The sequence below is a fragment of the Hordeum vulgare genome, chromosome 3H (genome assembly GCF_904849725.1).
Source record: "Hordeum vulgare subsp. vulgare chromosome 3H, MorexV3_pseudomolecules_assembly, whole genome shotgun sequence".
Taxonomy (NCBI): domain Eukaryota; kingdom Viridiplantae; phylum Streptophyta; class Magnoliopsida; order Poales; family Poaceae; genus Hordeum; species Hordeum vulgare.
Genome location: NC_058520.1, coordinates 119,012,041 through 119,300,398, shown reverse-complemented (window position 1 = coordinate 119,300,398; position 288,358 = coordinate 119,012,041). Strand labels below are relative to the sequence as shown.

The window sequence follows — 288,358 nt, the reverse complement described above, 5'->3', positions numbered from 1 at the left end:
TTTTATTTCTTCTCTTAGTGGAATAAGTCTTTAGTGTTTTAGTTTGAGTCTTTTGCCTTGTGTCTCCCCCGATTTATTCGAGCTTGCGAGCTATATAATAAAGAGTATCTTAGTCAAGGGCTTTGTTTTGTGCTATGATAAAAAGTATGAAAAGAATGATAGCATGAAAGATCATGAGATGATCTTATGGAAAGTGATAGCTTCACATATAACAAGTATGATGATTGAAACTTGTTGAGAATAAACCAACATAGACCCCAGTCATTGTTGCAATTAATAAAAAGTAATAAGGAAAGAGAGGTTCACATATAAATATATCGTCTTAGCCACTTTCTATAATTGTGAGCACTCACCAAACTATTACATGCTTAGAAGTAGATGTTGGACAAGGAAAACAACATAATGAATTGTGTTTGCTTAGTTCCAAACAATGTTATATGATTAGAGATCCCTTAGCATGTGACGATTGCTTCCACCTCATATTAGCCAAAATTCCCGCACCAAGTAGAGATACTACTTGTGCATCCATAAACCTTCAACCCGGTTTTGCCATGAGTGTCCACCATACCTACTTATGGATTGAATAAGATCCCTCAAGTATGTTGTCATCGGTGCAAGCAATAAAAATTGCTCTCTAATATGTATGATCTATTAGTGTGTGGAAAATAAGCTTTGTACAAACCTGTGATGAGGAAGACATAAAAGCGACAGACTGCATAATAAAGTTCTTTATCACAGGAGGCAATATAAAGTGACGTTCCTCCGCACTAAGAGGACACGCATCCATACCTCAAAAGCGCATGACAACCTCTCCTTCCCTCTGCGAAGGGCCTATCTTGTACCTTTACTTTTTACCTTTGTAAGAGTCATGGTGATCTTCACCAATTCCTTATTTAGACTTTTTCTTGGTGAACGTCATATGCTTTGGAAAGATCTATATTCATATATCAAATTGGAGTTGAGTACTTATGCTTTATTATTGTTGACTTTACCCTTGAGGTAAATGGTTGGGAGGAAAAATTATAAGCCCCTATCTTCCTCTGTGTCCAATTGAAACTTTGATACCATGAGTACCACATGAGTTGTAACAATTGTGGAAAACAAAAGAGATGATTGAGTATGTGGATTTGCTTTGCAAGCTCTTATTTGACTCTTTCCGATAATATGATAAATTGCAATTGTTTCAATGACTATGGACTGTTGTTGGCTACTTCTCGGTAAGGTTTTTGTTTCATACTTTGCTTTGTGAAGGAATTGTTACTTTCCCACAAGAATCTCTATGTTGTATTGTTGTTCTATGTGTGATCATGATGCCCTCATGTCCGTATTATGTTTTATCGACACCTTCATCCCTAAACATGTGGACATGTTTTGGGTCTTCGTTTTCGCTTGAGGACAAGCGAGGTCTAAGCTTGGGGGAGTTGATACGTCCATTTTACATCATGCTTTCATGTTGATATTTATCACTTTATGGACTGTTATTATACTTTGTGGAACCATACTTATGCCTTTTCTCTCTTATTTTGCAAGGTTTATTTGAAGAGGGAGAATACCGGCAGCTGGAATTCTGGACTGGAAAAGGAGCAAGTCTGAGTCCTCTATTCTGCGCAACTCCAAATACCCTGAAAATCAACGTGGATTTTTTTGGGAATATATAAAAAATACTAGGCGAAAGAAGTGTCAGAGGGGAGCAGCCAGGGGCCCACAAGCCTGGTTGCCGCGACCTACCCCCCTGGCCGCGACAACATGGCTTGTGGGCACCCTGCTGGCCCACTGGCCCCCCTGTTTTGTTATATGAAGGGTTTCGTCCGATAAAAAATCAGGGTGGAGCTTTTTCATGGATTCGCCGCCGCCACAAGGCGGAACTTGAGCAGAAACAATCTAGGGCTCCGGCAGGACGATCCTGCCGGGGAAACTTCCCTCCTGGAGGGGGAAATCGTTGCCTTCGTCATCACCAACACTCCTCTCGTCGGAGGGGAGTCATCTCCATCAACATCTTCATCAGCACCATCTCCTCTCCAAACCCTAGTTCATCCCTTGTAACCAATCTCCATCTCGCGACTCCGATTGGTACTTGTAAGGTTGCTAGTAGTGTTGATTACTCTTTGTAGTTGATGCTAGTTGGATTACTTGGTGGAAGAGTTTATGTTCAGATCCTTGATGCTATTCATTACACCTCTGATCATGATTATTATTATGCTTTGTGAGTAGTTACTTTTGTTCCTGAGGACATGGGATAAGTCATGCTAATAATAGTCATGTGAATTTGGTATACGTTCGGTATTTTGATATGTTGTATGTTGTTTTTCCTCTAGTGGTGTTATGTGAATGTCGACTACATAACACTTCACCATATTTGGGCCTAGAGGAAGGCATTGGGGAGTAGTAAGTAGATGATGGGTTACTAGAGTGACAGAAGCTTAAACCCAAGTCTATGCGTTGCTTCGTAAGGGGCTGATTTGGATCCACTAGTTTAATGCTATGGTTAGACGTTGTCTTAATTCTTCTTACGTAGTTGCGGATACTTGCGAGAGGGGTTAATCATAAGTGGGATGCTTGTCCAAGTAAGGGCAATACCCAAGCGCCGGTCCACCCACATATAAAACTATCAAAGTAACGAACGTGAATCATATGAACATGATGAAACTAGCATGACAGAAATTCCTGTGTGTCCTCGGGAGTGTTTTTCCTCTTATAAGACTTTGCTCAGGCTTGCACCTTGCTACAAAAGGGATTGGGAAACTTTGCTGCACCGTTGCTACTACTTTTCACTTGTTACTTTTCGGTTGCTACGTTTCACGTCACTACACCATCACTTGTTACCACTACTTTCAGTGCTTGCAGTTATTACCTTGCTGAGAACCGTTTATTAGAGCCTTCTCCTCCTCGTTGGGTTCGACACTCTTACTTATCGAAAGGACTACGATTGATCCCCTATACTTGTGGGTCATCAATGACATACTTATATTTGGAACCAACCTCAAAGTAATTGAGGAGGTTAAGTCTTTTCTGTCTCAAAACTTTGAGATGAAGGACCTTGGGGTGGCTGATGTTATCTTGAACATCAAGCTTTTGAGAGATGATGAGGGTGGGATTACACTTCTGCAATCCCACTATGTTGAGAAGATTTTGAGTCGCTTTGGATATTCAAACTACAAAATTTCTCAAACACCATATGATCCTAGTGTCCTTATTCGAAAGTTTAAAGGCACAGCTATAGATCAATTGAGATTCTCTCAAATTATCGGTTCGCTTATGTACCTAGCTAGCGCAACAAGGCCTGACATCGTGTTTGCTGTGAGAAAACTTAGCCGGTTTGTTGCAAACCCAGGCAATGTTCATTGGCGAGCTGTTGAAAGAATTATGCGCTACTTGAAAGGTACTGTCAACCACGGACTTCACTATACGGAATACCCATCGGTACTTGAAGGGTATAGTGATGCGAATTGGATCTCTGATGCTGATGAGATGAAGGCCGCTACTTGGTATATGTTTACTCTTGGGGTGGTGCTATTTCCTGGAAGTCTTGCAAGCAAACGATCTTAACGAGATCGACAATGGAAGCAGAATTAACAGCATTAGACACATCTGGTGTCGAAGCAGAATTTCTTCGAGATCTCTTGATGGACTTACCTGTGGTTGAGAAGCTGGTTTCGGCTATCCTTATGAACTGCGATAATCAAATAGTTATTGTTAAAGTGAAGAGTTCAAAGGATAATATGAAGTCCAACAAACATATAAGAATGAGATTGAAGTCTGTCAGACGTTTGAGAAACTCCGGAGTGATAGCGTTGGATTATATCCAAACGGCTAAGAATCTAGCAGATCCCTTTACTAAAGGGCTATCACGTGTTGTGATAGATAGTGCATCGAGGGAGTTGGGTATGAGACCCACATGAGTTTCCATGGCAGTAACCCAACCTATATGATCGGAGATTCCGTGAAGTAGGACCTGGGTAAACAAGCCAGTGGTGAACTGAGGAGAGTAACTTTACTAACCCACTCCATTGGAGATGCAATGCTCTCGGATACTGTATGGTAGGATGACTACTGTCTTAATGTGTTCTAAAGCTTATGTGTAAGCAAGATGCTGTCCTATAGAGCAATCTTTGGAGGAACACACCTATATGAGCTTGACTGCTGGTCACAGTCTATGAGATTTGGGTGATCTCTAGTAAACTCATGAATAGGCCAGCAGTGTGACTAATATGCTCCACCCGAGGGGTCAGCCTTCGGCAACCTAGTACTAGTAAGACTTGTGGTGAAGCTTCTTTACGCCAAACTGACAATTCAAGGCATAGTCCATTGTTCAGTTGTAAAGGAGTGTAGCTTCTTGCTCTAGGTGAAGCTCAACCTTAATAGGTCTTCACTGAAATGTTGGTATATTAAAACAGTGATTGGAACGAGGGAACACGATGTGCCCTTGAGATCTGATGGGGGATTGTTGAAATTAGTAGTGGGCCTTAGGCCCATAAGAGAATTTCAGAAAATCTTCAAGGGCCCATGTAGGTGGGGGCATGACAAGGTGGTGGTGGGAAGTTTAGTCCCACCCCGCTAGTGGAGAAGAAATTGGACCCCTTTATAAGGGTCTCTCTTCCACATGCTATTGGAGAGTGAGAAGAGAAGGTGCCCTCGCGCACTCCTCCTCCGCCGCCCGCCTCGCCACGCCACGCCTCGTCACAACGCGCCACGCCGCGGGAATGAGCCGAGCCGAGCTCATACCTACGTGCTTATTTTTGTCGGTCAGGAACGGAGAATACGTAACGGACACGGCACGATCCGAGATGTCAGATCAAGGGCTGCTACCGACTCGGACGTGGGTTCGGCCCACGTCTATCCGCCCAGCCGCCTACATAAGCAGGCTAACGCCTACCCTAGCCGTCACGAGAACCAGATCACATCTGCCTCACGCGTTCGTTCCTTGACTGCTGCTCCCGCCGGCGACTCCGTCCCGTTTACCGCGTACACGGTCGACGGGAGAGCAGGCCTCCGAAACCCCGCCTCTCCGGTTCTTGTATGAGAGAGGGGCGATTAGGTTTTTGGGGAGCGATCACGCGACTCCTCCCCTCCGTCCGTCTACGTCCTCGTCATCGCCATGTCTTCACCATCCGAGCCCGATCGTCTCGCCCTTGCAGCTGAGAAGAAGAGGGCAGAGGATGCTGCTGCTACGGCCGCGTCCAACGCCAACGCTGCTGCCACGGCCAACTGGCCTATTGGAGGGTATAAATCGTTTATCCTCATGTTCGTATTTATCCTAGCAGTACTACTTGCATGCATAGATGTATCAACTATATGCGTAGTATGTGCTAGGTTAGTTCAAGATCAGTACATCATTAGTCTAGTCAATGATATGCTAGTTATTATCTCGTGGATTAATACACTTGGAAAATTGCCTATTTACTCAACACATTCTCTAATTACTCGCGAGAGCTCGGTCAGCTTGTCGGCCTCCGGTCTCGGCTGGTTTAGGTTCTCGAGGTTGGCGTGTGCCGTCTTCTGAACGGTGGTGTAGTTGGCAACCATTGATAAATCTGATGCCTTGAAGTTGAGTAAAGGATGCAGGCTAGAGCTCACACTTTTCTTGTTTGGCTACATCATGTAAAGACATCGACAATCAGTAACAAATTTACATGGATAGCCCAAATTTTCGGAGCCAAGAATTTACTCCGCGAGTAGATTTTGTGCTTTTGAAAACACATGCTCCCTTTATATTTGAAAACATTTAGAAGTACAATTGTAACTTATTTCCGTATTTGTAACGACTAAAATGCTACCCTTTTCTATTTTGGGGGTGATGCCCCAAAAGGGAAAGAGGCGCATCTAAATGTTTCGCAAGCAAGATAATCATAACATCACATAACTGAAGAATGAAAAGTAGGGCATACACTTTCCATCTGACATAGTATAACATAAAGTTTACAGCCACACAATTATTCAGAGCAAAGTTTAGTCCCGCTACGGACAACATGAAACAAGTAAAAGAACTATGACATCCCGCATGCTGGCCCATGATCACGACCACGGCCTCAGTCCTCACGTACAGTCGGTCAGACTCCTCGTCGTACTGCCACGTCAGCTGGGTGCCATCAGGATCTCCTGCGTCGGGCGTACCTGTACCTGTTGGGGTTTTGTAGTAAACTGTGAGCCACGGGGACTCAGCAATCGGATGACCTTGGTATCGAATCTAGTCAAGTTATTAGGTAAGGAAGGTTTGGTGTATAGGTTTGCAGCAACCTAAGCATATATGGTGGCTAACTTACGATGATCAGAGTAATTGATATCGTGGTCTACGCGAGCGGTCGAAGACTAGATGATCACTAAGTGATCCTGAACACATACTTACGTCAAACATAACCCCACCATTTTCGAAGGAGACAGTCACTGTTACGCACACAGTTGGCAGTTTTATTAGAGTTACTTTAAGTTGTCTAGGACCGGATGTTAACAAATTATCCATGTTTGCCACATAACCGTGGGCATGGCTTTTCGAAAGATTAAACCCTACAGGGGTGCTCCAACTAGTCCATCACAAACTGCCACGGGCCGCAAAGTAATCCTCTATCACGAATCTCGTGATCTCGTCGGATTCCTTAGAGGAAAACCTCAACTTTGAGGAGACCCAAAGTTTCACTGAGATTCCTATACGCAACATATATCGCTAAGGTAAGACAAATCTAACAGGACCTCCCGTCGTGTCGACGACCCCGATAAGAGCCACGTATCTTAGTCTCAGGACACGATGGATGAGCACAGCGTAGAGTGGCCTGATAGACATCTCCCGAGTTGACCCGGGTTGGCCCCGCACATGACTCTAGTTTGGACCAACACTCATGAGGAGCACTGGCCCGGGGGTTGATTAAATTCCTCGGGGTAGCTATTCCCTATGCAAATTATTATTATGTGATTAGCAGATTAAAACCAATGTTGGGTCCTGCCGGACAAGCCTTAACACTACACGATTTATCAAGGGGGTCCCCATAACAACCCGAGCGTGTTAGGAGCGATCAGTTATGGAAACAAACACCGGTAGCCGAAACTAAGGCGGCAATAACGGAATAAATCACCTGGCAAAAGGCTAGGCCTTCCATCATTTACCAAGTATATAGGTGCATTAATTAAATAGCAGTTTAAACATAATGATATCAAATTACTCATGTTATCACATGAGACAGCTGGCACCTACAACTAGCAAAGCTATTCATTAGAAGTTGAGCAAGCCTACTTAGCCAAACAACATTTGCTAGGAGGGGAAGGTGTTTGGGTTTCATGGCAATGTCAGGAGGCATTTTTATCAAGTGGTAGGCAACGAGCATATATCGAAGGAAACGTGATTCTAAGCATAACAAAGCTAGATACGGTATCAAGGTCACGGTCATCTTGCGTGTGAATTCTTCAGCTTGGAACTGCTCTTGATCTTCCTGCACGTACTCTCCAGAATCCACGTACTCGCTCTTCGATCCCGATGCTACCCAAGATAAAATAACAGCCAATGAACACCAACACAACATGATGCAACAAACAATATGATGCATGAGTGAAGAAGGAAGCATGCATCACTATTCTAGTCACTTTCATATGCATTAGTTGAGTTAATAGAATTCCGGACAAAACTTCATATTAAGTTATCTTGACATGCATGATGATGGCATGAACATGTGCAACACGAGAAAACGAAGCAAAAACATATAAAGAACGGAGCTACAGATCAATCGAAAACTATAAAACAAGATATGGAGTCCTACGGTTCAAATCAACCACAAGCACACTCCAATGGCACTCTGCTGGTGTTACCAGGTTGCCACATGATCAAACAATCAAATATAAGTGGGTTGGTGCATGGAAACACACCACACCATCAACAATGCCCTCACAAGCTTCAAAACAACTAAAATATGCAATCTGTTTTTAACAGCATCATAGCAGTTTGTCCACAACATTTAAAGTACCTACAGCCACCCAAATGAGCCAAACAAGATATGAGGCAAAAGCCATTCAAAAGGTCTACAACCCCGTGCAAGAAGTTAATACAAAGGAGTCACACATGAGAAGATCTACACACACTAACTTGGACAAAAAACAACAGATTCTGGGACTTAGTGAAAATCTCAGATTTTCACCAGCTGCTTATGCTCTGAAGCATTTTGCCAGCCTCCAAAATGATATCTATGGGAAGTGAATAAGCATGAAATTTAACAGGGAGATAGACAAACACAAAAGCTCACGAACTTTAGTTTGTTGCATGGGCTGATTCCCAACACATGAGCTTTTGCAACCAAATCAACAAGGGAAGAAAATAACAGTAGATTCTCAGACTTAGTGAAAATCACAGATTTTCACAAAGCTGTCAGTTTCAGCCAAGTGTCAGCTTTGACAAGGCACAAAAGGTGCATACAAATTCCTATGAACAAAACAAAGACCCCATGCTGTAGAGGGGTTCACCCACTACTGCCATATCAAGAATTCATCCTCATAGGGTCAAAGCACTACATAATACAAAACTCTAAACATGGCATCATGACAGAAAAATGACAGTTTATGAAGTTGCTCTAAAGTGAAATCTGATTCCACCAATGGATTCCTGGGATGATTATACCCACAAAAGCATATATAATACATGGGTACTTGTATGCAACATCTAGGCACAAAGCTAGCTCGAAAATCACACTTAGAATCCAATATGTCAACTAGGAACATTATCACATGTGAATAAAGCATATGTAGCAACACCTACACCTACACATGCACACACACAAGCCCATACACCACCACACCACACCATAGTGGCAAGCATGAGGGGTTAGCCCTCGTGCACAAGTGCATATGTGCACCCATGCAAACACACACACACATGCATGAACACATACACACAAATATATGTGCTCACGCACACACACACTACAAGAGGTGCATCAAGAGGGGTAGGCCCTCTTGCACATATGCATGTGCCACCACATGCACACACACACACACACACACACTCACATATGTGCACATCTCACTCATGTGCACACACACACATACACACCTATTGCACACTCCATCTACACACACTAGTGCATACACATGCACTTGCACACACACAAATATGGTATCCTACACAGTAAATTAAACACACACCAATGCTCTAGCTAAAAGAAAAACAAGCATGCTTGCTGCCCAAGAAAAGGAGTAGGAACACACCAATGCTCTAGCTAAAAGAAAAACAAGCATGCTTGCTGCCCAAGAAAAGGAGGAGGAAAAAAATACAAGGGCAGCAAAAAAATAAAGGGGAGCCCCTAGACTCGAACCCAGGACACCCTGGTACAACACACCATACCACACCACTACGCTAGCACGCTATACTCGACGTATAAGGGGAAGGATCCCACGTGAGCTAGCTCTATCGGGTACCACTACCAGCGACACAGAAAAATAAAAGGGCCAGGCGGGGATTCGAACCCGCGTCACGCCGTTCTGCGCGCAAGGGCCAAGCCAGTCGAGCTGGCGCGTGCTACTGTCCTAGAGGGGGAGCTCTAACCAGGTAAGGTAGGAAAAGGGGCGGCCTTGCTCTGCTTTTGCAGAGAGGCGCCGGCGACTAGCTCATCGGAGCGGGTCGTCCTACAGACGCACACACTAGCTGCGGGGCTACCTCGGCTACACTACGACTACGAGAGGGGCGCGTCGGCCACGAACAGAGGGACTACAACATGCCACAAGCAACAGCGAGCAACAACAAGCAATAGCACAACCTGCCGGTGTAACTCCGGCAGGCCTCGAGCAGAGGGACTCAGACGCATTTAACGGAGAGGGAAGAGGAGGCGAGCACGGGCCTCGCTCACCTAGCGTTGAGAGGAGAGGAGCTCACCGTGGAGGAAGAGACGCCGATGACGAGGTGCTGCAGAAGGGGCCGCCGTAGTGGAAGAAGAGGAAGAAGTCGAGGTCGCCGATGTAGCCGCTCCCGTTGCCCAATCTTGCCGGGAATGGAACCCCCTGGACCACCGCGTGCTCTTGATCCGATAGGGGTAGAAGACGGGGCGCCGATCTGCCGGCGACGAGCTCACCAGGAGCCGGCCATGGCGGAGGCTCTCCTCGGGAACGCCCCCGACGGCGCCAGAGAGGAGAGGAGGAGGAAAAACGGAGACCTAGGGTTGCGGGGAGGGGGCCTGGTCGCTTAAATAACCTCGGGAGGTGCGGTTGGAACCACCAAATCGAAGGGGGAGGAAGATCACTCGTGGAGCTTCTGTCGTACTGTGATGACGTCGCGAGGACGAAGGAGAGGGTCGTCTGGTGGGCTCCGCCCGCGAGGAGAGGAGAGAATGGGCCAGGGAGAAGGAGGAGGCCAGCCCACCTGGCGCTAGATAGCAAAGAAATAAATTCGAAAGGTTTTCTCTTTTTAAAATACAATTTCAAACAAAACTCACAAAGCCACACAGGGGTTTGAAGAAAACAAAAATAAAAATATCTAGGGCATAAGGGAATTATGCCCTATTTAAATAAAATATATAACAACTTTTTGGAGTATTTAAATTAAATCCATAACAGAATTAATATACTGTTTTGTTAATAAAACCCAATATGGTTTAAGTTTTAAAACGCCAACCACAATACCCCTCAATCAGAAGGTAAAACTACAAAATGAACAACATTTTTAAAACAGGTTTTTCAGCAAGATAAACATGAGCTCAAATAAATAAAGAAGAAGGGGTTTTAGAAACCTAGTTTGAAGACATCATAGTTTTGATTCATAGCTTGGGATTCACCACAACACACTTGCACTCATCATGGATCAAACAACAACAACAACACAAAGGAAAAGACATGAAATGGCATGATGCAAAGGTGATGACACAAAACTAAGCCACATGAATTGACCACATGAAATGGTAACTCCATAGTATTGAAATCATGATCCAAATTAGGAAAGGGTTCCAAATATGGCAAGGGTTACATCTGGGGCATTACAATATTTTTCTGTGAGTGTAAAATAATTTATTAAAAAGCACATCCTCCCAAGGATACCTCATACTTTTAGAACTTCCAACTCTATCGTGATTGTGACTTGTAAGAAACATCGTATGATTGTTTGTTGCTTAAAAAAATTGTTACATTATTATGTCTTTTGATACTTTCAAGAAACTTCACTAGTTATTGGGTTCTTCACAGCGAGCTCGACTAAACAACACCTTATCTACGTACTCTCCTTCATGGTGAAATAGATGACATATAAGTTTAATTAAAGTTCAACTATCTATAAATTTGACAAAATATATAGATTAAAAACTGCAATATGGAATAAATATTATGAAAAATATATGTAGTTGTATATAAATTGATATTAATTTGGTATAGATTGTTTAATCAATCAAGTTCTGCGATATTGCATGGACCCACACATGTGTACCCCAATAGCTTGCATTTGTGTTGCTGCCTTGCTGGTAGACAAGTGATAAACGCCATTGTACAGCATGGGCCCTGCATAGTTAATACATAAATGTGGACGTGTAAAAATCATTGACTGAACCAAGTTATGTTGATAGATTTTTTGACCATATTCTTTACCCCGTTCAATTCGTGACCATGTGGCAATGGTGGAGCTATTTACAAAATTGAGGGGGCCATGCCCCCTCCCCCAGCCCAGCCCAAACAAAATTCGTTTTTTATTGACGACTGCTACAAATCAGGCAACAATTTGGTCCAAATTTAAGCTGCCCAGAGCCGTCGAATCAATCACACCACATCCGTAGGATCTAGGTGCCATCGAGCCATATGCGGCCACACTCTCCCGATAGACCGTTGCAACCCAGCACCGACCCACATATTGCATCCCATCTGAACCCCGCGAAGTGCAGGTGGCGTTGATCGCCCTCCGTGTGCCCACTGTCCAACACCGTTCCCCCACCGCAATGCCACCACTGCAATACCTAGCAACACCCACCACTGAATCCTCGCAACACGCCCCTAATCCGGCCCGATGCCTCACTATATTGTTAGAGATAGCCCGCTTCCGCCTTGCCTCGAAGCTCCAATGGGTTGGTTGCTCCTCGGTCCATGATCTCAATTCCGACGAGAGGCGTAGATCTGATATATCAAGCCCTTCCTACAAGCATGTACCATGGTCAGTCGGTGTTCTTCCCGGATCTCCACCCCTGACAGTTCGCTGCAAATTGGGTAAGATCCTAAAAACCTAGCGAAGATACTTGTAGTAGATTCGTTTATTGCATTGATACTTGCAGCACGTGATTTGAACCACCAATTGCATATTTGAACTAACAAACTTGAGCAGATTCCTTGTTCCCATTTATACTTGTACTAAAATATTTTTCAATATGAATGTTCAATTCAATGAGTTGCATCCTAACAGAATTCATAGTGAACAAAAAACTATGAGTGTTGGTTTTTCGATTTAATTCAACAAAAAATTGTGTTGAGACTCCAGACTAGTGAAATGGTTGAAAAAATGCATGGACTAAAATGTGTTGCATTCAAATTTTACCTCATCTTTTTTTTTCTAGAAAATGTTGCCAGTTAAAAATGTTTAGTTTATAGTAACTTGATGTTAAGTTATAGAGTTGAATTATCTGAAAAAATGTTGATGATGGCTAGTAGTAGAAGAGGGGACTCCAGTCAAACTTATAAGTTCTGATTTTAGGGGATGTAAACATGAAAAATTGTTTGATGATGAAGGTGGTTTTAGCATGTTGTACTACCTGTGCATGTTTCAACTGAAAAATGGATATATGAAGCATTTACATCATGTTGAAAAAAATTGGAAGTTTCAACTCATAAAACCTATTGCTTGCTTCCCTTCGGGTGAACTACTACTTTGTTTTAGTGGAAATGTACTTTACGTTGCAAAAGTGAAAAAATGATATTGTTTGATGAATCATTACATCATGTTATTTGTTTCCACTTTGTTTCAACTAAGAAAAGATATATGAAGCATTTACATCTCGTTACATAGGAGTACTCCCTCCGTCCCACAATATCATACGTTTTTGCAAGATATGTTAACTTACAAAAACGTTTTATATTTTGGGATAGAAGGCATATTGATTTGTTTCTAAAAATTCGGAAGGACCATGTTATACTTTTGTTGCATTTTTGATAGAATGACAAGGATGGGATAAGATGTGAGAAAAGATTATGCTATCGGACTATCAACATACATCTTGCAAGGCTTACATGGGTAAAGAGTGATGTTGTAACCAACTGTTTATATCTTGATCGCCAATTATGAAGAAAAATTACATAACATGGGACTATAAACTGACAACTGTTAACAAAAATGATTGGAGTGTATCAATATGAGATCTAATTTTCATCTAGACGAAACACAACTAAACTTGAAAAGTTGATAGCCATTTTGGTACATGGATAAATTATTCAAAATTGTTGCTTCAATGAACCTTTTCACATCATGTGTTTTAAACTGAAGTACATGCATGCATGCGAATTGTTGATTTAAGTGTTAAAAATTGAATTCAAGTGTGTTTGATAGCACTTGAAAACAAAAGAATTCTATCAAGAGGTTTGAGTGGTTGACATTTTTGATCCCAAACATACGTACAAATGAATCTCAAGTAAAAACACTTCTATGAAATTCCTATGAAAAAATTCTTCAGAATTCAAATCCTTCAAAATTTCTACGAAATTACTTTGAACCAAAGGAGTCCCAAGAGATGGAACACACATGAAGGTGAAAAACACATCCCCCATAGATGTTCATGTAAATTTCTAGTTTAATTGAAAATATAAATCAAATGTTATTCCTAAATGTCAACCTGTACAACTGACAGCATCTCCAACAACCGCGCTTCGCGCCGCGTCCAAAAAATGTTTTTACAGCGCGCGCACCGGCTGGTTTAGCGCAGGGATAGGCGCTGGCTCCAATAGCCGCGCTATAATGCAGCGCGCGTGCCGCGCTCCAGCAGTGATAAAAAATACAGCGCGCACAGCAGGCACAAACCAGATATACATTTCAAAAAATAATGAGAAAAACGATCAAACAAACAAAATAAATCAACAATAAATAGTTATTACAACTCAAACAAATAGTTTCTCATTCAGTACAACAAATAATGCAATAAACACAACCAATAGTTCATGAACAATACAATACAAATAATGCAATCAAATCATGCTCTTTGTCGTCCATGCCCGGCCGGACTAGGAGGGGTGGGGCGGAAGCGCGGCGGCGCGGGGAGGCCGGGGAAGCGCCTGAACGGGGGGCGCGGGCGGCGGCCGCAGCGGAGACAGGCTGGGGAAGCGCCGGCGGGCGCGGGCGGCGACGGCGGCTCGGGGATAGGCCGGGGCAGCGCCGAACGGTGGCGCGAGCGGCGGCGGCGGCGCGGTCGGATGGGGGCGGCAGCACGGTCGGATGGGGACGGTCGCGAGAGTGCAGAGCGAGCGCAGAGAGTGCACAGCCAGCGCAGGAGAGAGCAGGAGAGAGCGCAGAAGAAAGAAGGAGCGAGCGCGGGAGAGTCGCGCGCGCGGGAGCCGGCGCAGCAAATAATGTGCGCGGGATTGCGTTTCGGCCAGCGCGCTCAATTGGAAATGGCGCGCGCGTTGTTTTTGCACGCCCGCTGGAGCTGCCGCCGCGTCGCGCGCGCTAAATACAGCCTTTTTTACGACGCGGTGCTTGTATAGCGCGGCTGTTGAAGATGCTTGAGTGTTGCTAATAAACAAACAAATATGTTCAAACATCCAGTCGAGATCAAAATTTACAAAGTTGCAAACCTATATCGATCTTTGATATGTCCTCCAGAAATAAACAAATCATGTGCTACTAGTGGACCGTGTTGTTCGAGACGGGCCTGTTGCTGCTCCGCACCGTGGTGAGAATAGCATCCAGGACCCTCAAGCGACCTTCCTTGACCTTGAGCTCCTTGGCCAGCACCCGCAGCTTCTCCTCGTGCATCTCGTACGTCCTCACGGCGACCCTCCGCTCCTCCTCAGCCTCCCGCTGGCGCCTCTCCGCGCTGGATGCGGCCGCCTGCGCCGCCGCCGTCTCGCGGACCACGTCGTCGATCTTGCGCTGCAGCGCGTCGGCTCGCTCCGTCAGGCGCTGCACGGCCGCGCGCTGGGACGCCGCGGCCTCCTCCCGAGCCAGCAGCTGCTCCCGCAGCGCCGCCTCCCGCGACATCGGGTTCGCCGGCAAAACGGCCGACGTGATCGTCTCCCAGCACGACGGCGACGACGACATGGCGATCGAACGCAGCCTCGGCTGCTGCGTGTGCGTTGATCGAAGAGGTTGACGAGCTAGTTTCTCTCCTCTTTTTGGAAACTTGTTAATTAGCTGCTCGAGGAGAGGAGTTCTTGTGGATGCCGGCTCGATTGGAGTTTGAAAACCGGCACGGTGTCCGCGCGTTCTCTTCTAGTTCTGGGGGAGCTTAGTTCTGGGGGAGCACGATTCTTTTTAGTTCTTATACTTAAATGAAACCGAACACGCATAGGAGACAAGACAACGCACGTTGTTGGGGGGCGGCTATGTCTCGCTTGACGCAAGAAACACGCACGTCTCGCTTCAAGCGCTCGCGACAATGGGCTGGGCCCAGTGCGCGACTACACGCACACGTCAAGCGAGCTAGCACACGGACGGCTAGCGAGCTAGCGTGTTTCTGGATTTATCAAAAAGAAACTACCGTGTTCCTTTTTCGTTTTATTCCTTCCGTTTTTCACATTTTAATTTTTATTTTTCTCTTTGTTTTTCATACTTTTTGTTGTACTTTCTAATATTTAATATATATATATATATATATATATATATATATATATATATATATATATATATATATATATATATATATAAATGAATTGACACATAAAAATGTGAATTCGTACATTTGAAAAATATTAATCATGTATACAATAATGTTTCTAATGTATAGGAAAACCATAAAAAATTTATGAAAAAATAGGCATCAAAAAATATATATGAAAAAGGTTATTCAAGTCTTTAAAAATGTTAAATGTATATAAAAATATTCTAGTGTATATAAAACATGTACAATATGTATGAAAAAACGAGACATCAAAACGTATATTTTAAAAAATGTTAATCATGTATTAAAAAATGATAAACTTATATAAAATGTTCGCGGTGTATAAAAATGTAAAACACTTATGAAAAAGTAGAGATCAAAACATATGTTCTAAAAAAAATGAATCATGTTTTTAAAATATGTTTATACATTATCAAAACATGTTTTTATGCTAGTAAAAAATGTTCAGCGTGTAATTGGAAAAAAATGTTTAACATGTTTGATTTTTTGAAACATGATTTTGAGAAAATGAACAGCATGTTGTTGAAAAATGTTCAGTGTGTATAAAAAAGTAGCTCGTCTATAGAGAAAATGTGCAATATATATTGGAAAGAGTAGACACGTGTTAAAAAAGGTGGAAACCCCAAAGAAAATCAATGAAGAAATGCAGAAAAAGCAAATTAAAATGGAAAAGAAGCGTATAAAAACAGATAAACTAAAGGAAACAAATGAAAGAAAGGCAGGAAGACAAAAAAATCCAAAGAAAACAGATACAAACAACACATAAAAATAAGAAAAAGAAACCGACTAGAAGGTTCTAAAACCAAAAAAACATAAAGATTATCACATAAAAAGATCCAAAGAAACTCGATAAAAACCATGAAGAAAAACACAGAAAAGAAAGAACAAAACCGTGAACACCGGACTAGTCCAGCCAGAGAGCAAGAATAAAAACCGCCCCGTACAGGTGCCGAGCAACGAATAACGATGACCCGAATCAGCAAACAAAGTGATTACTCGGCCGGTCCATTTGTCATATGGCTTATCGCTAGATAAACTTACAAATTAGTACAAGCGACACATAGCTGTGACGCATGTTGTTGCCTAGAAAGAATCGAGAAACTCAAATCTCCGTGAATTGTTGGGCCAATATGGCTCGATCCAAATATAGGTAAAAAAGGTTCTTATTGGGCCAAGGCGGATAGACATAAACATGTCAATTGACCAGCGTGCCATGCTTGGTTTTGACAGCGAATTCGGGATTGAAAGTCAAGAGGTGCCAAGAAATTGGTGCCCTTTAAGCGGGGCCAAAGCAACAGTTGCATCGAACCTAGAAATTGCGCTGTATAGGATTCCGAGATTAGCACTATATGTATATCCACAATAAAAGTGTAGGGTCCTCGGATTGCTCTTGGCCCGATTGGTAGTTATGAGGGCCCTTTTGTCTCGTGCTCTTTTTTTCTCCTACTCTTCTACCGAGGAGGTTTCCATTTGAAAGTTCAGGGCCAATAATTAGATTTTTTATTTCCATGTTCCTTGCTCCTGGTGAACTCACGAAGTGGTGGGCCTAACAACCATATTCCCTTTCCTCTCGAAGGCTTCCGGTCGATTTATTTGGACTCATACCTTCTCGGGGAAGTTTTCAGTCAAAGCACTCCACTCCAAGCTAGTACAGGGGTGTTGGTATAACTGCTTCGTGAGTGTTTGACACGTTTGGACTCCTCAAAATCAAGATATTTCTTTGGCAAGCATTTTGGAATTGCCTTCCGTCTAGTGATCAGATCTTAAAGTGGAATGACAACACTAACACGGATATGTTGTCTTTATGGATTAATCGAAAACACGGAATATATTATCTTCAAATGTGTGTTTGCTAAATACGCTAACCCATATCCAAGCAACTATGCAAAATTATTTGCAAACTTATCTAACCTATTTGGTAAACTTCTTTGAATTTTTTGGACTGCCTTTGTTGTAGTGTGTTGGTCACTCTCGACGATTCATAATATATCATTGAATACCTTGATCCTAGTTTAAAATAGTTGCTCATTTGTAGCATAGGAGACCACTCGCTAGAGTTGTGCATGTCGATACCATTGTCCCGATGATCTTTAAGATCCTTGCTTTTGGTATCAACTTGACGCATTCCACTTCATCACCATCTCTAGTTAGTGGCATTTGTTGTTTAGTTTGCTTGGCTTGCATCATCGTCTAGCCACCCGGAGGGGGGGGGGGTCCTCTGCACACTCCTATTACTATCACCCCCCTAGGCTCGATGCATCCTACCACTACCCCCTCCCCTCATCGGCAAGCCACCCACACATCAACTGATGGTGGGAGCCATGTCTTGCCTTATGTTTTTAAACTCCACCATCATCACTCTTCTCTCTAGTTTCTTCAAGATTTGTTGGTGAAGTGCGAGAGAGCAAAATGGAAAAAGATTAAAATCTGTCGGATGATACTACTCGGTGCATCAGCCGCCTCGCCAGCATGACACGCGCACACTAGGCCAGCTGAGCTTCTTCTTATACAACCTTATCTCTTTTCATGGACCACCCATCTTCTTCCTCAGTCCCCATCCCTCGGATTCCTTTTCTCCGCCAGCCCGCACCTTCATGACTTCTTCAATGGTGTGTCCTCTACTCCTCTCCTCACTTTGTAATAACCGACATGGATGCGTGCTCGCACCTAACTTGGTGGCTTCGCCTCCCCCAAGCTAAGGTGAGGAGAGGAGATGTGCTTCCTCCTTGACTGGCCAGTGGAGGCTGTTGCAAGGGCAGTGGGATCTGCGGCGAGCAAGGAGGCAACGCTGGGATTGGGCACCATTGCGGCGAGCAAATTCGTCGTGGCTGCGTCGGAGCTTCGGCGAAACGTCGCCGCGGCTGCAATGGAGCCAACGTGGCTGCATCAGAGCTTTGTCGGAACACCATCGCAGCTGCAATGGAGCTCGTCGTGGCTGCAACGGAGCTTCGGTTGGAGCTTCGTCGGGGCTGCAATGGAGCTCAGCCGAAGTTTCCATGGAGCTTCGCCGGATCCGTCGACGTTGCGTTGGAGCTCCGTCAGGGCTTCAATGGAACTCGACCTGAGTTGCGATGGAGCTTCATCGGACTCGTCGGCGCTGCGTTGGAGCTTCGCCGGCGCTGCATTTGGAGCTCCGCCAGTGCTGCAATGGAGCTTGGCCGGAGCGTCAGCGTTGCGTTGAAGCTCCATCGAAGCTGCAATGGAGCTTGCCGGACGCACTCAGTGCTGCATTGCAGCTCCGTTGAAGCTTCATTGACGCGCGTGTTAAAGCTAAGGTGCTCGTTGCTGTCGTGGAGCTGCTATGATCCAACGGCCACCAACACGCTAATCCAAGGATAGAACAGGCGGATGATTTCTTAAAAAAATCATCCGGCTGATTTGTAGCAGCCCCGAGCAAACATGGGCAAGAAAAGCGAGTGCGGCGACACAAGCAATACAAATTAGGAAAAAGTCCATTTTAAACCTTGAATTTGTAGAGGTTCGGCGAAATGAACCACCAACTCAAAATCCATGTGAATTGCAACCTATTCTATCAATCCCGATCTAAAAAGAACCCTGGATTCGATTGGCAAACCGGGATTGTTCATTTGACCGGGATTGGGCTGCGTTGCGAGGGGCACGCGCTAAAATGATTGGGCCAGCCTAGTCAAGCCCATCTCACTCTCGGACTTCACAATATTTACGGAAATAAAAAAGTAAGAAAAAAATTCACAAATTTTGAAGAAATAATCACGGATTTGGAAATGCCACGTACTCTTTTTACAATATTTAATTATATTTTGAAATGCAACGTACTATTTTTATAATATTTAAATATATTTTTAAATGCCACGTATTATTTTTATAATATTTAAATATATTTTAAAATGCCACGTACTATTTTTATAATATTTAAATATATTTTGAAATGCCACGTACTATTTTTATAATATTTAATATATTTTAAAATGCCACGCACTGTTTTTATAATATTTAAATATATTTTGAAATGCCACATACTATTTTCTATAATATTTAAATATTTTTGAAATGCCACGTACTATTTTTATAGTATCTAAATATATTTTGAAATGCCACGTACTTTTTTATAATATCTAAATATATTTTGAAATGCCACATACTATTTTTATAATATTTAAATATATTTTAAAATGTCACGTACTATTTTTATAATATTTAAATATATTTTGCAATCCCACACGGAAAATTACACAGGCTCTATTTTTCTGAACAGAAAAGTTTTTTGCTGCATCACTACTACCTGTGTGAATATTCGATAGCTAGTGAAAATATTGTACGTGCTATCCTGAAAAATCAATTTTGCTGGTGAGTATAGAGCCTCTGATTTTAGCTCCAGCTGCCTAGCATATGTTTTTTTTTCTTTTTTTTTCTTTTTTTTTTACTTTTAGTTTTCATTTTATTTTTTTATATATATTTTCATTTTTTTAAAGGGCAGCCTTTTTATTAACTTGTTCTTTTTTATAATCTTTTTGTGTTCACTTTTTTTATTTTTGTATTTTTTAGACCATGCAGCAGCCTTTTTTTAGCAGTCTAATTAAGAAACAAAAATGGACCGACCCAACGCGCTCCCTGACCCATCAGCCAGCCGAATCCCCGTTGACATTTCTCGCGTGAACATTTTTGTGTCTCAAGGTCCGATTTAGACCGGGGTCATATAGTTTAGGATGCAAACGACGGGGATTTAGACTTGAGGGTTTGATTCGCCGAACCTTTGTGAATTCAGGGTTTAAAATAGGCTTTCTCCTACAAATTATATGACACTCACATTAGTTAGTGCCAAGAACACGTGCCAAGCATTCTAAAGCAGAAAACCCATAAAATATATCTTAAACTAGAGCCGCGACACTTATTTTGGATTCGAGGGAGTACAACCAATTCCAACAATAGTGTCAACTGAACAGAGCCGAAAGCACCAAGCCAATCATGCTTTGCGTTCACCACTGCATCACAAAAGTTAGATCGAGGTAACATACCACTTTAGGTCGTTAGATAAAAAGAAATTTCAAGGAAGAACTTATTCCCAACATCGGTTAATTAGTACTCAAATGCCAATGTCAAGAAGAATTGAAACTTGTCGATGTCGCAATGCCAAGCTGGACAATCGATCACGTCTAGCACCCATTGCTCGTCCCGTAGCATCTCCTGGCTGCCCCCCTCTCCAGCGTCTCCGTCGCGGCGGCCTCCAGCGCTGAAGCGAGTGCCCATTGTTCGCCATCACGTACCGCTAGCATCTCCCGCTCGAGCTCCCTGATGCGCGCGTCCGTCGCCACGCTCTGCTCCGTCTTCTCCCGCACTTCCGCCGCCGCAAGCTCGCCGGCCCTCGCAGCGGCCTCGACGGCAGCCTCGGCATCCTCCGCGTGCCGCTCGGCCTCATGCATCTGCGCCACGGCCACGTTACGCTGCCGCACCGCCGATTCGAGGGCGCGCTGGAGGGACGCCACGCGCTCGGCCTCGTGCATCTGCGCCACGGCCACGTTGCGTGCCTCGCCGTCAGAGGCCGCCTCCTCGTCGGCATCCCACATCCGGCGACGGAGCGACTCGCTGCTGTCCGTCTCGCATCGCACCAACGACAGCACTCTCCTCCAGCACGAACACGCCATTGTTAACGCAGCCAAGGACAATTATTCGGAAGGGTTCTTTCCTTCTCCGATCGTGCCAAGGACCAAGGTACGTAGTAGGAAAAGAGTTAGCTTCTATTACGGCACGGACCACATAGAAGACTTGGAATATGACGCGAACGATATCGACTCGGAACGCTCTGCGACGGTGTTCCATCCAACCAGAGTCGAATTCTTCAGGCCGGGCCTTCAAAAGGGGGGCTGACCCCCAAGTATCCTCTTCACCGCAACACCAACGCAAAGTAGCGCTCGACATCCATCCAACGAGAGTAATCCACGAGAGAAGCAGCGAGTCCATCACTGGGAGTTGAACGCGATGGCGATCACGGCGGCGTCGAAGAAGGCGGCGAACCGGCTGGTGGTGGAGGATGCGACCACCAACGACGACAACTCCGTGTGCACCCTCCACCCAGACACCATGGAGAAGCTCTCCCTATTCAAGGGCGACACGGTGCTGCTCAAGGGCAAGCGCCGCCACAGCACGGTCTGCATGGCACTGCCTGACGACACCTGCGAGGGGCACAAGATGAGGATCAACAAGGTGGCCCGCTCCAACCTGCGCGTGCGCATCGCCGACGTCGTGTCCGTGCACCTGTGCCACGACGTCAAGTACGCCAGGCGCGTGCACATCCTCCCCGTGGACGACACCGTCGAGGGCATCGCGGGGAACCTCTTCGACGCCTACCTCATGCCCTACTTCATGGACGCCTTCCGCCCGGTCCACAAGGGCGACCTCTTCCTCGTGCGCGGCGGCATGCGGAGCGTCGAGTTCAAGGTCATGGAGATCGACCCCGCGGCGGACTACTGCATCGTGATGCCCGACACGGAGATTTTCTGCGACGGCGAGCCGATCAAGCGGGAGGACGAGGAGCGGCTCGACGACGTCGGCTACGACGACGTGGGTGGCATGGGGAAACCGCTGGCTCAGATCAGGGAGCTCGTCGAGCTGCCACTCAGGCATCCTCAGATCTTCAAGTCCATTGGCGTCAAGCCTCCCAAGGGCATCCTCCTCTACGGCCCTCCCGGTTCCGGCAAGACGCTGATCGCCCGCGCGGTGGCCAACGAGACCGGGGCCTTCTTCTTCCTTATCAACGGCCCGGAGATAATGTCCAAGATGGCCGGAGAGAGCGAGAGCAACCTGAGGAAGGCCTTCGAGGAGGCCGAGAAGAACGCGCCCTCCATCATATTCATCGACGAGATCGACTCCATTGCTCCCAACAGGGAGAAGACTCACGGCGAGGTGGAGAGGCGTATCGTCTCCCAGCTGCTGACGCTGATGGACGGCATGAAGGCCCGCGCGCACGTTATCGTCATGGGCGCCACGAACCGTCCCAACAGCATCGACCCTGCCTTGAGGCGCTTCGGGAGGTTCGATCGCGAGATCGACATCGGCGTGCCGGACGAGGTCGGGCGTCTCGAAGTGCTCCGCGTCCACACCAAGAACATGAAGCTGGACGAGGAGGTCAACCTTGAGGTGATTGCCAAGGATACGCACGGCTACGTCGGCGCCGACTTGGCCGCGCTCTGCACCGAGGCGGCGCTGCAGTGCATCAGGGAGAAGATGGACGTGATCGACTTAGAGGACGACACCATCGATGCCGAGATCTTGAACTCCATGGCAGTCACCAATGACCACCTTAAGACGGCTCTCGTCGGCACGAACCCGTCTGCGCTACGTGAGACAGTCGTGGAGGTGCCCAATGTGAGCTGGAACGATGTCGGTGGCCTCGACGGCGTCAAGAGGGAGCTGCAAGAGACCGTTCAGTACCCGGTCGAGCACCCAGAGAAATTCGAGAAGTTCGGCATGTCGCCGTCCAAGGGCGTCCTCTTCTACGGGCCACCAGGATGCGGCAAGACCTTGCTGGCCAAGGCGATCGCCAACGAGTGCCAGGCCAACTTCATCAGCATCAAGGGGCCAGAGCTGCTCACCATGTGGTTCGGCGAGAGCGAGGCCAACGTGCGCGAGATCTTCGACAAGGCGCGTCAGTCTGCGCCGTGCGTGCTCTTCTTCGACGAGCTCGACTCCATCGCGACCCAGAGGGGCGGCAGGATGGGCGACGCCGGCGGCGCGGCGGACAGGGTCCTGAACCAGCTGCTCACCGAGATGGACGGCATGAACGCCAAGAAGACGGTCTTCATCATCGGCGCCACCAATAGGCCGGACATTATTGATTCGGCGTTGCTCCGTCCCGGCCGCCTGGACCAGCTCATCTATATCCCCTTGCCGGACGAGGCCTCGCGGCACCAGATCTTCAAGGCATGCCTTAGGAAGTCTCCCGTGGCCAAGGACGTCGACCTCGGCGCGCTCGCAAGGTTCACCGCCGGCTTCAGCGGCGCCGACATCACGGAGATCTGCCAGAGGGCGTGCAAGTACGCCATCAGGGAAGATATCGAGAAGGACATGGAGAGGCAGAGGATGGGAGAAGACACCATGGAGCCGGACGGCGGGCAAGAAGAGGAGGCGGCGGAGATCAAGGCGGCTCACTTCGAAGAGTCGATGAAGTACGCGAGGCGGAGCGTGAGCGACGCCGACGTCAGGAAGTACCAGGCGTTCGCGCAGACGCTGCAGCAGTCTAGGGGGTTCGGCACCGAGTTCCGCTTCCCGGCGCAGCCACACGCCGTAGAAGCTGCTGTGAGCACCTCCGTGGCAGCTGATGAGGATGAAGACGATCTGTACAAGTGATCCAGTAGCCATTGTTAGAACATGAAGTAGGAATACCAGAATATTGTACTGTTTTTGTTCTGTTTCCTTTCGTCGAACACCTTATATTGTTGATTCTTTCCATGTATATAAATTTTTCGTTTGTAAGAATTTACATACATCATAGAAATACAATTGTTTTTTAGCAGCAACATAGAAATATAGTTGATGAAATAAATAGTTCTGTTCTTTATGGAAAAGGTTGCCTGTAATTTCTCATCAAACTTATAAGAAGGGGAACACCTGTTATCTGAAAGCTGTGGCACCCAACAGTCTTAGTTGCAGAGAGTTCTTTCTTAACTAACTGAATGTACCCAAATTAGTTGTAACCAACTAAATGTCATTCAGACCGGTCTTTCACAGTATGCCCTTCGTGTTGCGAGTTCTGATTGGGCGAACTTTGTAGTGTGAAGTGTCCATCAATGACCGAAGTGGACATACTGCTCGGTGCTCATGATCACATTCACCACAATGCAGTTAGGTTGGCCATAATGGGAGTAACTTAGGTACTCCCTCCGTTTCAGTTTATAAGTCCGGCACGTGTATCTAAGTCGTCAAATTGATCAATTTAATGAGAGGCATATATTACAAAAAATATATCATTAGAAACTTTAGATGTTCTATTTTCTAGTGATATAATTTTTATGTTAAACAATACATTTTATATAAGTCAAATTGACAACCTAGGTATACGCGCATGCCTTATAAACTCTGATGGAGGGAGTAGTATCATGTACTTGGGACTAGCAAACATGCTGATGTGGCAGACAATTAAAAAAGAGAGAGAGGGTTAGAGTAACATAGGTAGATACCGTAACATGCTAAATGCTTTGCTACTATGTGTCATGCATGTCAATGAATGAGGCCATCTATGATTCTACTTTATCAAACATAGAAATATAATGGATGGTATCCTGACTTTACATGAAGTTTTGCATCATACTCAGCATCAGAAAAAGTGTGGAGTAATACTGAAATTGGATTTTGAAAAAGCCTACGATAAGATCAACTGGAATTTCCTTCTGGAGTGCCATAGGAACAGAGGTTTTGGAGAAACCTGGTGTGGGGGGATAAAAAAGATATTGTATGATGGCACGGTGTGCATTAAGTTGAATAATGAAAAAGGCCCGTATTTCCAAAACCATAAGGGGGTTAGGCAGGGTGATCCTTTCTCTCCCTTCTTATTCAATATTGCTGTGGAGGCCTTATCTAAGATGGTGAGAAATGCCCAGAAGGAGAAATTATTCACAGGTTTGGCCCCTGATCTCATTGATGATGGTGTTGCTATTCTTGAGTATGCAGATGATACGGTAATATGTTTTGAACATGATGTAGATGCAGCTGTTAATATGAAACTCTTATTATATATGTTTGAGCTGATGTCAGGGTTAAAGATCAATTTTGAGAAGAGTGAGGTTTTTAGTGTGGGTGGTGATGATAATATCCTGAATACTTATGCTGACATGTCTAATTGTCATATTGGGCATTTTCCTATGAAATATTTGGGAGTCCCAATAAGTTGTACTGGTCTCAGAAATGTTGATTGGTTGTTTCTGGATGAGAAATTTCTTAAATGTTGTGAATCCTGGATTGGTAATGCTGCATCTTCGGGGGGTAGGCAGATTCTGATGAACTCATCCCTTACTAGTATAGTATATTACTATATGGCTATGTTTCTGCTCCCTAAGATGGTCATATACAAACTGGATAAGCACAGGAAGAAATTCTTTTGGAGAGAATTCGAGGGTAATAAGAGGTATCACCTTGTTAAGTGGGACCGTATCTGTAGATCAAAGAAGAAAGGGGGCCTGGGGGTGAAGAATTTACATAAACAGAATGTGAGTTTACTTGTTAAATGGTGGTGGAAGTTGGAAACACAACAAGGGTTGTGGCAAGATGTGATCATGGCTAAATACTTTAGACGAGTAGATGTGACATCTATCTCTAGTAAGTTTTCGGATTCCCCCATGTGGAAAGCTATTGTGAAAGTTAAGCCGCACTATATGGCTGGTAGAGAGGTGATGCTGAGATCTGGTAATATTACTAGATTATGGCATGATCCCGTGAATGCTGCCCTACCATTGAAAACCTCTTATGCTGATTTATTCTATATCTGCAATAACCAGGATATTACTGTGAAAGATTTCAAATCCTGGGAGGGGGTGACTTTTTTAGGAGACAATTGACGCCTATACTGGCGGGTCAATGGTCAGAAATGAACGCAGTTGTTGGCCAATGGGCCTTATCTGATGATCCAGATCAGATTAGATGGAAATTTGGGGGTGGAAAAAGGTTTTCTACTAAATCTGTGTATGAACATGTGGAGAATAATATTGCTGGTTGTGATTTTCGATGGATCTGGAGTGCAAAGTTGCCTCTTAAGATCCAAATTTTCTTATGGCAGCTTTTTCAAGATGCTATTCTAACACGAGATGTGATGAGTAGGAGGAAATGGAAAGGTAACCCTAGATGTTCCTTTTGCCCAGATAGGGAGACTTTCGCAACACTTGTGCTTTTCTTGCCCTGTCGCTAGAGTGGTATGGAGAACACTGGGATGTATGCTTGGGACCAGTAACGGTCCTGATAATCTTTGACAATTTTATGCTTGGTGCTTTGCTTATCTGCCTAATGAAGTTAGGTTTTATACTTGTGGTCTGGCGGCTATCTGTTGGGCATTGTGGAATTGCCGCAATCGCGCGACATTTGAAAAAAAAGAAGCTGGGATCCCCTTTTGATGTCGTTTATTCTGCTTGTGGGTTCTTGGCATATTGGGCAGGGCTGCTGACAGGGGAAGACAAACTAGCGCTGGAGCGGGGGGCGAAGATGCTGAAGAGGAATGTGTCGAACATGCTGAGGATCTGTGCGGCCCCGGAGGAGGATTGTTGATGGGCGTAGTTGATGTTACTTAGTTGTTTTGGTGGCCTCCCTGTGTGGAGTGATGTCAGGCGGTGACCTGTGTTGCTTTTGCTTACAGTTCCCCTAAAACTCTTTGGATGGTTTGTGCGTGATATTGGTGTTCTTGGGTTCTTGCCCTGCGATAGGCTGCTCGATGACGAGTGTCTATGTGTAGGTTTCCCAAGAATGCTCTGAACTCGCACCCCTTGTCTGGTTTCCTTTTTCACTTTGAACTTCGTATTTCCGTTATGTGAGTAATGGAAAGGGGGTTGCGCTTGGTTCAAAAAAAATGATACTATGCACTATGAAGTTAGTATCATACAATAGTATCATATGCATTATACTACTATATGATACTCCCCACTATGGCCAGCCTTACTGTTTGCAATATGACAAAGAAAGAAGGAAAGTTTCTTTAGGGTTTAATTACTCATAAGTTCCTCTTTATTACGGTTTCAAAGAGTTAAATTTCTTTTGTAAGTTTCTCGTTAAAGTTTCAAAAACTTATACTTCAGGGTTTAATTACTCATAAGTTCCTCTTTTGTACGTAGCTGATTGGAGTGGCCACTGTTATTCCTGCAATTAAGTGGCTCTGAAATTCCCTATGCCAGCTGAACATTGTCTGTTTTTGGCTGTTAATCCATGATATATTGAATACCAGTGCACTCCTGCAGCTGCAAATTTTCTTTATTGCAGACTGCACTCGTGTTCTCTGTGGCTTCGGAGTTCTAGAAACAAGGATCACTAATTTCTCGAATTTATTTGATTTTTTGAATAAGAACCTAACGATTTTATATATTCTTAACTTTTTAGAATGTCTAAGCAATTTTTCTTGAGAGGTTTGAACCAATTTCTGAAAATATGAACATTTTTTAAAAATGTTTGTGTTTCAAAAAAAAGTTGATAAAACTTAAAGAAAGTACATGGTTTGCAATTTATGATGAACATTTCTATCAATTTTTCGGAATGTGTGAACAATTTCGAAAAAAGTGTTCAAGTTCGTAATTTTTTTGAAATTCCAAAATTGTTGATAAATTTCAAAGAAATTATTAGGAAATAAGAACATATTTAGGTTGATTGATAATAATGAATGTAGAAAATAATACTAGAAGAATTCAAATTAGAAAAAAAACTAAATGTTGATGGATGCACCATTCTCACGTAATCCGGCAAACTCCTTTGTACTGGTGTTTTTTTGGACCATGAATAAATGACCCCAACATCTTTCACCGGACTGGGCGGACATATGAGGCATTCATACCAGGTTTGAACGAGTTCCAACATCATTTGCATTGCGACATGTCAGGCCATTTATCAATCTTTTTTGAGCGAGAAAACTCCACAAAATATAAAACTAGTCAAAAACCCAAGTAATTAGGAACGATGCCTTAAATTGGTCATAGAGTGTCATGGAAAAAACTAAGGCCATTTGACAAATGTCAACAAAAGTGCTGTCAAAAGGAGCCTTCTAGCCCATCGGAACACCCAACATTGAACACAATAGTGCTTTTGTGGACATCTTTGAAATGACTCCAACTTTTTCTCACTGCGTGAGCCATGGTAGGCATCAATTTTAGGTTTGAACACTTCTGACACCGCATGTACATTGCGACACGGCCAACCATGTATCAGCCTTTTTCATCGAGAAACTCCACAAAACTTGTCAAAAATCAAAAAGACTTTGACATGGTGCTTTGAATTGATCATACAAGCTCATGAAAAAATAAGTGTTATTCCAAGGATGTCGAGAAACAACGTGCTCTCAGACATAGCCTTCTAGCCTGCCCGGACACCCTTCATTAAACATGGTCCCATTTTTTCTACTTCCTCCATCTCAGTTTATAAGTCCGGCACGTGTATCTAGGTCGTTAATTTGACCAACTTATTGATAAGCATATATTTTACAAAAAATATATCATTAAAAACTTAAGACGTTTTATTTTTTAATGATATAATTTTTATATTAAACAACATATTTTATATAAGTTAAATTGACGACCTAGGTATACGCGCGTGCCTTATAAACTGTGACGGAGGTAGTAGTAGGTTGGCATGCCCATGATAGGTAATCATGTCATGTTTGAACAATCTTTGACACCGTATGCAAGTTGCGAGACGTCCAGCCATTTAACGACCTTTTTCAACTTAGAACACTAGAAAAAAAAATGTCGAAAACCAAAACAACTTGGCAATGATGCTTTGAATTGGTAATACAAGCTATTGATACAAATTTAGAATCATCCGGGGGATGTTGAGAAACAACGTGCTTTCAAACCAAACATTTTGGCCTTTCAACGTGCTAAATTTTATCCCCTCTTTTTAGAAACTATTCCTGTATTGACATGCTGAGCAACTTTGCAAGACGAGATTTTTTTAAGAAAATATTTATAATTTGATAAAATGTGACTATTTGTATTTTATGAACATAATTTGAAAGGGCGAACATGTTCTGAAATTTTGAGCAATGTTTTAAAAGCACGAGCATATTTTGAAAAAATGAAAATGAAACAAAAAGCAAACATAAAAAAAGGAAAAATAAATAGTGGGAAAAAGGGTTCGCTATAATAAACTGGTCGTTGATGTATAGTTTTTGTAGTCCGCGTTTTCTAGTTAGATGCTGAAGCTTATGAGTTCGTGTGGCTAGCAGTGAGCGGTTAAAAGCGGGAGTTAAAGGGTTCGATCACTCCCATTTCGAGTGTGTTTGTTTCGAGGGACTTATTGATTTAGTGATTTAAAAAAGTTTCTATAAGTCCCACCTAAATCAAACACAAGGGACTTATTGGGACTTATTGTGGTGATTTGGGACTTATCAAATAAGACTCTCAGGGAGGAGCTTATTGGGACTTATCCCGAGCCAGACCTACCCCGCGTCGCTCCAGCCTCGTTCCCCGCACGCCGCCCCGCCTCTCGGTCCAATCGCCGCCGCCGCCCCGCCTCTCGCCCAGTCGCCGCCCCGCCTCTCGCTCCGGTCGCCTCTCCATCGCCGCCCCGCCTCGGTTCGTTCTGCCTCGGTTCGCCGCCCCGTCGTCGCCTCGCCTCGGTTCGTTCTGCCTCGGTTCGTTGCAGCGGTGCCTCCAATCGCCGGACAGGCCCTCTTCCGAGCCTCGTTGCAGCGGTGCTTATCCTGTGTGCCGTACGCGTTGGCTGATGACGATCCATGTGAACAAGTGTATTATTAGGTGCAACATGGACTTATAAGTCCCTGTAAACAAACAGGTAGGGACTCGGCACTTGTAAATCCCTGTAAACAAACAAGTAGGGACTTATGACTTATAAGTTGAGACTTAAAAAAATCCTAGGACTTATGAAACAAACAGGGCCTTATTCCGATGTTATTTCCGTCTTTCCGCGTGTGACAATGGGCAAGCCTAGTCGGGTGTCCTCCTGTGCGTGGCATCGTCTTTTTTACGCTCCCCGAACGTAGGAAAATTCTTATTTGATGTATTATGCGACAAATATTCAAGCAATTGCACACACGGTCATAGAATGGGCCGACCCATCTGACCATTTGAGCCATTGTATTGTGAATGTTGTGAAAGGTACTCCCTCCTTCCATCTATATAAGGCCTAAGTTTTGAATCTCTCATACCAAGGCTGTTACATAAAAAGAGGAGTAAATATTGGAAATAGTACTTGGCCAACCAAATTGCATGCCAAGATTTTTTGGGTGCCGTGTAGCCCCCTCTATTCCCTTGCTATTAATCCTTCGCATGCAACCTTCTCTCTCCTTTTTTCTGCAAGTAGCTCAACAATAACTCCTCCAGGCCTTCATGCATTGGTCAACAAAATAGCTCCCTCCAGCTAAGTACGAGTACATGGCGCCATTTTTCCTCCATGGTTGCTCTAGCTTAGAAATTTTCAGGTTAAATTGGAGGGAAACACATCAAAGAATATGGCGCCATTTTTGCCTCCTAAATTTGGCGTCATTTATGAAATTTTCAATGGGAGCAGCATGTTATAAGTCGATGGCCCCCTCATACTCTGTCCATTGAGCTCTCTCTCCACTTTATTTTACCATGGTTTTGCTTGATCTAAATCTTTCTACAGATGAAGATTCTGACGAGTCCAGTACTGTAGGACAAGGGAGAGTAGGAATAGGTGGAGGAGATGGCAGAGAAGATGTCGGAGCATCCCGTGTCGCTGTCCACACGGTAAGTGGGCGAGGAAGGTATGGTCTGACCGGGCATGGTCGGGCCGTATCATGGTCTTCCAGGACGTCGGACTCTACGGCAGGTCGAGGTGGCCACTCGCACCGCCCCTTGGACTCGTCGGTCGTGGACATGGCCGCGCACGCGCACGCGCACGCGGACTTAACCTGAGCAGCTTCCCAACCAGCCGACGGCGACATGGCCGTGCACGCGCATGCGCACGCGACGGACGCGGAGCTAAGCGTAGCAGCTGGCTCTTCGAAGACATTAGTGGTGAGAACTTGATCCATGGTGAAGATAGAAGGCAAAGTGAAAATGGCTGTCTTTGAGAATGGAAGGAAATGGCTCTCGTTGAGAAGGAGTAAAGAGGACTCGGTGGAGAAGAAAAGAACCCCTAACGGCTCTCTGCATGCATGCAAATAAATGCTGCGTTTTCACGAAGACAACAGGCGCGACCTACGAGAGGAATTTAAGTGGCAGACGCATCGGTTAGCTCGTTTAGCCTTATATAGATGGAAAAATAAAATTTAAGGTTAGGCCTTGTATAGATGGAAGGAGGGAGTACTCCGCTAGTTTTGGGAATCATCTAGAACGACTCTATACCGTTTTTTCGTTTTTTCAGTTTTGGTTTGGTTTCTATTTTTTGTTTTCTCTGTTACTTTTGAATTTTTTTAGTAAATTTGAAAAAATATTCAACATAATAATTTTTTTTCGAAAAGTTGACCGTTTTCCAAGAATTGTCCATTATTTGTGAAAAAAAGATTTTTCAAAATTTTTCTTCACGCTTTTAAATATTCTTCACAATTCCAAAAATGATTAGCATTTCCAAATTTGCTCATTTTTAAAAAATAAACAAAGATTAAAAATTTATTTTTGTGACCAATTTACAAACAAATCATCTTTGCATTATAGTTTTTCAAATATTTCTTATTTTCAGAAAATTATTCAAATTTTAAAATATTGTCTATGGATTCAAAAGATATTCAATTGTTAAAAAAAGTTCATGGACTTCAAACAATGTATGTATTTTTATTTATTTTCTGAAATTTTAAAAATGTTTTGTTTTCAAAAATTGTTCACATAATCTAAAATATACTCCCTCCGTCCCATAATATATGGCATTTTTGCATGCTAAAATAGCTTGCAAAAGCATCTTATATTGTGGGTGCTGAGGACATGGTTACCTTGAATACGATCAAAAATATTTCATATTTGCATATTTTGAAGGTGATTTCTTATAATAGTTATATAATAATTTATTCATATTTTCCGGAATAAAAATACTTCACTATTTTTACTCCATGCCTAAATGCAGAATTGTCGAATGCTTGAACGAACAACATGTGAAGATAAAGGAAGAGAAAATGATTAGGTGTTGTTCAAGAAGTCCTCTCACATCAAAGGAAATGATTGTGTGTTGTTTAATAAGTTCTCTCATGTTACTTTTAGTCCAAGAGAAGATAAAGTACAAGTCTCTCACGTTGTGGACTCAGATTCAGACTGCACAGACATACTTGTCTCAAAACATCAACAATGTGTTCATACCAACTCTGAATTGGGTGATTCTTTTTATGTTGGAAAGTAAATTCTATGTACGTTCCAGCCTAATGGGAATCACCTTAAAATTCATTCGAAGCGTGAAGATATTGACGAAACAATTTAACGTTGCATCAGAATCACAAGTCCAAAGGTGTTGCATCACCTTCACTTGGGCCCATAGGCTGTTAGGGAATGTAGTAATAATTCCAAAATTTCCTACGTATCACCAAGATAAATCTAGGAGATGCTAGCAACGAAAAAGAGTGAGTGCATCTTCATACCCTTGAAGATCGCTAAGCGGAAGCGTTGCAAAGAACGCGGTTGATGGAGTCGTACCTGCGGCGATTCAAATCGCGGAAGATCCGATCCAAGTGCCGAATGGACGAGGCCTCCGCTTTCAACACACGTACAACCCGAAGACGTCTCCTCCTTCTTGATCCAGCAAGGGGAGAGGATAAGTTGAGGGAGAGCTCCGGTAGCACGACGACGTGGTGGCGGTGGAGCTCGTGGTTCTCCGGCAGAGCTTCGCTAAGTACTACAGAGGAGGAGGAGGTGTAGGAGGGGGAGGGCAGCGCCATGGGCTAGGGGTAAGCTCCCATGCGCCTCCCCACTATATATAAGGGTGGAGGGGGATGGTTTCTTGCCATCCAAGTCCATTGGGGCATTGGGAAAGGTGGGAGGGAAGAAATCCCATCCTTTCCCTTCCCCACCGATTGTTACCCCCCTTTTTAGGGATCTTGATCTTATCCCTTCGGGATATGATCTTATTCCTTCTAAGGGGGGATCTTGGTGCGCCTTGACCACGGGTGTGGGACCTTGCCCCCACTATCCATGTTCATGTTGGTCTCCCCATGCACGTGGGCCCCACTCCAGAACCTTCCACAACCTTCCCGGTACAATACTGAAAAATCCCAAACATTTTTCGGTGGCCAAAATAGGACTTCCCATATATAAGTCTTTACCTCACACTAGTGGAATCCAGTAATTTTCCATCTGCTAGGCCTTTGCCGTTTGCTGACACATGGCAAAGATGCTCTTTGCCGTCAACTGACATAAAGTGGACGACAAAGAGCTGGAAGATGGCAAAGGCACTAAAGGCAGACGACAAAGGGGGCGTTCCCTGTCGTGCCTTTTGTTGGAATTATGCCCTAGAGGCAATAATAAATATAGTTATTATTATAATTCCTGTATCAAGATAATCGTTTATTATCCATGCTATAATTGTATTGAATGAAGACTCATTTACATGTGTGGATACATAGACAAAACACCGTCCCTAGCAAGCCTCTAGTTGGCTAGCCAGTTGATCAAAGATAGTCAGTGTCTTCTGATTATGAACAAAGTGTTGTTGCTTGATAACTGGATCACGTCATTAGGAGAATCACGTGATGGACTAGACCCAAACTAATAGACGTAGCATGTTGATCGTGTCATTTTGTTGCTACTGTTTTCTGCGTGTCAAGTATTTTGTTCCTATGACCATGAGATCATATAACTCACTGACACCGGAGGAATGCTTTGTGTGTATCAAATGTCGCAACGTAACTGGGTGACTATAAATATGCTCTACAGGTATCTCTAAAGGTGTTAGTTGAGTTAGTATGGATCAAGACTGGGATTTGTCACTCCGTGTGACGGAGAGGTATCTCGGGGCCCACTCGGTAATACAACATCACACACAAGCCTTGCAAGCAATGTGACTTAGTGTAAGTTGCGGGATCTTGTATTACGGAACGAGTAAAGAGACTTGCCGGTAAACGAGATTGAAATAGGTATGCGGATACTGACGATCGAATCTCGGGCAAGTAACATACCGAAGGACAAAGGGAATGACATACGGGATTATATGAATCCTTGGCACTGAGGTTCAAACGATAAGATCTTCGTAGAATATGTAGGATCCAATATGGGCATCCAGGTCCCGCTATTGGATATTGACCAAGGAGTCTCTCGGGTCATGTCTACATAGTTCTCGAACCCGCAGGGTCTGCACACTTAAGGTTCGACGTTGTTTTATGCGTATTTGAGTTATATGGTTGGTTACCGAATGTTGTTCGGAGTCCCGGATGAGATCACGGACGTCACGAGGGTTTCCGGAATGGTCCGGAAACGAAGATTGATATATAGGATGACCTCATTTGATTACCGGAAGGTTTTTGGAGTTACGGGGAATGTACCGGGAATGACGAATGGGTTCCAGGAGTTCACTGGGGGGGGGGGGGGGCAACCCACCCCGGGGAAGCCCATAGGCCTTGAGGGTGGCACACCAGCCCTTAGTGGGATGGTGGGACAGCCCAAAAGGGCCCTATGCGCCTAGGAAAGAAAATCAAAGAGAAAAGAAAAAAAAAGAGGAGGTCGGAAGGGAAGGAAGGACTCCCACCCACCAAACCAAGTCCAACTCGGTTTGGGGGGGGAGCCTTCCCCCTTGGACTCGGCCGACCCCCTTGGGGCTCCTTGAGCCCCAAGGCAAGGTCCCCTCCCTCCCACCTATATATACGGAGGTTTTAGGGCTGATTTGAGACGACTTTTCCATGGCAGCCCGACCACATACCTCCACGGTTTTTCCTCTAGATCGCGTTTCTGCGGAGCTCGGGCGGAGCCCTGCTGAGACAAGGTCATCACCAACCTCCGGAGCGTCGTCACGCTGCCGGAGAACTCTTCTACCTCTCCGTCTCTCTTGCTGGATCAAGAAGGCCGAGATCATCGTCGAGCTGTACGTGTGCTGAACGCGGAGGTGCCATCCGTTCGGTACTAGACCGTGGGACTGATCGCGGGATTGTTCGCGGGGCGGATCGAGGGACGTGAGGACGTTCCACTACATCAACCGCGTTCACAACGCTTCTTCTGTACGATCTACAAGGGTACGTAGATCACTCATCCCCTCTCGTAGATGGACATCACCATGATAGGTCTTCGTGCGCGTAGGAAATTTTTGTTTCCCATGCGACGTTCCCCAACAGTGGTATCAGAGCTAGGTTCATGCGTAGATGTCTTCTCGAGTAGAACACAAAACTTTTTGTGGGCGGTGATGTGCGTTTTGCTGCCCTCCTTAGTCTTTTCTTGATTCCGCGGTATTGTTGGATTGAAGCGCCTTGGACCGACATTACTCGTACGCTTACGAGAGACTGGTTTCATCGCTACGAGTAACCCCGTTGCTCAAAGATGAGTGGCAAGTGTCGGTTTCTCCAACTTTAGTTGAATCGGATTTGACCGAGGAGGTCCTTGGATGAGGTTAAATAGCAACTCATATAACTCCGTTGTGGTGTTTGCGTAACTAAGATGCGATCCTACTAGATACCCATGGTCACCACGTAAAACATGCAACAACAAAATTAGAGGACGTCTAACTTGTTTTTGCAGGGTATGCTTGTGATGTGATATGGCCAACGATGTGATGTGATATATTGGATGTATGAGATGATCATGTTGTAATAGTAAATATCGACTTGCACGTCGATGGTACGGCAACCGGCAGGAGCCATAGGGTTGTCTTTATACTAACGTTTGTGCTTGCAGATGCGTTTACTATTTTGCTAGGATGTAGCTTTAGTAGTAATAGCATGAGTAGCACGACAACCCCAATGGCAACACGTTGATGGAGATCATGGTGTGGCGCCGGTGACAAGAAGATCGTGCCGGTGCTTTGGTGATGGAGATCAAGAAGCACGTGATGATGGCCATATCATGTCACTTATGAATTGCATGTGATGTTAATCCTTTTATGCACCTTATTTTGCTTAGAATGACGGTAGCATTATGAGGTGATCTCTCACTAAAATTTCAAGACGAAATTGTGTTCTCCTCGACTGTGCACCGTTGCTACAGTTCGTCGTTTCGAGACACCACGTGATGATCGGGTGTGATAGACTCAACGTTCACATACAACGAGTGCAAAACAGTTGCGCACGCGGAACACTCGGGTTAATCTTGACGAGCCTGGCATGTGCAGACATGGCCTCGGAACACATGAGACCGAAAGGTCGATCATGAATCATATAGATGATATGATTAGCATAGGGATGCTTACCACTGAAACTACACTCAACTCACGTGATGATCGGACTTGAGCTAGTATAAGTGGATCATGAACCACTCAAATGACTAGAGAGATGTACTTTTTGAGTGGGAGTTTAGCGAATAATTTGATTAAGTTAAACTCTAATGATCTTGAACATAGTCTAAGTCCACTTTGAATATATTTGTGTTGTAGATCATGGCTCACGCTACAGTCATCCTGAATTTTAATACGTTCCTAGAGAAAGGTAAGTTGAAAGATGATGGAAGCAACTTTGTAGACTGGGCTTGTAATCTTAAGCTAATCTTACAAGCTGGGAAGAAGGATTATGTCCTTAATGCTGCACTAGGAGATGAACCACCCGCTACGGCTCATTAGGATGTTAAGAACGCTTGGTTAGCACGTAAGGAGGACTACTCAATAGTTCAATGTGCAGTCTTGTATGGCTTAGAACCGGGACTTCAACGTCGCTTTGAGCGTCATGGAGCATTTGAGATGTTCCAGGAGTTGAAGTTTATCTTTCAGAAGAACGCCCGGATCGAGAGGTATGAGACCTCCGATAAATTCTATGCTTGCAAGATGGAGGAAAACTCGTCTGTCAGTGAACATGTGCTCAAAATGTCTGGGTACTCAAACCGTCTAGCTGAGCTGGGGATTGAACTCCCGCAAGAGGCTATCACTGACAGAATCCTTCAATCATTGCCGCCAAGCTATAAAGTCTTTGTGTTGAACTACAACATGCAAGGGATGAACAAGTCTCCCGGCGAGTTGTTTGCGATGCTGAAAGTCGCAGAGTCTGAACTCCGTAAAGAGTATCAAGTGTTGATGGTGAATAAGACCACTAGTTTCAAGAGAAACGGCAAAGGCAAGAAGGGTAATTCGAAGAAGAGCGGCAAGCCTATTGCCAATCCGATGAAGAAACCCAAAGCTGGACCTAAGCCTGAAACGGAGTGTTACTATTGCAAGGGTATGGGTCACTGGAAGCGCAATTGCCCCAAGTATCTGGCAGATAAGAAGGCGGCCAAAGAAAAATCAGGTATATTTGATATACATGTTATTGATGTGTACTTAACCGGCTCTCGTAGTAGTGCCTGGGTATTCGATACCGGTTCTGTTGCTCATATTTGCAACTCGAAACAGGAACTGCGGAATAGACGAAGGCTGGCGAAAGATGAAGTGACGATGCGCGTAGGAAATGGTTCCAAGGTTGATGCAATCGCCGTCGGCACAGTTTCACTTCAGTTACCATCAGGATTAGTGATGAACTTAAATCATTGTTATTTAGTGCCTGCGTTGAGCATGAACATTATATCTGGATCTTGTTTATTGCGAGACGGTTACTCTTTTAAGTCAGAGAATAATGGTTGTTCTATTTCTATGAGTAACATCTTTTATGGTCATGCACCTAATGTGAGAGGATTGTTCATATTGAATCTTGATAGCGATACGCATATACATAACATTGAGACCAAAAGAGTTAGAGTTAACAATGATAGCGCCATATTTTTGTGGCACTGCCGCTTAGGTCATATTGGTGTAAAGCGCATGAAGAAACTCCATGCTGATGGACTTTTGGAGTCACTTGACTTTGATTCACTTGACACGTGCGAACCATGCCTCATGGGCAAGATGACTAAGACTCTGTTCTCCGGAACAATGGAGCGTGCAAGTGACTTGTTGGAAATCATACATACCGATGTGTGTGGTCCGATGAGCGTGGAGGCACGCGGCGGATATCGTTATTTTCTCACCTTCACTGACGATTTGAGTAGATATGGTTATGTCTACTTGATGAAGCACAAGTCTGAAACATTTGAAAAGTTCATGCAATTTCAGAGTGAAGTGGAAAATCATCGTAACAAGAAGATCAAGTTCCTACGGTCTGATCGTGGGGGTGAATATCTGAGTTTCGAGTTTGGTACTCACTTAAGACAATGTGGAATTGTTTCACAGTTAACACCGCCTGGAACACCACAGCGTAATGGTGTGTCCGAACGTCGTAATCGTACTCTATTAGAGATGGTGCGATCTATGATGTCTCTTACTGATTTGTCGTTATCGTTTTGGGGTTATGCATTAGAAACAGCTGCATTCACTTTAAATAGGGCACCATCAAAATCCGTTGAGACGACACCATACGAACTGTGGTATGGCAAAAGGCCAAAGTTGTCGTTTCTTAAAGTTTGGGGATGTGATGCTTATGTCAAAAAGCTTCAGCCTGAAAAGCTGGAACCCAAAGCGGAAAAGTGCGTCTTCATAGGTTACCCAAAAGAGACAGTTGGGTACACCTTCTATCTCAAATTCGAGGGCAAAGTGTTTGTTGCTAAAAACAGAGCTTTTCTCGAGAAGGAGTTTCTCTCGAGAGAATTGAGTGGGAGGAAGATAGAACTTGACGAGGTTGTCGAACCTCTCATCCCTCTGGATGGTGGCGCAGGGCAAGGGGAAACCTCCGTCGTTGCGACGCCGGTTGAGGAGGAAGTTAATGATGATGATCATGAAACTCCAGTTCAAGTTTCTGTCGAACCATGCGGGTCGACGAGACCACGTGCTGCTCCAGAGTGGTACGGTAATCCCGTCTTATCAATCATGTTGTTAGACAACAATGAACCTGCAAATTATGAAGAAGCAATGGTGGGCCCAGATTCCAACAAATGGCTAGAAGCCATGAAGTCCGAGATAGGATCCATGTATGGGAACAAAGTGTGGACTTTGGAGGTACTACCTGAGGGCCGCAAGGCTATTCAGAACAAATGGATCTTTAAGAGGAAGACGGACGCTGACGGCAATGTGACCGTTTATAAAGCTCGACTTGTGGCAAAGGGTTTTTCACAAGTTCAAGGAGTTGACTACGATGAGACATTCTCACCCATAGCGATGCTTAAATCCGTCAGAATCATGTTAGCAATAGCTGCATTTTTCGATTATGAAATCTGGCAGATGGATGTCAAAACGGCGTTCCTTAACGGTTTCCTTAAGGAAGAGTTGTATATGATACAACCCGAAGGTTTTGTCGATCCTAAGAATGCTAACAAGGTGTGCAAGCTCCAGCGATCCATTTATGGACTGGTGCAGGCATCTCGGAGTTGGAACAAACGCTTTGATGAGGTGATCAAAGCATTTGGGTTTATACAAGTGGTTGGAGAATCTAGTATTTACAAGAAAGTGAGTGGGAGCTCTGTGGCGTTTCTAATATTATATGTGGATGACATATTGCTGATTGGAAACAACGTGGAGTTTTTAGAGAGCATAAAGGATTACTTGAATAAGAGTTTCTCTATGAAGGACCTAGGAGAAGCTGCTTACATTCTAGGCATTAAGATCTATAGGGATAGATCAAAACGCCTGATAGGACTTTCACAAAGCACATACCTTGATAAAGTTTTGAAGAGGTTCAAAATGGAACAGTCCAAGAAAGGGTTCTTGCCAGTTTTACAAGGTACGAGATTGAGTAAGACTCAGTGCCCAGCAACTGATGAAGATAGAGAGCATATGCGCTCCGTCCCCTATGCTTCAGCCATAGGTTCTATCATGTATGCAATGCTGTGCACTAGACCGGATGTTAGCCTGGCCATAAGTATGGCAGGTAGGTTCCAGAGTAATCCAGGAGTGGATCACTGGACAGCGGTCAAGAATATCCTAAAGTACCTGAAAAGGACTAAGGAGATGTTTCTCGTGTATGGAGGTGACGAAGAGCTCGCCGTAAAAGGTTACGTCGATGCAAGCTTTGACACAGATCTGGACGACTCTAAGTCGCAAACCGGATACGTATTTATTCTTAATGGGGGTGCGGTAAGCTGGTGCAGTTCCAAGCAAAGCGTCGTAGCAGATTCTACATGTGAAGCGGAGTACATGGCTGCCTCGGAGGCGGCTAAGGAGGGTGTCTGGATGAAGCAGTTCATGACGGATCTTGGAGTGGTGCCAAGCGCACTGAATCCAATAACCTTGTTCTGTGACAACACGGGTGCCATTGCCTTAGCAAAGGAACCACGGTTTCACAAGAAGACTGGACACATCAAACGACGCTTCAACCTCATCCGCGACTACGTCGAGGGAGAGGACGTAAATATATGCAAAGTGCACACGGATCTGAATGTAGCAGACCCGCTGACTAAACCTCTTCCACGGCCAAAGCATGATCAACACCAGAACTGTATGGGTGTTAGATTTATTACAATGTAATTCGCATGATGATGTGAGGGCTAGATTATTGACTCTAGTGCAAGTGGGAGACTGTTGGAATTATGCCCTAGAGGCAATAATAAATATAGTTATTATTATAATTCCTGTATCAAGATAATCGTTTATTATCCATGCTATAATTGTATTGAATGAAGACTCATTTACATGTGTGGATGCATAGACAAAACACCGTCCCTAGCAAGCCTCTAGTTGGCTAGCCAGTTGATCAAAGATAGTCAGTGTCTTCTGATTATGAACAAAGTGTTGTTGCTTGATAATTCGATCACGTCATTAGGAGAATCACGTGATGGACTAGACCCAAACTAATAGACGTAGCATGTTGATCGTGTCATTTTGTTGCTACTGTTTTCTGCGTGTCAAGTATTTATTCCTATGACCATGAGATCATATAACTCACTGACACCGGAGGAATGCTTTGTGTGTATCAAACGTCGCAACGTAACTGGGTGACTATAAAGATGCTCTACAGGTATCTCCGAAGGTGTTAGTTGAGTTAGTATGGATCAAGACTGGGATTTGTCACTCCGTGTGACGGAGAGGTATCTCGGGGCCCACTCGGTAATACAACATCACACACAAGCCTTGCAAGCAATGTGACTTAGTGTAAGTTGCGGGATCTTGTATTACGGAACAGTAAAGAGACTTGCCGGTAAACGAGATTGAAATAGGTATGCGGATACTGACGATCGAATCTCGGGCAAGTAACATACAGAAGGACAAAGGGAATGACATACGTGATTATATGAATCCTTGGCACTGAGGTTCAAACGATAAGATCTTCGTAGAATATGTAGGATCCAATATGGGCATCCAGGTCCCGCTATTGGATATTGACCGAGGAGTCTCTCGGGTCATGTCTACATAGTTTTCGAACCCGCAGGGTCTGCACACTTAAGGTTTGACGTTGTTTTATGCGTATTTGAGTTATATGGTTGGTTACCTAATGTTGTTCGGAGTCCCGGATGAGATCACAGACGTCACGAGGGTTTCCGGTATGGTCCGGAAACGAAGATTGATATATAGGATGACCTCATTTGATTACCGGAAGGTTTTCGGAGTTACCGGGAATGTACCGAGAATGACGAATGGGTTCCGGGAGTTCACCGGGGGGGGGGGGGGGGGCGCCCCACCCCGGGGAAGCCCATAGGACTTGAGGGTGGCACACCAGCCCTTAGTGGGCTGGTGGGACAGCCCAAAAGGGCCCTATGCGCCTAGGAAAGAAAATCAAAGAGAAAAGAAAAAAAAGAGGAGGTGGGAAGGGAAGGAAGGACTCCCACCCACCAAACCAAGTCCAACTCGGTTTGGGGGGGGAGCCTTCCCCCTGGGACTCGACCGACCCCCTTGGGGCTCCTTGAGCCCCAAGGCAAGGTCCCCTCCCGCCCACCTATATATACGGAGGTTTTAGGGCTGATTTGAGACGACTTTTCCACGGCAGCCCGACCACATACCTCCACGGTTTTTCCTCTAGATCGCGTTTCTGCGGAGCTCGGGAGGAGCCCTGCTGAGACAAGGTCATCACCAACCTCCGGAGCGCTGTCACGCTGCCGGAGAACTCTTCTACCTCTCTGTCTCTCTTGCTGGATCAAGAAGGACGAGATCATCGTCGAGCTGTACGTGTGCTGAACGCGGAGGTGCCGTCCGTTCGGTACTAGATCGTGGGACTGATCGCGGGATTGTTCGCGGGGCGGATCGAGGGACGTGAGTACGTTCCACTACATCAACCGCGTTCACAACGCTTCTGCTGTACGATCTACAAGGGTACGTAGATCACTCATCCCCTCTGGTAGATGGACATCACCATGATAGGTCTTCGTGCGCATAGGAAATTTTTTGTTTCCCATGCGACGTTCCCCAACACCTTTACCACTGGACCTTGGGCCTCCTTTGTCGCCCGCCCTGCCTTGGCCGTCTGCTGGCATGCACTTTGACGTTGGGGGGCAGTCGACAAAGGGGAGCCCACTATAACGGTCGTTACCCCCACTCTCTCCCACTCTCTCCCCACACTCTCTCCCACTCTCTCCCATCCTCTCTCTCCAACACCACCACCACCGCGGCGACTGCCCCTCCCCCGCGGAGAGCCCACACCGGTCCTCACTTGCTCCGGCCCTCCCCCGCGGCGAGAACACACCGGCCCTCACCCGCGCCGCCCCTCCCCCACGGCGAGCCCATAGCAGCCCTCCCGCACGCGGACCCTCCCGCACACAGACCCTCCCTCATGGAGAGCCCACGCCAGCACTCCCTCGCGTCGTCCCTCCCCGCGCCACCTGTCCCCGCGCCTCCCCCGCGCCACCCGTCCCCGCGCCTCCCCCGCGCCGGCGTGCCTCCACCACCGTGTCGGACTCCTCAGGTGACATTTGTTTTTTGTTTTTTCTGCTTAGTTTTAGGTTTTAGATTTGTTTTGGTTTAGATTTAGTTTTAGTTTAGGTTTAGTTTTAGTTTAGTTTAGGTTTAGGTTTAGTCTTAGGTTAGTTTTCTGTTTATAGAAGAAAATAAGAAAAAGTAGTAGAAGAAGAATAAGTACAAGAAGAAAAAAAAGGAAAAGAAGAAGAAGAAGAGAGGAGGAGGATGAGAATAATAATAATAATAATAATAAAAATAATAAGAAGAAAAATAAGAAGGAAAAAAGGAAAAGGGAAAAGGAAAATAAGAAAATAATAATAATAAGAATAAGGAGAAAGGAAAAGAAAAATAAATAATAAGAAGAAGAAGGAAAAGAAGAGGAAGGAAAAGAAAAGGAGGAGAAGAAAGACGAAGAAAAAGAAGAAGAAGAAGAAGAAGAAGAAGAAGAAGAAGAAAAAGAGGAGAGGAGGAGAAGAATAAGAGGAAAAATGAAAAGAAGAAGAAGAAGAAGATGAAGAAGAAGAAGAAGAAGAAAAGAATAAGAAGGATAATAAGAAGGAGAAGGAGGAGGAGGAGAAGAAGAAGAGGAAGTGGCCGAAGAGGAAGAGGAAGAAAATAAGAAGAGAAGAAGAAGAAAAAGAAGAAGGAGAAGAAGAAGGAGAAGCAGAAGAAAAAGAAGAAGAAGAAGAGAAGGAAGAAAAGGAAGAAGAAGAAGAAGAAGAAGAGGAAAAAAAGAAGAGGAAGAAGAAGAAAATGACACCCCCACACGACCCCCCAACACCCCGACATGACGCCCTGACATGACATCCCGACGACATCCCGGCACGAAACTCCGTGCAGTTGTTAGGTCACATATTTTCAGAGGCCGACGGGGTCATAGTTTTGTAAATTATGAGTTAGGTCACATATTTTCCAATTATGTCATAGGAACATCATATTTGTGTTGATCGGGTGAATTTCAATGTGTAGTTGTTCTACGACCTCCCCGTGCATTGGACGAGCTTTGCCCCGGCGTTTGTGGGTGAGCAAAAATGACTTCTCCTCCTACCCCCTTAATTTGCTCTGCTCCGGTCTTCGTGCCGATGAAACTTGCTAGCTATAGCTTTCTTCAATCATCAGTATGCGTGACCAGTATGTGTCTCCCTTTCGAAAGGGCGGGATCTATAAATATGCATGTCTTTGCATATTTATAACCGCCATCCATTCGAATTGTCCAACGTTATCCATGGACAGCCCAAGTATGTGTAGATTGGGTTCATTTTCCCGTATGCTCTGCTCCGGAAGTGATGCGGAATTTCGTCAGTGCCTCCCTTTTGTTCTCCGGGTACACATCCTCTCTGCTTATTGCTGAGACGTGTATCAGGAGAATGGTAGGGAGGTGCTACCGAAATTCTGCGTCGGATCTGGAGCAGAGCATGGGAAAATGAACCCAATCTACACATACTCGGGTGGGATTAGGATCTATCTTTACCTATTAGCGTGTAGGTTGCATGGATGTAATAAAACTGACAAACTTGATTAGCAGATGAATATAGATGATGAATTATATATATATATATATATATATATATATATATATATATATATATATATATATATCTTGTGTGTCCATACGTAGGAAAGATGAGTGATCGTGCTTGGATGTACACTGGTCATCCTAGTCAGAAAGACATGACCAATGAATGGTTAACAAAAACCAGGGGGTTTGTGAGAGTTGCGTTTGCAAATGGCCAGCAAAAAACATGGTGCCCCTGTCCCAACTGCGACAACTGGAAAAAGCAGATAGAGTTTGAAATGGATAAACACCTACAGAAGTGGTTTTACGCCTAATTATACGGTGTGGACTTTTCATGGTGAGTCTGACCAACGTGCCATAGCTGAGGTGGTTCGTCGTCACACCGACGAGCATGGTACCGGGATCAAGGACATGGTGAAAGACTTTGATGATGCTCGGGATTCGGACGATGAGATGGAGGAACCTGCAAAAGGCCTTATATGAAATGTTGGAGTCTTCAAAACATCTTCTCCACGAGCACACTGAGCTTTGTCAGCTGGATGCCATCACTCAAGTAATGGCTCTGAAGGCTCAATTCAACCTAGGCAGAGAATGCTACGACGCGATGATGACGACATTTGGACGCTTTCTACCCAAAGGCCATGTACTGCCTGCAAACATGTACCAGTCAGAGAAAATACTGTGTGTACTTAAGATGCCCTATGAGAAGATACATGCATGTGAGAATGGATGTGCCTTATTTAGGCTTGGGTATGCGGCCTTGAACTATTGCCCCATTTGCAGTTCTTCCAGGTATATTGTGGTAGACAACGGTATGGGTGAGAAGATTCAGACCAAAATCCCCATTAATGTTCTTCGGTATCTGCCAATCGTACCAAGACTTCAACGTCTTTTCATGGTCGAAGAGACGGCCAGACAGATGACATGGCACAAATTGGGAAAAAGAACCAAACTAGATGCGGATGAGAACAAGATGTTGGTACACACTTCAGATGCTTTTGCGAAGCACTTTGATGTATTACATAAGGATAAATTGGCAGATCCAAGACATCCTCAAGTTGCCATCAGCACGGACGGGTTCAATGTGCATGGTATGACGACAGCACAATACAGTTGTTGGCCTGTATTTGTCATTCCACTCAATCTCCCCGGAGATATTATGAAAAGAAAGAACATTTTCCTGGCGTTGATAATTCCAGGGCCCAACTTTCCGGGGAAGAATATGAATGTGTACATGCAGCCACTTAAGGATGAATTGCAAGAAGCCTGGGATAATGGGATCAAGACATACGATGCTGCTACCAAAAAACACTTCAAAATGCATGTGTGGTACATGTACTCGACACATGACTATCCGACGTATGCGCTATTCGTTGGCTGGTGTGTGAATGGAAGGTTCCCGTGCACCACATGCAAGGCAGCTCTTCAGTTCCATTGGTTGCACGCAGGTCACAAGTTTTCTTGCTTCGACATGCATAGACAGTTCCTGTATCCTGACCATAAGTTCAGAAAAGACAAGAAGAATTTCATCAAAGGTAGAGTTGTCAAAAACACTCCACCAGCTGCGTTGACAGGCCAACATACCCTTGATCAGTTAAACGCTCTCGAGCCTGATCCTTTGCGTCCAGGGTATTTCAAAGGGTATAATACAGAACACGCCTGGACTCACAAGTCATGCTTATGGGATCTACCATACTTCAAAGACCTCATTTCCCACACAACATCGACGTGATTGATAACCCACAAGCGCAGGGGATCGCAACACTCTTCGCGGGTAAGTTAACCTAATTTATTAATTCGACACAAGGGGAGCCAAAGAATATTTATAAGCTTTAACAGTTGAGTTGTCAATTCAACCGCACCCGAAAGATACTTGCTTGGCAATGAAATATTAGTAGCAACGGTGATATGGAAGTGATGGCGGCAACGGAAGTAAAACGGTGAAAGTAAAGCAACTTGTAACTAGCAGTATTAAAACACTATAGGCTATGGAGATGGATGGTTGGTCATGGATGAGAGATATCATGTATTTAACTTGGGGCAAGGCACATAGAAAATTAATGATCATCTAGGCATATATCAAACATTAGGCATGTATCCCAAGGTAGTCGTGCATGCTTGCAATAAGAACTTGCACAACATCTTTTGTCCTACCATCCTGCTATCAACGAAGACAAAAGGAACTTATGGAGATTAAGGTGCTCCTGTCAAAGAGCACCGGAACAAAGCATCAACAACCAATGGATACATGGAACACTCAAACTATAGTCTATCCCCTTTGGTGTCCCAAGCTGTCACCATTGGGATCGCCGGTTCCGGACTATAATAGGTGCATACTACTCATAGATAGGATCTAGAACACAAATAACTTCATGAAAACGTAATGAATTCAGATCTGAAATCATGGCACTCGGGCCCAAAGTGACAAGCATTAAGAGTAACAAGTAGTAGCAAAGATGACAAACACCACAGTAGATGATAGGCAACATGCCCCCAACAATCCGACGAACTATTACATGATATAACTCATCCAATCTCTCTCATCCCCTTCACCTACAGCAGGGAATTACTCACACATGATGGGGGAAGCCATGGGAAGATGATGGAGTGGTGATGGTGTTGACGATGGCGACGATTTCCCCTCTTTGGAGGTCAAAGCAGCCTCTAGATTAGCTCTCCCGAAGAAGAACCGAGGGTGGCGGTGGCTCCGCATCGAGAACTTGGAAAACGACTTCTATTCTCGGATTTCTCCGTCACGGGTACAAATAGGATCCAAAGTAGGGCACCATAGGAGGTGGAAGCCACCGAGGCGGCCTCCTGGCACGGCGAGGGGGCAGGTCGCACCCACAGTTCGCCTGGAGGCCCTGTGGCCCCCCTCTGGCCGATCTTCTGGCTCATGGTTCCTCCCTGTGCATGGATTTTCTCTATTTTTATGGGAATTTTTGGGGATGTCTAAATATCCATTTTCCTGCGCACAAGAAAACCATACAAGCAGCTCTGTCGAAAACATCATCAGTCCAGGTTAGTTTCATTCAAATCATGCAAGAATGAGGCCAAAACAATGGCAAAAGTGTTTGGAAAAGTCGATACGTTTGAGACGTATCAACTCCCCCAAGCTTAGCATATTGCTTGTCCTCAAGCAATTAAGTTCAACGAATTGACGCGACAAAGAAAACTTTGACAAACTATTTTGCTCCATCAGATGTATATAAGCATGCACGACGAACAAGTCCAGCAAGTATTGAAGCAATGCTACAAGGACAATGCACGAAGCAACCCTTCAATCATGTGAAGAATTTCAAACAACTAAGAATGAATAATATGTAACTGAAAATCATAACGAGATCACAATGCACATGACTTGGACATACTAGTGTGGTATCTCTCTAGCCCCCATGAGTGTAGCAAAACATAAATGCAGACGCTCCTTCGGAGTCTTAAAGGAGACTAGAAATAAATATTTCAGAATAAGTAATATCACAATCATACAGAAGACAATGTGGTACTTTGGGACAATGCACATTACACTCAGAATGATAATTATGCTCTCTATAGTTGGTACCTTTTTATAAGAAGGGGATGACTCAACAGTAAAGTAAAATAGATAGGCCCTTCGCACAGGGAAGCATTGATTTGCAGAGATGCCAGAACTTGAGCTTTAAAACAGAGATAAATCAAAATTTTGGGTGGTATGCTTTCATTGTCAACGTAACAACTAAGAGATCTCAATATCTTCCATGCTAAATACATTATAGGCAGTTCCCAAACAGAATAGTAAAGTTTTTACTCCCCCTCCACTAATCAATCACACTCCACGGCGGGACGAATCCACGGGTACCGTCCATACAAACAACAATCCTCGGGGAGTTTTGTTTCATTAAATTTGATTTGTCTTTTGGACATGGAACTGGGCATACCGGTTACCAACCACTTTCTCTTGAGTGATAGTGAATAAACACATATCTTGAGAATAAACCACTTAGCATGGAAGATAGTGATAGCCCCTAGTCGCTACATGAGCGATTCGGGCATAGAAAACAAAATATTTATTTGAAAATTAAGAATACGACACATGAAAATTTACTTAGGACGACACATAAGTACCACATATAGGTAGGTATGGTGGACTCATATGGCACAACTGGTTTCAAGGATTTTGAATGCACAAGCAGTCAGTCCGCTTAGTACAGGTGAAGGCTAGCAAAAGACAGAGAAGCGACCAACTAGAGAGCAATAACGGTCATAATCATGCAGAGCGACAAAAAAACATTGAATCGGGCATGAAAGCGATATAAATATTCTGAAATAAAAAGATCATCAAGGCTTTATAGACTTCTAGTCATAAACATGTGTAAGCATGTGCCAAGTCAATCCTAAAACTCTTCAAAGGGAAATACCACTCTAATATGCCGAACCATGAACAATTCAGTTGCATGCTAAATATTTAAATAACACATTATGCACTCCAGCTATTTGAGACTAGTCACAAAGAAAGCATGAACTACCGGGAAAACATTGTAATCATAGCACTATGTCGCTATAAGATGGTCTCTAGATCATAAGTACATGCATATGTACAAAAGTAGAAGCAAATAGAGTTCATACCGGCTTTCCTTGTTGCATTCCTTCCATCGATCTTCGTCATTATTGCATCGTCACTTGCATGATCGAACGCAGAAAGATATAATCAAGTGAAATTACAACCATGGATGTGAGCTGAACTCTGCAAACACAACAAACTAAAGAGAGAAAAGAAATCTTCCTGGGTTTTCCAAAGGTTAAACAAAGGCAAAAGAAAAGAGAAATATTTTTGTTGTTTTTGCAAACAAAGATCAAAGAAGAATAGAAAAAACTTCGAAAAGATGAAAAAGGGAACTACGGATGATACAATGACAGGGGCGAAGGGTATGTACTCCCCCAAGCTTAGGCTTTTGGCCTAAGTTGAGCTTGGCTACTGCGGGCTCCAAGAGCCCCCTCCAGCTCCGGAGTGGTACAGGTGGCTCCAAGAATCATACGATGCCTCGGGCGCATAAAGTGATGCCTGGCTGGCCTCCCAACAAGAAGGCTCTTCTTCCTCGGGATCAATCCCCTCCATAGGGTTGTGGAACTGCTGCTGGATCACGAACTCGTCCAACTCAATCGAGGTGAAGGACCATCCGTTCCTGCTAGTGTAATCAAACAAAAGTGGTGCAGGTAGATGCTAGGAGTCCCCGGCAACGACACTATAGAAATGTTGTTGACTAGTTCCTGCCTTGATGCCTCCCCGGCAACGGAGCCAGAACTGCTCCCAGTTTCTCAAAAATTAGCAATTGTCTTGCAATGGCCCACCAGCGCGTGGGTTCACGGCAGTTTTCGAGGGTAGAGTATTCAACCCAAATTTGTTGGTTCGCCCAATGGGAAGTGAAAGAATATTCTCAAGTATTAGCAGCTGAATGCGTCAGATTCAACCACACGTGAAAGATTAGTATCTGCAAGCAAAGTATCAGCAGCAAAGTAGTATGATAACAACGGTGTCAGAAACGATCTGTTGACAAGGCAGACTATTCGTAATTGTCGTATCAATGGTGCTAGAAGTTGCCCGTGGACGGGAAATATTATTTCCCGTCAACGTCTAGAGAAAAAGTATTGCAGCAGGTAGCAACAGTGTAACGAGTAACAGCAGTGGCAAGGAACAACAGTAGTGACAACAGTAGCAAGTAGCAACAGTAGCAAGTAACAACAGTAGCAAGTAGCAGCAGAGCAGAGAAAGTAACAACATCAGCAACAGTAGTAACAGCAGCAGAGCAAAACAAGTAACAACAGTAGCAATAGTAGTAACAGCAGCAGAGCAAAACAAGTAACAGCAGCAGCAACAGTAGTAACAGCATCAGAGCAAAACAAGTAATAGCAGTGGGACAAACTCGTAAGCAATGGGTCGGTGATTCGTTTGGATGACATTCATCATGCAACAGTTATAACAGGGAGAGATATGTGGCTAGCTCCCGTTCGTCAATGTGATGTAGGCATGCATTCCGTGTGTGGTCATACATGCTTAGGGAAAAGAACTTGCATGGCATCTATTGTCCATCCCTCCCGTGACAGCGGGGTCCAAAAGGATACTACGGGATATTAAGGTTCTCCTTTTAATAAAGAACGGGAACAACGCATTAGCACTTGGTGAACACATGAACTCCTCAAGCTATGGTCATCATCGGGAGTGGTTCTGGTTATTGTCACTCCGGGGTTGCCGGGTCATAACACATAGTAGGTAACTACAACTTGCAAGATCGGATCTAAAACACACATATATTGGTGACAACATAATAATTTCAGATCTTAAATCATGGCACTCGGGCCCTAGTGACAAGCATTAAGCATGGCAAAGTAGTAGCAACATCAATCTCAGAACATAGTGGATACTAGGAATCAATCCCTGTCAAAACTAACTCGATTACATGATATATCTCATCCTACTCATCACTGCCCAACGAGCCTATGAATAGATTACTCACGAACGTTGAAGAGCTTCATGGAATTGGAGAGGGAAGAAGGTTGATGATGACGATGGCGATGGTTTCCCCTCTCCGGAGCCCGAAACGGACTCCAGATCTGCCCTCCAGATGAAGAACAGGATGTGGCGGCGCCTCCGTATCGCAAACGCTATGAAATCTTCTCTTCTGACTTTTTTCTGGACGAAAGTGAATTTATAGAGCTGGAGTTGAGGGCGGCAGACCCACATGGGCCCCGCAAGCTTGGTTGCCGCGGCCAGGGGGGGCAACAGGGCTTGTGGCCCACTGCCCCATCCCCTCCGGTGGATCTTTGCGCAGGTATTTTTCATATTTTCCAGAAATATTCTCCATAAATTTTCGGGATGTTTCGAGAACTTTCATTTCTGCACAAAAACAACACCATGGCAATTCTGCTGAAAACAGCGTCAGTCTGGGTTAGTTCCATTCAAATCATGCAAATTAGAGTCCAAAACAAGGGCAAAAGAGTTTGGAGAAGTAGATACGATGGAGACGTATCAGTAGACGGATCTCACGAGTAGTAAGCTCGCGAAATCTCATAATATAAACAAGGTAACCAAACTTAGAAGTCCTAGTAACAAACTCATGCCTCTTCATAGCGGTAAGATCAAAGCTTATGAATGAAAAGGCATATCATCCGTGCGTACAGTGCGCCCGAGGTGCTCGAGAATAAGCGTGGCATAAATGCCACCAAAGTGAGGCCCTTTGCCGCTATTAGCGACGAGGCGACGAGCAAATAAAGCACCAATATTATACGTGTTATCTCCTAAGAGGGCGGCTGCCAAGATTGCGAGATCCGGAGCTGAAATGTTGCTCGTGTTGTCACGAGCTAGCACCCCTCGAGCAATATAGTATGCTAAATACCTGGTGTGGGGAAACAAGATGCTGGAGATCTCCCCCCGGTGAATGTCTCGCGGGTCCTTACTGCAAAAGGAAGCGAATAGGGATTTCAGTTCGTATTGCTGAACTTTCATTTTGGTCGTCTTCCCGACATTCCGCACACCTATAACATCACAAAATTCTGCCAAAGACATGGTGAAGACATCCTCGTATAATCTGAATTCAATCATGGAAGTTTTATAATTATATCTAAACTAGTTGACGAAATAATAGGTGAGTTTCGGATATTGTTGCACACGTCGTGTTACAAGAAGTGTCAAACCTGCACCCACACAAAGGTTATCGAACTCATCCTTAATACCTGCTGCCATAAGGGAATCTGAACACGAGTATGCCATGGCACGTGCCGTGTCCGTCTCGTGGAACAACTCTGGTGGCACGATATCATCATTGTAACTCGTCCTCACAGTAGAGGATAAAGCCACAACTCTAGTTAGTCTATCGGTAGGCTCGGGTCTCTTCTTCCCAAGCCATCCTTTTGCTTTTCCAAACAAACTAATTTCTGAAATTTTGGTTCATCACAAAAATGGAGGTTTAAGCAAAATGAGTTGGAGCAATCTATTCTACTCACTTCCCTGATGCATAAACTTGCATCAAAACTTCATAAATAAATTCCTAAACATGCATGCAAGCTCATATGAACAACAACAAGAACTCCTAAGTACTCACAAATAAGACCACCAATCAAAATTTTAGTTGGAGGAGTAAGGAGTCGTATACCAAGGAGCAAATGCCCAAATTCTCAATGCAAATGATGGGCTGTAGAGAGAGATCGAAATTTTCCACCAAGAACAACAAGAACTCGAGCTCCAGGAGATAAATCAGGATTTTTGGAGTGAGAGAGAGAGAAGGGAGGAAGAAGTACCTGGAAAGGAGACCAGGTGGGCCCAGACGACCTGTGGGCGCGGCCAGGGGGCAGGCCGCGCCAGCTGGCCGCCTGGACCAAGGGTGCCCCCCTGGCTGGCTCCAGGTGCCCCCGCCTCTCTTATTTGATGGCAATTTTTATTATAATTTTTCTGGAATTTTTCTGACAACTTCACTTTTGAAAAAAAAATCGTAGTATCGGAAGCTGCAAAACTTCCGGAAAGGTCGAAACAATGGTTAGACATACGAAGCTTCAAAAACATAAAACTTTGGTACAACAAGGAGGAGGATGAAAGATAAAAGAAATGAAAACATAAAAAGCTTCTCTTTTTACTCATATAAAACATATTTGTTAGCAAGGTTGATCAAGTCTTACTACCAAACATGTGTTATATTTGAGAAAAAAGTTTCACTTCTTATAAAGCAATCACGGTACCTTTATTTCAATGGATATTGTCCCTACCATAATGGTTTTGTATTTGTGGTGCACATGTAGAGGACAATTCCACTCTCCAACCTTCACGGTCTCAATATTCTCAATAGAATTAAGGTCATGCCTTTTATCAATCTTCTTCAAAAAATATACCGTGTGCTCCTTCTCATTAACGTTGAAAGTCACCTTTCCTTTATTGCAATCGATAATAGCACCTGTGGTGTTAAGAAAAGGTCTACCAAGAATAATAGACATGCTACCATCCTCGGGCATATCAAGCACAACAAAGTCAGTAAGGATCAAGCAATTAGCAACTTCAACAGGAACATCCTCACAAATACCAACAGGAACGGTCGTTGACTTATCAGCCATTTGAAGAGAGATATCTATAGGGATTAGGTCATCTAGACATAGCCTTTTGTAAAGAGAGAAAGTCATAACACTCACTCGTGCACCAAGATCACATAAAGGAGTTCTGACATAATTATTTTTTATGGAGCAAGGAATGGTGGGTATACCTGGATCACCAAGCTTCTCAGGAATCTTGCCACTGAAAGAGTAATTAGCAAGCATAGTAGATATTGCCTCATTAGGATCTTTTCTTTTATTAGTAACAATATCTTTCATATACCTCGAGTATGGAGGCAACTTAATAGCATCGGTAAAAGGAATTTGAAGAAAAAGAGTTCATCCATTCACAAAATTTATTGTAATGCTCTTCTTATTTTGTTTTGAAAGACTTACCTCGGAAGGGCATTGCTTTATGTACCCATGGTTCTCTTTCCTTCCCATGTTTTCTTGCAACAAAATCTTCTCTACTATACCTCTTGCGCTTGTCGGCTACTTCTTCTTCTCGTACCTCAGGAGGATCAATCTTCTCATTATCTTTGTTAGGTTCAACACCATCTTCAGTTTCATCATCGGAAATAGATATACTATTAGGATCAAAAATAGGTTCTTCATCAATTATGGGATCATTGGAGTTGCCAGCTTCCTTGTGTTTCTTCTTTTTCTTTGGGGAGCTGACAACGTCTTCTTCCTGCATTTGGGAATCTTGCTCGATCCTCTTTGGATGCCCCTCCGGATAAAGGGGTTCCTCGGTGTGTGTACCTCCTGAGGTCTTTATACCATATTCCTGCGTATCAACTTGTTTGGCATTCTTAGCAAGGAAATATTTTTGCACATTAGAAATTTGTTCAAGCTGAGTTTGAACCATATGAAAATGCTTAACAAGACCTTTAACATCATTAACAGTTCTACTTAAAACATCAAACAAACTTTTGATAGCAAGGGAATTATCATGCAATTGGCTTTGAATCCTCTCATTAAAATGATTTTTCTTGACAATGAAATTATCAAGCTCATCTAAGCATTGATCAGGGGGCTTACCATGAGGGACGTCACTTGCATTGAATTCTAAAAGAGAGTGTACCTCTATCATAGGTGGGTGAGTGGTAGGCTCACATAATTGCTCAATAGCAGGTAGATTCTTCACATATTCAACTTTAATAACTTCCTTTTTAATAGACTTCTTGGCTTCTTGCATAACTTCGGGGCTCAAGAAAAGCATACCCCTCTTCTTGGGTGGTGGAGGTGGTTCAGGAACAGACCAATCATCATGATTTTTAGCTATCTTGCCCATTAGTTCTTCAGCATCGTCTGGTGTTCTTTCCATGAAAACACAACCAACACAACTATCCAAATAGGTTCTAGATTCATCAGTTAGACCAGCATAAAATATATCAAGCAATTCATTCTTAGGGATTCCATGTACCGGTCTAGCCTTAAGTAAAGTGCAATACCTCCCCCAAGCTTTAGGGAGGTGCTCATCCTGCAACTGTTTAAAGTTATATTTTATTTGTAAAGAAGCATGTTGCTTATGAGCAGGAAAAATATTTAGGAACAAAAGATTGAGCTAAATATCGAGGACTCTTAATGGAACCACATGATAGTGCATCATACCATGCTTTAGCATCTTCCTTCAAAGAGAAAGGAAGTAGCTTAGTAACATAATAGTTTCTCTTCTTGTCCTCTGTAGTGAATAAGCCTCCCAACTCAGTGAGTTTGCTAAGGTGTGCAATAGCATCGTCATCTTCTCTGCCATAAAAGGGGTCAGCTTCAACTGTGGATATAAGTGAAAGATCGACAGAGAAATAAAAATTAGCATCCTCAATGCAAATAGGAGATGAAGCAAATTTAGGATCAGGAGTAAATTTGTTCTTCATAGAATGCTTTTCAAGCAGCTTCCTAACAGAGGCAGGGTGAGAGTCAGCACACTCTGTATGTTCCCTACATAAATCATCATCAAGTTCTATATAATCATCATCAATAATTCTTTCATTGAGACCACTCAAGACTGGGTAACCAAAAGATCTACCAATGGGGTAGCGTGTAATAGGAAGTTCAATTCCAAACTGCTTAGCAGCCTTAGCAATCTTTGACTCAATAAAATAACCAAGTAAACCAGGCTCATCCATAGTAGTAGAAGCATCATCAAAAGTATCAGGCATAGTGACAGACTCGGTAGAAGCAACATGTGGTGGTGGTGAAGCAAACTTACTCATAACGGAAGGTGAATCAAGCGTAGCGCTAGTGCTAAGAACAGTACCTTTTCTCATAGTGGATGGTAAAATTGGAACCTTGGGGTCTCCTTTCTTACCCATAGTGAATAAATCGCAGCAAGAAAAATACCTCCAAGTAGACTTGTAAATAAAGCTATGCTTCCCGGCAACGGAGCCAGAAAATGGTCTTGATAATCCACAAGTGTAGGGGATCGCAACAGTCTTCGCGGGTAAGTTAACCCAATTTATTGATTCGACAAAAGGGGAGCCAAAGAATATTTATAAGCTTTAGCGGTTGAGTTGTCAATTCAACCGCATGGGAAAGATACTTGCTTGGAAACGAAATATTAGTAGCAACGGTGATATGGAAGTGATGGTGGCAACGGAAGTAAAACGACGAAAGTAAATCAACTTGTAACTAGCAGTATTAAAACACTATAGGCTATGGAGATCGATGGTTGGTCATGGATGAGAGATATCATGTATTTAACATGGGGCAAGGAACATAGAAAAGTAATGATCATCTAGGAATATATCAAACATTAGGCATGTATCCCAAGGTAGTCGTGCGTGCCTGCAATAAGAATTTGCACAACATCTTTTGTCCTACCATCCCGCTATCAACGAGGCCAAAAGTAACTTATGGAGATTAAGGCGCTCCTGTCAAAGAGCACCGGAACAAAGCATTAACAGTCAATGGATACATGGAATCCTCAAACTATAGTCTATCCCCTTTGGTGTCCCAAGCTGTCACCATTGGGATCGCCGGTACCGGACTATAATAGGTGCATACTACTCATATATAGGACCTAGAACACAAATATATTCATGAAAACATACTGAATTCAGATATGAAATCATGGCACTCGGGCCCAAAGTGACAAGCATTAAGAGTAACAAGTAGTAGCAAAGATGACAACACCATAGTAGATGATAGGCAACATGCCCCCAACAATCCGACGAACTATTACATGATATAACTCATCCAATCTCTCCCATCCCCTTCGCCTACAGCAGGGAATTACTCACACATGATGGGGGAAGCCATGGGAGGATGATGGAGTGGTTATGGTTGTTGGAAATATGCCATAGAGGCAATAATAAATTAGTTATTATTATATTTCTTAGTTCATGATAATTGTTTATTATCCATGCTATAATTTTATTGATTGGAAACACAATACTTGTGTGGATACATAGACAAAACACTGTCCCTAGTAAGCCTCTAGTTGACTAGCTCGTTGATCAAAGATGGTCAAGGTTTCCTGGCCATAGGCAAGTGTTTTCACTCGATAACGGGATCACATCATTAGGAGAATCATGTGATGGACTAGACCCAAACTAATAGACGTAGCATGTTGATTGTGTCATTTTGTTGCTACTGTTTTCTGCGTGTCAAGTATTTGTTCCTATGACCATGAGATCATATAACTCACGGACACCGGAGGAATGCTTTGTGTGTATCAAACGTCGCAACGTAACTGGGTGACTATAAAGATGCTCTACAGGTATCTCCGAAGGTGTTCGTTGAGTTAGTATGATCGAGACTGGGATTTGTCACTCCATGTGACGGAGAGGTATCTCGGGGCCCACTCGGTAATAAAACATCACACACAAGCCTTGAAAGCAATGTGACTTAGTGTAAGTTGCGGGATCTTGTATTACGGAATGAGTAAAGAGACTTGCTAGTAAACGAGATTGAAATAGGTATGCGGATACTGACGATCAAATCTCGGGCAAGTAACATACCGAAGGACAAAGGGAATGACATACGGGATTATATGAATCCTTGGCACTGAGGTTCAAACGATAAGATCTTCGTAGAATATGTAGGATCCAATATGGGCATCCAGGTCCCGCTATTGGATATTGACCGAGGAGTCTCCCGGGTCATGTCTACATAGTTCTCCAAACCGCAGGGTCTGCACACTTAAGGTTCGACGTTGTTTTATGCGTATTTGAGTTATATGGTTGGTTACCGAATGTTGTTCGGAGTCCCGTATGAGATCACGGACGTCACGAGGGTTTCCGGAATGGTCCGGAAACGAAGATTGATATATAGGATGACCTCATTTGATTACCAGAAGGTTTTCGGAGTTACTGGGAATGTACCGGGAATGACGAATGGGTTCCGGGAGTTCACCGGGGGGGGGGGGGGCAACCCACCCCGGGGAAGCCCATAGGCATTGAGGGTGGCGCACAAGCCCTTAGTGGGCTTGTGGGACAGCCCAAAAGAGCCCTATGCGCATTGGAAGAAAAATCAAAGAGAAAAAAAAGAGGAGGTGGGAAAGGGAAGAAGGACTCCACCTTCCAAACCAAGTAGGACTCGGTTTGGGGGGGGGGGGAGACCTTCCCCCTTTGGTTCGGCCGACCCCTTGGGAGTCCTTAGACCCCAAGGCAAGGCTCCCCCTTCCTCCTCCTATATATATTGGGGTTTTAGGGCTGGTTTGAGACAACTTTGCCACGGCAGCCCGACCACATATCTCCACGGTTTTACCTCTAGATCGCGTTTCTGTGGAGCTCGGGCGGAGCCCTGCTGAGACGAGATCATCACCAACCTCCGGAGCGCCGTCACGCTGCCGGAGAACTCTTCTACCTCTCCGTCTCTCTTGCTGGATCAAGAAGGCCGAGATCATCGTCGAGCTGTACGTGTGCTGAACGCGGAGGTGCCGTCCGTTCGGCACTAGATCGTGGGACTGATCGCGGGATAGTTCTCGGGGCGGATCGAGGGATGTGAGGACGTTCCACTACATCAATCGCGTTCACTAACGCTTCTGCTGTATGGTCTAAAAGGGTACGTAGATCACACATCCCCTCTCGCAGATGGACATCACCATGATAGGTCTTCGTGCGCGTAGGAAAATTTTAGTTTCCCATGGGACGTTCCCCAACAATGGTGATGACGATGGCGATGATTTCCCCTCTCCAGAGGCCAAAGCAGCCTCCAAATTAGCTCTCTAGAAGAAGAACCGAGGGTGGCGGCGGCTCCGCATCGAGAACCTGCAAAATGACTTATGTTCTGGGATTTCTCCGTCATGGGTAAAAATAGGAGCCGAAGTAGGGCACTAGAGGAGGTGGACCCCACCGAGGCGGCCTCCCGGCGCGACCAGGGGGCAGGCCGCGCCCACAGGTCGCCTGGAGGCCCTGTGGCCCCCCTGTGGCTGATCTTCTCGCCCATAGTTCCTCCTGGTGCGTGGATTTGCTCTATTTTTATGGGAATTTTCCGGGATGTCTAGATATCCATTTTCCCGCGCACAAGAAAACCATACAGGTAGCTCTGCTGAAAACAACATCAGTCCAGGTTAGTTTCATTCAAATCATGCAAGAATGAGGCCAAAACAATAGCAAAAGTGTTTGGAAAAGTCGATATGTTTCAGACGTATCAGTGATGCACACTGAAAAGAATATTGTGGAGGCCAGTTTTGGTACATTGTTCGACATAGAGGGGAACTCAAAGGATAATCTTAAGGCTAGAATCGACCAGGACGCTCTATGTGATAGACCGTTACAAAACTTGCGACAATGGAAAGGAAAGCAAAGCATAGCGAAGCCAAAGGCATGGTTCAATCTTGAAAGGCCAGCTATGAGGGAAATGCTATTGTGGGTGAAAATGCGATTGATGTTCCCCGATGGATATGATGCGAATCTAAAGAGGGGAGCGATTCTTGAAAAATTGAAAGTATTTGGTCTCAAGAGTCATGATTAGCACATATGGCTTGAGCGGGTAATATGAGTGATGTTGCGTGCCTTTATCCGTAAGGATGAATGGCTAGTACTGGCAGAGCTGAGCTATTTCTTCCATTCTTTATGTGTGAAAGAACTATCACGTGGCGTGCTAGATGAAATGGAAGAGTTGGCGACGGAGTTGATCTGCAAATTAGAAAGGATCTTTCCACCGGGCTTCTTTAATCCAATGCAACATTTGATTTTGCATCTCCGGACCGAGGCAATATTGGGGGCCCATTAAAAATTGATGGTGCTTCTCAACTAAGAGGATGCAGAATACGCTTCAAGCTAAATGTAAAAATAAACGTAGAATTGAAGCATCGATGGTAGAAGCATTCATTACTGAGGAGGCGGCAAACTTCGTGACAACACACTACGAAGCCAAAAATCATCATTTGCATAACCCGAAGCCTCGGTACAATGATGGCAATCCTAAAAAGGTCGATCCAACCTCAGCCTATTCAAAGCGAAGGTTGCACCAGCCGGTGCTTCGAAAGGGAAATCGTTGGATGTCGAAGAATGGCAGACCATTTCATTTCATATCTTCAACAACCTAACAGAAGTGCGGCCGTACATCGAGTAAGTTCTTTGTAAATTATTGTTCCTCAACTTCTAATTCCTTTGAACTGCTCTTATTCCCGGATATTTGATATAGTCGATACGTTGCTGAATTCTCGGATGGAGCGGTCATCGAAAAGGATTCCGTCGAAGAGTATGAGCTTCTGGCAAAGCATGGAGGCGACTATCCTGGTTTCATCTCTTGGTTCAAACAAAGGGTAATTAATTACCACTAATGGGCATTTGATTTCTTGGTCTAATTTGCAGCTAATACATCCATTCTTCCGTATTAAACTTGTAGGCTGATGTAGAGTCCATGGACGCCGAGTTGAGACAAGTCGCTAATGGTTTTGACTATAAGGTCCGTTCATTTGACAAATACAACATCAACGGGTATCACTTTCGTACCTTTGGCCAAGAGCTATCTATGCCTGACCTAAAGACTACAAATTGTTGTGTCTCTACTATCGGCGAAGGAGGTACCGAGTATTATGGAAGAGTTGAAGCAATTTATGAACTCCTATTCTATGGTGAAAACCGACCGACCGTCGTAGTCTTCAAATGTTATTGGTTTGAGCCGATGGAGACTAGAAGGACTCATGAACATATAGGACTAGTCGAAATCAACCAAAACACCCACTTAGATGTTCCCGATGTCTATATCTCGGCTCAACACGCGACACAAGTTTTCTATCTAGCGTGGGCCTGCCAAACTGATCCAAATCTGAAAGGTTGGGATGTCAATTATGAAGTGCCGCCACATTTTAGACCACCTACCTGTTGGGGATCGTAGTAATTTTAAAAAAAATTCCTACACCATACAAGGATCTATCTATGGAGAAACCAGCAACGAGTGAAGTAGTAGAGCATCTTCATACCTTTGAAGATCGCTAAGCGGAAGCATTGCTAGAACGCGGTTGATGGAGTCGTACTCGCAGCGATTCAGATCTAAGCACGGAACGTCGGTGCCTCCGCGTTCAGCACACGTGCAGCCCGGTGACGTCTCCAATGCCTTGATCCAGCAAGGATGGACGAGAGGTTGAGGGAGAGCTCCGGCAGCACGACGTCGAGGTGACAGTGGAGCTACGTGGTAACTCCGGCAGGGCTTCGCCAAGCTATGCGGAGGACGAGGATGAGGAAGGGTATGGCTGCCCGGTGGAGAGATCAATTGTGTGTCTCAAAAAGGCCAAAACCTCAAGTATATATAGGAGGAGGGAGAGGGAGGGCTTCCTTGGCCCCTCCACCAAGGAGGAGAGGTTCGGCCGAGCTAAGGGAGGAGTCCAGCTCCCACAAAGGAGGTGGATCCCTTCCTTTCAAATCTCCTTTTGCCTTATCTCTTTATCCCTAGCCACACGGGCCTTTAGGAAAGGCCTTGGCCAGCCCAATAAGGTCTGGTCCACTTCCTCTACCAGCCCATGAACTCTTTTGGTCGTCACACCCCTCCCGGGGGTCCTCCGGCACCGTCCCGGCACTCCCGGTACATTACCGATGAGCTTGAAACTTTTCCGGTGACCAAAATAGGACTTCCTATATACCAATCTTTACCTCCGGACCATTCAGGAGATCCTCGTGACGTTCGGGATCTCATCCGGGACTCTGAACAACCTTTGGTAACCACATACCATTCCCTTTACAACTCCATCATCATCGAACCTTAAGTGTGTAGACCCTATGGGTTCGGGAGACATACATACATGTCCGAGACATCTCTCCGACCAATAACCAATAGCGGGGTCTGGATATCCATGTTGGTTCCCACGTGTTCCACGATGATCTCATCGGATGAACCACGATGTCAAGGATTCAATCAATCTCGTATGCAATTCCCTTTGTTTACTGGTATGATACTTGCCCAGATTCGATCGTCGGTATCTCCATACTTTGTTCAATATCGTTACCGACAAGTCTCTTTACTCGTTCCGTAACACATCATCATGTGGCTAACTCCTTAGTCACACTGAGCTCAATATGATGATGAATTACCGAGTGGGCCCAGAGATACCTCTCCATCACATGGAGTGACAAATCCCAGTCTCGATTCGCACAACCCAACAAACACTTTCGTAGATACCCGTAGTGCACCTTTATAATCACTCAGTTACGTTGTGATGTTTGATACACACAAAGCACTCCTACGGTATCCGGCAGTTGCACAATCTCATGGTCTAAGTAAATGATACTTGACATTAGAAAAGCTTTAGCAGACGAACAACACGATCTAGTGCTATGCTTAGGATTGAGTCTTGTCCATCACATCATTCCCCAATGATGTGATCCTGTTATTAATGACATCTAATGTCCATGATTAGGAAACCATGACCATCTATTGATCAACGAGCTAGCCAACTAGAGGCTCACTTGGGACACATTGTGATCTATATATTCACACATGTATTATGGTTTCCGGTTAATGCAATTATAGCATGCATAATAGACAATTATCATGAACTAGGAAATATAATAATAACCACTTTATTATTTCCTCTAGGGCATATTTCAAATAGTCTCCCACTTGCACTAGAGTCAATAATCTAGTTACATTGTGATTAATCAAACACCCATAGAGTTCTGGTGCTCATCATGTTTCACTCGTGGAAGAGGTTTAGTCAACGGGTCTGCGACATTCAGATCCGTGTGTACTTTACAAATATCTATATCTCCATCCTTGATGTATCCACGTATGGAGTTGAAGCGGCACTTGATGTACTTGGTCTTCTTATGAAACTTGGGCTCCTTTGCAATGTCAATAGCTCCAGTGTTGTCACAGAACAGAGTCATCGGTCCCGACGCACTTGGAATTACTCCTAGGTCGGTGATGAACTCCTTCATCCAGACTCCTTCTTGTGCTGCTTCCGAAGCAGCTATGTACTCTGCTTCACATGTAGATGCCACCACGACGCTTTGCTTGCAACTGCACCAGCTAACTGCCCCATCATTCAAAATATATAATTATCCGGTTTGTGACTTAGAGTCATCCAGATCTATGTCGAAGCTAGCATCAACGTAACCCTTTACGATGAGCTCTTTGGCACCTCCATAAACGATAGACATATCTTTAGTCCTTTTCAGGTACTTAAGGATGTTCTTGACCCCCTTCCAGTGATCCACTCCTGGATCACTTTGGCACCTCCCTACCAAACTTATGGCAAGGTTCATATCAGGTCTGGTATACAACATGGCATACATGATAGAGCCTATGGCTTAAGCATAGGGGAGGATACTCATCTTTTCTCTATCTTCCGATGTGGTCGGCCGTTGAGTCGTACTCAACCTCACACCTTGTAATACAGGTAAGAACCCCTTCTTAGCCTTCTCCATATTGAACTTCTTCAATATCTTCTCAAGGTATGTGCTTTGTGAAAGACTAATGAGGCATCTCGATCTATCTCTATAGATCTTGATGCCTAACATGTAAGCAACTTCTCCAAGGTCCTTCATTGAAAAACTCTTATTCAAATAGGCCTTTATGCTTTCCAATAGTTCTATATCATTTCCCATCAACAATATGTCATCCACATACAGTATGAGAAATGCTATAGAGCTCCCACTCACTTTCTCGTAAATACAGGCTTCTCCATAAGTTTGTACAAACCCAAACGCTTTGATCACCTCATCAAAGCGAATGTTCCAACTCCGAGGTGCTTGCACCAACCCATAGATGGAGCGCTGGCGCTTGCATACCTTATTAGCATTGCTAGGATCTACAAAACCTTCCGACTATATCATATACAATTCTTCTTTAAGAAAACCGTTCAGGAATGCTGTTTTGACGTCCATTTGCCAGATTTCATAATCATAGAATGCGGCAATTGCTAACATGATTCGGACCGACTTCAGCATCACTATGGGTGAGAAGGTCTCATCATAATCAGTCCCTTGAACTTGTCGATAACCCTGAGCGATGAGTCGAGCCTTATAGATGGTCACATTACCATCCGCGTCAGTCTTCTTCTTGAAGATCCATTTATTCTCTATGGCTCGCCGATCATCTGGCAAGTCCACCAAAGTCCATACTTTGTTCTCATACATGAACCCTATCTTGGATTTCATGGGCGCAAGACATTTCCTGGAATTCGGGCCCGCCATCGCTTCTTCATAGTTCGAAGGTTCACTATTGTCTAACAACATGATTTCCATGACAGGGTTGTCGTACCACTCTGGTGCGGAATGTACCGTTGTCGACCTTCGAGGTTCAATAACAACTTGATCCGAAGTGTCATGATCATCATCATTAACTTCTTGTCTTCCGGTGCAGGCGCCTCAAAAACATTTTCTTGTGCTACGCTACTCTCTGGTTCGAGAGGATGTACAATTACCTCATCAAGTTCTATTTTCCTCCAACTTACTTCTTTTGAGAGAAACTCTTTCTCTAGAAAGGATTCTTTCCTAGCAACAAAGATCTTGCCTTCGGGTCTAAGATAGAAGGTGTAACCAATAGTTTCCTTAGGGTATCCCATGAATACGCATTTTTCTGCTTTGGGTTCGAGCTTCTCTGGTTGAAGTTTCTTCACATAAGCATCGCAGCCCCAAACTTTCAGAAACGATAACTTAGGTTTCTTGCCAAACCATAATTCATACAGTATCGTCTCAATGGATTTAGACGGTGCCCTATTTCAAGTGAATGCGGCAGTTTCCACTTCATAGCCCCAAAATGATAGCCGTAAATCGGTAAGAGACATCATAGATCGCACCATATCTAATAAAGTACGATTACGACGTTCAGACACACCGTTATGCTGCGGTGTGCGAGGCGGCGTGAGTTGTGAAACAATTCCACATTTCCTTAGGTGCGTGCCAAACTCGTGACTCAAATATTCTCCTCCACGATCAGATCGTAGAAACTTTATTTTCTTGTCACGTTGATTCTCTACCTCATTCTGAAATTCCTTGAACTTTTCAAAGGTTTCAGACCTGTGCTTCATTAAGTAGACATACCCATATCTACTCAGATCATCAGTGAGGGTGAGAACATAACGATAGCCTCCACGAGCTTCAACGCTCATTGGACCGCATACATCGGTATGTATTATTTCCAATAAGTTGGTTGCTCGCTCCATTATTGCGAAGAATGGTGTCTTGGTCATCTTGCCCATGAGGCACGGCTCGCATGTGTCAAATGATTCAAAATCAAGAGACTCCAAAAGTCCATCAGTATGCAGTTTCTTCATGCGCTTTACACTGATATGACCAAGCCGGCAGTGCCACAAGTATGTGGGACTACCATTATCATCCTTACATCTTTTGGTACTCACACTATTCACCAGTGGGGCATGGCCATAAAATATACCACTCATATAAATAGAACAACCATTATTCTTAGATCTAAATGAGTAGCCATCTTGCATCAAGCGAGATCCCGATACAATGTTCATGCTCAAAGCTGGTAGTAAACAACAATTATTAAGGTTTATAACTAATCCCGAAGGTAGATGTAGAGGTAGCGTGCCGACGGTGATCACACCAACCTTGGAACCATTCCCGACGTGCATCGTCACCTCGTCCTTAGCCAGCCTACGCTTGTTCCGCAGTTCCTGCTTAGAGTTGCAAATGTGAGCAACAACACTGGTATCAAATACCCAGGAGCTACTACGAGCGCTGGTAAGGTACACATGAATAACAAGTATATCACATATACCTTTGACATTTCCGGCCTTCTTGTCCGCTAAGTACTTGGGGCAATTCCGTTTCCAGTGACTGGTTCCCTTGCAGTAATAACACTCAGTCTCAGGCTTGGGTCCTTTCTTTGACTTCTTCCCGACAACTCGCTCACCGGACACGACAACTGCTTTGCCGTCTTTCTTGAATCTTTTCTTACCCTTGCCCGTCTTGAAACTGGTGGTCATATTGACCATCAACACTTGATGCTCCTTCTTGATTTCTACCTTTGTAGATTTCAGCATTGAATACAACTCAGAATAGTCTTTTCCATCCCTTGCATGTTGTAATTCATCACAAAGCCTTTATAGCTAGGTGGAAGCAATTGGAGGATTCTGTCAATGACCGCATCATCCTGAAGTTCAACTCCCACCTGAGTCAAGCGGTTGTGCAACCCATACATTCTCAGTATGTGCTCATTGACAGAACTATTCTCCTCCATCTTACAGCTAAAGAACTTGTCGGAGACTTCATATCTCTCGACCCGAGCATGAGCTTGAAAAACAAGTTTCAGCTCCTCGAACATCTCATATAGTCCGTTATGCTCAAAACGCCTTTGGAGCCCCGGTTCCAAACTGTAAAGCATGTTGCACTGAACGAGAGAGTAGTCATCACTCCGCGACTGCCAGGCGTTCCCAACGTCCTGGTCTACCGCGGCAACGGGAGGATCACCTAGCGGTGCAGTAAGGACATATGCCTTCTTGGTAGCATTGAGGATCAGCTTTAAGTTACGAGCCCAATCCGCATAGTTGCTCCCATCATCTTTTAGCTTGGTTTTCTCTAGGAACTCGTTGAAGTTGAATGGGACATTTGCGTTGGCCATTGGATCTATAATATTTATAAAGACACTTTTAGACTAAGTTCATGATAATTAATTTCATCTAATCAAATTACTAATGAACTCCCACTTAGATCGACATCCCTTTAGTCATTCAAGTGACACATGATCCACGTCGACTAGCCCGTGTCCGATCATCACGTGAGACGAACTAGTCATCAATGGTGAGCATCTCCATGCTGATCGTATCAACCATACGACTCATGTTTGACCTTTCGGTGTCCTGTATTCAAGGACATGTGTGTACATGCTAGGCTTGTCGAGTCAACCTAAGTGTTCTGCATGTGTAAACTGGCTTACACCCGTTGTATGCGAATGTTAGAATCTATCACACCCGATCAACACGTGGTGCTTCGAAACAACGAACCTTCGCAACGGTGCACACTGAGGGGAATACATATCTCAAAATTTTAATGAGGGATCATCTTATTTTTCTACCGTCATTCTTAGCAATAAGATGTAAAACATGATAAACATCACATGCAATCATATAATGACATGGTATGGCCAATATCATCTTGCTCCTTTGAGAACCATCTTCGAGGCATCATGATCATCACCGTCACCGACATGACACCATGATCTCCATCATAGTGTCGTCGCGAAGTCGTCATGCCAATCTATTACCTCTACTACTATAGCTAACGTTTAGCAATAAAGTAAAGTAATCACATGGCGTTGCATCTCATACAATAAATTAACTCAACTCCTATGACTCCTGCCGGTTGTCGGACTCATCGACATGCAAGTCGTGAATCCTATTACAAGAACATGATCAATCTCATACATCACATATGTAACATCACATAACACACCTTGCAAAAACAAGTTAGACGTCCTCTAATTGTTGTTGCAAGTTTTACGTGGCTGATTTGGGTTTCTAGCAAGAATGCTTCTTACCTACGTGACAGCCACAACGTTAATATTCCAATGCTATTTACCCTTCATAAGGACCCTCTTCATCAAATCTGATCCGACTAAAGTGGGAGAGACACACACCCGCTAGCCACCTTATGCACCAAGTGCATGTCAGTCGGTGGAACCAGTCTCACATAAGAGTACATGTAAATTCGGTCCGGGCCTCTTCATCCCATGATGCCTCCGAATCAAGATAAGACTAGTAACGACAAGCAAATTGACAAATGGCACCCACAACGTTTGTGTTCTACTCGTGCATAGAATCTACACACAGAACCTTGGCTCTGATAGCACTGTTGGGGATCGTAGTAATTTCAAAAAAATTCCCACGCCATACAAGGATCTATCTATGGAGAAACCAGAAACAAGTGAAGTAGTAGAGCATCTTTATACCTTTGAAGATCGCTAAGCGGAAGCATTGCTAGAACACGGTTGATGGAGTCGTACTTGCAGCGATTCAGATCGCGGAAGATTCCGATCTAAGCACCGAACGTCGGTGCCTCCATGTTCAACACATGTGCAGCCTTGTGATGTCTCCAACACCTTGATCCAACAAGGAGGGAGGAGACATTAAGGGAGAGCTCCGGCAGCATGATGGCATGGTGACGGTGGAGCTGCGTCGTAACTTCAGCAGGGCTTCGCCAAGCTATGTGGAGGACGAGGAGGAGGAAGGGTATGGCTGTGCCGTGAAGAGATCAATTGTGTGTCTCAAAAAGGCCAAAACTTCAAGTATATATAGGAGGAGGGAGAGGGAGGGCTTCCTTGGCCCCTCCTCCAAGGAGGAGAGGTTCGGCTGATCAAAGGGAGGAGTCCACCTCCCACAAGGGAGGTGGATCCCTTCCTTTTAAATCTCCTTTGGCCTTATATCTTTTTCCCTAGCCGCATGGGACTTTAGGGAAGGCCTTGGCCAGCCCAATAAGGCCTGATCCACCTCCTCTAACAGCCCATGAACTCCTTTGGTTGGCACACCCCTCCCGGCGGTCCTCCGACACCCTCCCGGCACTCCCAGTACACTACCGATGAGCCCGAAACTTTTCCGGTGACCAAAATAGGACTTCCGATATATCAATCTTTACCTCGGACCATTCAGGAGCTCCTCGTGACGTCCGGGACCTCATCCGGGACTCTGAACAACCTTCGGTAACCATATATCATTCCCTTTACAACTCGAGCGTCATCAAACCTTAAGTGTGTAGACCCTACTGGTTTGGGACACATGCAGACATGACCGAGACATCTATCTGGGCAATAACCAATAGAGGGGGTCTGGATATCCATGTCGGTCCCCACATGTTCGACGATGATCTCATTGGATGAACCACGATGTCAAGCATTCATGCAATTCTGTATGCAATTCCCTTTGTCTACCGGTATGATACTTGCCCGAGATTCGATCGTCGGTATCCCCATACCTTGTTCAATCTCGTTACCGACAAGTCTCTTTACTCATTCCAGAACACATCATCCCGTGGCTAAATCCTTAGTCAAATTAAGCTCAATATGATGATGAATTACCGAGTGGGCCCAAAGATACCTCTCCGTCAAACGGAGTGACAAATCGCAGTCTCGATTCGCACAACCCAACAAACACTTTCGGAGATACCCGTAGTGCACCTTTATAATCACTCAGTTACGTTGTGACATTTGATACACCCAAAGCACTCCTACGGTATCCGGGAGTGGCACAATCTCATGGTCTAAGGAAATGATACTTGACATTAGAAAAGCTTTAGTAGACGAACAACACGATCTAGTGCTATGCTTAGGATTGTGACTTGTCCGTCACATCATTCCCCAATGATGTGATCCCGTTATCAATGACATCCAATGTCCATGATCAGAAAACCATGACCATCTATTGATCAACGAGCTAGCCAACTAGAGGCTCACTAGGGACACATTGTGATCAATATATTCACACATGTATTACGGTTTCCGTTTAATACAATAATAGCATGAATAATAGACAATTATCATGAATTAGGAAATATATTAATAACCACTTTATTATTTCCTCTAGGGCATATTTCCAACACTATCCTCAATGAAGAGGATTACGAACCTCACATTAACCCAGACACATATGAAGGAGAATTCTTCCAAGAAACACGTATGTCCAAAAAAACATTTCAAGAACCGCTCTACTTCACCCCACAACACTGAAGTAGGCAGCGACAGTGAATCCGTCTTAACCCCTGAGCCGGAATAGGAAGAGCCGGAAGAAGAAGAGGTCTTCCACATTGACCGATTACATAATTGAGGCCTTCCACATGTTCTTCCTGATAGTGATGATGATGCTGCATTTATTGATGATAGTGATGATCATGATGCATTTATTGACGCCAAAGCATATATAGACGATCAAGATTGTTATTAGTTCATGTCAGGTATTCAACTATTATTATATACATATATTAATTTTTAGTTCATGTTAGGTATTCAATTTTTATTAGTCATGTTGGTATTTATTATGATGATACACTTAAATTATATACATTTTATTACTCATGTTGGTATTTATGTTGTACTAATTTCATTTACTCTTTGTCATGGCAGGTGTTGAAAGATGGTGGGAAAGGGTCGAAAGAACTCCGCGGCTCCTTCTTCGTCAGCGGGTGGTGGGATGGGTACTTCCATTCGTGCCTCGCCTCTCCGAAGAGCATTGCTCTCTACTCTGCATGGAGTGGATGCTTCTTCGACTCTTGTGGCCCTTGTGAGAGGAGGTCGACCCCCCGTGAAGCCGAGAGCTACTAAAGGTACACGTGGCCGTGGGAGAGGTAGGGTGGCTGCCACGCCTTCCTCGCCACAACCCCAAGCTGATTCACCTCAGCACATGACTGCTAGGGTGGACCCGTTTGAGGTGGAGGCTACATGGTCTCCGGTTCACAAGCCTCAGGTCAACGAGCCTTCGACCCACGAGACTCGTGTCCTAGAGGCTTCGTTATAGGAGACTCCGGAGCAAAGCAGGGATGCGGGTACGTCCCAAGAGATCCAGTGGGATACCTGGACTGATCTGGGTCAGCCAGAGCCAAGTGGCCATGCTGATAGCGACGAGGAGCTGGGTGAGGGGGCCACCGTCTGCCTGCGTGGAAGTACGAGGCTCCCGCTCGTGCCGGCGACCGGCGAGCAGAGGTGGTCGATTAAGGAAAATGGGGACAAGTAAGTTAATTTACTCTTATTTAACCTTTTGCCTTCATGTTTTCTCAAATATATAATATTTTGGCTTTAATTTGTCATACTGCAAGGGTTGGATTGTTGCCAAGGGTGTCCGCAAGCCCAACAACGTCCTTGGTGTGCTTTGCTGGCAAAACTTTGCCGGGGTTTGTTACGTTGCTCGGTCGGGGTCGAGAGGCAGGAATGACCTGGGAGCACTACTTGGGTGCCCTGGCCCCGTTGGAGGTGGAGATTGACGGTGTTTTGTGCCATACTAGGGCCGACATGGTGATCAGACAATTCTGGGTAATTTCTCCTTTACACAATCAAAAACCAACAATAGCTAGTTATTGCACTAATTAGTGTTGTCTCGTTTGCAGACCTTCCACACGTGTGAGGAGGGATACGAGGAGGACGCGACAAAGGTTATCAAAACCGAATGCCGCCGCCTACTACAAAACTTTCGGCACAAGGCTCGGGTGCACACTGTTCGAGACTACTACACCTCGCGGCGTATTAGGAAGGATAAGGAGAAGTGCCGCGATCTGAGATGGAGAAGGAGCATTACATGAAGGTAATTACATATTATTAAAGCCTTGTTGTTAGTTTCCTCGATTTGATTCTTATGCGTAGCGCTCAAATCTCTCTTTATTAACTTAGGTGCCCCCGAGATGGTGTGTGGATAAGATGGATTGTTGGGGGCCTTGGTGGATCAGTGGTGCTCTGAAAAGTGGGAGGCCAGCCAAAACAATGCCAAGGAGAGGCGTGGCAAAATGGTTGGTGAGACACACCATCAAGGGAGCGTCAACTTAAATGGGTTTGGTGAGAACTAGGTATGTTGTTTGCTTCATGATTCATGCAATTCATTCTTAATGCTAGCTTGAGCCCTTTACCAATACATTTTCCCTCTCTCTCTCTTTTAGGTGCGTCACAATAAGACGGAGGTGCCAGAGATGTACGACCTTTATGCGATGACCCATACTGCCCCATACAAGAAGGTGATAACCCACACGTATAGGGGATCGCAACAGTTTTCGAGGGTAGAGTATTCAACCCAAATTTGTTGATTCGACACAAGGGGAAGCCAAATAATATTCTCGAGTATTAGAAGTTGAGTGGTCAATTCAACCACACCTGAAAGACTTAGTATCTGCAGCAAAGTATCAGTAGCAAAGTAGTGTGACAGCAACAGTAGCAACGGTAACAGTAGCAGCAATGATAGCAGTAGCGGTAACAATAGCAGCAGTGACAACAGTAGCAGCAAAGTAACGTAGCAAGGATGGGTAGGAAAAACTCATAGGCATTGGATCGGTGATGGATAATTATGCCGGATGACATTCATCATGCAACACTTATAACATGGGGAGATATGTAACTAGCTCCAGTTCGTCAATGTAATGTAGGCATGCATTACGTATATAGTCATACGTGCTTATGAAAAGAACTTGCATGACATCTATTGTCCATCCCTCCCGTGGCAGCGGGGTCCTAATGGAAACTACGAGATATTAAGGTTCTCCTTTTAATAGAGAACCGGAACAAAGCATTAGCACTTAGTGAATACATGAACTCCTCATACTATGGTCATCTCCGGGAGTGGTTCCGGCTATTGTCACTCCGGGGTTGCCGGGTCATAACACATAGTAGGTGACTACAACTTGCAAGATAGGATCAAGAACACACATATATTGATGAGAACATAATAGGTTCAGATCTGAAATCATGGCACTCGGGCCCTAGTGAGAAGCATTAAGCATGGCAAAGTAGTAACAACATCAATCTCAGAACATAGTGGATACTAGGGATCAATCCCCATCAAAACTAACTTGATTACATGATAGATCTCATCCAACCCATCACCGTCCAGCAAGCCTACAATGAGAGTACTCACGAACGGTGAAGAGCATCATGGAATTGGCGATGAAGGAAGGTTGGTGATGACAATGGCGACGATCTCCCCTCTCCGGAGCCCAGAACGGACTCCAGATGTGCCCTCCAGAGGAAGAACAGGTGGTGGCGGCGCCTCTGTATTGTAAAACACGATGAACTCTTCTTCTTGATTTTTTTCCGGACGAAAGGGACTAAATAGAGCTGGAGTTGGAGGCGGCGGAGCCCTGATAACCCACAAGTATAGGCGATCGCAACAGTTTTCGAGGGTAGAGTATTCAACCCAAATTTATTGATTCGACTCAACGGGAAGCCAAAGAATATTCTCAAGTATTAGCAGTTGAGTTGTCAATTCAACCACACCTGAAAGATTTAGTATCTGCAGCACAGTATGAGTAGCAAGGTAATATGATAGCAGCAGCAGCAACAGTGACCAGTAGTAGCATCAAAGCGACAACAGTAGCAACAGAGTAACAGTAGCAGCAACGACAATAGTAGCAGCAAAGTAACGTAGCAAGGACTAGTAGGAAAAACTCATAGGCATTGGATCGGTGATGGATGATTATGCCGGATGCTATTCATCATGCAACAGTTATAACACGGAGAGATATGTAACTAGCTCCAGTTCGTCAATGTAATGTAGGCATGTATTCCGTATGTAGTCATACGTGCTTAGGGAAAAGAACTTGCATGACATCTATTGTCCATCCCTCCCGTGGCAGCGGGGTCCTAATGGAAACTACGGGATATTAAGGTTCTCCTTTTAATAAAGAACCGGACCAACACATTAACACTTGGTGAATACATGAACTCCTCATACTATGGTCATCTCCGGGAGTGGTTCCGGCTATTGTCACTCCGGGGTTGCCAGGTCATAACACATAGTAGGTGACTACAACTTGCAAGATAGGATCAAGAACACACATATATTGGCGACAACATAATAGGTTCAGATCTGAAATCATGGCACTCGGGCCCTAGTGACAAGAATTAAGCATGGCAAAGTAGTAGCAACATCAATCTCAGAACATAGTGGATACTAGGGATCAATCCCCGTTAAAAATAACTCGATTACATGATAGATCTCATCCAACCCATCACCGTCCAACAAGCCTACAATGAGATTACTCACAAACGGTGAAGAGCATCATGGAATTGGCGATGAAGTAAGGTTGGTGATGACGATGGCAACGATCTCCGCTCTCCGGAGCACAGAACGGACTCCAGATCTGCCCTACAGAGGAAGAACTGGAGGTGGCTGCGCCTCCGTATCGTAAAACGCGATGAACTCTTCTCCTTTTTTTCTGGACGAAAGGGACTAAATAGACCTGAGATTAGAGGTGGTGGAGTTTTGTGGGCCCCACAATCATGCCAGGCGCAGCCCGGGGGGGCCTGCGTGTAATGCCCGAGAGTGTTACTTGCCATATTTGGAACCTTCTGTATGTGGGTCCATCTTGTCATTGCCATGAGATCTATGCATGTGTTATTTCATGTGAGGTTACCTTGCCTACCTTGCATTCATGCATCCATTCATCCATGCCTTCATTGTTTTGTTGTTGTTGTTGTTGTTCCTTGCATGTATATGTGATGTGATGATGAGTGGTGCATTTGAGAGTAGGGTGCAACTATGCTAGGTTTCAAAACCCCCTCTCCATTTTCTCAAAGCTCAAGTTTCACTTGCTCCATCCCTGATTCAAAAATGTTCTTATTTAATGTGAATTATGCTGGATGTGGTGCTAGGGTTATTGTGTTTTTGAACTTTGTTTGAGTGGGGTAAATATTCACAAAACAGGTTATTCTAATTCTGTTTTGTAAATATTTAGATGCTCCAAAAATTCCCTTTTCATTTTATTCAAATAGGTCAGAATTCCTTATGACGAGGGGCATTTTTGTTTTATTTTTAGGGTCAACAGTGTTGCCTGTGTGTTTTGTTTTTGTCTCTGTTTGTTTTAAAATAGAAAACCCTAGTGGGTTTTCTTTTTCTCTACCTGGCGCCTTCGAGCGGGCTTTCTCACCTAGCTGGCCGAGTAACACCCTCCTCGTGCGCAGCCCACCTCCTTCCCTCTCCTGTTGACGGTGTCTCCCTCCTCTCGCCTTTCCGTCAGTTTTCTTCAGAGACAGCACGACAGACACGACGCCATGCTCACGGACGTCGAGGCCGCGCGTCCCTCGCCTCCTCCTCCTCCTATAAATCCCCCTTGGCATCCGTGCAGGGCCTAGGGTTCCTCCAAGCCGCCGCCACTCCTTTCCTCTTCCTCCTCCCTCTCCCCAGATCGATAGCAGCGGGACGAGTTCCTCCTCCGCCATGGACGATCCATGAGGAGCTCGTCACCGTCGTTGCCATGCGTCTCCGTCCTCTCCGAGCAGCCCAGGAGCACGCGGGACCTCATGGGGATCCGTTCCCGCAGCTAGGAGGTGTAGTTCGGGTCTGATTCCACGATGTCTACGCCGTCCCCTTCTTCCTCTTCTGCTCCGACGATCTCCTCCGCCTCGGCTTCTTCCCCTACTTCCTCTCCGGCAGGCTCGGCTTCCTCGACCAGTGGGTGAGCACGAGCAACCTTCCCCTTCCCCCGTAGCTAGATCACGCGTATAGGGCCGTATGATCGCCGCCGTTCTTCTCTCTGTCGCCGGCGCCGCCGTGCACGTTGCAGTAGTAGTTGCAGGGCTTCTCGCGCCGTGCTTGGTGCTGAAATGGACCCGGGGATGTTCCCTCTTCCTCCCGGCAACTAGCCCGAGCTGAATTCAGTGTGGATCGCCAGCGGTGAGCCTTCCTTGTTCCGGCCACCGTTGGGCAGAAGTAGATCCAGAGGGGGTTGCTCAAAAGAGCAGAGCCCCCCTCTCTGTTAACATCCGAGCACGTAGCAGAGTGGTAGGTGGGGTTTTGGCGCAGGTGGTGGTTGTGGGTTCGAGTCCCGCAGCTTGCACCCTTTTTGTGTTTTTTTTACGGCACAGTAGAAGTAGCAGGGATAGTATAACCTGGTTACTCCCTCTGTTCTATCGAGCAAGAGTAGATAGCCGAGTGGTTGGGATAGTAGGTGGAGACCAGTAGGTCTTGGGTTCAAATCACATGCCATCCCTTTTTTTGTTGTTATTTTTTTCTTTTGCTGTTCTATACATGTTGCTTGCTGTCTAAAATGTGGTTTGCTGTTATTTGCTGGGCAGCAATAATCTTGTTGCCTAAAACATTTATACCAGTAGGTTGTCTCTAGTTTTTTTGCTAGCTTGTGTAGTGATGCATGTGTAGGGATTTTGAGTGCAAGTGTGTGTGAGCAAGCTCCCATGAGATGTGTGCTTTTGTGGTGCAAGCACCCAAGTGCTTGTGGTGATATGCCCTAGTGGATGTGTAGGAGTATGTCTTGTGTTGATGTAGATGTAATCACGTATGAGTTATGTGTGTGTGTGCATGTGTGTGTGTGACACCCACATACCAAGGCATGGCTTTGCCTTAGGAGCACTTATGTGCAAGCATGTATGTGTGAGTGTTAGTCATAGTGTGTGAGTGTGTGTATGTTTGATGTATGGAGTTGAGCTCAATAGCATGTGTAGGTACTAGTGTGTATATGCTTGATGGAAATGTGTGTGGGTATGGTGATGTGATATGGCACACATACATGAGGTCTAAACCGTCATGTCACCATTGGAGTTGTGAGTGTGTGCAAATGCATGTGTAGGTGATAAGCTAGTGTGTAACACATGTGATATAGCACTATTTGCATCCTTGAGATTCTATGTTGTTTTTCCTTTCAAGTTTGTGCCTAGTTTTTCTATGCAAGTACCTAGGTATTATATATGTTTTTGGGGTAGAATCATCCCAGGAATCCAATGGTGGAATCAGATTTCCCTTTGTAACACTTTCTGGGAATGTCATTTTTCTGTTTTGTTCTAAGTTTAGAGCTTGGTTCCATGTGATGTGATGAGCCTAAGAGGATGATTCTTTGTTGTGGAAGTAGAGGGTGAACCCCTCTACAACATGGTGGTTTTGTTTTATGCTTAGGAGTTTATATGTGCAAGTTGTGCTTTGTCAAAGTAGGCATGTGGCTGAAAATATGAGCTTAGTGAAAATCTGTGATTTTCACTAAGTCTGAGAAACTGCTGTTATTTTCTTCCCTTGTAGTTGTGGTTGCAAAAGTTCATGTGTTGGGAATCAGCCCTTGCAATCAACTAGAGAGTTGTAGATTTTGTGCTTGTCTAGCTCTCTGTCAATTTTCATTCCATTTGACTTCCTGTAGATATTGTTTTGGGTGCTGTCAAAATGCTTCAGAGCATAAACAACTAGTGAGAATCTGAGATTTTCACTAAGTCCCTGAAAACTGATAATTTTGTCCAAGTTAGCAGCTGTAGATCTTTCTGTGTGTAACTCCTTTGTTTTATCTTTTTGCTCATGCTTGTATAGCTTTTGAATAGCTTTTTCCACATATCTTATTTGGCACATTTGGGTGGCTGTAGGTGCTGTGCATGTTGCTCTCAAACTGCTAAGTTGCTGTTTAGGACAGATTGTATAGTTTTGTTGTTTTGATGCTTGTGAGTGCATAGTTGATGGTGAGGTGAGTTTCTTTGCACCACACCATCTATGTTTGTTTGTTTGATCAATTGGCAACCTGGGAATACCAAAAGTATGCCATTGGAGAGTGCTTGTGGTAGTTTTGATCCATAGGACTCCATTTCTTGTTTCATTGTTTCCGGTTGATCCGTACCTCCGTTCGTAATGTTCTTTATATGTTTTTGCATCGTTTTGTGTGATGCATCTGTTCATGTCATCTTCATGCATGTCAAGATAGCTTAGGAGGAATTTCTGTCCAGAAGTTTGTCTTTTCTTCTCATGCATATGCAAGTGACTAGAATAGAGATGCATGTTACATTCCCATCTCATGCATCATGTGCTTGTTGCATCATGTGGTGTTGTTGTTCATTGGATGCTATTTTTATGTTGGGTAGCACCAGGATCGGAGAGCGAGTACGTGGATCCGGGAGAGTACGTGCAGGACGAACAAGAGCAGTTCCAAGCTGAAGACATCACAGGCAAGATGACATGACCTTGATACCATCTCTAGTCTTGTTGTGCCTAGATTCACGTTTCCTTCGTCATATGCTCGCTGCCTACCACTGAAATAATTGCCTCCTGATATTTCCATGAAACCCAAACACTTTCTACTCCTAGAAAATATTGAATGGCTAAGTAGGCTTGCTCAGCTTCTAATGTTAGCGTTGCTAGTTGTAGATGCATTTGTCTCATGTGATAACATGAGTTTGATATCATTTTTTGAAATCTGTTATTTTATTAATGCACCTATATACTTGGTTCTGACGGGAGGCCTAGCCTTTTGCCGGGTGTTTTGTATTAGTGACACCATAGTTTCCGGCTACCAGTGTTTGATTCTATAACTGATCGCTCCTAACACGTTCGGGGTTGTTATGGGGACCCCCTTGATAAATCGTGTAGTGTTAAGACTTGTCCGGCAGGACCCAACATTGGTTTTAATCTGCTAATCACTTAATAAGAATCCGCCTAGGGAATAGCTACCCCGAGGAATTAATCAACAACCCGGGCCAGTGCTCCTCATGAGTGTTGGTCCAACCCAGAGCAGCTTATTACTCTCCCCGGGGCAACTCGGTGTTTTGGCGTGGTAACCATCGCTCATCCGTCGTGTCCTGAGACTGAGATACGCATCTCTTATCTGTGTCGTCGACATGACGGGAGGTCCTGCTAGTCTTTTCTTATCTTAGCGATATATCTTGCGTATAGGAATCTCGGTGAAGCTTTGGTTCTCCCCAGAGTTGAGGTTTTCCTCTAAGGAATCGGAGGAGATCACGAGATTCGTGATAGAGGATTACTTTGCGGACTGTGACCGTTTGTGATGGACTAGTTGGAGCACCCTTGCAGGGTTTAATCTTTAGGGAAGCCGTGCCCGCGGTTATGTGGCAACTTGGAATATTTGTTAACATCCGGTTATAGATAACTTGAACCTAATCTAATAAAATTGCCAATTGTGTGCGTAACCATGACTGTCCCCTTCGAAGATCTCTCTTCGAGCGGGAACACAGTGGGGTTATGTGTGACGTAGGTAGGTGTTCAGGATCACTTAGTGATTAGCTAGTCTTCAACCGCTAGCGTAGACCACCACATCAATAACTTGTTCTACGTAAGTTAGCCACCATAAATGCTTAGGATCCTGCAACCTAAGCACTGAACCTTCCTGACCTAATAACTTGACTAGTTTCGGTACCGAGGTCATAGATTGCTGAGTCCCTGTGGCTCACAGATTACTTCAACACCCCAACAGGTACATGTACGCCTGACACAGGTGATCCCTATGGCACGCAGCTGGCGTGGCAGTACGATGAGGAGAACGACCGCCTGTACATGAACTATCCAGAAGACTGAGGCATGGTCGTGATCGTGGGCAAGCATGCAGGGTAGCATAGCCTTTTCTCATGTTATGTAGTCCGTAGCGGAACTACCTTGTCTAAATAAATGTGTGATGTAAACTCTAATATTATCTATGAGATGGCAAATGATTCCCTATTTGTCATCCTTTTATTATGTATGTGCTATGTTATCGTTCTTGCGAAATGCTTAGATGCGCTTCTTTCCATTTAGGGGCCTCGTTCCCTAAATCGGAAAGGACCACATCTTAGTCGTTACACCGCGCCTGGTGGGCTTGTGGGCTCCACGCTCCACTTCCTCCGTTGATTCTTGCGCCAGTATTTTTTATATATTCCACAAAAATTCTCTGTAAATTTTCAGGTCATTCCGAGAACTTTTATTTCTGTGCAAAAACAACACCATGGCAATTCTGTTGAAAACATCGTTAGTCCGGGTTAGTTCCAATCAAATCATGCAAATTAGAGTCCAAAACAAGGGCAAAGAGTTTGGAAAAGTAGATACGATGGAGGCGTATCAACTCCCCCAAGCTTAAAACCTTGCTTGTCCTCAAGCAATTCAGTTGACAAACTGAAAGAGACAAAAGAAAAGCTTTTACAAACTCTGTTGATCTTGTTGTTGCAACTATGTCTAACTCATAACCAGAATTTCAGCAAGATCACAAGCTAACCACATAAGCAAATGACATCTAGGTCTCATGGTAAACTCATATCAATGGCATAATCAACTAGCGAGCAAATAATAATAAGTCTCAAATGTCAACACTTCAATCAAAACAATTATGAAGCAATACGAACAGATGGTATCACGCTAGCTCTTTTTGGGACCGCAAAACATAAATGCAGAGCACCTTCAAAGACCAAGGGCTGACTAAACATTGTAATTCATGGCAAAGGAGATCCAGTCACAGTAATACTCAACAGCAATTAAAAGAAAAGCATAAAAATTATAGAGGTGCTCTCTAATTGGTGCTTTTATAAGAAGTGGATGACTCAACAGGAACATAAATAGACAAGCCCTTCATAGAGGGAAGCATTGATTTGCAGAGGTGCCAGAGCTCAAGCTTTTAAAATAGAGATAATAATTTTGGGTGGCATGCTTTCATTGTCAATGCAATGACTAAGAGTTATCATCATCTTCCATGCTACACATGCTATAGGCGGTTCCCAACCAGAAAAGTGAAGTTTTGACTCCCTCACCACCGATCAATCACACTCCACGACTAGCCGAATACTCGAGTGCCGTCCGTACCAACATCAATCCAGGGGAGTTTTGTTTGCAATTATCTTTTTGATTTGAGCATGGAACTGGGCATTCTAATTACTGGCCCCTTTCTCGTGAATGATAGTGAATAAACACATATCAAGGATAACACGCCTAGCATGGAAGATACTGATAGACCTCAGTCACCACATCAGCTGTTCGGGCATGCAAAACATATTATTTATTGAAGGTTTAGAGAGTGGCACATGCAAATTTACATGGAACGGTAGGTAAATACCGCATATAGGTAGGTATGGTGGACTCATATGGAACAACTTTAGGTTTATAGAAGTGGATGCACAAGCAGTATTCCCGCTTCGTACAAGTGAAGGCTAGCAAAAGACTGTGAAGCGACCAACTAGAGAGCGACAACAGTCATCAAAATGCATTGAGAATAACCAACATTGAGTGCAAGCATGAGTAGGACATTAATCACCATGAACATGAACATCATAGAGGCTATGTTAATTTTCTTTCAACTACATGCGTGAACATGTGCCATGTCAAGCCACTTGAATCATTTAAAGGAGGATACCATCCTATCATACTACATCATAGTCATCTCAAAATTCATGTCGACATCCAAGACAAACCATTATAAGCTCCTAGCTAATTGAGCACGGCATCAGAAACTATGATCTCTAAGTTGTCATTGCAAACATGTTTCACTCACAACAAAGCTGAATCAGGAACGATGAGCTAGTCATATTTACAAAAAAAAAATAGATCGAGTTCATACCAGCTTTTCCAGGCTCAGTCACTTCATATATCGTCATTATTGCCTTGCACTTGCACGACTGAATGATGTGAACAATAATAAGAGTGCTCGTGCATTGGACTAAGCTGGAATCTGCAAGCAAACACAAAGGAGAAGACAAAGTAATATGGCTCTTTAACAGATAAACAGATATGCATGCGAGATCCACTAAACATTGTAACCATGGTCTTCTACCTTGACCCAAAGAAAAAGAAAACTATTTACACGGGAAAGCTCCCAAAAAGCAAAAGAAGAAAACAAAACCTTTTTGGGTTTTCTCAAACTAGACGGACACACGAAAAGAAAACGAGAAAAAGAAATAAACTAGCACAGATGATACAGTGGCAAAGTGTGAACACCGACAAACAAAGTGAAAGCATAAGCAAGAATATAAAGTCGGTGAGAAACACGTACTCCCCCAAGCTTAGGCTTTTGGCCTAAGTTGGTCTACTCCCATGGATGGTCCGGGCGATACCCAAAATCATAATGGGGGTTGTACGGGAGCGCTGCACCCACTGCCTGAATAGCTGCCTCATGGAGATGAGCAACCCTTGCCTCGCTCGGATACTCTTCTGCCTCTGCTCTGGTTATGTAATATCTCCGTTTTACCTGAAAGTCAAAGAAGGCAGGAGCAGGAAGGGTAATATGGAAAACACGCTGCCGGTTAAATATTAAATGGTATAGGAGGGATTCATCATCCCTATCAAGAAACTGGTAGCGTCTCAAAGCGACGCGGTCAAGGAAAGTTGTATGGAGCGGGGGCTCTCCTTCGCGGATGGGTACTCCAAGAAAATTTGCTATGCGAGTGGCATAGATCCCACCAAAGAAATCCCCTTCATTAGCATTATTATTCAGCCTCCTTGCTATTATAGCTCCCATGTTGAAACCTCTATCACCCGTTACTGCACAGAGGTGACAATGCTCAATCTTGCCGTTAATGCATGTACCTATGAAGAGGGCAAAGTAATACAAGGCAGGAAAATGAATGGTCCCCATGGTAGCCTGTGTAATATCTCTAGTTTCTCCCACAGTTATACCAGAGAAAAAAATCTCTAACCGAAGATTTATGAGGATCATTGAGACTACCCCAAACAGGTATCTTGCAAATTCTATTGAAATCCTCTAAATCCATGGTATACGATTTGTCACAGAGATCAGTCAGTACGGATGTGTCACGGCTAGCTGAAAATTTGAATCTACGAACAAAAGAGGCAGTGACAGTAACATACTATTCATATTTATCGGAGATGAATTCTTCGAGTCCGATGTTGTGAACAAGTGTATCAAACTCGTCTTTGAAACATGCCTCAATCATGAATTCATCAGAAGGCCATTCACATGGCTGTACTTGTGCGTTCCTTGGTTGGTAAGGATCAGGCTCCCGAATCGCGAGACGGGGACCCTTCTTGCTTGAGGAACCAAAATGATAGTTTCTCCTGAACATCTTCCTTTTCTGAAATTTTCAGTGACTCTAAGGAAAAGTGAACAAGGCCCAACAATACTCGTAGCAACTACTTCCACAAGTGCCTAGAGGCCACATTACGCATCAAAACTACTTGGGACCAGCTAAAATTTGCATGCAAAGCTCAAGAACAGGGTCACCAAGGTAGCAAACATACGCGACGTATAAGGCACTAGAGCAAAAACTAATTGGACCAATGGAGGAGTCACTTACCAAGGAGCAATTTCTCCAAAATAGTTTGGTGAATGGTGCTTTGCACAAGGAGATCAAAAATCCCAACAAGAAGAGCAAGAACACGGGTTTGAGCTGCGAAACAATTTTTTCTAGAGGTAGGAGAAGCAAATGGGAGCTAGAATGAGTGGAGGGGTGCACGTGGGCCACATAAGCCTGGGTGGCGCGGCCACGGGGGGTGCCCGCGCCTCCAGGGCTTGTGGCCCACTGGTGCAGCCCCCAGACTAGCTCTTCGTCTCAGTATTTTTCAAATAATCCAGAAAAAATCATACTTGATTTTCAAGACGTTCGAACAACTTTTATTTCCGGGGTACTTTTCTACGGGACGCTAAAACAGAAAACATGGGAAACTAAACTAAATTTATCATTTTTCTTGTAAGCAACCGAAGGTGAAAGCTTGGAACAGAGGTTTGTGACTCCTCGATTCATCCATCTCATGGTCATCGAAAGAAATCCGTCAATGAGGTTGATCAAGACTTCTTGACAAACTTTTTCGAATCGCAAAAGAGAACGGAGAATTTTCGAATAGTCACTAGGTCACCTCAATGGGGATGTGCATATCCCCGACAATCAAATCATACTTCATCTTGACATGAGGTATAGGGCATTCAAAGCTCCCAATAAGAATCGATGAAGTTTTTTTGATAGCATTGATGCAATGTACTCGATATTGTTTCCTCGGAAAGTGCACCGTATGCTTATTACCGTTGACATGGAAAGTGACATTGCCTTTGTTGCAATCTATAACAGCCCCTCCAGTGTTTATAAAGGGTCTTCCAAGGATAACCGCCATGGCATCATCCTCGGGAATATCCAGAATAACAAAGTCCGTTAAGATAGTAATGTTAGCAACCACAACAGACACATCCTCGCAAATGCCGATAGGGAAAGCAGTTGATTTGTCGGCCATTTGCAGAGAGATTTTAGTGGGTGTCAACTTATCCAGCTCAAGTCTATGATAAAGAGAGAAAGATGCATAACACTAACACCGGCTCCAAGGTCGCATAAAGCAGTTCTAACGTAGTTTCCTTTAATGGAGCAAGGTATAGTGGGAACTCCGGGATCACCTAGTTTCTTAGGAGTTCCACCCTTGAAGGTATAGTTCGCGAGCATGGTGGAAATCTCAACCTCAGGTATCCTCCTCTTATTAGTCACAATATCCTTCATGTACTTAGCATACAGAGACATTTTGAGCATATCTGTCAAACGCATTTGCAGAAAGACAAGTCTAATCATTTCAACAAATCGCTCAAAATCCTCATCATCCTTTTTCTTGGATGGTTTGGGAGGAAAGGGCATGGGTTTCTGAACCCATGGTTCCCTTTCTTTACGATGCTTCCTAGCAGTGAAGTCATTCTTATCGTATCTTCTATTCTTAGGCTGTGGGTTATCAAGATCAACAGGTTCAATCTCCACATCCTTATCATTGCTAGGTTGAGCATCATCATGAACATCACTATTGATATTATCATTAGGCTCATGTTCATCACCAGATTGCGTTTCAATATCAGAGACACATACATCATTTGGACTCTCAGGAGTAGCAGCAATAGGGTTGCTAGCATGCAAACCCTATCATCTTTCTTCTTCCTAGGATGATTAGGTGCATCAGTGCTAACTCCTTGAGAATCTTGTTCAATTCTCTTAGGATGACCCTCACGATACAGAGGTTCCTGGGTCATTCTACCGCCTCTAGTGAGGAATCTAACAGAATTGTCATTCAACTCATTGAGCAAGTCATTTTGAGCCTTAAGCACTTGTTCTATCTGAGTAGTAACCATAGAGGCATGTTTACTCAAGAGCTTAAGATCATTGACGTTTCTCTCCACACAACACTTAAATGACTAAGCATACGAGCATTCTGTTCCAATTGTCTGCTATTATAATCATTGAAACTTTGTTGTTTGGCAACAAAGTTATCAAATTCATCCAGGCATAAGCTAGCAGGTTTATCAAAAGGAATATCACTCTCATTGAATCTACAAAGAGAATTTACTTCTACTACCTGTATCGGGTTATCAAGACCATGGATCTCTTCGATAGGTGGTAGATTTTTGACATCTTCAGATTTAATGCCTTTCTCTTTCATAGATTTCTTAGCTTCTTGCATATCTTCAGGACTGAGGAATAGAATACCTCTTTTGCTAGGAGTTGGCTTAGGAGGTGGTTCGGGAATAGTCCAAGCATTCTCATTGCACAAGATATTATTCAATAGGATCTTAGCTTGTTCTACAGTTCGTTGCCTAAAAACACAATCGTCACAACTATCTAGGTGGTCTCTAGAAGCATCGGTAAGTCCATTATAGAAGATATCAAGTATTTCATTCTTGTCAAGAGGGTGATCAGGCAAAGCATTCAGTAGCTAGACGAGCCTCCCCCAAGCTTGTGGGAGACTCTCTTCTTCAGCCTGAGCAAAGTTGTATATTTCCTGCAAGGCAGCTTGCTTCTTATGGGCAGGGAAATATTTTTCACAGAAGTAGTAGACCATATCCTGGGGGCTACGCACACAACCAGGAGCAAGAGAAGTGAACCAAGTCTTAGCATCATCCTTTAGCGAGAAAGGAAACAACTTGAGGATATAGTAGTGGCGGATCTTTTCCTCACTCGTGAATAGGGTGGCTATATCGTGCAGTTTGGTAAGATGGGCTACAACCGTTTCAGACTCATGTTGGAAATATGCCCTAGAGGCAATAATAAATTAGTTATTATTATATTTCTTAGTTCATGATAATCGTTTATTATCCATGCTATAATTGTACTGATTGGAAACACAGTTCATGTGTGGATACATAGACAAAACACTGTCCCTAGTAAGCCTCTAGTTGACTAGCTCGTTGATCAAAGATGGTCAAGGTTTCCTGACCATAGGCAAGTGTTGTCACTTGATAACAGGATCACATCATTAGGAGAATCATGTGATGGACTAGACCCAAACTAATAGACGTAGCATGTTGATCGTGTCATTTTGTTGCTAATGTTTTCCGCGTGTCAAGTATTTGTTCCTATGACCATGAGATCGTATAACTCACTGACGCCGGAGGAATGCTTTTTGTGTATCAAACGTCGCAATGTAACTTGGTGACTATAAAGATGCTCTACAGGTATCTCCGAAGGTGTTCGTTGAGTTAGTATGGATCAAGACTGGGATTTGTCACTCCGTGTGACAGAGAGGTATCTCGGGGCCCACTCGGTAATACAACATCACACACAAGCCTTGCAAGCAATGTGACTTAGTGTAAGTCACAGGATCTTGTATTACGGAACGATTAAAGAGGCTTGCCGGTAAACGAGATTGAAATAGGTATGCGGATACTGACGATCGAATCTTGGGCAAGTAACATACCGAAGGACAAAGGGAATGACATACGGGATTATATGAATCCTTGGCACTGAGGTTCAAACGATAAGATCTTCGTAGAATATGTAGGATCCAATATGGGCATCTAGGTCCCGCTATTGGATATTGACCGAGGAGTCACTCGGGTCATGTCTACATAGTACTCGAACCCGCACGGTCTGCACACTTAAGGTTCGACGTTGTTTTATGCGTATTTGAGTTATACGGTTGGTTACCGAATGTTGTTCGGAGTCCTGGATGATATCACGGACGTCACGAGGGTTTCCGGAATGGTCCGGAAACGAAGATTGATATATAGGATGACCTCATTTGATTACCGGAAGGTTTTCGGAGTTACCGGGAATGTACCGGGAATGACGAATGGGTTCCGGGTGTTCACCGGGGGGGGGGGGGGGCAACCCACCCCGGGGAAGCCCATAGGCCTTGAGGGTGGCGCACCAGCCCTTGGTGGGCTGGTGGGACAGCCCAAGAAGGCCCTATGCGCCATAGGAAGAAAATCAAAGAGAAAAAAAGAGAGGAGGTGGGAAAGGAGAGAAGGACTCCACCTTCCAAACCTAGTTGGATTCGGTTTGGAAGGGGAGGACTTCCCCCCTTTTGCTCGACCGACCCCCTTGGGGCTCCTTGAGCCTCAAGGAAAGGACCCCCTTCCCTCCTATATATAGTGGGGTTTTAGGGCTGATTTGAGACAACTTTTCCACGGCTGCCCGACCACATACCTCCACGATTTTCCCTCTAGATCGCGTTTCTGCGGAGCTCGGGCGGAGCCCTGCCGAGATCAGATCACCACCAACCTCTGGAGCGCCGTCACGCTGCCGGAGAACTCATCTACCTCTCCGTCTCTCTTGCTGGATCAAGAAGGCCAAGATCATCGTCGAGCTGTACATGTGCTGAACGCGGAGGTGCCGTCCGTTCGGCACTAGATCGTGAGACGGATCGCGGGACGGTTCGCGGGGCGGATCGAGGGACGTGAGGACGTTCCACTACATCAACCGCGTTCACTAACGCTTCTGCTGTGTGATCTACAAGGGTACGTAGATTGGAAATCCCCTCTCGTAGATGGACATCACCATGATAGGTCTTCGTGCGCGTAGGAAAATTTTTGTTTCCCATGCGACGTTCCCCAACAGTGGCATCATGAGCTAGGTTCATGCGTAGATGTCTTCTCGAGTAGAACACAAAAGTTTTTGTGGGTGATGATGTAAGTTTTTCTGCCCTCCTTAGTCTTCTCTTGATTCCGCGGTATTGTTGGATTGAGGCGGCTTGGACCGACATTACTCATACGCTTACGAGAGACTGGTTTCATCGCTACGAGTAACCCCGTTGCTCAAAGATGACTGGCAAGTGTCGGTTTCTCCAACTTTAGTTGAATCGGATTTGACCAAGGAGGTCCTTGGATAAGGTTAAATAGCAATTCACATATCTCCGTTGTGGTGTTTGCGTAAGTAAGATGCGATCCTACTAGATACCCATGGTCACCACGTAAAACATGCAACAACAAAATTAGAGGACGTCTAACTTGTTTTTGCAGGGTATGCTTGTGATGTGATATGGCCAACAATGTGATGTGATATATTGGATGTATGAGATGATCATGTTGTAATAGATAATATCGACTTGCACGTCGATGGTACGGCAACCGGCAGGAGCCATAGGGTTGTCTTTAAACTAACGTTTGTGCTTGCAGATGCGTTTACTATATTGCTAGGACGTAGCTTTAGTAGTAATAGCATGAGTAGCACGACAACCCCGATGGAGACACGTTGATGGAGATCATGATGATGGAGATCATGGTGTGACGCCGGTGACAAGAAGATCGTGCCGGTGCTTTGGTGATGGAGATCAAGAAGCACATGATGATGGCCATATCATGTCACTTATGAATTGCATGTGATGTTAATCCTTTATGCACCTTATCTTGCTTAGAACGACGGTAGCATTATGACGTGATCTCTCATAGCATGGATAATACAGTGGCAAAGTGTAAACACCGGCTAACAAAGTGAAAGCATAAGCATGAATGTACAGTCGGTGAGAATACGTACTCCCCCAAGCTTAGGCTTTTGGCCTAGCTTGGTCTACTCCCATGGATGGTCCTGGCGAAACCCAAAATCATAATGGGTGTTATACGGGAGTGCTGCAGCCACTTCCTGAATAGCTGTCTCGCGAAGTCGAGCAGCCGTCGCCTCCCTCTCATACTCCTCTACCTCTCCTATGGTTATGTAGTATCTTTGTTTTACCTGAAAGTCAAAGAAAGCAGGAGCAGGAAGGGTAATATGGAAAACACGCTGCCTGTTAAATATCAAGCGGTAAAGGAGGGATCCATGATCTCTCTGAAGGAACTGGAAGCGTGTTAGAGCGACACGATCAAGGTAGGCTGTATGGAGAGGAGGGTCTTCTGAACGGATGGATATTGCAAAATAGTTTGCTTAACGTGTAGCATAAACTCCACCAAAGAAATCCCCCTCACTGGCATTTTTATTCAGCCTCCTTGCTATTATAGCTCCCATATTGAAGCTCCTGTCACCTGTTATTGCGCTCTTAAGGATACTAAGGTCGGAAGCGCATAGGTGACAATGTGCACCCTTGCCGTTAATGCACCTACCTATGAAGAGGGCAAAGTAGTGCAAGGCAGGGAAATGGATGATTCCTATGGTGGCTTGCGTGATATCTCTAGTTTCTCCAACAGTTATACTGGAGACAAAGTCTCTGGCCGAAGATTTAGAAGGATCATTAATACTACCCCCATCGGGTATCTTGCAAATCCTATTGAAATCCTCCAAATCCATGGTATAGGATTTATCGTACAGATCAAACAGTATGGATGAGTCATGACCAACTGAAAATTTAAATCTACGCACGAAAGAGGCAGTGAGCATAGCATACTGTTCACATTTATCTGAGAGGAATTCTTCTAACCCGGCATTCCGGACAAGTGTATCAAACTCATCCTTCAAGCCTGCTTCGATCATAAACTCATCGGAAGGCCATTAACATGGTTGCACCGGTGCGTCCCTTAGTTGAAAAGGTTCGGGCTCCCGAAAAGAAAGATGGGGACCCTTCTTACTTGAGGAACCACCATGAAACTTCCTCCTGAATATAATTCCCTTTTGCTGCAATTTTTGAAGTTCAAGAGAAAAGTGAATGAAGACCAACCATACCTTGTAGCAACTACTCCTACTAGTGCCTAGAGACCGTATCACGCGCTAAAACTACTAGGGACCAGCTAAAATCAACCTTTCTAGCTCAAGAACAGGGTCACCAAGGTAGCAAGAATACGCGAAAGATAAAGCACTAGAGCAAAAACTAATTGGACCTATGGAGGAGTCACTTACCAAGGAGTAATTTCCCCAAAACGGTTCGGAGAATGGTGCTTTGAGCAAGGAGATCGAAAATCACAGCCAAATGAGCAAGAACACGGGTTTGAGCTGCGAAACAATTTTTTCTAGAGGTGGAAGAAGAGGATGGGAGCTGGAATGAGTGGAGGGGATCCCTGTGGGCCCCACTGGTCTGGCCCCCAGGCCAGCTCTCAGGCCCAGTAATTTTCAAAAATTCCAGAAAAAATCATAATAAATTTTCAGGACCATCGGAGAACTTTTATTTTTGAGGTATTTTTCTCCGGGACGCTAAAACAGAAAATAGGGAAAACTAAACTAATTCCATCATTTTTCTTCTAAGCAAAAGAAAATGAAAGCTCAAAACAGAGGTATGTGACTCTTTGATTCATCCATTTCATGGTCATCGAAAGAAATCCGTCAATAGGATTGATCAAGTCCTCATGACAAAACCTTCTCGAATCTCAAGAGAGAACGGAGAATTTTCGAATAGCCACTAAGTCACCTCAATGGGGATTTGTATATCCCCAACAAGCAAATCATACTTCATCTTAACACGAGGAATAGGGCATTCAAAGCTCCCAATAAGAATCGATGAAGTCTTTTCGATAGCATTGATGCAATGTACTTGATATCGTTTCTTCGGAAAGTGCACTGTGTTCACATTACCGTTGACATGGAAAGTGACATTGCCTTTGTTGTAATCTATAACAGCCCCTGCAGTGTTTAAAAAGGGTCTTCCGAGGATGACAACCATGGCATCGTCCTCGGGAATATCCAAGATAACAAAGTCCGTTGAGATAGTGGTGTTAGCAACCACAACAGGCACATCCTCGCAAATGCCGATAGGGAAAGCAGTTGATTTATCGGCCATTTGCAGAGAAATTTCAGTGGGTGTAAACTTATCCAATTCAAGTCTACGATAAAGAGAGAGCGGCATAATGATACGTCTCAAACGTATCTATAATTTTTGATGTTTTCACGCTGTTATCTTGCCTTCTTTGTATGTTTTATGTACCTTTTTATATCTTTTTAGGACTAACTTATTAATTCAGTGCCAAGTGCCAGTTCTTGTTTTTTCGTGTTTTTGACTCTTTTCAGATCTGATTTTGGAACGGAGGCCAAACGGACGAAAAACCCCGAAATGATTTTTTCCCGAACGGAAGAAGTTTAGGGGGTTTTGGGCCAAGCCAGGTGAGCTCCAGGGAGCCCACAAGCCCCCACTCCGCCACCAAGGGGGGAGGCGGCGGTGGGCAGGCTTGTGGCCTCCGTAGCCGCCCCCTAACCTAGGTCTTTGGCCTATAAATTCCCAAATATTTCGCAAACAATCAGGGGAGCCTCAAAAATAATTTTCCATCACCGCAAGCTTCCGTTTCCGCGAGATCTCATCTGGAGACCCTTCCCGGCGCCCTGCCGGAGGGGACTTTGGAGTTGGAGGGCTTCTTCATCATCATCATCGCCCCTCCAATGACTCATGACTAGTTCACTTCGGCTCTACGGTTCCGTAGTTAGTAGCTAGATGGATTCTTCTCTCTCTTGGATCTTCAATACAAAGTTCTCCATGATCTTCATGGAGATCTATCCGATGTAATCTTCTTTGGCGGTGTGTTTGTCGAGATCTGATGAATTGTGGACTTGTGATCAGATTATCTATGATATATATTTGAGCTTTGCTGATTTCTTATATGCATGATTTGATATCCTTGTAAGTCTCTTCGAGTCTTGGGTTTCGTTTGGCCAACTAGATCTATGATTCTTGCAATGGGAGAAGTGCTTGGGGTTTAGGGTTCTGCCATGTGGTGACCTTTCCCAGTGACAGTAGGGTCAGCAAGGCACACAACAAGAGTTGCCATCAAGGGTAAAAAGGTGGGGTTTTTATCATTGGTTTGCGATTATCTCTCTACAACATGTCATCTTGCTTAAGGCGTTACTCTGTTCTTATGGACTTAATACACTAGATGCATGCTGGATAGCGGTCGACGTGTTGAGTAATAGTAGTAGATGCAGAAAGTATCGGTCTACTTGTTTTGGACGTGATGCCTATTGAAATAATGATTGCATAGATATCGTCACGACTATGCATAGTTCTATCAATTGCTCGACAGTAATTTGTTCACCCTCCGTCTATTTTGCTTTCATGAGAGAAGCCACTAGTAAACACTACGGCCCCCGGGTCTATTCACATCCATCGTTTACAACTCCGCTTTTAATTTGCTTTGTTACATTGTTGCTTTCAGTTCTCACTTGGCAAACAATCTATAAGGGATTGGCAACCCCTTCATAGGGTTGGGTGCAAGCTTTTGTGTTTGTGCAGGATCTTGAGATACTCTTCCGCCGGATTGATACCTTGATTCTCAAACTGAGGGAAATACTTACCGTCGCTGTGCTACATCACCCTTTCCACGTCGAGGGAACACCAACGCAAGGCTCCAAGGCCATGGGGGAAATCCTTTGCATACTTGCCTAGGAAGTCCCTTAAGGCGTAGCCGTAGCTGAAGGATTCCTGGTGCCGTCGACACAACTATTTCTGGTGCCTTTGCAAGGGATACACAGCAAACATCAGAAGTATTTCTGGCGCCGTTGCCGGGGAGGAGAAATCAAGATCTATCCAAGTAGGTCTCACAAACTCTTCTCTTGCATTTACGTTTGTGGCAAGTTGCCTCTCGTTTTCCTCTCCCCCACTTCACATTTGCTGTTTTCATTCGCTTTTCTCCTTGGCCTTTTTCTTTTGCCCTTCCCGTTTTCCTTTGCCGGTTTCTTGCTTATTTGTGTGCTTGTTTGTTTGTTGAAGCCATCATGTCTGAAGACACGAAACTTTGCGACTTCTCGAGCACTAATAATAATGATTTTATTAGTACTCCGATTGCTCCCACCACTAGTGCGGAATCGTATGAAATCAACGCAGCTTTGCTGAATCTTGTTACGAAAGAGCAATTCTCTGGCATTCCTAGTGAAGATGCCACATCCCATATCAATACCTTCATTGAGCTTTGTGATATGCAAAAGAAAATAGATGTGGATAATGACGTGATTAAGTTGAAACTTTTTTCCTTTCTCGTTGCGAGATCGCGCAAAAACTTGTTTTTCTTCTTTGCCTAAAAATAGTATCGATTCTTGGGATAGATGCAAAGATGCTTACATATCCAAGTATTTTCCGCCGGCTAAGATCATCTCCTTACGTAACGATATCATGAATTTCAAGCAACTTGATCATGAACACGTTGCACAATCTTGGGAGAGGATGAAGCTTATGATTAGAAATTGTCCTGCTCATGGCTTGAGTTTGTGGATGATATACAAATCTTTTACGCTGGCTTGAATTTCGCTTCTCGCAATATCTTGGACTCCGCCTCTGGTGGAACGTTCATGGAAATCACCTTAGGAGACGCTACAGAACTTCTAGACATGAATGGTTTAAAAGGGTGCGTTCTAGTGATGCAAATAACAAAGATCTTAAAGTGCTTGGTGTGTCTCCTCTTGAATCTTTGTTTTCGCGTGTCAAACCTACTTATGGAGGGGCTGGATATGAATCCACTTTGGTTGAAAAATGCCCCAATGATTCGAAGTCCACCTATCTTGATGATAAAGGTGTGGAGAGTGGAGTAGAAGAAGTCAAAATTTTGGGTAGTAATGAAACTCCCACTTTGGATTTCAAGGAATTCAATTATGATAATTGCTCCTTGTTTGAATGCATTTCTTTGATGCAATCCATTGCAAACTCTCCACATGCTTATAGCCAAAGCAAAGCCTTTACCGCTCATATCGTAGATGCTATGATGAAATCTCTTGAAGAGAAGCTCAAACTAGAAGTCTCTATACCTAGAAAAATCATGATGAGTGGAAACCTACTATCAAAATCAAAATAAAAAACTATGAGTGCAATGCTTTATATGATTTGGGTGCTAGTGTTTCCGCGATTCCAAAGTCTTTATGTGATATTCTTGGTTTTCATGAGATTGAAGAGTGTTCTCTTAATTTGCATCTTGCGGATTCTACCGTCAAGAAGCCCATGGGGAGGATCGATGATGTTCTTATTGTTGCAAATAAGAACTATGTACCCGTGGATTTCATTGTACTTGACATAGATTGCAATCCTTCATGTCCCATTATTCTTGGTAGACCTTTCCTAAGGACTATTGGTGCTATCATCGATATGAAGGAAGGGAATATTAGATTTCAATTTCCCTTAAAGAAGGGCATGGAGCACTTTCCTAGAAAGAAAATAAGATTGCCTTATGAATCTATGATGAGGGCTACTTATGGTTTGAGCACCAGATATTACTATACGTGATTCATCACTTTCGCCTAGCTAAGGGCGTTAAACAAAAGCGCTTGTTGGGAGGCAACCCAACGAATCTATCCTTTTCTTTATGTTTTGTGTCTTCCACACTTTCATAATTATGTTATGATTTTGTTTTTTTGTTTCTTTTTGCGTTTGTGCCAAGCAAAACGGTTATGATTAGTCTTGAGGATGATCGTTTGGTCATGCTGGAAAAGACAAAAACTTTCTTCTCACGAAAAGAATTTTCATTTTTTTTTCTGTAAGAGCTTTTGCGTTGATTCTTTTTGCTGCTGATTTCTACGCAAATTCTTCAGACTGTCGTAATTGTTCCTAATTTTTGAAGTACCATAGGTATACGAAACATACAGATTGCTATAGACTGGTCTGCTGTTAACAAATTATGTTTTTGATGTGTTGGTTGCTTATTTTGATGAAATTATGGATAGTATCGGGGGGTATTAGCCATGGAAGATTGGAAGTATAGTAACCCAACATCAGCACAAGTACAGTTTAAGTTTTCTACAGTACCTAAGGAAGTGGTGGTTTGCTTTCTTGTACTAATGTTATCACGAGTTTGTGTTTAAGTTTCGTGTTGTGAAGTTTTCAAGTTTTGGGTGAAGTTCTTATGGACAAAAAGATAAAGAGTGGCAAGAGCTCAAGCTTGGGGATGCCCAAGGCACCCCAAGAGATTCAAGGATACCGTAAAAGCCTAAGCTTGGGGATGCCCTCGGAAGGCATGCCCTCTCTCGTCTTCAATCCATCGGTAACGTTACTTGGGGCTATTTTTTTATTCACCACATGTTATGTGTTTTGGCTTGGAGTGTCTTATATCCTAGGAGTCTTTTATTTGGTTGTGTCACAGTAATCCTTGCTGCACACCTAGAGAGAGAGACATGCACACACCGTGATTTTGTCGAGCTTCACTTATATCTTTTGGTAGACAATTCAGCTCACATGTGCTTCACTTATATCTTCTGAGCTAGATACTTTTGCTCTATGTGCTTCACTTATATCTTTTAGAGCACAGCGGTGCGTGGCTTGGTAATTGATCTATGCTTTGAAAGTAGTCTCAAAAGGGGTAGTTATCCAAAGGGATACGAAAACTTCCACCTTCATGTGCATTGAATAGTTAGAGATGTTTGATTCATCTCAATTAGTTTTGAGATGTGGTTATGGTAATATTGAAGTCATGCTAGTAAGGTGTTGTGGATCTATAAATACTTGTGTTGAATTTAGTGATTCCCGTAGCATGCACGTATGGCGAACCTCTATGTGATGAAATCTGAGCATGATTAGTATATTGATTGTAATCCTTTGCGCGGCGGTCGGGATCGCGCGATGGTTTATACCTACCAACCCTTCCCCTAGGAGTATGCGTTGAATGATTTGTTTCTATTACTAATAAAACTTCTTGACTAATGTTGAGTCCATGGTTTAGATGCGTTTTCACCTTCCACCATCACTATCTTCTTAGTGCCGCGCAACTTTCGCTGGTGCACAAAACCCACCAATAGCCTCGCTCAAAACAGCCACCATACCTACCTACTATGACTTTTTCAAAGTCATTCGAGATATATTGCCATGCAACTACCACCATGATATGTGCCACCACGTCTACATTGCCTTTGCACGATCGTAAGATAGCTAGCATGATGTTTCCATTGATGTCTATGCCATGCTAGATCATTGCCACGGTACACTACCAAAGGCATTCCATATAGAGTCATAGTTGCTCTAAGTTTTGAGTTGAAAGTGTGATGATCATCATTATTTGAGCATTGTCCCATGTGAGGAAATAAAAGAGGCCAAAAAAGCCCACAAAAAAGAGGCCAAAGAGCCCACCAAAATAAAGAAAATGAGAGAAAAAGATAGAAGGGACAATGCTACCACTTTTTCCACACTTGTGCATATTGAGCACCATGATCTTCATGATTGAGAGTCTCTCATTTTGTCACCACCATATAGCTAGTGGGAAATTCTCATTATATAACTTGGCTTGTATATTCCAATGATAGGCTTCCTCAAAATTGCCTTAGGTCTTCATGAGCAAGCAAGTTGGATGCACACCCACTAGTTTTCTTTAAGAGCTTTCACATACTTGTAGCTCTAGTGCATCATTTGTATGGCAATCCCTACTCATTCACATTGATATCTATTGATGAGCATCTCCAAAGCTCATTGATATGCCTAGTTAATGTGACTATCTTCTCCTTTTTGTCTTACAACATCCACCACATTCCACACCATCTATAGTGCTCATGTATTGTGTGAGAGTTGAAAATGTTTAAGAAAGTAAAGGTGTGAAACAATTACTTGGCCAATACCGGGGTTGTGCATGATTTAAATTCGTTGTGCAATGATGATAGAGCATAGCCAGACTATATGCTTTTGTAGGGATAATTTCTTTTGGCCTTGTTATTTTGAAAGTTCATGATTACTTTGCTAGTTTGCTTGAATTATGATTGTTTCCACGTCAATAGAAAACTATTGTTTTGAATCTAATGGATCTGAACATTCACGTCACATAAGAGGAATTACAAAGGACACCTATGCTAGGTAGCATGAAAGCATCAAAAATTCATTCTTATCACTTCCCTACTCGAGGATGAGCAGGAGTTAAGCTTGGGGACGCTTGATACTCTCAAACGTATCTATAATTTTTTATGTTTTCACGCTGTTATCTTGCCTTCTTTGTATGTTTTATGTACCTTTTTATATCTTTTTGGGACTAACTTAGTAATTCAGTGGCAAGTGCCAGTTCCTGCTTTTTCGTGTTTTTGACTCTTTTCAGATCTGATTTTGGAACGGAGTACAAACGGAAGAAAAACCCCGAAATGATTTTTTTTCCCGAATGGAAGAAGTCCAGGGTGCTTTTGGGCCAAGCTAGGTGGGCTCCAGGGAGCCCACAAGCCCCCACTCCGCCACCAGTGGGGAGGCGGCGGTGGGGAGGCTTGTTGCCTCCTTGGCCGCCCCCTGACCTAGGTGTTTGGCCTATAAATTCCCAAATATTCCGCAAAAAATCAGGGGAGCCTCGAAAGTACTTTTCCGCCGCCGCAAACTTCCATTTCTGCAAGATCTCATCTGGAGACCCTTCCCGGCTCCCTGCCAGAGGGGACTTTGGAGTTGGAGGGCTTCTTCATCATCATCATCGCCCCTCCAATGACACGTGAGTAGTTCACTTCAGACCTACGGTTCCGTAGTTAGTAGCTAGATGGCTTCTTCTCTCTCTTGGATCTTCAATACAAAGTTCTCCATGATCTTCATGGAGATCTATCCGATGTAATCTTCTTTGGCGGTGTGTTTGTCGAGATACGATGAATTGTGGACTTGTGATCAGATTATCTATGATATATATTTGACTCTTTGCTGATTTCTTATATGCATGATTTGATATCCTTGTAAGTTTCTGCGAGTCTTGGGTTTTGTTTGGCCAACTAGATCTATGATTCTTGCAATGGGAGAAGTGCTTGGTTTTGGGTTCTGCCATGTGGTGACCTTTCCCAGTGACAGTAGGGTCAGCAAGGCACACATCAAGCAGTTGCCATCAAGGGTAAAAAGATGGGGGTTTTACCATTGTTTTGAGATTATCCCTCTACATCATGTCATCTTGCTTAAGGCGTTACTCTGTTCTTATGGACTTAATACACTAGATGCATGCTAGATAGCGGTCCACGTGTGGAGTAATAGTAGTAGATGCAGAAAGTATCGGTCTACTTGTTTCGGACGTGATGCCTATAGAAATAATCATTGCATAGATATCGTCAAGACTCTGCACAGTTCTATCAATTGCTCGATAGTAATTTGTTCACCCTCCGTCTATTTGCTTTCATGAGAGAAGCCACTAGTAAACACTACAGCCCCCGGGTCTATTCACATCCATCGTTTACAACTCTGATTTTAGTTTGCTTTGTTACTTTGTTGCTTTCAGTTCTCACTTGGCAAACAATCTATAAGGGATTGACAACCCCTTCATAGCATTGGGTGCAAGCTTTTGTGTTTGTGCAGGATCTTGAGATACTCTTCCACCGGATTGATATCTTGGTTCTCAAACTGAGGGAAATACTTACCGTCGCTATGCTACATCACCCTTTCCGCTTCGAGGGAACACCAACGCAAGCCTCTAAGGCCACGGGGCAAATCCTTTGCCTACTTTCCTAGGAAGTCCCTTAAGGCGTAGCTGTAGCTGAAGGATTCCTGGTGCCATCGACACAACTATTTCTGTCGTCGTTGCAAGGGATACACAGCAAACATCACATAACACTAACACCGGCTCCAAGGTCACATAAGGCAGTTCTTACGTAGTTTCCTTTAATGGAGCACGGTATACTGGGCACTCCGAGATCACCAAGTTTCTTAGGAGTTCCACCCTTGAAAGTGTAGTTGGCAAGCATGGTGGACATCTCAAGATCTGGTATCTTCCGTTTATTAGTCACGATATCTTTCATGTACTTGGCATACGGAGACATCTTGAGCATATTAGTTAACCGCATCTGCAGAAAGATGGGTCTTATCATCTCAACGAAGCGCTCAAAATCCTCATCATCCTTTTTCTTGGATGGCTTAGGAGGAAAGGGCATAGATCTCTAAACCCATGGCTCCCTTTCTTTACCATGCTTCCTAGCAGTAAAGTCATTCTTATCGTATCTCTTAGGTTGTGGATTATCAGGATTAACCGTAGGTTCAATCTCCACATCCTCATCATTGCTAGGTTGAGCATTATTATGAACATCACTGTCCATATTGTCACCAGGTTCGTGTTCATCACCAGATTGTGTTTCCGCATCAGACGCAGAAATATCATTAGGTTCTTTAGGTGTGACAGTATTTGGTGAACTGGCATGTAGGTTTCTATCATCCTTCTTCTTCTCCTTAGGATGAGTGGGTGTATCAGCATTGATTCCTTGAGAATCTTGATCAATTCTCTTAGGATGACCTTCAGGATACAAAGGTTCCTGAGTCATTTTGCCTCCTCTAGTAATGACTCTGATAGAGTTGTCATTAAAATCATTGAGCAGGTCATTCAGAGCTTTAAGTACTTGTTCTACCTGAGTAGTAATCATAGAGGCATGTTTACTCAGAAGCTTCAGATCATTGACATTTCTGTCTACACAAGCACTTAAATGGTAAGCATACGAGTACTTTGTTCCAAATGTGTGGTAACATAATCATTGAAACTATGTTGTTTGGCAACAAAGTTGTAAAATTCATCAAAGCATAGGCTAGCAGGTTTGTCAAAAGTAATATCACTCTCATCAAACCTACGTAGATAATTTACTTCCACTACCTGTATCGGGTTATCGAGACCATGGATCTCTTCCATACGTGGTAGATTTTTGACATCTTTAGATCTAATGCCTTTCTCTTGCATAAATTTCTTGGCTTCTTGCATATGTTCGGGATTGAGGAATAGAATACCTCTTTTATTTGGAGTTGGCCTAGGAGGTGGTTCGGGAATAGTCCAAGCATTATCGTTGATCAATATGTTATTCAGTGGGGTCTCAGCTTGTTCTACAGTTTGTTCCCTAAAAACACAACCAGCACAACTATCTAGGTGGTCTCTAGAGGCATCGGTAAGTCCGTTATAGAGGATATCAAGTATCTCGTTCTTCTTAAGACGGTGATCAGGCAAAGCATTCTGTAGCTGGACGAGCCTCCCCCAAGCTTGTGGGAGACTCTCTTCTTGGAGTTGAGCAAAGTTTTATATTTTCTGCAAGGCAACTTGCTTCTTATGGGGAGGGAAATATTTCTCACAGAAGTAATAGACCATATCCTGGGGACTACTCACACATCCAGGAGCAAGAGAGGTGAACCAGGCTTTAGCGTCATCCTTTAGAGAGAAAGGAAACAACTTAAGGATATAGTATTGGCGGATCTTCTCCTCATTAGTGAAAAGGGTGGGTATATCGTGTAGTTTGGCCAGATGGGCTACGACCGTTTCAGACTCATAACCGTGAAAAGGATCAGATTCGACTAGAGGGATTATCTCAGGATCGACACATGATTCATAATCCTTATCGGTGATAAAGATAGGTGAAGTGGCAAACTTCGGGTCGTATTTCATCCTAGCTTTCAGAGATTTTTTCCTTCCACTTGAGAAGTAATTTCTGAGTGTCATAGGCATCCTTACATGCAAGAAAATACTCAGCTATCTCTCCCTCCAAAACGTAACCCTCAGATATATCAGGCAATGGATATCTAGGAGAGCTAGATCTAATAGGAGCAAAAGAAGGTTCTATCTCAATAGTATCGGTAGTTTCACAAGCATCACGAGCATTGGCAGTAACTCTAGTGTTGGGACCCCGATCCTAAGCCATATGAATCCAGCCTGTAGCACATCGCATCCCTTTGTGGTCTCATGCACGGTTAACTCCACGGCTGTAGCCTTACCTTAGCCGGGACCGTTTGCGTCTTTTGACTCACATATGCGATAGTGTCGCTAGCATTCCAATGTCAAAGAACCCGGATCGACATGTCTAGTCATAAACCAAAGTGGCAGCACCGCACAAGGATAGGCATACATTACCCAACAAAGCAGGTGTCGGTCATCAGCGAATGTAGAAGAGTCGTAGCAAGCTACAAGGACTCCGTTACATCGCGTGACATTTCCCCAAAGGGGACATACACAGCAGCTAAGAACGACATGTTGGGGAACGTCGCATGGGAAACAAAAATTTTCCTACGCGCACGAAGACCTATCATGGTGATGTCCATCTACGAGAGGGGATGAGTGATCTACGTACCCTTGTAGACTGTACAGAAGAAGCGTTAGACAACGCGGTTGATGTAGTGGAACGTCCTCACGTCCCTCGATCCGCCCCGCGAACAATCCCGCAATCAGTTCCACGATCTAGTACCGAACGGACGGCACCTCCGCGTTCAGCACACGTACAGCTCGACGATGATCTCGGCCTTCTTGATCCAGCAAGAGAGACGGAGAGGTAGAAGAGTTCTCCGGCAGCGTGACGGCGCTCCGGAGGTTGGTGATGACCTTGTCTCAGCAGGGCTCCGCCCGAGCTCCGTAGAAACGCGATCTAGAGGAAAAACCGTGGAGGTATGTGGTCGGGCTGCCGTGGAAAAGTCGTCTCAAATCAGCCCTAAAACCTCCGTATATATAGGTGGGAGGGAGGAGGCCTTGCCTTGGGGCTCAAGGAGCCCCAAGGGGGTCGGCCGAGTCCAAGGGGGAGGACTCTCCCCCCCCCCCAAACCGAGTTGGACTAGGTTTGGTGGGAGGGAGTCCCCCTTCCTTCCCACCTCCTCCTTTTTTTTTCTTTCTCTCTTGATTTTCTTCTCCTTGGCGCATAGGGAACTTGTGGGCTGTCCCACCAGCCCACTAAGGGCTGGTGTGTCTCCCTCAAGGCCTATGGGCTTCCCCGGGGTGGGTTGCCCCCCCGGTGAACTCCCGGAACCCATTCGTCATTCCCGGTACATTCCCAGTAACTCCGAAAACCTTCCGGTAATCAAATGAGGTCATCCTATATATCAATCTTTGTTTCTGGACCATTCCGGAAACCCTCGTGACGTCCGTGATCTCATCCGGGACTCCGAACAACAGTCGGTAACCAACCATATAACTCAAATACGCATAAAACAACGTCGAACCTTAAGTGTGCAGACCCTGCGGGTTCGAGAACTATGTAGACATGACCCGAGAGACTCCTCGGTCAATATCCAATAGCGGGACCTGGATGCCCATATTGGATCCTACATATTGTACGAAGATCTTATCATTTGAACCTCAGTGCCAAGGATTCGTATAATCCCGTATGTCATTCCCTTTGTCCTTCGGTATGTTACTTGCCCGAGATTCGATCGTCAGTATCCGCATACCTATTTCAATCTCGTTTACCGGCAAGTCTCTTTACTCGTTCCGTAATACAAGATCCCGCAACTTACACTAAGTTACATTGCTTGCAAGACTTGTGTGTGATGTTGTATTACCGAGTGGGCCCCGAGATACCTCTCCGTCACACGGAGTGACAAATCCCAGTCTTGATCCATACTAACTCAACTAACACCTTCGGAGATACCTGTAGAGCATCTTTATAGTCACCCAGTTACGTTGCGACGTTTGATACACACAAAGCATTCCTCCGGTGTCAGTGAGTTATATGATCTCATGGTCATAGGAATAAATACTTGACACGCAGAAAACAATAGCAACAAAATGACACGATCAACATGCTACGTCTATTAGTTTGGGTCTAGTCCATCACATGATTCTCCTAATGATGTGATCCTGTTATCAAGTAACAACACTTGCCTATGGCCAGGAAACCTTGACCATCTTTGATCAACGAGCTAGTCAACTAGAGGCTTACTAGGGACAATGTTTTGTCTATGTATCCACACAAGAATTGTGTTTCCAATCAATACAATTATAGCATGGATAATAAACGATTATCATGAACTAAGAAATATAATAATAACTAATTTATTATTGCCTCTAGGGCATATTTCCAACAGTCTCCCACTTGCACTAGAGTCAATAATCTAGTTCACATCACCATGTGATTCCAACGAATCCAACACCCATATAGTTATGGGGTCTGATCATGTCTTGCTCGTGAGAGAGGTTTTAGTCAACGGTTCTGAAACTTTCAGATCCGTGCGTTCTTTACAAATATTTATGTCATCTTATAGATGCTGCTACTACGTGCTATTTGGAAAAGCTCCAAATATCTACTCTACTATACGAATCCGTTTCACTACTCATAGTTATTCGGATTAGTGTCAAAGCTTGCATTGACGTAACCCTTTACGACAAACTCTTTAACCACCTCCATAATCGAGAAAAGTTCCTTAGTCCATTAGTTACTAAGGATAAATTTCGACCGCTGCTAGTGATTCAATCATGGATCACTCTCTGTACCTTTCAACATACTTTGAGTCAAGGCACACATCAGGTGCGGTACACAGCATGGCATACTTTAGATTCTACGGCTAAGGCATAGAAGATGACCTTTGTCTATTCCTTTTATTCTGCCGTGGTCGGGTTTTGAGTCTTACTCAAATTCACACCTCACAACGCAACCAAGAACTCCTTCTTTGCTGATCTATTTTGAACTCATTCAAAAACTTGTCAAGGCATGCATCTTATTGAAACTTTTATTAAGCGCTTTTGATCTATCTCCATAGATCTTTGATGCTCAACGTTCAAGTAGCGCAATCCAGGTATTCCTTTGAAAACTCCTTTCAAACAACCTTGTATGCTTTACAGAAATTCTACATTACTTCTGATCCACAATATGTCAACCAATTATACCTATCATAAATTCTGTAGTGCTCCCACTCACTTCTTTGGAAATACAAGTTTCTCATAAACCTTGTACAAACCCAAAATCTTTGATCATCTCATCAAAGTGTATATTCCAACTCCGAGATGCTTGCACCAGTCCATTGAAGGATCAGTTGAGCTTGCATCCTTGCTAGTATCTTTAGGATCGACAAAACCTTCTGGTTGTATCACATACAATGTTTGCTCAAGGAAACCGTTGAGAAAACAATGTTATGACATCCTATGTGCAATATTTCATAAATAATGCATCAACAACTAACATAATTCTAACAGACCTTTAGCATTGCTACGAGTGAGAAAGACTCATCATAGTCAACAGTTTGATCTTGTCGGAAACATCTTTGCGACAAGTCGAGCTTTTCTTAATAGTGACTTATCACCATCATCGTCTGTCTTCCTTTTAAAGACCCATCTTTACTCAACAGTCCTCTGACCATCAAGTAGTTCTTCCAAAGTCTACACTTTGTTTTCATACATGGATCCTCTCTCGGATTTCATGGCTTCCAGCCATTTGTCGGAATCTGGGCCCACCATCGCTTTCTCCATAACTCGTAGGTTCACTGTTGCTCAACAACATAACCTCCAAGACAGGGTTACCGTACCACTCTGTAGTAGTGTGCGACCTTGTCAACCTACGAGGCTTGTAGTAACTTGATCCGATGCTCAATGATCACAATCATCAGCTTCCACTTCAATTGGTGTAGGCGCCACAGGAACAACTTCCTGCGCCCTGCTACACACTGGTTGAAGTGATGGTTCAATAACCTCATCAAGTTCTACCACCCTCCCACTCAATTCTTTCGAGAGAAACCTTTCCTCGAGAAAGGATCCGTTTCTAGAAACAAACACTTTGCTTTCAGATCTAAGATAGGAGATGTACCCAACTGTTTTGGATATCCTATGAAGATGTATTTATCCGCTTTGGGTTCGAGTTTATCAGACTGAAACTTTTTCACATAAGTGTCGAAGCCCCAAACTTTCAAGAAACGACAGTTTAGATTTCTCTAAACCTCAGTCTATACTGTGTCATCTCAACGGAAATACGCGGTGCCCTATTTAAAGTTAGTGCGGTTGTCTCTAATGCATAACCCATAAACGATAGTGGTAATTCGATAAGAGACATCATAGTATGCACCATACCAAATAGTGCGTGGCTATGACGTTCAGACACATCATCACACTATGATGTTCCAAGTGGCATGAACTGCGAAACAATTTCCACATTGTCTTAACTGCGTACCAAAACTCGTAACTCAGATATTCATTTCCATGATCATATCGTAGACAGTTTATCCTCTTGTTACGACGAACTTCACTGTGAAACGGAATTGAACTTTTCAACATTTCAGACTTGTGATTCATTAAGTAAATACTCCTGTATCTACTCAAATCGTCAGTGAAGTAAGAACATAATGATATCCACTGCGTGCCTCAGCACCCATTGGACTGCATACATCAAAATGTATCACTTCCAACAAGTTACTATCTTATTTCATCTCAATGAAAACAAGGCCTTGCTCATGTGGTATGATTTGCATGTCACTAGTGATTCAAAATCAGGTGAGTACAAAGATCCATCAGCATGGAGCCTCTTTATGCAATTTATACTAACATGACTCAAGCGGCAGTGCCACAAGTAAATGGTACTATCATCATTAACTCATATCTTTTGGCACCAATATCATGAACATGTGTAACACTAGAATCGAGATTCAATAAACCATTGAAGGTGATTATTCAAGAAAATAGAGTAACCATTATTCTCTTTAAATGAATAATCGTATTGCAATAAACACGATCCAATCATGTTCATGCTTAACGCAAGCACCAAATAACAATTATTTAGGTTTAACACCAATCCCGATGGTAGAGGGAGCGTGCGACGTTTGATCATATCAACCTTGGAAACACTTCCAACACGTATCGTCACCTCGCCTTTAGCTAGTCTCCGTTTATGCCGTAGCTTTCATTTCGTGTTACTAGTCACTTAGCAACCGAACCGGTATCCAATACCCTCATGCTACTAGGAGTACTAGTAAAGTACACATCAACATCATGTATATCAAATATACTTCTTTCGACTTTTGCCAGCCTTCTTATTTACCAAGTATCTAGAGTTGCTCCGCCTCAGTGGATGTTTCCCTCATTACAGAAGCACTTAGTCTCGGGTTTGGGTTTAATCTTGGGTCTCTTCATTAGTGCAGCAACTGTTTTGCCGTTTCACGAAGTATCCCTTCTAGCCCTTGCCTTTCTTGAAACTTAGTGGTTTTACAAACCATCAACTATTGATGCTCCTTCTTGATTTCTACTTTCGCAATGTCAAACATCGCGAATCGCTCAAGGATCGTTGTATCTATCCTTGATATGTTATAGTTCATCACGAAGCTCTCACAGCTTGGTGGCAGTGACTTTGGAGAACCATCACTATCTCATATGGAAGATTAACTCCCACTTGATTCAAGTGATTGTCGTACTCAGACAATCTGAGCACACGCTCAACGATTGAGCTTTTCTCCTTTACTTTGTGGACAAAGAATCTTGTCGGAGGTCTCGTACCTCTCAACAAGGGCATGAGCATGAAATCACAATTTCTTCTCTTTAGAACATCTCTTATGTTCCGTGACGTTTGAAAACGTCTTCGGCGCCTGGCTTCTAAGCCATTAAGTATTTTGTACTGAACTATCGTGTAGTCATCAGAAACGTGTATGTCGGATGTGCACAGCATCCACAGACGATGCTCGAGGTGCAGCACACCGAGTGGTGCATTAAGGACATAAGCCTTCTGCGCAGCAACGAGGACAATCCTCTGCAAAGTTTGCTACTATCAACTTTCAACTAAATTTTCTCTAGGAACATATAAAAATAGTAGAGCTATAGCACAAGCTACATCGTAATTCGCAAAGACCATTAGACTATGTTCATGACAATTAGTTCAATTAATCATATTACTTAAGAACTCCCACTCAAAAAGTACATCTCTCTAGTCATTTGAGTGGTACATGATCCAAATCCACTATCTCAAGTCCGATCATCACGTGAGTCGAGAATAGTTTCAGTGGTAAGCATCTCTATGCTAATCATATCAACTATACGATTCATGCTCGATCTTTCGGTCTCATGTGTTCCGAGGCCATGTCTGCACATGCTAGGCTCGTCAAGCTTAACCCGAGTGTTCCGCGTGCGCAACTGTTTTGCACCCGTTGTATGTGAACGTTGAGTCTATCACACCCGATCATCACGTGGTGTCTCGAAACGACGAACTGTAGCAACGGTGCACAGTCGGGGAGAACACAATTTCGTCTTGAAATTTTAGTGAGAGATCACCTCATAATGCTACCGTCGTTCTAAGCAAAATAAGGTGCATAAAAGGATTAACATCACATGCAATTCATAAGTGACATGATATGGCCATCATCACGTGCTTCTTGATCTCCATCACCAAAGCACCGGCACGATCTTCTTGTCACCGGTGCCACACCATGATCATCGATCAACGTGTTGCCATCGGGGTTGTCGTGCTACTCATGCTATTACTACCAAAGCTACATCCTAGCAAAATAGTAAACGCATCTGCAAGCACAAACGTTAGTATAAAGACAACCCTATGGCTCCTGCCGGTTGCCGTACCATCGACGTGCAAGTCGATATTTCTATTACACCATGATCATCTCATACATCCAATATATCACATCACATCGTTGGCCATATCACATCACAAGCATACCCTGCAAAAACAAGTTAGACGTCCTCTAATTTTGTTGTTGCATGTTTTACGTGGTGACCAAGGGCATCTAGTAGGATCGCATCTTACTTACGCAAACACCACAACGGAGATATATGAGTTGCTATTTAACCTCATCCAAGGACCTCCTCGGTCAAATTCGATTCAACTAAAGTTGGAGAAACCGTCACTTGCCAGTCATCTTTGAGCAAAGGGGGTTACTCGTAACGATGAAACCAGTCTCTCGTAAGCGTACGAGTAATGTCGGTCGAAGCCGCTTCAATCCAACAATACCGCGGAATCAAGAAAAGACTAAGGAGGGCAGCAAAACACACATCACCGCCCACAAAAACTTTTGTGTTCTACTCGAGAAGACATCTACGCATGAACCTAGCTCATGATGCCACTGTTGGGGAACGTCGCATGGGAAACAAAAATTTTTGTACGCGCACGAAGACCTATCATGGTGATGTCCATATACGAGAGGGGATGAGTGATCTACGTACCCTTGTAGACCGTACAGCAGAAGCGTTAGAGAACGCGGTTGATGTAGTGGAACGTCCTCACGTCCCTCGATCCGCCCCGCGAACAATCCGCGATCAGTCCCACGATCTAGTACCGAACGGACGGCACCTCCGCGTTCAACACACGTACAGTTCGACGATGATCTCGGCCTTCTTGATCCAGCAAGAGAGACGAAGAGGTAGAAGAGTTCTCCGGCAGCGTGACGGCACTCCGGAGGTTGGTGATGACCTTGTCTCAGCAGGGCTCCGCCCGAGCTCCGCAGAAACGCGATCTAGAGGAAAAACCGTGGAGGTATGTGGTCGGGCTGCCGTGGAAAAGTCGTCTCAAATCAGCCCTAAAACCTCCGTATATATAGGTGGGAGGGAGGGGGCCTTGCCTTGGGGCTCAAGGATCCCCAAGGGGGTCGGCCGAGTCCAAGGGGGAGGACTCTCCCCCCCCCAAACCGAGTTGGACTAGGTTTGGTGGGAGGGAGTCCCCCTTCCTTCCCACCTCCTCCTTTTTTTTTCTTTCTCTCTTGATTTTCTTCTCCTTGGCGCATAGGGAACTTGTGGGCTGTCCCACCAGCCCACTAAGGGCTGGTGTGTCTCCCCCAAGGCCTATGGGCTTCCCCGGGGTGGGTTCCCCCCCGGTGAACTCCCGGAACCCATTCGTCATTCCCGGTAACTCCAAAAACCTTCCGGTAATCAAATGAGGTCATCCTATATATCAATCTTCGTTTCCGGACCATTCCGGAAACCCTTGTGACGTCCGTGATCTCATCCGGTACTCTGAACAACATTCGGTAACCAACCATATAACTCAAATACGCATAAAACAACGTCGAACCTTAAGTGTGCAGACCCTGCGGGTTCGAGAACTATGTAGACATGACCCGAGAGACTCCTCGGTCAATATCCAATAGCGGGACCTGGATGCCCATATTGTATCCTACATATTCTACGAAGATCTTATCGTTTGAACCTCAGTGCCAAGGATTCGTATAATCCCGTATGTCATTCCCTTTGTCCTTCGGTATGTTACTTGCCCGAGATTCGATCGTCAGTATCCGCATACCTATTTCAATCTCGTTTACCGGCAAGTCTCTTTACTCGTTCCGTAATACAAGATCCCGCAACTTACACTAAGTTACATTGCTTGCAAGACTTGTGTGTGATGTTGTATTACCGAGTGGGCCCCGAGATACCTCTCCGTCACACGGAGTGACAAATCCCAGTCTTGATCCATACTAACTCAACTAACACCTTCGGAGATACCTGTAGAGCATCTTTATAGTCACCCAGTTACGTTGCGACGTTTGATACACACAAAGCATTCCTCCGGTGTCAGTGATTTATATGATCTCATGGTCATAGGAATAAATACTTGACACGCAGAAAACAGTAGCAACAAAATGACACGATCAACATGCTACATCTATTAGTTTGGGTCTAGTCCATCACATGATTCTCCTAATGACGTGATCCTGTTATCAAGTAACAACACTTGCCTATGGCCAGGAAACCTTGACCATCTTTGATCAACGAGCTAGTCAACTAGAGGCTTACTAGGGACAATGTTTTGTCTATGTATCCACACAAGTATTGTGTTTCCAATCAATACAATTATATCATGGATAATAAACGATTATCATGAACTAAGAAATATAATAATAACTAATTTATTATTGCCTCTAGGGCATATTTCCAACAGGACACATGCCGGTCAACCAATGTGTCCGGAGCAGTAGCGAACTACCAAGGCTCGTTGGATCACAAAGGGGCATTTCCTTGTAAGGAGTGCTACTAAAGTTCACGACTAGGTAATTGAACCCAATACATATCAAGTACGACACATGTACGCATGGCATACCGATATGTATAGATACATCGATGGCATCACAACATAACCATAAACATACAAGCTTTATTTAAGAGGCTCGGAAGAGCCACACACATAATATTACACATCAAGGGTCTCACGACCCATAATAGCAGTCATTCAGTTACAAGCCAGCGGAAGAGTTATAAACTGTCTGATTACAGACAGGGCAACTAGAAGGCACATGGCCTGACTATACTACAGATCCAACGTAGGGCCAGATCGTAGCTGGGACACCAGCTACTCGTCGTCGTTGGTGTCTACGAAGAACCCTCCATTAGGGTCATTAGCAACCTCTGCAACAGGTATTAAGCAAACATGAGTACGAAGGTACTCAACAATACTTTAGGACAACTAACTACTCATGCAAGGTATCAAAAGGTATTGTGGGGTTTCATGCGGAAAGCCAGCATTTGACTCGTGGCTAGACAACTTGCATTTTAAAATAATTTTGACAACTTGATTTCTCGCACACGAGTCCACTAACACCACAACAATACACTATCGTGGAATCATTCCGTCTCCGTACGGAAATGCCATCCACGACACTCACGCTTATCTTGGCAATTTTATGAGTAGCCATTGAAATTATCTATGAACAACATATGTCTCGAAGTAGTCCATATCCGCGGACGCGGCTATTCGAATAGATCATAACCCTGCAGGGGTGTACTTCGTCACACACGCTCACACCACTTATCGCCATGTGCACGTCATGCACCTCGGCAACCTTCAAGCGGAAGCCCAGCGAGGGAGTCGGCCACGACCGTTAACCACACTAGTACCTAGTCCAGGTTTATCGCCTATCTGAGAGTAACCCGTACGGAAGTCCGGCCGAGGTCTCCGCCACGGCCTCAAACGATGTGCGCAGGGTTCCCAAGCCCACCATCCGGATGCCACTTGGTATACCGTGCCACTGCCTACCGCATCACGGTCCACCTCTCAGGTCAGCACCATGCACGGCCTCCAGCATTACTATAAACACCAGAAACTACTTGCAACTCCTGGACCGAGTACTACGCGATTAATAGGCAGAGCGGGGTCATATTTCAGGGCCCAACATGTGGTAGTATCAAGTCTTGGATTACATACACGGAACTCAGTTCCTAAGGACGGTTCCAGTGAAACAACCCGCCATGTACTCCTACACAGCCTTTCACCGGGACCTTTACCAAATCAGCTTCAACACACAACCTTTACTTACCGAACACATTCTCACAATTCTGTTCATCTCCCAGATGACAGACCATACACAACTCTAAGCATAGCATGCATAGCAGGATAAGGCACATCATAGCTCAGGCAACTACCAGGTATGCTAGGTTGCAAGGTTCGGCTATTTACTGTGACAAGGTTAGGTCATGCAAAGGAAGTGGGTTCAACTAACGTGGCAAAAGCAGTTGTAGCATTTGATCCTAGTGCAATGAATAAGTGCAGGAGCAAGAACATGGGAATTATCGGGATGATTAAAAGGGTTGCTTGCCTTGTTGCTCAGAGGAGGAACGATATCCGTCAGACGGATATTCTGTGGAATCCGGGGGTGCGGAGCCTACCGAAATAAATGGCAACATTCAATAACAATCATATGCAATCAAAATGATGCATGAGCATGGCATGAGAATGCAAGGTGATAAGTTATTATAATCAACATGTATTAGGTTTAGAGTTGATTTGAATCACATTCGAATATCAATTCAAATGGGGTATTCTCGGATACCGTTTTAATTGATTCGACCTGATGCTCAGATCAACTTGATGTTAGCATGCATGAAATGTCATGTTATGGTACTGATTTGTAAGTAGGACAGTGTGTGATCATGGCATTCATATTGAAATTTGAATATTTTCCAAATTCCATTTAAAAAGTAATTATAAGAATTGATTTATTCCTTATTCCACATTTTAGGGTTCTGTAACTTTTTCAAACATGGTTGAAAATAGCATAATCAGAATCCCTGAATTTTTCTGATACTTTTTCATATAAAAATTATTTTCATTGGAGTTACAGATTAATTTCTATGATTTTTACAAGTTTTAGCAATTTCCTCGAATTATTTCTATACTGGAAAATGCTTTTATTGCATCAGCATGACATCAGCAGGTCCATCTGGCCGTTGAAAGTCAAACCTGACCAGTGGGACCCATTGGTCAGTCTCTCTGGTCAATTTTAGATTAAGATTAAACTTAATTAACTGATTAACATTGCTGGACCCACATGTCAGTGACTGATTAACTTATTTGATTTATTTTTATTAGTTTTAAACTTGCCAGAGGCTGGCCCCACCAGTCAGTGGCTTAGGCCAGCCGAGATCCACCGGCGGCGAGGTCGTCCTCGCCGGCGGGGAGCCTCCGGCGACCACCAGCACGGCGGAGGGGCTCGGAAACGGTTCTTAGTGGGCCAAATGCTGCACGGAGAGCACCAGAAGAACTGCACATCTCCCGCAGCTCCATTTCTGCACTTAGCCGGGGCTGATCTGGCCGGAGATGACGCCGGCGACGAGCTTGGCGGCGGCCAAGGCTCGGGCGTCATCGGGGTCTTTGATTCAGAGGGAACTACGCTCGGTTCTTAGCTGCTACAACATCTACGCGTCGACCTGAAGCTGCCGGTGCCCTCGGAAGGACGAGCTGATCATCGAAGGGCTACCGGCGACGAGCGGCAGCGGCGGTCCTCGTCGGGCTCCGGTGAAACTAGAGCTAGAGGAGGGGATCGACAGGGAAAACTTAGGGGAAATGACCGCATGCTCACGGGGAGTGCAGAGCAGGGCTTAGACGGCTCGAGGAAGGCCTGGGGGCGACGAATCGACGGGAGAGGTCCGGCGGCCGGAGGTGGAAGACGATGGCGCCGCGGGCGTTGCAGGGCTCGGGGTGGCTTCGGCTTCTGCAGGGAGGACCAGACTGACGAGGCGGAGCTAATGGCGTGCTCTGAGAGGGGATCCTATGGCCAGGGGCACGGGCAGCTCGAGCTTTGCTCGGCTCCAATGGCGGCAGCAGGGAGGAGGAAGAGATCTGGGAGGAGGGAGAGAGCCGATGCTGGGAATGGATAGGTGAGGCCTCGGGGAGCTTATCCCTGGCCTTGCCAACACGAGGCGGCGGCCAGGCAGGCGCACAGGTGCTTGGCCACGCCGGAGGAGGCGGCGGCCACCTCCTGCTCCTACAGGCGCGAGGGAGACGACATGAGCTGGGATGGGCCGGGCCAGGCTAGGCGACAGGTAAGAGTTTCCCATTTTTTTCTATCTTTGTTTCTGTTTTAGCTTCTTCAATATTTTGCTATTTATTTCAGCTCCAAAACAAATTGCAAAAACTATTTTAAACACACCTGAATATTTGTTATAATATTCCCAACCATTTCCAAAGTTTTCAACATTTTTGAAAATTTATAGTTTCTGATTTCAAATTTAAAATTTGAAACCAGCGGCTTTTGCAATAAAATAAAATGCTTAAAGTGTCAAGAAAATAGTTTACTCCAATGCTCATTTACTTTCATGATTTATGAGAAAGTTTGAACATTTCTTGAGGCCATTTTGGGTTCATTGATTTTAACTAGTTTGAGATTTTCTTTATTTGAAGTAGTGGCTAGGGTTTTGAGTTTTTCCTTTGCCACTTTCTTGATCTTGTTGGAAAATCTTAGATGCAAATGCAAAGAAGACATGAGCACCAGACTAACTTGCTTAAGGGTTAGGTATGTGACAACTCACCCCCACTCAAAAGAATCTCGTCCTGAGATTTAGAATTCATCGGGAATAACGCAGGATATTCAAGTCGGAGACGATCCTCTCTTTCCCAAGTTGCCTCCTTTTCAGAATGGTTTGACCATTGAACTTTAAGAAACTTGAGGTTTCGATGTCGAGTGGTACGCTCAGCTTGATCAAGAATACGCACGGGGTATTCTCGGTATGAAAGGTTATCTTGGAGATCAAGCGTTTCGTGGTCCACTTCACGGATAGGATCCGAAAAGCAATGCCTGAGTTGCGAGACGTGGAAAACATCATGAACCTTGGAAAGATGCGGAGGAAGTTCCAACTGGTAGGCAACTTCTCCTCGTTTGGCAAGAATGCAAAAAGGACCAATGTAACGAGGAGCCAATTTGCCCTTGATACCGAAACGATGGGTACCCTTCAAAGGTGTAACCCGAAGGTAAGCCTTCTCGTCAACTTCAAAGGTCACAGCCTTATGATGACGATCATATTGGCTCTTTTGACGAGACTGGGCTGTTTTAAACTTTTCACGAATAATGCGAACCTGCTCTTCTGCATCGTGGATCATATCCGGGCCAAAGAGTTGCCTCTCTCCGGTTTCTGACCAATTAAGAGGTGTTCGACATCTTCGTCCATATAGAACTTCAAAAGGGGCTTTGCCCAAGCTTGATTGGTAACTATTGTTATAAGCGAATTCGGCAAATGGAAGGCACTTCTCCCAATTCATACCGAACGAAATAACACAAGCTCGGAGCATATCTTCTAGGATTTGATTCACTCTTTCTACTTGACCACTTGATTGGGGATGGAAAGCAGTGCTAAAAGATAGGTGAGTCCCCATGGCATTCTGAAAACTTTCCCAGAAGCGAGAAGTAAAGATACTTCCACGGTCCGAGTTAATCTCCAGGGGAACACCATGAAGAGACACTATTCGAGAGATATATAACTCTGCTAGCTGGCTAGCTGTTATACTCTCACGAACAGGAAGAAAATGAGCCACTTTGGAAAGACGGTCAATGACCACAAAAATAGCATTATTCCCCATCTTGGTCTTGGGAAATCCGGTAATGAAATCCATGCTAACTTTATCCCATTTCCATTCAGGAATAGCTAGAGGATGAAGGGTGCCAGCAGGCCTTTGATGTTCTGCCTTAACTCGACGACAAACATCGCATTTAGAAACGAACTCAGCAATTTCTCTCTTCATCCTAGTCCACCAGAACCTCTGGCGTAGGTCCTGATACATCTTAGTACTACCGGGATGAATGGTGAGAGGAGAATCATGAGCCTCCTTAAGGATTAACTGCCTTAGATGTGGGTTCTTAGGAACCACTAAACGATTCTGGAAGAACACAACACCTTGATCGTTCATGGAAAATTATTTAGCGTTTCCGCTAAAAATATTCTCCTTGATCTGTGATATACCCTTGTCACGCTTTTGGCCAGCTATAATTTGATCCTCAAGAGTAGGCTTCGCCACCAGGGTAGAAAGGAATCCTTGAGGAACAATATGAAGATTCAACTTCCGAAAGTCCTCATGGAGATGTGGTTGACCTTGTTGTAGCATCAAATTGTTACAATAAGATTTACGACTTAGCGCATCGGCCATAACATTGGCCTTCCCCGGGGTGTAAGTTATCCCTAAGTCGTAATCCGAGATCAACTCAACCCACCGTCTTTGCCTGAGAATCAAATCCGGCTGGGTGAAGATATATTTCAGACTTTGGTATCAGTGAATATTTCGCAACGATTACCCAGAAGGTAATGTCGCCAGGTTTTTAGTGCATGGACCACAGCTGCAAGCTCAAGGTCATGTGTGGGATAATTATCCTCATGTGGACGCAACTGTCGAGATGCGTATGCGATCACATGACGATCTTGCATGAGAATGCAACCTAATCCTTGTCGCGAGGCGTCGCAATAGATAACAAAGTCCTTAGAAAAATCTGGTGGTAGCAACACAGGTGCGGAAGTCAGGCGTCTTTTCAGTTCCTGAAAACTATGCTCACACTGTGGTGTCCACTCGAACTTTTTATCTTTCTTGAGGAGTTCAGTTAGAGGCTTTGCAACCTTGGAGAAATTCTCGACAAAGCGGCGACAATAGCTCGCTAGACCAAGAAAACTCCTAACTTGCTTAACCGATTCAGGTTGAGTCCAATCAAGGACAGCTTGAACTCTCTCGGGATTGACAGCAATACCCTTACCAGAGATTACGTGGCCTAGATAGGTCACTTCTGGTAACCAGAATTCACATTTTGAAAATTTGGCATAAAGGCGATGGTCTCGAAGTTTCATCAATACCAGCCTTAGATGCTCGGCATGTTCTTGTTCATTCTTCGAGTAGATGAGAATATCATCGAGGTATACCACGATGAATTTATCCAAATACTCCATGAAGATTGAATTCATCAGCCGAGAGAAGGTGGCTGGGGCATTGGTTAAACCGAAGGACATAACGGTGTACTCATATTGGCCATAACGAGTAACAAAAGCCGTTTTTGGAATGTCCCCGTTCTTAATCTTGATTTGATGGTATCCCAACCTCAAATCCATTTTGGAGAAGACTGAGGATCCAGCGAGCTGATCGTATAGATCGTTGATCCTGGGGAGTGGATACTTGTTCTTAATGGTGACCAGATTAACTGGTTGGTAATCTACAACCATCCGATCCGTTCCGTCTTTCTTCTTGACGAAGAGGACGGGGCAAGCCCAAGGAGAAGAGCTAGGACGAATGAAACCCTTGTTCAAGGCCTCATCTAGTTGCTTTTTAAGTTCGGCTAGCTCCAGGGGTGCCATCTTATAAGGTCTTCTGGCTATTGGGACAGTTCCCGGAACAAGTTCTATTACAAACTCTACATCTCTGTCAGGTGGAATTCCTGGCAGTTCCTGTGGAAAAACATCCGGGAAGTCACGGACTACCGGAATGTCTTCAAGTTCCGGAAGAGGGTTGGCATTTAAGGAATAGAGCTGGCATTTGGCAACTCGAGTAGAGACATTTACTATCTCACCCGAGGGATGGGTAAGCTGGACATTTCTAGAATGAGTATCAATCTTGGCATAGTGAGCTGACATCCAGTCCATGCCCAAGATGATATTAATATCCGAAGATTTCAATGCTATCAATGAGGCTAGAAAAACTAGCCTATCTACTAGAATTTCATTGTCATAGGTTATCCTAGAGGTTTGCCATTTACTACCAGGGGTTTGGACAACCAATGGGATTGGCATATCACAAAAAGACATGTCATGCAACTGTGCATAACTTTCTGAAATGAAGGAATGAGAAGACCCAGTGTCAAAGAGAACGGACGCTGGTGATGATTAACAAGAAGCGTACCCAGCATGACGTCGGGATCCTCTGCAGCTTCTTCTGCTGACACATAGTTCACACGGCCACGTGCAGGAGTTGGTTTCACATAATAAGCTTTGCCCGACTTGGCTTGCCCGACGGACTTTCTGGGTTGCTTGGCACCCACATTCTGAGGACACTCACGGGAATAGTGCCCTGGTTCTCCACACTTATAGCATATCACCTGGTTGGCACGTGGTGCAGCATTGCTAGCTGGACCACCATAAGCTTTTGCTGGAGGGTTGGCCTGATTCGTCTGAGGCGCCACGTAGGATGGCCTCGGAGTGTATCTTGGTGGCAGAGAACTATTTGGAACCCACATCCTGGGTTTTGGAAACGCGGAACCTGAAGACGGGCCGAAGTCACGGGAATGCTTCCTTGTGGCTTCGAAGTCAGTATGACCAGTCTCGGCACTGATCGCTTTGTTGACTAGGGCTTGGAAGCTTGCACACTCATGGAGGCGCAGGTCACGACGGAGCTCAGGGCTCAGACCCTTACGAAACCTTGCTTGCTTCTTGGCGTCAGTAGACACCTCCTCTGTTGCATAGCGGGCGAGGTTACCGAACTCACGACTATAGGCATCCACAGACAACTTGCCCTGAGTGAAGGCACAGAACTCCTCTCTCTTTCTGTCCATTAGGCCCTCTGGAATATGGTGCAGACGAAAAGCTGCACTGAGGTCTGCCCATGTGGCTACTGGTTCAGCGGGTCGCATAGCTTCAAAATTCTCCCACCACAAATTGGCGGGTCCCTCCAGGAAATACGCCGCGAAGGTCACCTTGTCGGCCTCAGACACATTCGCAGAGCGAATCTTGCGTGAGATGCTGCACAGCCAGTCATCAGCGTCGAGGGGATCGACGGAATGATGAAACTTTGGAGGATTCAGCTTCACAAAGTCATTGAGGGACACTGCAACATTCCTAGGCTGTCGAGCCGTATTCTGCTCAATACGCTCTAGCAGTCGATTGGTCTCCCTTTTATTTCTCTCTGCCTCAAGCATCAGTTCCACCAGAGAAGGTGGGTGAGGCAGGTCTTCCTGCGACGCTTGACTACCCTCACCTTGCTCATGAGCAGGGGCACGGTTCAACCTGGTGAACACCATCCTGACAAACAAACTCATAGCTTAGACCAATATCATATCAATACTAACTATGGATTAAGAATGTACTGAACACACGGAATGCGGAAATGAATATACGAACAGCATGGTAACAAGCAATTGCTATATATACACCATGGTTCATACACACCCTTACATAGTTCAGTACAACCTTAACCGAAGAGCAAACTACTGAAATTATGAAACTACTCATCAGAGGCTTAGAAGCTTCCTATACATTATTTATCTAGGCCTCCGGAATTCATTTCACATTACATGCATACTTCACAAGTCATGCAGGACTGTGAACGTACGGCTACTACCTACTATCCTTTCGCTCACAGCTCAGGCATCCGCATAGAACATCTCATAGAGATTACCTCCATGACCTGGAAGCTCAACCTGCGGATCAGGAAACACTCTAGCCTGAGATCCCTGGGATCCATAAGGACATGGATGTGGCCTTGGTCCCCTGACTGGTGGTAAGAGGGGTCCACGAAGAGGTGTGACTCCTCCTATAGCTGGCCAGTCAACATGGGCCGGAAGATGGTCCTAACAGGGTTCAACATCTCCATCTCTCCATACCCTGTCTGGACTACCGGTGCCAACTGCGTCAAAGCTGTCCACAGACGGGCACGGGTAGCATAAAGCTCCATGCGGAGAGCACGAGCATCCCTGTCTCTGTTCTCTAGCATCTCAACAGTGGACTGCAGTAGTGGATCCTCCATAGAAGAATCAAAATAGACTCCACTGAGGTATCCCTCTTCACCAGGCTGAGAGGCCGGAACATAGCAGAACTCTGAATTCTGCAGCAGTGCATGTCTCGCTCTCATAATGGTCAGCATTGAATAGGCAGCATCCTGTACTGCCATGTCAACAGTGACTCCCAACCCATAGGACCAATGGATTGGCTCCTCAGCTCCAGGGTAGTCTGGAAACACCCTAACAGTGCAGATGTACTGGCTCTGGTTGAAGTCTCGGTACTGTTCCTCCACTGTGTACTCGGGGTACCAGCGGTAACCGCACACCGACATCACCCTGACCAGCATGGCCGTATGACCCGGCACATCAATGCACCTGGTCAGACGTACCACCTGACGAGAAGGACGGCCAGGCATCTGTAATTAGAGAGTAATGCAAAAGCATTAGAGCTCTGAATGAAAAGTTGGGCAGCATAATGGCTGTAAATGCTCAAAACAAATTTTGAGACAACCCAAAATGGAATAGCGTAACCACTCAACTATCAAGTGCAACTCTCTGATCATCAAACTTACTTCCTGCTTCCTAGGAATAAAAGAAACCCAATATCTCTTGACCCGTAGTCCTATAAGCTACCGATCAGAAACACGAGCCTAGGAGAAGATGAGTAACCTAGTCCTTAATTCCCGCAGAAAAGACGAGGATGACCAGAATAGAATAACTTGAGAAGAGATCAAGAGTCTTACGTTCCCTTCCACAAACAATTCCCTTATATATAACTAAAGCAACTCTAGACTCAACTTCGACCAGTTTGGCTTAGTAATCCTACAGTCAGTCAGGCTCTGATACCAACGCTGTCGGGACCCCAATCCTAAGCCATAGGAATCCAGCCTGTAACACATCGCATCCCTTTGTGGTCTCACGCACGGTTAACTCCACGGCTGCAGCCTTACCTTAGCCGGGACCGTTTGCGTCTTTTGACTCACGTATGCGATAGTGTCGCTAGCATTCCAATGTCAAAGAACCCGGATCGACATGTCTAGTCATAAACCAAAGTGGCAGCACCGCACAAGGACAGGCATACATGACCCAACAAAGCAGGTGTCGGTCATCAGCGAATGTAGAAGAGTCGTAGAAAGCTACAAGGACTCTGTTACATCGCGTGACATTTCCCCAAACGGGACAGACACAGCAGCTAAGAAGGACACATGCCGGTCAACCAATGTGTCCGGAGCAGTAGCGAACTACCAAGGCTCGTTGGGTCACAAAGGGGCATTTCCTTGTAAGCAGTGCTACTAAAGTTCACGACTAGGTAATCGAACCCCATACATATCAAGTACGACACACGTACGCATGGCATACCGATATGTATAGATACATCGACGGCATCACAACATAACCATAAACATACAAGCTTTATTTAAGAGGCTCGGAAGAGCCACACACATAATATTACACATCAAGGGTCTCACGACCCATAATAGCAGTCATTCAGTTACAAGCCAGCGGAAGAGTTATAAACTGTCTGAGTACACACAGGGTAACTAGAAGGCACATGGCCTGACTATACTACAGATCCAACGTAGGTCCAGATCGTAGCTGGGACACCAGCTACTCGTCGTCGTCGATGTCTACGAAGAACCCTCCATTAGGGTCATTAGCAACCTCTGCAACAGGTATTAAGCAAACATGAGTACGAAGGTACTCAGCAAGACTTTAGGACAACTAACTACTCATGCAAGGTATCAAAAGGTATTGTGGGGTTTCATGCGGAAAGCCAGCATTTGACTCGTGGCTAGACAACTTGCATTAAATAATTTTGACAACTTGATTTCTCGCACATGAGTCCACTAACACCACAACAATACACTATCGTGGAATCATTCCATCTCCGTACGGAAATGCCGTCCACGACACTCACGCTTATCTTGGCAATTTTATGAGTAGCCATTGAAATTATCTATGAATAACATATGTCTCCAAGTAGTCCATATCCGCGGACGAGGCTATTCGAATAGATCATAACCCTGCAGGCGTGTACTTCGTCACACACGCTCTCGCCACTTATCGCCATGTGCACGTCATGCACCTCGGCAACCTTCAAGCGGAAGCCCAGCGAGGGAGTCGGACACGACCGTTAACCACACTAGTACCTAGTCCAGGTTTATCGCCTATCTGAGAGTAACCCGTACGGAAGTCTGGCCGAGGTTTCCGCCACGGCCTCAAACGATGTGCGCAGGGTTCCCAAGCCCACCATCCGGGTGCCACTTGGTATACCGTGCCAGTGCCTACCGCATCACGGTCCACCTCTCACGTCAGCACCATGCACGGCCTCCAGCATTAGTATAAACACCAAAAACTACTTGCAACTCCTGGATCGAGTACTACGCGATTAATAGGCCTAGCGGGGTCATATTTCAGGGCCCAACATGTGGTAGTATCTAGTCTTGGATTACATACACGGAACTCAGTTCCTAAGGACGGTTCCAATGAAACAACCCGCCATGTACTCCTACACAGCCTTTCACCGGTACCTTTACCAAATCAGGTTCAACACACAACCTTTACTTACCGAACACATTCTCACAATTCTGTTCATCTCCCAGATGACAGACCATACACAACTCTAAGCATAGCATGCATAGCAGGATAAGGCACATCATAGCTCAGGCAACTACCAGGTATGCTAGGTTGCAAGGTTCGGCTATAAACTGTGACAAGGTTAGGTCATGCAAAGGAAGTGGGTTCAACTAACGTGGCAAAAGCAGTTGTAGCATTTGATCCTAGTGCAATAAATAAGTGCAGGAGCAAGAACATGGGAATTATCGGGATGATCAAAAGGGTTGCTTGCCTTGTTGCTCAGAGGAGGAACGATTTCCGTCAGACGGATATTCGGTGGAATCCGGGGGTGCGGAGCCTACCGAAATAAATGGCAACATTCAATAACAATCATATGCAATCAAAATGATGCATGAGCATGGCATGAGAATGCAAGGTGATAAGTTATTATAATCACCATGTATTAGGTTTAGAGTTGATTTGAATCACATTCAAATATCAATTCAAATGGGGTATTCTCGGATACCGTTTTAATTGATTCGACCTGATGCTCAGATCAAATTGATGTTAGCATGCATGAAATGTCATGTTATGGTACTGCTTTGTAAGTAGGACAGTGTGTGATCATGGCATTCATATTGAAATTTGAATATTTTCGAAATTCCATTTAAAAAGTAATTATAAGAATTTATTTATTCATTATTCCACATTTTAGGGTTCTGTAACTTTTTCAAACATGGTTGAAAGTAGCATAATCAGAATCCTTGAATTTTTCTGATACTTTTTCATATAAAAATTATTTTCATTGGAGTTACAGATTAATTTCTATGATTTTTGCAAGTTTTAGCAATTTCCTGGAATTATTTCTATACTGGAAAATGCTTTTATTGCATCAGCATGACATCAGCAGGTCCATCTGGCCGTTGAAAGTCAAACCTGACCAGTGGGACCCACTGGTCAGTCTCTCTGGTCAATTTTAGATTAAGATAAAACTTAATTAACTGATTAACCTTGCTGGACCCACATGTCAGTGACTAATTAACTTATTTGATTTATTTTTATTAGTTTTAAACTTGCCAGAGGCAGGCCCCACCAGTCAGTGGCTCAGGCCAGCCGAGATCCACCGGCGGCGAGGTCGTCCTCGCCGGCGGGGAGCCTCTGGCTACCACCAGCACGGCGGAGGGGCACGGAAACGGTGCTTAGTGGGCCAAATGTTGCGCGGAGAGCACCAGAAGAACTGCACATCTCCCGCAGCTCCATTTCTGCACTTAGCCGGGGCTGATCTGGCCGGAGATGACGCCGGCGACGAGCTTGGCGGCGGACAAGGCTCGGGCGTCATCGGGGTCTTTGATTCAGAGGGAACTACGCTCGGTTCTTAGCTGCTACAACATCTACGTGTTGACCTGAAGCTTCTGGTGCCCTCGGAAGGACGAGCTGATCATCGGAGGGCTACCGGCGACGAGCGGCAGCGGCGGTCCACGTCGGGCTCCGGTGAAACTAGAGCTAGAGGAGGGCATCGACGGGGAAAACTTAGGGGAAATGACCGCATGCTCACGGGGAGTGCAGAGCAGGGCTTAGACGGCTCGGGGAAGGCCTGGGGGCGACGAATCGACTGGAGAGGTCCGGCGGCCGGAGGTGGAAGACGATGGCGCCGCGGGCGTTGCACGGCTCGGGGTGGCTTCGGCTTCTACAAGGAGGACCAGACCGACGAGGCGGAGCTAATGGCGTGCTCTGAGAGGGGATCCTATGGCCAGGGGCACGGGCAGCTCGAGCTTTGCTCGGCTCCAATGGCGGCAGCAGGGAGGAGGAAGAGATCCGGGAGGAGGGAGAGAGCCAATGCTGGGAATGGATAGGTGAGGCCTTGGGGAGCTTATCCCTGGCCTTGCCAGCACGAGGCGTCGGCCAGGCAGGCGCACAGGTGCGTGCCCGCGCCGGAGGAGGCGGCGACCACCTCCTGCTCCTACTCGCGCGAGGGAGACGACAGGAGCTGGGATGGGCCGGGCCAGGCTAGGCGACAGGTAAGAGTTTCCCATTTTTTTTCTATTTTTGTTTCTGTTTTAGCTTCTTCAATATTTTGTTATTTATTTCAGCTCCAAAACAAATTGCAAAAACTATTTTAAACAAACCTGAATATTTGTTATAATATTCCCAACCATTTCCAAAGTTTTCAACATTTTTGAAAATTTATAGTTTCTGATTTCAAATTTAAAATTTGAAACCAGTGGCTTTTGCAATAAAATAAAATGCTTAAAGTGTGAAGAAAATAGTTTTCTCCAATGCTCATTTACTTTCATGATTTATCAGAAAGTTTGAACATTTCTTGAGGCCATTTTGGGTTCATTGATTTTAACTAGTTTGAGATTTTCTTTATTTGAAGTAGTGGCTAGGGTTTTGAGTTTTTCGTTTGCCACTTTTTTGATCTTGTTGGAAAATCTTAGATGCAAATGCAAAGAAGACATGAGCACAAGACTAACTTGCTTAAGGGTTAGGGATGTGACATCTAGCAATATGAGCATCAAAGAATACCCCTAGTGGAACATTAGGCAAAGTAGTGTCTCTAGCAGTATCAAGCATAGCATGATCAGGCAAAATAGCATCTCTAGCATCATCACGCAAATCAGTATCAGGCATAGCATCTCTAGCAGTATCAGGCATAGTATCAAGCATAGCATCTCTAGGAGTAGCATCATAAGCATCATCAAGCACAGGCGACATATCAAGATTTCTAGCAGGAGGTGATGTCGCAAAATTACTCATAACTGAAGGTGAATCAAGTGCAGAGCTAGATGGCAATTCCTTACCTCCCCTCATAGTTGAGGGCAAGACTTTGGTTTTTGGATCCTTCAGATTCTTCATAGTGATCAGCAGATATAAATCCCAAGTGACTCACAGAATATAGCAATACCTCCCCGGCAACGACGCCAGAAAAATGCTGACTGGCACTCTCTAGCAATAGCTAGACGAATGTTGATTCTGTGACAACAAACCTTCCCTTGCAACGGCACCAGAAGAATGCTACTAGCACTCCCCAGCAATGAAACTAGAAGAATGTTGTTCACGGCCCACCAGCGCGTGGGTTCGCAACAGTTTTCGAGGGTAGAGTATTCGACCCAAATTTGTTGATTCGCCAAATAGGAGGTGAGAGAATACTCTCGAGTATTACCAGCTGAATGTGTCAGATTCAACCACACCTGAAAGATTAGTATCTACAAGCAAAGTTGTAACAGCAAAGTAGCGAGTAACGGCAGTGGCAAGGAACAGGAGTAGTGACAGCAGTAGCAAGTAGTAATAGTAGCAAGCAACAGTAGTAGCAACAGTAGCCGCAGAGCAAGACAAGTAACAACAGCAGAGCAAGACAAGTAACAACAGCAGCAAAAGTAGTAACAGCAGCAACAATAGTAGTAACAGCCGTAGTAGGACAAACTCGTAGGCAATGGCTCGTTTATTTATTTGGATGATATTCATCATGCAACAGTTATAACACGGAGAGATATGTGACTAGCTCCCGTTTGTTCAATGTGATGTAGGCATGTATTCCGTGTGTCGTCATACATGCTTAGGGAAAAGAACTTGCATGACATCTATTGCCCATCCCTCCCGTGGCAGAGGGGTCCAAAAGGAAACTACGGGATATTAAGGTTCTCCTTTTGATAAAGAACCGAACCAACGCATTAGCACTTTGTGAACACATGAACTCCTCAAACTATGGTCATCATCGGGAGTGGTTCCGGTTATTGTCACTCTGGGGTTGCCGGATCGTAACACATAGTAGGTAACTACAACTTGCAAGATCGGATCTAAAACACACATATATTGGTGACAACATAATAATTTCAGATCTGAAATCATGGCACTCGGGCCCTAGTGACAAGCATTAAGCATGGCAAAGTAGTAGCAACATCAATCTCAGAACATAGTGGATACTAGTGATCAATCCCCATCAAAACTAACTCAATTACATGATAGATCTCATCCTACTCATCACCGCCCAGCGAGCCTACGAATAGATTAATCACGAACAACGAAGTGCTTCATGGAATTGGAGAGGGAAGAAGGTTGATGATGACGATGGCGATGATTTCCCCTCTCTGGAGCCCAAAACGGACTCCAGATCTGCCCTCCAAATGAAGAACACGTTGTGGCGGCGCCTCCATATCGTAAACATGATGAAATATTCTTTTTTTCTGGGACGAAAGTGAACTTATAGAGCTGAGATTGGGGCGGCAGAGCTGTGTGGGCCCCACAAGCTTGCCCACCGCCACTAGGGGGTGGCGGAGGCAGGGCTTGTGGCCCACTGGCTCACCCCCTCAAGTGGATCTTTGCGCAGGTATTTTTCATATTTTCCAAAAATGCTCCCCGTAAATTTCAGGACGTTTGGAGAACTTTGATTTCTGCACAAAAATAACACCAAGGCAATTCTGCTGAAAACAACGTCAGTCCAGGTTAGTTCCATTCAAATCATGCAAATTAGAGTCCAAAACAAGAGCAAAAGAGTTTGGAAAAGTAGATACGATGGAGACGTATCAAGCGTCGACTGGTGCGGACGTCCACGGCGGCCGAGGTGGGAGGTCGGCGATGGCCACCCGACCGCCATGCCCGCGGCTTCGCTCGGCTGACACGTCGATGGAGTTCATGACGTGGGTGGAGAGGCCGGAAACTGCCTGGTTCTAGCTTCCGAACTTCTTCGCGAAGGCACTACAGACCGGTGGGCTCCCGGGCCTTTGGTTGCAGGCCGACAGCTGCTGCGGCGGGGCGTTCTAGGTGGAGGTCGAGGTCACCCCCATGGCTACATGTACATAAACCGCGGGTGGTATACATTCGCCCGCGCTCGAGGCCTGAGGGGAGGCGTTACCTCCATTTCAACTATGACGGGGAGGCGACGCTCTTCGTCAAGATTTTTGGGCTCGAGGGCGAGCGTCTGGGTTGCTGCCCGGAGGATGCCGCGGCGATCCTGTAGACGAGCCTGTCTCCGGCCGTGGGGGTCGTGCTTCCAGTAGAAGCGACACCCCCTCCGGAAGGAGCCCGAGCGATAGCAGCGACAACAGCTACGACGAGCCGCCCCGCCGCCGCGCCAGAAGCTCGGGGGGGGGGGAGCCCCCAAGCTCGGTGCCGCTCATCTGCTCCTACGGCGCCTGTGAAGGAGGAGGAGGACACAGACTGAGCACCGGCATCTAGGTGCCGGACGTCCTCGGCGACGGCCCTCCTCCGGGATCTCCATCGCTAGTTGTCTCCTCCTTACTTTTGACCCCGCATCCATGAAAACAAGGATAGGCCCTTCGGGCATGTAATAGATTTGGGCGGCCGCCCCCTTTTGTTAGTACTATTGCTTCTAGTCGGTTTGGATACTTAGCTTGGTGTGCTTTAAGTGAACCTCTTTTGTTGTGAGGTGTGATTATGGCGCTCGAGGGGCTTGTTGATTGGTTGGTTTGTCCTCGTTGCGGGTGAAGTGGGTCGATGCTCTATGTCGGTAGGCCCCAGTCTTGCACATTTTACTGCCGCCGTGGGGCGCGACCCGTTACCAAGGTCGTTCCTCACGGGGGGAAGGCCCTGGCCCCAGGGTGCCAAGTGGCTTTGTGACCGGTAAGGCTCCTGAGGCGCTATGCTCAGGAACCTCCTTAGACATTGAAGCGGCTCTACGTCGACAGGTCCCAGTGCAGCACATTTCCCTGCTTTCCTGAGGCAGGACCCGTCAAGGTCGTCCCTCATGGAGCAAGGCCCTGGCACCAGGCTGCCAAGTGGCTTTGTGACTGGTAAGGCTCCTGACGCGCGATGCTCAGGAGCCCCCTTAGACGTCCATCAGGCCCTCGTGGATTCTGCTTTCTGCATTGGAAGGGTCGGGTTTCTGGAGGTCTCTAGTATGTATTCAGGAAGCTCTGTGTCGGCAGGTCCCAATCCCGCACATTTCCCTGTCGTCGTGAGGCGCGACCCGGTACCAAGGTCGTTCCTCACGAGGCAAGGACGTGGCACCAGGGTGCCAAGTGGCTTTCGACCGGTAAGGTTCCTGAGGCGCAATGGTCAGGAGCTCCGTTAGGCGCTCAAGATGTCCCAAGAGAAACAATTGTTGCAAGAAAAGGCCAAATTTTGTTCCCCCTCCAGGATGGTGCATCGAGCTGTGAATGGGACTCTTGAGCGAGTATCAGATGGCATGAGTCTGCCGACTCATCCGTGAGTGCCACGCGAGGGTCCGGGCGCCAAGGCCTCGGCTAGATGTCGGCACCGTGCCCCCAGCCCCCACTCGTGGAGTACGAGCGGATGGGGACAGGTGAATGCTCGACTTAGAGGAAGAGAGCGTGCTACAAAGAGCGGCAAAGAAAACAAGTTTTCACAAAGACTTCATTTGGAAAGGCCCCGAGTTTGATTTCGTAAATTTTAGGAAATCCAGCGCCTAATCAATTCTCCACCTCCATCTCCCCCAGCGCTGAGCATAGGGCTTCCACTAGGCGTGGGGTGGACCCCTTCCGTGTCCTCGGGGGGCCCTGGGCGTATACAGCCTCGGCTCGTTATTACGTGAGAGTGCCATGGTGGGGCTGTATCTGGGAGGTTGCGAGGATGCTTTGGCCTCACGAGTGTCCCTACCCCCGAGGCATTAGGCGCCTGATTTCAGAAGTCATTGGTGGACTGTGTTAATTGCCTCCGTCTTCTCCATAGCGCGGAGTGCAGGGCTACTACTAGGCGTAGGATTGACCCCTTCCACGTCATTGGGGGGGAATTGGTTTTATACAGCCTTGGCTCGTTGTTACGTGAGGGTCACGGGATGAAGTAGGTTCCAGAAGAATTGAAGGACGATGCAGGATCGATGCAGAGGCGATGCAGAGGTGGTGCAAAGATATTACGGGTAGAACTGGCGGAGGTTTTGGATGTTCCAGGCATTCTGGATGGGAATTCCGTCTTGAGTCTCCAGGTGCACGGCACCATGCCTAGAGACGTGGATGACCTTGAATGGGCCCTCCCACATGGGCGAGAGCTTAAGGAAGCCCTCCCTGGATTAAACCCGCCGCAGGATGAGAACACTGACTTCGAGGGTCCTGGGGTGGATGTTGCGTCAGTGGTAGCACCGGAAGGCCTGCTGGTACCTCGTGGCTCGGAGGGAGGCCCGACAGCGTGCCTCCTCTCCAATTACGAGGTCCATCCCCCGCGCAGCCTCCTGACGATCCTCATCGAACGCCAAGACCCGTGGGGACCGGTGTTTGATCTCGTGGGGAAGGACGGCCTCGGCTCCATAGACGAGGAAGAAAGGGGTTTCACCGGTGGGCTTGGTCGCAGTGGTGCGAATGGACCACAACACCGATGGGAGCTCGTCGACCCAACCCCGGCCGCAAGCTTCGAGTTTCTTCTTGAAGCTCCTCACCATGAGGGCTCGCAGCACTTCCGCGTTGGCGCGCTCCGCCTGGCCATTGCTCCACGGTTGGACCACCGATGCGTAGCATATCTGTGTACCGAGGTTAGCACAGTAAATCTTGAAGAGGTGACTAGTGAACTGTGAACCGTTGTCGGTGATGATGCGGTTGGGGACGCCGAAGCGGCTCACGAGGCCCTTGATGAACTTGATGGCCAACCCAGCTAGGATGGTGCGCCTGGGCTCCACCTCCGCCCACTTGGTGAATTTGTCGATGGCGACGTAGAGGTAGTGGAAGCCCCCGCCGCCCGTGGAAAGGGCCCAGTATGTCCAGACCGCAATGGGCCAGGAAAGCGGAATGATCTGGAGGCCCTGCGTGGGCTAGTGGATCTGATTGGCATGGAATTGGCAGGCCTCGCAAGACCGGACCAGCTCGGTGGCATCGTCCAACGATGTAGGCCAATAGAAACCTGATCTGAACGCCTTACCTGCGAGCGTGCACGAAGAGGAGTGATGCCCGCAGTCCTCTCCGTGGATGTTGGCTAGTAGTTCGCGGCCCTGCTACTTAGAAATGCACCGCAACGTGATGTCATTCGGGCGCCTGCGATACAGGGCGCTGTCCCGTATGTAGTAGGTTCAGGCTTGTCGTGCTACACGCTCCGCATATTCATCCTTCTCCAGCAATGTGCCGTGGACTAGGTATGCCCGAAGTTCCTGCATCCAATCATTGGCTTGTGCCTCCAGGGCTAGGAGCAGTCAAGGCCTCGAGGCCTGGCCGCAATCTGGAGCCCCCGACGGCGGTGCTAGGGGGAGCTCATCTCCGCGTTGCGTCGGGTCCTCAGGTGACGGCGTTGTGGAAGGCTTGAAGAGTCGCTCCTCGAAGACTCCTGGCAATTGAGGCTCTCGACGCGAAGATCTTTTGGTGATGTCGTCAGCCTCCTTGTTTTCGCCCCACGGGAAGTGTTGTGGCTCCAGGCCCTGAAAACGTTTCTCAATCGTATGTACTGCTTGAAGATATGCCTCCATGTGGTCGTTCTTGGACGTGTACTCTTTGTTGGAGAAGTAAACAAGAAGCTGGGAGTCGCCCATCATGGTGAGGCGCCGGATCCCCAAGGCTGCCGCCGCCTTGAGGCCGGCGATGAGGCCCTCGTACTACACTATGTTGTTGGAGACCTTCTCCCCATGCTGGAAGTAGAGCTGCATGGCGTAGCGCAGCTTGTCTCCCATCGGGGAAGTGAGTAGGACGCCAGCTGTTGGGGATATTACCTGTGGATGTCCCGCCCTAGTTGGGCCGGGTTATCCATTGGGCGATTCACCCAAACATTTAGTTGGGCCTCGTTTTGGCCGAATCAAGGTCGTATGATGGTTATAGCTCTTGGAAGGTCTCCAAGCTTCGGAAGATGGCGACTTAGAGACCGCAGGGGTCACGAGTTGTAGGAAGGAAAGAATCCTTGTAAACCCTAGGGAATCGACCTGTATATAAACGCGAGTCCCGGGGGACAGAGGGTAGGTTAGAAATCATCAAGTGCTAGGTTCGGCGAGTTACACCCTCCTTGTAATCAAAACCATATCAATACACACCAAAGCAGGACGTAGGCTTTTACCTCCTCACGAGGGGCCGAACCTGGGTAAATCGCCGTGTCTCTCCCGCTTAACCCCTTTGAGTCGCCACCAAGGTGCGATGGCTCTAGTACTAAGTCCTTTCACGAGGACATCTGCCGTGACAAAACCACGACAGTTGGCGCCCACCGTGGGGCCTACGCACGGTGGAGTTGAGTTCTCAAAGGGAGCCCTACCAGGGTTTGGGAGTTACGCGACGGCGCTCATGACTCGGAGCCGTCGCGGGATAACCTACATCAACAACCAGCAATGGGGGCCTGAAGCGGATTCAATTGAATCTGGCTACAGGGTCCCCTTCGGCAAGATCAACATCTTCATCGGCATGATCGGATCATCCGTGCCTGAGCCGGACACCTCCACCGACATCTTCGAGCCGGCCAGGTACGTCCGCCAAATCATAACGCAAAACCTAACTCGCCCGGTCTTCGTGGGGTTCACGCAGGGATCGGAGGAACTAGAGCGCTCAGCGACTCAGGAAACTACACCGGTCAACTCTGATGATGAATCATCCATGGGCGACTGAGATTCAATCCGGTCTCTTCATGGGGATTGTCTCGGGGGCTTGTCGCTGGCCATGGACCCAGAAATCCTTGACCGAACCCGCCGCCAGATCGCCATCTACATGGCAGGGGCGACTCAACCCACACAAAACCCTACTGGAGGCGATGGAACCGGCGAGACGTCCAAGAGTCCGGCCGCAGTCCTGGTGGATTTAGCGGCGGAGATCACAAGGCTAATGGCGACTTCCCTCACACCAGATAACCAAGAGGAGATAAACACGGAGTTGGCGAAACTCAGAGAGGCGGTGGCAAAGGCTCATCGGGGCGCTGAGATGGAGTCCGCCAGGATTGAGACTCAGCAAGCTCAAACTACAGCCGAAAGGATGCATTTAAACACTGACAACTGACGGCCCGAGAGACAGCAGCGCGCGTCCGACGCCGTCCATCAGCGGAGACACCAGGGTCGCCTGCCCTATGACCTCAATCCGACCCGCCTGTTCGATACTCCACGGACCCCTGGGACGGGAGCCGCCCCGGCAGGAGGACCGGGTCGCCCACCTAACCCGCCGGCTCAACCGTTTGAGGATCACATTCCCCGGTTCCGGATGCCTCAAGGCCAATTTTCTAACCTGGTGGATAACGTGCTTGCCGCAACCCACCATCTGGAGTCTCTCCCGATTCACGGCAAGACTCCTGCCGAGATAGAAGCAAGGAATGCCATCGAGATGTTGAAGACGGCGGTGGTTCAAAACGCCCAGTTTTCACATAGCCTCGAGAGGTTGCATTCTACCCCTCAGGCAAGTTATACCAGGAGTAGGCCAGAGGACCAACCCGCCGTAAACAGCGGGCCGCGACACGTCCCACAGGACAACCCGCCTGAACGGAACCCGCCGGGCCGGGACCTCCCGAACATCCAAGATGCCCCGACCCCCCTCGTTGGGGGCGGAGGGTGAGTGGGGGTACCATGCTTGTCCCCGGCCCTTCAGAACGAAAAGATGCCCAAAGACTTCAAGGGACCAAGGAAAGTGCCTAATTATACCCCAGACCTCGAGCCGGCGTCATGGATCGAGAGTTATGAGATCGCCATGGACATGCTCGACGTAAATGAGGCGGTTTGCGCCAGATACTTTACGATGATGCTCGAGGGGTCGGCTCGCACTTGGTTGAAAAACTTACCTCCCAATTCCATCCAGTCCTGGGGCGAGTTAAAAGAGTGCTTCATCAAAAACTTCCGAGGAACTTGCAAACGTCCGATGACGATCTTTGAGCTACAGCACTGTGTTCAGCGCCCGGACGAGTCGGCCCACCACTGGTCGCGGCGGGTTGCGGAAATTATTCATTCGTAAGATGGTATTACGGCGGCTCAAGCCGTGCTCATCCTCGAGCACAATTGCCATTACGAATCCTTGGTGCAAAAATTAGGGCGGCTCAAACGAAAGGTTCAAGACATGGGCGAGCTGATGGAAACCCTCACTAGGTATGCTGAGGCCGATGATACCAAAGATCCTGGCGAGGATGGTAAGGCTAATTCGCCTAAGAAGGGCGAGTCATCCAAAAATCACACCCGGTTCCAGGGGTGTAACTGTCACAATCAAGGGACCAATGGAAAGCGGAGACCGCAGGAGGAGCCCTCGGACTTAGTCGCCAACAGCAATGTCAACAACGGCAAAAAGAAGAATCGAGGGTTCAGCGGGAAGAGGCCGCGTAACTATGAAGAGCTACTCAAGGGCCCTTGCCCGCACCACGCCATGGCAGACGGCCCGGTGAGTCAATCTTGGGAAAACTGCTTCGTGATGCGAGAGTTTCGGGCGGAAGCGATCAAGAAGAGTCAACACGATGACCCGGACCAGCGCCAGGAGCAATTCTCCGCGCCCAACCAAAGACAGAACCCCTTCGGCGGCTTTCCCGAACAGGGGGCTCAGGGAGGCCCGCAGCCAGGTGGTGGCCAATACCCGGTACACCACCAGCGGCGGTACAACCCGCCAGGAGCGTTCCAACAGCCACCCCCACAGGGGGCTCCGCAGGGTGAGGACAATAATGGGGGCCTCCACAACAACCCCAAATAGTTAAGTAATGGGCAGTATCACGTTTTCACCACTAATGCTTGCAGGCGTGATAAGAAGGTGAGTCATCGGGCGTACAGTGTATCTGAGCCGGCGATTCCCAGATACCTCTATTGGTCTGAACAAACCATAACGTGGAGCAGGGAGGATCACCCGCCGAGAGTGGATAACCTGGGCGATCTGGCGTTGGTCGTGGCTCCCCAAGTTGGGGGTTACACACTATGAAAAGTACTAATGGATGGTGGCAGCAGCATCAATATCCTATACTTCGACACCTTCCAAAGGATGAATCTATTGGAAAAAGACCTGATGCCTTAAACTACGGTTTTCCACGGAATTGTCCCAGGCAAGTCGGCTTATCACATAGGCCGGGTCAGGCTCACAGTGGCGTTTGGAACTGCACAGAACTATAGGTCGGAGTCTCTAATCTTCGAGGTGGTCAAATTGAAAAGCCCCTACAATGCGCTGTTTGGGCGACCGGCTTACGCCCGCTTCATGGCTCGCCCGTGCTATGTCTACCTCAAGCTCAAAATGCCTAGTCCCAAAGGAACCATCACGGTTGATGGAGATAGAAGGATCGCAAAGGAATGTGAAGAAGGGGACGCGGCTTATGCGGAAGTCGCCTGTGCTGCGGAAGAGCTCAAACACCATCGGGCTAATGTTGACCCGGTGGATATGTCACCCCTGAAGAAGCCAACTACAGACTCTGAGTCGCCCCTCAAGTTCAAACCAACGGATGACACTAAAACAATCGATTTCGTGCCTGGCGATTCATCCAAGCAGTTCACCTTTGTGACGGGTCTGGACCCCAAATAGGAAAGCGCGCTCATCGAATTCATCCATGAGAATCGGGACATCTTTGCATGGAAACCTTCTGATGCCTGGTGTGCCGAGAGAATTCGCTGAGCACCATCTTAATGTTGACCCAAAGTGCAAACCCATCCAGCAGTACCTTCACAGATTTAACGAGGAGCGACGCCAGGCGATTGGGGAAGAAGTCGCCCGTCTTTTAGCCGCCGGGTTCATCGTGGAAGTTTTTCACCCCAAATGGCTGGCTAACCTGGTTTTGGTACTCAAGAAGAATGGTACTTTTCGTATGTGTATTGACAACACGGACCTCAACAGAGCTTGTCCAAAAGATCCCTTCGCTCTTCCCCGCATCGACCAAATCATTGACTCGGTGGCGGAATGCGAACGATTGTGCTTTCTAGACGCCTATTCAGGATATCACAAAATCAAGATGGCCGTGGAAGATCAAGAGAAAACGGCCTTCATAACCCCCTTCGGGGCCTTTTTTATGTGTCCATGCCCTTTGGACTCAAGAGTGCGAGGGCGACTTATCAACGCTCCATCCAGAATTGTCTTCGTAACCAAATTGGTCGCAACGTCCATGCTTATGTCGACGATATTGTGATCAAGACCCGCCAGGGGGAGACACTACTGGAGGACCTCAAGGAAACATTCGATAATCTACGGGTGTATCAGATGAAGCTAAATCCCACCAAATGTGTTTTTGGTGTGTCTGCAGGGAAATTGTTGGGTTTCCTCGTATCGGAGTGCGGCATTGAAGCTAATCCGGACAAGATCGAAGCGGTTACGTCCCTTGGAAAGCCGGCGAACGTTAATCAAGTTCAACGACTGGCGGGTCGCATTGCGGCCCTAAGTCGTTTCGTGAGTCGCCTGCAGGAGAAGGCGATCCCCCTTTATCAGTTATTGAGGAAACCCGATCGATTTGTTTGGACAAATGAGGCAGACAAGGCGCTCGAAGCCCTGAAGCGCCAATTAGTCAACCCGCCAGTCCTGGCCGCCCCGACTAAAAAAGAGCCCATGCTTCTGTATATCACAGCAAATTCCAAAGCAGTAAGTGTGTCAGTGGTCGTTGAGAGAAAAGAGGAAGGGAAGGAATACCCAGTGCAACGCCCGGTATATTTTATGAGCGAGGTGCTAACTCTTTCCAAGCAGCGGTACCCACACTGGCAGAAATTGGTGTATGGGGTGTTTATGGCGAGCCGAAAACTTAAGCAGTATTTCCAAGAACACCCTATCACAGTGGTAAGCTCTGCCACCCTTGGGGACATCATCCAGAATCGGGAGGCAATAGGGCGAATCGCCAAGTGGGCGATAGAACTTGGGACCCATCACATACAGTATACTCCCCGCACTGCCATCAAGTCCCAAGCATTAGTTGATTTCGTCAACGACTGGACGGAGTTACAGGCTCCGGAGGACCGGCCCGATCTCACTTACTGGACTATTTATTTTGATGGGTCTAGGCAGCTGGAAGGCTCGGGGGCTGGTGTGGTGTTTGTATCCCCTGAAGGAGATAAGTTCTGTTACGTTCTCCGACTCATGTTTCCGTGCACTAACAATGCAGCGGAATACGAAGCTCTGCTTCACGGCTTGCGACTCGCCAAGGAGATGAATCTAACACGGGTCAGATGTTTTGGCGACTCTGATTTGGTGGCACAGCAAGTTTCGGGTACCTGGGATTCTCGGGACCCTACGATGGCGGCCTACAGGCGGGCTGTGTCTGATGTGGCGGGTCATTTTCATGGCTATCAGGTGGATCATATTGATCGGTGCCTCAACGAGGCAACTGACGCCCTCTCACGACTTGGCTCCCAGAGAAAGCCGGTCCCTCCTAATGTTTTTCTGGATATCTTACATAAACCATCCGTGATTTTACCACCACAGGAGGAATTGGCAATACCAGATCCTGAGTCTCAGCTCGTGGCGGCTCTCCATGTCACTCCGGATTGGGTTCTCTCTTATCTGGCTTATCTCGCTCGGGGCGAGTTACCGGCCGACGAAGTTTTGGCTTGCCAAATCGTTCGGCGCAGCAAACCCATGGTCATCATCAATGGCGAGTTATATAAACGGAGCGCCTCTGGAGTTTTTCAGCGATGTGTTTCCTCCGAAGAAGGATGCATAAGCTTAAATGACATTCATTCCGGAGATTGTGGGCATCATGTCGGGTCAAGTTCTTTGGTATCGAAGGCTTTCCGTCATGGTTTCTTTTGGCTGACGGCTCATGCAAATGCAGAGGATATTGTTCGTCGGTGCGAAGGGTGCCAGTGTTATGGGAGGCAGGCTCGTGTGCCGGCTCAAGAATTAAGAATGATTCCCATTACTTGGCCTTTTGCAGTCTGGGGGCTGGACATGGTCGGCCCCTTTAAAATGTCCTCTAACAAGAAGACACACCTATTGGTGGCGGTCGATAAGTTCACCAAGTGGGTTGAGGCGGAACCTGTGGGAGCTTGCGATGCGGAAACGACGGTAAAATTCTTGAAAAGGCTGATTTTCCGGTTTGAATATCCGCATAGTATCATTACTGATAATGGTACTAACTTGTCCCAAGGGCGATGCAGGAGTTGTGTCGTCGAGAACATATCCGACTTGATGTTTCTGCAGTCGCTCACCCACAATCTAATGGGCAGGCAGAGAGGGCAAATCAGGAGGTTTTGCGGGGGATTAAGCCCCGACTCATGGTTCCCCTAGAAAAAACCCTAGGATGTTGGGTTGAAGAATTACCTTTAGTGTTGTGGAGTATTCGGACCACCCCGAACCGATCCACGGATTTCACCCCTTTCTTTCTGGTCTACGGAGCAGAGGCTGTTCTCGCTACTGACATAAGGCATGACTCACTTAGAGTCGCCGCATATGTGGAACAAGACAATGAGCTGGCGCGTCAAGACTCTTTGGACACCTTAGAGGAGGCGCGTGACCTGGCTGCGGCTCGTTCGGCTATCTACCAGCAGGATCTGCGGCGTTACCATATTCGCCGGGTTAAGAGTCGGACCTTTCAGGAAGGCGACTTGGTTCTTCGGTTGATACAAGATCAGTCGGCATGCACAAGCTGTCACCACCTTGGGAATGGCCGTTTGTCATCAGCAAGAATCTCCACAATGGCTCTTATTATTTGGTGGATCTCCGACCTAATCGGCCAACCACGGAGGCTGAGTCAACTCGCCCCTGGAATATTGCCCATCTGCGGCCTTATTACACTTGAGCTCTTAAGCTCTACACTTTGTAAGTTTTCCAATTTCATTATGAAGTAATAAAGTTACAAATACTCCCTGGCTTGGGGGCTTCTTCATTACAGAGCAATTGTGTCATCCTGTTGCGACCTTATGAGCCGACAGAATCATGCATTTAGGGTGTGTGCTCGAGCTTTCTGACTCGCCTCATCCTGTCGCGACCTTATGAGCCGACGAAACCTGCATTTCGGGTGTGTGCTCGAGCTTTCTGACTCGTCCCATCCTGTCGTGACCTTATGAGCCGACGAAACCTGCATTTAGGGTGTGTGCTCGAGCTTTCTGACTCGCCCCATCCTGTCGCAACCTTATGAGCCGATGAAACCTGCATTTAGGGTGTGTGCTCGAGCTTTCTGACTCGCCTCATCCTGTCGCGACCTTATGAGCCGACGAAACCTGCATTTAGGGTGTGTGCTCGAGATTTCTGACTCGCCCCATCCTGTCGCGACCTTATGAGCCGACGAAACCTGCATTTAGGGTGTGTGCTCGAGCTTTCTGACTCGCCTCATCCTGTCGCGACCATATGAGCCGACGAAACCTGCATTTAGGGTGTGTGCTCGAGCTTTCTGACTCGCCTCATCCTGTCGTGATCTTATGAGCCAACGAAACTTGCATTTAGGGTGTGTGCACGAGCTTTCTGACTCGCCTCATCCTGTCGCGACCTTATGAGCCGACGAAACCTGCATTTAGGGTGTGTGCACGAGCTTCCTGACTCGCCTCATCCTGTCGCGACCTTATGAGCCGACGAAATTGTTGTTGCTATTTCTTCTTCATGGCAAAGCCTCGAGGGTTTCTAAGCCTTTTTTCTGACGCCTATTGAAAATATTTATCATTTGTTTGATTTCACGTATGCTATTTTCAAAGCTTAAGTCAGGAGGATGATCAGAATTGTTTCATCCATGGCAAATTAAGCATCATAAAAGATTCTTATAAAGGCGGGTCAAATATTTCAAATCGCCTTAAGGGCGATATAAAGATTCTTGCAAAGGGTATCACCAAAACAGTACTGACTTATGGAAAAAGACCTATTACATGGCTCTCAGGCCAAAATCAATAAAGTTTATTTTTCTGGCGCCTTAGGATCATCCTGATGTGAGCTTTGGCCATACCCAGTTGTTGCTATTTCTTCTTCATGTCGCCCAGTACCCAGTTGCACTTAGCCAAAGCTGCGAAGTCATCTTCATCAGTCAGGATTGATGCCAGGTCTGCTTCCAAGTCGAAAGGGTTCTTGGGTCGCCGAGGAGTTAGACTGGTCGTCACAAAGGTTGGCGGGTTGACTTTCTTGTTTTTGCTATCATAAGCCGCCTGATACTTTGATAAATCAAGGCTTGCTGCGAGTTGGGTTGCTGCCAGTCGGGAGTCCTTGACGACACGTTGATAGTGCTCTTCAACAAATTCTGACCCATCGTCTTTAAGCTGAGGAAAGCCTGCTGTTACCTCTTCCAGGTTGATTTCTGGAGCATACGCCAAGCAGCAACTCAGGGCAGTCAGAACACCCTTTTGGGCGGCTGACCGAGTTAACTCGCCAATCTGAGGGGGAAGTGTGGATAAGCAGCCAAGCACCTTCTTTATGGAAGTTATAGGTTCTTTGGCACCCATCACAGCTTTAACAATCAAGACACTGCCTATGTACAATTGCTCTGTCAGCGTGTAAATCGCCTTCAGCATCAGCACGCAGTCTTCTTGAAGGTTGGCGGCTCTCGGACCTGAGAAAGGAATCATGATGATCAGCGACTTATGATAAGAATTCTTTTTTTTAAAAGAAGAGGAGATCAGAAGTTTAAGTAAGCTTACCGAAGACGGCTTGCGTCATGTTGGAGATATGACGCTTCAAGCCGGACAATTCCTGTTGTACAGTGGCCAGCCTGGCTTCAGCCTTCTCTGCTCTTTTCACGGCGGCATCTTGGTCAGCCTGAGCTCTTTTCAACTCGGACTTGAGTTTCTCCAGTTCAGCCAAGGCCAATTGACATCTCTCCTCCGACTTAGCTCGGGCGTCTTATTGACCAGATAAGTTTTTCTTTAAATCGCCCAGCGCCGATTCGGTCTGAGCTAGAGTTTCCTGTTGAAAGTACAAAATAAGGGCAAGTCTCAGAACTACTGCAAGCAATATCCCTGACACTTGGGGGCTAATGTATAATTTTTTCAGATGAAATTATACAAAATCAAGACCCGGCTCATCTTTTTACTGATGACCCGGCCCTTGGGGGTTACTGGTTGCAAAGTTTTTCTAAATTTTTCAAGACCCGACTCATCTTTTTACTGATGACCCGGCCCTTGGGGGTTACTGGTCGCAAAGTTTTTCTAAATTTTTCAATACCCGGCTCATCTTTTTACTGATGACCCGGCCCTTGGGGGTTAATGGGAATAATATAGTATAATAAAACTTACCTCATGTTTATTTTTAACATCCGCAGTAGGCTTTTCTCCATCTCATAGCTCGCCTCCAGGCGACTTGCAAAGCTAGAGCAGAGTTCCTTAAACTCCAGATTTTCATATTCGGAAAGCTTCGCTTTGGAGAGCCCAGACTCGGGAATGGCTTGAGAGGAGGATGCTACATGTTTGGACAAAACTATTGCCGCAGGCTTAGAGAAGCCGGTACCAGTAAAACCACAGCATCTGGGTCTTCTGTTTTCATCAATGGACTTGGCGGCTTAGGGGTATCCATTGTTTCCTTCGGCGACTCAGGAAGATCCATTTGATTTTCAGGCTCAGTTTGATCCGGGTTGTCTTGAATCGGAGTTGATTATTTAATGGGTTCTGAAGTTGCGACAGGAGTTGATCCACTAGTTTTCCTTTTCTTGGCTTGTGCCCTAAAAAGAGGGAATAAGCACATTAAGGAACTGAAAGTTCATTACTTTCAAGATTCAAAGCAAGGTTATCAAAAGACTTACCCTGGAACTCGAATCATTGGTGGAAGTGTCGACATCACTGAGTCGCCAGATGTGGGAGGAGAATTCTGCAAGAATTATACGTCAATAATACAGGCGGGTTACAAGCGTGATCCAAAGAGACATGAAAAATTGTTATTCATAAAGTACCTCGTTTGGTTTCCTTTTGTTCGTTGCTGGTAAGCCGGATACCAGATCGCCGGAGTGACTTCGTGTTTTCCGATTTGAGGTATGCTATGCTTTCTTCAGTAGGAAATTTGGGTCCAAACAAGCATTTGGATGTGAGAAGGGAACTTTCCCACAAATTCGCCTGGCCGGCTTAGGTGGAGAAGGAGATGAATCGGAGGAAACAAAAATTACCTCAACAGAGTCCTCCTGGCTTTCGTTGTCTTCATTCTATTACAAGGGGAGGGACAGATATAAATACAAAGGTTAACATTAATGGATGGCGAGTGGAAAGAGGACGAATTTTTACCTCCGAAAGTGCGTCGCCGACTTGAGATTCATCGACTTCGGATGGCTCAGCCGCAGCAGATTTGCCCTTACCCTTGCTTTTCTTTGAGGGCGGCTTAACATTTTTCATGGCTGGCCTTTTGGGCTTCCTGGACTAGAACTTATCGCCTTTCTGAAATGGCATATGTTACGAAACCACAATACAAATGAAGCATAAAGAGTAAAGACCAAAGGCGGGTTAGGTTTATTCACCTTGGGCGCCGGGTTAATTTTGCAGAAAGGCTTGAGGCCGATTTGGCCGCATTTTCTCGCAGGCTCGCCAGTCAGCTTTTTGATAATGGTAACAATGTCCTTTTCTGTTAAAGCCGTATGGAAATAACATTGAGGATGATCCAGGGTGCCATCAAATTCAAAAATCAGACCGTCCCGGCGGCTCAGAGGGAGGATACGCCATTCGACCCAACAGCGGATTAGGTCGACCCCAGTAAGGCCGTTGTTCGTCAACGATCTTAATTCAGACAGTATCGGGATGAATTCCGATTCTTCCTCCTCGGTGAGCTTGTCTGGAAGTTTGAAGTTGGTCGGAAGGCGAGTTGGCCTGTAGCCCATAAGCTTGTTTTCGCGTGCAGGAGACGTCTCTTGATAGTAAAACCAAGACTCGCCCCAACCTCTGGGATGGCTAGGCATGGCGAGTGAGGGGAACGGGCTATCCCTGCGGCGTTGGACATTGACGCCGCCGAGTTCCAAGCTGGGGCCGTTGTGGAATTCCGTTTGGCGATTCAGATGAAAAAAATGCCAGAATAAATGAACAGAGGGCTCAATCCGCACATAAGCCTCACAGAAAACTTGGAATTGGCACAAGTTACTTATGGAATTGGGTCCCAAATCCTGGAGGCGGACCTTCATGAAAGTCAAGGCGTCCCTAAGAAACTTTGATCCGGGCGGCTTAAAACCTCGCTCCAGGTGTTCAACAAAAACGACTATTTCCCCTTCTTTGGGGTTAGGGAGATCTTCTCCGAACCCGATGCGCCAGCCAATAACATCCTGAGGGTCAAAGCTGCCCGTTTTCACATAATCGTCTAATATGGTGTCATCGACCTTGGTAGGAAGCCAGTCACTTTGGAAGACGGCGCCCATGCTACAAATAAGTAAAATATGAAATTACATGCCTTGAACATCTACTGTATGGGATGAAATCAATTCATTTAACTCGCCGAGTACTTTGATTAAGGGAAGGGTTTGACCCGCCAGATCAAAGGGCCGAGTTGGGTTACTATGGCGACTTACGGAGTGTGGCTATTCACAAGGGCTACGTTCTAAAGATGGTAAAGGCGTTCGTTTGAAGTATCAGGGTATGAAGACTATAAACAACTTTTTGCAAACAGTAAGTAAAGAATGGATCTACTAGGCAGATGAGAAAACCTAAGAAAAATGACAGGACGCAGCAGTTTATTATCAGATGACGCCCTTCGCTTGGTGAAAACATTATTTTCAAAGATTCCCAAGTAAAGGCGGATAAGTAAAGGTATTCGAAACATTAGCTATCCTATCGACATTCATGCTGATCGGTTCAGAGTAGGTGGCCCCTGTACGCAAGGAACATCAAGAACATGGCAATGGTTAGAGTTTCAAGCGGAGATTGAATCTACTCCTAAAAATGGGCGGAGGCCTAACCTGATGCTTTCGGGTAAAAGGAGCCGACGGTGATGGAGTTTGTTGCAGAGGCACGGGCGTCCCGTCGAGCGAAGAGGTCTTCGGCGGCGGCAGAGTTCGTGGTGAATGGCGAGATGGTCGACGGCGATGCGGTCGACGACGACGACGGCGCATGGGTTGGTTGCGGCACGAGACTGGACGACGGCAAAGGCCTACAGGTGGCACCGAAGCTCCTCGCGTGAAGGCCGAAAGCACGGTCGACGGCGGATTCCTCGGGGGCGATGAGATTTTCTCGCTGCGCAGGTGGGGAGGAAGGTGACGGGACTGGTAGGTGGGAAGCGCCAGTTCTGTCCCCCCTGGCCTATTTATCAAAGCAGGTGCTGGAATCGAGGCGCCGTGAGCGAGAACCGCCGGGGGATAAAAAGATTCGGTATAAATGTGTGCCAAAGATTTCGGGATAACAATGCGCTAAAGATCCGTTGGGGTTGTGACTGTCTTCTCGAAAATCGAGGAATAAGAAGAGGCTAATCAGTAACGGTTTGGCGACTTAAAGAATTTTCAGTGCCCAATGGCGGGTGTACAATTTCTGACATATGAAGAAAAATGAGGGATGAATCGCCTTCAATGGAGCAGAGGTATTGGCATGAAAAAGAAAAGTTCAAGTCAATTTGGGTCCTAATGTTGGGGATATTACCTGTGGATGACCCGCCCTAGTTGGGCCGGGTTATCCATTGGGCGATTGACCCAAACATTTAGTTGGGCCTCGTTTTGGCCGAATCAAGGTCGTATGACGGTTATAGCTCTTGGAAGGTCTCCAAGCTTCGGAAGATGGCGACTTTTAGACCGCAGGGGTCACGAGTTGTAGGAAGGAAAGAATCCTTGTACACCCTAGGGAATCGACCTGTATATAAAGGCGAGTCCCGGGGGACAGAGGGTAGGTTAGAAATCATCAAGTGCTAGGTTCGGCGAGTTACGCCCTCCTTGTAATGAATACCATATCAATACACACCAAAGCAGGACGTAGGCTTTTACCTCCTCACGAGGGGCCGAACCTGGGTAAATCGCCGTGTCTCTCCCGCTTAACCCCTTTGAGTCGCCACCAAGGTGCGATGGCTCCACTACTAAGTCCTTTCACGAGGACATCTGCCGTGACAAAACCACGACACCAGCCCCTGCTCCTCTTCGCGTGAATGCTCCATCGAAGTGCATGGTCCATCCCTCGCGTGCCTCCACACGGGGGGCAAGGGATTGGCTCCCTTCCAGCCCCCGGTCCGGTGCGTCCGTCCACTCCACCACGAAGTCGGCCAAGGCCTCTCCTTTGATGACCCTGGTCGTGCTAAATTCGATGTTGAAGGCCTGAAGCTTGATGTTCCATTTGGGGACCCTTCCCGCCACGTTTGGGTTGTGGAGGATCTTATCTAAGGGGTAGGCGGAGACGACTGATACGTCCAAAATGCATCACTATTTTGTATCATAATTTGTCTCTATTCATTGATATATTTCACTTTATGATGGTGTACTTACAGTGTTTCGGCTTATTTTACGCAGTTTACAACTTTCCGGTGCCAAAACAGCAGATGGAGGATTCAGCGGAGAAAATAGCACGAATAGTTGCAATATCAGTACATCTCCAATTGTGTTGAAATTTTGAGGGAAGAAGTTTTCGAACAGGTCCCGAAGACAGGACAAAGAATGACAGGAGGGGGGCCACAGTTCACCCATACGACCTGCGGGCGCCCCCCCTCAGCCGCGCCAGGAGGCCGCCTGGGTGGTGGGCCGTGCCTCTGATGCTCTCCTTTGTCCTATATGTGCCTCGTGACCTAAAAGTTCTAGGGAGAGAAGAGTTTTCGCGATTCCGCCGCCGCTCCGCGGCGGAAAACTACACAGAAGAAAATACCTTTCCGGCGGGCAGATTCCGCCGGGGAGAACTCCTACCGGAAGGGGAGATTGTCCTCATCGTTATCACCATCTTAACAGGCATCATCGAGATCATCATCACCAACACCAGCATCATCTCCATCTTCATCCCAACTACATCATCATTGCAATCGGAGTTGTACCTTGCACTATTCAGCCCCTCTACTCTATCGGTGTTGATTACTCTTTTGTGGTGAATGCTATTGACTTTTGTTGGAGGATTATTGTTATGACCATATTGTTAATCATATTTTCATCACCTCTGATCATGATCTCTTTTATGTCTTGTGAGTAGTTCTGTTAGTTCTTGAGGACATGGGAAAAGTCTAGATGCTAGTAGTTATATGATTTTGAAGTAATATGTGTTGATTGTTATTTAAGTTATGGTGTTATTCTTCTAGTAGTTTTATTTGAATGTCGACTACATAACACTTCGCCTTTTTAAGGACCTAGGGGAATGCTTTGTGTATAAAGAATGCTTATGGTGGGTTGCCAGAGTGACAGAAACCTGAACCCCGGTTTGCATACTTTTGCATGAGGGAGTATTGGATCCTAAAGCTTATTGCTATGGTTAGGCTTTGCCTTAATTTCTCCCTTGTATTTTGCGGATGCTTGCAAGAGGGATTAATCATAAGAGTGTACTTGTCTTAGCCTAGATGGTGCACTATTTAAGATCCACCCACATAACACTTATCGATAAAAAACATAGTACTAGACAGAATATGGCGAAAGCACTTGACTATCTCTCCCGTGTGTCCTCAGGAACGCCTTAGTATTATAAGTTTAGTCCCTCGGCTTATCCTTCGTGTTCAAAACGATTGGGCCTCTTGTTGCACTCCGTATGGACAACTCTACTCTTGGTTTGTTTTTTGTGGGGAACCGCCCCAACGCTAATGTGGTGGAGAAGCCTCCCCCACCTACTGAAATTGTGCCCTTCAAAATGCCAACTGGTATTATTGATTGTGTCTTGGCTAATCGATACGGAGGAGATAGACATCCAGGTGAACACTTACTATATCTTTCACAACTATGCTCCTTATTTAAGCTTGCAGGTATATCGATGAATTTTGTTATGAGAAAGCTATTCTCTCTATCATTCAAAGATAAGGCTTTGGATTGGTATAGGTTTCTTGATGACTCTCATTTACTAAATTGGCAAGATCTTATGCCTCTCCTCTATGCAAAGTTTTATCCTCTCCATGAAATACATCGAGACAGGAGTTATATTTATAACTTTTGGTCTCGTGACGGAGAAAGCATCGCTCAAGCTTGGGGGAGATTGAAGTCCTTAATGTTCAAATGTCCCAATCATGAGCTCTCCAAAGAAATTATTCTCACAAATTTTTATGCAGGGCTTTCTCGTCAAGATAAAGATATGCTTGATGCTTCCTCTAGTGGGGCATTCTCCAACAAAAGCACTAAAGCTAAGTGGGATCTTATTGAAAGGATCTAGAAGAACACTGAAGACTGGGAAATTGATAAAGGTATTGAACCCGTTATAAATTATGAGCGTGATTACATTGAGAGCTATGTGAAAACTGATTACTTCAATACCTTTTGTGCTAAGATTGGTCTTGATTCCCAACTTCTAATTAATTTTTGCAAAGACTTTGCCACTCATATTGACTCTTCTAAGAAGAACGAGGATCAACACCATAAAACTTTTAAAGATTTACCTATTGATATTAATGTTGTTGACCCTATCTTCCCTGTAATCGAATATGAAAAGCCCCCTTTTCCCAAAAGTATGAGGGAGCATTCTTTTGTCACAGGCATCTTGAATAAAAGTGAAAGAAATACTATTGAGCACGAGGACCTGATTAAAGTAGATCCTCATGTTTTATTAGTCAAGGATTTTTTTACTAGTAATACGAAGGATTCTAATATAAATTTTTGTGTTGTTTCCACTAAACTTGTTACAACCAAGAATAAAGGCCCAATTTGAGGTGCACTAGTTGTATCTGTTAAAATAGGAGATCATAATTATTATGGGCTATGTGATTCGGGATCCAGTGCTAGTGCTATTCCTTTTTCACTTTATCAAGAGATTATGAATGATATTCTACCATGTGAAATTGAAGAAGTTGATGTTAATATTCATCTCGCAAACAAAGAAACTATATCTCCTATTGTAATTGTGCAAGATGTTGAAGTTCTATGTGGAAAGGTAGAATATCCTACCGACTTTCTCGTACTTGGCTCAGTACAAGATAGTTTTTGACCTATTGTCTTTGGTAGGCCTTTTCTCAAAACTTGTGGAGCTATTATAGATTGTAGGAAAGGATAAGTATCTGTTAAATTTAATGGTGTGCCATATGAATTTAACTTTTCTAAATTCTCGAAGCAAACTCGTGGTACTCATCTTTCTAGTAATGATAAAATTATTGAAGAGATTGCTTCCATTGGTATTCCTCCTAATGATCCTTTGCAGCAATTTATGAAAAACCACGAGAATGATATGCATATACAGGAAAGGAATGAGCTAGATGACATATTCTTGGACAACCTCCTATCCTGAAGCACAACCTTCCGGTTGAGCCTTTGGGAATTTTATCAAAACCAAAAGAAGACACGGTGTTTGATCTTAAACCTCTTCCCAGTATGCACAAGTATGCTTATCAAGATGAAAAGAAAGTATATCCTGTTATTATCAATTCAAACCTTTCAGGATATGAGGAAGAGCGATTATTGGAAGTCCTTCATAAACACCGAGGCGCTATTGGCTATACCTTTGATGATCTTAAGGGGATTAGTCCATCTATTTGTGAGCATACTATCAATCTTGAGCCTGATACAAAACCAGTTGTTGATCATCAGCGACAGTTAAACCCGAAGATGAAGGATGTTGTGAGGACCGAAATCCTCAAGCTTCTAGAACCATGTATTATCTACCCTATAGCCTATAGTAAGTGGGTAAGTCGAGTACATTGTGTTCCCAAGAAAGGAGGTATGACTGTGGTTCCTAACAATAAGAATGAACTAATACCTCAGAGAATTATTATTGGATATAGAATGTGTATCAATTACAGGAAGGTAAACAAGGCAACCGGGAAGGACCACTACCCGATGCCGCACATCGACCAAATGCTTGAAAGGTTATCCGAAAACACTCACTTTTGCTATCTTGATGGGAACTCTGGCTTCTCTCAAATTCATGTTAATACTGTCGATCAAGAGAAGACCGCTTTTACTTGTCCCTTTGGTACTTATGCTTATAGACGTATGACTTTTGGTTTATGCAATGCTCCTGGTACTTTTCAAAGGTGTATGTCCACTATCTTTCATACTTTTTGTGAGGAAATTGTGGAGGTCTTCATGGACGATTTCTCCGTCTATGGAACCTCTTCTGACCATTGTCTCCACAACCTTAATAATGTTTTTCAGAGATGTGAGGAGACGAACTTGGTACTCAACTGGGAGAAGTTCCACTTCATGGTCAATGAGGGAATTGTTCTTGGCCACAAGATTTCTGAAAAAGGAATCGAGGTGGGCAGGGCAAAGGTTGAAGCAATTGAGAGAATGCCTTATCCAAAAGACATCACAGGTATTTGTAGTTTCCTCGGTCATGCTGGTTTCTATAGGAGATTTATTAAAGACTTTTCTAAAACTTCGAAACCCCTTACTAATATTCTCCAGAAGGATATTCCTTTTGTGTTTGATGAAGATTGTAAGGAAACCTTCGAAGTTCTTAAGAAAGCCTTGATAACCGCCCCTATAGTCCAATCACCTGATTGGAATTTGACTTTTGAAATCATGTGTCATGCTAGTGATTTTGCTGTTGGAGTTGTGTTAGGACAAAGGGTTGATAAGAAATTGAATGTTATCCATTATGCTAGCAAAACCCTTGACAATGCTCAAAAGAATTATGCTACTTTCTAAGAAAGAATTTTTAGCGGTAGTGTTTGCTTCTTATAAGTTTAGGCCTTACATTGTTGATTCTAAAGTCATTATTCATACTGATCATGCTGCTATTAAGTATCCTATGGAAAAGAAGGATGCCAAACGAGGGCTTATCAGATGGGTCCTTCTTCTTCAAGAATTTGATTTGCAGATTGTTGATAGGAAAGGAGCAGATAACCGTGTAGCTGACAACCTTTCCAGGATGGAGGACATACCACACAATCCCATTCCAGTCATGATAGTTTCCTGACGAATATTTAGTTGTCTTATAGGTGAAATCTAATTCAGATCCATGGTATGCAGATTATGCTAATTTTATTGTTCCAAAGTTTTTGCCTCCAGGTTTAACATTCCAGCAGTGGAAGAAGTTCTTCCACGACTTGAGGTATTACTTTTGGGATGACCCACATCTTTTTAGAGAAGGTGTGGATGGAATGGTGAGGAGATGGATACTGGAGCATGAGCAGAAGGATATCTTGAGACAATGTCAGAGGAGTCCTTATGGAGGACATCATGCTGGTGAGTGGACCGCTCACAAGGTTCTGCAATCAGGTTTTTATTGGCCTACCCTCTTTAAAGATGCTAGAAATTATGTTTTTTCCTGTGATAAGTGCCAGAGAGTTGGTAATATTAGTAGGAGGAATGATACGCCTATGAATTATTCGCTGGTCATTGAGCCTTTTGATTGCTGGGGTTTCGAATTTATGGGTCCTTTCCCTCCTTCACACAAGTACACTCACATCTTAGTAGGTGTAGATTATGTGACCAAGTGGGTTGAAGCAATCCATGCCGAAAGTGCTGACCACAAGACATCTTTGAAAATGCTAAGGGATGTAATCTTCCTTAGGTTTGGCATACCTAGGTACCTCATGACCGACGGAGGATCACATTTTACACACGGTGCTTTTAGAAAATCTCTAGCTAAATATGATGTTAATCATAGAATTGCTTCACCTTACCACCCTCAAACAAGTGGGCAAGTTGAGCTCACAAATAGACAGATCAAGTTCATCTTGCAAAAGAGAGTGAACAATTCTAGAAAGGACTAGTCCAATAAGCTAGGAGATGCCTTGTGGGCAAATAGAACTGCTTACAAAAATCCCATGGCGATGTCTCCGTATAAGATGGTTTATGGCAAGACATGCCATCTGCCTCTAGAGTTAGAACACAAAGCTTTCTGGGTTATTAGAGAGCTTAGTGTTGATCCAAAGCTTGCTGGTGAAAAGCGTCTCATGAACTTGACTTCTCTAGACGTGTGGAGGAGTGAAGCTTATGAGAGCGCAAAAAATTTCAGAGAAAAGGTAAAGAAGTGGCATGACAAGAGAATTTTGAAATGTGAATTTAATGTTGGTGAGAAAGTTTTGTTGTATAGATATCGTTTCAGGTTTTCTCCAGGTAAATTACTTTCCAAGTGGGAAGGACCGTACCATATAGAAGAAGTCTACCACTCCAGTGCAATCAACATTAATAATTTTGAAGGCACAAAACCACATGTTGTGAATGGGCAAAGACTCAAGCATTACATGGCTGGAGACCTCATCAATGTAGAGGTGGAGGTGATACAGGTAGCCACTCACGAAGAACATATTGCAACACTGTATCAGACACTGGTAGAAGAAGAATAAGAAAAGGTATGAAATACTGTAAGGAAACTTCGCAAACATCAATAGAAGTTCTGTATTATGCGTTTTTGTAAAACTATGAAAATTCCGAGCCAAAGCGGAGCCGGAGAGGAGCTCCAGGTCACCTAGGCGACCTGCTGGCGCGGGCTGGCGCGGGCTGGCCCCTGGCCGCGCCAGGAGGCTGCCTGGACCACCTGGAGTCTGTCTCCGACTCCACTTTGGCTTGTTACCTTCCTTTTGGTGCAGAAATTTATCCTATATATTTTCCCGGATCGTCCCGGCTTTGTATCTTGCGATTCCATGCGTTTTCTCTTTTGATATTTTTCTGCCAGGACAAGAAGCTATTGTTCGAGATGTTTTCTTGTGACTCAAGCGGGGAAGACTACATAGGTCGTCGTCTCCGCCGTGTCCAGCAAGATATCAACCAAGGGAAGGTCATCGGCTGGGCTACCAATGAAGAGATAGTTGCAAGACAAGAGGAGATTGAGTGCTTCGTGAGAGAGGAAGTCAGGATGGTCACCACCCAACAAGAAGGGGATCCATCATCACGGGGATCCAGCTCCAACAACCCCATCCTCGTATGGTTTATTAACCCTCAACATGATCTATCTCTGAACCTTCCAGAAACTGACCCTCCACCAGGAGCTCCACATGTGTCATCTACTATATCCGAAGCTTACAGAATCACTAACCAATTCTCTTAAGACTTCTATGTGCTTAAATTACAAGTGGACATATTGGAAGCTGAAAACAAAACCCTTCGGCGCATAATAGCGGACTTGAAAAAATGAAAAGAACAAGGATGAAGAGTGAAATCTTCATGGGTAATGGCATTCCCTTAGCTTGTTCCAAGCTTGTGGAGTGCCCGATATCTTTATTTTTATCTTTTACCTTTTATGGTCAAGTTTAGTGTCGTATCATGTCTAGGTAAGTTATCTTATGAAATAGGTGTTTGCATTGAGGTCTATCTCTCCTTTGTGGAATATTAATGTGAAGTCTATTGGTTTCTTTGCTGCACTTGGTATTCTCTTCATGCAAATGATCTTATATGATGATTCTTATGGGCGTATTAATCTTACACATCAGGTATGGCTTTGAAAACTTTATTTAATCTTGGCAAACATAACATTGGTCATAACAACAAGCATGAGTTTTTATAGTAGTGACATAGCCAAAACCTTTATGTTCTTATGCTTGAAGTGTTATGCTGACAAGGAAGACAACTTGAAGTTTTATGCCAATTCTTTATGTTAAACTTTATATTGTTTTGCATCCAAGTCAACATTATTTGTCTGCTCTGAAAAGCCTTTGCTAGACAACCCTGCACTAAGCAGGAATACTCCTTGTACATCCATACCCTGAAACCTCAACATTCCCAAGAGTCCACCATATCGTATATTACTCATGTGCTATCGTTAAACCTTCAAATATTACTCCCTGTTTTGTGTCTCTACTTTAGATCATGAGGAAGTAGTAGATAATTCATGATCTTCTCATACTGGACAAGTTTTATCTTGGGTTTGCATGTTATCTGCGAACCCCTAATACGAGGAGGGAATGGGATGAGCGCGCCCAGCTCATAAAAGATAATAACAACAAACAAAACCTCCTTCACACTTTGTTTATGAGAAATCAGAAAACTTTGGTAGTGATAAACAAAGGAGATTAAGGGGATGTGATCATCCCCACTTTGGGAGTCGTTCCTCAAAACTTGTCCAGCATGAGAAGTAATGGGCTATCCACTAGCGTTCGTTGACAAATTATGCACCTCTCAAAAGCTTGTTTTACAATCTTGTTGATTTCAAAATCTCTAAAAATATCTAGCACATGAGTTTTCCCTACTTCCCTCTGCAAAGGGCCAATCTTTTACTTTTATGTTGAGTTAGTAAACCCACTTCTTTCTATCCTAAAAAGAGAGGACACCTTATGTTGTCATATCACACCTTTGTTGATGTTATCATTAAGATAAGTAAGTTGTTTGTTAAAGCCTAGCTAAAGAAGACATAGCATTTTCACTTCTTGACTAATAACGTGTTCTTTCAAAAAGCTTCAATTGATCTCATCAAGATATAAGAGGAAGAGCAAAAGTTCAAAGTTATTAGTTATTCTTTGACCAAGGACATGTTTGACATGGTTTATGAGTTTTCTTAGCTCTACTTTTGATTGTAATTGATATTACTCTTTCATAAGGGCATTATGATTTGAGATTGTTGTTGAGGATGGCTGAGTTTAGTACAGAAATTATGATGCTTCTTGTCTGTATTCTTACTTATCGACACTTCACTCTCTAAACTTGTGGACAGGTTTAGCGAGCTCAGTATTCGCTTGGGGACAAGCGAGGTCTAAGCTTCGGGCAGTTGATACGTCCAAAATGCATCACTATTTTGTATCATAATTTGTCTCTATTCATTGATATATTTCACTTTATCATGGTGTACTTATAGTGTTTTGGCTAATTTTACACAATTTACAACTTTCCGGTGCCGAAACAGCAGACACAGGATGCAACGGAGAAAATAGCACGAAGAGTTTCAATATCAGAACATCTCCAGTTGCCCTAAAATTTTGAGGGAAGAAGGTTCCGAACAGGTCTCGAAGACAGGCCAAAGAAGGGCCGGAGAGGAGATCGTCCTCATCGTCATCACCATCGTCACGGGAATCATCAAGATCATCATCACCATCACCACCAACACCAGCACCATCTCCATCTTCATCCCATCTACTTCATCATTGCAATCGGAGTTGTACCTTGCACTATTCATCCCCTCTACTCTACCGGTGTTGATTACTCTTTTGTGGTGAATGTTATTGAGGTTTATTGGAGGATTATTATTAAGACTAGATTGTTAATCATATTTTCATCACCTCTGATCATGATCTCTTTATGTCTTGTGAGTAGTTCCGTTAGTTCTTGAGGACATGGGAAAAGTCTAGATCCTAGTAGTTATATGATGTTGAAGTAATATTTGTTGATTGATATTTAAGTTATGGTGTTATTCTTCTAGTGGTGTTATGTGAACGTAGACTGCATAACACTTCGCCTTTTTAAGGACCTAGGGCAATGCATCGTGTATAAAGAATGCTTATGGTGGTTGCTGGAGTGACAGAAACCTGAACCCCAGTTTGCATACTTTTGCATGAGGGAGTATTGGATCCTAAAGCTTATTGCTATGGTTAGGCTTTGCCTTAATTTCTCTCTTGTATTTTGCGGATTCTTGCAAGAGGGATTAATCATAAGAGTGTACTTGTCTTAGCCTAGACGGTGCACTAGTTAAGATGTGTCACACCTTGTTTTTACTACACTTTCTCTGTGATGCAAAAATCTGAGCCTCTTAAAACTTTTTCAAAATTAATGATGTGAGTGCCATGTTTGTCACTGAATGACTTGTGTGATGATCATGTGATGATAAAACCCCATTTCACAATATTGAATTATTTTCAAAACCTTCTTCTAGTTTCTAATCAAGGTAAATCCCTACTTTGAGTTGCACTACTTGCCCTTGATGGAAAGATTGGTTTCTACCCAAAGTTGGTGATCTGATTTTAAATTATTTTAGTATTCCAAAACCACAAAATAATTATTTTTAGAATTGTTTTCTTTATTTCTTTACATGTCCATTTCTGAGGCTAGAAATGGTATTCCTACATGGAAAAATACTTTTCTTCCTTAGAAATATCTGATTAAATTTGGAGATGATCAAAAGGACATTTATTTTCCATACACAAGATTTTTAACCCCTATTTATATTATAATTATTTGAGTAAAACACTGAAAACTATTTCTGTCTGTTTTGACCATTTGAAATATTCCCAAAGGAAATATTCTCAATAAAATCCTAGAAAATTCCAGTGGTATTCCTAAGCCATATTTGGTGTGCACATAAAGTATCAGTTTGATCCAAGGTGATTAAGGACCCCAAATAACCCAAAACCCCCTTCTGTACAGATTGAAGTTAGATCAACTCTACATAGCAAAGTTTGACCAATGATGCTGAAACTTTGCAAGAATGCCTAATACCTCAAATGAGGGTTCCACACCAAAAATGGGATTTGTGGGACTTAGGTTGCACACACTCTCTTTTGAAGGGACATACCTGGTCAAATGGTGGACTTTTCAAGTTTACAAAGCTAAACTTGTCCAATGGAACTCAAACTTGGTGAAACCCCATGTTTTAGCACCAAACCCACACCTGTTAAGTTGCAACACGAGTGGTGGGGTGCAACCCCCTCAAACCACTGTCGAGCACCTTCTGACAGATGGGAAAACGCCCTCTTAGCCACAAGTAAACCCAACACCTTTGCTCCAAACTCATAGATTAGGTGGCCAGTATCAATGCCCAACCCCAGTCAACTGGCCCCTCACTGGTTCAAAGTAGAAATCCCAAAACCCCAATCTAAGCTTCAGTTCAAAGCTGACAGCACTAGTTTTCCTTGTCTCCCTTGACCACCCGAAGCTCCCACTAGACCCAAACGGCTAGCCTCACTCCCAGCCAGTGCCAGGACATGCTAGACACGTCCAAAATGCCTTAGAGCGCACCAACATGCCGTGGCATGTCAAAACTGCGCTCTGGGCACGCTAAAGGAAGCCACCGAGGTGGGGGTGACACTCTCGGCCAATTCTAGCCTCCCCCGAGGTGTCCAACCTCTTCCTTGACAACCCCTCTGCGTCGAGCAACCCTCAGGGCCGCTCCTCTCCTGCACTAGAGCTCGTGCGACGCGTGCCCGCACGCACCAAAACCGGCCAAGTTTGCGCGGCCACGCATGCTCGACTCCTCTCTCTCTCTCCCTCTGTTGCAGATGGTTCTAGCAGTCCAAAACAATGTCTTGAGACCATGGTTTCGACCCCAGCTCCTCCCTACGCCCCCATGCATGCCACGGTGAGTCACTGGTACTCCTGAATCGACTCACCATCGCGGGCCTATTTATAGCCCTCCCCTTCGCTCCAGCACCACTAAGACAGCTTCACCACGACGACTAGCACCTCCCTAGCCACCCCAGCAAACCAGCAGAGCCCCGGTCCTCGAGATCGACCGAGGCCCTGATAACCCACAAGTATAGGGGATCGCAACAGTTTTCAAGGGTAGAGTATTCAACCCAAATTTATTGATTCGACTAAGGGGAAGCCAAAGAATATTCTCAAGTATTAGCATTTGATTTGTCAATTCAACCACACCTGAAAGATTTAGTATCTGCAGCAAAGTATCAGTACCAAGGTAGTATGATAGCAGCAGTAGAAACAGTAACCAGTAGAAGCAAAGTGACAACAATAGCAACAAAGTAATAGCAGTAGCAACAGAGTAACAATAGCAGAAGTGACAACAGCAGCGACAAAGTAACGTAGCAAGGACCAGTTGGAAAAACTCATAGGCATTGGATCGGTGATGGATGATTATGCCGGATGTTATTCATCAGGCAACAGTTATAACACGGAGAGATATGTAACTAGCTCCAGTTCGTCAATGTAATGTAGGCATGTATTCCGTATGTAGTCATACGTGCTTAGGGAAAAGAACTTGCATGACATCTATTGTCCATCCCTCCCGTGGCAGTGGGGTCCTAATGGAAACTACGGGATATTAAGGTTCTCCTTTTAATAAAGAACCAGACCAACGCATTAACAGTTGGTGAATACATGAACTCCTCATACTATTGTCATCTCCGGGAGTGGTTCCGACTATTGTCACTCCGGAGTTGCCGGGTCATAACACATAGTAGGTGACTACAACTTGCAAGATAGGATCAGGAACACACATATATTGGCGACAACATAATAGGTTCAGATCTGAAATCATGGCACCCGGGCCCTAGTGGCAAGCATTAAGCATGGCAAAGTAGTAGCAACATTAATCTCAGAACATAGTAGATACTAGGGATCAATCCCCGTCAAAACTAACTCGACTAAATTTAAGATCTCATCCAACCCATCACCGTCCAGCAAGCCTACAATGAGATTACTCACGAACGGTGAAGAGCATCACGGAATTGGCGATGAAGGAAGGTTGGTGATTGATACGTCTCCGTCGTATCTACTTTTCCGAACTCTTTTGCCCTTGTTTTGGACTCTACTTTGTCTGATTTGAATGGAACTAACCTGGACTAACACTGTTTTCAGCAGAATTGCCATGGTGTTGTATTTGTGCAGAAATAAAAGTTCTCGGAATGTCCTAAAAATTTACGGAGATTTTTCTGGAATAAAAGAAAAATACATGCGCAAATATCCACCAGAGCGGGCGTGCCAGTGGGACATAAGCCCACAGGCCGCAGCCACCCCCCTAGGTCGCATCGTGAGGGCTTGTGGGGCCACGTGGCACCATCGCCCCCAAACTCAGCTCTATATCTTCCCTCTCGCCCGAAAAAAATCAGAGAGAAGGTTTCATCGCGTTTTGCGATATGGAGGCGCCGCCACATCCTGTTCTTCATCTGGAGGGCAGATCTGGAGTCCGTTTCGGGCTCCGGAGAGGGGAAATCCTTGCCATCATCATCATCAACCTTTCTCCATCGACAATTCCGTGATGCTCTTCACCGTTCATGAGTAATCTCATCGTAGGCTTGCTGGACGGTGATGAGTTGGATGAGATCTATCATGTAATCGAGTTAGTTTTGACGGGGATTGATCCGTAGTATCCACTATGTTCTAGATTGATGTTGCTACTACTTGGCTATGCTTAATGCTTGTCACTAGGGCCCGAGTGCCATGATTTCAGATCTGAACCTATTATGTTGTCGCCAATATATGTGTGTTTTAGATCCTATCTTGCAAGTTGTAGTCACCTACTATGTGTTATGACCCGGCAACCCCGGAGTGACAATAGCCGGAACCACTCCCGGAGATGACCATAGTATGAAGAGTTCATGTATTCACCGCGTGTTAATGCGTTGGTCCGGTTCTTTATTAAAAGGAGAACCTTAATATCCCATAGTTTCCATTAGGACCCCGCTGCCACGGGAGGGATGGACAATAGATGTCATGCAAGTTCTTTTCCCTAAGCACGTATGACAACATACGGAATACATGCCTACATTAGATTGACGAATGGGAGCTAGTTACATATCTCTCCGTGTTATAGTTGTTACATGATGAATGACATCCGTCATACTCATCCATCACCGATCCACTGCCTATGAGTCTTTTACTACTGGTCCTTGCTACGTTACTTTGTCCAGGCTTGTCCCTTGCTACAAAAGGGATTGAGCCACTTTGCCAGTCTGCTGCTGCTACTTCTGTTCCTTGCTACTTCGTTGTTACTTGTTGCTGGATCTTTTCCGACACTGTTGTCGGGGAAGACCAGTTACTTGCTCACGTGCAACACTGGCGCCATTGATACAACAGTTAGGAATAGTCTGCCGTCAACAGTTCTATTTCTGACACCGCTGCTATCATACTACTTTGCTACTGATACTTTGCTTGCAGACACTAATCTTTCAGGTGTGGTTGAATCTTACAAACTCAGCTGCTAATACTTGAGAATGTTCTTTTGCTTCCACTTTGGCGAACCAAAAAATTTGGGTTGAATACTCTACCCTCGAAAACTATTGCGATCCCCTATACTTGAGGGTTATCAAGACCTTTTTCTAGTGCCGTTGCCGGGGAAGCACAACTATATTCTCTGAGTCACTTGGGATTGACGTCTACTGGTCACTATGAGGAATCCAAAAGATCCAAGAACTAAAATCTTGCCTTCCACTACGAGGAGAAGTTAGGAACTGGTATCTAGCTCTGCACTTGATTCACCTTCAGTCTTGAGCAAGTTTGCGACTTGGCCTCCTGCTAGAAATCTTTATATGTCGCATGTGCTTGATGATGGTACTTCTGCTGCCCATGATGCTATGCTTGATACTATGCCTGATGATGCTATGCTTCATACTATGCCTGATGATGCTATGCGTGATACTGCTTTGCCACTAGGTGCATTCCTTGATGCACATATTGCTAGAGTTGCTGCTAGATGTGATGATACTTCTGAAACTGCTGATACTATTGAAGTAGAACATGTTACTATGCGTGCTATGCCTGATAAGCGCTATGTTATGGAGGGAGAGATAGCTGAGGATTTTCTTGCGTGTAAGGATAGCTATGATGTTGATAAAATACTGGGCAAGTGGAAAGAAAAATCTCTGAACGCTAGGATGAAATACGACCCGAAGTTTGCTACTTCGCCTATCTTTGTGACTGATAAGGATTATGAATTCTGTGTCGACCGTGAGTTAATCACTCTGGTCGGATCCGATGCTTTTCACAGTTATGAGTCTGAAACGGTTGTAGCCCATCTTACCAAACTACACGATATAGCCACCCTATTCACTAGTGAGGAAAAGATCCCCACTACTACATGCTCAAGCTGTTTCCTTTCTCGCTAAAGGATGATGCTAAGACTTGGTTCACTTCTCTTGCTCCTGGTTGTGTGCGTAGCCCCCAGGATATGGTCTAGTACTTCTCTGAAAAATATTTCCCTACCCATAAGAAGCAAGCTGCCTTGCAGGAAATATACAACTTTGCTCAAACTGAGGAAGAGAGTCTCCCACATGCTTGGGGGAGGCTCATCCAGCTACTGAATGCTTTGCCTGATCACCCTCTTGAGAAGAATGAAATACTTGATATCTTCTATAATGGACTTGCCGATGCTTCCAAAGACCACCTAGATAGTTGTGCCGGTTGTGTTTTTAGGGAACGAAGTGTAGAACAAGCTGAGATTCTATTGAATAACATCTTGTGCAATGAGAATGCTTGGACTATTCCCGAACCACCTCCTAAGCCAACTCCGAGGAAAAGAGGTATTCTCTTCCTCAGTCCTGAAGATATGCAAGAAGCCAAGAAATCTATGCAAGAGAAATGCATTAAATTTAAAGATGTCAAAAATCTACCACCCATCAAAGAGATCCATGGTCTCGATAACCCGATACAGGTAGTAGAAGTAAATTCTCTGCGTAGGTTTGATGAGAGTGATATTCCTTTTGATAAATCTGTTAGCTTATGCTTGGAAGAATTTGATAACTTCGTTGCCAAACAACAGAGTTTCAATGATTATGTTAGCAGACAATTGGAAAATAATGCTCGTATGCTGAGTCATTTAAGTGCTTCTGTGGATAGAAATGTCAATGATCTTAAGCTCTTGAGTAAACATGCCTCTATGGTTACTACTCAAGTAGAACAAGTACTTAAAGCTTAGAATGACTTGCTCAACGAGTTGAATGACAATTCCGTCAGAGTCGTTACTAGAGGCGGTAGAATGACCCAGGAACCTTTGTATCCTGAGGGTCATCCGAAGAGAATTGAACAAGATTCTCAAGGAGTTAGCACTGATGCACCTAGTCATCCTAGAAAGAAGAAGAAAGATGATAGGAACCAACACGCTAGCAACCCTGTTGCTGCTACACCTGAGAGTCCAAACGATGCCTCTGTCTCTGATGCCGAGACACAATCTGGTGATGAACATGAGCCTAATGATAATATCAGTAGTGATGTTCATGTTGATGCTCAACCTAGCAATGAAAAGGATGTGGAGATTGAACCTGTCGATCTTGATAACCCACAGCCTAAGACTAAGAGATATGATAAGAATGACTTCACTGCTAGGAAGTGATACGTCTCAAACATATCTATAATTTTTTATGGTTTCATGGTGTTATCTTGTCAACTTTGGATGTTTTATATACCTTCTGTATCTTTTTTGGGACTAACTTATTAATTCAGTGCCAAGTGCCAGTTCCTGTTTTTTCTGTGTTTTTGACTCTTTTCAGATATTATTTTGGAACGGAGTCCCAACAGAATAAAATCCCCGAAATGATTTTTTCTAGAACAGAAGAAGATTGGGGGACTTGAGGGCCAGGGCAGGAGGCCCACAGGGGGCCCACAATCCATGTAGCCATGGCCAAGGGGGCCCGCGACTACCAAGCTTGTGGCCCCCCTAGAGCTACCCTGCCCTAGCTCTTTGGCCTATATATTCCCTAAAATCCTAGAAAAAATCAAGGCGTCCACGAAACCACTTTTCCGCCGCCGCAAGCTTCCATTTCCACGAGATCTCATCTGGAGACCCTTCCAGGTGGCCTGCCGGAGGGGACTTTGGAGCTGGAGGGCTTCTACATCAACATCATTGCCTCTCCAATGACTCGTGAGTAGTCTACTTCAAACCTACGGGTTCGTAGTTAGTAGCTAGATGGCTTCTTCTCTCTCTTGGATCTTCAATACAAAGTTCTCCATGATCTTCATGGTGATCTATCCGATGTAATCCTCTTAGGCGGTGTGTTTGTCGAGATCCGATGAATTGTGGATTTGTGATCAGATTATCTATGAATTATATTTGAGTCTTTGATGATTTCTTATATGCATGATTTGATATCCTTGTAAGTCTCTCTGAGTCTTGGGTTTTGTTTGGCCAACTAGATTTATGATTCTTGCAATGGGAGAAGTGCTTGGTTTTGCGTTCATACCGTGTTGTGACCTTTCCCAGTGACAGAAGGGGCAGCAAGGCACGCATTGTGTTGTTTCCATCAAGGGTAACAAGATGGGCTTTCATCATAGATTTGAGATTGTCCATCTACATCATGTCATCTTGCTTAAGGTGTTACTCTGTTCTTATGAACTCAATACACTAGATGCATGCTGGATAGCGGTCGACGTGTGGAGTAATAGTAGTAGATGCAGAAAGTATCGGTCTACTTGTTTTGGACGTGATGCCTATATGTATGATCATTTCCATATATAACGTCACGACTTTGTGCGGTTCTATCAATTGCTCGAGAGTAATTCGTTCACCCAACGTCTATTTGCTTTCATGAGAGAAGACACTAGTGAACACTACGGCCCCCGGGTCTATTCACAACTATCATCTTAGCTTTTACTTTTACTTTGCTTTGTTTACTTTTTTGCTTTCAGTTCTCACTTTGGAAACAATCTATAAGGGATTGACAACCCCTTCATAGCGTTGGGTGCAAGCTCTTTGTGTTTGTGCAGGTACCTGTGACTTGACGCGATTCTCCTACTGGATTGATACCTTGGTTCTGAAACTGAGGGAAATACTTACCGCCGCTGTGCTACATCACCCTTTCCTCTTCAAGGGAACACCAACGCAAGGCTCCAAGGCCACGGGGGAATCCTTTGCATATTTGCCAAGGAAATCCCTATAGGCGTAGCCACCAGCAGAAGGGTTTCTGGCGCCGTTGCCCGGGGGAGATCAAGTCAAGATCTATCCAAGTAAGTGTCACAAACTCATCTCTTGCATTTACTTTGTTTGCTAGTTGCCTCTCGTTTTCCTCTACCCCACTTCACCAATTTAACTTTTTCGTTTGCCTTTTCGTTTGCCCCTTTCTCTCGCTTGCTTTCTGTTTGCTCGTGTGCTATGTGCCTTCAATATGCTTGCATCTTCGCATGCTGAAATTCTAGTGATATGGATCCTCATCCACTTGCTAATCTCTTTAAGAGATCCAATTATGTTGATCCAATTGCTAGTTAGTTGAGTGCACTTGATTATCTTTATGGATTTTTGCTTCAGATGCGTGAATCTGAAAATATTGAGGAAGAAATTTATGAAGTGATTCACGAGGGCTCCTTGGATGAAAAGCATGATTGCAATGGTTTCACTACAAATTCTATTAGTGACAATCATGCTAAAAATATGCAAAACTCTAAGCTTGGGGATGCTAGTTTTGCTATGTCCACTACTTGTTGCAATGATCATGAGTGGGGTGATGATTTTTCTTATGATCTTGAAAATTTGTTTAAGCCTCATGATGAATATGATATTTGCAATATTATTGAAAGTCGGTTTGGAGAAGTCATGACTTTATTTGATGATAATCCCACTATTTTTGAAGAGCGTAAACTTTGCATGCATGTGGATCATGAAAAGAATATCATATGTGATAGTTACATTGTTGAATTCGAATATGATCCCACACGTAATTATTATGAGAGAGGAAAGTATGGTGGTAGAAACTTTCATATCACTAAATCACCTCTCGTTATGTTGAGATTGCTATTGTCTCTTTCTTCTTCCTTGCATATGGTAACTATTGGTTGTCTTGAAAATCTGTTTTCCTATAAAATTCCCATGCATAGGAAGTATGTTAGACTTAGATGTGATTTTCACATGCTTTATGATGCTCTCATTGTGCTTCAATTCTTGTCTTTTGTGTGATCATCATTGAATTATCAATCCCTGGCTAAGGGCGTTAAACAATAGTGCTTGTTGGGAGGCAACCCAATGAATTTATCTTTTTCTTTCTGTTTTGTTGCGTCCACACTTTCACAATTCTGTTGTGATTGTGTTTTTTGTGTTTCTTTTGCGTTTGTGCCAAGTGAAACCGTTATGATTAGTCTTGGGAATGATCTTTTGATCATGCTGGAAAATACAGAAACTTTCTGCTCACGAAAAGAATTTTCATTTTGTTTCTGTGAGAGCTTTTGAGTTGATTCTTTTTGCTGCTGATTGCTACACAAATTCTTCAGACTTCCGTAATTTTGCAGAATTTTTGAAGTAACAGAAGTATACGAAGTATACATATTGCTTAAGACTGGTCTGCTGTTAATAGATTATGTTCTTGTGAGTTGGTTGCTTATTTTGATGAAACTATGGATATTATCGGGGGGTATTAGCCATGGAAGATTGAAAATACAGTAACCCAACATCAACATAAGTAGAATTTAAGTTTTCTACAGTACCTAAGGAAGTGGTGATTTGCTTTCTTATACTAATGATATCACGAGTTTCTGTTTAAGTTTTGTGTTGTGAAGTTTTCAAGTTTTGGGTAAAGTTCTTATGGACAAAGAGATAAAGAGTGGCAAGATCTCAAGCTTGGGGATGCCCAGGGCACCCCAAGTTGATTCTAGGATGCCCAAAAAGCCTAAGCTTGGGGATGCCCCGGGAAGGCATCCCCTCTTTCGTCTTCAATCCATCGGTAACGTTACTTGGGGCTATATTTTTATTCACCACATGTTATGTGTTTTGCTTGGAGCGTCTTGTATCGTAGGAGTCTTTTATTTTTGTTGTGTCACAATCTTCCTTTCTTCACACCTAGAGAGAGACATGCACTCACCGTGATTTTGTCGAGCTTCACTTATATCCTTTGGTTAGGCAATTCAGCTCACATGTGTTTCACTTATATCTTTTGTGCTAGTTGATTTTTCTCTATGTGCTTCACTTCTATCTTTTGGAGCACGGCAGTGCATGGCATGATAGTTGATCTATTCTATGAAAGTAGTCTCAAAAGGGGTAGTTATCCAAAGTGATATGAAAACTTCCACCTTCATGTGCATTGAATAGTTAGAGAAGTTTGATTCATCTCAATTAGTTTTGAGTTGTGGTTGTGGTAATATTGAAGTTATACTAGTAAGGTGTTGTGGATCTAAAAATACTTGTGTTTAAGTTAGTGATTCCCGTAGCACGCACGTATGGTGAACCGGTATGTGATGAAGTCTGAGCATGATTAGTTTATTGATTGTCATCCTTTGTGTAGCGGCCGGGATCGCGCGATGGTTTATACCTACCAACCCTTCCCCTAGGAGTATGCGTTGAATGTTTTGTTTCGATTACTACTAAAACCTTTGCAACAAGTATATGAGTTCTTCATGACTAATGTTGAATCCATGGTTTATATGCACTTTCACCTTCCACCATCACTATCTTCTTTAGTGTCATGCAAGTTTTGCCGGTGCATAGAACCACCATTAGCCTCCCTCAAAACAGCCACCATACCTACCTATTATGGCTTTTTCAAATCCATTCCGAGATATATTGCCATGCAACTACCACCATGACATGTGCCATAGCTTCTACATTTCCATTGCATGATCATAAGATAGCTAGCATGATGTTTCCATTGATGTCTATGCCATGCTAGATCATTGTCACGGTACACTACCGAAGGCATTCCATATAGAGTCATCATTGCTCTAAGTTTTGAGTTGTAAGTGTGATGATCATCATTGATGGAGCATTGTACCATGTGAGAATAAAAGAGGCCAACGAAGCCCATTTACAAAAAGAGGCCAAAGATCCCACCAAAAAAATGAGAGAAAAAGAGAGAAGGGACAATGCTACTATCTTTCCACGCTTGTGCTTATTTAGCACCATGATCTTCATGATTGAGAGTCTCTCATTTTGTCACCACCATATAGCTAGTGGGAAATTTTCATTATATAACTTGGCTTGTATATTCCAATGATGGGCTTCCTCAAAATTGTCTTAGGTCTTCGTGAGCAAGCAAGTTGGATGCACACCCACCAATTTTCTTTAAGAGCTATCACATACTCTTAGCTCTAGTGCATCATTTGTATGGCAATCCCTTCTCATTCACATTGATATCTACTGATGAGCATCTCCATAGCTCATTGATATGCCTAGTCCATGTGACCATCTTCTCCTTTTTTGCCTTGCAACCTCCACCACACTCCATTCCACTTATAGTGCTAAAATCATGGCTCACGCTCATGTATTGCGTGAGAGTTGAAAAAGTTTGAGAAAGTAAAGGTGTGAAAACAATTACTTGGCCAATACCGAGGTTGTGCATGATTTAAATTCGTTGTGCAAGGATGATAGAGCATAGCCAGACTATATGATTTTGTAGGGATAACTTTCTTTTGAAAGTTCAGGATTACCTTGCTAGTTTCCTTGAAGTATTATTGTCTCCACGTCAATAGAAAACTATTGTTTCGAATCTAACGGATCTGAACATTCATGTCACATAAGAGGAGTTACAAAGGACATCTATGCTAGGTAGCATGAAAGCATCAAAAAATCATTCTTTATCACTTCCCTACTCGAGGACGAGCAGGAGTTAAGCTTGGGGATGTGTGATACGTCTTAAACTTATCTATAATTTTTGATGGTTTCATGTTGTTATCTTGTCAACTCTGGATGTTTTATATACCTTTTGTATCTCTTTTGGGACAAATTTATTAATTCAGTGCCAAGTGACAGTTCCTGTTTTTCCTCTGTTTTTTGACTCTTTTCAGACCTGATTTTGGAACGGAGTCCAAACGGAATAAAATCCCCGAAATGAATTTTTCCAGAACAAAAGAAGATCGGGGGACTTGAGGGCCAAGGCAGGAGGCCCACAGGGGGCCCACAAGCCCTGTAGCCGCGGCCAGGGGGGCACGGTACCAGGCTTGTGGCCCCCCTGGAGCTCCCCTGCCCTAGCTCTTTGGCCTATATATTCCCTAAAATCCCAGAAAAAAATCAAGGCCTCCACGAAACCACTTTTCCGCCGCCGCAAGCTTCCGTTTCCGCGAGATCTCATCTGGAGACCCTTCCCGGTGCCCTGCCAGAGGGGACTTTGGAGCTGGAGGGCTTCTACATCAACATCATTGCCTCTTCAATGACTCGTGAGTAGTCTACTTCAGACCTACGGGTTCGTAGTTAGTAGCTAGATGGCTTCTTCTCTCTCTAGCATCTTCAACACAAAGTTCTCCATGATCTTCATAGAGATCTATCCGATGTAATCCTCTTTGGCGGTGTGTTTGTCGAGATCCGATGAATTGTGGATTTGTGATCAGATTATCTATGAATTACATTTGAGTGTTTGCTGAATTCTTATATGCATGATTTGATATCCTTGGAAGTCTCTCCGAGTCTTGGGTTTTGTTTGGCCAACTAGATCTATGATTCTTGCAATGGGAGAAGTGCTTGGTTTTGGGTTCATACCGTGCGGTGACCTTTCCCAATGACAGAAGGGGAAGCAAGGCACGTATCGGTCTACTTGTTTTGGACATGATGCCTATATGTATGATACTTGCCATAGATAACGTCACGACTTTGCGCGGTTCTATCAATTGCTCGATAGTAATTCGTTCACCCACCGTCTACTTGCTTTCATGAGAGAAGCCACTAGTGAACACTACGGCCCCCGGGTCTATTCACAACTATCAGCTTTTACTTTTACTTTCCTTTTTTTTACTTTTTGCTTTCAGTTCTCACTTTGCAAACAATCTATAAGGGATTGACAACCCCTTCATAGAGTTGGGTGCAAGCTCTTTGTGTTTGTGCAGGTACTTGTGACTTGACGCGATTCTCCTACTGGATTGATACCTTGGTTCTCAAACTGAGGGAAATACTTACCACCGCTGTGCTACATCACCCTTTCCTCTTCAAGGGAACACCAACGCAAGGCTCCAAGGCCGCGGGGGAATCCTTTGCATATTTGCCAAGGAAATCCCTATAGGCCTAGCCAACAGCAGGAAGCATGGTAAAGAACGGGAACCATGGGTTCAGAAACCCATACCCTTTCCTCCTAAACCATCCAAAAAAAGGATGATGAGGATTTTGAGCAATTCGTTGAAATGATCAGACCTGTCTTTCTGCAAATGTGTTTGACAGATATGCTTAAAATGTCTGTGTATGCTAAGTACATGAAAGATATTGTGACTAATAAGAGGAGGATACCTGATCTTGAGATCTCCGCCATGCTTGACAATTATACCTTCAAGGGTGGAACTCCGAAGAAACTAGGTGATCCCGATGTGCCAACTATACCTTGCTCCATTAAAGGTAACTAAGGTAGAACTACTTTACGCGACCTTTGAGCCGGTGTTAGTGTTATGCCTCTCTCTCTCCATCACAGACTTTAACTGGATAAGTTGACACCCACTGAAATCTCTCTGGAAATGGCCGACAAATCAACTGCTTTCCCTATCGGCATTTGCGAGCATGTGCCTGTTGTGGTTGCTAACACCACTATCTTAACAGACTTTGTGATCTTGGATATTCCTGAGGACGATGCCATGGCGCTCATCCTCGGAAAACCCTTTTTAAACACTGCAGGGGCTGTTATAGATTGCAACAAAGGCAATGTCACTTTCCATGTCAATGGTAATGAGCATACCGTGCACTTTCCGAAGAAACAATATCTAGTGCATTGCATCAATGCTATCGAAAAGACTTCATCGATTCTTATTGGGAGCTTTCAATGCCCTATTCCTCGTGTGAAGATGAAGTATGATTTGCTTGTTGGGGAAATACACATCCCCATTGTGGTGACCTAGTGACTATTCGAAAATTCTCCGTTCTCTTTTGAGATTCGAAAAGGTTTGTCGAGGAGACTTGATCAACCTCATTGGTGGATTTTCTTTCGATGACCATGAGATGGATGAATCGAGGACTCACAAACCTCTGTTCCAAGCTTTCACTTTCGGTTGCTTAGAAGAAAAATGATAGATTTATTTTAGTTTTCCCTGTTTTCTGTTTTCGCGTCCGGTAGAAAATTACCCCAAAAATAAAAGTTCTCCGAACGTCGTGAAAATCAAGTATGATTTTTTCAATATTTTTTGAAAAATACTGGGACAAAGAGCTTGTCTGGGGGCCACACTAGTGGGCCACAAGACCTAGGGGCGCGGGCACACCCCAGGTCGCGCCACCCAGGCTTGTGGGCCCACAGGCACCCCCGCCACTCATTCTTTCTCTCATCTGGTTCTCCTACCTCCAGAAAAAATCGTTTCGCAGCTCAAACCCATGTTCTTGCTCCTCAAATCACTGTTCTCCGAACTATTTTGGGGAAATTACTCCTTGGTAACTGACTCCTCCATTGGTCCAATTAGTTTTTGCTATAGTGCCTTATACTCCGCGTATTTTTGCTACCTTGGTGACCATGTTCTTGAGCTTTGCATGCTAATTTTAGTTGGTCCCAAGTAGTTTTGATGCATAATATGGTCTCTAGGCACTTGTGGGAGTAGGTGCTACGAGTTTCGTTGAGCCTTGTTCACTTTTCCTTAGAATAACTAAAAATTTCAGCAATTTTCAGAGATAGGAAGGGAAAAGATGAGGTTCTTAAGAGGCTCGTCAAGCCGTGACCCCAGGGATGATGTGAGTGAGAAGAAGCCCAAGTATTTGGTCCCTCGAGTCGCAGAAGTTCAAGCGTGCGAGTGGCCAAGCGACGTGTTCTTACGCGCCGCTGGAATTTATGAGGACTTTTACCACTTGGTGAAAAACGCAGGCCTTACCGCCTTCATTGAAGATAAGTGTCCGCAATACCTCCTCCTCACTAATATCTTCGTACAAAGCTTTAACTTTAATCCGAGGAAGAATCCTCCTATGGTTGAGTTCAAACTTTATGATATCCCCCAGCACATGTCACTCCGGGATTTTTGCAATGTTTGCAAATTACCTTACGTTGGGGATATTCATGAACCTCGTCCATGGGACTTGGAAGCTTTCATCAGTACTATTGATGTAGGAGAGGAGAGAGGAGTGTCTTGCGCTAGAGATGCTAGAATTCATTTTCCCGTGGCTCCGGTACTTCTCACTTAGTTCCCGAGTTCTTGCGGTCTTGCGCGAATCCCTTTATAATGATAAAACTTATAGCTTGGGCACTATAGTAGCTCAACGGTTGAACCTGAACCGTTCTAAGGGTGTTGTCTATGGAGGTATCTATGCTACCCGTCTTGCGAGACACTTTGAGATACCCATTAGACTAGAGGAAGAAGAAGAGGTTCTTCTTCCCGAGAGATATCTAGATTATGATTGCATGGTTCGCCATGACTTTCTTGATCGAGATATAAATAGAAGGATGATTTATAACCTGGTATTTAGTCAGGGTACTCGTGAGACTATTACTTTGCCTGCTCCTTCTTTGTTCAATCTTCATGCAGGCAGGAACATTATTATGCCCTCGGGCATCTACGCATATTGGGGCTTAGCCCAACCATAGGTGCCCGTGCTCGAGCCACCAGTCGAGTACCATACGCCGGTTTATCAGTGGGAGCCAGAGGAGCTCACACAGCAGTGGCATCCTCAGTCCACTCTGGAGTATCCCGGAGCTGGTTATTTCCCTCCTGGGGAGTAGAGCAACTTAGGCCAAAAGCCTAAGCTAGGGGGAGTACGTGTTCTCACCGACTTTATATTCTTGCTTATGCTTTCACTTTGTTAGCTGGTGTTCACACTTTGCCACTTTATCATCCATGCTAGTTTTTTTTCTAGTTTTCTTTTTGTGTGTGTGTCTAGTTTGAGAAAAACCAAAAAGATTTCCTTTTTCTTCTTTTGCTTGTTGGGAGCTTTCCCGTGTAAATAGTTCTCTTTTTCTTTGGGTCAAGGTAGAAGATATTGGTTACAATGTTTAGTGGCTCTTGCATGCATACCTGTTTAGCTTTCAAAGAGCCGTATTACTTTGTCTTCTCCTTTGTGTTTGCTTGCAGATTCCAGAGTAGTCCAATGCACGAGCACGCTTATTATTGGTCACATCGTTCGGTCGTGCAAGTGAAAGGCAATAATGACGATATATGATGAAGTGACTGAGCCTGGAAAAGCTGGTATGAACTCAATCTATTTTGTTTTTGTAAATATGACTAGCTCATCATGCCTGATTCAGCTTTGTTGTGAGAGAAACATGTTTGCAATGACAACTTAGAGATCATAGTTGCTTATGCCATGCTTACTTAGCTAGGAGCTTATGATGGTTTGTCTTGGATGCCCACATGAATGATGAGATGACTATGATGTAGTATGATAGGATGGTATCCTCCTCTGGATGATTCAAGTGGCTTGACTTGGCGCATGTTCACGCCTGTAGTTGAAACAAAATCAGCATAGCCTCTATGATGTTCATGTTCATGGTGATTTATGTCCTACTCATGCTTGCACTCAATGTTAGTTAATCTCAATGCATTTTGATGACTATTGTCGCTCTCTTGTTGGTCGCTTCCCAGTCTTTTGCTAGCCTTCACTTGTACTAAGCGGGAATACTGCTTGTGCATCCACCTCCATAAACCCAAAGTTGTTCCATGTGAGTCCACCATACCTACCTATGTGCGGTATCTACCTGCCGTTCCAAGTAAATTTGCATGTGCCACTCTCTAAACCTTCAAGAAATAATCTGTTTTGCATGCCCGAACCGCTCATGTGGTGACAGGGGGCTATTGGTATCTTCCATGCTAGGGGTGTTATCCTTGATATGTGTTTATTCACTATCATTCACGAGAAAGGGGCCAGTAATTTGAATTCCCAGTTCCATTCTCAAATCGAAAAGATAATTGCAAACAAAACTCCCCCAGGATTGATGTTGGTATGGACGGTACCCGAGGATTCGGCTAGCCGTGGAGTGTAATTGATTAGTGGTGGGGGAGTCAAAACTTTACTTTTCTTTTTGGGAACCGCATATAGCATGTGTAGCGTGGAAGATGTTGAGAAGTCTTAGTCATTGCGTTGACAATGAAAGCATGCCACCCAAAATTATTATGTTCCCTCTGCGAAGGCCCTATCTATTTATGTTCCTATTGAGTCATCCTCCTCTTACAAAAGCACCAATTAGAGAGCACCTTTGTCATTTTTATGCTTTTCTTTTAACTGTGTTGAGTGTGACTATGACTGGATCTTCTTTGCCTTGAGTTACAATGTTCAGTCAGCCCTTGGTCTTTGAAGGTGCTCTGCATTTATGTTTTGTGGTCTCAGAAAAAGCTAGTGAGATACCATCTATTCGTGGTGTTTCATATTGTTTTGATTGAACTGTTGACATTTGAGGTTTATTATTATTTGCTCGCTAGCTGATTATGCCATTGATATGAGTTTACCGTGAGACCTAGATGTCATTTGCTTATGTGGTTTGCTTGTGATCTTGCTGAAACTCTGGATATGAGTTAGACATATTTGAAACAACAAGATCAAAGAGAGTTCGTCAAAGTTTTTCTTTTCTCTCTCTCAGTTTGTCAACTGAGTTGCTTGAGGACAAGCAAGGCTTTAAGCTTGGGGGAGTTGATACGTCTCCGTCGTATCTACATTTTCCGATCTCTTTTGCCCTTGTTTTGGACTCTAATTTGCATGATTTGAATGGAACTAACCCGGACTAACGTTGTTTTCAGCAGAATTGCCATGGTGTTGTTTTTGTGTAGAAATAAAAATTTTTGGAATGTGCTGAAAATTTACGAAGATTTTTTCTGGAATAAAAGAAAAATACCTGCGCAAAGATCCACCGGAGGGGGCGTGCTAGTGGGCCACAAGCCCACAGGCCGCAGCCACCCCCTAGGTCACGCCGTGAGGGCTTGTGGGGCCCATGTGGCACCACCGCCCCCAAACTCAGCTCTATATCTTCCGTCTCGCACGGAAAAAAATTAGAGAGAAGGTTTCATCGCGTTTGGCGATACGGAGGCGCCGCCACATCATGTTCTTCATCTCGAGGGCAGATCTGGAGTCCGTTTCGGGCTCCGGAGAGGGGAAATCGTCGCCATCGTCATCATCAACCTTTCTCCACCTACAATTACATGATACTCTTCACCGTTCGTGAGTAATCTCATCGTAGTCTTGTTGGACGGTGATGAGTTGGATGAGATCTATCATGTAATCGAGTTAGTTTTGACAAGGATTGATCCCTAGTATCCACTATGTAATAGATTGATGTTGCTACTACTTGGCTATGCTTAATGCTTGTCACTATGGCCCGAGTGCCATGATTTCAGATCTGAACCTATTATGTTGTCGCCAATATATGTGTGTTTTAGATCCTATCTTGCAAGTTGTAGTCACCTACTAGGTGTTATGACCCGGCAACCCTGGAGTGACAATAGCCGGAACCACTCCAGGAGATGATCATAGTATGAGGAGTTCATGTATTCACCGCGTGTTAATGCGTTGGTCCGGTTCTTTATTAAAAGGAGAACCTTAATATCCCGTAGTTTCCATTAGGACCCCGCTGCCACGGGAGGGATGGACAATAGATGTCATGCAAGTTCTTTTCCCTAAGCACGTATGACTACATATGGAATACATGCCTACGTTAGATTGACGAACGGGAGCTAGTTACATATCTCTCCGTGTTATAGTTGTTACATGATGAATCACATCCATCATACTCATCCATCACCGATCCATTGCCTACGAGTCTTTTACTACTGGTCCTTGCTATGTTACTTTGTCCAGGCTTGTCCCTTGCTACAAAAGGGATTGGGGCACATTGCCACTCTGCTGCTGCTACTGTTGTTCCTTGCTACTTCGCTGTTACTTGTTGCATGATCTTTTCCGACACTGTTGTCGGGGAAGAATAGTTACTCACTCACATGCAACACTGGTGCCATTGATTCAACACTTAGGAATAGTCTGCCGTCAACAGTTCTATTTCTGACACCGTTGCTATCATACTACTTTTCTACTTATACTTTGCTTGTAGGCACTAATCTTTCAGGTGTGGTTGAATCGGACAAACTCAGCTGTTAATACTTGAGAATATTCTTTCGCTTCCCCTTTGGCGAACCAATAAATTTGGGTTGAATACTCTACCCTCGAAAACTTGTACGATCCCCTATACTTGCGGGTTATCAGTGATGACGATGGCGACGATCTCCCCTCTCCGGAGCCTTGAACTGACTCCAGATCTGCCCTCCACATGAAGAACAGGAGGTGGCGGCCCCTCCGTATCGTAAAACCTGATAAACTCTTCTCCTTGATTTTTTTTCCGGACGAAAGGGACTAAATAGAGCTGAGATTGGAGGTGGTGGAGCTTTGTGGGGCCCACAAGCCTGCCAGGCACGGTCGGGGGGGGGGGGGGGGGGCGCCTGGTGGGCTTGTGGGCTCATAGCTCCACTTCCTCCGTTGATTCTTGCGCCAGTATTTTCTATATATTCCACAAAAATTCTCCGTAAATTTTTAGGTCATTCCGAGAACTTTTATTTCTGCTCAAAAACAACACCATGGCAATTATGCTGAAAACAGCGTTAGTCCGGGTTAGTTCCATTCAAATCATGCGAATTAGAGTCTGAAACAAGGGCAAAAGAGTTAGGAAAAGTAGATACGATGGAGACGTATCAACTCCCCCAAGCTTAAAGCCTTGCTTGTCCTCAAGAAATTCAATTGACAAACTGAAAGAGACAAAAGAAAAACTTTTACGAACTCTGTTTGTTCTTGTTGTTGGAACTATGTCTAACTCATAACCAGAATTTCAGCAAGATCGCAAGCTAACCACATAAGCAAATGAAATCTAGGTCTCACGGTAAACTCATATCAATGACATAATCAACTAGCGAGAAAATAATAATAAGTGTCAAACGTCAACACTTCAATAAAAACAATCATGAAGCAGTACGAACATATGGTATCTCGCTAGCTCTTTCTGAGACAGCAAAACATAAATGCACATCACATTCAATGACCAAGGGCTGACTAAACATTGTAATTCATCACAAAGAAGATCCAGTCACAGTCATACTCAATCATAGTTAAAAGCAAAGCATAAAAATGACAGAGGTGCTAACTAATTGATGCTTTTATAAGAACAGGATGACTCAACAGGAACATAAATAGACATGTCCTTCGCAGAGGGAAGCATTGAATTGCAGAGGTTCTAAAGCTCAAGCTTTGAAAACAGAGATAATAATTTTGGGTGGCATGCTTTCATTGTCAACGCAATGACTAAAAGTTTTCACCATCTTCCACGCTACACATGCTATAGGCGGTTCCCAAACAGAAAAGTAAAGTTTTGACTCCCCCACCACAAATCAATCACACTCCATGACTAGCCGTATACTCGGGTGCCTTCCATACCAACATCAATCCAGGGGGAGTTTTGTTTGCAATTATCTTTACGATTTGAGCATGGAACTGGGCATTCCAATTACCTGCCCCTTTCTCGTGAATGATAGTGAATAAACACATATCGAGGATAACACGCCTAGCATGGAGGATAGCCCCCTGTCACCACATGAGCGGTTCGGGCATGCAAAATAGATTATTTCTTGAAGGTTTAGAGAGTGGCACATGCAAATTTACTTGGAACGGCAGGTAAATACCGCATATAGCTAGGTATGGTAGACTCATATCGAACAACTTTGGGTTTAGGGAGGTGGATGCACAAGCAGTATTCCCGCTTAGTACAAGTGAAGGCTAGCAAAAGAATGGGAAGCGACCAACTAGAGAGCGACAACAATCATCAAAATGCATTGAGATTAACTAACATTGAGTGCAAGCATGAGTAGGACATAAATCACCATGAACATGAATATCATAGAGGCTATATTGATGTTGTTTCAACTACATGCGTGAACATGCGCCCAGTCAAGCCACTTGAATCATTCAAAGGAGGATACCATCCTATCATACTACATCATAGTCATCTCAAAATTCATGTTGGCATCCAAGACAAACCATTATAAGCTCCTAGCTAATTGAGCATGGCATCAGAAACTATGATCTCTAAGTTGTCATTGCAAACATGTTTCTCTCACAACAAAGTTGAATAAAGAATGATGAGCTAGTCATATTTACAAAAACAAAATAGATCGAGTTCATACCAGCTTTTCTAGGCTCAGTCACTTCATCATATATCATCATTATTGCCTTTCACTTGCACGATTGAATGATGTGAACAATAATAAGAGTGCTCGTGCATTGGACTAAGCTGGAATCTGCAAGCAAACACAAAGGAGAAGACAAAGTAATATGGCTCTTTGACAGATAAACAGATATGCATGCGAGAGCCACTAAACATTGTAACCATGGTCTTCTACCTTGATCCAAAGAAAAAGAAAACTATTTATACGGGAAAGGTCCCAACAAGCAAAAGAAGAAGAAAAATCTTTTTGGGTTTCTCAAACTAGACAGACACACGAAAAGAAAACGAGAAAAAGAAATAAACTAGCATGGATGATACAGTGGCAAAGTGTGAACACCGACAAACAAAGTGAAAGCATAAGCAAGAATATAAAGTCAATGAGAAACATGTACTCCCCCAAGCATAGGTTTTTGGCCTAAGTTGGTCTACTCCCAAGGATGGTCCGGGCGATACCCAAAATCATAATGGGGGTTATACAGGAGCGCTGCAGCCACTGCCTGAATAGCTGCCTCTCGAAGACGAGCAGCCTTTGCCACTTTCTCATACTCCTCTGCCTCTCCTCTGGTTATGTACTATCTCCGTTTTAGCTGAAAGTCAAAGAAGGCAGGAGTAGGAAGGGTAATATGGAAAACACGCTGCCGGTTAAATATTAAACGGTATAGGAGGGATTCATCATCCCTCTCAAGGAACTGGTAGCGTGTCAAAGCGATGTGGTCAAGGAAAGTTGTATGGAGCGGGGGATATCCATCACGGATGGGTACTCCAAGAAAATTTGCTCTGCGAGTGGCATAGATCCCACCAAAGAAATCCCCTTCATTAGCATTATTATTCAGCCTCCTTACTATTATAGCTCCCATGTTGAAACTTCTCTCACCCATGACTGCGCTCTTAAGAATACTAAGGTCTGGTGCACAGAGGTGACAATGCTCAATCTTACCGTTAATGCATCTACCTACAAAGAGGGCAAAGTAATGCAAGGCAGGAAAATGAATGCTCCACATGGTAGCCTGTGTAATATCTCTAGTTTCTCCGACAGTTATACCAGAGAAAAAAAATCTCTAACCGAATATTTAGGAGGATCATTGAGACTACCCCGAACAGGTATCTTGCATATTCTGTTGAAATCCTCGAAATCCATGGTATATGATTTGTCATAGAGATCAAACAGTACGGATGTGTCACGGCCAGCTGAAAATTTGAATCTATGAACAAAAGAGGCACTGAGAGTAATATACAGTTCACATTTATCGGAGATGAATTCTTCGAGTCCGACGTTGTGAACAAGTGTATCAAACTCGTCTTTAAAAGCTGCCTCAATCATGAATTTATCAGAAGGCCATTCACATGGTTGTACCTATGCGTTCCTTGGTTGGTAAGGATCGGGCTCCCGAACCGCGAGACGGGGACCTCTCTTGCTTGAGGAACCACCATGATAGTTTCTCTTGAACATCTTCCTTTTCTGAATTTTCAGTGACTCAAAGGAAAAGTGAACAAGGCTCAACGAAACTCATAGAAACTACTCCAACAAGTGCCTAGAAGCCATATCACGCATCGAAACTACATGGGACCAGCTAAAATTAGCATCCAAAGCTCAAGAATAGGGTCACCAAGACAGCAAAAATACGCGATGTATAAGGCACTAGAGCAAAAACTAATTGGACCAATCGAGGAGTCACTTACCAAGGAGTAATTTCCCCAAAACAGTTTGGTGAATGGTGCTTTGCACAAGGAGATCGAAAATCCCAGCAAGAAGACCAAGAATACGGGTTTGAGCTGCGAAACAATTTTTTCTGGTGGTAGGAGAACCAGATGGGAGCTAGAATGAGTGGAGGGGGTGCACGTGGGCCCCACAAGCCTGGGTGGCGCGGCCAGGGGGGTGCCCGCAACTCTAGGGCTTGTGGCCGACTGGTGCAGCCCCCAGACTAGCTCTTCGTCTCAGTAGTTTTCAAAAATTCCAGAAAAAATCATACTTGATTTTCAGGACGTTCGGAGAACTTTTATTTTCGGGGTACTTATCTACGGGACGCTAAAGCCAGAAAACAGGGAAAAGAAAACTAAATCTATCATTTTTGTTCCAAGCAACCGAAGGTGAAAGCTTGGAACAGAGGTTTGTGACTCCTCGATTCATCCATCTCATGGTCATCGAAAGAAATCTGTTAATGAGGTTGATCAAGTCTCCTTGAGAAACTTTTTTGAATCGCAAAAGAGAACGGAGAATTTTTTGAATAGTCACTAGGTCACCTCAATGGGGATATGCATATCCCCGACAATCAAATCATACTTCATCTTGATAGGAGGTATAGGGCATTCAAAGCTCCCAATAAGAATCGATGAAGCCTTTTCAATAGCATTGATGCAATGTACTCGATATTGTTTCTTCGGAAAGTGCACCGTATGCTCATTACCGTTGACATGGAAAGTGACATTGCCTTTGTTGCAATCTATAACAGCCCCTGCAGTGTTTAAAAAGGGTCTTCCAAGGATGACCGCCATGGCATCGTCCTCAAGAATATCCAGAATAACAAAGTCTATTAAGATAGTGACGTTAGCAACCACAACAGGCACATCCTCGCAAATGCCGATAGGGAAAGCAGTTGATTTGTCGGCCATTTGCAAAGAGATTTTAGTGGGTGTCAACTTATCCAGTTCAAGTCTATGATAAAGAGAGAGAGGCACAACACTAACACCGGCTCCAAGGCCGCATAAAGCAGTTCTAACATAGTTAACTTTAATGGAGCAAGGTATAGTGGGCACTCCGGGATCACCTAGTTTCTTAGGAGTTCCACCCTTGAAAGTGTAATTAGCAAGCATGGTGGAAATCTCAACCTCAGGTATCCTCCTCTTATTAGTCACAATATCTTTCATGTACTTAGCATACAGAGACATTTTGAGCAAATCTGTCAAACGCATTTGCAGAAAGACAGGTCTAATCATTACAACAAATCGCTCAAAATCCTCATCATCCTTCTTCTTGGATGGTTTGGGAGGAAAAGGGATGAGTTTCTGAACCCATTGTTCCCTTTCTTTACCATGCTTCCTAGTAGTGAAGTCATTCTTATCGTATCTTCTATTCTTAAGCTGTGGGTTATCAAGATCAACAGGTTAAATCTCCACATGCATATCATTGCTAGGTTGAGCATCAACATGAACATCACTGTCGATATTATCATTAGGCTCATGTTCATCACCAGATTGTGTTTCGGCATCAGAGACAGATACATCGTTTGGACTCTCAGGTGTAACAGCAACAGGGTTGCTAGCATGCAGGTTCCTATCATCTTTCTTCTTCTTTCTAGGATGACTAGGTGCATGAGTGCTAACAACTTGAGAATCTTGTTCATTCTCTTAGGATGACCCTCAGGATACAAAGGTTCCTGGGTCATTCTACCGCCTCTAGTGACGACTCTAACAGAATTGTCATTCAACTCATTGAGCAAGTCATTCTGAGCCTTAAGTACTTGTTCTACTTGAGTAGTAACCATAGAGGCATGTTTACTCAAGAGCTTAAGATCATTGACGTTTGTGTCCACACAAGCACTTAAATGACTAAGCATATGACCATTCTGTCCCAATTGTCTGCTAACATAATCATTGAAACTTTGTTGTTTGGCAACAAAGTTATCAAATTCATCCAGGCATAAGCTAGCAGGTTTATCAAAAGGAATATCACTATCATTGAATCTACGAAGATAATTTACTTCTACTACGTGTATCGGGTTATCTAGACCATCAATCTCTTTGATAGGTGGTAGATTTTTGACATCATCAGATTTAATGCCTTTCTCTTTCATAGACTTCTTAGCTTCTTGAATATCTTCAGGACTGAGAAATAGAATACCTCTTTTCTTAGGAGTTGGCTTAGGAGGTGGTTCGGGAATAGTCCAAGCATTCTCATTGCACAAGATGTTATTCAACAGGATCTCAGCTTGTTCTACAGTTTGTTCCCTAAAAACACAACCAGCAAGACTATCTAGGTGGTCTCTAGAAGCATCGGTAAGTCCATTATAGAAGATATCAAGTATTTCATTCTTCTCAAGAGGGTGATCAGGCAAAGCATTCAGTAGCAGGACGAGCCTCCCCCAAGCTTGTGGGAGACTCTCTTCTTCAGCTTGAGCAAAGTTGTATATTTCCTGCAAGTCAGCTTGCTTCTTATGGGCAGGGAAATATTTTGCAGAGAAGTAGTAGACCATATCCTAGGGGCTACGCACACAACCAGGAGCAAGAGAAGTGAACCAAGTCTTAGCATCATCCTTTAGCGAGAAAGGAAACAACTTGGGGATATAGTAGTGGCGGATCTTTTCCTCACTCGGTAATAGGGTGGTTATATCGTGCAGTTTGGTAAGATGGGCTACAACCATTTCAGACTCATAATCGTGAAAAGGATCAGATTCGACCAGAGTGATTCACTCAGGATTGACACAGAATACATAATCCTTATCGGTCACAAAGATAGGCGAAGTAGCAAACTTCGGGTCGTATTTCATCCTAGCGTTCAAAGATTTTTCTTTCCACTTGAGGAGTAACTTCTCAACATCATAGCTATTCTTACAAGCAAGAAAGTCCTCAGCTATCTCTCCCTCCATAACATAACCCTCAGGCATATCAGACAATTCATATCTAGGAGAGCTAGTTCTAACAAGCAAAATAGCAGGTTCTACTTCAATAGTATCAGCAGTTTCAGAAGTATCATCACATCTAGCAGCAACTCTAGCAATTTGTGCATCAAGGAATGCACCTAGTGGCAAAGAAATATCAAGCATAGCATCAACATAACCATCATGGGCAGCAGAAGTAGCATCATCAAGCACATGCGACATATCAAGATTTCTAGAAGGAGGTGGTGTCGCAAACTTACTCATAACTGAAGGTGAATCAAGTGCAGAGCTAGATGGCAGTTCCTTACTTATCCTCGTAGTTGAGGGCAAGAGTTTAGTTCTTGGATCTTTTGGATTCCTAGTGACCAGTAGACATAAATCCCTAGTGACTCAGAGAATATAGTTGTGCCTCTCCGGCAACAGCGCGAGAAAATAGTCTTGATAACACACAAGTATAGGGGATCGCAACAGTTTTCGAGGGTAGAGTATTCAACCCAAATTTATTGATTCGACTCAAGGGGAAGCCAAAGAATATTCTCAAGTATTAGCAATTGAGTTGTCAATTCAACCACACCTGAAAGATTTAGTATGTGCAGCAAATTATCAGTAGCAAGGTAGTATGATAGCAGCAGTAGCAACAGTAACCAGTAGCAGCAAAGGGACAGCAGTAACAGCAAAGTAACAACAGAAGCAACAAAGAACAGTAGCAGCAGTGACAGCAGTAGCGGCAAAGTAACGTAGCAAGGACAAGTAGGAAAAACTCGTAGGAATTGGATTGGTGATGGATGATTATGCCGGATGTTATTCATCATGTAACTAGCTCCAGTTCGTCAATGTAATGTAGGCATGTATTCCGTATGTAGTCATACGTGCTTAGGGAAAAGAACTTGCATGACATCTATTGTCCATCCCTCCCGTGGCAGCAGGGTCCTAATGGAAACTACGGGATATTAAGGTTCTCATTTTAATAAAGAACCAGACCAACGCATTAACACTTGGTGAATACATTAACTCCTCATACTATGGTCATTTTCGGGAGTGGTTCCGGCTATTATCACTCCAGGGTTGCCGGGTCATAACACATAGTAGGTGACTACAACTTGCATGATAGGATCAAGAACACACATATATTGGCGACAACATAATTGGTTCAAATCTGAAATCATGGCACTCGGGCCCTAGTGACAAGCATTAAGCATGGCAAAGTAGTAGCAACATCAATCTCAGAACATAATGGATACTAGGGATGAGTCCCCGTCAAAACTAACTCGATTACATGATAGATCTCATCCAACCCATCACCGTCCAGCAAGCCTACGATGAGATTACTCACGAACAATGAAGAGCATCATGGAATTGGCGATGAAGGAAGGTTGGTGATGACGATGGCGATGATCTCCCCTCTCCGGAGCCCGGAACGGACTCCAGATCTAGCCTCCATATGAAGAACAGGAGGTGGCGGCGCCTCTGTATCGTAAAACGCGTTGAACTCTTCTCCTTGATTTTTTTCTGGACGAAAGGGACTAAATAGAGCTGAGATTAGAGGCGGTGGAGCTTTGTGGGCCCCACAAGCCTGCTAGGCGCGACCAGGGGGCCTGCGCCTGGTGGGCTTGTGGGCTCACAGCTCCACTTCCTCCGTTGATTCTTGCACTAGTATTTTTTTATATATTCCACAAAAATTCTCCGTAAATTTTCAGGTCATTCCGAGAACTTTTATTTCTACACAAAAACAACACCATGGCAGTTCTGCTGAAAACAACGTTAGTCCGGGTTAGTTCCATTCAAATCATGCAAATTAGAGTCCAAAACAAGGGCAAAAGAGTTCCTCGACCCATCAAACTGATCCCCTCAACCCTAGGAAATTTTCCCCCAACTTCCCCAAGCATTTCCGTGCCCCTTGCTACCTCCTCAACCACCTCCCGAAACTCCTCCGTCGCGGCCTTCTCATCGCCGACCCTTGCCTCTCCGTCGTTGTTCCGACCACCAGCAGGTAGGCGGCGTCATGTCGAGCCCATTTCTTTCCTTGTTGGGGCTTGAGAACGTCGGCAGCCTCGCCGGCGTGCTCCTCCTCCTCTCTGGCCAGAGGTAGGAGACGACCCCGACAGGTGCGCCCCACCTGTCGGTGGCCCAGCTCCCTCCCCCGCGCTGCCCGCAGTCGCTGACCATAGGGCCCCGCACGTCAGGTTCAAACCTGACGGCGCGCGCACCTGGGCAGGCTGTCGGCTAGCCTTGGGTCGGCCCAGTTCCAGGCCGAGCCAGGCGAGGGACTTATCCATTTTTTCTTTTGTTTTTAAAATCTGATTTCAAAGATTTTTATAAAAATATTTAATCAGTTAAAAGATATAATTTTTCCACTGATATTCTTCTAAAAATATGTAGTATTTAATAAGACCTTGGGATGAATTTTTCTACAACTATTCTGTTTTACAATAATAAAAATGACTAAATTGGAATAGTTTTCTTCTGTTTGGTTGATTTTAAAGATGTTCCTTCGTTGGAAACACATGCAAATATTTTTCAAAATAGCAACTTAGATTTATCAGTAATAAAGGACATTTTTAAAATAACTTTCTGATCTGTTTTTGAGTGAGCTACTTCTTATTTATTCTTTTGACGATGATAGAAAATTCGTGTGACGAGGGAATCAGAGCGGAAGACCTCGAAGACCCTGGATACCTAGCTGACCAAGGCAAGCAGCCCTTTGACCATGACTGAGCATATGTTATATTACATGTTAAAATAGCAAGTATTTCCATTGCATATGATCATAAGTGCCGGTAAATCATTTGATGTGATGTTACCGATGGCTCCTCCGGAGCTAATGCATTGAGCTTGATCCTACACCTTGAGGATCATACTAGTATCTTGTTGACAAGTAATATTAGAATAGTATTAGCATGAGCATGTTGATGACACAAATCTGGTTTATGAAAACCCCGTCGGGTGCAACTAATGCCCGAGGGTCATGATGAGTTAGGTGGCCACTTTTGGTGAAGTGGTGCACCGGGTATTTTGACTGAGTACGGTTTCGGAAATGGGATGAGATTTATGATGGGTTGACCGTCCCAACCTTACCAGTACGACCACGTTACCCCTTATGGGATGGGGCTATGTTGATTACTCTGGTCGGTGCTAGCAAAGAGCCACATTATTAGTGGCGGGAGTGATGTGTGGTCACTCTCGTGATGGGGTCGTGCTAGGTAGGACGACCATGCCATTTTTATGAGTTCCAGGCACACCGTTGGTCCCCGCATGGTTGATACTGTCCAGAGTCGGTGCTCGTAAGATGTACAACATGTGGGCTGGTGTGATAGCCTGGCTTATTAGGGATGATAGACTACTCATATCAATAAGTAATTCCTTCTTTTCCGGGAGCCCATTCGAACAGAACTCCCAGGTTAAGCGTACTCAGCTTGGATTAGTTCTAGGATGTGTGACCGATAGGGAAGTTGATCCCGGGTGCGCATGAGTGAGGACAAAGTGCGTAGAAAAGACTATTATTGACATGTGAGACCAGTCTAGATCCTGCCAGGAGTAACGACCGCCAGCGGGTGTGTCCGGGGTGTTTACAAGTTGGTATCAGAGCCAACCCTCATGGTTACACGGATATTTGCGGACAGGTGCGCAGTCATGTTGTTTATGACGTTTGTGACCCGTCGTGGCACACGGCATAGCACATGTACTAGACTAGATGCACAGACGTTTGTGCCAAGAGGGAACGCTCTTGTGGCCCGACGAGGACGTCGGTTCCTCTAAGTGGTGGTGTATGTGATAGCCTGGCTTATTAGGGATGATAGACTACTCATATCAATTAGGAATTCCTTCTTTTCTGGAAGCCCAGTCGAACAGAACTCCCAGGTTAAGCGTGTTCACCTTGGAGTAGTTATAGGATGGGTGACCGACCGGGAAGTTGATCTCGGGTGCGCACGAGTGAGGACAAAGTGCGCAGAAAAGACTAGTATTGATATGTGAGGCCAGTCTAGATCCTACCAGGAGTAACGACCTCCGGCGGGTGTGTCTGGGGCGTTATAGCTGGGTACCAATCGAGTGGACCTCTTTGTCTAGTATCGTCTGGGGAAAGGCATTGATCGGGTACTTACCTCGGGTATGTTATATATCGCGAGTCGTGGATGACACGGAAGTTTCCCGGATCTAGTGGGTCCAGTGTACTACCTCTGAAGAGTGTAAAATTATTCAAATAGTCGTGTCCACGGTCAAGGACAGTTGGGTGGTGCTGCTTAAACTATGTCTAGTTATTTCCGCATAAACCAAGTGTGTGTGAGTTGTGCTAAAAAGGAGTTATTATGAAAGTAACGATATGACCAAGTTTGGTGACTTGGCATATAGGGTGAACCCGGATGGTTCAGCCCTCGATAGATATATTGATATCAGTAACCTGTTCTTCAAAAGTAATTCTTTAACTTGATGCATATTCATGATCATTCCACCAAGATGAATTACACCAAAGATGCATGTTATTGTAATCCTTCACTTTCAATGTTCATATCATGGGCTGTTTGCGAGTACATTCAATGTACTCATTGGCTTGCCACTGGTTATATTATTGAAGAGACATGGAAGGACCGGAGTTTGGAGATGAGTACATCTTCGGAGACGCCCCTGCGAACTAGGACGCTTCCGAGTCAGAATTCCTGTAAATGTAGGCTTGATGGCATGGACACCCGCTTAGCCCCTATGATTTCCACTATTGATTTGTATCTGTATGATTTGGCCTTAGGCCCAACCTTGTGAATTTGACCATTCGGTCATGTGATGTAATAATTCGGTACTCGGATGTAAGACTCTTATTATTCAGTATCTGTGTGTTCGGTGAGCATTGATCTCTGGGATCACTAAGCAGATCATTCGGAGATCTTGACTTGTAAGTCGGGGTCCCCACAAGGTCCACCCACATAACACTTATCGATACAAAACATAGTACTAGACAGAAAATGGCGAAAGCACTTCACTATCTCTCTCGTGTGTCCTCAGGAATGCCTTAGTTTTTATAAGTTTACTCCCTCGGCTTATCCTCCGTGTTCAAAACGATTGGGCCACTTGCTGCACCTCGGCACGATTTACTTTCCTTGCATTTATTTCCTTGTTGCTTAAACCAGGAAACCCATAAAAAGTTACCTTTAGTACTTGCAGTTATTCCTTGCTCAAGATCACTTGTCAATACCTTATGCTCCTCGTTGGGCTCGAAACTCTTACTTATCAAAAAGGCTACGATAGATCCCCTACACTTGTGGGTCATCAACGACCTTGATCGGGTGTCCGTGAAAGTAGTGACGCATCTTGCGCGAGGCAACGCGGAGTGCTAGAAGGAGTTTATGCTGCATGGGATAGCGCGAGCGCGCGTCTCGCAACACCATGCTGACGAAGTATATCGGGTGCTCGATGAGGATGTGCCCCCCCGGGGCGTCGTCCCCCTTTGCAGGCTCAGGACGTTGGGGCATTTCACGTTCCGTAGGAGAGGCCAGGCCTCAGGAGGGCTGAGCATCTCATGGTCTGACCCCGCGGTCTGGACCTCAGGAGGGTTGAGCATCTCATGGTCCGACCTTGCGGTCTTGACCTCAGGTTCCTCTGCCTGCGAGGGAATTGGCGCTCCTGAGTCGTGCGATCCCCCGGGGGGGGGGCATCGGGGATCCTCGTAGCGGCGCCCTTGCTGGCTCGCTCCTCCCTGGCGGAGTGGGGGTGGCAGCAAGGTATAGGAGCAAGGGCTCCCAAGGTCGATGCGGCACAATGACCGGTGGGCTCGTGAGGTATCGCTTGAGTTCATCGAAGGCAGCGTCGACCTCTAGGGTCCATTCGAAGGACCCCTTACTTTTCATGATCTTGAAGAAAGGCAGCGCCCGCTCGCCGATCTTGGAGGTGAAACGCCCCAAGGAGATAACACACCCCGCCAACTTTCGCATCTCCTTGAGGGTTGTGGTCGCACTCATCTTGTTTATGGCATTGACTTTCACTGGATTTGCCTAGATCCCCCGGTGCGACACCAGGAAACGGAGCAGCTTGCCTGATGGGACCCCGAAGACGCACTTATCGGGGTTGAGCTTCAAGTTCACCTCTCGAAGGCTGGCGAAGGTGTCCTCCAGGTCCTTCACCAGGGGTTTTGCCTGCCTTGACTTGACCACGATGTCGTCCATGTAGGCCTCTGCGTTCCTCCCGAGCTACGGTCCTAGAGCGATATGCATCAACCGCTGGAAGGTTGCTCCAGCGTTCCGCAGACCAAAGGGCATCCACTTGTAGCAGTATACCCCACATGGAGAGAGGAAGGCTTTCTTCTCGACGTCCTCCACCGCCATCTTGATCTGGTGCTAGCCCGAGAATGCATCCAGGAAGCACAAGAGATCACACTCCATGTTGGAGGCCACGATGTGGTCGATGCACATCTGCTCCTTCAGTTTGATCTTGTTGAGGCTCGTGAAGTTGATGCACATCCAGGAAGCACATGCATTCTAGGTAGCGCAACTCTCGAATAACCCCTACCTCCTTCAGTTTGCGCACCTCCTGAGCATTGGACGCCTGCTACTCTACGACTTGCCTCCTTACCTTCTGTTTCAGTGGGCGTGCGTTCGGGCATACCATGAGGTGGTGCTCGATGACGTCCCTCAGGACCCTGACCAGGTCGGAGGCGCTCCAGTCGAACGCGTGCTTGTTCTCTTGGAGTAAACTGACCAATGCCGTCTCTTGGTCTTGAGGGAGGTTCGCCCCGATGGTGAAGGTGGGAGCCGAGCTTCCTTCATCCACCGGCACTTGCTTCGTCTCCGCCCGGTCTTGGAAGAACAACTGCTTCTTCTTCTCGGGCGCAATGTTGTGGACATCCCCACGGTCCTCCGCGGCACGTGCCTCACCCCTGAGGTTGGCATGCGCCATGACCGCGGCCTTGTGGGAGAGCTCGAGCACCCGTGAGGAATCCTTGATGTCGCCCACGATGGTGAGCACGCCGCCGCTCCCAGGCATCTTGACGACGTTGTAGCCCGGGAGCATCGCCGCCATGAACTGTGTGAGGGCGGGGTAGCCGAGTATTGCGTTGTACGGTAGGTGGATATGGGTGATGTCGAAGTCCATCTTCTTGCTACGGAAGTTGGAGCGGATGCTGAAGGCGATGGGGAGGTGAATCCATCCCACGGGGGTGACAGATCCTGGCACCACCCCGGAGAAGGGCTTTGACGGCGCAAGCCACTCTCGCGGTAACTGCAACGTGTCGAAGGCCTCCTCTGAGATGACATTGAGGCCCGCGCCACCGTTAATGAGGGTCTTGGATATGGTCACTCCAGATATGGTCGGCGTGCACAACATGGGAAATGTCCCGGCGGCCGTCGTGGCCTTGGGGTGATCGTCGGGGCCGAAGGTGATGTTGACCTCTGGCCATGCACGACGTTTCGTGGGCTCGGACCATGGGTGAGCCGCCCCATCGCACCGTAGGAAACGCTTGACGTGACAGCCGAAAGGTGGCGCCTGTGATCCGCCGAGAATGCACTCGACCGCAGGGGTGGCCCTGCTCGCTCAGACGCCGTCCATCGCCGTGGACCGGCGGCCGTTGGTGGTTGCACTTTCCATGGAGTCACCATCGACATCTGTATCTTGCTGTTGGTGTGGAGGCTCCGAGACGTGCCCCGTGCCTGGCGCGCCAAATGTCGGATTTCGAGCTCCACAAAACCCTAAAGACTAGTAACCAGGGGCGCGCACGGAGACCACTTGGCAGCTTTGGTTCGCCTGACTCGTTACTCGATAGGCAAAGCAGAGAACTCATTCGATGGTGAGAAAGACACAGAACACGACAGTTTACCCAGGTTCAGGCCGCTGGGAAGCATAAAACCCTACTCCTGTTTTGGAGGATTGCCTCTAGTGGAGGTTGATGGATGAACTAGAACAATGTTTGAATGGGCCTCCAGGGGCTGTGTGGTGCTAGTCGGTCAATGAGCTCGATCCCCCTCTCCGAAGTAACCTATCTCTATGTATAGTGATGGCCCGGTCCTCTTCCCTTATCGTTTAGGCGGGAAAGGATCCCATAGCAGCCAATTTTAAAGGGGGGCAAGGGAACGTGCTTCCCTTGTCCGAAAGGTTGTCTTCGCATGCAGAGTGGCTCCCGCGCTGTAGGGACGGGTTCAGGGGTGACGTCGGCCCTATTGGCGGGCGGCGATCGTCTGGTTACACGGAAGTGGAAACCTTTGTAAGATGCCTTCGAGAGCCACGTACGTCCCTACCCCTTTTCACCAAAGGGGGAATTGCATTGCTCTGCCGTCTGCGGCTCGCCTATCCTTCCTCTACGTCATCCTTGACTCCGGAGGCCGGGCCTTGCATTGGAATATCCGCCGCTCTGGAGGGGCCTAAGGAGGCCCCCCGCGGGTCTTGATGCCGTTCCTCCTCGCGAGGCTTGGCCCCTCATGAGGGCCTTCCCTTGAGTGGCGCCTAGCCTTCTGGTGTTTGGTTGATGAAGTGAGCCAGCCCTGGGCCGCAGGCAGGTAGGTCCAGGTACACCCATTCCCAGAACGCCGACAAAAGTTGCCCCCAATATATAACAGGGGATGGTGCAAGAGACCCAGGCTCCTCCAATGGTGGCATAGCCACTGAAGACCGCATCCCTAGGGACCAAAATATCATCAGGGAACGAAGCAAACACAATGGTTCTTGCCAGGTAGGGATCATCACTATTCAAGTAGTGTAACTTCCCAAAGGTGTTAACTGTTGCATGAAGATGTTCAGTTGTGCGCAGGTCAAGAGGAACACCCAGGAACATCAAACAGCCATCACAAAAACATGAGCCCCTCGATATCCTTCTCCCTCGCCATGCTTCATGAATCTGACGAATCTATCGCCCCCCATAGCAATAGGAGGAAGCTGAAGCAGAGCAAAGCAGACTCCCGCATTACGCAAGCAAAACAGGCTGACACCAGAAATCCAAGGTTGCGCTGACATGACCTATACCCCCTCTGCTCGAGCAAGTGTACCATCGCTTCCCTCAAAAAACCTATCTTATTGGGCGTAGGAAGCGGCATTACCTCCATAATGACGAACTCTTCATGGCAACGCTGGAGTCCAGTGGGGATAGTGACGAAGGTTCGAGGAAGTTTGAGATCACCACGATCAATGATCTCATGTCCTGTCGATAGAAATCGTTGTGGGTTCAGTCGGAAGTTGTCCATTTGCTTTGGAGGTTTTTCTAGCGATGGAGGAGGGGGTCTTCGACGGAGGGCAAGATGATGGTTGTGGCAGGCCAGCGATGGGACTAGACGGGGAAGAGCACGAAGCATTGCGGAGATGTGTTGTTGGATTAATGGTAGTGGGTCCCGCAAAATCAGTCTCCCGCAGTTTTTCCCTCCAAACTAGACCCAAGTCCCTAGAACGCGTCGCGCAAGCCCTCCAATGATGGCCTACCATCGAGGATGCCATGCAAATCAATACTGAAGGGCAGTTACTCGTGAAGTGTCCTTCCTTAGAACAGTCCTAACACGTTAATATTTTTGAAGCTATATCAGAAATTGTATTATTAAAATAATCCTCTGCATCATCCAGATCATATGTTTGGGCCGATTCAGAAGACTCTGGCCCATTCTGAGGCCCATTACCCATCCGAATTTTTGAAAACACCGTATTCCCACCATTGATGTCGGGCGTGACACGCGCCACGATATCCGGATCTACCAAAGAAGAGGAGATAGATCTTGTCGTCAATTCACTCACCGGAGAAGCTACCCTCGTCGTAGATTTCATCAGCGGTGGAGAAGACTTCGGAGGCGAAGAAACATACCCAAATAAATATGAGGGCGAGATATTGTCCAATTGATAGCTGATGGTGGAGGAGGACGAGTAATCACCCGCTCATGGGCAGAAAAAGCATAGCCTGCATCCTTAGAGAGAACGTCAATTTCATTCTGAGTCACCGCATATCTGTACCCTCGGCATACAGGATAATTGTAAAGAATTCTCTACCCCAAATAAGTCCTCAAAGATGAACAAGAATATGAATGCAGTCGAGTAATTAGAAATCCAACCTGCTTGGAGGAAACTTTAAAAGAGAAGAGCTTGTCCTGCACCTGTAACACCCCAAGATCAATGGCCGAACCACCAATGGCTAATTCAAGCGTAGCAGACACCAAAGCTTCGTTCAATCGAAAGTGTGTCTACTTAAAGAGACAATCAATGTGATAGACCCAACCCTTCATAGGATGAACTGTAAGACCTGTAGATCTCTAGATCTCATCGGAAAAATCCTACCCCTTGGAGAAATCTAAGCCAAGGGTAGAGCCACCACAAGGATCCATCGGAGATGGATGAATCCTGAATCCCAAGGAGAAGCCCGAAAAGATGATCGCCGGTGGGTGGTCGAGACAACGGTAGGAGGTGGGAGCGCTATACACTTCCGTCGACACAATTTCATTCTCAACTTGTGACGCCCTCTATTTGATCGTACGCTAATCATACACGCAAATGCGCACGACAAAGATCAACGACTCACGGGAAGATATCACAACACTACTTGACACACAAATAAAAACGTACAAGCTTCATATTGCAAGGGAGGGGCCTCGAGGGCTATAATACAGAAGCTCGATAAACACACGAGTCAGCGGAAGCAACAAATATCTGAGTATAGACATGAAAGATGACAATGCCTTAGAGAATGCTAGCACAAAAGATGCATCGATCGAACGAGGCGAGGCCTCCTACCTGGGAACCTCCTAGACTACTCCTGGTCTTCAGCGGCCTCCACATAGTACTAGGCACCGTCGGGGTAGCAGTCGTCATTGGCAAGATACGCCATCTCCCCGGCTCTATCATCTCGTCGCAGCAATCGGATCAAGGGGAAAAGGGGGAGCAAAGCAACGGTGAGTACTCATCCAAAGTACTCGCGAGACTAACATCAGAACTATGCTAAGTATGCATCACTATCAAAGGTAATGGGGGTTATATGTTGACTGACTGCAAAAATGCATGTTTAGGGGTCTTGCAGCAATAGACGAGAATGGAGCTGGCAACACAAATAAATAGTCATATTGTTGCAGCAATATTAATGAGTCACTCCGAGAGATCCTTCCTCGACTCCCCGCGAGGAAGCTATCCTGGATAAAACATTCAAGGTAAGTAACAATTGTAGTTGTATAAGATCAGGGCACAACTCCAAATCGTCCTGTAACCGTGGACATGGCTATTCGAATAGTTAATTTCATCCCTGCATGGGTGCACCATCTTACCCGTCATGCTTGATAAACGCTGGCTAGACACACTTTCGAGGGTCATGCCCGACCTCAGAACATCAACACGTCACATCCCTACCAAGGATCAATAGAGAGGCCAGCCTACCAGTTTAACTCCTTAGCACGTAGGGTTCATAGTCTCATCACACATTGCGCTCCTATACATTGCGATGGCGACCAATAGCAGTCCTAGCACCTCTTATACAACAACGATGCTTCTCCAGAACACTCATGTGTGCGTCGCTCCATTACTGACATTTGAAGTGCTTCAGCTGATACCACAACGTCGAGTACCCATAGCTTCTCCCACGTGGATGGTGAATGTGAAAAGGTCTACAACCAACCCAGATCAAATACCCAAATCCATTAGTATTTTTATTAACACATTGTGACATCCACACGGGAATACACCCGCAAAACACCATTCATGTTCCCAGTAGAACGGTCAAGTAACTGTGTGGGTGTAACATCAGGGGATCCGAGGTATCACCTTCGTTGGATTTCGAATGATCTAACCGTCAAGGTGACCAGCGAGAAATCACCCTCGATGGACCACGCTTGATGGGTTGCACGACAGAGTTATTATCATAGGTGGCGTAGGAAGAATCACCCACCATAAACCATCGTCGGTTAACTACACTACAGAGATAACATCAGGAGTACGTATCGAGGTCTCACTCTCGGTACTTGATAGTAGCTCTGCAGCGTTGTACAACAAAGGGAGTGTGAAGTGCGGTGTTGGGCCTTGGCTAATCGACAAGTTGATCGAGACTTCGACGATAAAGCGGGGCAACTGGAATAAGGGGGTTAAAGGGGATCACTACTCCACCTATACTAAACAATTTAAAGGTGTCTATAGTAAGGTAGCAGTTCATAAAAAATAGGCTATGCATCAGATATAGGAGCTAACTACAACAGTAGAAAAATCTAATGCAAGCATGAGGTAGAAAGAAATAGGCGATATAGGAATGATCAACGGGGGATTGCTTGACTTGTTGCTCTGCGGCAAAAGGTTGCTCATCAGGAGGGTAGTCGTACCCGGTAGCAGCGTCAGTCTCGGGGTCTGCCGGTAAGAAGAGGGGAGAAACAATAAATATAATGCACAGATGCAACACGATGCATGACATGACAATATGCAGGGCTAGGCATGAGCTAACGCAGTATTATCCGTCATAGACGGATCGGGACAATATCTGACGACATTTCCCAGGTGTGTGGCTACTACCGAACAGGCAAAACGGATGGAAAAGTTCCATGTTCGCGATGATACAAACGCGTGAGAGACGAACGAATAGTGTATCCGGGTTCATCTAGTTTTTGTGATCAACTTTCATGTACAAATTATTTTCATCCGAATTACGGATTATATTATATTAATTTTTAAAGTTTTACTAATATTTAGAAATTAAATAATTTTATTTTAATTCAAATAATCATTAATGACATCAGCATGATGTGATGCTCACATCACCACACAACAGTCTAAGTTGACTACTCAACTCTCACTAGTGGGTCCCATACGTCATACCCACATTCTAATTTAGGTTAATTAATAATTAATTAGATTAATTTTTTGGGGTGCGACCCACGTGTCATTCTCTATGATTTAACTAAAAAAACTAACTTAATTATATTAGGTTTAGTTAACCTAATTAATTAGGCACATTATTCATCCTAATTAATTACTTTAATTAATATAGAGAGAATTACTTTAGGGATCAAGTTAATCATCTAATTAATCATTGATTAGTCTTAACTAAATAATTAATTAATTAACTAATGATTTTATTTTATTTTTTATATATTTATTACTATTATTATTATTATTATTTCTAACCTAAACGTTTTAGGGGGCTTGGGCCCACCCATCATTCCGTGGGGGGTAGTGGGGGGCCTAATCCTGTTGGGTAACGTAGCATAAATTCAAAAAAATTCCTACGCATATTCAGATCATCCTATGGAGAGACCAGAAATGAGAGAGGGGTGAGTGCATCTTCATACCTTTGAAGATTGCTAAGCGGAAGCGTTGCTAGAATGCGGTTGATGGAGTCATATTCGCGGCGATTCAGATCGCGGTGTGATTCCGATCTTGTGTCAAACCACGGCACCTCCGCGTTCAACACACGTGCAACCCGGTGACGTCTCCCGCACCTTGATCCAGCAAGGAGTCAGGCGAGGTTGGGGAAGATCTCCGGCAGCACGGCGGCGTGCTGTCGATGGAGAGACGAGGTCTCCCAGCAGGGCTTCGCCAAGCACCGTGGGAGGGGAGGAAGAAGGGGGCCAGAGCTGCTCCGAGGGAGAGAGAAAACTCTGTTTGAAACAACCCCAAAACACCCACTATATATAGGAGGAGGGGAGGGGCGTGCCACCCCTAGGGTTCCCACCCTAGGTGGTGCACCACCCCCCCCCCCCCAGATGGGAGGTGCGGCGGCCAGGGCAGGGGGAGGGGGTGGCGCACCCCTAGGTGTGCCTTAGGCCCACCAGCACCTAGGGTTTCCCCCCTCTCCACCTCCTGCGCCTTGGGCCTCCATGTGGCAGGCGCACCAACCAACTTTGGGCTGGTTGCCCTCCCTCTTTTGGCCCATGCTACCTCGTGGGGCTGGTGGCCCCTCCCGGTGGACCCCCGGGACCATTTCCGGTGGTCCCGGTGGTCCCGGTACATTACCGGTGCCGCCCAAAACATTTCCGGTGTCCAAAACCATCCATCCTATATATCAATCTTTACCTCTGGACCATTCCGGAGCTCCTCATGACGTCTGGTTCTCATCCGGGACTCCGAATAACTTTCGGTAACCTCGTATAAAAATTCCCTATAACCCTAGCGTCATCGAACCTTAAGTGTGTAGACCCTATGGGTTCGGGAGACAGGCAGACATGACCGAGACACCTCTCCGGCCGATAACCATCAGCGGGGTCTGGATACCCATGGTGGCTCCCACTTGCTCCACGACGATCTCATCGGATGAACCACGATGTCAAGGATTCAATCAATCTCGTATACAATTCCCATTGTTTGTCGGTATAGAACTTGCCCGAGATTCGATCGTCGGTATACCTATACCTTGTTCAATCTCATTACCGGTAAGTCTCTTTAATCGTTCCGTAGCACGTCATCGTGTGACTAACTCCTTAGTCACATTGAGCTCATGATGAAATTATACCGAGTGGGCCCAGAGATACCTCTCCGTCACGCGGAGTGACAAATCCCGATCTCGATTTGTACCAACCCAAGAGACACTTTCAGAGGTACCCGTAGTGCACCTTTATAGTCATCCTGTTACGTTGTGACGTTTGATACACCCAAAGCACTCCTATGGTATCTGGGAGTTGCACAATCTCACGGTCAAAGGAAAAGACACTTGACATTAGAAAAGCTTTAGCATACGAACAATACGATCTACTACTATGCTTAGGATTGGGCCTTGTCCATCACATCATTCTCCTAATGTTGTGATCCCGTTTTCAATGACATCTAATGCCCATGACCAGGAAACCATGATCATCTATTGACTAATGAGCTAGCCAACTAGAGGTTTGCTAGGGACACATTGTGATCTATTTATTCACACATGTATTACTGTTTCCTGTTAATACAATTATAGCATGAATAATAGACGATTATCATGAACAAGGAAATATGATAATTACCATTTTATTATTGCCTCTAGGGCATATTTCCAACAGTCTCCCACTTGGACTAGAGTCAATAATCTAGTTACATTGTGATGTATCAAACACCCATAGCATTATGGTGTTCATCATGTTTTGCTCGTGGAAGAGGTTTAGTCAACGGGTCTACAACATTCAGATCCATATGAACTTTACAAATCTCTGTTACTCCACTCTGGACATGGTGCTGGATGGAGTTGTAGTGGCGTGTGATGTGCTTCGTCTTCTGGTCAAACCTGGGCTCCTTGGCTATGGAAATGGCCCTAGTGTTATCAAAGAAGAGTGTCATTGGACCCGACGCGCTTGGAACCACTCCAAGGTTGGTGATGAGCTCCTTCATCCAAATTCCTTCATGAGCTGCTTCTGAAGCAGCTATGTACTCTGCTTCACATGTAGATGCTGCCACAACTTCTTGCTTGCTGCTGCACCAGCTCACTGCCCCACCATTCAAAACATATATGTATTCCGTCTGTGACTTAGAGTCATCCGGATCTGTGTCGAAGCTAGCATCGACGTAACCCTTTACGACGAGCTCTTCGTCACCTCCATAAACGAGAAACATTTCCTTAGTCCTCTTTAGGTACTTAAGGATATTCTTGACCGCTGTCTAGTGTTCCATACCGGGATCACTTTGGTACCTCCCTACCAAACTTATGGCAAGGTTTATATCAGGTCTGGTACACAGCATGGCATACATTAGAGAGCCTACGGCTGAAGCGTAGGGGACAATACTCATCTTCTCTCTATCTGCTGCCGTGGTCGGTGACTGAGTCTTACTCAATCTCATACCTTGCAAAACTGGCAAGAACCCTTTCATTGAGTTTTCCATATTGAACTTCTTCAATATCTTGTCAAGGTATGTACTTTGCGAAAGACCTATGAGGCGTCTCGATCTATCTCTATAGATCTTGATGCCTAATATGTATGCAGCTTCTCCAAGGTCCTTCATTGAAAAAATCTTGTTCAAATAGGCCTTTATGCTCTCCAACATATCTATATTATTCCCCACCAATAATATGTCATCCACATACAGTATGAGGAAAGCTACAGAGCTCCCACTCACTTTCTTGTACAGACATGCTTCTCCATAAACCTGTAAGAACCCAAACGCTTTAATCACCTCATTAAAGCGAATGTTCCAACTCCGAGATGCCTGCACCAACCCATAAATGGAGCGCTGGAGCTTGCACACTTTGTTAGCACCCTTAGGGTCGACAAAACCTTCTGGTTGCATCATATACAACTCTTCCTTAAGGTTCCCGTTAAGGAACGTTGTTTTGACGTCCATTTGCCAAATTTCATAATCATAAAAGGCGGCAATTGCTAACATGATTTGGACTGATTTCAGCTTCGCTACGGGAGAGAAAGTCTCTTCGTAGTCAATTCCTTGAATTTTTCGAAAACCCTTTGTGACAAGTCGAGCTTTATAAACGGTTACATTACCATTTGCGTCAGTCTTCTTCTTGAAGATCCATTTATTTTCTATGGCTCGTCGGTCATCGGGCAAGTCCACCAAAGTCCATACTTCGTTCTCATACATGGATCCTATCTCGGATTTCATAGCTTCAAGCCATTTGTTGGAATCTGGGCCCGCCATTGCTTCTTCATAGTTCGAAGCTTCACCGTTGTCTAACAACATGATTTCCATCACAGGGTTGGTGCAGGAGGCACAGGAACAATTTCCCACACTGCGCTACTTTCCTGTTCAAGAGGGGGTGCAATTACCTCATCAAGTTATACTTTCCTCCCACTTCTTCTTTCGAGAGAAACTCTTTCTCTAGAAAGGATCCGTTCTTGGCAACAAAGGTTTTACCTTCGGATCTAAGATAGAAGGTATACCCGATAGTTTCCTTAGGGTATCTTATGAATACGTATTTCTCCGCTTTGGGTTCGAGATTTTCTGGATGAAGTTTCTTCACATAAGCATCGCAGCCCCATACTTTAAGAAACGACAACTTAGGTTTCTTGCCAAACCATAGTTCATACGGTGTCGTCTCAACGGATTTAGACGGTGCCCTATTTAAACTGAATGCTGCAGTTTCTAATGCGTAGCCCCAAAATGATAGCGGTAAGTTGGTAAGAGACATCATAGATCGTACCATATCTAATAAAGTGCGATTACGACGTTCAGATACTCTGTTGCGTTGCGGTGTGCCAGGCGGCGTCAGTTGTGAAACGATTCCACACTTCCTTAGGTGTGTGCCAAACTCGTGACTCAAATATTCTCCTCCACGATCAGATCGTAGACACTTAATTTTTCTATCACGTTGATTCTCGACCTCACTCTGAAATTCCTTGAACTTTTCAAACGTCTCAGATTTGTGCTTCATCAAGTAGATATACCCATACCTACTCAAATCATCGGTGAGAGTGAGAACAAAACAATAGCCACCGCGAGCTTCAACATTCATTGGACCACACACATCAGTATGTATTATTTCCAATAGGTCGGTCGCTCTCTCCACTATTCCTGAGAATGGAGTCTTAGTCATCTTGCCCATGAGGCACGGTTCGCATGTGTCAAATGATTCAAAGTCAAGAGACTCTAATAGTCCATCAGTATGGAGCTTCTTCATGCGCTTAACACCAATATGACCAAGGCGGCAGTGCACAAGTATATGGGACTATCATTATCAACCTTACATCTTTTGGTATTCACACTATGAATATGTGTAACATCACGATTGAGATTCATTAAGAATAAACCATTCACCAGTGGAGCATGACCATAAAACATATCACTCATATAAATAGAACAACCAGTATTGTCTGACTTAAATGAGTAGCCATCTCGCATTAAGCAAGACCTTGATACAATATTCATGCTCAAAGCTGGTACTAAATAACAATTATTAAGGTTTAAAACTAATCCCGACGGTAGATGTAGAGGTAGCGTGCCGACGGCGATCACATTGACCTTGGAGCTATTCCCGACGCGCATCGTCCCCTCGTCCTTGGTCAGTCTCTGCTTATTTCGCAATTCCTGCTTTGAGTTGCAAATGTGAGCAACAACACTGGTATCAAATACCTAGGAGCTACTACGAGCGCTGGTAAGGTACACATCAATAACATGTATATCACATATACCTTTAACATTGCCGGCCTTCTTGTCCGCTAAGTATTTGGGGCAGTTCCGCTTCCAGTGACCTTTTCCCTTGCAATAGAAGCACTCAATCTCAGGCTTGGGTCCATTATTTTTCTTCTTCCCGGCATCTGGCTTACCGGGTGCGGCAACGGCTTTGCTGTCTTTCTTGAAGTTCTTCTTACCCTTGCCCTTCTTGAAACTAGTGGTCTTGTTGACCATCAACACTTGATGCTCGTTCTTGATTTCTACTTCTGCAGACTTGAGCATCGAGTACAACTCGGGAATGGTCTTCTCTTGCATGTTGTAATTCAGCACAAAACCTTTTTAGCTTGGTGGGAGAGACTGGAGGATTCTGTCAATTATTGCATCATCCAGAAATTTGACTCCAAGTTAAGTCAGACGACCGTGTAACCCAGACATTTTGAGTATGTGCTCACTGACAGAACTATTCCCCTCCATCTTACAGCTAAAGAACTTGTCGAAGACTTCATATCTCTCGACATGGGCATGAGCTTGAAAAACTAGTTTCATCTCTTGGAGAATCTCATATGCACCGTGTTGCTCAAAACGCCTTTGGAGCCCCGTTTCCAAACTGTATAACATGCCACACCTAACCAGAGAGTAGTCATCACTCTGTGTTTCCCAGACGTTCAGAATGTCCTGGGCTGCTGCGGGAGCGGGAGGGTCACCTAGCGGCACATCAAGGACATAAGCCTTTTTAGCTGCTTCAAGGATGAGCTTCAAGTTGCGAACCCAGTCCGCATAGTTGCTACCATCATCTTTCAGCTTGTTTTTCTCTAGGAATGCGTTGAAATTGAGGTTGACGTTGGCCATCTACAATATTTATAAAGACAACTTTTAGACTAAGTTCATGACAATTAAGTTCATTTAATCAAATTAAGTATGAACTCCCACTTAAATCGACATCCCTCCAGTCATCTAAGTGATACATGATCCATGTTGACTAACCCGTGTCCGATCATCACGTGAGACGGACTAGTCACCATGGCGAGCAACTTCATGCTGATTGTATTCAACCGTACAACTCATGTTCGACCTTTTGGTCTCTTGTATTTGAGGTCATGTCTGTACATGCGAAGCTCGTCGAGTCAACCTAGGTGTTTCGCGTGTGTAAATCTGGCTTACACCTGTTGTATGCGAACATTAGAATCTATCACACCCGATCATCACGTGGTACTTCGAGACAACGATCCTTCACAACGGTGCACACTTAGGGGAATACGTTCTCAAAATTTTAAGAGGGATCATCTTATTATGCTACCGTCGTTCTAAGCAATAAGACGAAAAACATGATAAACATCACAATGCAATCATATAGTGACATGATATGGCCATTATCATCTTTGCTCTTTCGATCTCCATCTTCAGGCATCGCATGATCATCATTGTCACCGGCGTGACACCATGATCTCCATCATCACGATCTCCATCATCGTGTCTCCGTGAAGTCATCACGCCAACTACTACTATAGCTAACCGTTAGCAATGAAGTAAAAGTAGTAAGCACATGGCGTTGCATCTCATATAATAAATTAAGACAACTCCTATGGCTCCTGCCGGTTGTCATACTCATCGACATGCAAGTCATGAAACCTATTAAAATAACATGATCATCTCATACGTTATACATGCAACATCACAACTTTGGCCATGTCACATCACATGTCAAACCCTGCAAAAACAAGTTAGACGTCCTCTAATTGTTGTTGCAAGTTTTACGTGGCTGATTTGGGTTTCTAGCAAGAACGCTTTCTTACCTACGTGACAGACACAACGATGATATGCCAAAGCTATTTACCCTTCATAAGGACCCTTTCAATCAAATCCAATCCGACTACAGTAAGAGAGACAGACACCCGGTAGCCACTTTTATGCACGGTGTGCATGTCTGTCGGTGGAAGCAGTCTCACGTAAGTGTACGTGTAATGTCGGTCCAGGACGCTTCATCCCACAATACCGCCGGAAAAGAATAATACTAGTAGCGGCAAGCAATTGACAAATCATTGCCCACAACCTTTTGTGTTCTACTCGTGCATAGAATCTACGCATAGAAAACCTGGCTCGGATGCCAGTGTTGGGTAACGTAGCATAAGTTCAAAAAGTTTCCTACGCATATTTAGATCTTCCTATGGAGAGACCAGCCACGAGAGAGGGGTGAGTGCATCTTCATACCTTTGAAGATCGATAAGCGGATGTGTTGCTAGAACGCGGTTGATGGAGTCGTACTCACGGCGATTCAGATCGCGGTGTGATTCCGATCTTGTGCCGAAACATGGCACCTCCGCGTTCAACACACGTGCAGCCCGGTGACGTCTCCCGCACCTTGATCTAGCAAGGAGGAGGGAGAGGTTGGGGAAGATCTCCGGCAGCACGACGGCGTGGTGTCTATGGAGAGACGAGGTCTCCCGGCAGGGCTTCGCCAAGCACCATGGGAGGGGAGGAAGAAGGGGGCAGGGCTGCGCTGAGGGAGAGAGAAAACTCTGTTTAAAACAGCCCAAAACCCCCACTATATATAGGAGGAGGGGAGGGGGTGCCACCCCTAGGGTTCCCACCCTAGGTGGTGCAGCAGACCCCCCAGATGGGAGGTGCGGCAGCCAGGGCACGGGGAGGGGGTGGTGCACCCCTAGGTGGGCCTTAGGCCCACCAGCGCCTAGGGTTTCCCCACTCTCCACCTCCTGCGCCTTGGGCCTCCTTGTGGGCTGGTTGCCCTCCCTCTTTTGGCCCATGCTACCTCTTGGGGCTGGTGGCCCCTCCCGGTGGACCCCCGGGACCATTTCTGGTGGTCCCGGTGGTCCCGGTACATTACCGGTGACGCCCGAAACATTTCCGGTGTCCAAAACCATCCATCCTATATATCAATCTTTACCTCCGGACCATTCCAGAGCTCCTCGTGATGTCTGGGGTCTCATCCGGGAGTCCGAACAACTTTCGGTAACCTCGTATAACAATTCCCTATAACCCTAGCATCATCGAACCTTAAGTGTGTAGACCCTACGAGTTCGGGAGACAGGCAGACATGACCGAGACACCTCTCCGGCCAATAACCATTAGCGGGGTCTGGATACCCATGGTGGCTCCCACTTGCTCCACGATGATCTCATCGGATGAACCACAATGTCAAGGTTTCAATCAATCCCGTATACAATTCCCTTTGTCTGTCGACATAGAACTTGCCCGAGATTCGATCGCCGGTATAGCTATACCTTGTTCAATCTCGTTACCGGTAAGTATCTTTAATCGTTCCGTAGCACGTCATCGTGTGACTAACTCCTTAGTCACATTGAGCTCATGATGATGTTCTACAGAGTGGGCCCAGAGATACCTCTCTGTCACGCGGAGTGACAAATCCATATCTCGATTCGTACCAACCCAACCGACACTTTCACATGTACCCGTAGTGCACCTTTATAGTCACCCAGTTACGTTGTGACGTTTGATACACCCAAAGCACTCCTACGGTATCCAGGAGTTGCACAATCTCACGGTCGAAGGAAAAGACACTTGACATTAGAAAAGCTTTAGCATACGAACAATACGATCTAGTGCTATGCTTAGGATTGGGTCTTGTCCATCACATCATTCTCCTAATGATGTGATCCCGTTATCAATGACATCTAATGGCCATGACCAGGAAACCATGATCATCTATTGACTAACGAGCTAGCCAACTAGAGGCTTGCTAGGGACACATTGTGATCTATTTATTCACACATGTATTTCTGTTTCCTGTTAATACCATTATAGCATGAACAATAGAAGATTATCATGAACAAGGAAATATGACAATAACCATATTATTATTGCCTCTAGGGCATATTTCCAACAAATCCCTAACTAACAAATCGGCCCAAAGTTCGCTAGGTTGGAATCCTAGGCGAGGCCATGGCCAGGGAGGCCACCGATGGTCGTGTTGGACAATGGTGGTGGTGTCGGCCAGCAGCAGCGAGGGGGTGAGGCCATGTGGGTGTCGAGGTAGTGGCGATGCGGCGGTGGGAAAACAGGTGTGGCCGCAGGCGGTCGGAGGGGTGAGTTGGGGCGCGAGGGAAGTGCCTGCGGTGGATGGATGGCCGTTTGGATGCACGGTGCACACGATGAGGCCGCCGGAGTACGGAGCTCCGAAGGGGTCCAAGGGGGTCGTGGTGGGTGCGACAGCTAGCAGGGGGATGGGGTGGCACGATGGTGAGGTGTAGGAGCAAGCGGGGGAGGTCGCTGCGAGGCACCGGCGACGGATTCGGCCAGAGGGAAGGAAGAGGAGGGGTGGTCGGGGCCGGTGTGCTCACCATCGATTGCAGTGGAGATGTGTCCCATGACAAACGAGTTAAGAAGGAGGCGGCCACACGGCATCGGCGTCATGGTGGTCCGGCGATGGCACCAGCTCCGGCCGGTGCGGGGGGGGGGGGGGGGGGCGAGTCGACGGTGGGGAGGGCAGCTGCAAAGGAGGGGAGGGCCACAGAGTGAGGGGAGAGAAGTGAAGGTGGGTGGTGGATTTAGGGTTAGGTGGGGCTTATATACCCCCATGGGGTATGTGGGACGATTGGGCCGGTGGGGGAGGGCTGGCCGGCCGGTTGGCCAGGTGGGCCGAGGCCCACGGGGACGGGGGGACCTTTTCCCTTTTTTTTCCTTTTTCATAGTTTTTTAATTAATTCGATTTTATTTATGTTTTAGTAATAACCTCTTGTAAAAATATGTTATTTGGCCCAAAATAATTATAATGCAATAAAAGGCACACACACAAAATGTTCGGAAGCCTATTGAAGATATTTGAAATTTTATAATTCAAAAGGGCATGTAATAATTGTTTTGCCCTAGTTTTAATTGTTTTGAGGCATTAAAGTATGAGATAAAATGTTGGTTTAAATTTTATTAATACTTAGGAATTATTTGTAACCTAAGCATGATTTTTTTTTCATGTTTGACAAAATATTTATACCACTTATTAATTGAATTCTGAATTTCTACAGAAATTTGAAATGCGATAGGAAGTTAAAAGTGATCAAGCACTGTTTAGCAAAATGGTTAGCCATTGATCATGGTCATCACTTTAGCTTAATTACAATGATTAGTCTAGCATAATCCGGGGATGTCACAAAACTAGAGACCTCTTGGTAGGAAGGCATTTATATTTGTGTGAATCTAGTTGGAAAGTTATTCAACATCGTGTGGACAGCCATACATATAGTACCCTCCAGTTGGAAAGTTATTATTCAACGTGTGGACAGTTGTATCGTATTGGAATGACTTTTGTGATCATGTGGAGAGTTGTATCCAGTTGGTAGCTTGTTTATCATTTCCTAGACAATTCTATCTATTTGGGAAAGTCATTTATGAGTGTGTCGACACTCATACATATAGTTTGCTTTAGTTGGAGAGTCATTAGTCACCGTGTGGACAGTAGTACCTATGGTGTCCTCTAGTTGGCAAGTGACTTTTCATCATGTGGAGAGTTGTACATATAGTGGCATATTTCAATGTGGTATCCATCATTACTAGTTATCTTTATGTTGGCAACCATATTCTCAAGGCTATAAGTAATGACTCACACACCCTAGAATGTTCAACAAAACATAATCAATACGAAACCAAGCACCAACAACGCAAGCACTCCACCCAAAAAATTACTAGATCATTAGAGTTTCAATGGGAAAGCTCCTTGTTATCGTTGCCATCAAATTTTTTGTTTCCAATGAGGTTAGAGGCACACCACGAACAACATGCAAGGAAGCGGTAGACATTGACCAGCGTATCAACTATGAATTTTGTGTGTCACAACTACTGGTTCACCATGAAAGCACTATAGCCGATACTTGGGGCTTGGCTAAGATTACGGCCTTAATGGGGGCTAAAAATGTTATCCATACAAAGGCCTACGACGACACGATCCTTGGAAAGCCAGGTATTGGAGATAAGATGGAATAAGTGCTAAAGGGTGCAAGAAGTTGTACAATTGCACTTTTATGTCATTCATCGTTGCACACGAGGACCTTAAAGTGCGCAAATATTCCGCATGTAAACATAAGGTTGCAGGGTCCATCAAGTTAGTGCACCAATGCGATGAAGCCTTTGAGAAAGCCGAAATTGAGTCAAAACTCACAAAGCAAAATGCACACTCGGTGCAAGTGGCAATCATCTCCACAGGCATTACCAACCTCATCACACTCGAGAATTTAGTTTACTGTACACCTTCTAGGGTGCAATTAAATAAAGTTCATGATTCCCTTTGTAACTTTAGTGATTATTTGCACGGTCATATAGTTTGTGGGTGGGACGAGTGTGTTGGGTACTTCTAGAGAGTGCCAAACTTGTTGATCCTTGCATGTTCTGTCTCGTAGATTGTCACCTATGTTTCCATAATGATAGTTCATTTGGATCAACTAGGATTAATGTATAATTACAAAACAATGTTTTTTTACGATGCCCCATTCCCGTGTCATCCTCAAAATGCACATGTGCACCTTCCCTCAGTCCTATCATTACAACAGAAACAACTACTAGTGATAAATACAAAATTATCAATGGTGATGGGCATGATGCTAGTCACTAGTAGCTCTCCATTGCTAGTAACTTACTAGGACCAATCCTTTTCTCCCACACTCCACAACTCTACGCGGAAGAAAAAACATTGGCACTACTGGAATTCACAAATTTGTCGTCTGCCTTTCTTTTGTCGTCTGCTGACACATGGCAAAGAGCTTCTTTGCCATCAAGTGGCGCAAAGCAGACGGCAAAGAGAACACCTAAGGCAAAAAAATTCTTTGCAGTCGGCCTTCCCTATGTCGTCGGCCAGCGGACGGCAAAGGAACCACAGGCGAACGGCAAAGGGGTGGCAGACGGCAAAGGGGTGCCACCGTACACCCCCTCACACCCCATAACGGGCGCTCCCTTTGTCGTCTGCCCTCCTTCTCTTTGCCGTCGGGGGGCGGACGGCAAAGCGAGCCCCCCCTAACGGCCGTCTCCCTCTCCCTCTCACTCTCATCTGCTCCGACAGTCTCCTCCACTCCGACAGTTACTCTCAGCCGCTCGTCTCCCGCCCGCCGGCTGCCTCCCCTCCCGCCGGCCGCCTCCTCCCCCGCCCCCTCCTCCCCTCCCGCGGCACCCCTCCTCCCCGCCCGCCGGCCGCCCCGTCCTCCCCGCGGCCTCCTCACCGCGCCCTCCTCCCCGCCGGCCACCTCCCCTCCCGCCCGCCTGCCGGCTCTCTCCCCTCCCCCCGCCGGACACCTCCCCTCCCGCATGCCAGCTGCCTGCCGCGCGCCCCCTGCCCCCTGCCTTCGTCCACCGCCGCCGTCGCCGCCCCCTACCGTTGTCCACCACTGTGAGTTGCAGTTCTTCCTCTTTTTCTTTTTAAAAAAGTTAATTACTTCAGTTAGTTTATTAGGTTAGTTTTTTATTATATATAGGGTAATTTAGTTAGTTTATTTGGTTAGATTATTAGGCTAATTAGGTTAGTTAGTTAGGTTAGAAGAAAAAAAGAGGAAAAGCAGAAGGAAAAAAATGAAAAAGAAAAAAGGAAAAGAAGAAAATAATTAGAAGAAGGAGAAGAAGAAGAATAAGAAGATGAAGAAGAGGAGGAGGAGGAGGAGGAGAAAAAAGAAGAAGAAGAAGAAGAAGAAGAAGAAGAAGAAGAAGAAGAAGAAGAGGAGGAGGAGGAGGAGGAGGAGGAATAGGAGGAGAAAGAAGAAGAAGAAGAACAAGAAGAAGAAGAAGAAGAAAAAGAATAGGATGAGAAAAAGAGGAGGGGAGTAGGAGGAGAAAGAAGAAGAAGAATAAGAAGAAGAAGAAGAAGAAGAAGAGAAGAAGAAGAAGAAGAAAAAGAGGACAGAGGAGAAGAAGGATGACGAGGAAAAGGGAACCCCGGCACCCCGAAACTGACCCTCGACCCCTGACGCCCGACGCCACTGATACCCGACCATCGACCCCCGACGCCACTGACCCCCAACCCCTGACGCCCGACGCCACTGACCCCCGACCATCGACCCCCGACGCCACTGACCCCCGACCCCCGACGCCACTGACCCCCAACGCCACTAACCCTTGACCCCCGACGCCACTGACCACCGACCCAGACCCTCGGCCCACGACTCCCGACCCCCGATGCTCGACACCACCAACCCCCGACCCCCAACGCCACTGACACCCGACGTCACTGACCCTAGACCCCCGATGCCACTGACCCCCCACAACCGACGCCACTAACCCTCGATCCCCGATGCCACTCACACCCGACAACACCGACCCTCGACGGCACTGACTCCCGACTCCACTAAGCCCCGACCCCTGACACCTCTTTTGCCTTCTTTTGAATGAGAAGGTGCTTTTCGGCCTTCTAGAGGACCACGAGGTCATAGTTTTGTAAATTATGAGTTAGGTCACATGTTTTCCGATTAAGTTAATTATAAAAACATCGTATTTGTGTTGATCGTGTGAATTTCAATGTGTCGCTTTTCGACGACCTCCACATGCATTGGACGAGCTCCACCCTTGCGTTTGTTGGTGAGCACAAATGACTTCTCCTCCTACCCCCTTAATTTGCTCTGTCCCGGTCTTCGTGCCGATGAAACTTGCTAGCTATAGGTTTCTTCAATCATGACTATGCGTGACCAGTATGCGTCTCCCGTTCGAAAGGGCGACATCTATAAATATGCATTTCTTTGCATATTTATAACCGCCATCCTTTCGAATTGTCCAACATTATCCATGGACAACCCGAGTATGTGTAGATTGGGTTTGTTTCCCCATATGTTGTGCTCTGGATCCGATGCAGAATTTCGTCAGTGCCTCCCCTGTTGTTCTCCGGGTACACATCCTCTCTGCTTATTGCCGAGACATGTATCAGGAGAACAGCGGGGAGGTGCTGCCGAAATTCTACGTCGCATCTAGAGCAGAGCATGGGAAAACGAACCCAGTCTACACATACTCGGGTGGGATTAGGACCTATCTTTACCTATTAGCGTGTAGGTTGCATGGACGTAATAAAACTGACAAACTTGATTAGAATATGAATATAGATGATGAATTATATATTTATTTCTTGTGCCCCCATAGGTAGCTAGGCAACATGAGTGATCGTGCTTGGATGTACACTGGTCACCCTAGTCAGAAAGACATGACCCATGAATGGTTAACAAAAACCAGGGGGTTTGTGAGAGCCGCATTTACAAATGGCCAGCAAAAAACATGGTGCCCCTGTCCCAATGCGACAACTGGAAAAAGCAGACAGAGTTTGAAATGGGTAAACACCTGCAGAAGTGGGGTTTTACGCCTAATTATACGGTGTGGACTTTTCATGGTGAGTCTGACCAACGTGCCAGAGCTGAGGTGATTCTTCGTCTCCCGACGAGCATGGTACCGGGATTGAAGACATGGTGCAAGACTTTGATGATGCTCGGGATTCGGACGATGAGCGGGAGGAATCTGCAAAGGCATTCTATGAAATGTTGGAGTCTTCAAAATGTCCTCTCCACGAGCAGACTAAGCTTTGTCAGCTGGATGCCATCGCGCAAGTAATGGCTTTGAAGGCTCAATTCAACCTAGGCAGAGAATGCTACGACGCGATGATGACGATATTTGGACGTTTTCTACCCAAAGGCCCTGTACTGCCTACAAACCTGTACCAGTCGGAGAAAATCCTCCGTGTACTTATGATGCCCTATGAGAAGATACATGCCTGTGAGAATGGATGTGCCTTATTTAGGCTTGAGTATGCAGCCTTGAACTATTGCCCCATTTGCAATTCTTCCAGGTATATTGTGGTAGACAACGGCATGGGTGAGAAGAATCAGACCAAAATCCCCATTAGTGTTCTTCGGTATCTGCCAATCATACCAAGACTTCAACGTCTTTTCATGGTCGAAGAGACGGCCAGACAGATGACATGGCACAAATTGGGCAAAAGAACCGAACTAGATGCGGATGGGAACAAGATGCTGATACACACTTCAGATGGTTTTGCGTGGAGGCACTTCGATGCATTACATAAGGATAAATTGGAAGATCCAAGGCAACCTAGAGTTGCCATCAGCACGGATAGGTTCAATGTGTATGGTATGCCGGCAGCACAATACAGTTGTTGGCCTGTATTTGTCATTCCACTAAATTTTCCACCCGGAGAGATTATGAAAAGAAAGAACATTTTCCTGACGTTGATAATTCCAGGGCCCAAATATCCAGGGAAGAATATGAATGTGTCCATGCAGCCGCTTAAGGATGAGTTGAAAGAAGCCTGGGATAATGGGATCAAGACCTACGACGCCGCTACCATAACAAATTTCAAAATGCATGTGTGGTACATGTACTCGACGCATGATTATTCGGCGTTTGCTCTATTCGCTGGCTGGTGTGTGCATGGAAGGTTCCCGTGCACCACATGCAAGGCAACTCTTCAGTTCCGTTGGCTGCAGGCTCGTCGCAAGTATTCTTGCTTCGACATGCATAGACAATTCCTGGATCCTGACCATAAGTTCACAAGAAGAATTTCATCAAAGGTAGAGTTGTCAAAAACGCTGCACCAGCTGCGTTGACAGGCCAACAGACCCTTCATCAGTTAAACGCTCTCGAGCCTGATCCTTTGCATCCAGGATACTTCAAAGGGTATAATACAGAAAACGCCTGGACTCACAAGTCATGCTTATGGGATCTGCCTTACTTCAAAGACCTCCTTTGCCCACTCAACATTAACGTGATGCACACTGAAAAGAATATTGTGGAGGCCATTTTTGGTACATTGTTCGGCATAGAGGGGAAGTCAAAAGATAATCCTAAGGCTAGAATCGACCTGGGGGCTCTATGTGATAGACCGTTGCAGAACTTGCGACAACGGAAAGGAAAGCAAAGCATAGCAAAGCCAAAGGCATGGTTCAATCTTGAAAGGCCAGCTATGAGGGAAATGCTATTGTGGGTAAAAATGCGGTTGATCAGTGGTGCTCCGAAACGTGGGAGGCCAGCCACAACAACGCCAAGGAGAGGCATGGCAAAATGGTTGGCGTGCCGCACCATCAAGGAGAGGCGTGGCAGAATGGCCTATAATTAGCCAAGCTAGATCCAAAATGGATTAATAAGCATAGTTTCTCCGGAATGACCTATTTTACCCAAGTTAGCTCCGAAACGACCTATAGCTAGCTAGGGTTCCACCTAGATGACATAATTAGCTTAGTTAGCTCCTAAATGGTCTATTTAATAAAACATGACCTATACTTAGCTAATTATCCTCGAAATGACATAATTAGCTCCAAAAGGCATTGTTAGACAATTTAGCCCGAAGAAGGGGACAAGAGGAGAAGAACGAGGAAAAAGTGAAAGGAAAGAACAAGAAGAAGAAGAGAAGAAGAAGAAGGAGAAGGAGGAGGATAAGAAGAAGGAAAAGGAGGAGAAGAAGGAGAAGGAGCTCCTCCTTCTCCTTGTTCTTCCTCCTTCTTCCACCTTCTCCTTCTCCTTCTTCTTTTCTTCTTCTTCTCCTCTTCCTTCTCCTTCTCCTCCTCCTCCTTCTTTTACTTCGTCTTCTCTTTCTCTTCTTCTACGTAGCTTAGACTCATCCAAGAAAGGCTAAATTGGCTAATTATCCTACGAAATGACATAATTAGCTTAGTTAGCTCCAAAATGACCTATTTAATAAAAAATGACCTACAGTTAGCTAAGTTCTCTCCTAAATGACATAATAACGCTTACGTAGCTGCAAGATGACCTATTCCCCCTAACTTAGGTATTAAATGGCCTATAATTAGCCTAGCTAGGTCCAAAATGGCTTAATAAGCATAGTTTGCTCCGGAATGACTTATTTTACCCAAGTTAGCTCCGGAACAACCTATAGTTAGCTAGGGTTCTACCTAGATAACATAATTAGCTTAGTTAGCTCCTATATGGTCTATTTAATAAAACATGACCTATACTTAGCTAATTATCGTTGAAATGACATAATTAGCTCCAAAAAGGCATTCTTAGCCAATTTATCCCGAAGAAGGGGACAAGAGGAGAAGAAAGAGGAAAAATGAAAGGAAGGAAGAAGAAGAAGAAGAGAAGAAGAAGAAGGAGAAGGAGTAGGATAAGAAGAAGGAGAAGAAGGAGAAGGAGCTCCTCCTCCTCCTTCTTCCTCCTTCTTCCTCCTTCTCCTTCTCCTTCTTCTTCCTCCTTCTTCCTCCTTCTCCTTCTCCTTCTTCTTTTATTCTTCTTCTCCTCTTCCTTCTCCTTCTCCTCCTCCTCCTCCTCCTCCTTCTTTTACTTCTTCTTCTCTTTCTCTTCTTCTACGTAGCTTAGACTCATCCAAGAAAGGCTAAATTGGCTAATTATCCTACGAAATGACATAATTAGCTTAGTTAGCTCCAAAATGACCTATTTAATAAAAAATGACCTACAGTTAGCTAAATTCTCTCCTAAATGACATAATAAGGCTTATGTAGCTGCAAGATGATCTATTCCCCCTAACTTAGGTGTTAAATGGCCTATAATTAGCCTAGCTAGATCCAAAATGGCTTAATAAGCATAGTTTGCTCCGGAATGACCTATTTTACCCAAGTTAGTTCCGAAACAACCTATAGTTAGCTAGGGTTCCACCTAAATGACATAATTAGCTTAGTTAGCTCCTAAATGGTCTATACTTAGCTAATTTCTCTCCGAAATAACCTATATATACACTTCTTCATCTAGTATTATTCTTCTAACTTTCTTATTTGTCATTTTGCAGATTACCTTCACTTCACGGGAAGCTTGGATTATATTGATGGAATGCTTGAAGATGATTTCTTGTACCATGGCTTGTATTGAAACTATTATACTATATGGATATATATGAAATTTTGTATGCATGTGGATGAAACTGGTGTAATATATGGTTTGGTACGGATGGAACTTGCATAATATGTATGCACTATGGATGAGAGTTATTTTAATATGAATATGAGTACGGAAAGAAATTTATTTATGTCAAATATATATATATATCCTGATTATTGTTAAAAATGTTGGATATAATAAAAAATAAATTAAAAAGGGGCTGGTTCCCCCCTTTGCTGTCTGCCCCCGCATGGCAAAGAGGGGAAGGCAAACGACAAAGCGGGGAATCAGCCCCCTCTCTCTCCCCTCTTTGCCGTCTGCCCCCACAAGGAAAAGGGGTGAATCAGTCCCCTCTCTCTCCCCTATTTGTTGTCTTCCCCCACATGGAAAAGGGGGGTGGGCACACGGCAAAGGGGTGAATCAGCCAACTCTCTCTCCCCTCTTTGCCGTCTGCCCCCACATGGAAAAGGGTGGGATGGCAGACAACAAAAAGAGGAGGCCTGCCGTTAACACTTAACGGGGCCGTTGCAGTATATGTCGTCCCAGTTAATTTGCCGTCTGCCCCCTCATGGCAAAGATTCTTTGTCGTCCGCTTTACAAAAGCAGATGGCAAAGAACCTCTACACCGGATTTTTTTACCGTCTAGTTTGCCGTCTGCTGACCGTCGGCAAAGCCTTTGCCGTCCGTGGTTCCCCCCTTTACCGTCTGTCGAGGGAGACGGCAAATTTCTGAATTTCAGTAGTGTGGGTCTCACGACGAACGACAGAGAAAGATAGAGGGAGAGAGGGAAATAGAGGAGTAGGTCTGTGTGCATGAGAGAGATAGGGAGACATGTTTAATACCATTGATGCAGATAACTATAACCTCCTTTGGATAATGCGGTCTACACAAATGGTGTGTTCTAGAATCCCTGCCCGGCCTTTAGACGCTATGATCTTCCCACTTGATATATCCGTCCAAACGTTCTTCTTGAATATGCTATCCCCTAGTCAATAAATGGTTTGGCTGGTTCCCTTGAATACCTTCTTTTTCTGTAGTTTTGAGTGTGGGTGCATGGTTCCGATGGTTCCGACCATTTGTTGTGGGGAGTGCAGTCAATCTTTCTATTGATTGGGTTGCCCTATCTATCCAACGAAGCCCATAGGGTACAGCCATCATTGTCTACTATTTGTAAACATACATGTCCAAGCACAAAACATAAATAACTACTTGTTGGCAATTCACCAAAATCTTCCTTAAAATGGTTCCCCTAATTTCCTTATTTTTTCTTTCGATCACAATTAGAAGGTGATAAATGTATGGAGGATCAAAAACTAGTGAAGCCCATTCCACTTGGTCAAAGCAAACGTCCTAGGTGTCGCCAAGAAATCCCATGTCAATGTTCATTATCAATGAACTATAAATATAGTATGAACATAATCATTTGAAGACATTAGTGAAAAAAGTCTTCAAATAGTTTGCTTAGCTTCACGGCTGCTGTTACTATTCTTTGATTCTACTATAAACTTCTATGATTGTATGCTGAATGAACATCATACAAGTCACTCAAACAAATATTTCATGTCCCATCAATGATTTTAATGGTCTCCTCCAAGTACGTCATTTCCCCATATGATGAATGAACTTCCTTGTCGAGACCCGGGGACTATGCATGTAGACCTAGCTGCACAAAGATACAAGTAACATGTGTCCTAACGCAAGGTACACAATGCGTTCCGCCTTTACCTTGGGTGAGACCATTTGGGACTTTTGGCTCAAGTTATATAGCATGCAACATATCATATAAGAAACACATGTCCTCATGTATGGTACACAATGAATTTTTCCATTACCTTGGCCGAGACCATGTGCTTCTTTTATCTAGAATTTATAGGAATATGTAGGTACAAAATACAAGAGAGAGATCCCAACCCTATATGATTAGTTGTAAACCAAGGAGGTTCAGTCATAAAAAGACAAACACTGGAACCCCTCGAGGATCATGTTCGTAAATCACTATGCTATGGCACAGTAGCAAACTACCAGGGCTCAGTGGAAGCCCAACAAGAAATTTCTCTATAAGAAAGGTTGTTAGTGATGTACAACTAGGTATCGATCCCAACACATTCTGCTGGGGATATTCCCCACGGTTATGACTGGACCCATAGTATGTATAAGGACTATGGAGCACTCGTTTTGTGGGTCAAGATGACGTAACAATGAAGAGGCGCCATGCTCACAGCAAGACTCGCCAACAAGCCGTTTCAATGAGGAACCCTTTAAGTCGCTGTAGAGAGAAGTCCCAAGAAAAGGAGTTTCCTAATCTATGAGACAAGATGTTTAAGAGTTAGACTAAGTTACGAGTTTTCAAGTATAACTCAGACTACCATGTAACCCTTGGGGCTCAACCTGTTATATAAATGGGAGCCCTCGGGATGAAAATACTAATTACAATATCTCGAGAGCTAGGTTAGCACTTCTGCATCCTTGTAATTAAGTCAGCAATCCATACCAATCAAGCAAGAAGCAGGTCTTTACATCCGTCATAGGGGCCGAACATGGGTAAACCGGTGTATTTCGTTCCAGATCAACCCTGTTCAAGCGACCACCTAGTTGATATATCTCCTAGACTTAGTCCTTTCACGAGGTCATACACCGTGACAAAACCACGACAATTGGTACCCACCATGGGGCCATCACACGGTGAAGTTGAGTTCTAGAAGGGATCTATCCCTGGGATTGAGGGATACATGGTCAGCCACATTACAAAGAGTTGCCGTGGCAAGCTCAACATCGACTACTCAGACTATGGTTCCGATGTCGACAAAATCGAGTAAGGGTAGCATGTCCTCTTCGACAAGATCCATCTCTTCATCGGCAAGAACGGCGAACCTGGCCTTGAGCCAGACATCATCTCCGACATCGTCAAGCCGTCTCATCGCACCAGACCGTCTAAGCACAAGCTGATCAGACTCATGATTTCGTCGGTTTCACCCATGGAGTAGACCTATCAGGGAACTTTGCATCTAGCAGTGATACCCTTCTCCACTATGATGATGAGTTCTCGGTCGGCGATACTGAGTTGATTCTTCCACTTTTTCATGAGAGGCTCGGGTGGTGTAACACCCCCATAATTTCACCATGTTTTAATTAATAAAATTATTGTTGCCAGAAATATCAATTTTTATTTTTCTACAATGTTATGGTGGTTTCAAAACCATTCTTCCCCTTTTAACCTTAATTTTTCCCCTCAAATAAAACATTTGGAAAAATATTGTTGGACTAGGAGATTTTACTTAACAACTTCATTTTCATTTTAAGTATTTGAGTGAGAATTATTTTTGTCTTCCAGCATGAGAGCCTTGTTTACCATCTAGAAGAAAGTCTGACACTCGGAGATAATAAGTTGATACTCTAGTGCTTGCTGGAGTCCTTTCATGAAATGTTCTATCTTGGCCACCTCAATGTTGTAGTCTTCAGGTGCATACATTGACAGGAGATTGAACTTCTGCAAGTACTCCTTGACAGAGTCACTTCCTTCCTTCAACACTTGAAATTCCCGCTTGTTGATGGTCATAATTCCAGAAGGGATGTATGCAAAATATATGACCTTAGAGTCTTCCTAAATTTTCTCATATTTTCGTAAGGTAGAAAAATAAATTTTCACCCAGAAATATCATTTTTGTCCTTAGAAAAGGACATATAAATAAACTAGGAAAATGTCTCTAAAAATAATCATTTTATGGTTTTGAAGAGTTATATTAATATTAGCATGAGAATACAATCTTTGGGTGAAGGCACTCCCTTAAATTCAGGGACTTGTAGTGCAAACCCCAAAGCAAGGTTTTGAGTTATCAAAATAAATAAAAACGATTTCTGTGGAAATAATATTTTATAAAAACCATTTTTAGGGATCTACTCAAAAGCACACATACAACAATGACAATCAAGACACTCATAGCATTTACTTTAAAAGTTTTAATTTATAGAAAATTTTGAAACAACAATGACAAGTGATGTGAAAACAGGGTGTGACAGACCTATCCACCTTACAAGAATCTCGTCCCCGAGATTCCTAAGATAGGTGCTAAAAAGGTATGGAAACTCGGATCTAAGATAGTCTTCACGCTCCCATGTTGCTTCTGCCTCGGTGTGGTTGCTCCACTGGACCTTGAAGTATTTGATGGTACGACTTCGGGTACAATGCTTTGCTTTGTCTAGCCATAAGTGAGGTATCTCGCGATAAGTGTGGTCTGGTTGGAGATCAATGGCTTGATGATCGACGTCCTTATAAATATCTGGACGATTTAGCACTTGAAGCCACTTCCGGAGTTGTGACACGTGGAAGACGTTGTGCCCACCCGAAAGTTCTAGAGGTAGCTCCAACTGGTAAGCAACTTCTCCACGCCTTGCGGTGACCTTAAAGGGTCCAATGCACCTTGGTGCAAGCTTTCTCTTGACATGGAAATGCTTTGTTCCATTGAAAGGAGTGACGCGGAGGTACACATGATATCCGGGGTAGAGGTCCACTTCTCGGTGGTGTAAATCCACATAGCTCTTTTGTCATGACTTGGCGGCCATTAGGTGCTCCCTGACAAGTCGCACCTTCTCCTCAGCTTGACACAGGACATCCGGTCTGAAAATCAGTCCTTCACCAGTCTCTGTACAGTTGAGGGGAGTGCGGCACTTACATCCATACAGTACCTCAAATGATGCCATGTGGAGACTGGACTGATATTTGTTGTTGTAAGAGAACTTAGTGAAAGGCAGGCAATCTTCCCACTTGGTCCCGTGTGCCAAGACACAAGCGCGGAGCATATCCTCAAGTATCTGATTTACTCATTCCGTCTGCCCGCTGGTCTGTGGGTGGAAGGCGGTGCTGAAGGAGAGTTTGGTTCCCAAGGCCTCTTGAAACTGCTTCTAGAATCTCAAAGTGAAATGTGTGCATCGGTTGGACACAATCCCATTGGGAACTCCATGGAGGCTCACGATATGCTCCATATAGAGACTGGCCAACTTGTTTCCTTCATAGTTGGTACTGACGGGAATGAAGTGGGCCAATTGTTTAGATGGTCAACGATGACCCATATGGAGTCGTGTCCCTTGCTTGACTTAGGCAGCCTGGTGATAAAGTCCATACCGAATTTATCCTACTTCCATTCAGGTAGCTTGAGAGGTTGTAGCAGCCCAGCAGGTCACTAGTGCTCAGTTTGACTCGTTGGCATACGTCGCATTTGGTGACATCTGAAGCTATTTCCCTCTTCATGCCATGCCACCCGAATCTTTCTATGAGGTCTTGATACATCTTGGTCCCACCAGGGTGAATTGAGTATGGGGTGTCGTGGGCTTGTTGGAAAATTAGATTCTTGAGTTCACCTTTGTTGGGTACGCATATGCGATTCCCAAACCACACAACTCCCTGTTCATACATTGAGAATCCTAGAGCTTTGCCTTCCTTGATCTTCCTCTTTATGCCTTTGATGCTCTCGTGTCCCTTCTGGGCTTCCTTATTATCATCCATTAGAGTGGGCCTAGCTTCGAGGTTTGCGAGGAATCCTTGTTTGACTAGCTCCAACCCGAAGCTTTCCAGCTCCTCGTATAGGGCAGGTAGCTTTTCCTTGATCATAGCATTCAAGGTGAAAGCCTTTCGGCACAAGGCATCTCCTACCACGTTGGCCTTATCAGGGTGGTATTGAATGCTGAGGCCATAGTCTTTAATTAACTCCAACCATCTTCGCTGCCTCATATTCAATTCCTTCTGGGTAAAAATATACTTCAGACTGGTTGGTGTATATTTCGCATCGCTTCTCCAAAAGGTAATGACGCCATGTCTTCAAGGCATGAACTACGACCGCCAACTCGAGGTCATGAGTGGTGTAGTTCTGTTCATGAGGGTGCAATTTCCGTGACTCATAAGCCACGACTCTGTCGTCTTGCATCAGAACGCCACCGAGCCTAATCCTTGATGCATCGTAGTATATCATAAACTCTTTGTTGTTATGTGGAGTGGCCAATACTGGGGTGGTGGTTAATCTCTTCTTCAGTTCTTGGAAGTTTTCTTCGCATTCTGACGTCCATTCGAAATGCTTGCCCTTCTTCAAGAGTTGAGTCATTGGTCGGGCGATGCGGGAGAAAACTTCCACGAACATGCAGTAATATCCCGTGAGTCCGAGGAATCTTCTGACTTCCTTCACATCGATTGGTGACTCCCAGTTTGTTACCTTAGTAATCTTGGCGGGATCGACTGCCAATCCATCAGCCGTCATGGTATGACCCAAGAATCCAACTTAATGTAGCCAAAATTTGCAATTGCTGAATTTGGCATAAAGTTGATGCTCTCGAAGTTTTTCCAACACCATCCTCAAGTGTTGCGCATGCTCTCTTAGGACTTGGAGAAGATAAGTATGTCGTCGATGAAGACGATGACAAACTTGTCGATGTATTTCATGAATACTTTGTTCATGAGGTACATGAAGTAGGTTGGGGCATTGGTCAACCCAAAGGACATGACTGTGCACTCATATAGGCCATACCTGGTCACAAATGTCGTCTTTGATATGTCTTCGGCCGAATCTTTAGTTGGTAGTACCCAGATCTGAGAACGATCTTGGAGAATATCTTGCAACCATTCAACTGGTCGAATAGGTCTTCAATCTTGGGGAGTGGATACTTGTTCTTTATTGTGACTTCATTGAGGGAACGGTAATAGACGTAGAGACTGATAGTCCCATCCTTCTTGGACACGAATAGAACAGGTGATCCCCAAGGAGAGGCCCTAGGAAGAATGAATCCCCTTCTGAGCTAATCAGCTAGCTGCTTCTTCGACTCTGCCAATTCCTCGGATCCCATCCAATAGGGCATCTTACAGATAGGCCTTGAGTCGGGCATGAGCTCAATGACGAACTCGATGTCTCGGTCAGGAGGCATCCCAGGCAGCTCATGATCAAGGAATACGTCCGGGTATTCACATACTACTAGCACTTGGTCCTACTCGTTTCCCGAAAGGCAGTAAACCTGAGGGACTTGAGCGGAGGTAGGCTCAGGAACATATTTGACTTTGATTCCTTGGACACTAGTCATGGTGATAGCCCTATTGGCGTAGTCCATCATGCTCTACTGCTTGGCCAACCAGTCCATACCAAGGATCACGTCCAAACCTTGCGACTTAAGGACGATGAGATCTGCTACCAAGTATACCCCGTTAATGCTGATCCCAACTCCCTTACTTCCTATATTGGTCCTTAACAATGCACCCGGGGTCTTACCACCATTTGAACATTTATGAATGTAGGTTTCCATCTACTCTTCGTAGCAAACGTTTGGGTGACAAAGGAATGCAAGGAACGTACCTAGTATGCAGTCTAGGTCTTCCTGGGCTTCCTTAGCGGAGAAGTGAGTCACGTGTCCCCTGCTTTGGTATTGCTCGTTGCGGGAAGCGTGATTCTTGTTTGGTGCTCCATGATCTTGTCTTTGATTCAGCGCATTGGGACGCGGTGCATCGGGCTTCTTGTTGGGGCATTGCATGGAGTAGTGCCCAGGCTGTCCACACCCAAGGTTGGTGACCTACCCAGAGTTGTTGGGCTTGCCCCCATTGTTGTTGGGCGGGTTGCTCGCCGGCTTGGGGTTGGCATACTGCTTAGGGTGAAAGCTTGGGAGAGGTACATGAGTCTTGTACTGTTGTTGCTGATAGTTATGCCTTGCCGGGGTTGTCTGCCACAGACGAGCCTTCTGGTTGCCGGGACCACAATTGCCCATCTGCTTGCGCTTGCAAGTACCATCCATAGCACGACGCCTGTCTTCAAGCATGACAACCTTATTCACCAGATCACAGAAGGTCCAACAGTCACAGACAAAAAGATGATATTGTAGCGGCTGTTGAAGCCCTTCCATGAAGCATTCCACCTTAGCGGCTTTAGTGCTGACATGATCAGGCGCATACCTCGACAGGAGGTTAAACTTTTGCATGTCCTCCTTGACTGTGCCACTGCCTTGCTTTAGTGCACGGAACTCCCGCTTCTTGATAGTTATCATTCCCGGGGGAATGTCAACAGCGCGGAACCCGTCCTTGATGGCAGCCCAGGTAATAACCTGCGTGCCTTGCATGATCTGGAACCTGTCCCACCAAGCCCTGGCAGTGCCTCCGAGACAGTGAGAGACATAGAGAACCTTTTCATGGTCGTCGGTGCACTTAACCAGCACGAGTAGGTCTTAAATTGTGAGTATCCAGTCATCGGCATCAAGGGGCTCAGCTGTCTCGGTGAATATTGGAGGTGTAGTCCTCAGGAACTCTGACAGAATGGAGCGACCATTGTCATTTCCGCCCTGCGGCGGGTTGTTCACTAAGGCTGAGCTATCTGCTTGATAGCGGCGTTGTTGGATTGTATTTCCTCTCAGAGATCCTGGAGGAACTGAGCCACAGTCAGGTTCTCCACAGGAGTTGGTGTAGCGACCCGACTCAAGACGAGTCAAGCCTCTGGTGTTTCTGTACCATCCCAAGATCATGCTGGTACACACACAGTACATAATGTATATATTCAAGAGTGCAATCACACAGCTTTAATAATCAAAATCTCATAAAGAGTACTTTATTACAATAAAGGATTACAATAAAGTGGTTGAAGGCCAACTCATGAGATTATCTAAGGAAGACTAAGCGGAAGCATCAGGTAGACGAGTCCATCCGACTCCAAGGGCATGACGCTGAGCGTAGATCGTAGCCTCACTCCTGGTCGGAAAAGTACTCTGCAACATGATACGTTGCAGCCTGTAGGTCAACATCTTGAATATGCCAGCAAGTCATCAAAGAGAGGGGTAAAATAATAATCAACTATCTCTACATGCATATTTGGCCGGTGGAGCTAAGTTTTGCATAAAGCCAGTTTTATCCTACAACAAGAGGGGTTGAAAGCAAAATATTACTACAATGTTTGTTGTTAACGAGATGGTTCCGCCAACCAGTTCTGGTACCCGAATAGTTGTTAACACCCACATCATTATTAAGTTGTGTCGAGAGTTCAGGGAAAATTCAATGCCTTCGGCTCAAGTTGTCCATGACCGTGGACACGGCTAATCGATTAGGTTGGGCACTCTGCAGAGTTTTGCACACGTTCCCCACAAGATTTGATCGCCTCCGGGTTTGTCCTCGCACTTCAGGGTGTTTGAAGACCGGATGATCAAAACATGGTCTTTCAACGGGTCCCTGTGAATCCCTGTCGGTGCCCATCCATTCCTACCATTCATCTACATCTGCTAGCGCCGCCTGTCCAGAGTCGCCGCGTTGTCCAACCAAGCTAGAGCCCATAATGACTTGTGGCTGTGCAGGTAAGCCTTGAGTCTTGAAGTCTCCGTTCGTCTCTTCGAACCAGGGTGAAGCTTTCCGCAGGATGACATGGCCTCTCCAGCATCCCGGGCATCCACTGGGTTTTCCAGGGAGCCGATCAACCGTCCTTCACCCAGAGGTGCATTGCGTCCGAGTTCTTGAAAATCTTGTCTTAGTCCGGTCTTGATTATTATATCAACCTCGCATCACTCGTGGTATACACTCAACGGATAACCTGTCTACTCAAGCATAGCATTAAGAAATTATCGTCCCGGGGCCAAGTATCGGGGTTGTTGTGTTCCTACCACATGATACTACAACTATACTAAAGTTTCCAAGTACCTAGGCAGCATGCAAAATTGGGCAAAGAAGGTGATCTACCATGCATCGAAAACATAGGTAAAATTACATGATCAAAATGACTTGCCTTGATGGTAGTTGTCTTGCTCGAGCGCCTCTAAGTAACACGCTTCGCACTCCATATGATCTACGGATACAAACACAAAGCACACCATAAGCAATTCAATCATGCCACAAGTAAAAATAACATGACAAGTAATGATTTGCGAAAGCCTAAGCAAAAGAGTTTATCACGCGCCGGTATGGCAGAAACTTGTTTCTGTTGAAAACACTAGTAAAAATACTTTACAAATTCTGAAACTTCTACCACAGTAAGATTTTATCACTAGAAAGTAGTAGCAAAAAGAATCAACTAAAAATCATTTTTCAAACTCCTGGAATAGACAAAACAAGGTTTTAACTAAATCTGCTCTAACTTATATTTAAGAATTTCAAACATAGACAACTTATATGTTTTTAAAACCTACAGGAAATTTGTGAGCTACTGGAAAAAGAATCAATGTCATTGGACTTCGGGATAAAAAGTTGTGGCCAAAACAAAACAGAAAGTTTCTGTTTTTGTAATTTTTGATAGAAAAACTGAAAACAACTAGCTAGCTATTGGGGTACACGTGGCAAGTTGCTATTGGATGCGGAGGGTGTTTGATGCATGACTTTGAGAAAATGGCCTAAGGCTAGCAAAACCTGCTGGCTAATTATAAGTGAACAAAAAAAACCACTGGTTTACTGAACTAAACCGAAAGGTTACCTAGTGATCTAATTTAGGCCACTAGTTAAAGATCTAAGGGCTACAATTGATTTAGAAGAAAGAACAGAGAGGGGAGGGAGAAGCTACCTTGACTGGGCAGTAGCTCCGGCGGGTCACGTCGCCGGCGAGGGGGGAGGGGGGCTCCGGGGCGGTGGGGGAGATGGGGAGGCGGCGGCGGGGTGCTTCTCCTCCGCGGGTGGGGCTCGGGGGGGGGGGGCGCTCCAGGGCGGTGCCGAAGGTGGCAGTAGCTTTGCACCGGCGACAGCGCTACAGGGGCTAGGGGCGGCGGCGGTCCGACGAGTTTAGGGTTGGGAACGGGGTCGGCTAGGGGAGGGGAGTATTTATAGGCTAGGAGGAGGGAGGGATAAGGAAGGGAGAAGTGGCAGTGGGGAAGGAAATCGCGGCGGTGCAGCTCGGTTTCGGATTTGGAGCAGAGAAGGAAGGAGGAGGTAGGAGAAGGGTGGCCGCGGGATTTGCTCGGCCAGGTGGGGGCCACGGCCAGTGAGAGGGGGGAGGAGAAAAGAGGCTCGGTCGCCCTACACTTAAGGGATCTAGGATCCCAGGGAAAGGGGGATTCGGCCCAAGCCTATCTAGCGCCCAGGGCGGCTGCTTCTAAAAAAAAACTTCCTAATCTCTAACTTTTCCGAGATAGAAAAAAAAACGAAAAAAAGGAAAGTAAATCAAAATTTTAATATATGGTATTATATACCAAAAAAAATCAGAAAAAGAATCTCTACCCGAATAACATTTTTCCAAAGCAAAAATAAAAACTTTTAAAAAATGTTTTTTTCAGAAATTCCCAATTTGCTTTATTTCTTTTTGCAATTATTTTTATAAAAGAACTTTGGGTTTTCCTAGCTCCAACATTTCAAAAATTGCCCGCACTTTTGGAGTGTTATTTTCCTCCGCTCTCTCTCTTGCGTGCAAGAGGGTATTTTCTCCGGGCATTTCTCGCGCGAGGAAAAATGAAAATGCAAATCGAAAAGACGAAAGAAATTCACGAGCTAAATTTATTTCACTCAATATGCATAGATGCTTAGCTACAATGTAAAAAATTCCCAATTAGGAAAATTGGGATGTTACAAACCTACCCACCTTAAGATGAATCTCGCCCTCGAGATTCGGGTTGGCTAGAAAACAGGTGCGGGTGGTCTCGACGAAGATCCTCTTCTCGTTCCCAGGTGGCTTCTTCCTCGGTGTGGTGGCTCCACAACACCTTGCAGAACTTGATGATCTTGCTGCGAGTAAGTCTGTTGGCAGTCTCGAGAATCCTCACGGGTTTCTCCTCATACGTCAGATCACTGTCAAGCTGTATGGCCTCTAGGGGCACTGTATCTCTCAACGAAACATCGGCCATCTCAGCATGGCATTTCTTCAACTGGGAAACATGGAAGACATCATGAACTCCGGACAATCCTTCCGGCAGTTCTAGTTTATATGCAACTTCGCCTCTACGTTCAAGAATTTTGTAGGGGCCAATGAAACGAGGTGCTAATTTTCCTTTCACACCGAATCTCTTGATTCCTCGAAGTGGAGACACCCGAAGATATGCTCGGTCTCCCACTTCGTACATTACTTCCTTGCGTTTGTTGTCGGCATAGCTCTTCTGCCCGGACTGAGCTATCTTGAGTCGATCATGAATTAGCTTGACCTTCTCTTCAGAATCTCAGATAAGGTCGGGACCAAAAAGTTGTCGGTCTCCAACTCCATCCCACATCAACGGTGTTCTGCACCTCCTTCCGTATAGAGCTTCGAAAGGGGCCATCTTCAGACTGGTCTGGTAGCTGTTGTTGGATGAGAACTCGGCATAAGGTAAATTATCATCCCAACTAGACCCATAGTCTAATGCGCAAGCTCTCAACATGTCCTCCAGAATCTGATTAACTCTCTCGGTCTGTCCATCTGTCTGCGGGTCAAATGCTGTGCTGAACTCCAATCTTGTTCCCAAGGTTTCATGCAGTTGGTGCCAAAATTTTGATGTGAACTGAGTCCCTCTATCGGACACAATGCTCTTCGGTGTTCCGTGCAGACATACGATCCTCGTCATATATATCTTGGCCAGCTTGGGACTTGTGTAAGTAGTCTTCACCGGAATGAAGTGAGCTACCTTGGTCAAACGATCGACCACAACCCAAATAGAATCATAGCCAGAACGGGTCCTGGGTAATCCTGTGATGAAGTCCATACCAAGATTTTCCCATTTCCACTCGGGTATCGGTAGAGGTTGCAGCAAACCTGCTGGCTTCTGATGCTCGGCTTTTACTCGCTGACAAACATCGCATATTGCTACAAACTCGGCAATGTCTTTCTTCAATCCTGTCCACCAGAAACTTTCTTTCAGATCCAGATACATCTTGGTGTTACCGGGGTGTATCGAGTACGGGGAGTCATGAGCCTCCTGAAGTATCAACTTCCTGAGTTCGGGATCATTGGGCACATAAATGCGATCCTCAAACCATAAAGTTTCGTGTTCATCCTCACGAAAACCTTTAGCTTTCCCGTCTTCCATTTTCTGCTTAATCTCAGCTATCTCCTTGTCTGATTTCTGTGCTTTGCGGATCTTTTCTGTCAAAGTGGACTGAAATTCCAGAGTGGCAACAAATCCTCTTGGGACTATCTCCAATTTGAGCTCTCGGAGATCATCGACTAACTCCTGGGGTAATCCTCCAGCTGTGAGCGTGTTCACATAACTCTTGCGGCTCAACGCATCGGCTACAACAATTGCCTTGCCTGCGTGATAATGCAATCTCATGTCATAGTCCTTGATCAACTCTACACATCGCCTCTGTCTGAGGTTCAACTCCTTCTGCGTGAAGATATATTTCAGGCTCTTGTGATCAGTGTAAACATCACAACTATTTCCGATCATGAAATGTCTCCAGGTCTTGAGAGCGTGCACTACGGCTGCTAGTTCCAAGTCATGTGTGGCATAATTCAACTCATCAGGTCTGAGCTGTCTGGATGCATAGGCTACAACTTTGCCTTCTTGCATGAGCACTCCTCCGAGTCCTTGATGAGAAGCGTCACAGTAAACCTGGAAATCCTTCCGAATGTTTGGCAATACCAGCACTGGGGCTGTAACAAGACGTTTCTTCAGCTCTTGAAAACTGGTTTCACATTCCTCAGTCCAAATATACTTGGATTCCTTCTTCAACAACTCTGTCATGGGCTTGGCAATCTTTGAGAAATTCATAATGAACCTCCGGTAATATCCGGCAAGTCCGAGGAAACTGCGGATCTCCTTCACTGAAGTGGGTGCTACCCATTCGGTGAATGCTGCGACCTTGGCAGGGTCCACTGCTATTCCTTCTCCTGAGATGACGTGTCTGAGGAATCCGACTTCCTTCAACCAAAACTCACATTTGCTAAACTTTGCATACAGCTTATGCTCTCGAAGCTTCTCCAGAACTAGACGCAGATGTTCCTTGTGTTCCTCTTCGTTCTTGGAGAATATCAGTATGTCATCGATGAACACCACGACAAACTTGTCCAAGTATTCCATAAATACCTTGTTCATCAGATTCATAAAATATGCCGGAGCATTAGTCAGTCCAAATGACATGACCGTGTACTCATACAAGCCGTACCGAGTGGTAAAGGCTTACTTGGGTATATCATGTTCACGAATCTTCAACTGATGATACCTGGATCGAAGGTCGATCTTTGAGAATACGCGAGCTCCAACTAACTGATCAAACAGATCATTGATCATCGGCAAGGGGTACTTGTTCTTGATGGTCACATCGTTCAATGCACGATAATCGACAACCATCCTCAAGGACTTGTCCTTCTTTTCAACCAAGAGCACTGGGCTCCCCAAGGTGAAGAACTTGGGCGAATATACCCTTTGTCCAATAACTCCTTAATTTTGCTTCTTGATTTCTATCAAGTCATTTGCGGGCATCCGATAAGGTCTCTTGGATATCGGGGCTGTTCCGGGTAATAGCTCAATCAAGAACTCAATCTCTCTATCGGGTGGCATGCCCGACAATTCCTCCGGAAATACATCTGGATACTCCTGTACAATCGGTACTTCCTCCTGGACTACTCCCGTGAGAGAGTTTACTCGCTTACTCCGTGTCGGGTGCTGAGACACATACTTAATCCGCTTCTGCTCGGGGGTGGTGAGCAAAATATACTTAAGGGCACAATCGATATTCCCTTCATACTTGGCCAACCAATCCATGCCTAGGATTACATCAAATCCCTGGGACTCTAATACGATGAGGTCGGTGGGAAAATTATGGTTCCCGATGTTGAGACTCAAAGCATGGCATCCTATCCCGGCTGTCATCATGCCTCCTGGGGAACTGACCTTAATAGGTTGGCTGAGGGTTCTAGTTGGCAAACTATACTTTTCCACAACTACCCTTGATATGAATGAATGCGTTGCACCAGAATCAAAAAGTACCAATACTGGATGTGAATTTAGCAAAAACTTACCAACCACAGTATCGGGGTGATCATAGACCTCTTCAACATCAATGTGGTTCACCTGAGCTCGAGGAAAAGGATTGGGCTTCTTTGCTGCAGAGTTGCCGTTGCCGTTTCCATTTCCCTCCTTGTTCTGGGGACAATCAGTGGCATAGTGTCCCGTCTTCTGACACTTGAAGCAGGTGATGTGAGTCAGATCCTTCTGAGCTAGAGCTGAATGCTGCTGAGTGCCGGTACCACCATTCTTGAAGTTGCTGTTGTTGCGGTGGTTCCCATTTCCTCCATGGTTGTGGCCTCCATGGTTGTGCACTGGGTGGTTATGCTGAACGTGTCCTCCAAACTTACCGGATCCAGTCCCGGTATTCCCTGGATAGGGGGTGTAGCGAGGCAACTGCTGAGTGCCGGAGTTGAACTTTCCAACCCCATACTTTTGCTTGCGGTTCTCCATCTGCTGGTGTTTCCCCTCCAAGATGAGGGCCTTATCAACTAGCTCCTGATAGTTGTTGAAGGTGGCTACCGTCAACTGAATGCTCAGCTCATCATTCAGTCCTTCTAAGAACTTTTCCTGCTTGGCCGCATCATCGGCCACATCTCCAGGTGCATAACGGGCGAGCATGCTGAATTCATCAACGTACTGGGCCACAGAGCGATTCCCCTGGCGTAAGTTGCGAAACTCACGCTTCTTCAGACTCATTGCACCAGCTGAGACATGTGCGGTGCGGAAGGCTTGCTTGAATTGCTCCCAAGTGACTCCAGCAATGGGATAAGTGGTGGTGTAGTTCTCCCACCAAGCAGCTGCAGGGCCTTCAAGTTGATGTGCGGCAAAAGGCACCTTCTCAGCTTTAGAACAACCAGCAGTGATAAGTTCATGCTCCATCTAGCGGAGCCAATCATCTGCCACAATGGGCTCAATGCTGCTGGAGAAGGTTGGAGGGTTCAACCTCAGAAAATGGGTGAGATTGTCAGCCTGGGGTGGATGATGGTTGTTGTTGTTGTTTTGGTTCTGGATGATCAGCTGCATCAGGGTGTTTTGTTGCTGGATCAACTGGGTGAGTTCCGGCGGAAAGTTGGACTCAGGGGCGCATCTCGGAGGCATCTGATGTTTGTAGAGGGGTGAGATTAGCATAGAACAATGGTCTAAGAGTAATTACACTACCCATATGAATGCAACACACAAGTATCACACCACACATTTTATTCAATCATCACAAAGGTTCACATGGGGATACAAAATTCGATAATCCTAAACATCGGCCTAAAACGTAAAACGACAAAGTAAATTTGGTGGTCTAGTCTAAGTGTCCTCCTCAGAATAGCATGGTGGCGGGTCCTTCGGTGGAGCTTTCTTCATAGTCCTCGTCGTTGCTGATCAAGGGGGCTAAGTCTCCTTCGGGATGAAGGTTCTCGCCCATGTCCAGTTCCTCCTCCAGGTATGCAACTCGAGTCTTCAGCTTCTCAATCCGCTCCAGAAAGTCCTTCACATCCAGCTCATGCTCATAGTGGGCTTCCCGAGCTGCATCTTCAAGCTCAAGCTCGCGGAGTGACAGTTGCTTGATCTTCCTGGCGTCCTTGATCACGTGATACTCCAGAGTCCCGCTGTGCTTCTCCAAGGTATCGGCATAAGACAAGAGAGCGTCCTTGGTCTGGCTTGAGATGATATCTCCGTCTTCATTTCTCCGGGATACGGCGAATAGGTCTGGAGAAATAGGGCGGCCTTTGTATTCATCCTTGATACGTCCGAGTGCACAATGGATCGCCATGTCCCTTTCGAGAATCCAGTTGGGTGCGATGAACTTGAAATCCATCGGCTCAGTGCGCGGCTGGAATGTCCTTCCGGGAATATGCACCTCGATCCTGTAGCGTGAATCCTCCGGGTAAGACGAAGTTGGCTTCCCTGTGATAGTCGGCAGAGCAATCCTCAAGTCCTTGGTGATCTGCACCAGCTCCTTTCCGAACGGCATAGTGGTGTCGGGCTGGCAAAACTCCGTGAACTTAACAGGGACGAAGGTGGCCATCTAAACATTGTAAAATCGGAGAGAAGTCAGAAATGATTAGAAGAGGAAATAGAAGATTTATAGACATAAGAGAAAAATAGTTTTCTTCCTAAGGCTTTTCCATTCCTAGAGGTTACGTCCTAAGGTCAGCGTGTGCTCTGAATACCATTTCTGTAGCGACCCGACTCAAGACGAGTCAAGCCTCTGGTGTTCTGTACCATCCCAAGATCATGCTGGTACACACACAGTACATAATGTATATATTCAAGAGTGCAATCACACAACTTTATTAATCGAAATCTCATAAAGAGTACTTTATTACAATAAAGGATTACAATAAAGTGGCTGAAGGCCAACTCATGAGATTATCTAACGAAGACTAAGCGGAAGCATCAGGTAGACGAGTCCATCCGACTCCAAGGGCATGTCGCTGAGCGTAGATCGTAGCCTCACTCCTGGTCGGAAAAGTACTCTGCAACATGATACGTTGCAGCCGTGTAGGTCAACATAGTGAATATGCCGGCAATTCATCAAAGAGAGGGGTAAAATAATAATCAACTATCTCTGCATGCATATTTGGCCGGTGGAGCTAAGTTTTGCATAAAGCCAGTTTTATCCTACAACAAGAGGGGTTGAAAGCAAAATATTACTACAATGTTTGTTGTTAACGAGATGGTTCCGCCAACCAGTTCTCGTACCTGAATAGTTGTTAACACCCACATCATTATTAAGTTGTGTTGAGAGTGCAGGGAAAATTCAATGCCTTCGGCTCAAGTTGTCCATGATCGTGGACACGGCTAATCGATTAGGTTGGCCACTCTGCAGAGTTTTGCACACGTTCCCCACAAGATTTGATCGCCTCCGGGTTTGTCTTCGCACTTCAGGGTGTTTGAAGACCGGATGATCAAAACATGGTCTTTCAACGGGTCCCTGTGAATCCCTGTCGGTGCCCATCCATTCCTACCGTTCGTCTACATATGCTAGCACCGCCTGTCTAGAGTCGCCGCGTTGTCCAACCAAGCCAGAGCCCATAATGACTTGTGGCTGTGCAGGTAAGCCTTGAGTCTTGAAGTCTCCGTTCGTCTCTTCGAACCTGGGTGAAGCTTTCCGCAGGATGACATGGCCTCTCCAGCATCCCGGGCATCCACTGGGTTCTCCAGGGAGCCGATCAACCATCCTTCACCCAGAGTTGCATTGCGTCCGAGGTCTTGAAAATCTTGTCTTAGTCCGGTCTTGATTATTATATCAACCTCGCATCACTCGTGGTATACACTCAACCGATAACCCGTCTACTCAAGCATAACATTAAGAAATTATCGTCCCGGGGCCAAGTATCAGGGTTGTTGTGTTCCTACCACATGATACTACAACTATACTAAAGTTTCCAAGTACCTAGGCAGCATGCAAAATTGGGCAAAGAAGGTGATCTACCATGCATCGAAAACATAGGTAAAATTACATGATCAAAATGACTTGCCTTGATGGTAGTTGTCTTGCTCGAGCGCCTCTAAGTAAAACGCTTCGCACTCCGGATGATCTACCGATATAAACACAAAGCACACCATAAGAAATTCAATCATGCCACAAGTAAAAATAACATAACAAGTAATGATTTGCGAAAGCCTAAGCAAAAGAGTTTATCCCGCGCCGGTATGGCAGAAACTTGTTTTTGTTGAAAACACCAGGAAAAATACTTTAAAAATTCTAAAACTTCTACCACAGTAAGATTTTATAACTAGAAAGCAGTAGCAAAAAGAATCAACTAAAAATCATTTTTCAAACTCCTGGAATAGACAAAACAAGGTTTTAACTAAATCTGCTCTAACTTATATTTAAAAATTTCAAACATAGACAACTTATATGTTTTTAAAAACTACAGGCAATTTGTGAGCTACTGGAAAAAGAATCAATGTCATTGGACTTCGGGATAACAAGTTGTGGCCAAAACAAAACAGGAAGTTTCTGTTTTTGTAATTTTTGATAGAAAAACTGAAAACAACTAGCTAGCTATTGGGGTACACGTGGCAAGTTGCTATTGGATGCGGAGGGTGTTTGATGCATGGCTTTGAGCAAACGGCCTAAGGCTAGCAAAAACTGCTGGCTAAATATAAGTGAACAAAAAAAACCACTAGTTTACTCAACTAAACCGAAAGGTTACCTAGTGATATAATCTAGGCCACTAGTTAAAGATCTAAGGGCTACAATTGATTTAGAAGAAAGAACAGATAGGGGAGGGAGAAGCTACCTTGACTGGGCAGTAGCTCCGGCGAGTCACGTCGCCGGCGAGGGGGGAGGGGGCTCCGGGGCGGTGGGGGGATGGGGAGGCGGCGGCGGGGTACTTCTCCTCCGCGGGTGGGGCTCGGGGGCGGAGAGGGGCTCGGGGGGGGGGGGGCGCTCCAGGGCGGTGCCGAAGGTGGAAGTAGCTTTGCACCGGCGGCAGCGCTACAGGGGCTAGGGGCGGCGGCGGTCCGACAAGTTTAGGGTTGGGAACGGGGTCGGCTAGGGGTGGGGAGTATTTATAGGCTAGGAGGAGGGAGGGATAAGGAAGGGAGAAGTGGCAGTGGGGAAGGAAATCACGGCGGTATAGCTCGGTTTCGGATTTGGAGCAGAGAAGGAAGGAGGAGGTAGGAGAAGGGTGGCCGCGGGATTTGCTCGGCCAGGTGGGGGCCACGGCCAGTGAGAGGGGGGAGGAGAAAAGAGGCTCGGTCGTCGTACACTTAAGGGATCTGGGATCCCACGTAAAGGGGGATTCGGCCCAAGCCTATCTAGCGCCCAGGGCGGCTGCTTCTAAAAAAAAAACTTCCTAATCTCTAACTTTTCCGAGATAGAAAAAAAACGAAAAAAAGGAAAGTAAATCAAAATTTTAATATATGGTATTATATACCAAAAAAATGAGAAAAAGAATCTCTACCCGAATAATATTTTTCCAAAGCAAAAATAAAAACTTTTAAAAAATGTTTTTTTCAGAAATTCCCAATTTGCTTTATTTCTTGTTGCAATTATTTTGGCAAAAGAACTTTGGGTTTTCTTGGCTCCAACATTTCAAAAATTGCCCGCACTTTTGGAGTGTCATTTTCCGCCGCTCTCTCTCTTGCGTGCAAGAGGGTATTTTCTCCGGGCATTTCTCGCGCGAGGAAAAATGAAAATGCAAATCGAAAAGACGAAAGAAATTCACGAGCTAAATTTATTTCACTCAATATGCATAGATGCTTAGCTACAATGTAAAACATTCCCAATTAGGAAAATTGGGATGTTACAGTTGGTGGTGGGGGAATGTCTCCTTTCGGCTGCTACCCATGAACTCCAGCTTGGGTAGACCCACCGGCTCTTGACTGCTAGCTAGATTCGTGAGTGCTGGGGTGGCTGAAGGTACTGGTGCGAGTAGAAGTCACCACCCCGTTTGAAGTAGTCAAGCCAATATCCCAAAATGGTAGAGAGAAAAGCATAAGGGAGAAACGTGCCTACATAAGCAGGTTTGGTACGGTGCAAGTATATCAAACAACCAGGGTCGGAGAACCCTATGAAATTGCAGTAATTAAGATAAGCGATGTAGCCGTTTACATGTTACCTAGGGCAAAAGCATAGCTTGTATCGAGACACAAATAGAAAGCACACACTACTAGCATACATGGTTTCATATGAACCATTACACGGACTCGACTTCGCATGGGGATTCCTAGCTTGCCCTAAGACGTCCATCTTAAGTGGCAGATTCCTCGATCTCATACTCACGCTCCTCGGGGTCTTCCTCCTTGTCATCATCTGTGCGAGCATCATCTCCCGTCAAGGGTGTGGGTGAACAAAGAGGTTCATCATGATGGCGCTTTGTCGTAGAAGCGGTGAAGAAGTCTCGATACTCCTTGGCGGTCATGTGACAACTCCAAATGGGGTTGGCCTTATGTGGTCATTTTCCACCTCTATATGCGACAATAGGCTGTCCACCTAGTGCTCGATCCTTCTTGATCTTTCCTGTCTTCATCTTTGCTATGTGGACTAGCTCTTGGACATGACGGAGCTCTTGGCGAAGCATCATTGATTCCTTGACCACGATGTGAGCCAGGCTGTCGGTAGAGAGGCTGAAGTATGTCTGAAATCTGAGTGGCATCCCTTCCTCTGGGGTTGGGGTTAACGTACAACTCTCGTGAGCCTCATCCTTAACAAAAGGCAGGTGGCGGGTAGCCGGCTCATCGGCCATCTCTGGAAGGAAGTCACGGAGGTGAACGAGCGCTTCTCACGGTGCCGTCTCGACTGCCAACAGAAGTGTCTCGATGTGTGGCCCTTCAAAGAACCAATTGGTGGGAGAGTCATTTGCCTTCACAACCACATCCATGTGGTATTCCTTTGTGCTGGCATTGACCAAGTGCTCGTGGTAGAGGTAAATGGGCATTCGGTGTACTTGACACTTCCCTAAGTTGTCCTCCAGAAGTAGACGAAAGCCAGTTTCCAAGAGGGTGTCAGGTACGACGGCCATCTACAACGTTTTAGGAGAGGTGTTAGTAAGATGTGAATGGTATAGAAAGGTAGTAAGGGTTTATAAAAATCCAATTGTAAGTACTGAGTGTGTTATTCGTCTCAGCTAACGTCCATGCTACCTAAGGCTTCCTACAGTCAGGATGGCTCTGATACCAGCTCTGTGGGGACCCTGACTTACGATTGGAGAGCACCGAATGAACGTGTACAGTGATCCCACAGATCAATGCTTACTGAACACACATATACGAATAACAAGAGTCTTACAACCATGAATAACGTTTGATACAAATATTGACTGTTATGGTCAATTCTTACATAGATAGGGCCATGAATGCCAAGCACACCAACTCAACTAGTAGTGGAAATCTTGGTAGTAAACGAGAACCTGTGCCATCAGCCTTAACCAACATGTATTTTGTTTGGGAAGCATCCTAGTTCGCGTGTCCATCTCCGACGATGAATTCTTCTCCTTACTCCGGTTCCTCCATGTCTGGTCAATAAAATAACTAGTGGCAAGCCAATGATTACTTTCACTAGTGGAAAACGGGCCTTTGGCCGGGACCCTTTAGTCCCGGCCTGCCTCTGGGCCGGGACTAAAGGCCCGGCCACGTCGCCCCAATTCTCAATGCCTCCCTCGAGGCTTTAGTCCCGGCCCGTAAGGAGACTTTAGTCCCGGTTCGTGTCCCAAACCGGGACTAAAGGGCTACGCGGTGGCAGCCCGCATGTGCGCCACCTTTAGTCCCGGTTTGTGTCTCAAACCGGGACTAAAGTCCTCTGCCTATATATAGCACAGCCCCCCTCTCCCCTCTTCCTTCCATTTTTCTTGGATAGAGGATTGTGGGTGTTTGCTAGCTCTCCACTTTTTTTTATGCACTAGAGGTGTTTGTTGAAATGTGTGTTAGAGCGATGCCGCTTCAGTTCACCGAACACAACTACGATATGAGATACCTGAGCCACGCTTAAACCTATTCCTCTTAATTTCTACTTATTCTAAAAGGTTAGCAACTATATTTCCTCGTTTAGACCGTGCGGTACTAATTTTTAGGATCGTGATTGTATTTGATATACTGTCGTATAACATAGATGAGCCATCCATGGATGTACGGTGATCGACGCACATCCGCTAACAGAGAAGGCGTGCATTCTTTTCGAGATGCAGCCGATGCGAACAAGCAGGGTGGTGGCTTTATGTTTTGTCCATGTGTTGAACGTCGGAATGAGAAGGATTACACTTCCTCAAGAGTCATTCAGAGCCAACTGCTTCGGTCCGGTTTTATGTCGGGCTATAATGTTTGGACCAAGCACGGAGAAAGAGGGGTTATGATGGAAGATGACGATGAAGAAGAAGAGAACGATGATGACAACTACTGATCTATGTTCCCTGAGTATGCTGATACCGCAATGGAAGACAATGAAGAAGAAGATCAGGATGAAGAACGGGAACCAGATGAGCCTGCTGATGATCTTGGTCGGGTCATTTCTGATGCACGGCGAGGTTGCGACACAAAAAAGGAGAGGTTGCAGTTCGAGCAGATGTTACAGGATCACAACAAATTGTTGTACCCAACTTGTGAAGATAGCCAGAAGAAGCTGGGTAGCACACTGGAATTGCTGAAGTGGAAGGCAGAGACCGGTGTGACTGACTCGTCATTCGAAAAGTTGCTGGTACTGATGAAGAAGATGCTTCCAAGAAAGAACGAATTGCCCGCCAACATGTATGAAGCAAAGAAGCTTGTCTGCCCTCTAGGATTAGACGTGCAGAAGATACATGCATGCCCTAATGACTGCATCCTCTACCGCGGTGAGAAGTACGAGAATATGGATAAATGCCCGGTATGCACTGCATTGCGGTATAAGAATAGAAAAGATGACCCTGGTGATATTGAGGGCGAGCCACCCAGGAAGAGGGTTCCTGCCAAGGTGATGTGGTATGCTCCTATAATACCACAGTTGAAACGTCTGTTCAGAAATTAAGATCATGCAAAGTTGTTGCGATGGTACATGGAAGATCGTATGAAAGACGATAAGTTGAGGCACACCGCTGATGGTCGGAGTGGAGAAAAATCGAGAGAGAGTTCCTGAGATTTGCAGCTGACGCAAGGAACTTATGGTTAGGTCTGAGTACAGATGGCATGAATCCTTTTGGGGAGCAGAGTTGCAGTCACAGCACCAGGCCCGTTACTCTATGTATCTACAACCTTCCTCCTTGGTTGTGCATGAAGCGGAAGTTCAGTATGATGCCAGTGCTTATCCAAGGTCCAAAGCAACCCGGCAACGATATTGATGTGTACCTAAGGCCATTAGTTGATGAACTTTTACAGCTGTGGGCCGAACCAGGTGTACGTGTGTGGGACGAGCACAAACAAGAGGAATTTGACCTTTGAGCGTTGCTTTTCGTAACCATCAATGATTGGTCTGCTCTTAGTAACATTTCAGGACAGTCAAACAAGGGATACAATGCATTCACGCACTGTTTGGATCAGACAGAAAGTATATATCTGGACAAACGTAGGAAGAATGTGTACCCGTACAATCGTCGTTTTCTTCCGCCCAAGCATCCCTTAAAGAAAAAAGGCAAGCATTTCAATGGCAAGGCAGAACCCCGGGGGAAGCCTGTCATCCGTACTGGTGCTGACGTATTTGATATGGTCAAAGATTTAAAAGTAATCTTTGGAAAGGGTCCTGGCAGCCAACCTGTTCCTAACGGCCCTAATAAGCGCGTACCCATGTGGAAGAAGAAATCTATATTTTGGGAACTACCCTACTGGGAAGTCCATGAGGTCCGCTCGGAAATTGACGTGATGCACCTGACGAAGAATCTCTGCGTGAATATTCTAGGCTTGCTGGGCTTGTATGGGAAGTCAAAAGATACACCGGAAGCACGGGAGGACCAGGAACGTCATAAAGGAAGAGATGGCATGCATCCAGGGCAGTTTCAAGGGCGTGCCAGCTACGCTCTTACTAAGGAAGAGAAGGAAATCTTCTTTGAAGTCCTTTTCAGTATCAAGGTCCCGACTGGCTTCTCGTCGAATATAAAGGGAATCGTAAATATGAAAGACAAAAAATTCCAAAACCTAAAGTCTCATGACTGCCACGTGCTTATGACGCAATTGCTTCTGGTTGCATTGAGGGGAATTCTACCGGAAAATGTTCGCCTGGCAATTGTGAAGGTATGTGCATTCCTCAATGCAATTTCTCAGAACGTAATCGATCGAGAAAGTCTATCAGGGTTACAGATTGATGTGGTCCAATGTCTGGTCAGCTTTGAGTTGTTGTTCCCGCCATCCTTCTTCAATATAATGACACACCTCCTAGTTCACCTAGTCGAACAGATTAGAATTCTCGGTCCTGTGTTTCTACACAATATGTTCCCCTTCGAGAGGTTCATGGGAGTCTTAAAGAAATATGTTCGTAACCGTGCTAGGCCAGAAGGAAGCATTTCCAAGGGCTATGGAACAGAGGAGGTCATTGAGTTTTGTGTGGACTTTCTTCCTGACCTTAAGCCGATTGGTGTTCCTGAATCTCGGTATGAGGGTAGGCTGACAGGAAAAGGCACACTAGGAAAGAAAGCAAAAGTATGTATGGACGGGCATTCTTTCTCTCAAGCGCACTACTCGGTTCTACACAATTCCACCATGGTGGCTCCGTATATCGTGAGACACAAGAATATTCTACGCTCCGAAAACTCGGGGAAGGCTGACTCTTTGATTAAAGGGGAACACGAGAAGACTTTCGGCAGTTGGTTGAAGACACATCTCATGAATGACGACACCGTTGGAGATCAGCTGTACTGTTTGGCCAGGCCACCATCTTCGACTATATGTACATTCCAAGGGTATGAGATAAATGGGAATACATTTTACACGGTTGCCCAAGATAAAAAGAGCACCAACCAAAATAGTGGTGTCCGTTTTGATGCAACACACGAGAATGGGCACTGTTTGGAAACATATTACGGGTACATAGAGGAGATATGGGAACTTGACTATGGACCTACTTTTAAGATCCCTTTGTTTCGGTGCAAATGGGTGAAGCTGACAGGAGGCGGGGTAGTTGTAGACCAAAAGTACGACATGACAATAGTGGATCTCAACAATCTTGCGTACATGGACGAACCATTTGTCCTAGCCAATGATGTCGCTCAGGTTTTCTATGTGAAGGACATGTCTACAAAAACGAGAAAAAGAAATCAGCAAAAGAAGATATCGTCCGATGAGCCAAAACGCCACATAGTTCTTTCAGGGAAAAGAAACATCGTGGGAGTAGATGACAAGACAGACATGTTAGAAGATTATAATAAGTTTCATGAAATTCCGCCCTTCAAAGTGAAAACTGACCCAAGCATCCTACTGAATGATGAAGATTCTCCATGGCTACGACCCAGAAGAAAATAGAAATAGTAGATAGGAATATTGGTGCAATAATGTAATAATGTATAAAACCTTTTATGTAATGCATGTATGGAATGTACTAAATTTCAAACACTTTTCATTTTCATAGTTTTGTCAAATTCTCAAATACGCAAAAAGAATTTTAATAAACCTTTGTAAGAGATGAGTTCTCGTTCGAAACCCTGATACTTCGAGAGAGATTGTCCGTTTTGTACACGAAGTGCATCCAGTTTTTGTTGTAGCCCTCTCAACTTTTTAACACATGCTATGTCGGTGAAATGATGATAGCATGCGAACTTTCAACATTTTCAGAGTTCATTTGTAGTGCTTTTCAATTTCAGGGTCAACCAGCTCAAAAAAAAAGTAAATGCACGAAGAATACCAAATGAAGTCAGAAATTGTTGAAATTTTGTGATGTGCCTTTGAATGGTGCATTTTGAACACACAAAAAGTATGGAGTTCAAATAAGTTCAAAAAAATGAAATCCCTTTGTAAGAGATGAGTTCTCGTTTGAAACCCTGATACTTCGAGAGAGATTGTCTGTTTTGTACACGAAGTGCATCCAGTTTTTGTCGTAGCCCTCTCAAGTTTTTAACACATGCTATGTGGGTGAAATTATGATAGCATGCCAACTTTCAACATTTTCAGAGTTCATTTGTAGTGCTTTTCAATTTCAGGGTCAACTAGCTCAAAAAAAAAATAAGTTAATAGTTTGGATAGTCAAAATAATTACTTTTGAAAATAGAAAATAGTTTTGCATTATTTATTCAATTTCAAACACTTTTCATTATCATAGTTTTGTCAAATTCTCAAATATGCAAAAAGAATTTTAATAAACATAGTTTTTAATTGAAAATAAAAAAATAGTTAATAGTTTGGATAGTCAAAATAATTACTTTTGAAAATAGAAAATAGTTTTGAATTATTTATTCAATTTCAAACACTTCTCATTATCATAGTTTTGTCAAATCCTCAAATATGCAAAAAGAATTTTAATAAAACATAGTTTTTAATTGAAAATAGAAAAAAATTGAAACTATATGAGAATTTGTAAAGAAACTTAAACCTAAATTCAAAGTGAGCTCACTTTGAATTCAGGTTTATGTTTCTCCACAATTTCAAATATAGTTTCAATTTTTAAGTCAGTTTAGGCCCGTAAGCCTGCTTTAGAGAGGAGCTCGATGGAGTAGCTGCGACGGGGCTTATAAACAAGTGTTAGTCCCCCTCGCTGGGCGAGGTGGGACTAAACTTATCGTGCAGCCGAGGAGGGGCTTTAGTCCCGGGTGGAGCCATGACCCGGGACTAAAGCCCCTCGCCTTCCGCCTGCCGAGCACGGGACTTTAGTCCCGGTGCGTGGCTCCAACCGGGACTAAACACCCCCTTTAGTCCCGGTTGGAGCTCCGCACCGGGACTAAAGGCCCCTGCTTACCGCCTTCTGGTCTGCTGAAAAAGGGCCTTTAGTCCCGGGTCGTGGATCCACCCGGGACTAAAGGGGGTCTTTAGTCCCGGATCGAGCACCGAACCGGGACTAAAGATTCACCTATATAAGCGGGAGTTAGAAAATTTCCAACCCAAATCGCATTTCCATCTCTCCTTCTTCCTCGTTCTCCTGCCCGGCGCGGTACAACGACGAACTCGACGACGCCGTCAGGCTACCCGCCGTCCTGCTCGCCGCCGCCTGCCGTCCTCTTCCCCTTCGTCGTCGTCCTCCTCGCCGCCGCCGTCCTCCTCGCCGTGCGCCGCCCTCCTCGCCGCGCGCCGCCGTCCTCCTCGCCGTGCGCCGTTGACACCTCCGGCCGGTAAGCCCCCCGCCTCCTCCTCCCCAACACTCGGCCAGTAGAAGAAAAGAATAAAAAGGAGAAGAAAAGAAGAAAAAGGAGAAGAAAAAGGAGAAGAAAGGAGAAGAAAGAAGAAGAGGAGAAGTAGAAGTAGAAGAATAAGTAGAAGAAGAGGAGAAATAGAAGAAGAGGAAAAATTAGTTTAGGGTTACAAGAAGAAGAAATATTTGTTTTGTCATTTAATTTTGCTGTTGTATAGTGTATATGCTTAAGTGTTAATAGTGTTTCTTAGATTATTGCTTAATTTTGCTATTGTATATGCTGAAGTGTTAATGGTTTAATTTTGCTATTGTATATGCTTAAGTGTTAATAGTTTATTTTTAGCAAGAAAATTAATAGAACTAGTTTAATTTTGCTATTGTATATGCTTAAGTGTCCGGGACTGGGCTCCGCTCGGCTGGTATTTTAGAGTTTATGTTCTAGCCAAGACCCGGGACTAAAGATCCTCCTATATAAAACGAAACTTCGAAGTTTCCAACCCCTCTTATATAGTTTGTTAGTTTATTAGTTAATCAAATGTCCGTTTTTTGCAGAACTATGGATCCACATATCAGGAACCTTGAAGAGGAAGAACTTCTCGAAGATATAATCAAAGACGACCCCGACGTTGAACAAGCTGAATCTCCGTCGTCATATCTAAACCCCTCCGGATATGGAATGGAGGTCGACCGACACGAAGATAAAGCCGATGGGGCAGGAGATAGGTCCAATGACGGAGAAGGTGATAGCTCCACTGATGGAGAAGCCGATGGAGAAGCCGGTGAAGAAATAATAAAGTCCGGCGAGGTATACATATGAAGTTCGACAATCACTTGTAATATGTGAAAAATATTGGAGATAGCTTTATATTGTATACATATACATTCATTTGACGAATGTTTCTCCCTCTTAGGCCTCCACATCGAGAAAAGCTACGAAACGAGGCCCGACTAGAAAGTTGGATGCACGGACGCATTACACCTTTGAGGTGATATTGCCTACGGGCGAACCCAAGCTTCCCAAGAATGTTGCTGACACATTCAAGAAGCAATGCAGAGTTCTCGTTAGGGATCACGTCCCGATCAGCGTTCGGGAGTGGAACAAGCGCAAAGGGGCAGCCGATAGTGACTATGTCGCCGAAAGGTACAAAGATAATCTTTGGAATGATCTCATGTCACATTTCAACCTGCCAGAATGTGAGAATGAAGACGCTGCAGACAAACTGAGGGCCAAAGTCAAATAGTGGACTCTAAAGAAGATGGCCGAACTGTTCTGTAGCTGGAAGAAGAAGCTATGGAAAAACTATCTGAAGACAAAGAAAGTGCCAGTATTCGAGGGGTATCTAGCCAAGCAGGCGAATCACTGGAAGGCATTTCAAGAGTACAAGGAGTCAGAAGATTCCCTGGCATTATCAGAAAAGAACAAGATAAATGCCGACAAGAAGAAATATCACCACAAGCTGGGCTAGGGGGCTATGAGACTGCCATCCCAAAGTGGGATAAGAAAGAGCAAGATCTGCTAGATAAAGGCATCGTACCTGAACCACTCCGTGATGAGTGGGAATTGAGAGAAAGAAATTGGTTCCTTGCACATGGTGGTTCGTACGACGAAGAAACAGGGGACCTCATCTGCAGTGACGGTCTTAGGATACCCAGGGAGAATTGGAAAAGGATAGTGAAAGAAATTAAGGAGGGAAAAAGAAAGTTCACTACAGATAGAGAGAAAGATTTGCTCACACTGGTCCTCGGCAATGACGAACATGGAGGACGAACGCGAGGCTTCGGTCCTTCTTACCCGTGGTGGCTTGGGTTTGCCAGAGACCAAGACACTTACAGAAGCCAAGAGAGAACAAAGAAGCGGCAGCAGGATGAGGAGAATGACAAGTTCAACCAGTTGCTTGTCAGGATTAACGAGCAACAGAAGTAGATTGATGAGCTTAGAGGAGTAGCGCGCCAGGAAGATCCTGCACTTGATATTACCGGCGCCCCATCTAAGCGGAAAAGCAGTGTGGCTGAATCTGAGGCCCCGCCCGACGATGCATGAAGAATGTTAGAGGGCGGTCCCGGCTACCCCGTGGATGGAATGAAGGAGTCAACATCATGTGAACTCCATCAGAAATTCAAGAACATATCCATGAAGGTGGCCGTCAGACAAGCTTTACCTTGTGGCCTTGATGCACGCTGGCATGGCCGTGAGATTCCAGCTGGCTTTGCTAAAGTCGGGGTGGATGAAATCATGTCGGGGTTTCATGATATGGAGCTCGACATAGCTGGACCCGAAGATGGGAGGCCACTCGGAGAAGTACTGGGTGGAGTCATCCTATGGGACAAGAACTACATCAAGCTTCCAGGCTCGGCCCCAAAGACAACACCGCCTCCTAGTCGTCGCAGGTCACCTACACCTCCATTAACTCCAAGCCCTCCACATGACGTCGGCCAGCACAAAACAAGTCCATCTCGATCACCGCCGCCGGACTTGGGTCGTCCGTCTCCACCACTGCCCGCTCCGGATACTAAGCGGAAGCGTGCCACCAAGAACGCTCCGCCGACGATTTCTAAGCGACGGAGCCCCCCAAAGCGCAAACAGTCGCCCCTCCTAAAGGTACCTCATGCTAATCTTCCTATCAGACCTTATGATCGTACCCCGAGGAAAACGCCAGGATAGCAAAGGAACATCATGATGCGCAGATGAAAAAGAAGGATAGCCTGGAATACACCGAGAAGCAAATAGCATTTGCAAAATACTTCACGACCCTTCCATCACAGTATGACTTACGCCATAAGCCTGATGACTATACATGCACATTGCAGAAGGAAGTGAAAAAGAGCAGATCACGTGCAAGTGCACATGGGAACAAATCAAGTTCAACTACAAGCCAGAAAAAATCAGACGTTCCTCAGCTTGGACAACAGGCCAAACAGTCGATCCCACCCCTCAAGGTGTTAACCGAGAATGTTCCCCCTCCGGTGCAGCGGCAAGATTTGGAATTAGCAAAGAAGTGGGCGGCTGAATGGGGTATCTCGGTTGAAGACATTCTGGCTTCCCAAGACGACAGGTTACCCAAGGCTGTGGTACCCCTAAGCCACAGTTTGTCATGGGAGAGCCTTTGGTCACCAAAGATGATCTCCCAACAAATATGTGTTACTTGCATACATGGTACTTCAGTGAATCAAAGAATGGGAGAACCATGATCATGGTGAGTGTCCCACGGGAGTACTACGGCCGCCCCGAAGAAATCCATATCGACTTTGATGAACTCTTCCAGATGTACAATGGCGACGCCCTCGACAAATCGCTTATGAGTTGCTATTGTCTGTAAGTTTTTGAATTCGTTGTCTACATATAACTTGTTTAGTTATTTCAATTCATGGTCTATATATAACTTGTACTCTATTATGCAGAATGAAGATTCTGGATTGTAAAAGTAAGAACATCATATATATTGGGTTTATTGACCCAGATAAAATACATATAGCGACGCTAACTGATAAACCCAAGGAGACGGAGGAAAACCTTCTAAGGTTTCTATCAGATCAAAATTTCTGTGACCACATACTATTTCCATACAACTTTAGGTGAGGGTCTTTACTCTGTTGTGTCCATTCACTTATAAGTGTAATTGATAAGTTACTGACACACATATATATATACATGTGCAGCTTCCATTGGATTTTGTTGGACATTCAAATTCATAAGGGAAGAGTTGATGCCTTCGACCCATTATCGAGACCCTTGGGACAGTTCCAAAGCCTGCAGGACATGCTCCAAGGGTAATTTCAATCATTCTTGCACTCTATCGGTCTCTTTCGATGATTTTCTGATATATCAATTAATGAAAAACTTAGCAAATCATTATCCTTGTCGGGCAGGGTTTGGAAGCGGTTCAAGTGCGTGACTCCCGGTATCGAGCCTGAGAAGCTGACCTTTAGAGCGGCTCAGGTAAGTAGTAGTATGATATACTTATATTTTCAATACATTTATGATGCTAGATTATTATTTTGATTATATATATTCTATTCTCGTAACGTACGACCAGCAGCCATGGGGAACGCATCTATGCGGATACTATGTTTGCGAGACCATTCGCATGTTTACCTCTGAGCACAAGGATCATAGATTCGATGTAAGCAATGAACATTCACACCTCTATTTTTACCCGTTATTCTTTGTTATCATGATTGATATTCATATTCATCTCCTCTTCTTATATAGTACACGACCATGAGGACGAAGGTCCTACCAGAGCAACGCGCGATTGCTGTTGCAGAGGAGCTTGCGACCTTTCTCAGGACGCAAGCTATAGATGACAAAGGACGATTTAGTGTAGCTAGGGGCCATTATTGATGTTCGTCCATGTAATCGAATAGACGGGCTCTAGTCCCGATAATTCAGATCTCCATATAATTGTATATATTTGCTCACTTGTAAGATAAGTTAATCTTATATATATATGCATAATTATTTCTATTTAAATTATATGAATACTAATTCCCGAACACCAAATGAGGCATCACATTAATATCCCGAACACCTAAACCCTAAAACCCTAAAACCCTAAAACAATTTCATTCAAAAAAAAACCAAAAATAAGCAAAATATGAAACTCTTTAATCCCGGTCCGTGTAACGAACCGGGACTAAAGGGCCTGCCCCTGGGGCGCTACGAGGCGCCCACGTGGAGCAGCTTTAGTCCCGGCTTAGAACAGGGCCGGGACTAAAGGTTATGCCTTTAGTCCCGCCCCTTTAGTCCCGGTTGGTGAACCGGGACTAAAGCCCCTTACTGGTCGGGGCTAAAGGCCCCGTCTCCACTAGTGTTTGAATGTACTCACAAACAACCCATGATGCGGATTATGTTATTGGGTACAATATGAAGTATAATGCAACCTTTTCGGAAAGCAGGTTTTTATTAATGCATAAACATGGTCAACTATTTAGATGGTCATGCATCACTAGGTAAATAGTAACCATAAGAACATGTTACATATATCAACATAAATATTCCGAGGGATAAACACCTCACGTTCACCCATCATGCCAATTCATCTGACTTATCCAAGTACCATCTTTCTAATCACACACGCACACTTGGTTTATGCGGAAATGACTGGACGTAGTCTAAGCGAGAATACCCAACTGTCCTTGACCGCCGACACAACTATTCAAATAGTTTTACACTCTCCAGAGGTACCGTGCTGTACCCACGAGATCCGAGGAACTTCATTGTCATCCACGACTCACGGTATATAACATACCCGAGGTAAGTACATGATCATTGCCTTTCCCCTGACGACACTAGACAAGGATGTATGTCTTTCGAGCACCAACTCTAGTTGCGATATATAACATACCCAAGTCCACTCTATTGGTACCGAGCCACATGATGTACGTCTTCCGAGCACCAACTCTACACCGTATCATCCATGCAGGGACCAAAGGTGTGTCCGGAACACGTAAAAATGGCGTCATCACGCTACTTGGCATGACCATGTCACAAGAGTGACCATATCACTCCCACCACTAGTAATGCGGGCTCTTTGTAGCACGACCAGAGTAATCAACAGAGCCCCGTCCCATAAATAGGAATGGTGGTTGCACATGTAAGGTTGGGATGGACAAATCTTAAATGTAATCCCATTTCCGAAACCACTCACACAAAACCTTTCCTGGTACACCACTTCTTCCATTAATGGTCATCCCGCTCAACACCATCACCCTCGGGCATTGGTCGAACCCGACTGGGTTTTTAAAAAACCTATGATATCACCTATATGTTACCATCACCATGCATATGCTCATCCTATGCATAGCACTACTAACTACTCCCTCCGTTCCTAAATATAAGTCTTTTAAGCGATTTCACTAAGGGACTACATACAGAGCAAAATGAATGAATCTACATTCTAAAGTATGTCTATATACATCTGTATGTAGTCCTCTAGTGAAATCTCTAAAAAGTCTTATATTATGGAATGGAGGGAGTACTTGTCAACTTTTCATCAGTGTGACCCTCATAGATGGTAAGGTCATGCTCAAAGGCAAGTTCTCCAGAGGAGCCATCGGTAACACCATGTTGAAGGTTTACCGATTAATCATGATCATAAGCATCGAAGTAAAGTAATCAACATGGCATGCATAATTTTTTTTCTCACACATGGTCAAAGGGCTGCTTGCCTTGATCAGCTTGGTATCCGGGGTCTTCGAGGTCTTCGGTTCCAAGTCATTCGTCAAACACGTGATCTATCATCATAATAGCAATAATAATAATAATAATGAGAACCACAACCAAAAACAGAGTACAAACTCACATAAAAAATGTTACCCTATTCTATAAAACCCTATTATTATTTATAAAAATACTTGTTTCTGGTTTTGGAGTGGAAAAGTATTTCAAAATACTTTTGAACAAAAGTTAAAAATACTTAAACTAGGTTTTAAAATAAACCTATGTATAAAGGTTTTCATAAAAACTCCACAAGCAGTACTATTAAATACTACATAATTTTACAAGAATTATGGTGGAAAAATATTTCAATTTGGATAAAGAATTACTCCTATGGATTTATTTTTAAAAACCAAAAATAAAATAAATAAAAAGGAGCCAGGTCATTGGCCTGCCTCGACCAGCAGCTGGGTCGGCCCAGCTGGCCAACCGAGCAGCCACCCACCCACCCAGCTAGCCCACGAGCGTGTGCCGTCATGTTTAAACCTGACCCGCGGGGCCATGTGGACATTGGCTAAGGGGAGAGAGAGATGGAAGAGACACCGCCGACAAGTTGGGTCCCCCTTTCGGCGTCGCCTTCTACCTCTGGATAAAGAGGAGGGGTAGCTCAACGGCGGCAGCTCCGGGGTTCACGAGGTCAGGTGAGCGTGGGAATGGGTTCGTGGCACTTCCGCCTACAAGATGGGGGTCGAGGGGACGACGGAGGTGGCCTATGTTTTCGGCGACGACGAAGCCACGGCAGAGACCTTTCGGGAAGGTGCTGGGAACAGTGCTCGGAGCGGGGAGAAGGACGGGGGAGTGGTGGAGAAGGTTCGGGAGGTCCTTGCAGTGACGGGGGATGTGAAAGGAGCACCGAAGCGTGCCCGTAGCCCGAGTTCGGCGGAGCCCCGACGCGGCGGCGCCTCTGTCAATCTCGAGTACCAGGGCTCGATCAACTCAAGGGAGTGCTCGGGGTGGTCGATTGGGGAGGAGAGAGAGGTTCCATAGGTGCGGGGGAAGAGCAGGGGAGCTTTTAAATAGGCGGGTGATGCGGCAACAGACAACACTGCCAGAGATTGACACGTTGACGGAGGCTGGGCTTGCGTTGGTTTTTCCCTTGAAGAGGAAAGGGTGGTGGAGCACACGAGCAGTAAGTATTTCCCTCAGTTTGAGAACCAAGGTATCAATCTAGTAGGAGAATCTCGTCAAGTCCAGAGTACCTGCGCAGAGCCTGCACCCAACGCTATAAAGGGGTTGTCAATCCCTTCAAGATTGATTGCAAAGTGAGATTTGAAAGCGGAAAGTGCAACGAAGTAAAAGAGTAAGGATGAAAATATGGCGTGGAGTAGACCCAGGGGCCATAGTGTTCACTAGAGGCTTCTCTCAAAATAGCAAATATTACGGTGGGTGAACAAATTACTGTCGAGCAATTGATAGAACCGCGCAAAGTCATGACGATATCTACATCTACTACTATTACTCCACACATCGACCGCTATCCAGCATGCATCTAGTGTATTGACTTCATGACGAACAGAGTAACGCTTTAAGCAAGATGACATGATGTAGAGGGATAAACTCAAACCAATGATGAAAAACCCATATTTTTACCCTTGATGGCAACAACACGATGCGTGCCTAGCTACCTCTTCTGTCACTGGGTGAGGTCACCGCACGGTATGAACCTAAAACCAAGCACTTCTTCCATTGCAAGAATTATAGATCTAGTTGGCCAAAGAAAACCCACTCGAAGAGAATTACAAGGATATGAAATCATGCATAAGAGAGATCAGAAGAAACTGAAATAAGATTCATAGATAATCTGATCATAAATCCACAATTCATCGGATCTCGACAAACACACCGCAAAAGAAGATTACATCAGATAGATCTCCATGAAGATCATGGAAAACTTTGTATTGAAGATCCAAGAGAGAGAAGAAGCCATCTAGCTACTAGCAATGGACCCGTAGGTCTATGGTGAACTACTCACGCATCATCGGAGAGGTCATGGTGTTGATGAAGAAGCCCTCCGTATCCGAATCCCCACTTCGGCAGGGCACCAGAACGTGCCCTAGATGGGATCTTGCGGAGACAGAAGCTTGCGGCGGCGGAAAAGTACTTTCGATGATCTCCTGATTTTTTCTCGAATTTATGGGAATATATAGGCGAAAGACCTAGGGAAGGGGAGGCCCAAGGAGCCCACAAGCCTGGGAGGCGCGGGGCCCCCTGGCCATGGCCAGGGGGTTTGTGGGGTCCCTGGAGACCCCCTGCCTTGGTTCTCAAGCTTCCCGATCTTCTTCTGTTTCGGAAAAATCTTTTTGGAAGTTTCGTTCCGTTTGGACTCCGTTTAAAATCCTCCTCTGAAAAGGGTCAAAAACACGGAAAAAACATGAATTGGCCCTTGGCACTGAGTTAATAAGTTAGTCCCAAAAAAGATATAAAAGGCATACGAGTCAAAAATTTGACAAGATAATTGCATGGTACCATAAAAAATTATAAATTCGTTGGAGACATATCAGCGGGCGACGAGTCACCGAACGGTGGTGCGGTGGTGCTTTTTCTGCGGTCACAGGATAGGGCGAGAGGGCTCGGGAATGAACCCTTGGTATTGCGGACATGGTTTTTGACCGAGCAGCATCTCAAGGAGGAGCGGGGGCAGCTCTGCTAGCGCATCTCGGTGGCTGAGCTCCTTTGGCCGGTTCGGGGGCTCGCGAGCATGCGTCGCCAGGGGTAGAGGAGAGGGGGAAATGAGGGGCCCGACTCTGCCCTGGACTCGGTCGATGATGCGGTTAATGAATGACCAAAGGAGGGGCAGAGACTGGCTGTTGCTGACCTCCTTGGGCTCGGGTGCGCCCTGCAGCGCGTCTCGAGTGCAGCTTTGGCATGCCATGGTATGCTGGCGCGCTCTGGTGTGTCCTGGTCATGCCTGGGGTGCCTAGGAGAGGGGATATTTGCTCCTTGGATACTAGGAGCCGAGAGGAATAAAGCTGGCCAAGGGGAGAGGGGAAAAGTCATACTGTGAGTCTTGATTCAAGTGCTCAAATGGGGATTTTGGCTCCCTCCGATTCAACTACTGCTGGGTCTTTCGTCTGTAGTTTTGGGGAGGCACGGGGAGTCTGTGACATAAGTTTGAAGTGAAGGCAGTAAGTGTGGAGGGTGCTAGATGTTGATATCCAAATCTGGCAGAAGGTGTTTGATGCATGTTTGGGGAAGTTAACCTCCTCCAAATGCATTCATAGTTAACAATATTTAGTTTTGGATATAATTAGGAGGCTCTAACAAATTTGAGCTCCATTGGACAAGTTTGACAAAGTAATCTTGAAAATACCCACAAATGGGCACATCTGCAATCTTGTGATAAAATGTGAGAAAATCAATTCCCATAAATCCAAATCTTGGCATGATCTCCTTATTTGCGGTACTAAGCCCTCGTGCAAAGTTTGAGACCAAATGGACAAACTTGGCGATGTAGAGTTGCTCCAACTTGGTTCTGGACACAAAGTGTTTCTGGATTATCTGGTGAATCAAATGGCCTTGGATGGAGGTGAGACTTGGCATGATCACCAAATATAGCATGTGGGTCATGCTAGTACTTTCTGGGAATTTATTGAGAATATTTCCTTTGGTAATATTTCAAAAGTTAAAAACAGACATAAATGGTTTTCAAGGGTTTGCTCTAATATTTCGAACATGACTAGGGGTTGAAACCCTTATGTATGCAAAATATATGACTTGAGAGTCTTCCTAAATTTTCTCATATTTTTCTAAGGTCGAAAAATATATTTTCACCCAACATATCATTTCTGGCCTTAGAAAAGGACACATAAATAAAATAGGAAATGACTTTAAAAATAATCATTTTATGGTTTTGAAGAGTTATATTAATATTAGCATGAGAATACAACTTTTGGGTGAAGGCACTCCCTTAAATTTAGGGACTTGTAGTGCAAACCCCAAAGCAAAGTTTTGGATTATCAAAATAAATAAAAAGTATTTTTGTGGAAATATTATTTTATAAAAAAAAATTACTTTAAAAGTTTTAATTCAGGACTTGTAGTGCAAACCCCAAAGCAAGGTTTAGATTTACTCATAAACACACATACAAACAAGGACAATCAAGACACTCATAGCATTTACTTTAAAAGTTCTAATTTATACCAAATTTTGAAACCACAATGACAAGTGATGTGAAAACAGGGTGTGGCAACTAAAGAATGTCGATGCCGCATAGTAGCGCATGATTCAAACAAGACTGTAGAAACATATCGGGAAGACCGTCTTAGCCGATATTGACGATGTGGTTGTCAAAAACAAACACGTCGGACACCTAGTAACTAACCTCCATGATATATTCTTCTATTTTTGGGTGTACCAAATTAGGCTCATCCTGGAGAAATACGTTTTTGGCGTCCCAACTGGCAATCTCCTCGGCTTCATCATATCTAGCCAAGGAATCGAGGCCAATCCGGCAAAAATACGAGCCATTGACCGTCTGGAGGTACCAACACAGCTCAAACACGTACACGCACTAGCACGATCTATGGTGGCATCAATCCTCTTCATATCAAGACTCGGGGATAAGGCCCTTCCATTATACAGATTGTTAAAGCAAACAAAAACATTCATATTTACCAAGGAGACAGTGGAGGCCGTGGAAGATATTAAAACCCTCCTTGTAACATATCCCATTCTAGTGGCACCGGGGGAATGCGAGCCGGTGATATTATACACCTCAGCCACTGACCAAGTGGTTAGCGCAGTTCCTGTGCTGGAACTGGACATGGAGGGCACCAAGTTCCTGGTCCAAAAGCCCGTTTATTACGTATCCTAAGTCATCATCCCTTGTAAAATACACTTCCCTTACTATCAAAAGATAGCATATGTCGTCTTCATGGCATCATGAAAACTTTGACACTACTTTCAAGAGTGCTCTATGACCATAGCATCTCACATCCCATTCAGCGACATAACCGACAACAGGGATGCAATGGGAGTGTATCACCAAATGGTCCATAGAGCTCCTACCTTTTGAAACACTTATCAACTGTACTAAGCTGTTAAATCTCACGTGTTGGCGGACTTTATGGCCGAATGGACGGAAGACGAGATCCCTAGGGAGTACAACACTTACTCGCATAGGACCATGTACTTCGATGGTTCCAAAATACTTGTTGCCCTAGGGGCTGGCGTCATGCTCACGTCACCAACAGGTGCCAATATTCGATACATGTTCCAAATTATGTACACAAGCTCAAAGAATGTGGCAGAATATGAAGCTCTGTGACATGGACTCCGGATAGCATTCTCCATGGGTGTAAAACGCGTGGAGGTCCAACATGATTCGAACTACGCCATCTCGCAGTTCAACGGCGAATTCGACACCAAGGACCCGAAGATGACAACATACCGGAATGAGGTCCTAAAAATCTAGGCCAGGTTCAAGGGTCTTGAATTTCACAACATATCCTGCGACAGCTACCAGGCTACATATATACTCGCCTGAACGGGCACAAAACAAGATAAGGTCCCAGACAATGCCTTCATCAAACGGCTCTTTAAGCCATCCATAGTCTAGCAGGTCGACAAAGGAACATCAGAGTCAAGTGACGTCAGGCACCATGCCCTACTCAAAGATGACGAACAAGGTGTAGTAGGCAACCCGCACACGAAGTCATGGCAATCATCATGCCATGGATAGACCCACTCCTCGCGTAACTGCTCCATAAAAAAGTCCCCGATCACCAAACTGATGAATCACAGATTATACGACTATCTAAAGCCTATAAGGTCCATGGAGGAGAGCTCTATATCCGAGAAGTAAGGCATACTCTGGACATGCATATCCGAGAACCAAGGCATACTCTGGACATGCATATCCGAGAAGTAAGGAAGAAAATTACTCTGGGAAATACACTCTGGCATGAGTGGACATCACGCCGTTGCTCGGACCTTAGTTAGCAAGGCCTTCCAAGTGGGTTTCTACTGGCTAACCACGGTCGCCGACGTCTCGGCGTTAGTGAAACATTGTCGAGGTTGTCAAGTATTCGCCAAATAAAGCCACATGGCTCTCGCGACACTCCACACTATGCCCATCACTTGGCCTTTCGCGGTCTAGAGACTCTAAAAGTGTGTTATATCGACTAGAGGAGGGGGGTGAATAGGCATTTTTTATAAATTCATCTATAAGGAATTTCTCTTCAAGGAATTTGGTATGTGAACAACTACTTGCAGCGGAATAAGTAATCAGGTGTAAGTGTAACATTGCAAAAGCATGGTCGTCATGATGGAATGAAACAAACACAGAGTGCGAGTAGCGTGAATAGGATAACAAGGTGAAGAACAAGTTCGCTGTAGAATTTGAGATGAGGAAATTGAGAAAGTCTGTAGTAAAATTCTTCAAACACTAGTGATCAATTTCATCAACACATAAATTAGGAAATACAAGAGTTGAGGAAATATAATCAGGTGGTCAGTGAAGACAATGATCTGATGACCGAGTTCCAACTATTGTGATAGTCGTATGTTTTGTTTGGAGGCCCTGTTCAAGAATTCATTGAGTTAACAAGTTAACTTGCCAATTAATCCCTACTTGCACGGTCACCGACTAGCCGATTAACTTATAAATCGCCCGATTAATGGATGAAATGGTCGATCAACTTGCCGATTAGCCCATTAATCCCCTACTCACCACCCAACTGAGCAGTTACCAGTTAGCGATTTCCTCAATAATGTTTGGAGCAGCCTGGTATTTAAATCAAAGGACACATAGTCCCAGGACACACAACCCTTAACATATTCTCCTTGAGCTAAGGTCACATATACCTTGCCCAGCTATCCGGATAAGTCTTCACGGCAGACTTCCAAAGCCTCACAAACTCGATCACTCGGCAATCCGCAATTTACTGCTGGATGCTCTAGACCATGACGCGTAACCGTGTGAATGATACACAGTTATCAAAGGTAACAAGCATCGGTTCCACACAGGAACAATCTCTTAAGTGATGCCCAATCACTTTGGGTTTTAGGTTTTGGTTTTCGATTTATGGGTTTTCCTCGCTGATGATTTTCTCTCAAAGTCTTCACAGGATGTGTTGCTCTCAAATGGCAAGTGTCAAGTTCTCTCTCTGAACATCCAACCATCTAGAGGTAGTGGAGGCGGCTATTTATAGCCGGGGAGCAACCCCGACATGATATGACATAAATGCCCCCAATGATATGACAATTATGTGGATAAGGTTTTGGGGCTTTATCGCGCTAAGCACAGCAACAGTCGGAACTTTCGAACTATGAAAGTCCTCTGTTCTATCATGTTCCTCACTTGTAGGCAATTTGCACTTGCGAAATCCTAACTCCTCCATGAAAGCAATTTCCTGAAAGACCAGAAGATTTCCGTCTTTGTTACTAAAGAAACTGATGAACTGTGAAAGATTTCCAAAGCCTTCACTCGAAGGATTGCTTATGAATAGGCTTTGATATGAGAATCACTTGGAAACTTTTCCTTAGTATTACCTTGACCCCCTGTAATAGTATGGTGTTCGTATGACTCAAGAAAAGTAAAATGAAATAGTAAAATAGAAGTCATCACGTTTCATTGTTCTCGCATCGTTATCTTCACGTATAAACAACTTCCCTCTCTTTCAAAAATTTCAAGGAAATATCAAAGTCTTCAAACGAAGACATTCATTTTTAGGGGTCGACTTTCTTCAAAAATATCAAACTCCTCATCAACTTATAGGGCATGTGTACACTCACAAACAAATCAGTTCCTTAACCTATAAGTCTTCAATACACCAAAATCACTAAGGGGCAATAAACGCACTTACAATCCCCCCCTTTTAGTGATTGATGACAAATAGGTTTAGTGTTCGATGGGGATAAATATATGAAGTTTAAGTAGTGAGTTTGAGGACTTTGATAGCAACATATAGAGAAACTCCCCCTAAAGTTGTGCATATTTTAGGAATTTGCTTTGGACGCTAATGCGCATTGTAAGTTAATATCATGGAGATCTCCCCTTATATCTCGTAATCCATACATGCATTTAATATATATCACAAGGAAATTGAAATGCATGATGGAAAATTGTGTGTGACGAAATTCAGCATGAGTGCATTAATCTTCATGAGGAATAAGCATGCATAAAAGAGCTCAAAAACGTAAAAGCACCACCGGACTTGAGTTTACAACTCATACAACCAAACACTTGAGAAGAACGAGATTGCAACTTAACAAAACTAGCCCATATAAAGACCCTCTTGACGACTAACTGAAAATTCTCCCTCTTGTGATCAAGTGACGGAAAGAGACGAAATTGAGGACTAATGCCCTTGAAGAAAATCAGCTTTATGGTGGTGGAGGAGCGCCAGTGGTGTTGGGGTCATTTGACTATGCAGGGCCTAAGGGAGTCCTGGACTAAGGGGTCCTCGGGCTGTCGGCTTATTCCTTATGGGTCGACCACATGGGTCGCATCATTGAACAACGGGTTATACGATGACCTTAAGATCAAGATTGAATGCTCCGAAGACTTGGATGTACTCCAAGTCAAGAAGATTAGATCGACCCATATGTCCCCGGCTGAGGCCAGTAATATGTAACCCTAGGAACCCCGGTATCTATATAAGCCAGAGGTTCATCTAGAGTTTAGATCATTCGATCTCATAGTAGATCAACTCTGTAATTGTTGTGGGTTTGTTACGACAGATGTCCTCATGAAAGGACTTAGTGATGAGGCCATCACAACTATGTGGCGACTCAAAGGGGTTGATCAGGAACGAGAGACGAGTTTACCCAGGTTCGGCCCCTCCGATGGACGTAAAAGCCTATGTCCTGCTCTGTGTGTATTGATGATGAAATTGATTACAAGGGTGCAGATTCTCTTGACATAGCTCTTGATGGATTGGAACATAAGTCTATTGCCCCTGGAGACTCGCCTTTATATATAGGTCGAGACCCTAGGTTTACGAGGGTCCGGGTCACATTATGATTTGTGACCCGGTATGTCTCTAACTCGCCTTGATCCTTAAGCAAGGAAACTCTAGGTGACCTTCCACCTTGTGGGCCCTGAATCGCCATCTTCATGTCCTGAACCGCCAACGGGCTCATCTTGGTGACCCGCCTTACGTCTCTAGTCTGGCACTTCAAGGTTCATCTTGATCGCATCACTGAGCCGCTATAATAATGACTCGGCCTAGTGGGGCGGGTTATACAGCGGGGTTTTATCCCCAACATTAGGCCCCCAGATTGATTTGAATTTATTCATGTCGATATCCTTCATTTCCAATCTTCGCGACTCATCTTCTAATTTGCTTTCCCGCTCATCAATGACATCACCCGCCCTGAAATTATAGGGATTCGGTGATGTCATCATAACGGTGCGTATATTTATCAGTCTGGCCCGTGAATCAAGGCACCTTTAACTCTGATTTTTACTACGCCTCCTTGATTCCCGCACCTGCCGGTCACACTTCAGTCTTTTTGGCCTTTAGATACACGCGAGGGGGCCCTCCATTTTTACGTTTCCCTCTTGTCTTCTTGCTCGCGCATGCCTTTGTTCATCGCGCCGCCGCTGCCATCGTCCTTTTCTTCCGTCGACTGTTGGTCTTGTAGGAACACGATGCTTCTTGACTCCATCAAGACGCAGCTAGTCATCTCCGCCGCCGTGAGCCAGCCTCCAGGTAACTTCTTCTTCATCCCTAGATCTGCATTGGGACAGAGCTTGTTCATAGGAGTTCGTCGGCGTTCATAATATGTCCCTTTTATTACCATCCATCTTCACATGTTCTAATGAAATTATCCTTTAGTATTATGGTGGTAGGTTTATTTGCCCTATTTCGCCCAAAATGCTTTGTAAATTTCGTTTGACATCTGTAAATAATATTGCTGCCACTTTGCATCGTATTGTATATGGTTAGTAAATATTTCCTTTTTTGAACCTTTTTTAGATCCGTAATTTTGAGCGCTTTGGTAAAGACATGTTTGTCCCATACTTAGCAGAAAAAACAGGAAACCATGTCCATTTGTAAAATGCCTTTTACTATATGACGGCTTCTTAACATGATTGTAACCCTCCCGTTTCTATAGGTCGCTTCCTCTTTAGGTGGTGACTCATGTTAAGGTGGCTTAAGTATTGTAGATTGCCCTGTCACTTTAGACTAGAATCACCCAAACTAGTTCCATCTTGAGCACCTCGCTTGTCAAATAACCAGTTTATCTTTTGAATAATCTGCCAAGTATATTTCTGCATCTCCGTTCCCCTGAATCCACCATCATGTCAAAAACTATTTCATGCAAGTAGGTACCTTCTCAAGTCTCTGAAACCGTGCTTCAACACTACGTTTCCTTAGGGGCCTTGTCTTCAAAAGAAGAGATTGGTTGGCGAGACGCCATTGGGGAGGAACATCCATAACCGGGTGAAGGAGAGGTAGTGTTTTTCACAAAGCATCTTGAGCGAGGATTTTCTCCTCCTGGGTAAAAAAAATTCAAGATGTTCTGCACTTTTACAATCTCCACACTCAGGGCCTGGGCCCTAATTCCTTAACCAACTTGTGCCAATTCCATGTTTTTTGTGAAGTGTACATAGGAATGGAGCCCATTTTCCTTTTATTCAGGGAAATCTTTTATCTCAACCGCCAAACAGAATTTGCTCATGGACCCTGTTTGGAACTTGGCGGGGTAACAATTAAGAGGCAAAGAGATCATGGTTTTCTTGCTGCCACCTTGCCTAGTCATCCTAAAGATTGGGGCAAAACTTGGTTTTACTACAAGAACACTGCCGCTATTAATGAGAAACCCCACCCAGGTTTTAGAGCAGAGCGCCTTCCAATGGATTTTGAACTGCCCGGCTCACTAACTCCAAAAGAGCGTGCTGATCTTGCCTTTGTGTGGCCCAAACTACGAGCTGTGACGATCAATGGGTTAACTAGAGTTGATCCCATCCGGTGTTGGGTATATTGGTGGATCATGCGTTTGACTCACCGTGGCTCTTTAATGTGCAAGAACGACGGCGATTTGAGCAAAGAACAATGCTTCAACAACATCATTCTCTTCTCAGACGAAGTCAACAAAGCTGTAAGGAAGCTATTGGGTGAAACCAAAGAAGCTTGCTATAAAATTGGACTGAAGGCGTTCTATACTCAAAACGTGGTTCCCGAGGTAATAATCTTTGACATTGCCGGACGGCAAAGGCCTTTGTCGTCTGTCTGTGGACGGCAAACTGCATGACAAAGAAATATCCAGTAAAGGGGTCCTTTGTCGTCTTCCTTGGGCCTGCGGACGACAAAGAAACTTTGCGGGGGGGGGGGGGGGGCAGATAGCGAAGAACATGGACGGCAGACACGCGGGGCAGAGCCGTCAAGTGTTAACGACGGCCTTTGCCATCTGCTGGTCCCACCGTCCTTTTATCGTCTGTCGTGGGCCCCCTTTGTCGTTTTCCATGTTTGTGGCAGACGACAAAGGTGACATCCAGCCTGTTGCAGCCCAGGTCTTAAGAGCCTTTGCCGTCTGCTGCAAGCCCTTTGCCGTGTGCTGGAGCCCCTTTCCCGTCGGTGGGCGGGCGGCAAAGGCTCCAAAATGCCCCTGTTTATTTTTTTTTATTATATCCAAAAAATTTCACAGGAATCAGGGATAGAAATAATGTTGTTTCCATACTGATAACCATATTAAAATGAGTTTCATCCATACATACATACATATTATGCAAGTTTCACCCATAGCAAATCATATATTATAATAGTTTCGTCCATACATACAGAGTTTCATATCCATATATTATAATAGTTTCATCCATAGATATTATCCAAAAAAATACAAGTAACCCAAGCACTCCATCAATCCAAGCTTCTGTGAAGTGAATGTAATCTCCAAAATGGGAAATAAGAAAGTTAGAAGAAGAAGACTAGATGAAGAAGAGAAGTATAGGTCTATCAAGCGAGGACATCATCTGCATCCAATTTAGTCTATCAAGAACAAGAGCACTAACCAAGGGAATAAATTTAATTTGGGAGTGGATTTTAGTAGCTGAAGGTTAGCAGTTATGTTAACCACTTAGACCACTAACTAAATTAGGGACCAATACAAGAGCATCACTTCGAGGAGTAGAATCCTAACTACAAGAGCATCAAACAACAACAGGTCTATAGGAACCACACCATTTACCAGACAAGCATCAGTCAATGTTTAAGAAATCGGTAACCAGTAACTGCTCGATCGGCTTGGGAGTAGAGATTAATCGATGAATCGGCCTATTAACTGGAATCGGTAACCGGCAACTGCTCGATCGGCTTGGGAGTAGAGATTAATCGGTGAATTGGCCTATTAACTGGATTAATCGGTAGATTAAATAAAAACTTGCCAACTTATATCTTGATTTCTAATGTATTATACCATAATTCCACGAACCTAGCTATGTAATAAACCCAAATATTCTATTGTAGGCATATAAAAAATAGACAAGAGGTAAAATTAATTATCGTTATACATCCAAATTTATAAAATCTCAAAATCCAAAATTGTTAATTAAACATTTAAAATTATCCATATACTTGCTAACATACATCACACGATATACTAGAGATAACAACCAAAACCAAGAGTTCCATCCACCCATCTACAAAATTATAAATTCATAATCTAGTAATATATGAATGTGGATTCTCTTTTAAGATAGGGGAAGATGGTAGTGCCTTGCCTACTGGTGACGCCATTAAGGAAGATATTGGGGAGCATCCCATGGGAGAGGATGGGGAGTGGACAAGGGGGCTAGGGTCCAGGCAGGCGACCGAAATGGCGGAGCAAATAGATCTTGGAGGTGTAGTGTAGTGACTGGCACTAGTGAGGAGAGGACTTGCCACCATCCAGGTTAGGAGGAGGGGATAAAAGGAGCATGGGGAAGCGGGAGGAGGGCAAAAACCTAGGTATTTGGTAGCAAGAAGGGTTGGCAGGGGTTATGTGCCAAAATTTTGGGATTTGCTTGTCCACCAGTTAATGGGCCAGTAGTGATTAATCAACAACTGATTAATCGGTATGACAACTAATTAATCAGTCTAACTAGCCAGTTAATCGACATGACAAGTTAACACGATGAATAGGTGTTATTCGATTCGGTCACCCTAAGAGTAGCGATTAACTGGCAAGTTAACTGGTTAATCGGACGAATTCTTGAACAATGGCATCAGTTAGACCATACCATGTCCAGGAAGGAAACAAAACATGGTACAAGGACATTATAAACAAAAGTGTAGCTTCAAGTACGTTTGGGCTGTTATTTTTGCCTAGAAATCTTATCAAATAGACCAACCAATCTTGTCTTAATACAAAACAAATAAACAGAAGTGTTGAGGCAAGTAGTGCAGTAGGACTATTTAGTTCAACATGATTTTAGTAGCTGAAACTAAGAAGTTTAGCTAACCAATTAGAGCACTAATTGAAGTAGTAATCATATCAATAACAGATCATCAATTGAAGATTAGAATTCTAATTAATCACAAGATAATCTAACAGCAACAAACAGGTCTATATATAGCTACCCCTAGATCATTTACTCTACAAGCAAGCACCACATAATAAACCGTAACGGAGCAGGGAGAGGAGCTCAACATTGGGGTTTTGTAGCTGATGTCATCATCCACCATTGTCACACGGCAGTCCATCGCAAACTCAGGAAGCGCCTATTCCATCGCAAACTCTGCTGCATCAAAGCAATAGTCAGTTAGTCACTCCGGTAGGCGTTAGTAACACACCAATTGATAGTGTGATTCATTCATATAAAAATTCATTGAGCAAAATAAATCTTAGACCAGACAAAATTACAGATTCATTACCTAGAATCAAAGCCACCAGCTCGACATATTTCAGGCCAGACAAAATTACAGACCAGACAAAACATTTGTCACGGGTCAACGCCACCAGTTGGACATATTAACCATATTAAACTTTGAGAAGAGTTAATCATATTAAACTTTGAGAAGAGTTAACCAAAATATAGAGTTTAGCTCCCTTTGAACAGATTATAAGATCATCTATGTTATCATTATAGGTGGGCAAATTTCTGAATCTTTAGTGTCACTAAGGCTGCTAAATTTTTGACCAATTGTTGCGCCTAAAAATAAAACCGTGCTTGATTAAATTATCAAAGGAAGTTCTAAAATTAAAGATTAAATAAGAATCTAACAAAAAATGGGCCCATGAAGCTCTCAAATATTCAAGCACAACATCGGTCGATAAGCTAACAAATGCTAACGGAATTTGGCAGCAATGGTTGCAGCAATAATGAGTTGAATATGGCAACACTTAGAAGGAACTCTACTTGAGTGTTGAAAAGAGCCACAATATTTAACTTCCTTTCATAAAAACTTTACTCTTCCAAGCATGAAAAGCATAGACGACTGCGTGTTTGTCAACCTAATGCCTTCAAACATTCAACTATATTATTTAACAAAATGGTCAAAGAACATGCACCTTGGCAAAGTAGTACAATATAGAACCCTTGTTACTTTGCACTTATCTTGCAGGTCTGAAAAAATAAGTGCATACTTACTATTTACTGTGATTTTTTCAACAGAAAACATGCATGCAAAACTGTAAATAAGAAACAATGTCGACGTATTATCACATTGTGCAGCTAAGTGTACTATGAGGTATGGACTAAAACATTATGTAAGTTCGGGAATCAGATATCCTTTTTGTTACAATACTGTGTAGACAGTCTTATTTTAGTAAAAGACAAACTCATAAATAGCTAACTCATTTAGGTATGTTCAAGTAACCTTTCTTATGAGCATATCCATATGTGACGTACACTCCGTGGCCAATGCAATTTTTAGAGTCATGAGTAGAAAACTTTATCTAAAAAATGTTTATTAGAAAGTGCAGGAATAAATAGTCCAAAGACAAATATAAATACATTTTTTTTGAAGGAAACCATACAATAGCTCAACCTCATAATACAACTCTCAAAATCGAACTTGAATTCTGACCCAGTCGTTAGTAAGCCCACTCGACTAATCATATAGTTTCCAAAAAATGTCATATTTTGTGGCAGTAGGGGGGTAAAGTAAAAGACCTATAACCCATGGAGTAACAAATCAAGTCAACACCTTAGTAAAGACTCAACGCCGCCTGCGAGGGGCGAAGTGCCACTAACTAAAGTAATGTAAAGTTTTCACATAAACGGTTAATCCCATTCGCCATCAGTACATGATTATTATTTTATTGCGAAAGTTTGTTGACATACATTTTTATTTAGTGTTTCAAGTGTAGCTTCTACACAACTCATTTTTATAAATGTGAAATCACTAAAAGGACACTTTGATAGGCCATAATAGAAAATACCTTTCTATAACTTAAGGAGGTGGAAGCTTTAATTCTAATTATGTTAACTGTGACTAGATGATCATACATACTATAAAAAAGTAACGATGTAAGCAAAACAGGTATAATTCAAGTACTACATGCAACTAGCTCAATTGTTGCATGCACGACAGTTCTATTAGACATATCAATGAGAATTCTTTTAAGGTTGTATAACTTAGATACGAAATGTAAGTATAATAGTTGAAGACGATGCAAGACAACTCTGATTAATGCTGGAAGAAAACATTAGATATACCTTTCAAATAAATAGAAATTCAGTGATGGTGCGTAACATATAAAAGCATCGGAAACCCTCATAAAATCTCAAACTGAACTGGCTTGCTGGTGTATGATTGTGTTAATGTAGAAGTGCTACTGGAGGAATTACATGTTACTGCTGGAGGCATTGTAATTTTAAACTTTCTGCTTTTCCTTTTCTCGCTATGGTGCAAAATCTTATGATGTGCAGGTAGCCGATTGAGAAATACGTATAGACTTTGACTTCCATGCGTTTATTCAGATGTTAGGGAACAGTCTTATTTATTGGGGATAATGATATGAATTCAGTGGGTTTTAGAATAAATCATGGATTCAGTTTGATTACAGATTACTTGCCAACATTGTGACGTAAGAATAATAGGCTATGTACTATTGGCATGGCGCGGGAGACTACATAGTGAGATTGAATACTACATAGTGAATTGCTTTACTTCAGATACTGGAGGCAAGGCTCGGTGGTCAGGGACAACAAAGCTTTCCTTGTCTGGGCCTTGTAGTGCACAGGGATCTCGTCCGAGGCGGAGGCCGAAGTGCAGCTCCGGTTCTCGTGCGCATGCAGGTCATCCAGCCCACATGGACGCATCATGTTCTACCGCACTTTCGTGTCTGAGGCCAACGACATGGAGTAGGGCATGCAGTCCTGCTGGTGCATGCCTGTCTCAACATTGTCCAATCTGACACCTGCATAAATTATGGATTCAGTTTGATAAGAGTTTACTTACTTCTCAAAGTGTCAAGGTAAGAATAATAGGATATGAACTATTGGCATGGGATACAACAAGGTGAGATTGATTACTACGTGTGTGAGCTAGTCTACATAAAGAATCAATCAACGGGCTCATTTCCGAAGAACAACATCTATGTACCTCCTAACTACAGCTATGTGTGTGACCTAGTCTGCAGGAAGCACCAACCAACCAAGCCAATGGCAATGAGGAAATACACCACAGAGAGAAAGAGAGGAATGCGGGGTAGTGGTAATCTGCACGGCATTTTTCCAAGCAATTTATGACCTCGAAAAATCATGTTGTTCATATTATATACAACAAAAAATTAGATTCTAGAATCTATGTTATGCATTTCAGTACTAATTAACAAAGTCCCTTTTTCATAACTATCTTAGCTAAAAAAGCATAATCAGTTAGTTCTGGTCACCCATGTGCAGTAATAATATATAGCTAGTTGGTTCTACTAAACCATGCGCAGTAAAAACACAATGAAATCGAAGGAAATCAACATCTCTGATTTGTTTACTAAGCTCTGTGTGATCGACTACTAATGGAGAAGAGGTTGACAGTCCAATTCCTACTTTCCTAGTGGTTTGACTAAGCGCAATACTAGTTATTACATACAAAAAAAATAGGGGAAATAGGCTAGCAGGGAAGCGATATAACCTGGCTGGAGCGGCCGACGTGGACGGGGAGTCGGGGCCGATGCGTCCGAGGACGGTGTCGCCGGCGGCGACACTCCGGAAGTGGTTGATGCTGAGCTGCATGTCGGCGATGCGGCGGTATCCCGACGCCATGTGTGCCCCCATGCTGGCGAGGCCCTCTTCTATGAGCGCGGACACGCCGCTGTGCAGCACCTTGAATGGCTGCCGGCCGACCGGCCACCAACGCAGACGCAAACACAAACGGCTTCTTTCAGTTTTAGTCAGTACAAGCGCAAAAATAAAAAGGAAAAAATCGTGAGGAACAGACCTGGCAGGAGGAGTCCGTGACGAGGAGGCGTCCAACTTCGTCGTCTTGGTGCTCGCCGATGCCATGGCCGTGGTGGCCACCATGGCGCCGGGCCGCGTGGCCAGGGTTCGGCGGGTTGACTGATCGACCGAGGTGCGTATGTGTGGGGAGAAGGTCGGCTGCGGGTGTCGTGCGCAAGGATTGGATCCGGGTGAGACGGACCGGAATTGGACGAAACGACGACGAATCGAGGCAAATCTGCTCCTTCGTCATTGATCCATGGAGAAGAGGGCCGGATCCATGGAGGACGCACGCACTGTGCTCCTCCATCTAGGCGCGTATCCGTGGAGAAGAATCACGGGGGTGGGGGATCCATCCCTTCTCCTCCGTGAGCATCCATCCATCAGGGGGCGGAGAGGAGAGGCAGAGGGGTGTGGATCTCGGAGAGAGAGAATGTGGATCAGGGGTGAGGGCAGATGAGGGTGGGGATATGGAGCGCCAGCTGTTAGAAAGTTGTCCCCTTTGTCGTTCGCCCAAGGATCAAGCTGACGGCAAAGGGGTCGAAGCATACGGCAAAGAGCCCTAGGCCGACGGCCAAGAGGCCCCCGACGGTAAAAGGGATGGCTTCAGCTGTGGTGACTCTTTGTCATTTGTCTGGACTATCTTTGCCATCAGTCGTGTCTTTACCATCTGTTTATTCGATCTTTGCCGTCTGCTCGCTGACTTCAAAGAGCTGGATGATGGCAAATAGGATCTTTGCCAACAGCCATTACTTTGTCGTCTGTTCTTTGTCAGCTAACGACAAAGATGCTCTTTGCCATCAACCAGCTGACGGCAAAGACTAGGCACATGGAAAATTATTTGTTTCCTGTCATGATTTTGGAAACAAAGACAGCAAAAAGTTCTTGCCAAGAAAACCAAAGCTGCCCCAAAGAAGAAGAAAAACAAGGCGTTTGTTGAAGAGTCATCGGTTATGGGCGAGTCACAAGCCTTTGCTGACCAATGTGAGGTAAACCTTACCTTCACCCTGTTTTTCACTTATACTTGCTAATCACTTCTTCAGTGTCACGATGATGACGCTGATAGCCAGGAAGAAGATGTTGAGGTAATTTCATTCTCTTCCGACTCAGATCTCTCATTTCCAAGGACACTAAGGTAGGTTGTTAGGAAAATAGCTTTGTCTCAACTCGAAGCTTATTTGGCTCCCGATTCCCTTTTGAAGGAGACTTTATTTGCACCAAGGCGCCAGACACGAAGCTCCTCGAGTGATCTTGCGACAGGTTTACCTAGAAAATCCTCCAATCATAAATGACGAAAAGAGGTACCTGATAGTCCATCCCTTTCTTTTAAAGCAAGCCTTATCCAACATTCTCTTAAACCTTTTGATTCAATTTATCAGGAATCACCACCTTCATCAGGCAGCTCATGTGGGTCAAAGCTGCCACCTCTTGTTATCCTTCGAGTGTAACTTTTGCTTTGCGTGTAGTATTTTCTTAAATACTTTTAGTCCTTTATATATGTCTTAGCTTTTACTTTTTAGGGCTAAAGCCAGGAAGAGGAAAGCTGGCGGATCATCATATAATCCTGGTGCGCCTGAGCAAGAGGAAATATAATTTGTTATTCCCGAGACTCATGTTGATCCTGTTAACATACATGTTGAGCTTCGTGAAACTCATCAAGTCGCCATTGATGATCCTGCTGATACTCATGCTCAGCTGGCGAGGGCTGATCACACGACCATGGAAACAAGTCTGAAGGTCAATCCTAACCCACCTAGTCCTCCGAAAACAACCAAAGATGTCATGTCTTACGAGGAGAAGGTTGTCAACACTGGGACGGGTTATACAGTGCCTGCCGTCACTGTGTTGGCCAAGCACATCGCTAAAGATGCAACACCTGAACCGGAGAAAGGGAAAGCTAAGCTTGAGACTCCCAATATTGAAAAACTTAGTATCGAAGAAGCGCACTCTGGATATCTAAGCCACCTCTCCACAAGCCAGAATATGGAGGCCAGACTAGTTAGTGTGATGAAGATTAGATATGAGGTATGCTGAACTCAATCTTGTATTCCATATACCCTTACGTAGCCCCCAAGGGTCGGGTCATCTTCGTGAAGATGAGTCGGGTCTTGATGAAATAAAATTTTGAAGAAGCAACCTATAGCCCGAAAGGGCCGAGTCATATTCGTGAAGATGAGTAGGGTCTTGATCATGCTTAGTTGTGAGATTTTTACCTATAGCCCCCAAGCGTTGGGTCATTTTGAAAATCATGAGCCGGGTCTTATCATTTTATCTTGTAAGATTTCAGCCTGTAGCCCCCAAGGGCCGAGTAATCTTCTTGAAGATGAGTTGGGTCTGTCACATAGTATATGTGGTATAAAAACTGACAAGCATTAGCCCCCAAGTGTCAAATATATTACTTGCAATCTGCTAGACACTTGATAACAATCTTCTTTGTAGCCTCAAAACTCCAGTATGCACCATGTTGGCGGCTCAGATTTTGACTAATATCCACCTGGTCATTTTATTCTGTCGGAAGCTTTAAACCAGGCCGACTCAGACTTAGGCGGCACGAGAAAGAATCTGGCACAGCAAAAAAACGTCCGGGCTCAAGCTGAGGAGAAACTTCAGATCTCCTTTGAAGAAATTGAAAAAACTGAAGTTCAGTTCACAGCATATAAAGAATCTTCCGAAACGGATAGAACCACCTTAGTTAAATGTGCTGAAGACGCTAAAGGTCAGTTGAAGTTGGTTACTGAAGAGCTAACTAGTCTCAAACGGCATATCTCCAAGATGACGACGGCTATTTTTGTAAGAATTGTGTTGGGGATATTATTCCACCATGAGACCCGCCCCAAGAGCCAGGGTCAAGATAATGGCGGCTCAATGTTCATATTCAAGATGGGCCCTGACTTAAGAAGCAGAAGGCACAAGGCGGAGCCAGTGAAAGCCGGCTCTGGCCAAAGAAGCGAAGATGGCGACTCATGGCCCACACAGGAGAAGGGTCACCAGGAGTTTCCTTGCTTAAGAAGCATGCCGAGTTAGAGACATACCAGGTCATGAATCATAATGTTACCCAAACTCTTGTAAACCTAGGGCCCCAATCTGTATATAAGGGCGAGTCTCTATGGCTGGTAGACATATTTTACAGTCAATCGAGAGCTAGGTGAGGCGAAAACACACTCTTGTAATCGTTTTGATCATCAATACACACAAAGCAGGACGTAGGCTTTTACCTCCATCAGAGGGGTCGAACCTAGGTAAAGTCGTCTCTCATTCTGGATCAACGCCTTTGAGTCACCACAAAGTTGCGATGTCCTCACCACTAAGTCCTTTCACGAGGACATCTATCGTGAAAAAACCACGACAGTTGGCGCCCACTAAGTTGAGTTCTCAAAGGGAGCCCTTCCAGGATTCGGGAGCTACACGGTTGGTCTCATGACCAAGAGCCACCGTGGAAAGTGCTACATCGACAATTTGAGCTGGGGTCCCGAGGCCGGTTCAATCGAATCTGGCTACCGGGGCCCTTCGGCAAGATTCACGTCTTCATCGGCAAGATCGGAGCACCCGTCCCCGAGCCGTACATCTACACCGACATCGTCGAGCCGGCTTGGTTCGCCCAACCTCACAAGCATCAGATCCGGCGGTGCCGCGTCTTTGTTCGCTTTATACAGGGGTTCATCCTCCCGGATGAGCCGACAATTGATTGAGACACCCCCGTCAACTCAGACGGCGAGTCATCCACAGGAGACAAATATTTGATCTGCCCCCTCTATGAGGGAAGGCTTGGGGAATTTCCTGAGGAGGCGATTTCTAAAGGTCCGCAAGAACCACCTCGCCAAGTCGCCATCTACATGGTGGGAGCTGCGACGGCTTAGAATCAGCCAGATGCAGCGACCGGCAATGGAGCGAGCCGGTCTGGAAAAACGCTGGCCCAAGCCATGATGGATGTGATGGTTGAGATGTCAAAACTCGTTGCAGTCGCCATGACGGCTGAAAATCAGGAGGAAATTAATGCTGAACTTGTAAAATTGCGTGAGGAGATGGCTAAGATACAGTGCGAGATTGACGTTGAGAACACTCGGATGGCGGGTCAGCAAGCTCAAATCAAGGAAGAGGTGGAACGCTTGAAGGCTGAGGCATGTCGGCTTGAGCGTCAGCGACTCACATCTGATGCGGTGCACCATAGGAGGCATCAGAGTCGTATTCCGGCCAATCTTAATCAAACTCCCTTATTTGATAGCCCACATATGCTTGGTGCGGAGTATAACCTGCCTCGTCCGACCAATCAGTAGGTCTAGTTTATTCAGCAGTAGGCTCAGCCTCCGCCGATCCAACAGGCGGCTCAGCATTTTCAAACACCACAGGGGCACTTCTCCAACCCCGTAGATAATGTGTTGGCTTCTACCCACCACTTGGAGTCTATCCCTATTCGTGGAAACACTCTACTTGAGGTGGAAGTAAGGAACGCCATCGAGATGCTGAAGACAGCAGTGGTTCAGCACACGCAATTTTCTTATAGTCATCATCGAGTGTACTCCACACCTCATGCTAGTCATAGCAAGAGCTGCCATGATGATCCCCCGGCGGTTTCCAGCACGGGTCGACGACAGCACTCTGAAGACAACCCGCCCGAGCTGCCAACATCGAACACTCAGGCACTTGTGAATGCAGCCTGAGTCGCTCGACAAGCAGAGGCAGAGGCAGCGGCAGCGATGGCAGGTCGGGTGGTTTCGACTTATGCCCAGCCGGGACCTGCGAACAGTGGATCGGGGGGAAGGAACGAAGGCGTCCCATGCTTATCATTTTCTCTTTGCAATGAGCGCATGCCCACAGATTTCAAAGGCCATCGCAAGGTGCCCAATTGCACACCCGATCTTGAGTCAGGTGCGTGGATTGAGAGTTACGAGGTGGCTCTGGATATGCTGGATTCCGGTGATGCAGCTTGTGCCAAGTACTTCACTATGATGTTGGAGGGGGCGGCTCGTACATGGTTGAAAAATATACCACCCAACTCCATCAAAACATGGGCAGAATTGAAAGAGCTATTCATTAAGAACTTCCGTGGAATTTGCAAATTCCCAGTGACGATTGTAGATCTACAACATTGCGTTCAGCAGAAGGATGAGTCGGCCCACCATTGGACACGACGGGTTTTGGAGGTTATCCGTTCATCAAATGACATCACGACGGCTGAGGCTATGTTGATTTTGGAGAAGAACTGACTATTTCTACCCCTGGTATTAAAGCTTGGCCGTTTTAAGCGGAAGGTGCAGGATATGGGCGAGTTGATGGACACCCTCACCAGGTACGCCGAGTCAGACGACACGAAGGATGCTGGCTCCAATGATGATAAGGTTGGTGACGTCAAGAAAGGAGACGGGACCAAGGGTCACATCCAAGCTCAAGGGCGTAATGGCAATCAGGAAGGTCAAGGAAAGCGGAGGCAGCAAGATGGCCCATCTATTTTTGTTGCCAACACTAGCACTGGGCCGAGAAACCAGCGTCGGAATACTAGTCAAGATCGGGGCTTTAATGGGAAAAGCCACGTAATTATGAGGAGCTGCTCAAGGGACCTTGTCCTAAGCACAGTACCCCGGATTCCCCGTCTAACCACTCTTGGGAAAACTGCTTCGTAATGCACGAATTTCGTCTTCAAGCGTCCAGAAATCACCAATGGGGAAATTGCGGTGGACATCCGGGTCAGTTTGGTCCTGGTGGATTCCAAGGGGGTTCGTTCGGCGGCTTCCCTAGTTCTGGCCCTCAGGGGCAAGGCGGATCAAATAATAACGGTGGATAGCAGTCTCATTAGGGTAATCAGTCATACAATAACTAGGGCGGCTTTTAGCAGCAAAACAACTAAGGCGGATTTCAGGAGGCAAATAACCAGGGCAGTTTCAGAGCAACCCTAAGCAGCTGAACAATGGTCAGTATCATATTTTCACCACTAACACATGTAAAAGGGACAAGAAAATCAAACAGAGGGCAATCAACATGGTTGAGCCGGCGGTTCCTACATATCTTAATTGGTCTGAACAACCCATCACGTGCAGTAGAGCTGATCACCCGCCTCAGGTTGATAATCTAGGCTACTTGGCATTGGTGGTGGCACCCCAGGTTGCAGGATACACCGTCTCAAAGGTCCTCATGGATGGAGGTCGGAGCATCAACATCGGTACCTTCCGGCGGATGAATTTTTCTGAGAATGATTTGATGCCCTTGACAACGGTCTTTCACGATATCGTCCGTGGCAAGTCGGCGTATCCGGTTGGGCGGATCAAGTTGAATCTGGCTTTTGGCGACGAATCCAATTACAGTAGTGAGGTTCTCATGTTTGAGGTGGTCAAGATCAAGAGTCCCTATCATGCTCTCTTCGGACGGCCGGCTTACGCCCGCTTCATGGCTCAGCCTTGCTATGTGTACCTCAAGCTCAAAATGCCCGGTACCATCACAATCAATGGGGACCGAAAGATAGCGCAGGAATGCAAAGAAGGGGGCGCCGCATATGCTGAGTCGGTGTGCGCTGATGAAGAGTTGAAGTTCCACAAGGCCAATGTGGAGGAAGCCGACATGAGCCCACTTAAAAAACCAACCGTTGATTCTGAGCCGCCCCTCAAGTGTAAGCCGGTAGATGACACCAAGCAGATTGATTTCACCCCTAGCAACTCTTCTAAGAAGTTCACTATTGGGACAGGCCTGGATCCCAAATAGGAAAGCGCGCACATCGAATTCATCTACGAGAATCGGGACATCTTTGCATGGAAGCCTTCTGACATTCCAGGTGTACACAGAGAATTCCCTGAGAACCATCTCAATGTAGATGCATGGATGAAGGTGGTTCGACTGTACCTTTGTCGTTTCAGCGAGGAAAGACATAACGCAATTGGGGAAGAAGTCGCCGGCTCTTGGTCGCCGGGTTCATCATCGAAGTTTTTCATCCTGAGTGGTTGGCTATCTCGGTTTTGGTTCTCCACAAGAAAGACACCTTTCGTATGTGAAGTTATTATACGGATCTCAACAAGGCTTGCCCGAAGGATTCTTTTGCCCTCCCACGTATCGATCAAATCATTGACTCTACGGCGGGTTGCAAGTGTTTATGCTTTCTGTACGCGTACTCCGGTTATCATCAGATCATGATGGCCAACGAAGATCAGGAGATGATGGCTTTCATAACTCCCTTCGACACTTTCTGCTATGTCTCTATGTCCTTTGGGCTTAAGAGTGCAGGGGCGACTTATCAATGTTGTATTCAGAACTGTGTCCACAGACAGATAGGGCGCAATGTCCATGCTTACGCTGATGATATTGTGGTGAAGTCACAGAAGAAGTAGACGCTTTTAGGTGATCTCAAGCAAACGTTTGACAACCCTCGAGTGTACCAGATGAAGCTTAACCGGACCAAGTGTGTCTTTGGGGTTCCTACAAACAATTTTTTGGTTTTGGTAGTGTCAAAGCGTGGCATCGAAGCTAACCCGGACAGGATCAAGGCGATAACCTGACTTGATAAGCCAACCAATATCAACCAGGTCCAATGCATGGCGGGTCGCATTGCGGCATTGAGCCATTTCGTAATTTGCCTCGTTGAGAAGGCCATTCCCATTTATTAGTTGCTCAAGAAAACAGATCATTTTGTTTGGACTGATGCATCTAATGAATCTTTTGAAGCCCTCAAGAGGAAACTTGCTGAGCCGCCTATGTTGGCCACTGATAACCCACAAGTATAGGGGATCGCAACAGTTTTCGAGGGTAGAGTATTCGACCCAAATTTGTTGATTCGACACAAGGGGAAGCAAAAGAATATTCTCAAGTATTAGCAGTTGAGTTGTCAATTCAACCACACCTGAAAGAGTTTGTATCTACAGCAAAGTTTCAGTAGCAAAGTAGTGTGATAGCAACAGTAGCAACTGTAACAGTAGCAGCAGTGACAGTAGTAGCGGTAATAGTAGCGGCAGTGACAACAGTAGCGGCAAAGTAACGTAGGAAGGACCAGTAGGAAAAACTTGTAGGCATTGGATCGGTGATGGATAATTATGTCGGATGAAATTCATCATGTGATAGTTATAACATGGGGAGATATGTAACTAGCTCCAGTTCTTCAATGAAATGTAGGCATGTATTCCGTATATAGTCATACGTGCTTATGGAAAAGAACTCGCATGACATCTATTGTCCATCCCTCCCCTAGCAGCGGGGTCCTAATGGAAACTAAGGGATATTAAGTTTCTCCTTTTAATAGAGAACCGGAACAAAGCATTAGCACATAGTGAATACATGAACTCCTCATACTATGGTCATCTCCGGGAGTGGTACCGGCTATTGTCACTCCGGGGTTGCCGGGTCATAACAAATAGTAGCTGAATACAACTTGCAAGATAGGATCAAGAACACACATATATTGATGAAAACATAATAGGTTCAGATCTGAAATCATGGCACTCGGGCCCTAGTGATAAGCATTAAGCATAGCAAAGTAGTAGCAACATCAATCTCAGAACATAGTGGATACTAGGGATCAAACCCCATCAAAACTAACTCGATTACACGATAGATCTCATCCAACCCATCACCGTCCAGCAAGCCTACAATGAGATTACTCATGAACGGTGAAGAGCATCATGGACTTGGCGATGAAGGATGGTTGATGATGACGACGGCGACGATTGCCCTCTCCGGAGCCCAGAACGGACTCCAGATCTGCCCTCCAGAGGAAGAACAGGTGATGGCGGCGGCTCCATGTCGTAAAACACGGTGAACTCTTCTCCTTTATATTTTTCGGGCGAGAGAGAATATATAGAGATGGGATTGGAGGCGGCGGAGCCACGAGGGGCTCACAAGCCTGCCAGGCACGGCCAGGGGCCCCCCGCCTCCTGGGCTTGTGGGCTCTTGGCTCCATCCCTCCAGGTAATTGTTGCACCAATAGTTTTTATATATTCCACAAAAAATCCTCATAAATTTCCAGGTCATTCTGAGAACTTTATTTCTGCGCAAAAATAACACCATGGCAATTATGCTGAAAACAGCGTCAGTCCGGGTTAGTTCCATTCAAATCGTACAAATTAGAGTCCAAAACAAGGGCAAAATAGTTTGGAAAAGTAGATACGATGGAGATGTATCAACTCCCCCAAGCTTAAAGCCTTGCTTGTCCTCAAGAAATTTAGTTGACAAACTAAAAGAGACAAAAGAAAAACCTTTACGAACTCTATTTGATCTTGTTGTTGTAATTATGGCTGACTCATATTCGGATTTTCACCAAGATCATAAGCTAACCACATAAGCAATGACATTTAGGTCCCAAGATGTACTCATATCAATGGCATAATCAACTAGCGAGCAATAATAATAAGTTTCAAACGTCAACACTTCAATCAAAACAATCATGAAGCAATATGAACATATGGTATCTCGCTAGCTCTTTCTGAGACCGCAAAACATAAATGCAGAGCACCTTCAAAGACCATGGGCTAACTGAACATTGTAATTCATGGCAAAGAAAATCAATTCACAGTCATACTCAATAACAATTAAAAGCAAAGCATAAAAATGACGGAGTTGCTCTGTAATTGGTGCCTTTACAAGGAGAGGATGACTCAACAGAAACATAAATAGATAGGCCCTTCGCAGAGGGAAGCATTGATTTGTAGAGGTGCCAGAGCTCAAGCTCTTAAAACAGAGATAAATAATTTTGGGTGGCATGCTTTCATTGTCAACGTGATGACCAAGAGTTTTCACCATCTTCCATGCTACACATACTATAGGCGGTTCCCAAACAGAAAAGTAAAGTTTTGACTCCCCCACCACCGATCAATCACACTCCACGACTAGCCGAATCCTCGGGTGCCGTCCATACAAACAACAATCCAGGGGAGTTTTGTTTGCAATTATCTTTTCGATTTGAGCATGGAAGTGGGCATTCCAATTACCGGCCCCTTTCTCGCGAGTGATAGTGAATAAACACGTATCGAGGATAAAATGCCTAGCATGGAAGATATTGACCGCCCCTTGTCACCACATGAGCGGTTCGGGCATACAAAACAGATTATTACTTGAAGATTTAGAGAGTGGCACATGCAAATTTACTTGGAACGGCAGGTAGATACCGCATATAGGTAGGTATGGTGGACCCATATGGAACAACTTTGGGTTTATGGAAGTGGATGCACAAGCAGTATTCCCGCTTAGTACAAGTGAAGGCTAGCAAAAGACTGGGAAGCGACCAACTAGAGAGCGACAACAATCATCAATATGCATTGAAATTAACCAACAATGAGTGCAAGCATGAGTAGGACATAAATCACCATAAACATGAATATCATAGAGGCTATGTTGATTTTGTTTCAACTACATGCGTAAACATGCGCCAAGTCAAGCCACTTGAATCATTCAAAGGAGGATACCATCCTATCATACTACATTATAATCATCTTGAAATTCATGTTGGTATCCAACACAAACCATTATAAGATCCTAGCTAATTAAGCATGGCATTAGAAACTATGATCTCTAAATTTTCATTGCAAACATGTTTCTCTCATAGCAAAGCTGAATTAGGAACGATGAGCTAGTCATATTTACAAAAACAAAATAGATCGAGTTCATACCAGCTTTTCCACGCTCAATCACTTCATCATATCTCGTCATTATTGCCTTTCACTTGCACGATCGAATGATGTGAATCATAATGAGAGTGTTCGTGCATTGGACTAAGCTGAATCTGCAAGCAAACAAAGAGGAGAATACAAAGTAATATGGCGCTTTGACGGATAAACAGATATGCATATGAGAGCCACTAAACATTGTAACCATGGTCTTCTACCTTGACCCAAAGAAAAAGAAAACTATTTACACAGGAAAGCTCCCAACAAGAAAAAGAAGAACGAGAAATATTTTTTGTTTTCTTTTTGAACACCACTAAGCAAGCTGGAAAGTAAACTTACAACTAATTGTCTTTGTTTTTTCTCAAACTAGACAAACACACGAGAAGAAAGCGAGAAAAAGAAATAAACTAGCATGGATGATACAATGGCAAGGTGTGAACACCGACTATCAATGTGAAAGTGTGAGCATGAATATAAAGTCGGTGAGAAACACATACTCTCCCAAGCTCAGGCTTTTGGCCTAAGTTGGTCTACTCCCAAGGAGGGAAGTAGCCGTCTCTGGGGTACTCCGGAGTGTAGTGAGGGTGCAACTGCTGGGTGAGCTCCTAGATTCATCCATCTCAATGGGGATGTGCATATCCCCAACAAGTAAATCATACTTCATCTTGATAGTAGGTATAGGGCATTCAAAGCTCCAAATAAGGATTGATGAAGTTTTTTCAATAGCATTGATACAATGAACTCGATATTGTTTCTTCGGAAAGTGCACCGTATGCTCATTACCATTGACATGGAAAGTGACATTGCCTTTGTTGCAATCAATAACAGCCCCTGCAGTGTTTAAAAAGGATCTTCCAAGGATGACCGCCATGGCATCATCCTCGGAAATATCCAGAATAGCAAAGTCCGTTAAGATAGTAACATTAGCAACTACAACAGGCACATCCTCGCCAATGCCGATAGGAAGAGCGGTTGATTTGTCGGCCATTTGCAAAGACATTTTAGTGGGTGTCAACTTATCCAATTCAAGTCTACGATAAAGAGACAGAAGCATAACACTAACACCAGATCCAAGATCGCATAAAGCAGTTCTAACATAATTTCTTTTAATGGAGCAAGGTATAGTGGGCACTCCTGGATCACCTAGTTTCTTAGGAGTTCCACCCTTGAAGGTGTAATTGGCAAGCATGGTGGAAATCTCAACCTCAGGTATCTTCCTTTTGTTAGTCACAATATCTTTCATGTACTTAGCACAAGGAGACATTTTGAGCATATCTGTCAAAGCATTTGCAGAAAGACATGTCTAATCATTTCAACAAAGCGTTCAAAATCCTCATCATCCTTTTTCTTCGATGGTTTGGGAGGAAAGGGCATGGGTTTCTGAACCCATGGTTCCCTTTCTTTACCATGCTTCCTAGAAATGAGGTCGTTCTTACCATATCTCCTATTCTTAGATTGTGGGTTATCAAGATCAACTGGTTCAATCTCCACATCCTTATCATTGCTGGGTTGAGCATCATCATGAACACCACTATCGATATTATCACTAGGCTCGTGTTCATCACCAGATTGTGTTTCGGCATCCGAAACAGAGATATCATTTGGATTCTCAGGTGTAACAGCAGCAGGTTTGCTAGAATGCAAGTTCCCATCATCTTTCTTTTTCTTCCTATTACTAGGATGACTAGGTGGCTCAGTGCTAACTCCTTGAGAATCTTGTTCAATTCTCTTAGGATGGCCCTCAGGATACAAACGTTCCTGAGTCATTCTACCACCTCTAGTGATAACTCTAACAGACTTGTCATTCAACTCATTGAGCAAGTCATTTTGAGCCTTAAGTACTTGTTCTACTTGAGTAGTGACCATAGAGGCATGTTTACTCAAAATCTTAAGATCATTGACATTTCTATCCACACAAGCACTTAAATGACTAAGCATACGAGCATTCTGTTCCAATTGTGTGCTAACATAATCATATAAACTTTGTTGGTTGACAACAAAGTTATCAAATTCATCTAATCATAAGCTAGCAGGTTTATCAAAAGGAATATCACTCTCATTGAATCTACGAAGAGAATTTACCTCTACTACCTATGTCGGGTTATCAAGACCATGGATCTCTTTGATAGGTGGTAGCTTCTTAACATCTTCAGATTTAATGCCTTTCTCTTGCATAGATTTCTTGGCTTCTTGTATATCTTCAGGATTGAGGAATAGAATACCTCTTTTCATCGGAGTTGGCTTCGGAGGTGGTTCGGGAATAGTCCAAGCATTATCATTGCTCAAGATATTATTCAATAGAATTTCAGCTTCTTCCACAGTTCTTTCCCTGAAAACACAACCATCACAACTATCTAGGTGGTCCCTAGAAGCATCGGTTAGTCCATTATAAAAGATATCAAGTATTTCATTCTTCTCAAGAGGGTGATCAGGCAAAGCATTTAGTAACTGGAAAAGCCTCCCCTAAGCTTGTGGGAGCCTCTCTTCTTCAACCTACACAAAGTTATATATATCTTGCAAGGCGGCTTGTTTCTTATGGGCAGGAAAATATTTCTCAGAGAAGTAGTAGATCATATCCTGGGGACTACGCACACAACCAAGAGCAAGAGAAGTGAACCAAGTCTTAGCGTCATCCTTTAGCGAGAAATGAAACAACTTAAGGATATAGTAATGGCGAATCTTTTCCTCAGTCGTGAATAGGGTGGCTATGTCATTCAACTTGGTAAGATGTGCTACAACCGTTTCAGACTGATAACCATGAAAAGGATCAGATTCAACCAAAGTGATCAACTCAGGATCAATAGAGAATTAGTAATTCTTATCAGTCACAAAGATGGGTGAAGTAGCAAACTTAGGATCGTATTTCATTCTAGCATTCAGATTTTTTTCCTTCCACTTGTGTAGTAAATTCTTAAGATCATAGCTATCCTTACAAGCAAGAAAGTCCTCAGCTACCTCTCCCTCCATAACATAACCCTCAGGTATATCAGGCAATCCATATCTAGGAGAGCTAGTTCTAACAGGTGAAACAGCAGGTTCTACTTCAATAATTTTAGCAGTTTCAGAAGTATCATCACATTCAGCACCAACACTAGCAATTTGTGCATTAAGGTATGCACCTAGTGGCAAAGCAAGCAAAGCATCATCATAAGCATCATGGATAGAACAAGTAGTATCATCAAGCACAGGCGACACATCAAAATTTCTAGTAGGCGGTGGTGTCGCAAACTTACTCATAACTGAAGGTGAATCAAGTGCAGAGCTAGATGGCAGTTCCTTACCTGTCCTCGTAGTTTAGGACAAGACTTTAGTTTTTGGATCTCTCAGATTCTTCATAGTGATCAACACACATAAATCCCAAGTGAATCAGAGAATAGAGCTAGGCCTCTCCGGCAACGGCGCCAGAAAATAGTCTTGATAACCCACAAGTATAGGGAATCGCAACAGTTTTTGAGGGTAGAGTATTTAACCCAAATTAGTTGATTCGACACAAGGGGAAGCAAAAGAATATTCTCGAGTAGTAGCAGTTGAGTTGTCATTTGAACCACACCTGAAAGACTTAGTATCTGCAGCAAATTTCAGTAGCAAAGTAGGGTGATAGAAACAGTAGCAACGGTAACAGTAGCACGAGTGATAGCAGTAGCGGTAACAGTAGCGGCAGTGACAACAGTAGCGGCAAAGTAGCATAGCAAGGACCAATAGGAAAAACTCGTAGGAATTGGATCGCTGATGGATAATTATGCCGGATGACATTCATCATGTGATAGTTATAACATGGGGAGATATGTAACTAGCTCCACTTCGTCAATGTAATGTAGGCATGTATTCCGTATATAGTCATACGTGCTTATGGGAAAGAACTTGCATGACATCTATTGTCCATACCTCCCGTGGCAGCGGGGTCCTAATGGAAACTAAGGGATATTAAGGTTCTCCTTTTAATAGAGAACCGGAACAAAGCATTAGCACATAGTGAATACATGAACTCCTCATACTATGGTCATCTCCGGGAGTGGTACCGGCTATTATCACTCCGGGGTTGCAGGGTCATAACACATAGTAGGTGACTACAACTTGCAAGATAGGATCAAGAACACACATATATTGATGAAAACAAAATAGGTTCAGATCTGAAATCATGGCAGTCGGGCCCTAGTGACAAGCGTTAAGCATAGCAAAGTAGTAGCAACATCAATCTCAGAACATAGTGGATACTAGTGATCAAACCCCATCAAAACTAACTCGGTTACATGATAGATATCATCCAACCCATCACCGTCCAGTAAGCCTACGATGAGATTACTCACGAACGGTGAAGAGCATCACGGAATTGGCGATGAAGGATGGTTGATGATGACGACAGAGACGATTTCCCCTCTCCGGAGCCCAGAACGGACTCCAAATCTGCCCTCCAGAGGAAGAACATGTGGTGGCGGCGTCTCCGTGTCGTAGAACACAATGAACTCTTCTCCTTTGTTTTTTTCGCGCAAGAGTGAATATATAGAGGTGGGATCTAAGGCGGCGGAGCCACGAGGGGCTCACAAGCCTGCCAGGCATGGCCAGGGGGCCGCGCCTCCTGGGCTTGTGGGCTCCTGGCTCCATCCCTCTAGGTAATTCTCGTGCCAGTATTTTTTATATATTTGAAAAAAAATCCTCGTAAATTTCCAAGTCATTCAGAGAACTTTTATTTCTGCGCAAAAACAACTCCATGGCAATTCTGCTAAAAATAGCGTCAGTCCGGGTTAGTTCCATTCAAATCATGCAAATTAGAGTCCAAAACAAGGGCAAAAGAGTTTGGAAAAGTAGATACGATGGAGACATATCAGCCACCCCGACCAATAAGGAACCAATGCTCCTTTACAATGCTATTACTCTAAAGCGATCAGTGTGGCGGTGGTGGCTGAACGCAAGGAAGAAACCAAAGAATATCCGGTTCAGCGGCCGATGTATTTTGTTAGTGAAGTGTTAACTTTGTCCAAAAAACGATACCCACATTCGCAGAAGCTCGTCTTTGGGATTTTTATGGCAAGCTGGAAGCTGAAGCATTACTTCCAGGAGCACCCAATCGGTGTGGCCAGTTCGGCGCCAATTCAGGATATCATACAGAACCGCGTAGCCGATAGGCGAATTGCTAAGTGGGCAATCGAACTTGGTCCTCACCATATGAAATATGTGCCTAGCACGACCATCAAGTCTCAAGCTTCGGTGGATTTAATCAACAATTGGACCGAATTGCTGATCCCAGAAGATAGGCGTGATAACAAAACTGGACTATTCACTTTGACGGTTCTAGGTAGTTGGAAGGTTCAATAGCTGGTGTGGTGTTATCTTCCCCACGAGGTGACAAATTTTTCTATGTTGTGCGAGTCATGTTTCCTTGCACCAACAATGTGGTTGAGTATGAGTCCTTGCTCCTTGGGCTCAGGATAGCTAAGGAGATGAACCTCACCCGGGTCAGATGTCTGGGTGATTCAGATTTAGCGGCTCAACAAGTCTCTAGAACATGGGACTCCAAAAATCCACTGATGGCAGCTTATAGGCGTGCAGTAACTGAGGCGGCGGGTTGTAGCGACCCGACTCAAAACGAGTCAAGCCTCTGTGTATCTGTGCCATCCCTGGATCAGTATGCTGGCACACACAGTACATCAATGTATATATCAAAGTGCAATGACATGTAAAATAGCGGAAGACTGATATATACCTTAAATATCTCAGCGGAAGCGGTCAAGGGAGTGGAGTCCCAATAAACACCAACGGCAAGTTGAGTGTAGACCGTAACCCTGAATCGTACTCTTACTCGTCGAAGAAAAGTATCTGCAACATAAGACGTTGCAGCAGTGTAGGTCAGCATATTGAATATGCCGGCAAGTCACATAAGAGAGGGGTAAAGTAATAATCAACTATCTCTACATGCATATCTGGTCGGTGGAGCTAAGTTTTGCATAAAGCCAGTTTTATCCTACAACAAGAGGGGTTGAAAGCAAAAATGTTACTACAAGGTTTGTTGTTAACGAGATGGTTCCGCCAACCAGTTCTCGTACCCAAGTTGTCAATAAATCCCACATCAAATATATTTAATGGTGTTGAGAAATCCAGATAACTTCAGTTCCTTTGGCTCAAGTCGTCCATGACCGTGGACACGGCTAATCGATTAGGTTTGAATACTCTGCAGAGTTTTGCACACGTTCCCCACAAGATTTGATCGCCTCCGGGTTTGTCCTCGCACTTCAGGGTGTTTGAAGACCGGATGATCAAAACATGGTCTTTCAATGGGTCCCTCTGAATCCCTGTCGGTGCCCATCCATTCCTACAGTTCGTCTACATCTGCTAGCACCGCCTGTCCAGAGTCACCGCATTGTCCAACCAAGCCAGAGCCCATAATGACTTGTGGCTGTGCAGGTAAGCCTTGGGTCTTGAAAATATCCGTCCGTCTCTTTGAGCCTGGGTGAAGCTTTCCGCAGGATGACATGGCCTCTCCAGCATCCCGGGCATCCACTGGGTTTTCCAGGGAGCCGGTCAACCGTCCTTCACCCAGTGTTGCATTGCGTCCGAGGTCTTGAAAATCTTGTCTTAGTCCGGTCTTGATTATTATATCAACCTCGCATCACTCGTGGTATACACTCAACCGGTAACCCGTCTACTCTAGCATAGCATTAAGAATTGTCGTCCCGGGGCCAAGTGTCGGGGTTGTTGTGTTCCTACCACATGATACTACAACTAGAATAAAGTTTCCAAGTACCTAGGCAGCATGCAATTGGGCATAGGATGGTAGAGCTACTAATGCATAAAACGTAGGTGAAAGTATGATCAAAGTGACTTGCCTGTGATGTTGACGAAGAAGAATTTCTCGAGAAATAACTTGATAGACTACTCGTCACTCTCCGATGAAATCTATATACCAAACATATCATTCACATAAGCACTCATACTAGCAATCATTCTAGCAATCAAAACAAAAGAGATTGCGAATAGGAATTCCGAAAGAAACTTCAAACAAGACTAGAGAGTCCTCTACTACGTCAAACACTAAATAGTTTTGTCTAACAGAAAATAATGACAAGGAACTAAGATATAAGTTTAACTAAGATAAAATAAAGTGTTTTTCACAAAACCTTTTGAAAGTATTCCCAAACGGAATTTGAAACAATGCGGAAACCAATTGCAAGTTACTAAGGAACTAGAATTGATTTCATGAAAACAAATAAACATAAAATAAAAACTTGTTGCAAAACTACTGTTAACTAACATAAACAAAACAATAATCTTTCTGAAATAATAAAGAAAATATTTTAAAACAATTTACAGAAAAATAATAGCCATAGTCCTAAAAGAGCTAAAACAGAATCTGTTTTGGTAAAAAACCAATTAAAATATTTTAAAATTTTGAAACTTAAACTACTGAAAGGTGCGATCAATAGGAAGCAGCAGCAAAAAGAATCAAATTAAAAGCTACTTTTAAACTCCCGGAATAAGCAAAACAAGCTTTAATTCAAATCTGATCTAACTCAATTTTTATAAATCCAAACATAGACAAATTATATATCTACAGAAACTGCATAACATTTGTGGTCCAACGCAAAAAGAATCACCTAATTCGGAGTTATAGACTAATAGATATGAATTTTCTAAGATTGCAATTTTCTGAAAAAACTGCAATACGGGATTTCGTGAATCTCACCATGAGTGACACAGAGGAAGAACTCCGGCGAGGTGGGGAGGTCGCCGGCGGGGTGGGGAATCAGCAGAGGAGTAGCACGGCAGGGGGTGGGGCGCTGGAGAGGCTCGGCAGGGGTGATGGGGAAGCGCCACGAGACCTACTGTACTCCGTTCTTGACAGGAAGATGAGGATGGTGGCACCGTGGCTACGAGCAGGGAGAAGGCGAGGTGATGGGGAAAATGGAACGAGGAGAGGAGGGGCGTTCTTATAGGGGTGGTGGGAGGCGCCGGGAAGGAAAGGGCTTCGCGAATCCCGGAGGTGGGGATTCTCTTCTCCATGGAAGGAAACTTCTTGTGACGTGAGGGAGAGAGGAGGAAGAAGATGATCCTCTGTTGGGCCAAATTTGGAAAGCTCTTAATGGGCTAGCTCCTATTTCCTAATAAAAGTGATCTCCTTCCTATTTTCAAAACTAGGAAACTAAAACGTTAAAAAGGAAATCAAATCAACTCGGAATAAAGAGTTTTTATATACTAAAATTATCAGAAAAATAAAATATAGATGATGGGCATTTTTCCACGGAAAAAATAAAACTTCAGAAAAAATGTTTTTCCAAAAATCCCTAAAAGCATTATTTCTTTTTGCAAATATTTTTCAAATGATCCTCTAAGTTTGAGGGTGCAAATAACATTCAAAATGCCCGGGTATTTGAGGGTCATGTTCCTCCGCTCTTTAGAATGTATTTCCCGGCATTTCTTGCATGAAGAAAACGGATAGAAATGCAAGAGAATTCAAATGCAAATATCTCCGTTCAAATTATTTATAGTTGAAGAAGTCATGTCATCTTCTCTCTTTGCTTTTAAAAGCTTGAATTTGAATTCACCGGAGAAGGGGAAAGTCATTTTATTCCCTCTCATTCAAAAGTTTCAAATTTCACACAAGTTTCAGTCACTCAGCAAACAAACAAACAATCAATCTAATAATTATATTAACATTCCAAAATTTATAATTTTGGGATGTTACACGGGTCATGTTAACGGCTACCAGGTTGATCATATCAATCGGTGACAGGACAAAGCGGTTGATGCTTTATCACGACTCGGATCCCAACGCAAGTGATGGGGGGATAACCCGGGGTAGGCACGCCAAGCCTACTCCTCCACACTTCGGTATAGAGTGGGGCGAAAGCATCCTCAGATGTCGGCTCCTCCTGGCTGGCTGCATGGGTGGTGCCGGCGAGGAGCGTAGCTATCTACCATGTCGCCCGATGGCTAGCCTCCAGCTGGCTAGAGAGCACCCGTCACATCAATCCCCATGATGTGATAGGGGGCCTTCGATTAAAGGCAAAAGTACCTCAGCTCGGGTATAATGGAGAAGCATACGCATGGCTACAGTGGTGGCGACCGTACGGCTCACAGGTGCCTGCTGCGATCTGTCAACCGTGTACAATACCTGCACGCCACCACCCACTCCATTACCTGTCCCTACGTGGCTACAGTGGAGACGGTCGTACCGCTAACCGGCACAGGATCCCGCAAGACGACGGCCAACATACCGCTCGTGCCCTGCATGGGGACCACACACCAATCCCGTGGGTGAGTCGACAGGTCCGAGAGCGTGATGGAACCTTGTAGCTGGCGGGCCTCACGAGCAAGAAGACTGATGAATAGAGGGGCCACTGGCTAGCTGGAGTGGCTACCAGTCGGGCCCCCCACATGTATCTTATATCCATTTTGTAGGACGGGGGGGTTTGTTTATAAAACCCCCTCCCCCCTCCATGCAGAGGATCGGCCATTCTTACGCACCCACACACTCATACAAGAGAGGGAGATCGCGAGCCGGCTGCTCCATCTTCCTCCTCCCTCGAACAGCTCAAGGAGCACATTGTAGTTCCCTTGGTTCAACAACCACTCCAGCAGGACTAGGGGTGTTACCTCCCACGGAGGGCCACGAACCTGGGTACATCGTGAGTCTTGCATCGTTAGTTATCAATCTCGCTCCCGGAGCCCGTCGGTGTCACTTCCATCCCAACCACTCTCGATAAGATTACCCATGGCATATGTCGTCAGAAAACGACGACAGTTGGTGCCGATCGTGGGGCCGTCTACGACATCGATCGGAGTTATGCTTTGGGCTGGACCCTTCGCGAACCCCACCGGACACCTTGCGTCCGGATTGATCAGCACTCGTGTGGAGCCTGCCCCTGCGGAGGCTTCCATAGTGTTGATCGTCCGCTCCGCCTGCCTTGCAGGCCCCGCCACCGAAATCACCAGCGAACCACGTGGCAGCGGCGTTGCTCTCGACATCGTTCGCCTCTGCGCTCTCTTTGACAACCTGCACCTCAATGACAAGCCTCGCCATTGTTGGAAATATTCCCTAGAGGCAATAATAAATTAGTTATTATTATATTTCTTTGTTCATGATAATCGTTTATTATCCATGCTATAATTGTATTGATTGGAAACACAATACATGTGTGGATACATAGACAAAACAATGTCCCTAGTAAGCCTCTAGTTGACTAGCTCGTTGATCAAAGATGGTCAAGGTTTCCTGACCATAGGCAAGTGTTGTCACTTGATAACGGGATCACATCATTAGGAGAATCATGTGATGTACTAGACCCAAACTATGAACGTAGCATGTGATCGTGTAATTTTGTTGCTATTGTTTTCTGCGTGTCAAGTGTTTGTTCCTATCACCATGAGATCATATAACTCACTGGCACCGGAGGAATACCTTGTGTGTATCAAAAGTCACAACGTAACTGGGTGACTATAAAGATTCTCTACAGGTATCTCCGAAGGTGTCCGTTGAGTTAGTATGGATCAAGACTGGGATTTGTCACTCCGTGTGATGGAGAGGTATCTCGGGGCCCACTCAATAATACAACATCACACACAAGCCTTGCAAGCAATGTGACTTAGTGTAAGTCATGGCATCTTGTATTACGGAACAAGTAAAGAGACTTGCCGGTAACGAGATTGAAATAGGTATGCGGATACCGACGATCGAATCTCGGGAAGTAACATACCGAAGGACAAAGGGAATGACATACGGGATTATATGAATCCTTGGCACTGAGGTTCAACTGATAAAGATCTTCGGAATATGTAGGATCCAATATGGGCATCCAGGTCCCGCTGTTGGATATTGACCGAGGAGTGTATCGGGTCATGTCTACATAGTTCTCGAACCCGCAGGGTCTGCACACTTAAGGTTCGATGACGTTTCGGTATAGTTGAGTTATAGGTGTTGGTAACCGAAAGTCGTTCGGAGTCCCGGATGAGATCCATGACGTCAAAGGAGCTCTGGAATGGTCCGGAGGTAAAGATTGATATATAGGAAGTCCTGTTTTGGTCACCGGAAAAGTTTCGGGCTCATCAGTAGTGTATCGGGAGTGCCGGGAGGGGTGCCGGGGACCACCAGGAGGGGTGTCACGCCCCAAGGGGTCTCATGGGCTATAGGAAGAGATAAACCAGCCCCTAGTGGGCTGGAATAAGTTCCCACTAAGTCCCATAAGGTTTGAGAACGAGAAAAATACAAGGTGGAAAGAGTTTCCAAGTGGGAAGGTGGAATCCTACTCCAGTGCGAATCTAAAAGAGTGGAATATCCCGTTCTGCTATCAAAGAAAGAATCGAATCCGTCGCTTGTTTTTCTAGCTATCAAGCCAGCCGCGTTTTTCTTGTACTCTCTAGCTATACGTCTAGCTGAAGCGCTGCCGTGGCACTTGCTGCATCCTAACTTCTCTTATGTCTGGGTCTGGGTAAGCACCAGCACAAGCAAAGCCATGCTTTTTTGCAAAAACGAAAAAAGAGAAATAGAAAGCCAAGGCCGAGCTTAAGAGGTGTCCACTAAATCTTTCCTAAGTAGGATTGGAGTAGGACTCCTCCACCTCCAATTTCGGCCAAACCTTGAGGGTTTGAGGCTGCCTCCTCCCCTCCCTCCCTCTTATATATACTAAAGGTATTGAGGGTTTTGATACACAACTTTGCCACGTGCTGCTCGACCCTATACCACACAGTTTTTCCTCTAGATCGTATTTCCGCGGAGCTTAGGCGAAGCCCTGCCGGAGTAGATCATCACCACCACCGGCGCGTCGTCATGCCATCGGAGAACTCTTCTACCTCTCCGTCCCTCTTGCTGGATCAAGAAGGTGGAGATCGTCATCGAGCTGTACGTGTGCTGAACGTGGAGGTGTCGTCCGTTCGGCACTAGATCGAGAAGGATAATGATGAGATCGTGGGACGGATCGTGATGAAGTTCGCGGGACGGATCGTGATGGGATCGTGGGACGAAGAGTACGACTACGGTGATTTGAATCACACAAGCTGTTCCACTACATCATCCGCGTTTCTTAATTCTTACCATTGTGCGATCTATAAGGGTACGTAGATCGGAACTCTCCTCTCGTAGATGAACATCGCCATGATAGGTATTGCGTGTGCGTAGGAAATATTTTGTTTCCCATGCGACGTTCCCCAACAGTGGCATCATGAGCTAGGTTCATGCGTAGATGTTATCTCGAGTAGAACACAAAAGTTTTTGTGGGCGGTGACGTGCGATTTGCTGCCCTCCTTAGTCTTTTCTTGATTCCGCGGTATTGTTGGATCGAAGCGGCTCGGACCGACATTACTCGTACGCTTACGAGAGACTGGTTTCATCGATTGACATGCAACCTCGTTGCATAAAGATGACTGGCGGGTGTCGGTTTCTTCAACTTTAGTTGAATTGGTTTTGACCGAGGCGGTCCTTGGAGAGGTTAAATACCAATTTGCACATCTCCGTTGTGGTTTTTGCGTAAGTAAGATGCGATCTACTAGATACCCATAGCAGCCACGTAAAACATGCAACAACAATTAGAGGACGTCTAACTTGTTTTTGCAGGGTATGCTTGAGATATGATATGGACAATGACGTGATGTGATATATTGGATGTATGAGATGATCATGTTGTAATAGTTAATATCGACTTGCACGTCGATGGTACGGCAACCGGCAGGAGCCATAGGGTTGTCTTTAAACTAACGTTTGTGTTTGAAGATGCGTTTACTATATTGCTAGGACGCAGCTTTAGTAGTAATAGCATAAGTAGCACATCAACCACGATGGCGACACGTTGATGGAGATCATGATGATGGATATCATGGTGTGGCGCCGGTGACAAGAAGATCGTGCTGGTGCTTTGGTGATGGAGATCAAGAAGCAGATGATGATGGCCATATCATGTCACTTATGAAATGCATGAGTTTTTAATCCTTTTATGCACCTTATTTTTCTTAGAATGACGGTAGCATTATGAGGTGATCTCTCACTAAAATTTCAAGACTAAATTGTGTTCTCCCCGAGTGTGCACCGTTGCGGCAGTTCGTCGTTTCGAGACACCACGTGATGGTTGGGTGTGATAGACTCAACGTTCACATACAACGGGTGCAAAACAGTTGCACACGCGGAACACTCGGGTTAAGCTTGACGAGCCTAACATGTGCAGACATGGCCTCTGAACACATGAGACCGAAAGGTCGAGCATGAATCATATAGTTGATATGATTAGCATAGAAATGCTTACCACTGAAACTATTCTCAACTCACGTGATGATCGGACTTGAGATAGTGGATTTGGATCATGTACCACTCAAATGACTAGAGAGATGTACTTTTTGAATGGGAGTTCTTAAGTAATATGATTAATTGAACTAATTATCATGAACATAGTCTAATGGTCTTTGCGAGTACGATGTATCTTGTGCTATAGCTCTACTATTTTTATATGTTCCTAGAGAAAATTTAGTTCAAAGTTGATAGTAGCAACTTTGTGGACTGAGTCCGTAAAACCGAGGATTGTCCTCATTGCTATGCAGAAGGCTTATGTCCTTAATGCACCACTCGGTGTGCTGCACCTCGAGCGTCGTCTGTGGATGTTGAGAACATCTGACATACACGTTGTTGATGACTACGTGATAGTTCAGTGTGCAATACTTAATGTCTTAGAAGCAAGGCGCCGAAGACGTTTTGAAAATGTCGTGGAACATAAGAGATGTTCTAAGAGATGCAATCGAGATTTCATGCTCGCGCCCTTGTTCAGAGGTATAAGACCTCCGACAAGATTCTTTTCCTACAAAGTAAAGGAGAAAAGCTCAAATCGTTGAGCATGTTCTCAGATTGTCTGAGTACAACAATCGCTTGAATCAAGTGGGAGTTAATCTTCCAGATGAGATAGTGATGGTTCTACAAATTCACTACCACTAAGCTGCTAGAGCTTCGTGATGAACTATAACATATCAAGGATAAATGTGATGATCCTTGACTGATTCGCAATGTTTGACACTACGAAAGTAGAAATCAAGAAGGAGCATCAATTGTTGATGGTTAGTAAAACCACTAGTTTCAAGAAGGGCAAGGGCTAAAAAGGGATACTTCATGGAACGTCAAACCAGTTGTTGCTCTGATGAAGAAACCCAAAGATTGAACCCAAACCCGAGACTAAGTGCTTATGTTATGAGGGGAACAGTCACTAAGGCGGAGCTACCCTAGATACTTGGTAAAAAAGAAGGCTGGCAAAAGTCGACAAAAGTATATGTGATATACATGATATTGATGTGTGCTTTACTCGTACTCTTAGTAGCACGAGGGTATTGGATACCGGTTCAGTTGCTAAGTAATTAGTAACTCGAAATGAAAGCTACGGTATAAACGGAGACTGGCTAAAGGCGAGGTGACGATATGTGTTGGAAGTGTTTCCAAGGTTGATGTGATCAAAAATCGCACGCTCCCTCTATCATCGGGATTGGTGGTAAAACCTAAATAATTGTTATTTGGTGTTTGCGTTGAGCGTGAACATGATTGGATCGTGTTTATTGCAATATGATTATTCATTTAAAGAGAATAATAGTTATTCTATTTGCTTGAATAATTACCCTCAATGGTTTATTGAATCTCGATCGTAGTGTTACACATGTTCATAATATTGGTGCCAACAGATATAAAGTAATAATGATAGTACCACTTAGTTGTGGCACTGCCGCTTGAGTCATGTTGGTATAAAGTGCATGAAGAAGCTCCATACTGATGGATCTTTATACTCACTTGATTTTGAATCACTTGAGACATGTAAACCATACCACATGGGGCAAAGCCTTGTTTTCATTCATACAAAACAAGAAAGTAACTTGTTGGAAGTAATACATTTTTGATGTGTGCAGTCCAATAAGTGCTCAGGCACGCAGTCGATATCATTATGTTCTTACTTCAATGACGATTTGAGTAGATACAAGAGTAGTTACTTGATGAATCACAAGTCTGAAATATTGAAAGGTTCAATTCTGTTTCAGAGTGAAGATCGTCTTAACAAGAGGATAAACTATCTATGATATGATCATAGAGATGAATATCTGAGTTGCGAGTTTTGGTACACGGGTAAGACAATGTGGAAGTCGTTTCGCAAGTCGTGCCACCAAGAACACCATAGTGTGATGGTGTTTTTGAACGTCATAGCGATGACCTATTTGATATGGTGTATACTATGATGTCTCTTATTGAATTACCACTATCATTTATGGGTTATGCATTAGAGACAACCGCATTCACTTTAAATAGGGCACCGCGTATTTCCGTTGAGATGACACAGTATAGAACTATGGTTTGGAGAAACCTAAGCTGTCGTTTCTTGAAAGTTTGGGGCTGATGCTTATGTGAAAAAGTTTCAGTCTGATAAGCTCGAACCCAAAGCGGATAAATGCATCTTCATAGGATATCAAAATAGTTGGATACATCTCCTATCTCAGATCCGGAAGCAAAGTGTTTGTTTCTAGAAATACGTCCTTTCTCCAGGAAAGGTTTCTCTTGAAAGAATTGAGTGGGAGGGTGGTAAAACTTGATGAGGTTATTGAACCATCACTTCAACGAGTGTGTAGCAGGGCGCAGGAAGTTGTTCCTCTGGCGCCTACACCAGTTGAATTGGAAGCTGATTATAGTGATCATTAAGCATCGGATCAAGTTACTACAGACCTCGTAGGTCGACAAGGTCGCGTACTACGACAGAGTGGTACGGTAACCCTGTCTTAGAGGTCAGGTTGTTGAACAACAATGAACCTACGAGTTATGGAGAAGCAATGGTGGGCCTGGATTCTGACAAATGGCTGGAGGCCATCAAGTACCGAGAGAGAATCCATGTGTGAGAACAAAGTATAGACTTTGGAAGAACTACTTGATGGTCGTAGGACTATTAAGTAAAGATGGATCTTTATAAGGAAGACAGACGATGATGGTGAATAGTCACCATTAAGAAAAGCTCGACTTGTCGAAAGGAAGTTTTCTGACAAGTTCAAAGAGTTGACTATGATGAGACTTTGTCACTCATAGCGATGCTAGAGGTCTGTTGGAATTATGTTAGCAGTTGCTGCATTATTTATGAAATATTGCACATAGGATGTCAAAACATTGTTTTCCTCGACGGAAAGGTTGTATGTGATACAACCGGCAGGTTTTGTCGATCCTAAGGATGCTGACAAGTATGCAAGCTCCAGCGATCCTTCTGTGGACTGGTGCAAGCATCTCGTAGTTGGAATATATGCTTTGATGAGTTGATCAAAGCATTTGGGTTTATACAAGGTTTATGTGAAACTTGTATTCCCAAAGAAGTGAGTGGAAGCACTCTAGAATTTCTAATAAGTATATGTGGTTGACATATTGTTGATCAGAAGTAATATAGAATTTCTATGAAGCATAAAAGGTTGTTTGAAAGGACTTTTTCAAAGGAATACCTGGATTGAGCTACTTGAACGTTGAGCATCAAGATCCATGGAGATAGATCGAAACGCTTAATAGAAGTTTCAACAAGATGTATGCCTTGAGAAGTTTTTGAAGGAGTTCAAAATAGATCAGCAAAGAAGGAGTTCTTGGCTATGTTGTAAGGTGTGAATTTGAGTAAGACTCAATACCCGACGATGGCAGAATAAAGAGAATAGACGAAGGTCGTCTTCTATGCCTTAGCCGTAGACTCTAAAGTATGCCATGCTGAGTATCGCACCTGATGTGTGCCTTGCCACAAGTGTGTTAAGAGGTACAGAGAGTGATCCAGAATGGAATCACTGAGCAGCAGTCAAAGTTAACCTGATTAACCAATGGACTAAGGAAATTTTCTCAATTATGGAGGTGGTTATAGAGTTCGTCGTAAAGGGTTACGTCGATGCAAGCTTTGACACTAATCCGAATAAGTATGGGTAGTAAAACGGATTCACATAGTAGAGTACATATTTGGAATATTTCTGAATAGCACGTAGTAGCAGCATCTATAAAGATGACATAAAGATTTGTAAAGCTCACTCGGATCTGAAAGGTTCAGAACCGTTGACTAAAACCTCTCTCACAAGCAAGACGTGACCAAACCCCAGAACTGTAAGGGTGTTGGATTCGTTAGAATCACATAGTGATGTGGGACTAGATTATTGACTCTAGTGCAAGTGGGAGACTGTTGGAAATATGCCCTAGAGGCAATAATAAATTAGTTATTATTATATTTCTTTGTTCATGATAATCGTTTATTATCCATGCTATAATTGTATTGATTGGAAACACAATACATGTGTGGATACATAGACAAAACACTGTCCCAAGTAAGCCTCTAGTTGACTAGATCGTTGATCAAAGATGGTCAAGGTTTCCTGACCATAGGCAAGTCTTGTCACTTGATAACGGGATCACATCATTAGGAGAATCATGTGATGGACTAGACCCAAACTATGAACGTAGCATGTGATCGTGTCATTTTGTTGTTATTGTTTTGTGTGTGTCAAGTATTTGTTCCTATAACCATGAGATCATATAACTCACCGGCACCGGAGGAATACCTTGTGTGTATCAAACGTCACAACGTAACTGGGTGACTATAAAGATGTTCTACACGTATCTCCAAAGGTGTCCGTTGAGTTAGTATGGATCAAGACTGGGATTTGTCACTCCGTGTGATGGAGAGGTATCTCGGGGCCCACTCAATAATACAACATCACGCACAAGCCTTGCAAGAAGTGTGACTTAGTGTAAGTCACGGGATCTTGTATTACGGAACAAGTAAAGAGACTTGCCGGTAACGAGATTGAAATAGGTATGCGGATTCCGATGATCGAATCTCGGGCAAGTAACATAGCGAAGGACAAAGGGAATGACATACAGGATTATATGAATCCTTGGCACTGAGGTTCAACCGATAAAGATCTTCGGAATATGTAGGATCCAATATGGGCATCCAGGTCCCGCTATTGGATATTGACCGAGGAGTGTCTCGGGTCATGTCTACATAGTTCTCGAACCCGCAGGGTCTGCACACTTAAGGTTCGGTGATGTTTCGATATAGTTGAGTTATAGGTGTTGGTAACCGAAAGTTGTTAAGAGTCCCGGATGAGATCCAGGACATCACGAGGAGTTCTGGATTGGTCCAGAGGTTATGATTGATATATAGGAAGTCTTGTTTTGGTCACCAGAAAAGTTTCGGGCTCATCGGTAGTGTACCGGGAGTGCCGGGAGGGGTGCCGGGGACCACCGGGAGGGATTTCACGCCCAAATGGGTCGCATGGGCTTTCGGAAGAGATAAACCAGCCCCTAGTGGGCTGGAATAAGTTCCCACTAAGGCCCATAAGGTTTGAGAAGGAAAAAATACAAGGTGGAAAGTGTTTCCAAGTGGGAAGGTGGAATCCTACTCCAAGTAGGATTGGAGTAGGACTCCTCCACCTCCAATTTCGGCCAAACCTTGAGGGTTTGAGGCTGCCTCCTCCCCTCCCTCCCTCCTATATATACTAGAGGTATTGAGGGTTTTTGAGACACAACTTTGCCACGTGCTGCTCGACTCTATACCACGCAGGTTTTCCTCTAGATCGTATTTCTGCGGAGCTTAGGGGAAGCCCTGCCGGAGTAGATCA

The 288,358-nt window shown here is 44.9% G+C and overlaps 1 protein-coding gene across 1 annotated transcript; it reads left to right on the top strand.

Moving 5' to 3' along the window:
- Window positions 1–21,716: 21,716 nt before the first annotated feature.
- On the top strand, window positions 21,717–24,083 carry LOC123439651 (cell division control protein 48 homolog D-like). The gene has a single exon (XM_045116341.1). The coding sequence runs from the start codon at window positions 21,717–21,719 to the stop codon at window positions 24,081–24,083; it is 2,367 nt and encodes a 788-aa protein (XP_044972276.1).
- Window positions 24,084–288,358: the final 264,275 nt, after the last annotated feature.

Bases quoted from the DNA above. Each gene is read 5' to 3' on its own strand.
- LOC123439651 (XM_045116341.1), top strand. From the start codon at position 21,717: ATGGCGATCACGGCGGCGTCGAAGAAGGCGGCGAACCGGCTGGTGGTG.